The sequence below is a fragment of the Pinus tabuliformis genome, chromosome 8, assembly GCF_031772625.1.
Source record: "Pinus tabuliformis cultivar Carrire ecotype Pingquan chromosome 8, CPIR1, whole genome shotgun sequence".
NCBI lineage: Eukaryota > Viridiplantae > Streptophyta > Pinopsida > Pinales > Pinaceae > Pinus > Pinus tabuliformis.
The window spans coordinates 1,462,759,519-1,463,047,876 of record NC_142294.1 but is presented as its reverse complement, the minus strand read 5'-3'; the positions used below and the strand labels follow the sequence as shown (position 1 = coordinate 1,463,047,876).

Sequence of the window (288,358 nt, the reverse complement as noted above, 5' to 3'; positions counted from 1 at the left end):
GGGCTTCCTTCACCGTGCTAGATCTCCCTTTCCTCCCGCATCTAGGGCTTCTTCATTAGTGCAGTGTAGAGCCTAGGGCACTCCCTCTAGACTAGTGCTATAATTGGTCACTTTTGATGATGGTTATCCTCTTGAGCGTTCATTCTCCACACTAGCAAATGCATATATTGGATTAAGTATAGAGAAGGAGGATGATGGGTGAGACAACAATGGTAATACACAAATTCTAATGATTATGGCATCGAGGAGGACTACTGATAGTCATCGGCTATGAGAATCTTCCATCTATGGTTCTAGTGTCCATGCTATTTTGTATTTTCCATTGGCATTCCAATCTGTAGTAGCATTGAATCAATATCTATGTTGTATGTTTTCTACATTCTGATTTTTATGACTTAATGAGAAGACCACAGTTTGTGGTTCTAACTTCTTGTGTTTGCCATTTGATCATCATTGATGTAGTACTAGTTGTATGATTGAATTTGTATCATGTAGATGTTCTAGTTTCTAAATTCTAAAATAATTGAAATCCTTATTGTCATGTTTTTAGAGTCGATGTGTCTTGTCTCACATATGAGAGATGAAACACTTGGTATTACCTTAGATTGGGTATTTATTTGGTATTTGCCACTGTAAATGGGTTGTTATTTGGTTGCTTGAAACTGTTCATGTACTGTAGGTGTAGAATTTCTTTGCTAACAAAATTCATAGTTGATTTGCCTCCCAAACAAATTATTGTTTGTGTGTGGATTTTTTGATTTGTTGATCTTATATGTCTTGCCATAATATTACAAGTGTCCACAATGAATGAAACTCTGTGATTTCTTGTTGGGGTTGCACATTCTCTAAGCATGCTCCTATTTGGATCGCAGGAAAATCAAGGTTATGGTCTTGAATACCAACATGATTGGACCAAGAACCAGTAATGTATGTCTAACAATAGACCTTAGGCATCACAAAGGACACACTTCCAGTCATATGATGGTCTGATAATTGATGTCAAAGAATTTTTAAACTCCAGTATCAGTTGTAGTTGCTTTAGTTTCTTAAATAGTTTCTTCTCCTGTGATTGGGTGCATAGTTATACTTATCTATTGATCTGATTTTGTCAAAAATTGGGTTCAAAAACTATCTTGAATTCATGTCTGGAGGGATATAAAGATAGTGGTCACTGCAAAAGGTAAGTTATTAATGGTAGTTGTTGCCCATATTTCAGAAATTTTGATATAAATCCTGAGAGAAGCTTTGTATCCTAAATTGAGTGGGGCTTTAGGATTGAGAGACTTGGGGATCCTAAACAAAGCATTGGGAGAGAAATTATGTTGGGATTGACTTCGGGTTAGAGATGAACTCTAGAAACAAATATGGGATATGAAATATGGCCACTCTTCTCAATTGAAAAAGTTGCAAGCAACCAAGCATCCTCTAAGATCTTCCATATGAAATTTGCCACAGGCCAACTAGACCTTAATTCAAAGTCATGTTTTTTGAGAGACCTGGAATGGTCACACTAGTGACTACATTATTCTCAAAAGATTCTTGGCAATAGATGCCACAATTGAGGGATTGTTAATCCTAGAGATTTAATAACATTTACTTCAAAGCATCAGGGTCTTACTGTAGAAGAATTTTAGAAACTGATTCAATCCCCTAGGCTATGGAAGGAATGGAAAACAGTTGAAGATTGGCAATCACATCCATCTTTCTCTCCCTGGCCTATTTTAGCTCATGAGCTTCAAAAATGAAAATAATCCAATGCTCAGGATGAAGACAAACTCTGGTGAGGTTCTCAAACCAAAGGGATGTTTACTCTCAAGGAATCCTACTCTCTTATAGTTGGTCATCAAGACATCCACTAGGATCCCATTTGGAAGAAAATCTAGATGAATGGTGTTTTCCCATGGTCCTCAATTCCTTTGGCTAGTTGAATGACGTAAGATCCTCACATGGGATCAAATCAGGAAAAATGGATTTTAGGGCCCCTGACTTTGTACTTTATGTTGGAATTATGAATATTCTATGGAGCATATATTGAATGTATGTCCTTCCATTGAACATATTTGGATGCATAGTTGACTGCCTTTTGGATCCTTGTACTGTAACTTCAACAGTTTTTTATACTTGTACTCCCTCATAGATCCAGCATATTCAATAGTCCAGTTCAAAATAGAGAGTGGATTATTTCCCGTAGTTTTGTCATGTCAATGCTTTGGAAAGAAAGGAAAAAAAAAACCAAATATTTAAGCAAAAGAAAGAAAGGACAAAGTCATGGTCTACATCAAAGTGCAACATGGGGGTTACGTTATTCCTACTCAAACTCACAATGAAATGCTGAGGTGCCAAGTGTATTACCATGAAAGTCTACAGCTCCCTTACTTTCAGTGTCTGTGAAAATAGGATTAGTTTAATGAACTGTATTTTTGTGACCTCAATAGTGTTTTCAGGATTTAAATTATCAGCAAGGAAAGCGTGATCTTCACCATACTTTTCATATGGTTGATTTTCTTCCCCTACCTTTGCATGTTGTATATGTACTTGTATGTTTCTTTGGTAGAGATTTCTCCTCCATGAGAAAGACTGCCCCAAGAATGCCTATCTGCCCTCTTAGACAGAGCAATATCTGCGTGATAGAGATGAGATCTGTAATTTGTTGATCTTATATGTCTTGCCATAATATTACAAGTGTCCACAATGAATGAAACTCTGTGATTTCTTGTTGGGGTTGCACATTCTCTAAGCATGCTCGTATTTGGATCGCAGGAAAATCAAGGTTATGGTCTTGAATACCAACATGATTGGACCAAGAACCAGTAATGTATGTCTAACAATAGACCTTAGGCATCACAAAGGACACACCTCCAGTCATATGATGGTCTGATAATTGATGTCAAAGAATTTTTAAACTCCAGTATCAGTTGTAGTTGCTTTAGTTTTTTAAATAGTTTCTTCTCCTGTGATTGGGTGCATAGTTATACTTATCTATTGATCTGATTTTGTCAAAATTTGGGTTCAAAAACTATCTTGAATTCATGTCTGGAGGGATATAAAGATAGTGGTCACTGCAAAAGGTAAGTTATTAATGGTAGTTGTTGCCCATATTTCAGAAATTTTGATATAAATCCTGAGAGAAGCTTTGTATCCTAAATTGAGTGGGGCTTTAGGATTGAGAGACTTGGGGATCCTAAACAAAGCATTGGGAGAGAAATTATGTTGGGATTGACTTCGGGTTAGAGATGAACTCTAGAAACAAATATGGGATATGAAATATGGCCACTCTTCTCAATTGAAAAAGTTGCAAGCAACCAAGCATCCTCTAAGATCTTCCATATGAAATTTGCCACAGGCCAACTAGACCTTAATTCAAAGTCATGTTTTTTGAGAGACCTGGAATGGTCACACTAGTGACTACATTATTCTCAAAAGATTCTTGGCAATAGATGCCACAATTGAGGGATTGTTAATCCTAGAGATTTAATAACATTTACTTCAAAGCATCAGGGTCTTACTGTAGAAGAATTTTAGAAACTGATTCAATCCCCTAGGCTATGGAAGGAATGGAAAACAGTTGAAGATTGGCAATCACATCCATCTTTCTCTCCCTGGCCTATTTTAGCTCATGAGCTTCAAAAATGAAAAATATCCAATGCTCAGGATGAAGACAAACTCTGGTGAGGTTCTCAAACCAAAGGGATATTTACTCTCAAGGAATCCTACTCTCTTATAGTTGGTCATCAAGACATCCACTAGGATCCAATTTGGAAGAAAATCTAGATGAATGGTGTTTTCCCATGGTCCTCAATTTCTTTGGCTAGTTGGATGACGTAAGATCCTCACATGGGATCAAATCAGGAAAAATGGATTTTAGGGCCCCTGACTTTGTACTTTATGTTGGAATTATGAATATTCTATGGAGCATATATTGAATGTATGTCCTTCCATTGAACATATTTGGATGCATAGTTGACTGCCTTTTGGATCCTTGTACTGTAACCTCAACAGTTTTTTATACTTGTACTCCCTCATAGATCCAGCATATTCAATAGTCCAGTTCAAAATAGAGAGTGGATTATTTCCCGTAGTTTTGTCATGTCAATGCTTTGGAAAGAAAGGAAAAAGTTAAAAACCAAATATTTAAGCAAAAGAAAGAAAGGACAAAGTCATGGTCTACATCAAAGTGCAACATGGGGGTTACATTACTCCTACTCAAACTCACAATGAAATGCTGAGGTGCCAAGTGTATTACCATGAAATTCTACAGCTCCCTTACTTTCAGTGTCTGTGAAAATAGGATTAGTTTAATGAACTGTATTTCTGTGACCTCAAAAGTGTTTTCAGGATTTAAATTATCAGCAAGGAAAGCGTGATCTTCACCATACTTTTCATATGGTTGATTTTCTTCCCCTACCTTTGCATGTTGTATATGTACTTGTATGTTTCTTTGGTAGAGATTTCTCCTCCATGAGAAAGACCGCCCCAAGAATGCCTATCTGCCCTCTTAGACAGAGCAATATCTGCGTGATAGAGATGAGATCTGTAATTTGTTGATCTTATATGTCTTGCCATAATATTACAAGTGTCCACAATGAATGAAACTCTGTGATTTCTTGTTGGGGTTGCACATTCTCTAAGCACGCTCCTATTTGGATCGCAGGAAAATCAAGGTTATGGTCTTGAATACCAACATGATTGGACCAAGAACCAGTAATGTATGTCTAACAATAGACCTTAGGCATCACAAAGGACACACCTCCAGTCATATGATGGTCTGATAATTGATGTCAAAGAATTTTTAAACTCCAGTATCAGTTGTAGTTGCTTTAGTTTTTTAAATAGTTTCTTCTCCTGTGATTGGGTGCATAGTTATACTTATCTATTGATCTGATTTTGTCAAAATTTGGGTTCAAAAACTATCTTGAATTCATGTCTGGAGGGATATAAAGATAGTGGTCACTGCAAAAGGTAAGTTATTAATGGTAGTTGTTGCCCATATTTCAGAAATTTTGATATAAATCCTGAGAGAAGCTTTGTATCCTAAATTGAGTGGGGCTTTAGAGACTTGGGGATCCTAAACAAAGCATTGGAAGAGAAATTATGTTGGGATTGACTTCGGTTAGAGATGAACTCTAGAAACAAATATGGGATATGAAATATGGCCACTCTTCTCAATTGAAAAAGTTGCAAGCAACCAAGCATCCTCTAAGATCTTCCATATGAAATTTGCCACAGGCCAACTAGACCTTAATTCAAAGTCATGTTTTTTGAGAGACCTGGAATGGTCACACTAGTGACTACATTATTCTCAAAAGATTCTTGGCAATAGATGCCACAATTGAGGGATTGTTAATCCTAGAGATTTAATAACATTTACTTCAAAGCATCAGGGTCTTACTGTAGAAGAATTTTAGAAACTGATTCAATCCCCTAGGCTATGGAAGGAATGGAAAACAGTTGAAGATTGGCAATCACATCCATCTTTCTCTCCCTGGCCTATTTTAGCTCATGAGCTTCAAAAATGAAAAATATCCAATGCTCAGGATGAAGACAAACTCTGGTGAGGTTCTCAAACCAAAGGGATGTTTACTCTCAAGGAATCCTACTCTCTTATAGTTGGTCATCAAGACATCCACTAGGATCCCATTTGGAAGAAAATCTAGATGAATGGTGTTTTCCCATGGTCCTCAATTCCTTTGGCTAGTTGGATGACGTAAGATCCTCACATGGGATCAAATCAGGAAAAATGGATTTTAGGGCCCCTGACTTTGTACTTTATGTTGGAATTATGAATATTCTATGGAGCATATATTGAATGTATGTCCTTCCATTGAACATATTTGGATGCATAGTTGACTGCCTTTTGGATCCTTGTACTGTAACTTCAACAGTTTTTTATACTTGTACTCCCTCATAGATCCAGCATATTCAATAGTCCAGTTCAAAATAGAGAGTGGATTATTTCCCGTAGTTTTGTCATGTCAATGCTTTGGAAAGAAAGGAAAAACCAAATATTTAAGCAAAAGAAAGAAAGGACAAAGTCATGGTCTACATCAAAGTGCAACATGGGGGTTACGTTATTCCTACTCAAACTCACAATGAAATGCTGAGGTGCCAGGTGTATTACCATGAAAGTCTACAGCTCCCTTTCAGTGTCTGTGAAAATAGGATTAGTTTAATGAACTGTATTTCTGTGACCTCAAAAGTGTTTTCAGGATTTAAATTATCAGCAAGGAAAGCGTGATCTTCACCATACTTTTCATATGGTTGATTTTCTTCCCCTACCTTTGCATGTTGTATATGTACTTGTATGTTTCTTTGGTAGAGATTTCTCCTCCATGAGAAAGACCGCCCCAAGAATGCCTATCTGCCCTCTTAGACAGAGCAATATCTGCGTGATAGAGATGAGATCTGTAATTTTCCCATTTGACATTGAGCTCCATCAGAAGAGCCAAATTTTCAGCATGTGGCCAACTGGAAGAGGAGGAAATGACAGATTGTTGGCAGCCAATATCAGCAAGAGTGAACAGCTCATGCCTGTGAAGAAACTGGATGATTGGGGGAGGAAGAATGTGATTCCCAGCCAATCCAATGATTACTAAAATGGCTTACAACTTCCTGTAGGATGTCTTTCTGAGTAGTTAGTATTATATTGTCCATATTTCTAATATACCAGATTGTGTCGGAATTTTTTCTTTTGGAAGCTATCTTATGAAAGTACTTAGTATTATTATCTCCCCTAGAAACCCGCGCCATTTTTATTTTTTGTCTCCATTCCTCTGCCTGATAATTTAGAGAGCTCCAATATTGTATTTTTGCTTTGTTCAGATAGGAAATTAGGCCTTGTAGGGTCCATCAATTCTGAAATCTCTTTATCTATAATAGAAAACTCCCGAGAGAGTGTCTTCTTGCACTTGATGATGCATGTCTTAACCTTTGACTTTAGCCTGTGCAGTTTTTGAGTGACCTGATACATCATTTTATTTTTCATTATCCCTAAAGGCCTCATCCAAGATATCTTAATCAGGTCCACTAAATATTTATCTTGTAGCCATACTTGATTGAACTTGAATGGTAATTCCTTGGCTTCTTGTTCACCATTCCATTCCAAAAAGATTGCATTATGATCGGAAACTAAAATTCCTTGGTGCAGAAGCAGATGCAGCTCAGTTGCTTGAAAGCACAAGTGGATGTAGAAGGATCGAGTTTTGTACATATCCTATGGGGAATGAGCCTGCCAAATCAAACAAGAATCTAAGAGAAACGGTTCAGGAGGATGATGAAGTAAGAGATGGTGAAGGGGGTTTGGGAGGAGAAACAATGCAACTTGAAGATGAAGAACAAGCTCCAATGGAATGGGTGAGGACAGACTTAGCTGGTGAAAATCAAGGGGAAACATTAAACACCAGGACTGGTGCTGAACCAAAAAGATTACCTGATACATATAACAGTGGCCAGCATTTGGTGAGAACATCCCATCCTATTGGAAACTTGTTAAATGGGGAGAGGCAGAGTCAATCTCCTGTCAGTCAGCAGCATAGAGATGAGATAGATGCTAGAAACAAGAGAGATAAGCATTCGATAGTAACAATTGATCTATTAGCATCAGAGGTTGCTGGTAGTTGGGCATTCAGTACAGCTGGTTCAGTTCATGGCGACAATGAATCTCTTCGGAGTGATGACAGACAGCCAGGGACAGGAAGGATCAGTGATGAAGGAATTAATCAAGATTTTGATGCTAGTCAGATTGCAGCAGCAGGTGAGAATATTAGGTCCAGGCAAGATCTACTATTAAGTAGCTTGAAGTGTCAACACACAGTGCCTGAAGATGCAGTGGCAGGAAGTCAAAATTCTCCACCTCCCAAGTTAGCTTCTCGGCAAAGCTATGAGCACCAAGCTTTGAATGAGATGCTTGATATTGTTGCCCCTGATTTCAGGCAGCTTCATGGACTTAGAAGAAATAACGATAATGCCCCTGACACTGAAGAAGATATTGAAGGGGAAGAAGATGATAAAAATCATGATGATGACGACACTGAGGAGGGTTCAGAAGAACCAGAATCTGAATAGGAAACTGTCTTTCTATTAACTCTGGATGTGTCTGAACACATGCCAAATGATTCTCCTGTCATGGCAGTGCAATTGTTCTTTGGTAAGCCATGCCATTACTTGGTGTTTTTATGACTGCCATACCTAATGGGTTGAAAGTTTGACTACTGTAGTTTGGTTGAAGCAATGATCCATGGATGGTAATGCCCATTAGATGTATAAGTGTGCTAAGCTTTTGCTTGGAAGGTGCTTAGAAATCTTTTGGCTCTCTGAACATTGCGATCTCTTGTATGACTGTAGATGAGTTCCTATTTATTGACTGTTATTCTACATAAGCAGAGTACACTTTGGCACTTTGGTGCATAAGCACCTTGACTCTGCCTCTGTAATATTAATTATAAAATTCTAGCAGACAATAACAGTTGGAACTCCAACCTAGAAGGCCAATAGTTGGAACTGTCACAGATTGGTTTTGCACTCCTGTAACCATACTAAACCCAGAGAGATAGTGACTGGAGTCTGAAATTTTGACAGAATGGAAGCCAAAAGAAACATGATTCTGAGAAGTTCATTTTTTTAAGATTTAGAATTTAATTCTTGATTGCCTCCTGAGCTTGCTTGAGTCATTAAATATGATATGTTTCCATTGCATAAGCAAGCCTACAATGTCTTCAGTGCACCTGACAGTGTTGTCATTTTGGTAAAGCACAAACCTTCTGTAGTGCTATCTTGTGTGTGGAGGAAAAACTATTAAAATATTATGAGACTGCTCTAATGGATGTTGGGAATTAATTACAAGTGAACCCACTGGCTGTTTATCTCTTTATTAATGGCATTGGAGTGCTGGTTTTTGTTTGAATATGTACACTGTTCCTTTCCTCAGGGACATTTAATTTGTTGCTGTTGTTGAATATAATTACATTTTATGTCAATGCTTGGGTAATGTAGAGGAAGAAGTAAAGTGAGTCTGTTTTGTGTTAATGCTGGAGAGTATATTTCTTTGTATCTGAGTCTTAAGGAAGAGTGCTGGACTACAATGCATTCAAGAGTAGTTTTGATGGTTGGCAAACATGAGCTAGGGCAAGTGTTGTTTCGAAGGGGAATGCTGCTTGAGAGCCTTGCTGTTTAATTGAATAGCTGCTCATTCAATTGTTAAAGGAACATTGAGGTGCCAGGAATGTTTTGGACGAAACCATCTTCATTAATAGTTGGAAACCGAAGCAATAGGAATCAGGTTGACTAGAAAATTACAGAATCTGCATTCTCTCAGACAGAAATGATTTTCTTAAGGAGTTCATTTTGCATATAAGATTGAGAACAAGAAAGTATGGGACCAACATAAACGTTAATACTAGTATATTGTCTATAAGTCCTCTTAATACTAGAAACTCTTGGATATTAGGTAGCCCATTGGTATTTCCTTGAGCATGTTATGATGTTTACCAAGCATTCGTAAATTCAACCCTAACCTAAGAAAGCTAAGTCCCTGCATTAAACTAATCTCTCAGAATAATAAGAACTCCACCGAACGTCTTTAAAGTCAAGCATATCAAAGAAACATTTGAGTCTTAAACCATCAAGTGCACTAAAAGCAGTGCAATGTGAATGTAGAATGTAAGGCATTTATGCAGAAGCAGTGGACCTCTTCTGCTGAAAAGAGATGCCAAGTCACTATATGGATTGAGATGATAACCTTAAACGCATTTCATTCATCCACATCCAAAACTTAAATCTAGGATATGTGAACTGAGAATTCAGCATGTCAGGACTAAATTACTTCACACATCTGAAACATATGAAACATGACAAATAATTCTAGTGAAAGTGAAAAAAGGATATATTTGAGGAGGTTTTGCCAACTATTGGCAAAACCAATCTGTGAGGAGGTGCTCCAAATTTCTAGGAAAACATCATATATTTATGATGATATACCATTGCTTAGTAAATTGATGCAAACAAATAACAGTTTTTTTTTTGTTGTTCTGGGCAAACGAATATATGCATTTACTGGGAACCAATTACAACTAACAACCAAAGATACTACTTGAATCTGAAATCTTCCACCTTTGCTTGCTAAGCAACTATTTATCTGTTGATATTTCTTCATCCTTTTTCATTCTCACTCATCTTGTTCTTCATTTCTGTGCATGATCCTTCTTTTCTGCTCACTTTGTCATCTTAATTGCTCCATCTTAGTCATATTAAGCTTCTCTTCTCATTATTCGCCAAGTTTCCCCGTCCATATGGCCTATCTTGGGAATCTATTTCTTGAGTATTAATTCCTAGAGTCGACATACTGTTATCCTTTCTACTACTATTGTTTATAGGAACTTATTCTAGCGTAGGCACCTACACTTCATTTGGCAGCTCCCAAGGGGCATGTTCTTTCTTGGGAAAAATATGATTCTGATTTATGCCTATAGCCTTACCATACATTTTGATGTCATCCCAACCAAGTATACGTAGGAATTTCGCTATTAGATGTATGGTATTATGGCATCCCAAACATCTAAAAGGGATTCCCCAGTAATCCACTCGTTTTATGATAGATTGTGTACTCTAATAGATATCAAGGGTAGCCGAGAGACCTTTTATGGAATCTGGTTCAATGAAAAACCATGCTACTCATTTTTCTAGAAGGCCAACACTCCCTTCATCGACATAATAGAATTTTCCTATCTTGTTGGCAATTTCCATGATTTCCTTCTTGGTCCATAGTTCCAAAGGAAGGCTAGGGAGTTTAACCCATATGTATTTTCGCTGGGGATCTTCTTTAATAGGATTAAATCTGACTGTCTAATTCTACAAGCATAAAAATCCCCTACCTTTCACACATGATATTGACCAATCCTATCTGCATCTTCCACTGTCATGAAGTGGAATCCAAACCAACTATTGAGGAGCATGCTTACCTTCGGTCTATTTCCAACAATACAGAACCAACATTTCTGCACCCATTCTTTCATTTGTCCACTAGACATCCTAATGTGTTCCCAGTGGCCCACCAATACCTTATGCTTCATCTTTACCACATTATCCCAATATATATCAATACCCATAATGAGTTTTTGTATCTGTTCCTGGTTCTTGATCGATTTCTTTTACGTTTGTCTATTTTTTTTTGGATCGGGTTCCATTTGAAGATTCCTTTCCAAGATATGTATCTGAGTCCTCATGTTGGGATGTTTTCAACAGGCCAATGGATGTGGGAACTTGATTTGGTCTTCCCAATCTCTCTGCAAATTCATTTTCTATGACTATCGATACTTCTATAATTTTCCTGTCGTCATAAATCTATTCCATAGAAAAAGATTGACCAACCATGTCAATATTGACTATTAGAACTGCATTACTTTTTAAGAGGGGCTTCAACGAACCAACACATTGTTTTTATTGATCGACTTCAATTTTAGGGTTTAGAAAGAAGGAGCGGCATCCAATCCTGTAAGTCGAGGAGAAACGATAAGGTCTCAAAGGGCAGCCGGGCCAACAAACCATCACTCAACTCGTAGGCTAAAGCCTTGATGAACTACCCATTGAACCTCATTGCCGTATATCATTGACGAGGGCTGAGAAGAGCCCATACACCGGCCACTGCCAAGCAGTCGAGAGCCCATCAGTCCCACAAGGTGCCTGTCAGCCGAGAGAACCTAAGTCACAGGAGGTGCCGATAGACACAGGAAGGAGGTGCCGAGAGACAGGAAGGAGGCAGCCAACGTATTGGTCAGCACAATGCTACTACATATGGGTGAAAATAAAATCCAAATAAAATGTGAAAGTGTGACCGATTTTATTTGTACTATAGAACAAAGGCTAGTGGGTTAATCTCCTAAAAAAAGGTGTTAACATAGTCTGTCGAAAGGTACATTTTGCTTCAGGATAACCCCTAGATTGCTATCTTTTTATGAGGAAGCAAAAACATGGAAAATGTTTGGTTAGGTAGGAATACAACTTGTCAATTTGGTCTAGCTTGAGTGATTAAAAGAGAAGGTTGTTAGGCTCTCCACCATTTCATGGATTGATATAGTGACGAGACAAAAGAAGCTCTCTCTTGAGACCTGACTAGGTGATTCATAACAGTTGTGGTGTTGGTGCCTTAACTTAGCCAGAAAATGCCAAAACTCTATTGATGCACAAAATGTATTACTGAATCTACCTCAGAGTATGCCATAGTCACTGAATATGACATGCATGGTTTTACCAAGGAGGCCCTAAACTTTTGAACAATGAAACTTTACATTGGTATCTTGGCAGTAGCTGCATTGGTCTTATTAGCATTACACCACTTTTAATATGAGTCTTCACAATAGAGAATCACCATTACACTTTGTTGATTTGTGTTAAAAAGAAAAATAACACGCAATACATTTCTTTTGGCATGCAATGTTGTTGTTGGTAGTTTTCTTGTATGTGTGCCACATGTAAAGCTAACATGCGTTAAATTTCTTTCACCTTGCAATATTTTTATTGGAAGCGTGCTTGTGTTTGGGCTAGAAACTATGCTAGATTTTTTTTTCTTTGCAATATTGTTGTTGTCAATTTGGTTGTTTATGATAAAAGGAAATCTAGCAAGTGTTAGATTTCCTTCACCTTGGCAATGTTATTGGAAATGTTGTGCTTGTGTTTGGGCTAGAAGTTGTGCTAGATTTCGTTTGCTATGCAATATTGTTGTTTTCAATTTGGTTGTTTATTATAGAAGGAAATCTAACACGTGTTAGATTTCCTTCACCTTGGTGACGTGCTTTTGTTTGTGTTAGAAGGAAATATAACATGCACTAGATTTCTTCTGGCATGAAATGTTGTTTTTGGTAGTATGCTTGTATTTATGCTACATGTAAAGCTAGCACGCGTTAAATTTATTTTACCTCGCGACGTTGTTATTAGAAATGTGATTGTGTTTTTTAATGGTAGTTGGATTTGGTTTCCCCTACAATATTATTGTTGGCAATGTGCTTTTGTTTGTGCTAGAAGTAAATCAAGCGTATGCTAGATATCTTTCACATTGCAATGTTGTTTTTGGCAATGTGATTGTGTTTGTGCTAGAATAAACTTTAGAATGTGTAAGATTTCTTTTACTTTGAAATGTTTTTGTGAGTAATATGCTTCTATTTACGTTAGAAGGAAATTTAGCATGTGGTGGATTTCCTTCGCCTTGCAATATTCTTATTGACAATGTGCTTGTTTGTCCTAGAAGGAAATCTAGCACGTGCTAGATTTATTTGACCATGTAATGTTGCTTCTAGCAATATGCTTATGTTTGTAGTAGAAGGAATGATATTGATTGTTAGCTTTCATTTGAGGAAACAATGTTTCATTACATACAATATTACTACCATGCTATTTTAATTTTTGCATCTATATTACTTTTTCGTAAGTTGTGTGTTTCAATGAAAATATAAAGTCACACTTAACACGGTTCAACCTTTTAATTACAAGCTACGATTTAATTGTTGTTACAGAATTGATACAAGCTACAATGGAAAATATAATTTTGGCAAAAGGGGACTATGTTGATCTCTTTATTAATGATCAAGTCATTGGGCTAGGAAGGGTCGAATCTGCAGAGTCTGGAACTTATTATGTTGGAGAAAGGGTTAACGCTGGTTATGTTACAATTTTGATAATTGATGTAACTCAACCACATTTGATTGATGAGGATGTTAATGAAGGGGACATACATCCATGGAAGATCATGGATTTGAGACACAACATAGGTAAATCAAAATATTGAAGCATGTGTTATATATTATTGATAGCATAATAAATGTTTTTTTTTTTGAGTAAATACTAACCTTATTTACATTTGTTTATAGGTGCAAATGTTTCTTCCACATTTTCTATTGGAGCCAAGGTAGATCTTCTGCAACATGGAGTGAAGGTGGGCGAGGGCTCCATATTCAATACAGAGCTTGGGCATAAAGTGCATGGGAAGATGGTAAAGAAAGGATGCATAGTGGTTAAAATCGAGAAGGTGTTAAAACATAACGCTCCTCTACCACATCCAACAGGATTTGAGCATACACTTGGGGGTGCATTAGAATCTTATGAAATTTGGCCAGAATCAGATTTGGAGCCTCACTGTCATGATCATGCCACAAATATTCCCCAAGATAGGGTTACATTCATATGTACAAAGGTTTCTCTTACACATGAATGCATGGGAACAAGCATGTGCATTGCCAAAGGAATGCTAGTTAATGTCCGCGAGGATGACATTTTTGAGGGTGAAACACTAGGTGAAATGGATTTTGGTGTTTTTCTAGAAGAGATAGATGGAACTTGTGAGATATGTAGAATTGGGGATAAGTCTATACACTGTTTGGTTAGATGGCCAATAAATAAGTTGGTGGACAACAAAGGTGTGATATTAAGGGTTAAGGAAAAGTTCAAGGAGCCACCCAAGGAAATGGTGATATGGGATGTTATAGAGGACATAAATCCCTTAAACAATTGGGATGGGTTCTTTTGTAATGAAAAAGATAGAAACTCAACTGATATGCATGTAACAAGGCCATATAAAAGGATTAAACGAGTTATGGCTACAAAAAAAATTGCAAAATGTCAAACAAAAATAGATGAAGAGAAAGAAATTCGAGTTTTGGCAGCAGATGTATGTTGTAGAAAAGATTGTCTTCAACATGTGGATAGGAAGGCCATTGCAGGTGTTAGAAGGGATATGAGACAAATAAATAAAAATGGTATTAGAGAATTTGTCTTGAATTCACTCATGTCAAACACAGTCATGTCAAAGGGCCATGGCCATGGCTTACCAACTATTGCTAGAAATGTAAAGGACATGAGATTTAATGGGAATATTATTTGTAAGAAAGCATGGTATAAGATACATAAAATTCCTCAAAGCACATTCTATAACTACCAGCATTATTTCCAACATGGACAGATCAAAGCTATTCATGGTAACACCAACACATGCAAAGCAAGAGCTCACACAGTGGCAGCCATAGAAATATTGCACAAAATTGTAATGGACAATTCAGATTTTTCACCAAACCAAACACGTCAAGTTGAAGAAGATGGAACATCTGCGCCTTTAAGATTGCTTCCTTCGACTTACACACAAAGTTCTTTGTTAAAAGAGATCAATGAGGATCTTCAAATGCTCAATTACCCATCAATATCACAGTCAACAATGAGCAAGATTTGGAATACTAAGTTTCGAGATGTGGCATTTTCAAAGAACACCAACTTCAGTAAATGCAATGAATGTATTGTGTTGAAACCACAAATGAAGTCAGCAACTACAAAAGAGTTGGAAGAAAAGGCACGAGGTAGGTTGCAGAAACATAACAAGATTGTTATGTGTGGAAGATATTGCTACTATGCCCATAGAATTATGTTAGAGCGGTTTCCAAAGGAGTATTTGAGCATTATCCATGATAAAATGGACAAAACAAAGACTTCAATCCCAAGGCTACGTGTCAAATCAAAATCTATTGTAGGAACAAGTTTAGGTTTATCATTGACAGGTATGCTTACGCATGGGCATAAGGCAGAAGGTTTTGGTCATTTCTCCTTACCATTTGTCCATATGGGATCACAATTTACTATTACATCTCTTGCAAAGTGCTTAAGGGACCTTGAAGACCCACAAATGAATATGTATGGTGATCTACTTTATGAAAGTGGAATTTCAAGAAACCCACTTACAAATGCATTACTTGACACCTCTATTTACTCAAAATGTCAAGGGTACAAGGATGATTTTATATTTCATGGAAGTTCAAAAAGTCAAAATGTTGATTTTAAACCTCTTCCTCCACATTTGTTGCTACAGTTGGACAATGCAGCAAGTGATAATAAGAATTGCTATCTTTTCATGTTTCTATCACTTTTAACTGCACTTGGTGTCTTCATCACTATTGAGGTTGGGTTCTTGCTTGTGGGGCACACCCATGAAGACATAGATGGAACCTATGGAAGAATGTCTTCCAACCTAAAAAGTAAAGATATTTATACTTTACCTGAAATGATGGATACATATCGTACAATTGAAGAAAATCGAGTGTTTCCACCTACACTTATTGACAAGGTCTATGACTTCAAAAGTTTCCTTAATGGATACATCAAGGAGGGAAAAAATGCACTAGTTGGACATCTTAATGTCTAATACTTCCAATTTCTTGTACTCAATGATGTTCCAGTACTAAGGTACAAAGAATCAATTAGAGATATTGAGTGGTCAGAACCAGTTGAGTTATGGAATATAGATGATGAAGGCCGACCTATAATTCCCATTGGGAAGCCATCTTTCTTAGCTTCCAAACATAATGATGTCTATTTAAAAGAACTAAAGGAAGGGATAACATCATACATAAAAATGTGGAAAGACACTATTGGGAATGAGGATTCACCAATTGTTACGGAGGAATGGAAAAATAAAGTAGTGTATTGGGAAAAAGTTCTTGATACATTAGATGGAATCTATAATGATCATAGAATAATAGATGGAAGTGATTCATCTTCTGAGGATTTTTGGCCCAGGACAAGGCACATTGTTGATGTTGATCGTAATGCACTCCAAGTTATGTCAAGTATTATGGATGGAGATTTTGATAATGTGATAGATGAACCAATATATGTTGGACCCAAATGCAACAAGCCAAAACCAACTTTCAATCTGATGATTGATGTTGAGAAAGGAAAGATGTTGCTAGTTAGATCAGGAAATGAGGATGCAGGAGAGATGATTTGGATGGCAAAATCCATCTCAAATATCTTTAGGGATAATGAAAGTGAGAATCTTCATGTAAAGGTTGACTGGTGGAAGCCTATGTCTGGGAAATACAATGGAAAATTTTTAGAGCAATATTGGGTACCAAATCTTGATGACATAGAGCTTGGCTCTATTCCAATTAATACCATAGTGTGGGCATGGATGCCAAATAAAGAACATTGCAAGAAGATCAAGATAAATAAATATGGTGTAGAAGCCATTCTTGATCTACTTGAGCGAATATCGTAAGAGTAAGTTTATATGATTCATGAATGTAATTTTTTTTGAAGGATCTATTAATATACATTCATACACACTTTTCCATATTTGTTGTATATCAAATATTCTCTTCATATTCTTTTTGGAGGAGTTTTATATTATTTAATATTTCAATGTAATCATGTGTTATACAAATTACATGACAATGCCATAAAATATTTAAGTTTTCAAAACTTTATTTGACCAACATGACTTCTCACCATATCAAATATGCATAATCAAATTCAATAATGCACTTAAAAACATCTTCTAAACTTGGTCTATTAAAAAAACAATGGAGTACCTAATTAGTATTCTATTTAATATAAACCATTTAAACACTTAATGAATAAATGCTAGACACTAGAAAAAATGTTTGAGGTGAGTTTTCCTTAATTTTCCTTATTATAATTGATATAAATCAAATTCACTATCTTGTTGCTCTCTAATTTATAAAAAAAATATTTTGATCATTGAACAACACAACTAGAATTATAAAATATTTCCTCTTATAGATTTTGAAGTGGTGCGAACATTGTACTAGTATAATTAATATGTACTTAACGTAGGAAAAATAGTTAGTGTCAATTTAAAATGGTCAATAGTAGTAAGAAAAACAATATTAGTATATTCTTAAATAACTTTATAGGTAAGTTTTTTTTTGTTGCAAAATCTATTATTCACGAGTCAAATTTAATACATAAATATAAATGTTAATGATAATAGAAATAATGTAAGGAATCTAAGTTTTAGATGAATATTATTCACGAGTCAAATTTAATACATAAATATAAATGTTAATGATAATAGAAATAATGTAAGGAATCTAAGTTTTAGATGAATGTTAATATGTTCTTTTCAATATAATATCCTTAAATACTACAGGAATATAAACTAAACATTTGTAATAAATATCTTAGTCAATTTTCTCTCTTTCTTGTTGTATTTGAATATAATTAAATTAGACTACTTTGTTACTATTCTAATTCATGATTGATTTTGATCATTATGGTCAATAATAGTAAGAACAACAATATTAGTATATCGTTAAATAACTTCATAGGTAAGTTTTTTTTTTGCAAAATCTATTATTCAAGAGTCAAATTTAATACATAAATATAAATGTTAATGATAATAGAAATAATGTAACTAATCTAAGTTTTAGATGAATGTTAATATGTTCTTTTCAATATAATATCCTTAAACACTACAAGAATAAAAACTAAACATTTGTAATAAATATCTTAGTCAATTTTCTCTCTTTCTTGTTGTATTTGAAAATAATCAAATTGTACTACTTTGTTACTATTCTAATTCATGCTTGATTTTGATCATTAAAATGATTAATAATTGAGACGAGAGACTCATTTTACAACCCAATATGTGGGGGGCAGGGGGGGAAATAAAAATTATGTTCTAAATAGAAAAATAAAAGAAATGAATATTTTGTAAAGTATTTAGAAGTATATAAAATGTGTGAATTAGATGTTTAAATCTTATACTTTTCAAAAAATTTCAGCTAGAGATAGAGAGGAACTATTGGAAGATTTATGTTAACTAATTTATGTCAATATCAACTTCATATATATCTATATATAAGAAAAAAGTTTTTTATGGTTAAAATTCTTATTTGGTCATATATATACACTCTATTTAGCATTCAAAAATACAGATTCAAAAATGAAAAATAACACATTGTATCTTTCATTCAAAATATTTGCACGTGAAGAAATTTGATCCCTACATCTCCAGTTAAAATGGATCTATGATGGTATATATTGGACACATTACTATGATCATTTGTCATTAAATAACTTTATACTTAATATATAGCTTGCATATTAATCTATTATTAATTAAGCCAGCCTCAAGTTTTAAACATAGAAGTACAAATAATAAATAAAAATAAATTATGCTACTACTCCCATTCAACATTTAATTTGATCTTAAAAAAATATTTTCTCCTCAACTCTAAAATGGTGCAACTTCCTACAATAGTATGTAATGTTGATGGTGATAATGATGATTATCATCCACTAAGACCAAATATGGTATTTAAGAAGGTAAAAAGATATTACTAAATGTTATTTCGAATTTTATTGTTATGCTAAAAATACATTAAAAAGAGTGTTTCAAGATCATCATAATTTTGTTTAGTTAAACAATCAAGAAAGTTGGTAGCGTCACAAATATTTTGAAATTTAATTCCAATATGAGTATAAACTAGATGATCTATGAGAGTTTTTTTAATCTTCAACCATATTACTAGTGTTGCAAAGGTGATAGACTTTTAAATTGTGCTAACACTCCTTTAGTAATAATCATAACTTAACGCATACATGATATGTACTATATCAGATTATAATTAAATGGATTAATAATAGTAACATACGCCATTATTTTCATAAAATAACCTTAACAAACTTATCTTTTAATATAAACCATAAAAAATATTAAAATAGTTAATGTATGGAATCCAAATTAAGATGTGAAAGATTTGCTTTTGCAAGTTTATATAAATTTGTTTTATAAATTTTACCATGATAATTTTACACAAAAAATGGTGAATATCTACATTAAATTAGTGAACTAAGTGACTTTCTAATTCCTCATTTTGAAAAAACTTAATTTAGTTAAAGTTCTAAATAATGGTATATATTGGACATATATGGTAAGCCTCAATCAACTTTTTTATTAACATAAAAGTACAAATAATAAATAAAAATAAATTATGCTACTACTCACACTCAACATTTAATTCGATACTATTTTTTTTTCTCCTCAACTCTAAAATGGTGCAAACTTCCTACACTAGTATGTAATTATGATGGTGATAATGATGATTATCATCCACTAAGACCAAAAATGGGTAAAAAGATATAATTTACTAAAAGTTATTTCGAACTTTATTGTTAATATGCTCAAAAAGTATTAAAAGAAGTGTTTCAAGACCATCATAATTTTGTTTAGTTAAACAATAAAAAAGGTTGGCAGCGTCACAAATAATTTGAAATTTAATTCCAATATGAGTATAAATTGGATGATCTATGAGAGTTTTTTAATCTTCAACCATAATATTATTAGTGTTGCAAAGGCGATAGACTTCTAAATTGTGCCAACACTTTCTTAGTAATAATTGTAGCTTAACACATACATGAGATTTACTATATCCGATTATAATTAAATGGGTTAATTATAGTGAAATACACATCATTATTTTCATAAAATAACCTTAAAAAACTTATCTTTTAATATAGACCATAAAAACTATTAAAATAGATAATGTAAGGAATCCAAGATTAAGATGTGAAAGATTTGCTTTAGCGAGTTTATATAATTTTTTTTATAAAGCTTATCATGATAATTTTTACACAAAAAATGGTGAATATCTACATTAAAATTAGTGAACTAAGTGACTTTCTAATTCCTCATTTTGAAAAAACTTAATCTAGTTAAACTTCTAAATTCTAGATCCATTGAAAACTTCCAAATTTAATGAAATATGTGTTACATGGTCTCAAAACCTAACCCTGGAATATATTTCAGGGTCTGGATATCCATGTCATCCGAGAGAGGAGATAGATTGGAGTCTGGAAGGATTCTGTTGTAAATGGGGGACAAAAGAGAGATCCAACTGACTTTATTTGGCGAGTGAGTTATCTCCTTACTTTTCTCTTGGAAGGAGTCCAGAATGGATATCCCTCCACATTATCTTTAGCTTTGTTCCTCACCCCTTTAGACCCACCTCCCAGATGAAATTCAATAGCCCTCACAGCACACTCTTCCATCTATCCATTTTGAACGTTCTTCTTAGAGGCTTCCAGCCCTAAAGTGGAAAATGCAACCAGTAGATTCCCCTTTTCCCTCCAAACTGGATGCATGTTATTGAGTGTATCCCCCCTTGACTTCCCAGTCCTCTCCCCGTAACGACTAGGACAATTGGCCACGAGATGCCCCATATTGTGGTATTCCAGGCACCTAAATGGAATTCCATAATACTCGTCCTGTTGTACGATGGAGTAAGTTTCCAAATAAATATATATTGTCGCAGGAATCCCCCCTTGAAAGGTCCACTTCCACTAAGAACCACGTATATTTCTTATCTAACAAGCCCATACAGCCTTTGTCTACAAAGTACAATTTTCCTATTTTGGTTGCTATTGCCTTAATGGCCCCTTTAGTCCACAACTCAATGGGAAGACTAGGTAATTTTGCCCATATAATTTTCTTCTTCGGAGACTCAACCACTAGATCGAAGCCAACTTTCCAATGCTGAAGGTCCAAAAAACCACAACCTTTTACCCAGGGTAAGCCCGCTATCTTTGATGCATCCTCCTCATTAAGAAAATGGTGCATCCTCCTCATTAAGAAAATGGAAGCCAAACCACCCATTGACCATTACACTGACCTTTGGTCGATAGCTGAGGAGGGACACCCAACTTTTTTGTGTTCATTCTTTCTTCTGAATTACATTCATTTTGATATATTCCCATCTTTGAACTAGCATGTGCTTCGTGAACCTAACCACATTTTCCTAGTATAAGTGAACACCTAGGATTAGTTTCTCAATCTCATAGTTGGATTTAATTGGCTTCTTACCCTCATCTCTGTTGGGTTTCCTGATTAGGGGACTTTCTTGTGTTATTTCATTCAAATCTTTCTCCTTAGAGAATCTTGTTGAAGCCTCTGTTCCCCTCTTTGATCAAGCGTAATTTCTATTTTGATTCTTAGAACAGGGTGTTCTCTGATCTACAACTCTCCTTTTTCGGTAGGAGAAGTGGCTTTGACAAATTTAGATCTCTTATTCTTGCTCCAGACTGTAATGTCATTTTCAACTGCCACTATTATTTCTATGAGCCTAGCCACATCAATATCTAATTTCATAATCGATGATTGTCCCTTCATAGAGAATTTTTATGTATCACCAGTACTGTGTTAAATTTCAATATTTCCCCTAGCCAGTTTGGAGGATTGAAGCGCTGAGAGGGATTGAAATTAAGATAGATCTAAGTTGGTTTAATTATTAATAATTGATAATTATGATTATTAATATTTTACTTTTATTTTATTTAAAATAGATCTAAACTGGTTTAATTATTAATAATTGATAATCATAATTATTAATTATTTTATTTTAATTTTATTATTATGTAATTTGACTACAAAATGTTTTAACTAATAATTTTATTTTTCTATAGTTAATAATTTTATTTTTGTATTTTATTTACTTTTTAATTGTATAATGTTTACATAACATCACATAACTTTACAATATCTCTTCTCTAGGATAACATCACATAACCTTACAATATCTCTTCCATACCACATGGAGAGCAACCATCTATGCAACAAAATATCATATGTAATCCCTTCTTTATGGGGATTAGATTAAGAAATCTAGAAAAACAAAATGAAAACACACATGCTCATATAGTTGAAAACAAAACAAAAAAACAAAACCAAGAATGTTCATGTATGCTTCTTAAACATACCAAGCTAAAAAGTGAGCATAAACCTTTAATTGAAATATGTTTTTATTCTAAGAGAGCATAAATTCCAAATCATATGTATATTTGGAAAAACATATTTTAAAATGATTTAAATATAAAAATTGAATATTTATAAAAATTCTTTCCAAATTTATTATATTTATGTAGGAATACATATGTTTTTATTCTAAGTTAAAGAGAGCATAAATTTCAAATCATATATATTTGGAAAAACAAATTTTAGAATGATTTATTGCGGGCAACGTAAAAACTTAAACTTAATGTTTAACATTTAATATTTTTAATTTAATGTTATCAATCTATCAATATAATTATTATTATGTATAAACACAATATAAATTTAAAATATAAAGAGGTTTATGAATATTTAAAAAAGAGGTATGGTAATTAGATAAAACTTTTTTTTTTTTTATATTTACTCCATAGGTATAGTAAAAAAATAAAAATATAAATAAACTAGAGGTATCACGTAAATAAATAAAACCTATTTTTATATTTACTCCATAAACCTCTTTGTGTTTATGAAAACTCAAAAAGAAGTTTTATCTAGGTGAAGCTTATGGGACAAATACCATATTTATAAAAGAAGTATGGTAAATAAATAAAAATATATCAAATAGGATTAGAAATCAACATCTAATTATATACCAAACCTATGAGCCAAATACCATGGTAAATAAAAGAGATATGATAAATAAATAAATAAAAATATAAATAAACTAGAGGTATGGTAATGTTGTAGTACTCAACAACCCCCATTATCCTTAGACTTAGAATAAGAAATAATGGGGACCCTTTAAATTTTTAGGAAAGAGTCATTTTCTGTTTTAATAAAATAAGACTAATTTTATATTTTTACCTTTTAAAGAACATCTTTTAAATAGGTATATTGCTAAAATAAAATCCTTTTGAGGATTAGGAACCTTTCCTTACTTTTAAGCAAATAATGTGCAGACCTAAGAAATCATGTTAAACTATATTTCCATTAAAAAACCTTTAAAAAACATCACCAAAAGTTTCTAAAGGTTGTTTGAATAAATAAGCGGAAATATCATAAATGTTGGTCCCACTAAAAACTACACGTAAGTACTTATCGACTTATCGTCATCGACAATTTCAAAGTGAGTACCAATAGTGATATTGTCAATCACAAAATCCCAATTTTGATATGCCGACTGTGATATGCCAATTGCGATATCGAAATTTGTCTCTTACCGGTATTGCGTTCAGTGAACTGATGAACGATGATATCACATTTTGTTAACTCATGGCGTTCCGATATCGCATGTTCTGCATCCCTATTTGCGACCATATCAATGTAATATTGGAAAATAGCATATCGCAAAGTCATGTTCATACCATTTGATACCGAAACGCCGATAAAGCAAATCTTTGATATAATGACAAGTGTCAGCATCACGTGAACAAGTGTTCAGAAATTAAATGGTCACTCTATGTGTTTATAGTTTCGAGGTTTTAAATGATTTGCAATGATTTTGATATAATGTAGAAGGATGTTTCATTAAAACTTGCATTCAATTGATAAGACTCTTTTCATTTTACGAGTTCTTGCCAATCATCCCAGTGTGCTTCTTAAATAAGTGAATTCTAATAAACAATAGTTAAAGGAAATGTCAAGGATAATCAAAGTGAAGAGAAAGTTTGTAGTTCAGCCTCAGACAATATTGCCTCTTGAAGAACTTCACGAGATGGCACCATTGTTTACAGATATGACATGAACTTCAGATGCAGGGTTCTCCTCCTGGGAGGTCATATACAAATTGTTTGAAGATGAAAGCTCAAGGGTAATTGAGAAATAGAGTGCTACTTCTGATGTTCTTACTTTGGATGTTAGTGATGCATGGAATGATGTAGCTAATTCGTTTTTACACAAAATTACTAACTATCCTAAAATTCTGCCTTATACAGACATGGTAAGATGGGTCATTGATAACCTGGATATTACAGACAGAGTTTTTCTAACTCCCAAGAAGACAATCATTGGATTCTTCAAGGTGGAGGATTTAAGGAAACTGTACCACAGAAGAGGTATGATACTCAATTTGTCTAGAAGTTCATGCAGGAGAATTTGAACTCAGTAGATATTATGAGAAAATGGAGGAAGGACCCAAGCAAACACAAACAAGAAGACATGGGTATGTATTCATTAGCCTCTATTGTTGGTCATTTCTCTCATATTGCTGCTATGATGTGTCGTCTCTATGGTTACCCAAATACATAGAAATTCTTAGAGGAATGGGTGCCGCTTATAGAGGTCGCATCTGATGGCTATATCATGGATTGGGAAAATATTTTGTCCAATAATTTAACTACTCAAATCCGCAATTACAGATAGAAGCACAATGTTATTGAGAGAACTTCTCCCCCTTTCTTTATGAGCGCCTATATCATGGATGCTATTTGTTTTTCTTATGATTTCTCATCTATAGGTTGGAAGTGGACAATTCAATACCCTACCCCTATTTTTGTTTACCTTGATATCCTGTGGGAAACCAAGTATCATCCTCATTTTTATAAAATTTGTCATGAAATTATCCTGCCCATCCACCAAGAGGTCTTTGGCAGCAAAGTGCCTAGACTCTCCACTGAAGCTAATAAGGACTTAAAGCCATTAGGAAAGTGGTTTGGGGAAGAAACATTTACTTATATTCGAGTTTTTGGTAGCCTTTCCCATCCTCATGTTTTGCCTCTTTTTGTTCCGGATAAATTACTGGCCAAAGAAATTGCCTACCAAACAGTTGGTAATGGCTTGACTAAAGTGCTCAAGGATGCCAAGAAAACTCTTTGGCCTTCCTTTCCTATCCCTTGTGGTACCTATGCATTGGAAAATTTCAGGCATGCTCAACTTGAAATTGACCAAATTAAAGCTTTTAGTTTTCCAACCATTCCAAACAGACAATATGATCCCAATGGTGTTGCAAAAGATGTCATGACACAGGCCCAAATCAAGCAGTTTTCAAGCGAGCCTAATGAATTCGATGATTTATTTGAGATGGTTCTAGAATATTCTATGGTTCAAAAGTTAGCAGCAGAACGCCTAAATCTTGAAGAATTGATTAAGTTTAATCAATATCAAGAGTGGAGAATAGCCCATCTGCCAGAAATTTTGTTAAGACAATCTCAATAAAAGCCTGAAGTTTCAAATACATCAGCCTCCTCTTCAAAGAATCCAATTATTTCCCAGGTTTTAGAGATAGCCACTATAGCTGTTGAGAAAACGATGAAAATCAAAGAAGAAAATAAGTTGGATGAAGTATGGGAGGAATTTAATTATGTTTTATCTACTAAAGAAACTTAGGATGTAAATACAACAGTCAACAAAGAAACATAGAAAGTCACAAAAATTGAAGGGACAACCTCGTTCACTATTGAGGTTCCCGAAAAGACTACTATTCCTGAGACTCCTGAAAAAACTAATGTTGATGAGGCTACCAATAAAACTATTGTTGCTGAGGATATGGAAATTATCCTAGCATTTCCCACATCAGAAATAGTCCTAAAGATTGAAGAAATTCCTCTTCTAGATGTATTCTACAGTCCAAAACATAGCAGTAATGAGCAGGTCGAGAAAGAAAAGAAAGCTAGAAAAAGCACAAGCATCAGTTTTAGACGAGACTCCTTTTCAAGTTCTCTGGGAAGGAGCCCAAACAGCTCCTGACAAAGAATTAAACAGATTTTCACAGTTTGTAGGAGCTTATTCTAGTGTTACTATTGACAAAGCAGCGCTAATTTTTTAATTTAAAATTTTTTAACAATTTTTTTCTTAATTTTAAGTTTTTTTTTTAACCTTTTTTTATTTAATTTTTTTTGGTAATTATTTAATTTGTCTTTTAATGAGGTTTTTATTTTTATTTTTATTTTTAACTTAAAAATGGCTTTTTGTTTATTTTTTTTTAAATTATATATTTTTATTATTTATTTTTGTTAAAATCTGGGTATGAGAGGACAAGTGGTTCCCTAAGGCTTTGATCTTTGGCCCAAGGAAAAGTGTTCAAATTTATTTGTACTTTTCTCCTAAAGTGACTTTATAAGTGGTAAAGTCAATTTAATTTAAAAGTGAATTTATAAGTGGTAAAATTACATTTTAATCTAAAAGTGACTTTATAAGTGGTAAAGTTACATTCTACTTTAAAGGCGACTTTATTAAAGTCAATGGAGAATTAGAAAGTGAAAAAAGTGACCATGGAAATCAAAGGCTAAGTGGGTGAGTTAAAAAATAGAAAGTGAGAATTAAATGCACATTTATTCTCATCACTAGATCTAAATGAATCTTAGTCATTTGATCTAAGGGTAACCCAAAAGGTCATTTAGAGAGTAAAATGAGAAGAGATGAGAAAAATATTAATTCATTCTTTCATGAACATTTGAGAGAAAGAGAAGAGAGTAAGGAGAAAATTTCTGAGCAGTGAGGAAGTGAAGGAGAGCAGCGAGAAAACATTGTAGCAAATTTTGGCAACATCATTTATTGGCATGCTTCCCAAGGAAAAATTGTACAACAGGAGAAAGACACAAAAATCGAGGAAGAGGGACAACAGCAAGGGCACGAATTTCGAGGCAGTCGTACTATTGAAATCTGTACGGTTCGTACGACAAATTTTGAGCATAGTTTTCAAGGCAGGTCATACAACATTTAATGTTGTTTTATTGCTGGAAAATTTCTGTTTTGGTTGTTTGCTAATTGGCATGATTTTCAAGGTGAAGTTCAAGCACGAAAATTGAGATAAGTTGTAATTTGTGGTTGCTGGAATTTTTACTATGTATTTCAGTTTCTCTGTAAAAGCATTTTCAGAAATAAAGAAGAGCTCTCAAACTAGTTCTCCCCAAGATTTGTAGGGGGTTTTTCCATGGTCACATTGACCAAAAATCACTGTGTTATTTTCTGTGTGTGGCTATCATAATTTTGTTGTGTTTTATTTATGCAATTGTGAAATCTCTAAATTTGTGTTTTCAGAAAAATATTATTATTTCCAAATTTTAAAATTTTTATCATGCTTGGATTTAAAACTAAATACGTGGAGTGATAAGGAAAACTGATAACCAGAGTGGGGGTTGAAATTTCTTCATGGTATCAGAGCTTGGTTGGCTGAAAAAGTGCAGTTTGGGACAACAAAGTGAAAATTACAGCAAGCTGATTTTTACATAGAAAACATAAACCTTTACCACAAATTTGAAAAGTTGAGTTTGGTAGAACAGTGAAACATGTCTTTGGGTTTGAGAGTTGAAGATAGGTTGGATGGGCAGAACAACTACAATGCATGGAAGGAGAAAGTCCAGAGCATCTTTGAGGAAGCAGAAGTCTGGGGCATTATGGTAAATACCACACAGAACCTAGTAGTAGTACCTGCTGACCCTGTACAGTTCGCAGAGTTTAATTAAAAGAATGCTAAGACAAAAAGATTGGTTCTGGAAGGAATCAAAGATCATGTTATTCTTCATGTGAGAGGAAAGACTTATGCACATGAGATGTGGACAACCTTGACTAGTCTTTACCAGAGCTCAAATGAAAATAGAAAAATGGTCCTAAAAGAGAAATTGAAGGCCATTAAAATTACTAAGACTGACAGTGCTACATCATACCTCACAAAGATCAGTTCAGTGAGAGATGAGTTGTAGCCATAGGTGAGATCATTGCACCCACTGAGTTGGTGAGGATTTCTTTGAATGATCTTCCCAAGACTTGGGAGAATTTTGTGGATGGCATTGTTGCACGGGAAAACCTTCCCAATTGGGAGAAGTTGTGGGATGATTGCATTCAGAATGATATCAGAAAGAACCATCTTGGTGCAGCCAAACAAATGGAGGAGGATGACAATGTGACATTGTTAGCAAGAGGCAAGAAGGGCAGAGCAAAGAAGCAAGCTTCCAATAGTGGAGGTAAAGGCAAAGGTAAAGGCAAGCAATAGAACAAGGAGAAGAACTATTCCAAAGTCAAATGTTGGAACTGTCAAAAGTTGGGACACTATGTTGTTGTGTATCTAGAGAAGACAAACAAGAAAGGGAGAGACAAACCCATCGCAAATTCTGCAGAGATAGAGAGCTTCTCAGAGAGCTTTGATCAAGAGTTTGGGTTCATAGCTTGTGAAGCCACTAGTGCAGGATCACATGCCATACATGTTCAGAGGGAGTGTGCATTCCCCGCTACTAGCAGAACATCTTCCAACATTTGGTATGTTGACAGTGGTGCTTCCCGCCACATGACAGGAGTCAGAGAGTAGTTCTTAGAGCTTTCAGAGGATGATACTGATATGGAGGTAGTACTTGGTGATGACAACATGGTTAGAGCAGTTGGTGTGGGGACATTGACATTTGATAGGGGAACCAAACCTCCCTTGAAAGTGTCAGATGTTCTATATGTGCCTGGAATGAAGAAAAACTTGATATTCGTCTCAACACTTGAGGATAGAGGGTATGATGTCTTGTTCAACAAAGGGCAGGGGCTTATATATCCTAGGGGAGCTCCATCTTCTTCAGCTAGAGTGATTGGTGTGCGCCATGCCAAGGTGTACAAGTTTTCATTCCAGCCCCTGATGTCATTAAGTAGCAGCACCCGAGATAGGACCGACAACAAATCTAGCAGTTCAAAGTTGTGTGAGATTTGGCAACGTGGGATGAGGCACATGTATCATTGGGTCTTGAGTACATTGCGGGAGATCACCATTGGTGTGCCAGATTTCAGTTCTGGTCACCTTGATGTATGCAGAGGATGTGCTATGGGGAAGTTTGCTAGATACCCTTTTCCCAATAGTGACAGTAGAGCGACAGAGATCCTTGACTTGATTCATACCGATGTGAGTGGTCAGATGTCTCATGTATCCTTGAGTGGCTATGAGTACTATGTTTTATTCATTGATGACCACTCGAGGAAGACCTGGTTTTATTTCTTGAAGAATGAGGTCTTCAAGCGGTTTCAAGAGTTCAAAGCTCTTGTGGAGACCCAGACAGGTAGGAAGATCAAGGTTCTTAGGTCGGACAATGGAGGGCAGTATACCCTTGGTGAGTTTGTTGATTTTTGTGTTGAAACAGGCATTAGGAGGGAGTTCACAGTTCCTTACAACCCCCAGCAGAATGGGGTTGCAGAGAGGAAGAATAGATCCATTGTAGGGGTTGCCAAAGCCATGCTTCATGATCAGGGGTTACCTTTATTTTTGTGGGTAGAGGCCTGCAACACTGCTGTGTACTTGCAGAACAGGTGTCCACATTGTGCCTTGGGGAATGTGACTCCGGAGGAGGCTTTTTCTGGGAAGAAGCCTGATGTTGGGCACTTTCGTATCTTTGGGTGCCTTACATATTCCTATGTCCACAAGGAGTACAAGACCAAGCTAGAGCCCATTGCAGACAAGGGCATCTTTGTGGGTTATAGCGAGACATCAAAAGCTTATCGGATTTATATTCCTGTGCAGATGAAAGTGGTTGTCAGGTGGGATGTGAAGTTTGAGGAAGAGAGAGATTTCAGGAGGTCACAGGAGTTAGAGTATCTAGAGTAACCAAACCCTCAGGAGCAGCTGAGTTAGTCACAGGGATCCAGTGGTCAGGGATCAGGAGGTACATCGATTACAGTGTCAGGTCCATCAGTGAGTAGTGGCTCTCAGATTCAGGTGGGTGGTTCTTCGGGTAGCATGTAGGGCAATCCATAGAGCAGTTCACAGGGTAGTCCACTAATGGACAATTCACATGGTATTTCAGCATCTACAGGCACAGATTTAGGTATGAGGTCAGTTGGCAGGCTTTCAGGAGTTCAGGCTTCTGATCATGATGAGGATTCTTTCACTCTAGTGGGAGAAGTATGCTCAGGGAAGAGGAAGCCCAAGTGGCTTCAAGATACCTTACGCGAGGCCACATCAGTTGTTGGGCCAAAGAGATAGGCTAGAGAGAGTAAACCACCTGAGCGGTTCTGTATTTACATGGCATTGGTAACAAGAATTGTTGACTGTGAGCTTTCTAGTTATGAGGAGGCATCCAGCCAACAAGTCTGGAGAGAGACCATGATGCAAGAGTATTCTTCTATTACGAAGAACGACGTTTTGGAGGTAGTGCTGAGGCCTGAAGGTAAATCAGTTGTTACTTCCAGATGGCTCTACAAGATAAAGCATGTTGCATATGGCAGCATCAAGAAGTCCAAGGCTCGATTTGTGGCAATAAGGTTATCACAGGAAGAGGGAGTTGACTATGAGGATACCTTCGCTTCATTAGCTCGGTATACATCTATTCGCCGCATTATATTGATTGCAACAAAGATGGGTTGGAAGATCTACCAGATGGATGTGAAGACCGCATTTCTCAATGGCTTCATTCAGGAGGCGGTTTATATTGAGTAGTCGCAAGGCTTTGAGGTGCATGGGAAGGAGTCCCATGTATGCATATTGAAAAAGGCACTCTATGGCCTGAAGCAAGCTCTTAGAGCTTGGTACTCGAGGATTGATACATACTTGCAACAGTTGGGTTTCACAAAGAGTGAGGCTGATCTGAACCTATACTTCATTGTGGTGAGTGAGGAGCCTCTCATTATGGTGTTGTATGTTGATGACTTGATCATCATTGGTGCAGAGAGACTCATTGAGGGCTGCAAGAGAGATCTTGCTTCAGAGTTTGAGATGAAGGATATCAGCTTAATGCATTATTTTCTGGGATTGGATGTGTGGCAAGAGGAGGGGCATTCCTTCTTGGGATAAGGGAAATACATTGTGGATATTCTTAGCAGATTTCACATGGAGGACTGCAAACCCATGTTTACACCTATGATCACTCACTGGAAGAAGCTTCACGCTTCTGATTCCGAGTTGGTGGATCCTACTCTGTACAATCAAATGATTGGTAAATTGATGTATTTGGTTAACTCTCGACCAAATATATGTTTTGCAGTTAATACTATGAGTCAGTTCATGTGTGAGCCCAAGAGAGTGCACCGGGTGGCTGCAAAACACATTCTTCGTTACTTGCAGGGACTGTGGATTTTGGTCTGGATTATAGACAGGGTGATGGAGTGAGACTGGTAAGGTACACGGATTCAGATTGGGTTGGTTGTGCTTCAGATAGGAAGAATACTTCCGGGTGTTGTTTTGGGTTGGGTTCGGCTGTTGTGTCATGGATCAGCCGGAAACAACAGTTAGTTTCATTGATCTGAGCTGAGGCAGAGTATATGGCTGCTAGTTTGGCTAGTGGTGAGGCCATATGGCTTCGCAAGATGTTGTTTGGTCTATTTGGTCAGGCATTGAGACCTTCAGTAATTTACTGTGATAATCAGAGTTGCATAAAACTCACGGAGAATCTATTTTTTCATGATAGGTCAAGGCATATTGAGATCAAGTATCACTTCATTATAGACTATGTCTAAAAGGGAGTTGTTAAGCTTGAGTACATTTCCACAAATGAGCAGGTAGTAGACATTTTCACCAAAGCCTTACCACAGGGCAAACATGTCTACCTCAGAGACAAGATGGGAGTGGTGAGGAATACTTTCCTCATTTAGAGAGTAAAAGAAAAAAATCAATTCATTCTTTCATGAACATTTGAGAGAAAGAGAAGAGAGAGCAAGGAGAAAATTTTTGAACAGTGAAGAAGTGAAGGAGAGAAGCAAGAAGACATTTCAGCAAATCTGGGCAGCAACATTTATTGGCATTTATCCCAAGGAAAAATGGTACAACAGGAGAAAGACACAAAAATCGAGGAAGAGGGACATCAACAAGGGCACGAATTTCAAGGTAGATTTGGGCACGATTTTTTAGGTAGTGGTACTGTTGAAATTCGTACAGTATGTACATCAGATTTCAGGCACGATTTTCAAGGCATGTCATACATCATATATTGTTGTCTTCTTGCTAGAAAATTTATGTTTTCGCTGTTTGCTAATTGGCACCATTTTCGAGGTGGAGTTCAAGCACAGAAATCGAGATAACTTGTAATTGGTGGTTGCTGGAATTTTTACTGTGTATTTCAGTTTCTTTGTAAAAGCATTTTCAGAAATAAAGAAGAGCTCTCAAACTAGTTTTCCCAAGAGTTGTAGGGGGTTTTCCCAGGGTCACATTGACAAAAAATCACTATGTTATTTTCTGTGTATGGCTATCATAATTTTGTTGTGTTTTATTTATGCAATTTCAACAGTTGTGAAATCTCTAAATTTGTGTTTTTAGAAAAATATTGTCATTTCCAGATTTTAGAATTTTTATCATGCTTGGATTTAAAACTAAATGCATGGAGTGATAAGGAAAGCTGATAACCGGAGTGGGGGTTGAAATTTCTTCAATTTTTTGTTTTTATTTATTTATTTAAAGTTTTCATTTTTACAAGTTAAATTTTATTTTATTTTATTTATTATTATTATTATTATTTTTTTTAACATTTTGATGTTTTTTTTTGTTTTTTTTTTAGTTTTTATATATTTTTTGATATTTGATTTATTTTTTGTCATGAATCGTCCCCTTGCCACCCCTAGCAAGTTGGGCCTCGGGGTGGCTAGGGCTTTTTTTTTTTCTAAGTTTAATTTTTTTTTTTTTTTTTTAATGTTTTATTTTATTTTTGTTACTTTTTTTATTTTTAATTTTTATTTAACTTTTTGGTCTTTTTTTATGGTTAATTTTTTTTTACATTTTATATTTTTTTTGTCATTTCTATATATATTTTTATATTTAATTTTTTTTTCTCATGTTTTTTATGTTTTATTATTTGTTATTATTTTTATTTTCAATATTTGAATTTTTGTTTTCTTATGTGTCTTTCACACACACACACACACACACATATAATCTAGGGTCTGTGTCGATGCTTGTCTAGCAACCCAATCCCATTATGTGTAATTTGATAGTTGATTTTAAATTTTTCGTTATAATGAATCGAGTCTGCCCCATAATGTGTTAATTTCATGGTTGGTCTTTAAGTTTTTATTACAATGGGTTGAGTTCACTTACACTGCATGTTAATTTGATAATTGATTTTTTTTTTTTTGCAATATATCAAGTTGTCTTAGGCTAAGATTTTAAAATCACTATACATTTAGCATTTAAAAGAAATACTCTTGGTATAATAACTCTTTCATTCAGGAGCTCATTTTTATAGTTTTTTTAGTCATAATTTTTTTTTCCATAATTTCTCTTAGACCAGACAATCCCTCTTGCGGACAAGAGTGATCTCCCTAGATCCTTGACATAAACTAGAAACAAACAAGACAATTGAACTGACTCTTTCCCTAAGTTAAACTTGTTTGAATTATAAGAATTAAAGCTAATAGATGAGCCTCTTACCACTGTCATGAAATGCTCGATGAAGATCCCTTATTGTGATTCGATGCATCTCTTCAATGCTTAATAAGACCTGTAAACATCGACCATAAAAGGATAAAAATCACATGTGATATAATAATCCAAACAACTTAGCCTAATGACCAAGGAAATTAGGAATTGAATTTTCCATAATAAACATTATAAACAATTGTAAGCCATTCATCATTCCGATAAGACAAATCAATGGGAGAAAGTGCTCATCTATATTAATAAAATATTAAGAGGAGCCTTACAACCTTCACCTTGATGTCATGAGGTCCCTCCCAAATGCCTTCAATCTCCTCCTTAGATGACAAGCTTTCTAATCTCAAACCAACAACATAAGTTTGTCTTCTCTGAGTTTTGACCTCTTTAATCCCTATACCCTTTGGTCATTTTATAAGCCAAGAGGAGGAAGTTTCAGATCCAAAAGAGGAGGATGAGACTCCTTCATTGAGGGATTAGGTTACCATGAGAAAAGGGATGGAGATGCATCATCTGAGGGTTATAGTTCGAATAGTCATCACCTAGAAGCTTTCAGTTGGGAAATATTTGACCAACTATGTTTCTAGAATGTACTTTTTAATTTTTAATTTTTAGAATTCACCTGCACAGGTTTATAGTGGCAAACAGAGCACATCTCTACGTTGTTCTCAGAGTTAATTTCAGCGCATGCACAGGAAACTCTAGAGAAATTGGCGCAGGTGGAACTTAACAAGGTGTGACAACTATTTTTCTCAAATTTCTCATTTACATCAAAATATTTTGGGTTGTTTGACTTCTGAGGGAGTTGATTCAAACATGTTCACGGATAGTAAAAAGACCCATAAACTGATCAAGTGTCATGGCGACAAATTGACATGTAACAGATTGCCCCCTAAAGTGCGAAGTCTGTAAAACAAGTTTAAAATATTGAAGCGCTTTATCATTCCAAGGATTAGATCAAAGGCAATGGTCGGAAACTTGCAGAGACATTTAAGGAATACATTGCAAATATATATCAAAAATCATCTTTGAGGTAGACTTTCCCATACTCAAAGTAAAGCGAACTCAATAAACAAGCATGGAAAAACTAAAATCATATAGATGGTAGACAGAGTATGGACGCAACCATCTATCTACATAATCATGAATATAAAATCTCCTCGCAACCTGGATTGATGAAACTAGATCCAAGGTCTTGATCTTCATCTCTCAATCCATAGTACGAATCTTACCATGCGAGTGAATGTTTTGAAGTCAAACATGGCAGAAACCACTTGATTATGATTCAATAATGTGAACCGTTAACAAGTGCGAGAGAAACCACCAATAATGACAATGGCAATCTATGAAGTGTGAATAGATGATCTGAAGTCGAACACTCATAGAATCGTTCGATCGAAGGTCAATGATGAGAACCTTTCGTCAAAAGCAAGAAACCTTCCATTAAGGCATGCAAGCTTCAAGGTACTGAAGGTTTCTAAATCAACTTCCTAGATAATGAGCTAAAGTCGATAGGAAGTGATTCGTCGTAGGAAAGCCTACGACACGAAACATAGTGTCAAGTTTTGAAAATAGTTTGCAAGGACTGACTCAAGGATGACCGAAGTAATTGAAGGCATAGAATTTGCGAAGGGGTTTTGAACTGAGGTTGAACTTCTCTTGAACACATAACGACACTCCATTGACTTGGAAGTATTTGACTTAACGATAATGCCCAAAACCATGAAGACTTTCAATGAGGTTTGATTAACTGTAAGGCAAATGGATTTCCCAACTCGGACATGAGTGTGACGGAGAGCCGTGATCAAGAGAGACATGCCATCTTTTAAAAATGATAATTTAAAATGGACACCTTTTCCCAATTACCCCCCACCATTACTGGCAAGTACCTCTTTATTTTTTACAAGCTTGAGGAGGATAACATATACTTGGACTGTAAGCTCATCCTTCGCATGAGTCCATCGAAGTATTTTTAATGAACCCTAAGAAGGAATGGTTCGATCCCGTTATACTTAATGTGTCCTATACTGTTTAGTTTTTTACGAGTCTAGTAAAGGAGTAACTTGATGTCGTTTTCTTTTAATATTTTGAAAAAGACACAAAAAGGAAACACATTCAATTCTTTTACCGTAAATTTTTTAACGAGCTCAGAGAAAGTAAAGTTCAATGTTTTTCAATTTTAGAGAGTCAGAAGAAAAACATAAGTAGACTCCATCAGGTTCTTTTTCGTCAGTTTAGTCTCTTAGGTCCGAAAAAGGATAAAATAATACAAGAGAGAACTCTATTGACCATGTTTGGTCAACGTATACCTTTTTCGTAAATAGTCCTAGATTAGTCTGTAAAAGGGGTAAACTTATACTGAGTGGACGATTGTTCATTTACTTTTACAAGTTTGAACAAGCAAGTACTCGACAATCTTTTCATTTTGAAAGAGTCTGAAAAGGGCTTAAAAGAAGACTCCATGATTTTCACTTTTTGTAATTTTTTAAGAGCATGAAAAGTGATAAAAATCTGCTAAAATGTCAAAATGATTCATATTCGCTCTGTAACCGATCATGCATATTTAAAATCATTAACTCGTCATAACTGCTCAAAAAGGTCATTTTCCGTCTCAAAAAGGTTGTAAACATAAAAGGAAATATTTTTTAGCTCCAAAAAACTCATAAAAGTGGGAAAAAGTAATTTATTTTCACCATTTTCATTTCTACGATTTGAGTGCACAAAGAGGAGTTTTTACCACCAAACTTCCAGGACTAATTCCGAGCCAACCAGTGGACGAAATCACACACCATTTTTTCCAGGTAGAAGACCTCTCCTTAACTTAGCTTTTTATCCATTTAGAATTTCATTTTGATATTTCATTTATTTTTTAGAGCAAAACTTTGTTAAAAATGCGCCCTCGGCCCTGCGCAGGTCGATAAATTTTTCACACAAAAAATCACGGACTGCGCAAAATTCTCCGGGAAAAATCCACACAGCTGCAGCTTGTCCCTAAAAGGGCGGCTACGCAGGTGCTGATGTTTTATTTTTAAACAAGTTTTGAGCTAGAAAAAACATGAGATGAGTTTCTAAAATGATTCTAATTTCTTTAAAATGGTCATTTCAGGTCATTTGATTGCTCAAAATGGAGTGGAGGGAAAGAGAACATGAAGCCAATGATTTGGAAGCTTTGGCAGATCCAGCCACCTTGTAGGCTCTCTACTTGTGGCCTCCTAAAATACTGGCTCATTCCTAGGATGAAAGCTCAGGTAGATTTGATGATGTGGCTGGTAAGGACCTAGAATGTCCAAGAATAGTGCTTTGTGATTTTCGATCACCGTGTTACCATTGACGTCGATGAAATCTACTTCTTGACTGAGCTGTCTCATTGGGGAGCCGATCTTTCACTGTTTGGATCGAGGATCCGAGGAGATACTACTGATGGTTGTTTACGATGCTTTTACAAGGGTGCACCACCCAAGGATGGGAGAATTGACATTCAGACCGTTGAGATTTTACCCTTGAGGACCATTGTTTTCACTATTTTCAAACTGTGTGGTAGTGTTGCCCTTCATCTAGCCACACGGGCATAGATGCAGACGACCGTGGAATGTTGGGAATCCACGGTATACAACTAGTGCGAGACAATGTTGGTGAATATTAAGGGCCAGTTGACTAGGTGCAAGAATGGAAAATTGGAGAATTTTGGTTATGGTGTCATTCTTGCTTCTTTTTCCCTATAGAGGGTTCCTATCCTCCGACCACAACAAACTTTGGTTGACGGGGGGGTTCCAGGGATCTGCGTATGATGAGGTCGGTTGCACTAATGGCATGCCATGGAGGTGATGGACCAGTAGTGAGGTATATGACAACATTTTTTGACTGGTTAGGCCAACAAATTGTTCCGATTGAGGACTTTCCGTATGCCGAGATGGATTACAGAGGTGATCCTGATATCCCACTTCCAGCTGGAACTCAGTGGGGTGATCTAGGTAAGAATTCCTAATTTTAACATATTTCCAAATTTTTAAAATTTTTACGTGTTTTTGGTCTTAAAAAGGCTAATTATCCAAAATGCATGTGCATATGTGGGTCCAACCCAACCAGTCGAGCTGAGACGATTCAAAAAACGAGGTGAGCAGCCTTTAGTAGTTGTGTCAGCAAACCCAGAGGAAAAGGATATCCTGACCGAGTTGGAGCATAACCTCGAGAGGTTGACTTACAACATCCCAAAGACTGGGACTGATGACATTCCACACGCCTATCAAAGACATGTAGTTGGGGTTCCAGGGCCTCTTAGACGTTTGTTGCGTCAAGTTGCTCGTGCTATCGTTTGTTATCATGAGCATCATCATGCTTAGCTGTTCTAGTTTCTAGGACCACATTTTGAATTTTTGGTGTCAGCATATTCAGAAAATAAAAGGCCATGGGGCCTTATGTCCTCGGATGACATATTTTGTAGACACACACTTTTATACAAACTCTATTTTAATGAAATATCTACTACTTTTTACCTATGTTTATCTTGATCAATGCATGAATGAATATTGTTTTTAATTTACAAATGTTGCAAATGTCTATTTAACACATGATTCACCAATGCATTTGTCAATGTGTTTAAATATCTCGGAATGTGTTGATATTCGATGTAATAAAATTTCCTTTCCAAGAGATGGACTCGTAAAAATACTCTTAACATGGTTGGACACCTTTTTGTATAGACATTGTTTAAATGTAGTACCACAAGCTGTGATCTAACCTAATGATCAAACGCCAGATACCAAATGTGATGGCATCAACTAATAGCTGAATGATTGCGCTATATTCCACTATGTTGTTTGTTGTTTGATCAAGACATATTCCATGAATAAAGACTAGCTCATCACAGGGTGAATAGATAACCCAGGCTGCGGAAGATAAATTCTGAGTACTATGACTAGCGCCATCAATAAAGCCAATGTAAGTATGAGAGAACGTCGACATTTGCAAATCAAGTGTAAAAATGAGATAAGTAGGAGAAGTAGTAGAAAATATAAAAAACATTAACTATCACACATACCTTAAAAAATGGTAAATAATGTACAAATCTTTACCAGACTTTTATGTAAAACATTTCTTCAGGTAAAGACCATTTCTGGGCTTTCTCAAAGCAATACCATTGTAATCAACCAGCTCATAGGAACCTTTAACTAATACGCATTTTATGATATAAGGGCCATGCCACATGGGTTCGAACTTCCCTGCACCTAACTTGTCATGAGCTTGATCATAAACCAAGACTAGGTCACCTTCTAAATATGAACAAGGATTAACGTTTTGATCATACTGAGCTTTGACACATTTTTGGTGAGCCTCGCTAGCCAGTATGACATCACGACGATTTTCATCTAAATGAGCTAAATGTACAAAGCGTTCTTCGTCCGCAGAGGTAGAAGGTAATAATTCGATTGCTAGTTTTAGGGATGGGATTTCACATTCAATGGGTAATACTGTTTCCAAAACATAAACAAGTTGGAAAGGAGTAAAAATATTTGATGTTTTTACAGTAGTACGGTAAGCCCACAGTGTTGAAAATAGCATAGAATGCCATATTCCTTTATGCATACCAACTATTCATTTAATCATATTGGCTAAAATTTTATTGACAACTTCGACCTGACCATTAGCTTGTGGATAATATGGAGTAGAGCTATCACAGAGAAGACCAATTTGTGTGGATAGTTTGACCATCATAAAGTTACGAAAATGACTACCACAGTCTGTAACAATAGCTTGTGGGACACCAAACCAAGTAATCACATGATTGAAAATGAAAATTGTTGTAGTCTTGGTGTCATATCTATATGTAGGCATCGCCTCAGCCCATTTTGTAAAGTAATCGACTGCAAGGATAATATACCAATGTCCCTCGTCTGAATGAGGGTTATAAGTGATGAAGTTGATGCGCCATTTGACAAAAGGACTTGTTGGGTTGTGTTATATTCTTTCCACGACTAGCTGCCCTAGTTAACAGAGGGGTTAGAGGGGGGGCGGAGCCCCCTCTTCGTTGTGTCGATTGCGCAGCGAGGGGGTCACAGGGAGATTAACCGCCCCCCTCTACGGGGTCCGGGGCAACGCCCCAGGGATTTTTTTTTTTTTGTTGGACGCTATATTAGTTCGGTGGACCTACCTATGGTTTTGGGTGCGATTGTTTTCAGTCCATAGTATTGGATGCTTCGGCATGTATATATATTTATTGTAACATTGAAAGGAACATAATGAAAAATAAAGCTGGTAGTCCCGGTTTTGGGATGCAGGGGAAAATATATGTGTATATGTGTTTTATGTCTTATGCACTCGCATTTTTTTATTTTATGTGTTTTAGAATTCGTATGCAGGTAATTTTTGTATGGGCTTAAAACCTACAAGACTGACAACTATGATAGGGTGAAGAGGATATGGAGGTGCTCACATTTTGAGATCGTAGATTTGTAAATTATGGCATTTGCGGACTCTAGTAATGCAATCTTTAAACATGGACGTCCAAAAATAGCCAGCACGTAATATATTTTGAGTAGTAGCATGCCCATACATGTGACTACCACACGCTCCACAGTGACAATAATTGTTATACAACAAATTGACCCCCTCATCAACTCAGAGGAGAAAGACATGATAGCTGAAGCAAAGACTAAAATCACATGCCTTGTTTCCACACTAACGCTGGCTATGCACTGACACCCTGCTTTATAAAGCTTCTCTGCAAGCCTAAGGGTGCGTTAGTGACCCAACTAACTCAAGTTGCTAGTCCGGGAACAATGTTAGTGAATCCTAGTGAAGTTCTAAGGGTCAAGGGAACGAATTGACTCATAAATATCTAGATATTTGTTCCTAAAATCACTCAAGAAAAGCAAGGAAACATCCAAATTCGACCTATTTGGAGGATTTCTAATCCTAATGAAGGAGGCAAATGGGAAAGAGCTGAAAAGCATGACAACTTCATTTCTTTTACCCTAGGGAACTCAAGGAGGAACTTGGTAACCCTAACTCAATTGCTACATAAGCAAAGGTAGGGCTACGGTGATAAGGGTTAGAGCATTTGAAAGGATAACATACTTGATTGTTGAGCATTGTCTCAAATCATAAGAAGTTGGTAAGAAGGGAGAGAGAGAGAGAAGTTGGAGGGGTAAGGGAAGGCTGATGCAACAGATGGTTGTAATCACTCTTCCAACATTAATAGAGAACTGCAATTGTATTGTCTACTCTGTGGTGTTGGTACTATCATTCAGTGATTTGTTTGTCCAATACCTTTTAGCATGAGTAGCTTAGTTATGTGCAACTAGATTTTCTTTTATGCATTCATGTATTAGTTATCAGAGTTGTATGCTGTGAATATGCTTGTCTCTTCTATGTGCAGGACTTGATCTGGAGCCGGCTCAGGGGACTTCCACCTAGCTACATTGTGCTCTCCAGCAAAACTACACGGAGGCTTGAGGTAATCTACTTCTCCTACTTTGATAGTTAGTTATTGTTTATGAATATGCATGTAACTTTGTGACAGTTGTAGATAACATTACAGTTTGCTGAAGGTCCCGGGAAGACCTTTGAGGGTATCTTCATTCTCCATACATCGTGCATTTTATCCTATAGCAGAATTGGAAACTCTGTTGGGGACTATACATTTAGTTCCTGGTTTATCCGGACAGTTCTCAGTTTCCTCCTCCTTCTAAGACCTCCCTATACTTCTACATTCCCTTTCTGACCCACCAAAACATTGCTGCATCTTGCCTACATATATTCATCATTGAATCTGATCTGAGAAGCCCTGTTTTGAGTTGTTTCCCCACACTAACACAGGTTAGCAGACTACACAGTGCTTTATAAAGCTTTGTGTCTGCATACATGGTGCGTTAGTGGACCTAGTAACTCTCTGTGGCCACTGTTATAGAGTGTTAGTCTCCCAAAACCTTGATTTCCAGCTGTGTCTGCAAACCAAAAGGGATAGGAAGCCTGCTCATGGACTGAAAGAGGATCTGTTACTGCATTTTGTTAGCAAAATAGGTGTCCTAAAAGTTTTTTTTTTAGGAAATAAGTTTTGTTTTTATTTATTAAAATATTTTTTTATGAAAGAAAGATCCACATTTTTTATTCATTCTTCTGTTTAGTTGGTTAAAAGCTGCTTTATTTTGGTTTCAAGTAGTTGTTAAGAAAACATTGGAAAGATTTTCGTTGGTTATGCATGTGTTAAATGACTAGGATGCATGGAAATAATATGAATATGTGAAAGACTCTCACCTGTAGAATACAACTTGTTTTCATCAAATTGAAATTTTTTTAAAGCATTGTCTTATGCATGATTTTTGAGTCAGAGTCTCATCACATTTCATACATCAACTCCCCTACCGAAGACAATAAAAAAGTACACATAAAATTTACCTAAAATCAATCAGTAACTCTTTATTGAGCAAACAAACATTAGTTCAGGCTAGGATCTTGGGATAGGTAGTGTGAGTAAACTGCCCAAGATCGAAAACCCAAACTAGTGTCATTAAAAGAGAGAAAATTCCTTCTGCACTCATACTACCGGGACCACTCCAGTAAAAGTGGAGCTAAATACGAGACAACATTGGACTATAAGTGAAGGTAGCCCACCTTCACTTGCAACTCCTTTGGGTATTCTGTGTATTGGGGATCCCTTCGGGATTTCGGAGCTGAGTCGGGGACTCAGGTATCCTACCCACACAACGTACTATCTGCAACTATGTCCCCCCTGGTAGTGTCTGTGATTTGAGGTATCCTTAGTGGCCAAGCTTTTAGGGACTTACACAAGGTGACTAGGGCGGGTTGCCCTAGTACCTAACACAGACAGACCTACTCTGTCTTCAGTTTTTGGGAGGGTGCTCGTCTTCACAAGAGTACTTGGCCCCTCAATCTGAGGTTCGGGCGAAGCTCAAGAGTAACTGTAATTGTACATTTGGCTAGCCCTCTCTGTTATTCATTGTGATACTGGGTTTCATCTCCAGTGATCGACGCTTATCAGACAGGGTCATTTCCCTCTATTTGTTGATTGATCAACTTAGTGTATTTTTTATATTTTTTAGGCACCCGAGTGTTATCATTTGAGACTTTAACAAATATCACGATAAAATTTATTGATAAAAATTAATGGTCACCGTGGCTACATCCGGCCCTTGTCATCAATCCAGACGATTGCTAGGACTTCCTCCACTCATTATGGAAGATCTGTCGAGCTCCAGTGAACCGAATTCCCCATCTTCGGGGAATCAGTCTCCCAGATCTCACACGGAATCTATTTGGACAACCAACGATTCAAGTTTTCCGAAGAATTTCTTTACCAAAGGATTTCTTCCTCACTTTAACCCTCTGCTCACGAATCCGTTGGAGCCACTTTTGATTCCAACGGAACCTGTACTCCCTGTTTCTGTAGTTGGAACATTTCCATCCATCTCGTTGACGACTAACAAGTCCTGGAACTTTGTGGACACTTTTGGTCCTCCATCACTTCCCTAGTCGACAGTCACCACTACACCGTCGATGGTGAACCCCGCTATCGCATTTGTCCCAAGTACAACCACTCACATGACACCCTCCATGAGGGGAACCCAGCCGATGCCAGGTTCCATGCCTTTAGTGTCAAACTGTATACCTTCGACAAGTGCTACATACAATGCTCCCTATAACGCTCAATATAGCAATATTGGTGCAGTTCCCATCCACCAACAATATGGTCGGCCGTCATTGTACAGTTCAAACCCATAGATTCAAGTATCTAGGGGCATTCCCAATATGCACATGCTAATAGAGAATGTAACAGTTTCCCCTCCATTTTCAGGCATGCATGGTCAGTCGTTGATTGACATGAGCGTTCCTTATGTCAATCAAGGACAAATGGTTAGTTATGTGATGGGCGGGAATCCTCAAGGAGGTCCCAACCAATCCATGGGGGCACCCTACTCACAAATTCAAATGAGTCAAGGGGGCACCGCTTATCCTGGGGGAAATTCTATACCCCAGTATCAAAATCCCCATGGAAATCCACACTACAACGCCATACCTCAAGGCAACTACTATACCACGCAGCCCATGTATAATATTGGGACTCAAACAATGGGAGGAGCGCAAGGCTCCTCAAGTCATATGTCATCACCTTGGTCCAAGTCGGGGGCACCACACTCTCTGCCTTTCTTGGCAACGTTGGATATCCCCAACTTGTACAAACTTAAAAATGACCCCATCTATCATAACTTACAATGGCCACCAATCCCACATAAAATACCAACAGACATCCCCAAGTTCGATGGGAAACAAGGGGAGGATCCGGGCATTCATATCACCACCTACCATCTTTGGAGTGTTTCTAACTCCATGGTGGATGATAGTGTCCGGTTACGTCTTTTTCCCTGCACCCTCACTGGCAACGCAGCTAAGTGGTACATTGAGTTACCACGCGCGTCAGTAAATACCTTTGATGCTCTAGCGATGGAATTCTTAAAGCACTTCCAGCTACCCATCCGCTATGAGACTGGGACGAAACTCCTCACTTCATTATGTCAGGATACCGCCACCCACATCTCTAATCATATACATGAATGGAGATGTAGGCGGAGGTTAGTTAAAGCTCCCCTCCCAGACTATCTCTTAGCGGACTGGTTCTGCAAGTCCCTACTCCCCCAAATCGCTAAGGATGTTGCCTTAGGTGGTGTGGTCACAGAAGACCAATCCATACGTCGTGCCCAGCACTTAGATCTGATATATTCACAGTCTGGCACTCTTTACGACATAATCCCCAATGCCCCTCGCAACTCCAATGCTTCCACTACTACCAAATCGATTGCTCTTCCTACCACTGCGATAAACTCTGTGCAGTCTACGCAACATCCTAGTGGTAAGAACAAGAAGAATAAGAAAAAGACCGCTCCTTCTGAGGAGCAATCAACAAAGCAGCAAAACCCAAAACAAAAGGCCACTGCGCCTCCTGACGATGGAAAGGATAAACCCGCCAGATTCCCTTGCAAAATCTGTGCTGAAGACCACATGACATATCTGTGTCCGCGTCTTCAGGAATGCACAGATTTCATTGCTTAAAAGGATACTAGTAGGACCACCGATGTCCTAAATAATCCTTTCCCCGCTCAGCAGCAGCAAAACCTTATTGCAAACCAACCTAAGCCCCTGCAAGGGGGCAATGGTGGTTCACAACATCCTTTAGCTGGTGAAGGATCCTCTACCGTTTACACCTTTGAAATGATAGATCTACAAACAAGAGACAAACCCTATGGAGCTCCTATCGCTCATGCAGAGGAAACTTCCCAAAGTCAAAACCCACTGCCGCCTAACGATTTTCATATCAAACGGCTGGTTGCTGACCTTGTAATTCGTCCCCCCAAAGGGGCACTTCGACGCACAACGCATAATACATCTGCGCATGCCACCCAAAACTACAGCATTGTAGAAGACTTGGCGTAAGCGCCTTCGGCTATTTCGACGCTCGAAGTATTACAAACATGCCCAGCACAAAGGAAACCTTTTCTTTCGGCTATTGGTGGTATCGACCCATAGGATTCCATGCTTGCAGTTTTCGACATGGAAAAGTGTAAACCTCCCCTATCCCACCAGCTTGCATTTCAAGTGCAATTTTTTTTGAAAGGTAAAGGTATACACAGAACTGTCATCAACAAAGGTGCTTCTACTTGCATGATGTCGACTTCATGTTGACTCGCTCTGGGTTCTCCAACCCTATCCCTGCCATCGAAGTCCCTTAAAGCATTCGACAACCACACTTTCATCCCAAAAGGTTACCTTGCTAGCTATCCCATCACATTGAGTGGGAAAATGGTAATGGTAGATATTGAATTCGTGGATCATAAACTCGAATATAATCTACTTTTGGGTCGCACTTGGACTTATGCCATGAAGGCTGTTGTGTCTTCGGTCTTCTGTATCATCCTCTTTCCCTTAGATGGAAAGATAGTTACAGTGGACTAGCTATCCTTTTGCACCCCAGATTACTCTCGGTTACCTAGCAACATTGTACGCTTAGTGGGTGGTGTACCTAACTCTTACGTCAGTATTGGTACCGATCTACTGAAGGGCTCTTCCCTGATGGGTTGTTTCCCTCTTTTGCTGCCCAAGGTTTCACAGATGGTCAACATGCTTTCATCCATTCCTCATGAATAGACCGATCCATGGATCCTACCGGCTCCTTCAGACATTGACACCTATGGAGAATAAATGCCGCTGTCACCAGCTAAATTGGCCTACCAAGCCATTCAATCTACATCCGCATCTCCGGTCACTTTGGTTACGGCCAACGGTACCATTGCCCCTCCCATAACTGCTCCTTTCGATCCACTTAATCAAGTCCTACCTAAGGACGAAGCTATTAGAGAGATCGTGAGTTTAGAAGAGTGACCTTGGGAGGACTTGCACCATCGTGTTACAATATCTTATTCAGACATGATGCCTCTTCAAATCCTATCATCTGAAGCACCTGAAATCGTTTCCTCACCATATATGACTATCCAAACTTTGGACTCGAAGGGAAACATGGGTAATCTTTCAAAGACATTGCCCATCAATATTTCAGTCAAGACAGGCATCGTGGAAAACATACAGATTGGAGCCAATCGCAATCCTGAGGAAATTGTGAGCTTCACCTACCCTTTTAAGGACTTCCGTGATGTTTTCCCTTGGTATTATGAGGAAATTCATGGCATAGACCCTTCTATTGTCAAGCATGAGATCAAGAAGTATCAAGGATTCTTTTTATGGTATTTTTCTTGCTCGTTAATCCAAAAAAACCTCGAGTCTGCTTCTTCGGGCTTGTTAAACTACCATGAAGAATAGAGAGAATTCTTTTTAAGGTATTTTTCTTGCTCGTTAATCCGAAAAACCTTGAGTCTCCTTCTTTGGGCTCGTTAAACTACTACAAAGAAGATATGAGCACTTTCTTTTATGGGATGTTTTCTCGCTCTAAAACTGAAAAATCCTCGAGTTTGTCATCATTGGGCTCGTTAAACATATACGACAATGGTCTGAGCAACTCTTTTTCACTCTTTTTCTAGCTCATTAAACTGAAAAAGACCATTAGAGCATTCTTTTTAGGCGCTTTTTTCTCACTCATAAAACTGAAAAAATCTCAAGTTTTGTCTTTAGGCTCGTTAAACATTTATAGAGATGACCCGAGCATTATTTTAGGTACTTTTCTCACTCGTTAAACTGAAAAATCCTGAGTTTTTGTCACTGGGCTCGTTAAAAATATACGGTAGCAACAAGAGCACTTGCTTTTTTGGGACCATTTCTTGCTCTTAAAATCGAAAAATCCCCGAGTTTTTCCCCTCCTTCGGGCTCGTTAAATCTACAAAGGAGGAATGAGCAGTTCTTTTACCTCTTTTTCCTCGCTCACTAAAATTGAAAAAGATACCTTGAGTTTTCTTCATTTGACTCGTTAAAATTTGATGAAGGTATTGAGTTTGTCATCATGTGACTCATTAAAAATTCACAACGAATAACGAGTTTAGTCCGTCTCCTCGTACTCGTAACAAAATGAGGTCGACATTTATTGAACATAGGATTCTCTTTATCCGGATTCAATAGATTAACTCACGGAAAAGTAACTAATCCGGGTATACTATTAACCTTTTGTTGCACTCGGTTAACAATTGGTGGGATCCAGTATTGCAGCAATAATGCTGCAACTCCTGGGACTCCCTTCTTTACTTTTATCGACCCGGTAGTTCGTAACAAACTTGGAAGCGACGGTGCTGTATGCACAAGTACTTGCTCTTGCCGCAGCTGTCACTTGGTCAGCTGGCACAAGTCCGCTAGGGGCTTAAGCCAACTTCTATGAGCTCTTAGAAGAAGCTTTTTAACTGATGGACGAAAGCTAAATCAAAGGAAGCTAATCTACTTGCGGAAAGAAACTGAAAGCCAAAAAAGTAACGCAAACCCTAGCAAACCCTAATTCTACCAGCTAGTCCTACTGATGCAAAGGAGAGAATGCAAACTATTAAAATAGATGCCATTACTTCTATGAAGGTAAAATGCATGTGTCTAGACTACCTCTATCTGAAGAAAACATCTTTTTGTATTTTTGAATAAGTTATCAGAATTATCATGCATGTGCTTTTAACTGGCTTTTTGCTTTGCAGGGGTGGATCAAGGAGGAGAAATGCTTGGAAAAGGTTGGGAAGGTTCAGAGAGGGTCTAAGGAGTCCCTAACACCCTTCCAGAGAGTCTCACAGAGTTTGGCTATCAAGAAACCTCATTCGTGAGCTTCTACAGGAAGTTTGCAGGGGTTCTACAGGGTGTTTTAGGAATTTCTACAGGATGTTCAGGAATTTCTACAGGATGTTTTAAAATTGGATTTTGGAGGATGGGTGAGTGAGGGAAGATGCATGAATGGATAGGGAGGTAGGATAGGGGCCTGAAATGACCCAGGGGCTGATGGATGGAGTGGTGAGAGGGTGTAGAAGGTTGACTTGGCTTGAAGAAGGCTAAGACAATGGAGGAGCAAGAAGGTAGGGTTACGTGGGCAAAAGAACAGTTGTGAGATGAGGAACCTAACTAGGAGATGGAGCAGCTGGCCTGGACGAAGCTTAGGTGGATGAGAGAGTGGTGGAGATGCCCTGCACGGTGTACACTTAACCAAATCAACAAAGTCCTGCACACAATCAAAGTCTTAGCTAATCTACTCTAACTGTCAATGAACAAATGAACAACAACTTTATTTGTAACGAGAACCATGTACATCACTCGAGCAAAGAAACATTTCAGAGGTCTGAACGCATAACTAACTTCTACAAATGAAAACATTACACCAAGGATTGCATGGTCAAGCAAGCTAGTGTTTTTGTTGGGGCAGCACTGTTTCTGCAATTCTAGCCCCTGATCCAATAAGGATGAGGTGAAACTGAGAGTGTTGTTGACCCTTTTTCTTGGAGCTTTATCTTTTATTATCCTACCAATCTATTCTAAACATCTGAAGCAATTCTATTCATAAACAGTGACCTATTTAACCAACACAACTAAACCTGCTTAACAGAAACACGTTTCAAATGCATAAAAGGAGAATCACGATGCATAAAGAAAAGGTAACAGTACAAAGAAGGAGGCCCTAGGCTCTCAGGTTGGGCCCAACCTCGAGAGCTATGGCTCCTATAGAAAACTCAGAGCTGATATCAAATCGGACTGCTTCTCATTATCAAAAAATAATCATAAGTCAAGAGTTATGCCAAAAATGGCTACAAGAGAACAAAATAACGCTAGCAGCACTGAGTGCAAAATATGCAAGAGTTTCCAAAAGTTCCTCACGAAGGCTGAGGCCTTAACATTTATACACCACGAGGCCCTAGTTGGCCTCCTAAATCTATGAGACTTGGCTGCCCAAACTGTGAGTAAACAACTCCTTCCAAAATCTGTTTGGCTGCCTTCTAGATCCGGTTTTGGTGGCCTTTGGAGCTCGGAGTTGGGGGTGAGGATCCCGAGGAAGGCTATTTAATGCCATAGACAACCCCCCTACGAATCCTCAACCCAAGCTTGGCTGTCTTCTAGCCTTGATCTCTCGGTTTTGCTCCAACATGTGTCAAAAAAACCTGAAATGAGCACGTGTTAGCCACCTAGGAAGAGTGACTACCCTTATTCATACAAATGACATAAACATACTGGAAAATAATGCATAAGCTATGAAAAATGAAGGATTGAACAAGGATAATTAGGCCAAATGAGCCCAAAATGTTACCAAATTTGGGGCTCATCATCACCCCCCTGCTAAAATGATTGCTCATCCCTGAGCAACTAGTCCAGCTCCTCGTCTTTCATTGCTTTAATCGCCACCCTCACATCCCAGGCTTCTGAAGTAGTATCCTCCTCACTGTCATGGAATCCGGCCTTCCTTTCCACCTCTTCCCACTGCTTATGCTCTTCTTTTTCTGTGCTTCCTTCTACCAATCCCAAAAGCAAAGGTGGGCTTAACTTAAGGCCGATCCAGCTGGCCTGGAGGTTCTGCATGGACTTCTTGTAGAGAGGCACCCGTGCCAGCGCCTCCCTCATTCTAGTTGGATTGTGATATTCCCTGATTTTGAGGCTGTGGTACAATGTGTTCCACCTACGAGTGCAAGCACGAACACAATTGTCCCCTAATAATCGCTCCATATCCTCGAAGTGTGCTATAGCCTGAGCCTGCTGATCCATGTATTTTAATAAAGCCTGAGAGTTGGTTGCTAGGTGCTAGTGGGCTGATATCAATGCGGTGGGGTCCCCTGGCTCTGCTCTAATCAGCAGTGGTTCATGTAGCTCTTGGTTCATGACATCTTTGACCTCTGCCGCTCTCTTTTCTTCGTGGTTTAACCATGAGGTTAGTGCCATCAGCTGCATATCTCCCTCGACTATGTTGGAGTCCCATGAGGTTACATTTGGAAGGGCCAAATTATGAAGGTAGAACTCTGATAGCTTGGCCTTGTCCTCTGTTGAACTGCTGTTACATAAATCTGTGAGTTGTTGGGGGTTTTGGATTTGGGAGATACCCCTCTGTGCCAATGCATTAATTTGGAATTGCAGCCACTGGTCCCGTAGTTATAGGCCATAAGATTTGGCCGGCTACCTACATTACAGAGCGTCCATTGCCCAACTGGCCATGCAGGCCAGTTGCGCCTCCTTTTCTTGCACCTGCTGTTTTAGAGCTTGTATCTCTATGCTTGCCTACAATTCTCTTTCCTGTAGTTGCTGGATTAGTATCTCAAGATCAGCTTGCATTCCTTCTTTTTCTTAAGGTTCTGCTGTGGTGTCCTCTGGTGCTGTGTCCCCTTCTTTCCTCTGTCCCAGTAGCTATAGTTTGAGCTTCTCATTTTCTTCCTGTAGAAATACTCGCTGGCAGTTTCCTACATGTTTGGCCATAGCCAATTCTCTTCTTGCCTCCTTGAGCTGTTCCTCCAAAGGGCCTATATCTACTACTCCTTTAGACTTGGCTATTCTCATCCATGTGTGGGTTCTCACCCTTTCCTCCTCTAGTGCAATGAAAAGTGGCACTGTGAATTTCTGTGGAATGATTTTTCCGGCCTCCAAAAAGTTATAATAAGAGCCCAAGCTGGGCTGGGGGCTAGGTTCCATGATGTGCTCTACCTCTTCTTCCCTTTGTGGTGATTTGGCTGCCTCCCCTTCCATTCTTTCGGTCTCCTTGAGCCTGGCTAATGTTTCCTGTAGAACGGCTTCAGCATCCTGTAGAGAGGCTTGTGAACCCAATCTTTCCATTCTCCCCCTCCAGGTAGATGTCTTCGGGCTCCCCTGCTCATAAGTGACTGATACTTTGGAGGGGGACTTATCCTTTGGCGAGGTAGGGGTGTCTTCAATGGTAATTGGATCTTTGGATGGAGGTTGGGGCCTGCCGGTTTTGATTCTTACACTTCTTCTCGCTTTGAAATACAGAGGAGTCTCCCTCTTTCGTTTCTCCTTTGGCTTGGGAGAGGTACTTAGGGCTGCTGCCTCCCTAGCAAGAATTTCGGTCGATTTCTCCTTCTGCTTCCCTTTTTCAGGACTTCCTGTAGAAAGTCCTGTAGTGGCTGATTTCTGGCTTCCTGTAGAAGCCGTTTTTAAACTTCCTGTAGAAACAGACGGCACCGTTTTAGCCTGCTTGGCTGAGGGTGATTTTTCTTTTAACTTGGCTGAGGCTGCCTTAGAGGTGCCCTCACCGGCTTGGACTTTCTCAGTCCTTTCTACCCTGCTCTGTAGTCTTTTCTCCCTGGGTGTTGGTGTGGTTTTATCACCCCCTGTTTTGGCAGCTTGGCTTTTTCCTTGTGTGCCCTTCAGTTCTTTCTTTGGTGTTTTGCCCGGGGTTTCTTGGCCTTTACCTTTCTTCTCTGCTTGAGTGTGCTCCTTCTCCTCGCTGCTGGAGGAAGTGAGCTCCTCGGCCAAAATTCGGATGTCATCATCCTTAGACAAATTTCGAAAAGTTTCCCAGGAGAGAGGGATGGTGTAAGTGTGGAGTGCATCTTCCACGAGGAGCTTGATAAGCCCATGATGGGCTAGCCGGTCTGGTGTCCCCTCTCTCAGTTTGGTGGCACACTCAATCATGGATTGCAGGAGGAAGTAAGGAATGCTCAACTTTCGCTCTGAGGGTAGGTCTATTTGGTGCTTGAGTTCTGTGAGCAACCGGAAATGATTGCCATACACGATGCTAAATCGCCCCTCACACGTAATATACTTCATAATCTGGAGGCTAACTTCACTCCAGAGCAGCTGTAGGCTAGTTCTTCGAACTCCATTCTTGTCCTCTGAAAATTGTTCCTCTGGCAAGAAGAACTCCTTCTTAGCTTTCTGACCGAGTTTTCTCTCCTCCTTATCCCAGGGTACCCCCATCGGTAGATCAGTTACTCTGCTAATGAGCTGTGGGGTGAGTCTGAGGGTCAATCCTCTAAAGTTGACAACGACCACTGTCTGTGACTTTGGCTTTAAAGACCTCAAGAATTCTTCTGTAATTTCGTCATCGTGACCTTGCAGCTTGTCACAGAATGACATCCAGTGTGCACGGGAAAATAAGTCCACCACCTCAGGGTTTTCCTGTAATTTCTTGGAGTCCGAAGGCTCTTTTCTAATGAACCCTCCCGGCATGGTAAAAACTTTTTTGTTGTCTTGAGCTTGCCTGCTCGTGTACAGAAGTAGAGCTTCGGGATTTCCTTAGACAGAGCGCAGAGATATGTCTCTGTTATGCACTCAGTTATATAAAATTCACAACTTTCTGCCAGTGAACCTTGACAGTGGCTCAATTACAATTCAAAACCTCAGAGAAAAATCCCGCATACATACTACGACAACAATTCTCATGCAGCGATAAGAAAACGGCTTGTAAATTCATGAACAGACTTTTATTCACACTTTCCTACCCCTTCAACACGTCGAGTTCACCACCTTTTGAATCAATTGCATGGGAGAATTATGTTCAGGCTTACCTTATTCCATAATTGCCACCTTCGATGTGAACAGTCCAAATTCCTCCGTAATGCTGGGTTTCCTGTAGCACGGCTTCCTGTAGGAGTCGTGCACGGATTCTGGGGAACGCTTAAGTGGTTCTAGACTCTCTGTGCAGCAACAGAATGTTAGAACAGGCCGAGAACTCGGGCTAACAGCCTTCAGAGAATTGAGGACGTGTACTCGGCTGCAAAACGGTTGTGAATAAATGACTGCAGTGCATCATAAGTGATTTAGCCGGCCGATTTGAATTGCTGCGGAATTCATGGCGCAGGGGTGAGCTGTCCCCGTCGACCCGTTGGCCGACGTCACCGCTATCATTCCGCTACATGTATTCCTGACCGCCGAATCCTTCCCTTTGTATCTACCGCCGCCATTCCTGTTAGACTGCCACTTCTCTCCGACTGGACACTTTCGACGTGTACATTTCCTGTCTCTTCGACATAACCAAAGCCTTTCGGATCCGACGAGGCCGTCGGACTGGTTGTGGTGGCCAGTTGAATGGCTACCCGACTTGTTCAATCCGTTCATTTTCATAGTTACGCACATTTTAGAGTATAGCTTATGTAATTTGACGAAATAAGGTTAGGCACTTACCTGTGCGGCCGTGGACGTGATTTTTTTCAGGCTTCAGGACGATGAATGCTGGATCTGCTTGCTGCTGCTTCGTGCACAGGCACTGGAGCTCCTCTTCATTGGCTGCTGCTAGTTACGAGACCTTGAGACCCGGTTTTCTGGCTGTGAATGTTGCATGCACCGGCTTCATGAGCTGCTGGTGTCTCCATGGGATGTGCTCTAGCTGGATCAGCTGCTACAGGATTCCTGTAAGACATCCTGTAGTCGTTTCTCCTCCTGGGGTGCATGCCGAAATAATTGAGTCGCGTTCACAGGTGCAGGGTCCTGAGATTTCCTTGACAGGTAAAGCGTTGAGCCTTTGCATGCTTTATTTTCCACTTAAAAAATACTTTTTTTGAGAAACCAAAGTTCTGGTATGACTGTGCAGGTATTTCGATCATATGGCAGCAATGGTGGTGAAAGGACTTTGAGCTTCAAATTCTTCTTCATAATCGGTCTTGGCCCAGTCAAAGGCTCTACAGGATGTTTCCTGTAGAAACATAGAACTTCCTGTAGAAAGCCCTGTAGCTTCCTGTAGAAGGCTAAACCATGACCAGATTGTGTCCAAATCTTGGAAGAAATGAGTGTTCATGGAGGGAGTGCATGTGAGGTTGCCTGGTAGCTTGGTAGGGACCCTTGTCCTTGAGTTGAGAGGCCTCCTTTTTGCATTGAATCCCTGCAACCTGCAAAAATTTCCAAAGATTAAGCCTGTTTTTTCTGTTTCTGCCTCTTTCTCTTTTTCTTTTTTTTCTTTTTCTCTCTCTTTTTCCTTTTTTTTTCTCCTTCTTTTTTTTTTTTTTAAGAGGCAGCAGGGGCGCCTCAATGAGGTTTTCACCCCTACTATCTACCTTGGGCGCCTCAGAGAGGTTTTCACCCAAGGATCTTTTTATTCCTCTTCTTTTCAGAGAGACAGCAGGGGCGCCTCAATGAGGTTTTCACCCCTACCATCTGCCTTGGGTGCCTCAGAAAGGTTTTCACCCAAGGATTTTTTTTTTTTGATGCTCAGGGTATGCCCAAAACAGAGGCAGAACCCTTCTCTATGACCAGCACTGATTTTTCCACAGTTTTGATGAACTCTTGCCTCGAAAGAGGTTTCCTGTAGATCTTTAGTCGGTGCCCATTGACGAGCATGGGGATGGCTTCTTCATCAATGGTCCAAATAAGGACAGAACCATTGTCATTACACTTCTCCACTACATATGGTCCTAGCCATCTTGTTCTCAGCTTCCCCTTGAAATCCTTATGTCTGGAATCATACAGCAACGCCCAATCTCCCCGCTGGAACTGTTTGTCATTGAGGTGCCGGCCATGCCATATCTTCCTCTGAAGTTGAACCACTTCTGAGTGGAGAAGGGTCTGCATTCGGTGTTCATCTAACCCATTCAGATGCAATAACCTTCTTGTTGGGCATGGCTGAGATCTAGGTCCAGCTGAGCTGCCATCCTCAATGTGTTGTACTCGAACTCAATTGACAGCAAAGCTCTCTTCCCATAGACCAGCTCATAAGGTGTGAAGCCGGTTGTGGTCTTCCAAGTGGTGTTGTAAGCCCAAGTGGCCTCAACTAGGCGATCTGCCCAATCCTTTCTACTGCTGCTCACTACCTCAGTCAAAATCCCTTATAATGCTCTATTGGTGACTTCCTACTGCCCATTTGCTTGAGGATGATAGGGGGTGGAAGTCCTATGCTTGATCTTGTGATGAGCGAGCAAGTCTTCAATTAAGTTGGAGGTGAACTGGCTTCCTTGATCAGTGACTAACTCTCTTGGGTAGCCAAATTTGTAGAAGATGTTTTCTCTTAAAAACTCAGCCACCTTTTCTTCTGTCGCTACTTTGATTGCCTTGTTTTCTGCCCACTTTGTCAGATAGTCTGTGCACACAATGATGTAAGACCTTTGCCTTGAAGGAGGGTTGATAGGACTCACAAAATCCATACTCAACTTCTCAAATGGCTCAAGAGTCACTTGAGGTTGGAGAGGCATTTCGTCCCTTGGAGTTGGTTTCCCCATCCTTTGGCATCGGTTACATTGGTTGATATATCTTCTGACATCTTGATGAAGCGTGGGCCAATAGTAGCCTGCCTGTAAAATTTTGAAGGCAGTCCTCTTGGCTGCAAAATGTCCTCCACAAGGCCCATCGTGACAGGTTAGGAGGATGTCAAAGACTTCCTCCTCCCTTACACAACGCCTTAAGATCTGATCGGGGCCAAGTTTGAATAGGTTATCCCCGATCCAAGTGAATGAGGCACTTTTCCTCACGATTCTGTTCTTCTCCTTTGAGGATAGATGCGGAGGGAATTGTGCTGAGACCAGGTAGTTTGCTATGTCAGCAAACCAGGGAGAGAGTACTGAGATAGCAAACAGATGTTCATCTGGCATTTGGTCATCCACTGTTCCTTCTTCACCTGCAGGTAAATCCAATCTAGATAAGAAGTCAGCAACAACATTTTCTTTACCTGGTTTGTCAACGATAGTCAAATCAAACTGTTGCAACAAAAGTAACCATCTAATAATATGAGCATTCACATCAGGTTTATTCATTAAATATCTAATTGCAGCATGATCAATATGTACAAATGTTTGATAGCCAGTGATGTAGTGTCAGAACTTGTTCAGGGAATGGACCACGGCCAAGAATTCCTTCTCAGTTACAGTATAATTCATTTCTGCCTTGGATAAGTTTTTGCTGACAAAGTATATGGCATATGGAAGTTTTTGTTCAACTTGTCCTAAGGCTGCCCCTATGGCTTTGTTCGAGGCATCAGTGTGGATGTGGAAAGGTAGGGCCCAGTTTGGACCTCTCAAGATCGGGGTGGACACCAACTTATCCTTTAATTCATTCAGAGCCCTCTGACAGTCGTTCGTCCATTTGAACTCAACATCTTTTGCTAAGAGGCCAAACAATGGCGACGCTAGCTTACTGAAGTATTTAATGAATCTCCTATAATATCTTGCTAAGCCTAAGAAACTCCGAACATCTCTTACCTTCTGAGGAGGTGGAACATTTTTGATGAGAGCAATTTTATTAGGATCCACCTGTAATCCTTGGCGAGAAATGGTATGTCCTAGCACGGTCCCTTCAGTAATCAGGAATTCACATTTTTCAGGACTAAGGGACAGGTTCATCTCAATGCACTTGGTTAGAACTTTTCCCAGATTGGACAATGCTTCCTGGAAGTTGGACCCATAAGGAGTGAAGTCATCCATATAGATTTCCACCGAATGATGGACCAACTCAGAAAATATGCTCAATACTGCTCTCTGGAAAGTGGCAGGAGCATTGCATAGCCCAAAGGGAAGGACTCGGTAAGCAAAGGTACCCCAAGGACAAGTGAAGGTGGTCTTATCTTGGTCTTCCGGGCTGATTTGGATCTGATTATACCCACTAAACCCATCTAGGAAAGATAAAAACTCCTTTCCTGCCACTCCATCCAACACTTGATCTATGAAAGGCAGAGGGAAGTGGTCTTTCTTGGTGGCTTTGTTCAGTTCTCTGTAGTCCACACAGATTCTCCACTTCCCATTTTTCTTGGGTACCAACACCAGAGGGGAAACCCATTCGCTGTCCGAGATGGGGTAGATGAATCCTGCATCCAACAATTTTTGCAATTCTTCTTTAAAAATGTCCTTAAGGGCTGGATTCATTCTCCTCTGAGGTTTCCTGACCAGTTTACAATCTTCTTTAATGTAGATGTGATGGGTACAGACCGAAGGATGGACTCCTTTCATCTCCTTATAGCTCCAAGCAAAAGCATCTAGATGACTGGCCAGCAAGCTACACAGCTCCTTTTCCTGGGAAGGAGATAGGGAGGAGCTGATCTTTAAAGCTCTCTCAGGGCCAAACTCCACATTCTTAACTCTGGGAGAGGTTGGATCAGTCACACAGAGGTCCACTAAGGTACTGGCTTGAGTATCCTACACCAATTCCTCTAAGGACAATGCACTGGGAGGCGGATTCTGAATCAAGGTCTCAATCAAATCATCCTCGGTTTGAGGACCTCCCCTGGTGGTTTCTAAGGTGCACAAGGGTGCAGAGTACACCTCATCCTCTTCTCCTTCTTCCAACCAAAGTGGTAAGTCATGTTCTAATAGAGGTTGGGCAGGAGGGTATAGGACTAGCTGCTTGGACATAGGACCAATTTTGATGGTCATGTTTCCTGCTCGGTAGCTTATGTAAGCATCCACAATGGCTAACCAAGGCCTTCCCAAAATAAGGGGGTATCCAGTAAGCTTTGCCTTTGGTTGAAGGACTAAGAAGTCCGCAGGATACTCCCAAGAGTCAACAGAGACCAAGACATCCTCCACAATCCCTTCGGGAGTCACGGTGGAGCGATCTGCCAAATGCAGGACTGTCGAGGTCTTCCTTAAGGAACCTTGAAGGTTGAGTTTGAGCATGGTATCCCTGGTCATCACATTAATGGTAGCCCCTAAATCAATCAAGGTGTGGGGTATGATGGTGCCATTGATGTGGACATCAACTACAGGACTCCCAGGATCCAAATACTTTGGACAGATTACTTGCCCCAACATAAGGTCAGACAGTTGTCCTATGACATTGATAGTTGAGGCATCTCTTTTTCGCCTGCCTGGGTGCCTGAAACACTTTTCCTTAACCAATTTGTTGTATATCGGTACATCTTTGATGGCCTGGAGAAGTGGTATTCTTACACACAACTGTTTGAGTTCTCCTAGAAGCTCATTCTCTTTTGGGTTGGGTTGTGTGGTTACTGTTAGTCTCTTAGGAAAGGGTGGAATGGCTTTGGGTTCACTTTCCTGTTTATCTTCCTCGTCCTCTGGGGGAGGAGGTTGGCGATCTAGAAGAGTCTTCCCGGATTGCAGGTTGATCTCCTGGATCTCCACAGCATAGGTAGGGTATGTTGTTTCCCCAGTATATACCTGTTGGGCCTGTCGGTTGTTGGGGTTCAGGTTCGGTTGAGCAGGAATTTGGGGTTGTCTTGGAGGAGCAGGAGGTAATGGTTGAGGTTGAGTGGGTGGTGGAGGCAAAATGGCGGGAGGAGTGTTGTACTGGGGCCTCCACCCTGGTTGAGGTGCATTCCACTGAGGTTGTGGCTTGACATGTGAGTGAAACGAATGAGTAGTGGGTTGAGTATGGTATTGAGGTGGGTAAGACCATGGAGGAGGTACAGACCAGGAAGGATGAGCAGGGGGACCCCAAGAAGGCATAGGAGCAGATTGGTTGGGGCTATAATAAGCTTGGGATGTCCCTTGCATCCCCTGCTGGTAAGGTCTAGGTCCATGCGGCCTCCTTTGGTTGAGGAAGTAGAGAGGTTCAGTGGGTGCCTCAGTCCCTTGGTATATGGCTTTAAATCCAGGTAAGGTTGGGCATTGGTTTGTGGGGTGGTCCTCCTCACAAACGAAACATACCTCTACTGAGTGTAATGGACACTCATTCTTAGGGTGCTTCCTCGTACACCTGGGACAGAAGATGGCCAAAGCCCTCTTAGCTTCCTCTTTCTTTTGCTGGATTCAGAATGTATCAAGTTGCATGGCAATGGTCTGTCTCACCTCACTTTTGAGGTCCTCCAGCTGATTAGCAAACTCATGCTTGGAGAAAGTAGTACTAGCTGAAAGTGGGTTCCCCCTACCTCTTTTCCGGGCTACCCTAGAGTGGTTTCTAAACACAGTCTTTATATCCTCATAAGGTAGTTGGTAAATATCTCCTCCAGCTAGCATGTGAAGGGTATCTAGAAGGTCTTCAGGGACTCCTCAGAGCAGGACCAGCTTTAGAGATTCAGGGTCAAGTGTGCACCTGGCCCGTTTATAGCTAAGCTGGAACCTTTCCTCGTAATCTTCTAAAGACTCATCGTTTCCCATGGTCATCCGAAAGATTTCTCCCTTGGCTTCCTTGGACCTACAGTAGTCCCGGTATTTGGTATTGAAAGCTTGCTGCATCTGAGCCCAAGTGGTGATACTGTTTCCAGGTAACCCCATGAACCAGCGTAATGCTGCATCCTTGAGGGTAGAGGGAAAGAGTTTCAATTTTTGCTCATCTTCTGTATAATCATAGGTTCGACAAAGGATAGCAAACTCAAACAGGAAGGTATCAGGGTCCTCAGTAGTCAATCCATGGAAGTGAGGTAAAGCGGAGGGGCTTATGTTTTTCATTTTCATGTCTCCATTGGTCTCTCGGATGGGAAAGACACCTTCTATTCTCTCATCTTCTCTTCTACCGTTTCGGTTTTCAACCATGGCTTCAGATGGAGTGTTCTCTAACTCTTCTTCTATTATAGGATCTTTGTATATCTCAGGAGGCTCACCTATAGGTTCTTCTGGATCACTGTTACCAAAGAAGAGAGAAGGGTGACTCAGTGAAGTGGTGGGGGTGTTGGGTAGGAATTTGCCGGTTTTATCTTTGTTCCTACGAGGCATGAAATGGAAAGGCTTTTGATTGCTTTTGTTTTTTTTTTTTTCTTCTGGTACCTGCAAAACTACAATAGGTTGAATTGCAACTAATCTATCTTGCTGAAATGAAAATGCGGAATTGAAATGAAAGCAGGAAAGGACTAATCTATGTTGCTCAAATGAAACTGCAGGAATGAAATGCTAGTCTACGCTTACAGAATTGGAATTGCGGAATTGAAATGCTAATCTATGAAAGAAAGAAATATCTACTCTACTTTTGCGAAAATGAAATTGCAGAATGGAAATGAAATAAACTATTTAGCAGAAGGCGAGAGTAGGAAAATAGAAGAAAAGCAACAATCACCAATACTCTGACGCTTCCCCAGCAACAGCGCCAAAAAGATGGTGGGCTCCAGTATTGCAGCAATAATGCTGCAACTCCTGGGAATCCCTTCTTTACTTTTATCAACCCGGTAGTTCGTAACAAACTTGGAAGCGACGGTGTTGTATGCACAAGTACTAGCTCTTGCTGCAGCTGTCACTTGGTCAGCTGGCACAGGTCCGCTAGGGGCTTAAGCCAACTTCGATGAGCTCTTAGAAGAATCTTTTTAACTGATGGATGAAAGCTAACTCAAAGGAAGCTAATCTACTTGCGGAAAGAAACTGAAAGCCAAAAAAGTAACGCAAACCCTAGCAAACCCTAATTCTACCAGCTAGTCCTACTGATGCAAAGGAGAGAATGCAAACTATTAAAAGAGATGCCATTACTTCTATGAACGTAAAATGCATGTGTCTAGACTACCTCTATCTGAAGAAAACATCTTTTTGTATTTTTGAATAAGTTATCAGAATTATCATGCATGTGCTTTTAACTGGCTTTTTGCTTTGCAGGGGTGGATCAAGGAGGAGAAATGCTTGGAAAAGGTTGGGAAGGTTCAGAGAGGGTATAAGGAGTCCCTAACACCCTTCCAGAGAGTCTCACAGAGTTTGGCTATCAAGAAACCTCATTCGTGAGCTTCTACAGGAAGTCTGCAGGGGTTCTACAGGGTGTTTTAGGAATTTCTACAGGATGTTCAGGAATTTCTATAGGATGTTTTAAAATTGGATTTTGGAGGATGGGTGAGTGAGGGAAGATGCATGAATGGATAGGGAGGTAGGATAGGGGCCTGAAATGACCTAGGGGTTGATGGATGGAGTGGTGAGAGGGTGTAGAAGGTTGACTTGGCTTGAAGAAGGCTAAGACAATGGAGGAGCAAGAAGGTAGGGTTACGTGGGAAAAAGAACAGTTGTGAGATGAGGGACCTAACTAGGAGATGGAGCAGCTAGCCTGGACAAAGCTTAGGTGGATGAGAGAGTGGTGGAGATGCCCTGCACGGTGTACACTTAACCGAATCAACAAAGTCCTGCACACAATCAAAGTCTTAGCTAATCTACTCTAACTGTCAATGAAACAAAAGAATAACAGCTTTATTTGTAACGAGAACCATGTACATCACTCAAGCAAAGAAACATTTCAGAGGTTTGAACGCATAACTAACTTCTACAAATGAAAACATTACACCAAGGATTGCATGGTCAAGCAAGCTAGTGTTTTTGTTGGGGCAGCACTGTTTATGCAATTCCAGCCCCTGATCCAATAAGGATGAGGTGAAACTGAGAGTGTTGTTGACCATTTTTCTTAGAGCTTTATCTGTTATTATCCTACCAATCTATTCTAAACATCTGAAGCAATTCTATTCATAACCAGTGACCTATTTAACCAACACAACTAAACCTGCTTAACAGAGACACGTTTCAAATGCATAAAAGGAGAATCACAATGCATAAAGAAAAGGTAACAGTACAAAGAAGGAGTCCCTAGGCTCTCAGGTTGGGCCCAACCCCGAGAGCTATGGCTCCTATAGAAAACTCAGAGCTGATATCAAATTGGACTGCTTCTCATTATCAAAAAATAATCATAAGTCAAGAGTTATGCCAAAAATGGCTACAAGAGAACAAAATAACGCTAGCAGCACTGAGTGCAAAATATGCAAGAGTTTCCAAAAGTTCCTCACGAAGGCTAAGGCCTTAACATTTATACACCACGAGGCCCTAGTTGGCCTCCTAAATCTATGGACTTGGCTGCCCAAACTGTGAGTAAAGAGCTCCTTCCAAAATCTGTTTGGCTGCCTTCTAGATCCGGTTTTGGTGGCCTTTGGAGCTCAGAGTTGGGGGTGAGGATCCTGAGGAAGGCTATTTAATGCCATAGACAACCCCCCTACGAATCCTCAACCCAAGCTTGGCTGTCTTCTAACCCATGATTACTCGGTTTTGCTCCAACATGTGGCAAAAAAATCTGAAATGAGCACGTGTTAGCCACCTAGGAAGAGTGACTACCCTTATTCGTACAAATGACATAAACGTACTGGAAAATAATGCATAAGCTATGAAAAATGAAGGATTGAACAAGGATAATTAGGCCAAATGAGCCCAAAATGTTACCAAATTTGGGGCTCATCAACAACTATGACAAAGGGACCACCATGGAGTCAATCTTTTCAGACTCTCTAAATATGAAAAGACCACCAAGTTGTCTAGTCTGGACTCCTTAAATTACACAGACAAGATACATAGTCACTCTTTTTACAATCCTTTTCAGACTCTCAAAACATGAAAAGATCGACGAGTTTTCCTGTTTGGACTCATTAAACTAATCAGATAGGGCACAGAGTCACTCTTTTTGCGGTCCTTTTTAGACTCTTAAAATATGAAAAGATTGACGAGTTTACCCATCTAGACTCGCTAAACTAATCAGACGAGGAAAGTGGACAATACAACTGCATTCAGTATTAGAAAGCGTGGTTTGGCAGCAGTCATTCCCTTGAACATGGCACTCCCTCAGATAAACGTTCCTTGTGACGACCTCTCAATATGAATCCTACCATCCTATGAGTTTAGCCTATATACCCCGATGTTTTTGCATCTCTGTATCCTAACACTCTTTGGTGTTCATGAGTCTAGTGCTGCATGGTTAAAACAGGTGTCGTGCCTTCTATTGTTCAAGGGTTAACCTTTTGTTTCCTCCATTAACCCATCCAGCATATCCTTTCATCATGCCCTCTGTTGTTTAGACCCAATTCTCAAAGATTCCTCAAAAAACAAAATCATTCTTGTCCCATTTCGTGTTAATTGATGTAGGACACATTATTGCCTACCTTTTGAAAGGTATCTTCCTATCGATTTCAACACTCGATCTAGGAAAACAACCCAGAAACACATTCAGTGCCTTGGTACTTGCAGACATTAGTGGCAGGTTGCCTTTTGTTTGATCAGGGGTTCTCATTATTGGCTCTTGGTTAAGCGATTCTACAAGTGTTCGACAACAAAAACATCTTTCACACTCGTTAGATTGTACTGTGCATCTTGGAGACCATCACCATTATTGGTGGCCTTCCTCATGTCTGTTAACGGTCTCCATTATTGACTGGTAATCAGATGATTTCGTGCATGTTCGACATCAATGCATATATTCACATGTATCGATCTATGCTGTTCGGTGAAGCGGAAATCAAGACCTTGGGTAGAGGCTTGCATCACTCAGCGTTGTTTCCTCTCCCAAGTTGCGTATATTGTTTTTTGGAGATAGCTTATCAGGATGATTCTATTATGACACCAGATCCACATTGTGCTTATCGACGGCCAGCATCGTCATATCTCTTTGGAGAAAATCACTCTGACATAGCTACTGAGCATGGGAATGCCCAACTCAGGACATGATTTTAGTAGTTTTATATATATGTGTTGTATCAGGTTTCCCGTACCACCCAAAGCTCCGATCCTCTCTCTCTTTTTGTAGAAGAAGGAAAATTATAGTTAAGTAAAGTATTTCGGCTAGCGTCGCAGCCTTTGATCTCATACTTTAGGGGGCATCTGTTATACAACAAATTAACCCCTTATCAACTCAGAGGGAAAAGACATGATAGCTGAAGCAAAGACCAACATCACATGCCTTGTTTCCACACTAACGCTGGCTATGCACTAACAACCTGCTTTATAAAGCTTCTCTACATGCCTAAGGGTGTGTTAGTGACCCAACTAACTCAAGTTGCTAGTTCGGGAACAATGTTAGTGAATCCTAGTGAAGTTCTAAGGGGCAAAGGAATGAATTGACTCATAAATATCTAGATATTTGTTCCTAAAATCACTCAAGAAAAGGAAGGAAACATCCAAATTCGACCTATTTGGAGGATTTCTAATCCTAATGAAGGAGGCAAATGGGAAAGAGATAAAAAGCATGGAAACTTCATTGCTTTTACCCAAGGGAACTCAAGGAGGAACTTGGCAACCCTAACTCAATTGCTACATAAGCGAAGCTAGGGCTATGGTGATAAGGCTTAGAGCATTTGAAAGGATAGCATACTTGATTGTTGAGCATTGTCTCAAATCATAAGAAGTTGGTATAAGGGATAGAGAGAGAGAATCTGGAGGGGTAAGGGAAGGCTAATGCAACAGATGGTTGTAATCACTTTTCCAACATTAATATAGAACTGCAGTTGTACTATCTACTCCGGTGTTGGTACTATCATTCATTCATTTGTTTGTCCAATACCTTTTAGCATGAGTAGCTTAGTTATGTGTAACTAGATGTTCTTTTATGTATTCATGTATTAGTTATTAGAGTTGTATGCTGTGATTATGCTTGTCTCTTCTATGTGTAGGACTTGATTTGGAGCCGGCTCAGGGGACTTCCACCTAGCTGCATTGTGCTCTCTAACAAATCTACACGGAGGCTTGAGGTAATCTACTTCTCCTACTTTGATAGTTAGTTATTGTTTATGAACATGCATGTAACTTTGTGACGGTTGCAAATAATCTTACAGTCTACCCAAGGTCCTAAGAAGGCCTTTGAGGGTATCTTCATTCTCCATACACCGTGAATTTTATCCTATAGCAATCATTTAATGTTTTTTTGACCCCTTGAAAAGTCAAACAACATTGGAATATAGAATCAATACCATGACGATAAAGAGTGTCGCCAATAATATTTTATTGTTGGGATTGGTATCGGATTCAACGACGATCAGTTTTGGATAACTCAGGCCTAAACGTTTGTGTTTGGAGATATATAATGATGTCTCCATACCACGGATCTGACGTACTAATAAGAAAGAGAGATTCATCAGCAAAAGAATCTTCTGCTATAGTTTCTATATCAGTATGAGGAAAGTCACACAATAGTTCGGCAAAAATCAAAGATTTCTTTGATTTGGATTTTTCAAATTCCAAATCAAACTCTTGTAAGATAACTATCCACTTGGAGTATTTCCCCCTAGCAATTTTTTAGTGAGAATGTACATCATAGGGTTGCAATCTGAAATGACAGTTGTTTTTCAGAGAAGTATATAGTGACGAAATCATTGAACAGCTTGCATAGCTACCAAGGCTAGCTTCTCCACATGTGCGTATTTAATATCAGTTTTAGTGAGACTCCTAGTCAAATAGTAAATCAAATGTTTGCTATTAGAATCATCCTCTTGGACTAACACCATGCCAATGGTGGCATCGGATGCAGCTAAGTATAGAAAGTAATCTCGATGATAATCAGGTGGATGCAGTAATTGCGCATTGTTCAGTGCATGTTTTAATGCATCAAAAGATTTATCATCAAGCTCATCCCAAAAAAATAGAATGCCCTTTTTCAACAGTTGAGTAAAACCCTGGTTTAGTTAAGCATAATTGTTGATGAATCTACGCAAAAAAATTTCTTTCCCTTGCGAACGTTGGAGTTGAGTAAAGCTAGAAGGAGAAGGAAAATTCAGAATTGCCTCTACCTTGAGGGGTTCGACACAAATGCCTTCTTTCAAAATGATGAAACCTAGAAGCCGAATTGATTCCACACAAAAAACATATTTGTGCAGATTCAAGCAAATATTGTAGTGTCTATGCCTAATGAAAATTGCTTTCAAATGTAATGGATGATCCTGCCTCTTCATTGAATGAGTCGATACGTCCTCTAAATAAGGCTAGACAATATGCTTGATATTGTGGAATGCATAAGACATGGCTCATTGAAAAGTCACACCCTCATTTTTTAGGCCAAATGGGAGTTTACGATAAGCAAAAGTTCCCCATGGGCATATAAACGCAGTTTTATATTGATCGGAAAGGAGCATGTTTATCTGATTGTAGCCAAAAAATCCATCCATGAAGGAAAATATTTCATTTCTGGCACAGTCATCGATAATTTGTTCGATATACATAGTTGGATAATTATCCTTGGGACAAGATTTATTAATATCTTGGTAATCAAAGCATACTCGAATAGTTCCTTGTTTATTATTAACTGACACAATATTTGATACCTAATCAGTTAAAGGAATAGTGTAAAGGAATCCTGATTTCAAAAAAATTTCAACCTCAGTTTTGATAGCGTCAGCTTTTCATGGATGTATAGGACGCAATCATTGTCTAACTAGCTTAGCATTCAGATAAATTTTTATTTCATGTACAACTATGATAGGGTCGATTCCTGGCATTTCTTCGTATGACTAGAAAAAGATGTCACAAAATTCCTGAAATAGGGCTTTGTAAATTTGAATCTCTTATTGTTATAGACATTTTTGTGCCTTACAACATTGAGCATGAAATGTCCATAATATAAGGGATCCAAAGTCCCTAAACATGTTGTTCCTACCCCTAGAGGAACAAGGCTAACAAACCACAAGAATTCACAGAAGTTCTCCACCTGAAACTGCTCAAAAACAAGTCAATTCAGGATCATTTCAGTGGCTACACTAGCTGTTTGCGCTGAATGTCAAAGCCAACACTGGCTACCTGCGTTGAATGTCAACTGGAACAAAGGCTACCTGCGCTGAATGAGAGTGGACAAGTGGCAGGCTCATTTCTCAAGGTGTCAAAACCCAGGAAGCTTCCAAAATGACACTTGCCTCAGGGAATTCGACTGGTGATGAGTAAGAGGTTCCAAATCTCCAAGTGGAAGCAAGAACCTCCAAGTGGACTCAAGAACTGACAGAGGGAGAGGACACTAGTCAGATCTCAAGTTGACTCATCATCTCTCCAAACATCTATATATGGATCTCTCCTCCATGAGATCTAGAGGCTGGAATTTTGTTATTGCAAAGAATTGCTGTTGGTTTGAGACTGGAATCATTGGGTGCTTAATGCTTTGAAAGGGGGAAAAGAGAGGAATTCCATTTGCTGGGAAGGAGATGCTGGATTGGAGCCCTCTGGGTTGTATCTCTTCCTGAACCTTGTTATTCATCAATAAAGCTATCTTGGTTTCTCCTATATGCTTATGTGTTTTGATGTATGAATGTATTAGTGTATTTGGTTTATTTCTAATCCTAAACTAGTTATGAATGTGAATATCTGTCTTTGTGTAGTGTTCTTCTCTTGTCGCAAGTAGCTGTTCTCTTGTCGCAAGTAGCTGTTCTCTTGTGATCTTGCAGGTTGAAGCTGGATAAGCAAGAAGGCAAGTAGCTGTGAACACCCAAAGAGAAGAGAGACCGGATCGAGGGACAAATGGAAGACAATGGTAAGTCTATTGATCTCTCTTCTTTCGCATTTCATAAAGGAAGAAACCAGCATAGCTGTACTCGTTTGTTGCTAAGGCACTGTCACACCTTAGGTGGATAGGATCATCCTGCATAGGCATTTTTCCCCACAAAAAATTGGCGACTCCACTGGGGAGATCTGTTTAGTCATTTTATTTGTGTTTCTATCATTGTTTGTTTCATAGACTTGACATAAACAATCGAACTGCATCTGTTTTTCCCGGATGCAAAATAGACAGTTGCTGCTTTGATCCAATTGCTGGACTTGTCTATGATCTTAACAATGGATTCACAAATGATTTGATGATCCTTGTGATAGATCTTAGTAGCCCTTCAAAGCATCCCTTTGATTACACCTTGCTTGTTGCTTTTATTTGGCCTAAAACAGTGAATTAAATAGCAATCTGTGACCCAGAACCTGAGGGAAACGAGAGTTTCTCCTTCAGCGCAGACCCAGTGAAGGGATTCTACATTTCAACGCAGTTCCCGTGAAGGTTACCTGCGTTGAATGTCAAAACCCCTGTGTTGAGGTTGCGCTAAACCAGTTTGGCCTTGTGCAGCTGGGGTTCTCTGCTCTGTTTTGCCTTGTTTTGATCTCTGATTTTTGCAGCCTGTAACCAGCATAGGTACCAGTCTGATAACTCCTTTTCTCTGCTTAGATTCCGCCTCCTTTTGTACAAAAAGACTGTGAGTGTTTTTATGTGTTTGTGGCATCATTTACAGTTTTCCTTTGCATGAGTGAAATAGTCATCCTATAGCCCTTGATTCAGATCTGTTGAGTGTGATCTTAGAAGAGAGTTCATTGGTTGTTTGCAGATTGATTATACATTTGCTTTTGCTTATTGGTTTGAGTTTGTTTCTTTTAAGTGTCGAAACAAGTCTTTATTTCGAAAATCGTTAAGTGTTGTAATCTCTTCTATCTTCTCTGATTTCGAAAAAGAAAACTTGTTTGTATTGAGCATTTAAAAGCAAATTCAAAGTTGTACAAAAAGCTTTCTTTGTAGGCATCAATACTAAGAAAGCGGAAAACAAACCCCTGCATTGTGCATTTGCATTTGATAGTTTGCATGTTGGATTTAGGAAAAGTGCATTAGAGTGTGCTGATTGCTCTTTGAGAAAAGATGGTGTCTTTCTTTTCCCTTAGTAGCTAGGATTTTCAAAGTTGAAAAGATATAAAGCTTGCTTATCATCTTTAGACTGCATTTAGGAATTTGTATCATACATCTCGTGGTGAACCTTGAAAGGCAAACTTTAAAAAGATCAACCTAAAATAAATTGAATGAACTTAACAACGCTTTGCAACATAACGCACAACATAGAGGTCTAGGCTAGAGACGTGTTCCGGCGTCGTTAAGCCTGGTGACTGTCGATCTCGTGGATGGTGGGTGATTCTTCCTGAGGGACGATAGCGCCAGTACGAATTGTGCTCCCACGTACCGTCGCGTATATATTGGGAGACCCCTATAGGCATAAAACCTTTATCCTTAGGAAGTCGTGTCGGCCGCCCTACTGATCGCAATGCACTGAACACAGCATTCAGGAAGATTGACCGCCCGTACCCTAAAAAGTATTCTGCGGTTTTGCGAAAAGTTTGGCACACCCTCTGCCTAGAACTCCAGAGCAGTTCCTTTTGGCCTTTTTCAGACTCTATAACAGAAAAATTCCATCCGAGCATTTGTCACTTCGGGCTCGTTAAAACATCGAAGGAGACTAGAGTCATCTTTAGCTTTTTCTCGACTCTTTAAAAGTGAAAAAGCAAGTTGTGTCTAAAAGCGTCTAAAAAATTCATTTAATTCGGAAACGCACTTTCCCCTTTTGTATTTTGGTTGATCGAGTAATCTGCAATCGTGGAAGAAAGTCAATTAAAACCCCGTCGTTCGCGGAGGTTTACGAGTCAACCGTATTTGTCTCCGGAATCGAAAACAGTACGGACAAAGCGAACTCGTTTAACCGGTTCGAAATCTCCTATCAAAGTTAGAACAAGTGTTCCAACAACATCTGAGATTCCGGTTACTCCAAGCATTTCTGGAAACCCTGCCTCTATAGAAGAAGTTCAACAGCCACAGAGGGACAGTAACACTGATCCTAGTCTGAGAGCAAATACTTACGTTACTGAACCAGTTCCATCTGCAACCAGTTTAGAGAGTCTTGGTCCTCAAACAACTGTCGCTGTCGATTCAACCCCTTCTTCGGCACCAGAAATATTTTACGGACCTGACGGTCTTCCTCTTCCACTGGGTTTGATTGCGATAGAGGAAATTGTAGAGGATCCGCAAGCAAGTACTCCAACCCATTTTGGAGTCGGGGTCACTCTATTTCCTTCGTCAGAAGTTAATCCACCACAAGTGGAAGTTCCTGTAGAATCGCTAGGCAATCTATTGGATAGACTCAAAATGTCTGAACAACCGTCAACATCTAGGACTGTGTCGAACGACACAACGACAACAGAAACCCCTTCCGTCACTCCGACAATGTTTGCCGGCATACCATCTGTCCCGACTAGCTCACAACCGCTAGAAGGAGTCCACCAAGGGACTATTTCGATAGTGTGGTCTGTTCCAGTTTGTTCATCTAGAATAATATCCGGTAACTCTTATGTTGAGACTCGCCAGATTGATCCATTTGGAGGTCAATTTGGGCAATCAAGTCCCCAAGGACAAACAATCCCCTTGAGTTCTGGATTGCTACCGTATGGGGGGCAGTATGCCCTTTCATTACCCCCTCCGGGAGGGTATCCATACAGGAGTTCACAACAGTATTCAGGTTATATTGGAGTTACATCAAGTGGTTGGGTACCTATGCTACCTCAACAACCAAGGGTTGTATATTCTATGCAACAGTGTGTACCTATGTCGAACATCCCGACCACACCAGCTATTGTAACAGTGTCACAAGTTCAAGCGATGCCTGTTGTATGTCAGCCTCAGATTTCTTAGGTTGTAATGTAACAGCCCCTTGACCCTGGGACACAACCACAATCGCCAACTGGTGGGGCGACACAGGTCCAAACGGGTACAATTACCCCACACCTTGGTCCAACAGTTAGTATAGCACAACAGAACATGGCTTCACAACCATGGCTAGTGCAATACCAACAACCACAATTCCAGCAAGTGTACCAAGGTTCTGAGCAACAGATCTTTGCGAACAGTGGACAACCGTATATTCAAAATGGTCAAAACCAATCGCTTTACAGTGGTCAAGTCCACCAACCGTATCAATCATACCAACATCAATTAAATTATGCTGGTATGCAAAGGCCCACTGCTCAGGCGATTCCATCATACCCTGGTTATGCTTCACCTAACCTGAATCAACAGTTACCATTCGTGGCAACTTTAGAGTTACTCGATTTACACCGGTTAACCAACGATCCGATTGCTTACGCCCCTTGGTGGCCAGCGATTCCTCACAAACTTCCATCTGACATTCCTAAATTCAATGGAAATCCAGGTGAAGACCCATCGAATCACGTGATGACTTTTCATATGTGGTGTTCATCAAACACCTTAAATGATGATTCGATAAGGCTTCGCCTTTTCTAGAGGACATTAACGGGTCCAGCAGCAAAATGGTATTTTGAATTACCTAGAGCCTCGTTCGACAATTTTAGCTCCCTAGCCACGACTTTCTTAACCCATTTTCAATTACCAATAAGGTATGAAACGGGAACAGAAATATTAACCAACTTCAAGCAGACAACTGCCACTCATATATCCGATCATATACATGAGTGGCGTCGTCGTCGTAGGATGGTGAAAACATATATTCCCGATCAGCTGTTAGCTGAATGGTTTATAAAGTCATTACTTCCGGCTATAACAGAAGATGTGGCAAAGGGGGGAGTCGTAACAGAGGAGCAAGTTATTGCTCGTGCACAATATCTAGACTTAGTTTATACTCAGTTTGGCACGCTCTACGACAAAATACCCGATGCCCCTAGACCGGAATTCACAATTCCTCCTCCTCCTAAATCAAATAGTGACTCTCATGCCGGCGATGGTGTGATTGGCACGGCAAACGCGAAATTGACAAAGGCTTCGTCTAAGAAAGCCCGTAAGAATTCGGATCAAAATGCAAAAGATGAATTTCTTGCTTCGGAAGTAAATGCCGTATCGGCAGATAAAGGCAAAGAAACCAATCAACCAGGAAGCAAGAAGAAACAAAACAAAGGGAAGAAGAAGAAACAGGGTGAGTCATCTCCTGGAAAAACTTCTTCAAACCCTCCTGGAAATAGGAAATATCCATGTCAGATATGTGATGAGGATCATCGGACACATGAATGTCCGTACAAAGCTGAAATAAAAAGATTCTTTAAGAGTCCGAAAAATTCAGCTGTGTTAACTGATCCATTTCCCAATCCAGGTCAAAATCTGGTTGATAGTGGAAATGCTTCCCCGTCGCAAGTGCTCATGTTGTCGGTTTCAAAACAGCAGAATGATGCTTTGATTTCAACAAGGAACAAAGATTACGGGAATCCGCAGTTGCCGAACGACAAAGGTAAAGATCAACCAAGTAGTTCGACAACAACTTCGACAGAAGTTGTACCACCCATCATTCCTGAATTAACAATAAAACCGCCAAAGGGAGTAGTACACAAGTCGACATTTAATCCTCGCGCCAGAGCGGCGCAGCATTATAACATAGTGGAAGATTTGGCCCAATCGCCATCCGCTATGTCGACTCTTGAAGTACTACAAAATTGCCCATCCCAAAGGCAGGCTTTGTTATTGGCTATTGGTGGGGTTGATCCTAAGGATTCCAATCTTGTATCCTTTGACCACAAAGGATACGATCCTTAGTTACCAGCTCAACTAGCTTTCCTTATTCAAGTGAAAGCCCTCAACAAAACTGTTCACCGAACAATTATTGATGAGGGGGCATCTACATGTATTATGTCGATGAGTTGCTGGAAAACTTTAGGATCTCCAACCTTGTCGCGATCTTCGACGACATTGAAAGCATTCGACGGAAGGACTTATACCCCGTGCGGTATCCTTAATAACTTGAAAGTTGAACTGGGAGGAAAAACAGTAGAAATAGATGTTGAAGTCATCGATGGGAATCTGGACTACAACATCCTACTGGGAAGGCCATGGATATATGCCATGGCAGCTGTAGTGTCGACTTATTTTAGGAAGATCGCATTCCCTTATCAAGGAGGGATTACGATCGTTGACCAACAAGACTTCCTCCCTAATGGTTCACAAGTTACAGGAAGCATTCCCATGATCCATGGAAGCAATCATTCGCTTCAAGACATCAAAGTAGGCCTACTGAAAGACCCCACATTAATGGGAACTTTCGCACTTCCGCCTCCATTCTATATAGGAGAAGTAGCATTCGTAAGAGCCTGCAATATGATATCTTCCACGAAGATCTCAGAAGACGATGTCGACATGGATCATGCAATGGTTTTGCCCCCAAGCCCTATAGAAATATTGTAGCAATCAATGTTTCGGGCATGGGAGGCGAACCCAAATCAACGCTCATCAAGCGTTTGGGTAGATAGGTCTAGAGAATATGGTACCCCGTTAGATCCTTGGTCGAAAGTACATGGGACTGACGAAGGAATTCTACAATCAATGTTGATTGAGGGGGCACCATGGAATGATTGCCACCATCGTTCCCTTCTTCCAGAATATGAAGAAGATACTCAACATGACCTTTACCACCCTTCAGTTTTTGAATTCCTATCAAATACCGTAAATACGGTGGACTTTGAGCGAAACTTATCCAATATTGAAGAGACTATAGCCATAGATATCTCGACTAAGACAAATGTTGTAGAGAATATTTATGTCGGCAAAGGATGTTCTCCTTCAGAACTGGAAATATATAACACTCTTTTTCGCGAATTCAGAGATGTCTTTGCTTGGTCATATGATGAAATTCCAGGCATTGACTCGAGTATCGTTGAACATGAAATTAAAATGTATCCTGATGTCAAACCAGTAAGACAACGGCTTCGGCAGGTGCACCCCAAGAAAGCCGCTGCCATTAAGGCAGAAGTTGAAAAACTTCTCCATGCTGGATTCATCTACCCGGTTCCTCTAACTGATTGGGTATCGAATATTGTCCCTGTTATGAAGAAACAAGGGACAATTAGAGTGTCTGTCGATTATAGGGATGTAAACCAAGCTTGTTCGAAGGACAACTACCCTACACCCTTCATCGACCAGATAATTGACGAATGCGCCGGATGTGAAATCTTTTCATTTATGGATGGATTTTCCGGGTATAATCAAATAAATATCCGCCCAGAGGACCAGTCAAAGACTGCATTCATCTGTCCATGGGGCACATTCGCTTATCGAAAATTACCCTTTGGTTTAAAGAACGCAGGGGCGACGTTTCAGAGGGCAATGAATTATGCCTTCCATGACATCAAGAACATCGTTCAACCTTATCTCGACGACCTTCCGGCTCATTCGCGAAAGCGGACTAATCATCCGCAGCATTTAAGAGCGATATTTCTACGTTGCCGACACTACAAGATAAGACTCAATCCGCACAAATGTGTGTTTTGCGTCGGTTCTGGTCGCTTACTTGGCTTTATAGTCTCTAAGGATGGGATTTTTCTTGACCCTTGCAAGGTTCAGGCAATCATTAATTTGCCTCCACCTTCAAATTTTCTTCAGATTCAGAAACTCCAAGGGAAAGCAAACTTTCTAAGGAGGTTCATTCCAAATTACGCAGAACTTGCTAAAGGTTATACTCGTCTTTTGAAAAAGGATGTACCTTTTGTCTGCGATCAGGTGGTGCAAGCTTCCTTTGATGCTCTGAAAGATTCTCTAGTAAAAGCATCATTAATGTATGCCCCGGACTATCAAAGAGATTTTAACCTGTATCTGGCTGCAGCAGATACGACCATTGCGATGGTTTTAGCTCAAGAAGTCAATGGAATTGAACATCCTATATATTATTTAAGTAAAAACTTGAATGATATAGAAAGCAAATATTCTTATGTTGAAAAGCTAGCACTCGCTGCTGTTCAAGCGATACAAAGATTTTGACATTATGTCCTCTTTCGGAAAACTACCATTTTATCAGATTGCAACCCCATGACTTATATATTGTCGCGACAGTTGCTGGGGGGCAAGTATTCGAAATGGATAGCGATCCTTCAAGAGTTTGATCTGGAATTTGTAAAATCCAAATCAAAGAAAGCTTTAGTTTTCGCAGAATTATTGTGCGATCTCCCATCGTCGTCCAACGATGAAACATCAGAAGAGTCAATCGTGGACAAAAGTTTGTTTCTGATATCTACAAGCAATGAGTGGTATGGAGATATAATAATTTATCTCCAAACCCAAAAATTCAGGCCTGACACCTCTCACTCAGAACAGAAACGTATACGATACCAAGCGAAAGACTACATGATCGTCGGTGATACGCTGTACCGTCATGGTATCGATACAGTTCTGAGGAGGTGCCTCACCCATGAAGAGGCCGAAAAAGCCCTGAATGAGTGTCATTCAGGCGCGTGTGGGGGGCATCAATCTGGATATGCTACAACACAGAAAATCTTACAAGCAGGATACTTCTGGCCAAACATGTTCAAAGATTGCATAACCGCAGTCAGGAGTTGCCATGCTTGTCAAATTTTCGATAGCAAAACCAGAAGACCACCCGCACCTTTACAGCCAATAGTTGTTGTTGGGCCTTTCGCCAAATGGGGCATCGATTTCATGCAATGTAACCCCACCTCGACCGGGGGGCATGGGTATATTATAGTCGCCGTTGACTATTTTACCAAATGGGCCGAGGCGATGCCTACATTAGATAACACTGGTGAAACAGCTGCCCTTTTCTTTTTCAATCATGTACTCACCAGGTTCGGCGTACCACAGGCTATAGTTACAGATCATGGGTCGCATTTTCGCAATCACATGATGGTTGAATTAGCTGCCAAGCTAGGGCTATCTCACGACAGCTCTACCCCGTATTATCCGCAAGCCAACGGACAAGTTGAAGCAATCAACAAGGTCCTGAAGCGTATGTTGCAAAGGATGATCGGGGTTCACAAAAGGAGGTGGCACCTAATCCTGTACTCAGCCTTATGGGCTTACCGAACATCAGTAAAGAACGCGACCGGGTTCACACCTTTCCAACTGGTGTATGGCCTGGAAGCAGTCTTGCCGATCCAGTGTGAAATTTCGTCTCTTAAACTCGCAATTGATCTCCTCCCCGGAACTTCGGAAGAATAGGCTCGTTTCTTGGAATTAATCCAATTGGATGAAACCCGTCGTGATGCCGCTTTGGCTAACGAAGCCCATAAGAAACGAGTCAAGGCGCAGTTCGACAAAAATGTCAAACCCCGTGTCTTCTCAGAAGGTGACTTGGTCTTGCTTTATGACCAAGAATCCGATAAATTGGGGGTAGGTAAATTTAATTCTTTATGGATGGGCCCCTATATTGTTAAATGAGTGTTAGCAAAAGGAGCCTACGAGTTAATGGATTATGACGGAATTCCACTGGCGCAACCCCGTAATGGGTTGTACCTCAAGCGTTACTATGCTTAAATAGTAACCTGTATGCTTTTGTTGTATTTTGTTTTCGCTTAAGTGTTTGTTTTGGTCGAGTGATCCACTTTTTTACATTTATTGCAGATGTCAAACCTTCTGGAGACATGTGTTGGATACGCCGACGGAGCGAGTCGTAGTTTGCGGAACCTGTCTTCCGCAGCTTGGGCCATTTTTGATCCAAGCAGCGAGTTAGTAAGTTTCAGAGGTGTGTGTATTGGGCAATCAACAAATAACATCGCTGAGTATAGCGCGTTGATAGAACTACTCTCTGATGCCATCACCCATGGTATACGCCGACTAATTGTCAGGCTAGACTCACAACTCGTAATACTACAACTCAATGGTATATATTCCGTTCGCAATCCAGCTATTTATCGCATGTTCCTAAGGGTTAAGATTTTGGAAAGACAGTTTGATTTAATTCAATACCAGCATATTTCCAGAAACTTAAACACATTAACCGACTCATTAGCAAACTATGTGTTAGATAGACATTTGCGACATTTATAAAAAGAGACACATCATCAATGTTGTACATATGGATCATATAACTCAACCAGAATAAACCTCGAAAATCAAAATATATATATAAGTTGTTTATCGTTCATACATAATGTTCTGTAACCAAGACAAAAATCGGTCATATGACCCAAAAACTCAAAAATGCTAGGGGGCACCCTAGCCTAGTGATGCTCATGATAGCACGTCACGGCCTGTGCAATCATGCGCAAGAGACGAGTCCATCGTCTAGGCACACCAGTAGTATGTCGCTGCAACTGTAAAGGTAACTCATCAATCCTCACATCGGGAATGCCAAGAGTAAGGCTCTCAACCTGCTCCTGCACAGCTGTAAGGGTCTCGGCTACGTCAAGGTCGCGGAGAATAACCCTCCCAGCAGTCTCCCCTATTGGGGCAGCAACTGGCGCTCTCGGACGAACTGCTGCACGAACAGGACCAACATCTGCATGCACACATGAGTTTGATTAAAGTCTTGATAGAATAAAGCACAAGGACATTATAAATAAGAACAGTAAACAGTAATATGGTCAAAGATTTTACCAATAGCGCCCCACTGTTCGCCATCCGACAGTACCAAGTCCGGATCGCCTCGGAAATCCATACCAACATATGGATACTCGGAATAGACCATCTCCTGACGCTCGAACCACCTGAAGAAGGTATCAGTGAAAGAAATCTGAGATTGACCAGCATGCCTAGACATGTGATCAACCCATCTCTGCATGCGTGGCTCGGTAGGAGAAGGCAAGTCGAGTGCGATATACTGAGGCTGCATCAGTGGTATTTTCTCCAAGGCAAAGGCAGTCAGAATAGAACCAAATCCAAAGTTCTTCAGCTTCCCGTCCTTTACCTTGTTCAGCTAACTTTTCATCTGAAGAAGTACTGCATCACACTCCAAGGCGTGCTGCACATAAGACCTGTTGGCAACATGAAGAGATGCGCTACCGGCCATCCTACCAATAGTATACAGAATGGACCTGAGAGACCTGTCAGTAATCTCACGGATAACAACCTTGCCGTCTCTGCTCGGCTGGGATCCCTCCCTGCAATATTGGCATACATAATCTCTCACGGAGTCATTCCCTCGGGCCGAACCAGACAAAGAAATGGGGGCACCCCGCCTCGACAAACCAGTCAAGAAGTAAATGTCTACCACAGTCAAAGGGATGGATTTGCTCCTGATCTGAAATACTTGGTTAATAGGATCCCAAGCATCAAGCATATACTGCAGTAAAGAGATCTGTGCTCTCATACTAGAGATACGGAAGAACTTCAGCAGGCCACAGTTCCGCAGCGCATTCACCGTGATAGGGTCATGGAGGGAAATCATGTCCTCTTCTTCATGTTCTCGTTCTCGCCATGTGAGGGTCATTTTACTCAAAAGTTCCTGCAAGACAAACAAGAGAAAGAGTAAGATCCTGGATTTGATGAAAAACTAGCAAAATTTCATCAAAAACTGTGCAATAGAACTACTTTTCTATGATCAACGCAATTGGCTAGTATCCTACCTGCGTTGAAGGTCAAACTGCCTTAAGGCAGCTTGACATTCAACGCAGGTTTCGAATGGACTGCCTGCGCTGATGGCAGAGCGCCCTAGCAAAACCCCAGGTGCTTATGGGAACAGGAAAACAGGCACAAAATGAAAAAAGGAAACCATGAAAAGAAAGAGCTAGAGTTTAGCTCCTACCTGGTCCAGACGACGCCGAAAATCGTCCGCAGAATCTCCCGGAATCAGCTGGTGAAAATCAAGGGGGAAGAGGCACCTCCAAAGCTCCAACAAACCAAGTTCAAATGAAATGGTAAAATGAGAGGTAAAAACACCTTTTAATTGCTTTTTACGTAGTTCAAAGCGAAATATTAGGGCTCTAATCTCATTTTCATGCAAATGTTATTCATTTCTAACTAGTTTGATGCAGCAATTGAGGATACAGTACTATCTTTGAAAAGGGCAAAGCTAGTGATGGTAAAAATAAAAAATTTGACCATATAATATCGAGCAGTTTTAGCACAAAGTTCATGCTCGTTAAAAAATAAACGCAAGATCCAAGCAGTTTTAGCACATAGTTCATGCTCGTTAAAAAATAAACATAAGACCGAGCAAATGTTTCCACCCGCGTTTAAGCTCGTTAAAAAATGAACTATCCCGGTAAATAACCACTGTGAATGTAACATCATCAGCCATTAAAGCCTTGGTCGTGTTTGCACCGTCACCTCCACTTTTCATTCGTTCACCTCCATATGATTGTTTACCCATTTTGAGGAACAGCTGCGAAGAGTGATTGCACCTAGCCATCCTTGTGACACTGCCGTGATTGGAAAATTCCAACCTGCACCTGGAATCAGCTGCTAACCCTGTTTATCACTCGTTCCTCAAAAGACGAGTCTTCTTTAAGATCTTTTCATCTGACTCGTAAAATATGAAAATATTGCCGAGTCCTTGGCCTTCCAGCTCGTTAAAGGGACAGGAAGAGCTATCCCTCCTCTAGATTTTAATCTTTTTGGACCTGAGGGATTATTGCACAAAAAGATCGAGCGCTTGTTTTATTCGGCTCGTTAAAACTATTGAAAACTCATCCCTTCTGTATTGTTTTATACTTTTTCGGACTTAAGGGATTAAATGACAAAAAAAGAATTTTGGAGTTAACTTTATGTATCTTTTCAGACTCTCTAAAAATGAAAAGAACCGAGTTATCCTTGTCGTTAGACTCGTTAAAATCATTAAATAGCGACAAACTTGTCTTTAGACGAGAACGAGTTTCACTATCGCTAGGCTCGTTAAAACATAGCGATGGGATTGCCCGAAGGGCAGGTTATAGAACAAGCATATGTTATCCTCCTCAAGCTTGACAAAAATAAAGAGGTACTGGTCAGCAATGACTGGGGAAAAATTGGGAGAAACTAAAGAAAACTTTGATGGTAGCAAGTCGCTCTTGAACATGACACTTTTCCTCCGTATCACAATCGGGTTGGGTTGTTTCATTCACCGGTCACATCCATGGTCTCGCCATACCATCCATATTTGGGGTAATGCTACCAATCCATCACATCAGTTTCGCCATATGTTCAAGAGAAGTCGTTCAGAAAAGTCAACCGTGTCCCATCCACTGCCATACATTATCCTTCATCCTTTCATGACCGCCACCCTGAATCATATGTCACAGATCGTTTTCACCTCCATTAAAATCATTAGCTCCGTTCCGTGTCACTGATGTGGGATTCATTAAGGCCCTCCTTTAACAGATCGCTTCTTGTCGACATCAGCTCATTATCCAAGAAGTTGATCTAGGAACAACCCCTTCAGTACTTTGAAGCTTGCATGCCACAATGGCAAGTTTCTCACTTCCGGCGATAGGTATACATCAATGACCTTCGACCGAAAGATTTTGCGTGGTGTTCGACGCCAAGTCGTTTATTCACACCACGTGAATTGTACTGCAGTACCTTGAGGGTCATTATCATTATCGGTGATTCCTCTCGCGCTTGTTAACGGTTTGCATCATTGACCGGTAATCAAGCGATGTCTTTCCATGTTCGACTTCAGAACATTTCTCACATGGATTAACTTGTACTTAGAGTGAAGATCGAACGAGTTTGAAGACCCCGGATCTAGTTTCATCCATCCGGGCTACGATATATATTCGGGAAAGATAAAGACATTGACATGTACATCATTGCAGCAGATAATCATCCTACTCAAAGGATGATAATTTCATCAAAATTATCGATTGTCTGTTTTATGTACAGAAAAATGAATTTATAAAGCTGAGCATGGGAATGCCCGCCTCAGCTAGATCATGAAAGTAGTATGAAAAATAATGTATTGTATTGTATCTTATTACAGGTCTCCTCTCAGCATTGGATGAACTTCGGATCCCCTTGATAAAGCATTTCGCCCGATAAACAGCCTCATACTTTAGGGGGAAACTATTATAGACATTTTTGTGCCTTACAACATTGAGCATGAAATGTCCATAATATAAGGGATCCAAAGTCCCTAAACATGTTGTTCCTACCCCTAGAGGAACAAGGCTAACAAACCACAGCAATTCACAGAAGTTCTCCACCTGAAACTGCTCAAAAACAAGTCAATTCAGGATCATTTCAGTGGCTACACTAGCTGTTTGCGCTGAATGTCAAAGCCAACACTGGCTACCTACGTTGAATGTCAACTGGAACAAAGGCTACCTGCGCTGAACGAGAGTGGACAAGTGGCAGGCTCATTTCTCAAGGTGTCAAAACCCAGGAAGCTTCCAAAATGACACTTGCCTCAGGGAATTCGACTGGTGATGAGTAAGAGGTTCCAAATCTCCAAGTGGAAGCAAGAACCTCCAAGTGGACTCAAGAACTGACAGAGGGAGAGGACACTAGTCAGATCTCAAGCTGACTCATCCTCTCTCCAAACATCTATATATGGATCTCTCCTCCATGAGATCTAGAGGCTGGAATTTTGTTATTGCAAAGAATTGCTGTTGGTTTGAGACTGGAATCATTGGGTGCTTAATGCTTTGAAAGGGGGAAAAGAGAGGAATTCCATTTGCTGGGAAGGAGATGCTGGATTGGAGCCCTCTGGGTTGTATCTCTTCCTGAACCTTGTTATTCATCAATAAAGTTATGTTGGTTTCTCCTATATGCTGATGTGTTTTGATGTATGAATGTATTAGTGTATTTGGTTTATTTCTAATCCTAAACTAGTTATGAATGTGAATATCTGTCTTTGTGTAGTGTTCTTCTCTTGTCGCAAGTAGCTGTTCTCTTGTCGCAAGTAGCTGTTCTCTTGTGATCTTGCAGGTTGAAGCTGGATAAGCAAGAAGGCAAGTAGCTGTGAACACCCAAAGAGAAGAGAGACCGGATTGAGGGACAAACGGAAGACACCGGTAAGTCTATTGATCTCTCTTATTTCGCATTTCATAAAGGAAGAAACCAGCATAGCTGTACTCATTTGTTGCTAAGGCACTGTCACACCTTAGGTGGATAGGATCATCCTGCATAGGCATTTTTCCCCACAACACTTATAAAGAACAAGAAGATCCTATATGAATATTTTCAATTATTTCGGGTTTCATTGAGAGGTCTATAGGTATCGTTGCTGATATGTTCCCTAAATTCTATTTAGAATTGGAAGACAGGGTAGATATTGGACATTGAGGATCACTAAGGGTCTCAAATGAAAACATAGATAAGAAATTATTCTCAATTTTGTCAAAGGGTGGCAAGGAAGTGGAATGATGATGATTATCGTTCCATGGCATTTCGTCCAAGGTCATAACTTCCATAACCCTTCCATTAGTTAAAAAATATATGTTAAAAGGACCAGACATAGAGATTGGTTCCAAAAGTGACAAATGAGAATATTCATCAATAATCATATTCATTCGATTGTCTTCAAGCGTTGATGAGTTGGAAAAAGACTGAATTGCCTCATAGGCTAACTCAAAAGGGATATGAGGTAATTCATCGCCATATAAGATCAATTCTGATTCTGAAGGTACTTTCCATGGATCTCCTGATTCGAAAGTAATTTATGTAATCATGTTAATCTGTGCTTCATTATGAAGGAAAATGGGTGGAGGGAACGTGAAAGTTCCCATCAAAGATGAGTCTTTGAGAAGACCAACACCAACTTCTTCATATGGAGTGGTTGATTTTCCAACAAATGGGATACTACCAGCGGAATTAGGGTTTGAGGTATAGTAGGATAATTGGTCTACTTTCACAATTCTTCCTTTGTGAAGAAACATAATCATCCTAAAATATGACGAGACTATTGCCGCCATGGCATAAGTCCAACTCCGACCAAGCAAAGGTTATAGTCAAGTTGAGCATCAACAACTTCAATGTCTATAACAACTGTTTTCCCTCTAATTCGATTGGAAAATCATTTAAAAGTCCATATGGATGAAAACCTCTTCCATCGAAGGCTTTCAAAGTCGTGGGAATTTGATTAACTGTCGAAGAACCCAAAGCTTTCCAACAAGCAATGGACATAATACATGTCGATGCTCCTTCGTCAATCATTGTTTGAAAAAATCATCAAGTTTTGACATGAACTAGTATTTGGAAATCCAGTTGGTGTGGGAGACGCGGGACATGATTTTCGAGATCGAAAAAAATCAAATTGGAGTCATGAGGATCTACTACTCCTATGGCTGATAATAATAATTTCCTTTGTGCTGGGAAAGTTTGCAGCACTTCAAGGGCATACATTGTTGAATGTGACATAACCAAATCTTTGACGATGTTATAGTTCTAGGCAACCCTAACATGAGGATTAAAGGATGACTTTTGAATCATACCCTTAGGAGGCGGACGAATTATCATATCAGTGTTTGGTTTTTCAATATGAAACGGTTCAGAAGAAGGAGGAGTAGATGTGTAAGTTTGACCAGGTGGACTGGAGTCATCTCCATATTCAACAGGATTCTTTGACATGTAAGCTTTGGATCTCATTGCTAGCATAACTTTGGAAGACATCATCATGATATATGCCGATGTGGATGAGGAGGATTGGTCATGAGAACCATTTTACTGTCTTGGGGAGGAAAATGATCCTTCAAAACAACAGGTGTGGGTGAACTTTCTACGAATTTGGAAACTTCAGCACGATGTGGACACTCCTTGGTGTGATGATCTTCTTCAGAAATTAAGCAAGGATACCTAGGTTTCCTCTTTTCTTCAAACGATTCGTTCTTGTTTGATTTCTCCTTAGAACGAGTGCCTTGTTTAGTTTTTCCTTTTCCCTTTTTCTTATCTCTGCATAGATTATCATTGCCGATAGATGACTCTATCACATTAATTTACAAAGTAAGTTCGGGAGAAGGATTTTCTTCAGGTGAATTAGGTAGAGCCGAAATCTGAGTTCTCTTAGAATTTTTCTTTTTGCTCTTAGATTTCTGGCTCATTGAACCAACCATGCCATCTCTGGCATGTGATCCTGTAAGAGTTGGATTAGTTTGACTAGGTTGGGGTAAATTTGGGATATTTTCATACAAAGTACCAGATTGAGTATAAACAAGATCAATGTATTGAGCACGAGAAATTACCTACTCTTCAGTTACAACACCCCCATTGGCCACATCTTCAGTTATTACTGGTAAAAAAGATTTTATGAACCATTCATCCAAAATCTGGTTTGGAATATAAAATTTAACTAGACAACGTATTCATCTCCATTTGTGAATGTGATCTGAGATATGGGTTGAAATTGACTGTTTCAAAGAAGTTAAAAGTTCAGTTCCATTATCATATAGAACGAGCAACTGAAAATGGGTCAAAAAAAAACTGTAGCAAGGGTGTTAAATGTATTGAAGGAAGCGCGCGACAATTCTACATACCATTTGGCTGCTGAACCGGTTAAAATTCATTGAAAAAGTCGTAATCTAATAGAATTAGTGATTAATGAGTTGTACGCACACCAAAGATGATAGGTCATAACATGGTTGGATGGATCTTCACTTGAATTACCTTCAAACTGATCAGGGATCAATATTTTAGCTTAAAAAATGAAAGTACTCAAAATTGCTTCAGACCTGAATGAATGGATAGACTTCATATCCAGGATTCCAACACCATGAATAGTTTGAAAAATTGACATCTTATGCAAAAGTTATAGCTTCTGAAAGTTTGGTTGAAAAAAAAAGCCCCGAGGGGCCAGCCCCCACCTCAGGGGACCAAGTGCCCGAACCAGGAAAAGGGGCCAACTGTTAAGCAAGATTAGTGTGCCACTAATCAATTTAGCATTTAATTAATCTATAATTAAGTTGGCAGAATTTATGGCAGAGATACTAAATTTGGAACAGCCACCAAACTTGGCGGACTTAACTGGAGGCTCTCCAGATTTAGCGGAGGTTCTCTAGGAAAAACTGTTTGAGCCATAACTTACTTAATTCTCAGCCAAATTTAGAAAATGAATAGTCATTTTTGGCTAATTGGCATGTTATGAACTCATTGGAGAAGGTTTAAGAGAAAGAAGAGGTCATATACATGTGGTTTTGGTCACTTGAATATTTTTGAAACCTAGGGTCACCAGGTGTTGGAGGCCATTCCCAAAGTAGCAGGTAACCAAATTGAGTAAAAAAATAGTCATTTATGATAGTTTTGAATGTTTTGAACATATTCGAGTAGGTTTTAGAGGTAGAAGAGGTAATATACATGTGTTTTTGGTCACTTGAATATTTTTGAAGCCTAGGGTCACCAGGAGTTGGAGGCGATTCCCAGAGCAGCTGGTAACTAAATTGAGTAAACAAATAGTCAATTTTGATAGATTTGAATGTTTTAAACTCATTGGAATAGGTTACAAGAACATTGGATGTATGTAACAACAATTTGAGCACTATTGAAGCTAATACAAAGGCCCACACTATGAAGCTGGACCAAGGAGATGTAGCCCAGGAGGGGTGAACTCCTTCAACAAAAAATTGTGTATTGAGCTCTGGTATTTGTGCTTGATGTGTTTTTATATGCTGATGTTCAACCATTTAAATTCATGATTTTAATTTCATGAAAAACACTAAATTTCACCAAGTTAGATTAATTGACAATCACATGCTCATGGATAAACTCTTTATGGATAAGCAAATCAAAGAAAAGAAAATTTCATATTTGGAAATGATACTAGCACAACATTAACTAGAAATAAATTACAAATCACAAACTTAGGAATATCATTGGGAAACTTAGTAGGAATGGCTGGCCAAAATGGTAATAAAAAAGTGAAGCATTAGTTAACCGAGAGAGGTCAGGAAAATCCAAAGTTGTAATGAAGGGAAACTGGTGGTTAGGCTCCTGAGATGGATACTGATAACCCTGAGGGATGAGTCCCGTACCGAGAGGAGGATACCCAAGATATCTTGGGATATCCTAAGAATTTGGAATCTGTATACCTCCTGGATATATAGGATGAGCCATATTGTATTACGGTTGTATAGGTTATTGAAACATATGACCTGGGTATGGTTGATTCTGAAAAGGGAGACTCAGATCCATTTGACCTTGAACGAAATGTCCTTGAAAGGGTTGATTTTGAAAAGGTTGACCTTAGAGAAATTGAGTTTGAAAAGATGGTCCTTGAACCAACTGACTATGGGGTAAACCTTGGAAAGGTGGCCCTTTAAAAGGTACTTGCATATATGGGACGTTAGGCTGTACAACAGGTATTTGGTGTGTTGATGGAATTGTAGGAATGGATTTAACACTAGATACCTGAGGTAAAGATTGAACAAGGGGTTTCATAGTAACTTGTGACGTAAGCGGGATAGTTACTTACGATACTCCTAGAATGGGAGTTTGAGGCGAACCTGAACTTGGATTCTAAACAATTGTTGGGACAGCAGATTGCACCAATGTTTGAGGAGTACTCGGGACAAGGCGTTGAAGTGGTTGTTGGGTAGGTGTAAGTGGATTAACCTAGACGATTAGTTGGACTTGAAAAGGCATACCTTGAAAAGGCATTAGTTGTATAGGTTGTCTAGGAGGTTGAACAGGTTGATACAAAGGCACTTGAGAAGAAACTGGAATTGAATGTTGATTTAACGAAGGGTTCTAGATTGTATTCATCTCAGGGTAAGGCATCCCAATGGCGGGTTGATGCATAATAGGTTGACCAAAACTGGTTTGAGTCATTTAAGCATAATTAAGGTAATTCCCAGCAGGGGGTTTCCCCCCACCTGTGGGGTAAGATTCACCAAAAGGTTGTCCTCCAAGTGGAGGATATGACGGTTGACCCCCAGGCGGGTTGGTTTGTGGATTACCAACATTACCGGAAATCATATTAATAAATTGTTAATATGTCAAACCTTCATTGGTAGGGTTAATTACACCAGTTTACATGTTTGAAGATGAGTTCGAGTAAGAAGATTCTGAATAAGCTCTTCCAAGAGAGTGATATCTAGGTGGTAGAAAACCACCATATAATGTTGACTCCAGAGAAGTAGAAAACATGAATGTATTTGATGAGGTACTTCTAGAAGGCATCATAAACCAATCAAAACCTGGTATAGTAGAATAAGGAGTCATGTATCGTGGAATCCCTTGTCCCAAAAAGTTGAAGGGTGTGAAATACTAAGGGTCGGGGTGAAGATATCTAAACAAAAGCTCTGAGATATATGTAGGTTCATTGGTAGAAACTATGGGTTCTTCCTCTTCGCCTGAAATAAGTTCTTCAATGGCAATGAGACCAGGAGGGAGACTATCAGTAATAATGAGTTTCACATGCGGTGAAAGTGGAGGATCTGGAATATGCTCTGTAGCAGATGTATGAATCTCAGGCTCAGAAATATCAGACTCAGGTTCGTCAATATCTGGTTCAGAAATGGGATTTGTATCTGAAATGTCTCCAATATATGATTCAGTTTGAAAAATTTCAGTAATTTGTAAATCAGTTCCTTTTGAGTGTGATATTAATCTCCGAGTTTGATCTAATTCAATTTTTGTTACTTCAAGGCCTAAAATAGTAGATGTTATCAGTTGATTAACTTCAATTCCTCTTACATGAGAATCTATAATAGTAGATGTTTCAGTTTCTGCGGCAGTTCCGGATCCTAATGATTTCGATTTTTCAGCTTTAATCTTTTCTAACTGACTTTGTGTATACTCAGGGGGTCCTCGAACATCCTACGTGATTGTCATGGTAATTCCGCCACAATGAAAAATTTTCAATTGATCAGATACATAATATCTAAATTACACCTAAATTCTCTAAAAAATAAAAAACAACACAAAAAGTAACACGCGCTAAAAATCTAAGAGTTCAAACCATACAAACTGACTCTTCACATAGATCAATAATTACTAGTTGGTGATGAAATCCAACATCAAGGTGATCAAAGTGAAAAATCTTGATAGAAATGAGCATTTGGAACTAGTTACCCTGACAACCTGCTTAATGAAACAGTCTGGTGCAAGTAACTCTACTATAAACCATCTCGAGCAAAGATTACCCTCCAAAAATTCCAAGTGAGTCTAGTCAATGTCTATTCCAGGTACAAAAGGACCTTCCATTTGCCATTACCTTAGGTAGAAACCTAGGATTATAGTCACTAAGTTTACCAAATACAACAAATTTACCTGGGGGGGCAATGGAAGATCGGACATACATGCAAGGGCAGAGTAACAAGCTCAATCCCCTTGAAGGCTCCTCCACATGATCAATTAAAGGTTTACTTTCAAGTGACCCCAAGTACCTTTGGGTACCATTGTAATACGTGCAAATCAATATATCTAGGCTGATGAAGTGGGCACGATCACTTCACCAGATTCGACACGATCTTGTGCTTAACTCATGTACAAGAATAGCTTCCTGGAGAAAAATGGAAATAATTGGATTTTCTCTCCCTAACTCAAGATTCTATTGTTCATTTGTAGCTTTGGAAAGTTTACTTCCTTCCCTATTCCAAATCCCTACACTTAAGCTACTGTAGATGATAAGATCCCTAAAAAACGTAGAATTCTAGATGAATTTTAATTAACATCGTATTATTAAGTTGTTCTTTACTCAATGGGTGATGAAGGTGAAACTTATGATGTTATGACATGACTCAAAATCTTAATGCACTCTAAAATGCAATAGCAACTTTCAAATTCGATGAAATCCTACTTAGAGAACACAAAGAATTTCTTTGATTTTTTGAGAAATGAAATGCAAAAACTCACAACTTTTCCAATTTTCTAAAGCAACCAATTTCACTATAATGTAATGAAAATGTAGTCAACAAACCAAATTCTAGATTTCCCTAAACATCAAATAAGCCAAAATACTCTTTATCTCTAATCACTCAAAACTTTCAAGCACACAGAAATCAATCAAGAGAGTTGGAGAAAATTTTATATTTGGAAATGATACTAGCAAAACATTAACTAGAAATAAATTACAGATCACAAACTTAGGAATATCATTGAGCAACTTAGTAGGAATGGCTGGCCAAAATGGTAATAAAAAAGTGAAGCATTAGTTAACCGAGAGAGGTCAGGAAAATCCAAAGTTGTAATGAAGGGAAACTGGTGGTTAGGCTCCTGAGATGGATACTGATAAACCTGAGGGATGAGTCCTGTACCAGGAGGAGGATACCCAAGATATCCTGGGATATCCTGAGAATTTGGAATCTGTATACCTCCTGGATATATAGGATGAGTCAGACTGTATTACGGTTGTATAGGTTATTGAAACATATGACCTGGGTATGGTTGATTCTAAAAAGGGAGACTCGGATCCATTTGACCTTGAATGAAATGTCCTTGAAAGGGTTGATTTTGCAAAGGTTGACCTTAGAGAAATTGGGTTTGAAAAGATGGTCCTTGAACCAATTGACTATGGGGTAAACCTTGGAAAGTTGGCCCTTTAAACGGTACTTGCATATATGGGACGTTAGGCTGTAAAACAGGTATTTTGTGTGTTGATGGAATTGTAGGAATGGATTGAACACTAGATACCTGAGGTAAATATTGAACAAGGGGTTTCATAGTAACTTGTGACGTAAGCGGGATAGTTACTTACGATACTCCTAGAATGGGAGTTTGAGGTGAACCCGAGCTTGGATTCTGAACAGTTGTTGGGACAACAGATTGCACCAATGTTTGAGGAGTACTCGGGACAAGGCGTTGAAGTGGTTGTTGGGTAGGTGTAAGTGGATTAACCTAGACGATTGGTTGGACTTGAAAAGGCATACCTTGAAAAGGTATTGGTTGTATAGGTTGTCTAGGAGGTTGAACAGGTTGATACAAAGGCACTTGAGAAGAAACTGGAATTGAATGTTGATTTAACGAAGGGTTCTAGATTGTATTCATCTCACAGTAAGGCATCCCAATGGCGGGTTGATGCATAACAAGTTGACCAAAATTGGTTTGAGTCATTTAAGCATAATTAAGGTAATTCCCAGCAGGGGGTTTCCCCCCACCTGTGGGGTAAGATCCACCAAAAGGTTGTCCTCCAGGTGGAGGATATGACGGTTGACCCCCAGTCGGGTTGGTTTGTGGATTACCAACATTACCGGAAATCATATTAATAAATTGTTAATATGTCAAACCTTCATTGGTAGGGTTAATTACACCAGTTTACATGTTTGAAGATGAGTTCGAGTAAGAAGCTTCTGAATAAGCTCTTCCAAGAGAGTGATATCTAGGTGGTAGAAAACCACCATATAATGTTGACTCCAGAGAAGTAGAAAACATGAATTTATTTGATGAGGTACTTCTAGAAGGCATCATAAACCAATCAAAACCTGGTATAGTAGAATAAGGAGTCATGTATCATGGAATCCCTTGTCCCAAAAAGTTGAAGGGTGTGAAATACTAAGGGTCGGGGTGAAGATATCTAAACAAAAGCTCTGAGATATATGTAGGTTCATTGGTAGAAACTATGGGTTCTTCCTCTTCGTTTGAAAGAAGTTCTTCAATGGCAATGAGACCAGGAGGGAGACTATCAGTAATAATGAGTTTCACATGCGGTGAAAGTGGAGGATCTGGAATATGCTCTGTAGCAGATGTATGAATCTCAGGCTCAAAAATATCAGACTCAGGTTCGTCAATATCTGGTTCAGAAATGGGATTTGTATCTGAAAAGTCTCCAATATCTGATTCAGTTTGAACAAGTTCAGTAATTTGTAAATCAGTTCCTTCTGAGTGTGATGTTAATCTCCGAGTTTGATCAAATTCAATTTTTGTTACTTCAAGACCTAAAATAGTAGATGTTATCAGTTGATTAACTTCAATTCCTCTTACATGAGAATCTATGATAGTAGAAGTTTCAGTTTCTGCTGCAGTTCCAGATCCTGATGTTTTCGATTTTTCAGCTTTAATCTTTTCTAACTGACTTTGTGTATACTCAGGGGGGTCCCCGAACATCCTACATGATTGTCATGGTAATTCTGCCACAATGAAAAATTTTCAATTGATTAGTTACATAATATCTAAATTACACCTAAAGTCTCTAAAAAATAAAAAACAACACAAAAAGTAACACGCGCTAAAAATCTAAGAGTTCAAACCATACAAACTGACTCTTCACAAAGATCAATAATTACTATTTGGTGATGAAATCCAACATCAAGGTGATCAAAGTGAAAAATCTTGATAGAAATGAGCGTTTGGAACTAGTTACCCTGACAACCTGCTTAATGAAACAGTCTGGTGCAAGTAACTCCGCTATAAACCATCTCGAGCAAAGATTACCCCCCAAAAATTCCAAGTGAGTCTAGTCAATGTCTATTCCAGGTACAAAAGGACCTTCCCTTTTCCATCACCTTAGGTAGAAACCTAGGATTATAGTCACTAAATTTACGAAATACAACAAATTTACCTGGGGGGACAATGGAAGATCGGACATACATGCAAGGGCAGAGTAACAAGCTCAATCCCCTTGAAGGCTCCTCCACATGATCAATTAAAGGTTTACTTTCAAGTGACCCCAAGTACCTTTGGGTACCGTTGTAATACGTGCAAATCAATATATCTAGTCTGATGAAGTGGGTACAATCACTTCACCAGATTCGACACGATCTTGTGCTTAACTCATGTACAAGAAGAGCTTCCTAGAGAAAAATGGAAATAATTGGATTTTCTCTCCCTAACTCAAGATTCTATTGTTCATTTGTAGCTTTGGAAAGTTTACTTCCTTCCCTATTCCAAATCCCTACACTTAAGCTACTGTAGATGACAAGAGCCCTAAAAAACGTAAAATTCTAGATGAATTTTAATTAACGTCATATTATTAAGTTGTTCTTTACTCAATGGGTGATGAAGGTGAAACTTATGATGTTATGACATGACTCAAAATCTTAGTGCACTCTAAAATGCAATAGCAACTTTCAAATTCGATGAAATCCTACTTAGAGAACAAAAAGAATTTCTTTGATTTTTTGAGAAATGAAATGCAGAAACTCACAACTTTTCCAATTTTCTAAAGCAACCAATCTCACCATAATGTAATGAAAATGTAGTCAACAAACCAAATTCCAGATTTCCCTAAACATCAAATAAGCCAAAATACTCTTTATCTCTAATCACGCAAAACTTTCAAGCACATAGAAATCAATCAAGAGAGTTGGAGAAAATAATTTTCCCTATGAATACTTTGATTTAATGATAATAATAGTGCAATTCTAAAAAAATTTCCAAGATGAAAGCAACAATTTCCTTTATCAAGCAAAAAATGACTTCAATTTCTTCACAAAAGCACAAGGTCTCAAGAAACCCTAATTTGCAATTCAACATGAATTTGACTACAAATAAGCAACAATTAAGGCTTAACCAATGTATTTGATAGAAAAAAATAAGAATATCATAAGCAGAAGGACAATCTATCTTGTTTTGATCAATCAACAAATCAACCAGGCAAAACCCTAAGTAATTCTTTTAAAAAGACCTAATTCTAAAAAATCATTAACAAAGTAGTCAACTGAGTTCAAAAGAGACACAACACAGTCCAAACAAAGATAATGACACTTCTAGAAAAACAAATTCAGGTCTGGGTTGAAGCAAAAGAAATATTTTCAAAAAATTTCAAGGACTGCATGGGTTTATAGTAGAAAACAGAGTGCATGCACTCTATTGCTATGGCAAAAAGGGTGCAAAACTGCGCTCTTCTAACAAACAGAAATGAAGTAGGGGGGAAAACTTAAGAAAAAATAAAAATTCGAAAAATCAACCACTCAGATCTAAAAGGCCATTAATTTATAAAGACTCAGGTCTGGATAAATAAGAAAAATCAGAAAGAAAAACTAAGGAAAAAGACGAGAACAGAGACGTTCCCCAGTATGGTCGCCAATTTGTTACACCAGACAATCCCTCTTACGAACAAGATCAATCTCCGTAGATCCTTGAAAGAAACTAGAAACAATAAAGACAATTGAACTCACTCTTTCCCTAAATTAAACTTGTTTGAATTATAATAATTAAAGCTAATGGATGAGCCTCTTACGTCTTTCACGAAATGCTTGATGAAAATCCTACGCTTTGTTGCTATGGCAAAAAGTGGTGCAAAACTGCACTCTGTTAACAAACATAAATGAAGTAGGGGGAAAAACTTAAGAAAAAATAAAAATTCGAAAAATCAGCCACTTAGATCTAAAAGGCCATTAATTTATAAAGACTCAGTTATGGATAAATAAGAAAAATTAGAATGAAAAACTAAGGAAAAACACGAGAAAAGAGACGTTCCCCAGTATGGTCGCCAATTTGTTACACCATACAATCCCTCTTACGGACAAGATCGATCTCCCTAGATCCTTGACAGAAACTAGAAACAAGCAAGACAGTTGAACTCACTCTTTCCCTAAATTAAACTTGTTTGAATTATAATAATTAAAGCTAATGGATGAGCCTCTTACCTGTTTCACGAAATGCTCGATGAAAATCCCTTGTTGTGATTCGATGCAACTCTTTAATGCTTGATAAGACCTGTAAACATCGACTATAAAAAGATCAAAATCAAATGCGATATAATAATCCAAACAACTTAGTCTAATGATCGAGGAAATTAGGAATTAAATTTGTCTTAAGAAACATTATAAACAATTGTAAACCATTCATCATTCCAATAAGACAAATCAATGGGAGAAAGTGTTCATTTTTATTATTTAAAGATTAAGAGGAGCCTTAGATCCTTCGCCTTGATGACGTGAGGTTCCTCCCAAATCCCTTCAATCGCCTCCTTAGATGACAAGCTTTCTGATCTCAAACCAATAGCATAAGTTTGTCTTCTTTGAGTTCTGACCTCTTTAATCCCTCTACCCTCTAGTCATTTTATAGGCCAATAGGAGGAAGTTTCAGATCCAAAAGAGGAGGATGAGACTCCTTCATTGAGGGATTAGGTTACCATGAGAAAATGGATGGATATGCATCATCTGAGGGTTATAGTTCGAATAGCCATCACTTGGAAGCTTTATTTTGGGAAATATTCGATCAAACTATGTTTCTAGAATGTACTTATTATTTTTACTTTATAGAATTCACCTGCGCGGGTTTATAGTGGCAGATAGAATGCATCTTTGTGATGTTCTCAGAGTTAATTTCAGCACATATGCGGGAAACTCTAGAGAAATCGGCATAGGTGGAACTTAACAAGGTGTGACAACTATTTTTCTCAAATTTATCATCTACATCAAAATATTTTGGGTTGTTTGACTTTTGAGGGAGCTGCTTCAAACATGTTAATGGATGGTAAAAAGACCTGTAAACTGATCAAGTGTCATGGCGACAAATTGACATTTAATAATGTCATGCTTGAAATATTCTGAAAACTTAAGATGGTTTTTTAGTCATAATCTTTGGTTTTAATTCCATGGTTGAAAAATTGCCATGATTTTAATGTTTTTCTGAGTCGTGATATTTTATCTTTAATTCTATTGTTGAAAATAATTATAAGTATTTTTTCTTAGCACCATGCCTGAAAGTTGTTGGAATTTTAAGGTTTTTCAAAGAAGTGATATTTTAAATTTAATGCCATGCTTAAAAATCGTTAGAATTTTAAGGCTTTTCAAAGACGTGATATTTTATCTTTAATGTCATGCTTGAAAATCGTTGGAAATTTAAAGTTTTTCAGTCATAATATTATTTTTAATGTCATTATTAAAAAATGTTGAAAATGTACCGTGAAAAAGAAAAGATGTTATTCCAGCATCAACACTTTCCGATTTCAAGGTGTTTTTTGCCGCAAACAAAATGGTTGTTATTGGTTTTTACTATTATTTTTAAAAATTATTGAAAATTTACTGTGAAAAAAAAATGGTGATGCAGGTCAACACTTTTTTTTGGGTTGTTTTTTCATGTTTTTTTGGGTTTTTGGGCTCGAGTACCCATTTTGAGGTAATATTTCTTATTTGATCGGTAACTATTTCTTTATAGGCCTTGGCCCTTGGCTTGCATTGCTCATGTTGAGAAACTGCAAATTTATAGAACAAGAAGAAGCATATAGATTTAATGGCAAGTTGGCGTGGGTGTGGCGGTGATGGCAGATTGTTTGGGAGTGGTTGCCGATGACGAATTGTCGGGGAGTGGTTGTTAGTATAGAGCACAAATCATATTCATATTCAAATGGAAACAATAGAGCATAATCACACAGACAGACGAATGGAGAAACATAATAACAACAGAAATACATTACTAATGGAGAATGAAATCACTTCACGGGCCTTGGCCCTTGGCTTGCATTGCTTAGGCTGAGAAACTACAAATTTATAGAACAAGAATAAGCAACTAAAATTAATGGCAAGTTAGCATGGTTGTGGAAGTGATAGCGGATTGTTTGGGAGTGGTTTTCGATGGTGGATTGTCGGGGAATGGTTGTCGACGTCTTTATTACGACTTCACTTTTAAAATTCTCCCACTTTAAGTTGAATGAAAAATCCTTAATCAAGTCACACTGATTCCTACCGTGCCTCTACATAACTCATGTTTATTTCTTGGTAGAATTTTAGTGAGCATATCAGTAGGGTTCCTATCTGTATGGATCTTTTCTAGGGATAAATGTCCTTCCTCCAACACATGGCTGATCCAATGGTACCTTAAGTTAATGTTCTTGGTTTTTGAGTGAAATGTTGGGTTTTTCGCCAAGTGAATGGCACTTTGACTATCACAATATAGCACATAGTTGTCCAACTTTATTCCTATTTCTCCTAGGAATTACTACATCCAAAACATCTCTTGACAAGCTTCTGTTGTAGCTATGTACTCTGCTTCTGTTGTAGAGAGAGATACTATTATTTGTAGCCTTGACACCCAAGATACTGCTGCACCTGTAAATGTATAAAAATAACTTGTAGTGGACTTTCTGGTGTCCATATCTCCAGCCATATCTACATCTGTAAATCCTTCAAGCACAATCTCATTATGACCAAAACATAAACAATAATGACTAGTACCCTTGAGATATCTCATAATCCATTTTACTGCTTCCCAATGTTGTTTGTCTGAATTGGAAAGGAACCTGCTCACTACTCCCATTGAATATGCAATGTCTAGTTGTGTGCATACCATGGCATACGTCAAGCTGCCAACTGTTGAAGCATAAGGAATTATGCTCATCTCTTCTTTCTCCTTGTCATCACTAGGACATAATTCAGTGCTCAGCTTGAAGTGGGTTGCAAGGGGTGTACCAACTGGCTTGACGTCCTTCATATTAAACTTGTCAAGCACCTTCTTGATGTATTTTTCTTGTAATAGCCATAACCTTTTGTTTTTCCTGTCACGCATAATCCTCATGCCCAATATATGTTGTGCCGGTCTCAAATCCTTCAGTGCAAATTTGTTGCCCAAATCTTTCTTCAACCTATTGATCTTATTCTTATCATGCCCAACAATCAAGATGTCATCCACATATAACAATAATATGATATACTTTCCTTTATCATACATCTTGATATAGACACAATGGTCAACTTCCAACCTGTGAAATCCATGTTCCAACATGAATGAATCAAATTTCTTGTATCATTGTAGAGGTGCTTGTCTCAACCCATAGAGATTCTTCTTCAACCTACAAATATGGTCTTCTTTTCCTTTTTCTATGAAGCCTTCTAGTTGCTCCATATAAATTTCTTCCTCCAATTCACCATGAAGGAAAGTAGTTTTTACATCTAACTGTTCACATTCTAAGTCTAAAGCAGCAACAAGACCAAGAATGACTCTAATGGATGACATTTTAACAACAGGTGAGAAAATTTTAATGAAGTCAATACCTTCTTTTTGGGAAAATCCTTTTATCACTAGCCTTGCCTTATACCTCTCCTTCAGGGAAAAATTTAAGGATGAAATTTTATCTTAAAGTTTAGAAACTTTAGTGAACATTACTAGTCTCTAGTAGACAAATAATACAATTTTGATGATATTTTCTAAAAATATCTAGATTTATAAATATTTTATATCAACCTATATATGATCTTGGCGATTTTTAAGGTAAAATAATTTTATACTATAAAACTTGGGCGAATATGTTTTCAGAAAAGATAGAAGCTGGCGAATGTTTTTTAGAAAAAGTATGGAAAATTAGCCCACCTGCAAATATTAGCCCCTAAAATTTTCCCCGCTCTCCTGATCTAAATTTAAACAAGAACACAACAAATTACAAAGATAACTATAAATATAGACATGAAGTAGAAATAATACTTCATTTCATTAATGTAAAATATTGAAATATGCTTACAAACAGAAATGGAAATAAACCAACTAGGGCGATGGTAGCTTATCTCTGAGAAGATATGTGGAGGCTACATACCTCTGAACTGTCTTACAATGAGAATCAAAGGCCTATTTATTGTTGAGAAACAATGGAAAACCCTAAACATCCAAAAACCTAACCCTAGGAGATGAAGCGCCAAACTATGGGCCCCGTTTGGGTAAATTGGTACATCAACTTCTCGGGGTCGTAACTTTGGCATACGATCTTCGTTTGACACACACAATACCTCGTTAGAAAGATCTATATGAGGAATACAACTATGGGATGAGAAACATCATTCCATGGATCCATGTTGCTCCTAGTTTTCACAAAAATCGTCGTTTAAGGCCTCAACATGGCTCCGAAAGTTCAAGACCCGAAAAACTGCTAAAAATAGTAAACTGTGCTACAATTAAGGAAACTGAAAAGCTGAAAGAGACAATTGTGGGGGTCCAAGTGGGATAGGTGGGTGGCCACCAACATCCACCTGGATCATTCCTCCCCCCTTAAGAAGCAATGGTCCCCATTGCATTGAGTTCCTCCATGAGATGAGGAAACTTCTGCTGAACTTGGTCCCTGGTGAGTTGTTCTGCAACCTCTGATGTGTCCAGTAATGGTGGGAAGCTTGGTCGAGGGCGGTCCACATTGAACACTCGGTGAAAACCAAGGGATAGGGGAATGCTGTGCTCCAAAGCATTGTTTCCCGCAACCTTGGTAATGGTGTACGGACCATATCGGAGTGGTCTGAGCTTTCGATGGGCTCTTGTAAGGCATTCTTTATGTAGGTGCAACCAAACTCTGTCGCCCACCTAAAACTTGTGTGGCACGCGATGTTGATCATGTCGCTTCTTGTACTTGGAATTTTCCAAAATGGAGTGGCGATAGATCGACCCGTTGGGTAGAGGTGCTTCGGAAGTCGGATCAGAAGAATGCTTGACCTGACAGTGCAACAGTACCCCTATGGGTGAGGAGAAGATGTCCATATCTTCTTTCATGACTGTATCCACCTGCTTTTGCTGCATGGAGGAACGCTTCCAGGGGGCCATGGATGTGGCTAAAATCTTACTCTTACTTTGAGGGCGAACCAGACAGAAAATAAATTTCCTAGTCTAGGAGATGATCTTAGTGCCTTTCTTAGCAGAGATCAAAGAAGTGGCGATAGGTGGGGCTACCTATGGTATCCTGTATAATGTATTACACAAAGAAATAATAATAGTGCAAGGCCTTGATTCATACACAACATGTCGCTTCCACAAGTATGGTTGGCCTAATAATACATCACAAACATCAAGAGGTGCAACATCACACAATACCTCATCTGTGAAGGGCTTGCTACTGTAGGGAAGGCTGCACTGTTGGTGGACTCGAAGATCTCACCCTTGGTGAAGCCACCCGAAGCTTTATGGCTATGCGTGTGGTGTGGTTGGTAGGCCCAGCTGTGGTGAAGTAAAATTATAAGTGCAGACACGAACGAATTCCTCTAACCTGATAATGGGTCTAGCCATAACAGATACATTCTATGGAAGATTTCCTTAAGTTAGAATCAACCAAGACGGCTTACCTCTTGGTCACTTATCCTGCTTAATGATGTCCTCGCTCACTCACTCCAGCATTCTCTCGCTTCCATCTTCAAGCTCCTGAAACAAGTAAGCAACAACAACACACAAACATAATAATAGACAAATTGCAATTCAACCTACTTAATGAGTCAAGAAGCATCAAGAAACGAATATGTAATATTAAAAAACATGTACGAAATCAATAGATAGTTGTATATATTAATATCAAAGAGATATTACAACCATTCATCTTGACGTCGAAGTCTTCCTCTAACAAGACCAGGTTCCCACACAGTTCTGCTAGCATTCCATGATGGCTTCAAACAATAATAGTTTAAAGGCTCTTCCCTTTAGAATTCACTCCAAACCAAACACACTTATCCCTCACACAACTAGATGGCTACAAATAGTAATAACTTGCTTGTCTAATCAAAATAGTATAGTCACACTAAGCCAAGACTCTAACTGTGACTATAACATTCACACTAGTTTGTGCTTGGGAAGAAGGGAGGTTTATATATGAAATATGGATGGGAGATGGATCCTATTCTCATGGGAGAAGGAATTATCCATTGAGGTAGTTCCATCATTATAGGGGAAAGGAGCCCAAACTGTTATCCTCAACCCCATTCGGCCAAACCATTTACCAGACTTCCGTTACGGAGCTTCTAGAGTTGGAAGCTTCAGCTCTAATTTAAAAAACTTTCCATAACAGGACCGATGTGACTAGAACACAACTCAGTCGCATCGATCAGCACAGGGAATAGTGCTAATCTATACACATCGGCATGGGGGAGACAAAGGTCATTAGCGTTGGTCTTGTAAACTGGGAAAAACAGAAGTTTAAAGGGAAATGGTGCAAAACGGAAATGATCTGCTCATGAAGAGGGACATAATGGGAGTTTCTCCATGAAGGCAAAGCATGCACGGTTCATTGTAGAGGTCCTCCAGGATCAAGGAACGGGGAGTACAGGCACAGTGAAAAAATGTTGTGTAACAGATGTGTTGAGCCTCAAACCTGCACCTTCCTATACACCCTCTCAGCCTTCTTTTTCCACTTACTTCATCCACCAAGCTGTTAAATCATTGCATTATAGTCTAAAAAGAGCTTATGACATGGTTTTCTAACTATGCTTATGACTGTTGTTTGGTTTAGATTTTTGTTCAGGCAGCTGCGGAAACTTGTCAGTTTCCGCAAGAAGCACAGGTTTCTGCAGCCATTTTGTTAAATGCTATGCTACAGGTGTCCTATGAAGAAACGAGCCACATGGGCAAGCTGCAGGTGACGTGTACATGGAACATGTCCCTTCAGATCAGCCAAATCATCCATAAAAGGTCACGGTCAACAAAGGTCAAAGGCAAAGCCAACCAAGGAATTTAGCGGTGGCACGTCTCTGTTTTGAGCACGTGAAGTTTTACGTGGCACAGTCCTCAACTCACGGAGATATCGGCACACCTGGAGATCAACCCCATAACCTGAATCCAACAGCTACCACTCCAAAGATTTAATGGACATGATGACCATTACGCTAGATCTCGGGCTGAGGAGATCTACGTGTCTCTGGCAACGCAGTTGACAGCATAGGATTTAGGAGTTAGTTACAACACTTCTTCATTATAAATAACGCGTTGATAAACGCTGTGTAGAAGCTTTTGGAGATGTAATTTTTGAATTGTTGTTATTATCACCCCACTGCACTCTGTTTTACATATTTTGTTGCTGCTTTAATACATGAGAAGACTACTTTCCTGAGCTCGTTTTTGTGACTGTTCGTTGACTGGCTGAGGTGGCAGAGGGCCCCTGCGCACTAAAGCCCTGTATAGTTTTCATTTGATTTTATTATGTTTCTGTTTTCATAATCATTAGCTTGTATATAACATGCTATTTTGATGTTTTTAATTCACTGTTGTTTACATTTTCATTTATGTTTTCTTATAGCTGTCAGCTGATCAATGCTTTTCTACAGGTTTTCTTAGGCAGCCCGGGAAAATTTTCATCTTTTTGACAACTATTGACATATGAGATCATCTTGTCCTTCCTGTTAATTTTCATTTTCTAAAGTTTAATTCCAGCACTGTCATTTTTCAAATTGTGTTTTGCTTATTTATTTTTCTGCTACTTAGACATCATACTACTCATTTGTTTATGGTTTCTTTCTATAGTCAAGTGACTCTATTAGTAAGGAATCAGAATATTACTTATTGTATTGTGATTTAGTTTGCTTTCTTGCAATTTAGATATCATATTTCTTAACTTATTCATGATTGCTTCCCATAAGGTAGATTCAGCTGAAGGGTAAAGGATCAGAAGAGTTGAAGTAGTGTGATTAGTTTCCTTTATGCAATTTAATTTCTTGCAATTTAGATATCATATTGCTTAACTTGTTCATGATTGCTTCCCATAAGGTAGATTGAGCTGAAGGGTAAAGGATCAGAAGAGTTGAAGTAGTGTGATTAGTTTCCTTTATGCAATTTAATTTCCTGCAATTTAGATATCATATTGCTTAACTTATTCATGATTGCTTCCCATAAGGTAGATTGAGCTGAAGGGTAAAGGATCAGAAGAGTTGAAGTAGTGTGAATTAGTTGCTTTGCTTTTAGTTTTTGAGTTGCTTTAAGTTCAGTTTTTACTTTCTTTTTCATACAGCAGCAAGGATACTGGGCCATTGTCATTAGTTCACTGTTTGATACATTTACTTCCTCTTAAGAATTGATTTCATTAAAGTTATTTTAGAGCTTTCTTTTTGAACACTTTTAAGTTTGGAAAACCACTGTAGAAATCACCATCACCATCCATACTTAACTTTCATTTTCGCCATCACACACTAGGGAATCCATAAAAGATAAATCCAAAAACAAACTAAAAAAAACTCAAAAACGACAAAAGGCTAAGAAAATGGTTATCTTGTACATATAGTACACTTCACTTCGTCAGTTTACGAATCCCGGATTGACATTTTGATCAACAATTTAGAACACACTAAATTGACCAAACAAGATGCCCCCTAAAGCATGAAGGCCGAGCCAGAGTGAGGGATGAAATGCTTTATAAATTAGTTGGGGGAACCAGTCTGCCATCAGAAAAACCGCAAGCAAGTACAGATACATATACATAAACTAAGATCTCTATCAAATGATACATGAATCGTGGCATGGAAATAGCCATCCATAGAATGATCATGTAAATGGATCCAGGTATGGGTGCAACCATCTATCAAAGAGGATCATAATGAAACCGAGGTATGGTCGCAACCATCCAATAATGAGAAGGATCACATATGATAACTCATGGTCTGGTCGCAGCCAGCCATCTGAAAGAGACATGCATATCATCATAACCATGTTAGATCACTTCGCAACCTGAACTCTTTGTGATCTGAGTCCAGGGTCTTGCGCTCCAACACGACCTGATCAAAGTATAGATCCTAGCATGCAAATAGATGTGTTGACGTTGAACATGCTAGAAAGTCACTTGATTACCAGTCAATGATGTAAACTGTTAACAAGTGCGAGAGATACCTCCAATAATGACAATGGCACTCAAGGCACTATCAGCACAATTCACGGAATGTGAATACAGGAACTTAAGTCGAACACCCGTGAAATCACTCGATCAAAATTCAATGATGTGAATTTGTCGTTAAGTACGAAGAACTTGCCATTGAGGCATGCAAGCTCTAAGGTACTGGAAGGGAGTCTCTCAGTCAACTTCCCAGATAATGAGTTGAAGTCGAAGGAAAGCGACCATGTCGAAGGAGGGCCATAATGAATCCCACATCATCGACGTGAGACGAGAGGATAGAAAAATGATTGTGGATGATACAGAGAATTAGAGGCAAGTGTAACTGCAGACAGACGACTCTTGAACATATCAGTGACACAACTAGAAGTTTGGCAGCTTTTGGATCCATAGGATCGGTGGTCATGATGACATGGCAAAGATCGGATGGAAGGAAAAATTGAATGGCCTAAACCCAGGGAGGTCAACGATACAAAGGAGGATGTCCCAACTCGAGACGAAGCAAAGAGTGTCATGTTCAAGAGTGAGCTGCCGACACGACTGATATATTTCCAAATTTTCCCTCACCATTTCTAGCAAGTACCCCAATTATTTTTTAATCGCAATCTTGAAGGGGATAGCATATTCTTGCACTGTAATTTCATTCTTCGGACGAATCCGACCTAGTAAGTTTAACGAGCCCAAGGAAGGAGAATCTCATGTTCGTCATGGTGACGAATTCGATGTCATTTAATAGTTTAACGAGTCTGACAAAGGTGTAACTTGGTATCTTTTTGATGTTTGGAGAGTTTGAAAAAGACACGTAAAAGAAAACTCCATATGGTCCCTTTTCGTACATTTGTGTCTCTTGAACCCGAAAAGGTAGAAAACAGTACTTGAGAGAACTGCTTGACTATTTCAGTCAAGGAGTACCTTTTTTGTAACTAGTGCCTCTCAGCCCGAAAAAGGGGTAAACTTATACTGGGCGCACGACTTTTCACATCCGTTAACGAGTTCGAAAATGACAAGAGCTTGGCAATATCTTTGTGTTTAAAGGGTTGGAAAAGAGCTGAAAGTAAAACCCCCATTTTATTCTCTTTAACGAGTCAAAAGGGAAAAAATACTCAGTAATCTTTTAATTTTTACGAGGTAGAAAAGATATTAAAGGTGACTCGTCCTGGAGGAACGAGTGGTATAAACGGTAGCAACTAGTTCTGACAATGGAGGAACCGCTCAAAACATGTAATGGTCAAGAGGCTAGATAATAAAACCACTCATCGCTGCGGTTCCTCAGGAAAGGAAAAACAACCAAGTGAAAGCATATGATAAACCAAAGAGATGGTGGCGATGGAATGAAACAAAAAAGGCTCATCTAGCATAAATTAGTTGATAAAACGGCAAGCACGAGATATAAATTGGGCATGGGTTCATTTTTACACAAGCTTGAACCATGGAGAACTCTGCTTGAATTCGGTTTCATGTTTACACAAGCTTGAAATGAAAAACTATGCTTGCTATAAGTGTGCATGCTCCCAGCATAATGACTCAATCGAGGTACATGCCACCCCAAGCTTCATTTTAGTCAACTAGGTGGATGGAATGAAGGTTCACTTTTGAGATATTGGGAAGACTCAACTGTGATTTTACGAGATCTTAATCATAGACTTGATTTGGAAAAGGGAGGTGCTTCATTTTTTAATGAGGTTGATGCAGGAAGAAACTATTCTCGAACCCTTGTTTCATTTTTTAACGAGCTTGACACAAGACAAAAAACTATGCTCACACCCTTCATTTCATTCGTTAACGAGGTTGACACAAGATCAGGAACTATACTCACAACCCTTGTTTCATTTTTTAACAAGGTTGACACAAAACCAAGAACTATCCTCATACATCTGTTCATCGACCATACGAGAACATGGCTCTCAAGAGGTCTTCACTAGATGGAAGGACCACGCTCCGGGAGGAATACATGTCATTTGGTACCAAAGATAGATTGGGTTCCAATGCCCCGAGTACATAATGTACTATACCATCTGTGTGATCAACAACAGATGAGGAGACGGAACGAGTAGCCACATAATTGACCTGTGGAGAGGAAGGCACTACTTGCAAACAAGAGCCGATAGGGGATGATGGTTTCAAAAGAGGCGCCTCATGACCAATGAATGATAGTTGATCAATAGTCACAATTATCCCTTCGCGGGGAAAACAAACACACAGAAAAGAGAAGAAACAAGAGCACCCATGACATAAACATAGTCACGTCCAAGGAGAAGATTTAAATCTAACAGACCTTAGACTACCATCACGTCTATATAGATGATCTTTCCTCCCAAAGTAATAGGGAACTTCAGAAGGATCCCTAAAGGTTGACTGGTTCCTCCATTGAAAACCAATAGATTCTGGGTGATAGGCACAAGCTGTGGGGAACCCAAAGCTTTCCAAGTAGTAGAAGACATGATGCTAACAGATGCACCTTCATCTAATATAGTGCCAGGTACTACCATATTATAGGCTTGTACTATGATCTGGAAAGGCACATAAGATGGGAGGCAGAAAGCAGTCAATGGACCCCAATTGAAAGATACGAAAAAACTACTTGGTGGGGGTATCATATGATTTCCCCCATGCTCTGCAAGAATAGAAGAAGGACTCTCTCGAACAAACGGGATGGGAGGGTCACTCTTATATTCATGAGAATCTGAGGAGATGAGAATAACATGTGCAGTATGATCACCACTCTCTTCCGGAACAGAGTGAGCAACTAGTGGTGAAACCAAGTCGACACTCTTTTCGACCAATGGTTGGTCGGGAATAAACACAAGAGAGTCATTCTCAGGAAGAGCAGGATGGGCAAGAGATGAATCCAAGTCAATCTCTTTACCAACTAGGAGAGGGCTAGAAGAAAGCCTCTGATAACCAATAGTAAGTTGGGGTTGAGGAACTGCAAGGTTTTCCAAAACTTTGGAAGCTTTATCCATAAGAGGACAAAGGTGAAGAAGATGCTCACCTTCACATAACTTACAGGGGAATATAATCTTCCCTTTCTTCTTACCATCACTAACCAAGGGTGCAACATCAACATGATCTCCAGAGGTCGATGTGGATGGTCGATCCAGATTTTGAGACCATACCTCTAAGACTTTGGGAATGCTAGGACAGTCTCGAAGGAGATGGTCACCCTTACACAACTTGCAAGGGAATCTAACCTTCCATGGAGGGTCGGAAGATTTTTCTACAGGAGTTGCATTTGGAGTAACATCCACACGGTTGGCCTATTGCTTCTCTGATTTCTTCTTCTTCTTAGCCTCCTGGTTACTAGATTTGAAACTTTCACCAGGCAAAGTAGAAGAGGAAGGTGAAGAAATAGGGGAAGAAGGTGAGGGGTCAACCTTAGAATCATCGTGACGTGATTCAAATGAAGGAGATGGTGGGGCAGGAGTTGGGACACTCGGGATCACCGAGGTCGAAAATAACCAAATAGGTAAACCAATGGTTAACCCAGGGAGGGACAACGTTGCCATATAAGGAGCACCAACATTTCCAAAAGAAGGAAAAGGACCAGGATTCCCTTCTAAGGGGAACCCTTGATTGGTAGACTCTGGAAATGTTGCCATTGGAATCGACTCTAAAGAATTACTAAGGAAGATAACTTTTACTAGGAATATTTCGTGGGAAGTTAATTTTAGAACACTAAAAAAAAACTTTGCCTTTTCATGTTTTAAGAGTCGAGAAAAGGACGAAAGGTGACTCTATCACTTCCGATTGGAAACGAGCTCAAAAGGACAAGTTATCGAATGATCTTTTAAGTTTAATGAGTCAAAAATATAAAATGACTGCTCTTGATGATCTAGGTAAACAGGATTACCAGGCAACTGTGAACTACAAAATACCTCCCAACAAACCAAGAAGTACGAGTAGGAAATCTCCCCGAACACTGTGTTCAATGTATCACGTTTGCAAGGTGGCCGACTTGGCTTCCTAAAGATAAAGGATTGCAGCCTAGAGGGGTCTCCCATTATATACTCAACAGTATGGGGAGCAAAAATCTGTACTAGCTTTATCTAATGCCGAAGCTAACAGCAGCTGCTAGGTTTAAAGACATTAGAACACATCTCTAGCCTAGACCACTAAATGTGAGCATTAAGTTTCAATGCTTCCTTAGGTTAATTCAATAAATTTTAATGGTTGATCTTGAATTAGGTCTCAATTACAAGGCCCTACTGCTGTCATCTGATGAAACTCCTACATGCAACTATATGAGAAAAGATATCTTTGTTCGATGAAAGTTAACACTAATTGAGAGATAGGGAACACAAAATCAATGCAACAATCAAAGAATGAAATATTTCTCTAATAAATATCCTAAATACACTTAATCTTCCTTTAACGACAAAAGATTTCATTTCATTTCCAATGCTTATGATGATGCAATTCTAGCTTCTCAATGATGCTACTGATGCAATATTTTCGCTTAAGTAAACTAGAATGATGTTCTTCTTTTCATAAAATGCAAAATGAATCTTTCACATAAAGCACTTTAATGAAAATTTGCATAATTCTGAACAAACAAGCATCAATCAAATCCAAATCATGATAAATGAAACTAAAAGCAAATTCTTCCCTGAATTGAACAAACCAAACACATAAATGCTTCAATCGACAAACCAAACATATAAATGCTTTAATCGACAAACCAAGCAATGTAATCTATGCTTAGAAAGATAAAAGAGACACTCGAAATAAGAGAACAAATGAGACTCTTTCACTCATTCAATTGAAAACAAAGCATCCCAGTCACTTCTGGCGGAAGACGAGAGTATGAGAGTTAAGACACACTGACACTAGAATGGGAGAAATTCTGATTTTTTCTTAACTTAGAGGCCAGCACAACTAAACAGTACTACAACTAGCACCGATTGGCACGACTGGCATGACTAACCAATACTACAACTAGCGTTGATAGTTGATCAGTGCGACTTCCTAACTGAAAACTAGCGCTGATCGAGGGATTCAAAGAAAAAATAAAAAAGAACTTCACACAGGGCTAGACTTAACACATCAGAGGGTGGGCTAAACCAAGCAAGCACACAAAGCAAGCTAAATGAAGCTTTCTAGTCAGGGAGAAGACGGTCTAAAAGGCTTACGGGGTCAAAATCATGAGAGCAAAACACACTGGTGAAGATTGGGGACAAACCCTAATCTTCACTTACATGCATCGGCGCGACTGCCTAACTGGAAACAAGTGCCAGAGGTTGGTCGGCATGACTATTCCTTCGCAATTCGCGTTGGTCGGTGCAGCTGTCAGCCGATTAAACACGTTGTCCGAGGGAACTAAGGAAAAGTAAAAAAAAAATCAAAACAGGGACCAGATCTGCTACTATGAATTTTAGACTTTAGCCAGTAAGTAGGAGAAAAGAAACAAAACCAAAGCGAAAATGTGAGACTAGAAAAGTTCTCACAAAATCATGAAATCCAAAAAAAACAAAAGATGGGATTTCCCCAGCAAAGTCACCAATTTGTGGTGAAGTAAAATTATAAGTGCGGACATGAATGAATTCATCTAGCCCGATAATGGGTCTAGCCACAATAGATACATTATATGGAAGATTTCCTTAGGTTAGAATCAATCAAGAGGGCCTACCTCTTGGTCACTTATCCTGCTTGATGATGTGCTCACTCGCTCGCTCCAGCAATCTCTCGCTTCCGTCTTCAAGCTCCTGAAACAAGTAAACAACAAAAACACACAAACATAATAATAGACAAATTGCAATTCAACCTACTTAATGAGTCAACAAGTATCAAGACACGAATATGTAATATTACAAAACATGTAGAAAATCAATCGATAGTTGCATATATTAATATCAAAGAGATATTACAACCATTCGTCTTGACATCGCAGTCTTCCTCTGACAAGACTAGGTTCCCACACACTTCTGCGAGCATTCCATGATGGCTTGAAACAACAATAGTTTAAAGGCTATTCCCTTTAGACTTCACTCCAAACCAAACACACTTATCCCTCACACAACTAGATGGCTACAACTAGTAATAGCCTTCTTGTCTAATAAAAAATAGTATACTCACACTCAGCCAACACTCTAATTGTGACTATAACATTCACACTAGTTTGTGCTTGGGAAGAAGGGAGGTTTATATAGGAAATATGGATGGGAGATGGATATTCTTCCCATGGGAGGACTTATCCCTCGAGGTAGTTCCATCATTATAGGGGAAAAGATCCCAAACTGTCATCATCGACCTCATCTGGCTAAACCATTTACCAGCCTTCCGTTACAGAGCTTCTAGAGTTGGAAGCTTCAGTTCTAATTAAAAAACTTTCCATAACAGGACCAGCATGACTGGAACATAGTTCAGTGGCACCGATCGACGTGAGGAATAGTGCTAATCTTTGCACATTGGCATAGGAGAGACAAAGGTCATTAGCGCCGGTCTTGTAAACTGGGAAAAACAGAAGTTTCAGGGGAAATGGTGCAAAAGGGAAATGATCTGCTCATGAAGAGGGACATAATGGGAGTTTCTCCATGAAGGAAAAGCATGCGGGGTTCACTGTAGAGGTCCTATAGGATCAAAGAATGGGGAGTACAGGGATAGTGACAAAACGTTGTGTAACACTAGCTGCTTGATGACCTATGCTGAAATGAGGTTCTTTTGGCCCCCACTGTCAACAATTAATTGTAGCGACGAACCCTTCACCCACATCTGTGAGTGGAAAAGACCCTCCACCTCCTCTGGATCTTCAGGCTCATTCTTCATGACCTTGGTAGTGGAAACAGTGGCACTAGGCTCCACATCAATGATTTTCTTCCCTTTGTCATTCCCCTTTTCGGGTTCTGACTCAGGGTCAGAACATGCATATGATTATGAAGCCATCAACTCGGCCACCAGTGACTGCTTGTTTCGACACTTGTGTTATGGGTGGGGCTCTTATGGAACTCACACCACTTTCCTTTGTCCTTCTTTGACTTCGTGGTTCTATTCTTTTTTTTTGGCTTTGACAGGTTGTCTTTGATCACCCCACCTTGGCTTTGTCCTTTTTTCTTCGGATTCATAGATCCAAAGTATTACTTCTTTTGTCTAAACTTCTGCTCAATCTTGAAAGCATATCGTTATTCCGTGCCGAACAAGGAGATGTTCAGGAACTCCATCTCATCGTGGATGTACCTGTGTAGGCAACCGTGGTATTTGAGTACCGAATGCAGCTCAAAATCCTTGATACCCAACTTTGTGCAAAGGGTATGAAAAATATTTGTGAACTCCGACATATCTTGGTCCCTTCCCTACCGCAGCGTGGTCCTCTTTATGTATTTGTCCTCATAGCTTTTGATAGGGTAGTACTGCTCCTTAATTGCATCCCAGAACGAATTCCAAGTGGGTGCAACTGAAAAAGGTGAATTCGCACTTTCATCCTTCTGCTCACAGTAGGATTCCCACCAATCGTTGACGTGGGGGGCAGCTTTGAGAAGAGCGAAAGTAATCTTTTCCCGGATAGAAAAATCATGAACAAAAAAATACCCATCTAGAAAATTTAATCATTTATATATGGCATTTGCATTTATCTGACCCTCGAATATGGGGACTTCAAAGTTGACTTGTATCTTAAAGGGTGCAGTGTTTCTAGTGTAGTTGTTGGAAGTAGATGCGTCACCCCTGGGTAGCCGCTGAAGGATTTGGGCAAATTTTTCCATCATCGCGTTCCTTTGTCACTCGAGGGCTTCTTCTAGCAATATATTGATAGGATCTCCTGCCCCCTAGTCTTTCTTTTCATCCACCATGGGAGGCCATCGGGATTTGCAAGGCTAGTCTTGCAAAGGTTCAACTAGTTCAAGCCCTAACTCCTTATATCCCGACCTTGTTGGGGACATGCAAAGAAAAACAAAGAAAGAGAAGACTACTCTGATACCATTGATCCAGATTTAAACGAAAACGCAAAAAATTACAGAGATAACAATAAATACAGAGATGTAGTAGAAATAATACTTCATTTCGTTAATGTAAAATACTAAAATATGCTTACAAATAGAAATGGAAATAAACCAACTAGGGCGATGGTAGCTTATCTCTAAGAAGAGATGTGGTAGCTAAATTTCTCTGAACTGTCTTACAATGAGGCTCGAAGGCCTATTTATTTTTGAGAAAAAATGGAAAACCTTAAACATCCAAAAATCTAACCCTAGGAGATGAAGTGCCAAACTATGGATCCCGTTTGGGTAAATTGGTACATCAACTTCCCAGGATCGTAACTTTGGCATATGATCTCCGTTTGACGTGAAAAATACCTCGTTAGAAAGATCTATCTGAGGAATACAACTTTGGGATGAGAAAAATCGGCCCATTGACCCATGTTTCTCCCAGTCTTCCCAAAAAACTTCGTTTAGGGCCTCAACACGACTCCAGAAGTTCAGGACCCAAAAAACTGCTAAAAATAGTAAATTGTGCTACAACTAAGGAAACTAAAAACCTGAAAGAGACAGTTGTGGGGTTCTAAGTGGGATAGGTGGGTGACCACCAACATCTGCCTGGATCATTCCTCTCCCCTTAGGAAGAAATGGTCCGCATTGCATTGAGTTCTTCCATGAGATGAGGAAACTTCTGCTAAACTTGGTCCTTGGTGAGTTGTTCTACAACCTTTGATGTGTCCAGTAATGGTGGTAAGCTTGGTCGAGGGCGGTCCACATTGAACACTCGGTGAAAACCAAGGGATAGGGGAATGCTGTGCTCCAAAGCATTGTTTCCCACAACCTTGGTAATGGTGTACGGACCATATCAGAGTGGTCTAAGCTTTTGATGGGTTCTTATAAGGCATTCTTTCTGCATGTGCAACCAGACTTTGTCGCCCACCTGAAACTTGTGTGGCACTTGATGTTTATCATGTCGCTGCTTGTAATTGGAATTTTCCACAATGGAGTGGCGATAGATCGGCCCGTTGGGTAGAGGTGCTCCGGAAGTCAGATCAGACGAATGCTAGACCTAACAGTGCAACAGTGCCCCTGTGGGTGACGAGAAGATGTCCATGTTTTCTTTCATGACTGTATCCACCTGCTTCTGCTGTGTGGAGGAACCCTTCCCAGGAGCCATGGATGTGGATACGATCTTCCCCTTACTATGAGGGCGAACCAGACAAAAAATAAATTTTCTAGTCTGGGAGATGATCTTAGTGCCTTTCTTAGCAGAGATCAGTGGCAGTAGGTGGGACTACCTCCGGTATCCTGTATAATGTATTACACAAAGAAATAATAATAGAGTGAGGCCTTGATTCATACACAACATGTCGATTCCACAAGTATGGTTGGCTTGATAATGCATCACAAACATCAAGAGGTGCAACATCACACAATACGTCATTTGTGAAGGGCTTGATGCTGGAAGGAAGGCGACACTAGTGGCGGTCTCGGAGATCTGGCCCTTAGTGAAGCCACCTGATGCTATACGGCTGCGGGTGTGGTGTGGTTGGTAGGCCCAACCGCTTCACAACCTCTACTGAAATGAGGTTCTTTTGGCTCCCACTGTCAACAATGAATTGCAGCGGCGAACCCTTCACGCACATCTGTGAGTGGAAAATACGCTCCCCCTCCTCTGGATCTTTGAGCTCATTCTTCTGGACCTTGGTATTGGAAATAGTGGCGTTGGGCTCTGCATCAATGATTTTATTCTCTTTGTCATTCCCCTTGTTAGGTTCTGACTCAGGGTCGGAATAGGCATATGATTCTGAAGCCTTCAACTTGGACACCAATGACTGCTTGGTCCAACGCTCACTTGTGTTATGAGTGGGGATCTTATGGAACTCACACCACTTTCCTGTGTCCTTCTTTGACTTCATGGTGCTATTCTTTTCTTGCGACTTCGACAGGTTGTCTTGGGTCACCCACCCTTGGATTTGTCGTTTTTTCTTCGGATTCGCAGATCTGATGTCTCGTTTCATTTGTTTAAACTTCTGCTCGATCTTGAAAGAATATCGATATGACATGCTGAGCGAGAACATGTTTAGGAACTCCATCTCGTCGTGGATGTACCTGTGTAGGCAGCCATAGTATTTGAGTACCAAATGCAGCTCAGAATCCTTGATAGCCAACTTTGTGCGAAGTGAATGAAAAATATTTGTGAACCCCGGCACATCTTGATCCCTTCCCTGCCGCAGCATGGTTCACTTTATGTATTTGTCTTCATATCTTTTGACAGGGTAGTATTGCTCCTTAATGCCATCCTGGAATGAATTCCAAGTGGGTGCGGATGAAAACAGTGAATTCGTACTTTCATACTTCTGCTCGCAGTAGGTTTCCCACCAATCCTTGACGTGGGGGGTAGCTTTGAGAAGAGCGAAAGTAATCTTTTCCCGGTTGGAATAATCATGAAAAGAAAAATGCCCTTCTAGCATATTTAACCATTTATCTACAGCATCTGTGTCTATCTGACCCTCGAAAATGGAGATTTCAAAGTTAACTTGTACCTTAAAGGGTGTGGCGTTTCCAGTGTAGCCGTTGAAAGCAGATGCATCACCCCTGGGTAGTTGTTGAAAGATTTGGGCACAGTTTTCCATCATTGTGTTCCTTTGTCACTCGAGGGCTTCTTCGAGCAAGATTTTGATAGGATCTTCTTCCCCCTTGTCTTTCTTTTCATCCGCCATGGCAGGTCGTCGGGATTTGTGACGCTGGTCTTGCAAAGGTTCGACCAGTTCAAGCCCTAACTCCTTATATCTCGACCTCGTTGGGGATATGCAAAGAAAAACAACGAAAGAGCAGACCGCTCTAATACCAATGATCCAGATTTAAACAGGAATGCAACAAATTATAGAGATAACCATAAATACAGAGATGCAACAAAAATAATACTTCATTTCATTAATGTAAAATATTGAAATATGCTTACAAACAGAAATGGAAATAAACCAGCTAGGGTGATGATAGCTTATCTCGGAGAAGATATGTGGCAGCTACATGCCTCTGAACTATCTTAGAATGAGGATCGAAGGCCTATTTATTGTTGAGAAACAATGGAAAACCCTAAACATCCAAAAACCTAACCCTAGGAGATGAAGCACCAAACTATGGGCCCCGTTTGGGTAAATTGGTACATCAACTTCTCGGGGTCGTAACTTTGGCATATGATCTTCGTTTGATGCACACAATACCTCGTTAGAAAGATATATACAAAGACTACAACTTTGAGCTGAGAAAAATTAGTTGATAGACCCATGTTGCTCCCAGTTTTCCCAAAAAACGTCGTTTAGGGCCTCAACACGGCTCCGGAAGTTCAGGACTCGAAAAGCTGCTAAAAATCGTAAACTGTGCTACAATTAAGGAAACTAAAAAATTGAAAGAGACAGTTGTGGGGGTCCAAGTGGGATAGGTGGGTGGCCACCAACATCCACCTGGATCATTCATCCCCACTTAGGAAGAAATAGTCCCCATTGCGTTGAGTTCCTCCATGAGAGGAGGAAACTTCTGCTGAACTTGGTCCTTGTTGAGTTATTCTGCAACCTCTGATGTGTCCAGTAATGGTGGGAAGCTTGGTCGGAGGAGGTCCACATTGAACATTCGGTGCAAGCCAAGGGATGGGGGAATTATGTGCTCCAAAACATTGTTTCCCACAACGTTGGTAATGGTGTACGGACCATATCAAAGTGGTCTGAGTTTCCGATGGGCTCTTGTAAGGAATTCTTTCTGCAGGTGCAACCAGATTGTCGCCCACCTGAAACTTGTGTGGAACCTAATGTTGATCATGTCGCTACTTGTACTTGGAATTTTCCATAATGGAGTGAGGATAGATCGGCCCATTGGGTAGAGGTGCTCTGGAAGTTAGATCGGACGAATGCTTGACCTGACATTGCAACGGTACCCCTGTGGGTGAGGAGAAGATGTCCATATCTTCTTTCATGACCGTATCCACCTGCTTCTGCTGCGTGGAGGACCCTTCCTGGGGGCCATGGATGTGGCTATGATCTTCTCCTTACTTTGAGGGCAAACTAGTCAGAAAATAAATTTCCTAGTCTAGGAGATGATCTTAGTACCTTTCTTAGAAGAGATCAAAGAAGTAGCAGTAGGTGGGGCTACCTCCAGTATCCTGTATAATGTATTACACAAAAAAATAATAACAGTGTGAGGCCTTGATTCATACATAGCATGTCGCTTCCACAAGTATGGTTGGCCTGATAATACATCACAAACATCAAGAGGTGCAACATCACACAATATCTCATTTGTGAAGGGCTTGATGCTATAGGGAAGGCGACACTACTGGCGAAATCGGAGATCTTGTCCTTGGTGAAGCCACCCAATGTTGTATGGCTACAGGTGTGGTGTGATCAGTAGGCCTAGCCACTTCACGACCTCTGCTGAAATGTGGTAATTTTGGCTCCCACTGTCAACAATGAATTGTAGCGGCAAACCCTTCACCGACATCTGTGAGTGGAAAAGACGCTCCCCCTCCTCTGGATCTTCAGGCTCATTCTTCTGGACCTTGGCAGTGGAAATAGTGGCACTGGGCTCCTTATCAATGATTTGCTTCCCTTTTTCATGTTCTGACTCAGGGTCAGAACATGCATCTTGTTCTGAAGCCTTCAACTCAGCCACCAGTGACTGCTTGGTCCGATACTCACTTGTGTTATGAGTGGGGCTCTTATGGAACTCACACCACATTCCTGTGTCCTTCTTTGACTTCGTTCTACTCTTCTTTTCTTGCAGCTTCGATGGGTTGTCTTAAGTCACCTCGCAATGGCTTTGTCCTTATTTCTTCCGATTCGCAGATCCAAAGTCTTGCTTCTTTTGTTTAAACTTCTGCTCGATCTTTCTAGCATATCGGTATGCCATTTCGAGCAAGAAGATGTTCAAGAACTCCATCTCGTCGTGGATGTACCTATGTAGACAACTGTGTTATTTGAGTACCAAATGCAGCTCAAGATCATTGATACCCAACTTTGTGTGAAGAGTATGAAAAATATTTGTGAACTTCGGCACATCTTAGTCCCTTCCATGCCGTAGTGTGATCCACTTTATGTATTTGTCCTCATAGCTTTTGACAGGGTAGTACTGCTCCTTAGTGGCATCCAGGAATGAATTCCAAGTGGATGCGACCGAAAACAGTGAATTCGTACTTTCATCATTCTGCTCCCAATAGGTTTCCCACCAATCATTGACGTGGGGGGCAGCTTTGAGAAGAGCGGAAGTAATCTCTTCCTGGCTGGAAAAATCATGAACAAAAGAATACCCTTCCAGTAGATTTAACCATTTATCTACGACATCTGCATCTATCTGATCATCAAATATGGGGATTTCAATGCTAACTTGTATCTTAAAGGGTGCTTCGTTTCCAGTGTAGCTGTTTGAAGCATATGTGTCATCCCCGGGTAGCCGCTGAAGGATCTGGGCAAAGTTTTCCATCATCGCGTTCCTTTGTCACTCGAGGGCTTCTTTAAGCAAGATTTTGATAGGATATCTTGCCCCCTCATCTTTCTTTTCATCCGCCATGGCAGGCTCTTCGGATTTGCGAGGCTGGTCTTGCAAAGGTTCGACCAGTTCAAGCCTTAACTCCTTATATCCTGACCTTGTTGGGGACATGCAAAGAAAAACAAATAAAGAGAAGACTGCTCTAATACCACTAATCCGGATTTAAACAGGAACACAACAAATTACAGAGATAACCATAAATACAGAGATGCAACAGAAATAATACTTCATTCCATTAATGTAAAATACTGAAATATGCTTACAAACATAAATGGAAATAAACCAACTAGGGCGATGGTAGCTTATCTTTGAGAAGAGATGTGGAGACTACATGCCTTGGAACTGTCTTAAAATGATGCTCGAAGGCCTATTTATTGTTGAGAAATAATGAAAAACCCTAAACATCCAAAAACCTAACCCTAGGAGATGAAGCGCCAAACTATGGGCCCCGTTTGGGTAAATTGGTACATCAACTTCCCGGGGTCTTAAATTTGGCATACAATCTACGTTTGGCGTGCACAACAACTCGTTAGAAATATCTATCCGAGGACTGCAACTTTGGGATGAGCAACAATGGTCCATGTTTCCATGTTGCTCTGAGTTTTCCAAAAAAATGTCGTTTAGGGCTTCAATACAGCTCCGGAAGTTCATGACCCGATAAACTGCTAAAAATAGTAAACTATGATGCAATTAAGGAAACTATAAAATTGAAATAGACAAATGTGGGGGTCCAGGTGGGATAGGTGGGTGGCCACCAAAATCCACATGGATCATTCCTCCCCCCTTAGGAAGCAATGGTCCCCATTGCGTTGAGTTCCTCCATGAGATGATGAAACTTCTGTTGAACTTGTTCCCTAGTGAGCTGTTCTACAACCTCTTATGTGTTCAGTAATGGTGGTAAGCTTGGTTGAGGGCGGTCCACATTGAACTCTTGCTGCAAGCCAAGGGATGGAGGAATGGTGTGCTCCAAAGCATTGTTTCCCACAACCTTGGTAATGGTGTATGGACCATATCGAAGTGGTCTGAGCTTCCAATGGGCTCTTGTAAGGCATTCTTTCTGCAGGTGCAACCAGACTCTGTCGCCCAGCTGAAACTTTTGTGGCACTCGATGTTGATCATGTCGCTACTTGTACTTGGAATTTTCCACAATGGAGTGGCAATAGATCGGCCCGTTGGGTAGAGGTGCTCCAGGAGTTAGATCGGATGAATGCTTGACCTGATAGTGTAACGGTACCCCTGTGGGTGAGGAGAAGATGTCCATGTCTTCTTTAATTTCTATATCCACCTACTTCTACTGTGTGGAGGAACCCTTCCCAGGGGCCATGGATGTGGCTATGATCTTCCCCTTACTTTGTGGGAGAACCAGACAAAAAATAAATTTCCTAGTCTGGGAGATGATCTTAGTGTCTTTCTTAGCAGAGATCAAAGAAGTGGCGGTAGGTGGGGCTACCTCTAGTATCCTGTATAATGTATTACACAAAGAAATAATAACAATGCGAGGCCTTTATTCATAAACAACATTTCGCTTCCACAAGTATGGTTGGCCTGATAATACATCACAAACATCAATAGGTGCAACATAACATAATACTTCATCTATGAAGGGCTTGATGTTGTAGGGAAGGTGACACTACTGACGGACTCAGAGATCTGGCCCTTAGTGAAGCCACCCGATGTTCTACAGCTGTGGGTGTGGTGTGGTCGGTAGGCCCAGCTGCTTCACGATCTCTGCTGAAATGAGGTTCTTTTGGCTCCCACTGTCAATGATGAATTGCAGCAGCGAACCCTTCACCCACATTTGTGAGTGGAAAAGACGCTCCACGTCCTCTAGATCTTCGGGCTCATTCTTATGGACCTTGGCAGTGGCAACAGTGGCGTTGGGCTCCGCATCAATGATTTGCTTCCCTTTGTCATTCCCCTTGTCGGGTTCTGACTTAGGGTTAGAATATGCATATGATTCTAAAACCTTCAACTCGGCCTCTAGTGACTGCTTGGTCTGACACTCACTTATGTTATGAGTGGGGCTCTTATGGAACTCACACCACTTTCCTTTGTCCTTATTTGAATTTGTGGTTTTGTTCTTTTCTTGCGGCATCAACGGGTTGTCTTGGGTCACCCCGCCTTGGCTTTGTCTGTTTTTCTTCGGATTCGCAGATCCAAAGTCTCGCTTCTTTTGTTTAAACTTCTCCTCAATCTTGACAACATATCGTTATGCCATGCTGAGCGAGGAAATTTTTAGGAACTCCATCTCGTAGTGGATGTACCTATGTAGGCAGTCGCGGTATTTGAGTACCAAATGCAGCTCAGAATCTTTGATACCCAACTTTGTGCGAGTATGAAAAATATTTGTCAACTCCGACACATATTGGTCCCTTCCCTGCTGCAGCATGGTCCACTTTATGTATTTGTCCAAATAGATTTTGATAGGGTAGTACTACTCCCTAATGGCATCCTGGAATGAATTCCAAGTGGGTGCGGATGAAAATAGTGAATTCGTACTTTCATCCTTTTGCTCGCAGTAGGTTTCCCACCAATCCTTGACATGGGGGGCAACTTTGAGAAGAGCGAAAGTAATCTTTTCCTAGCTAGAAAAATCATGAACAGAAAAATACCCTTCTAGCATATTTCACCATTTATATATGGCATCTGCATCTATTTGACCACTGAATATGGGGATTTCAAAGTTAACTTGTACCTTAAAAGGTGCATCGTTTCCAGCATAGCTGTTGGAAGTAGATGCGTCGCCTCTGGGTAGCCGCTAAAGGATCTGACAAAGTTTTCCATCATTGCATTCCTTTGTCACTCGAGTGCTTCTTCGAGCAAGATTTTGATAGGAACTCCTGCACCCTCGTCTTTCTTTTCATCCACCATGGGAGGCCGTTTGGATTTGCCAAGCTGGTCTTGCAAAGGTTCAACCAGTTCAAGCCCTAACTCCTTATATCGCGACCTCGTTGGGGACATGCAAAGAAAAACCAAGAAAGAGAAGACTACTCTGATACCACTGATTGTGATTTAAATAAGAATGCAACAAATTACAGAGATAACCATAAATACAGAGGTGCAACAGAAATAATACTTCATTTCATTAATGTAAAATACTGAAATATGCTTACAAAGAGAAATGGAAATACACCAGCTAGGGCAATGGTAGCTTATCTTTGATAAGAGATGTGGTGGCTACATGCCTTTGAACTGTCTTACAATGAGGCTCGAAGGCCTATTTATTGTTGAGAAATAATGGAAAACCCTAAACATCCAAACACCTAACCCTAGGAGATGAAGCGCCAAACTATGGGCCCCATTTGGGTAAATTAGTATGTCAACTTCCCGCGGTTGTAAGTTTGGCATATGTTCTCTGTTTGACGCACACAATACCTCGCTAGAAAGATCTATCCGAGAACTATAACTTTGGGATGAACAAAATTTGGCAATGGACCCATGTTGCTCCTAGTTTTCCAAAAAAAGTCGTTTAGGGCCTCAACACGGCTCCAGAAATTCAAGACCCGAAAAACTGCTAAAAATAGTAAATTGTTGTATAGTTAAGGAAACTGAAAAACTGAAAGAGACAGTTGTGGGGGTCCAAGTGGGATAGGTGGTTGGCCACCAACATCCACCTGGATCATTCCTCTCCCCTTAGGAAGCAATGGTCTACATTGCGTTGAGTTCCTCCATGAGATGAGGAAACTTCTGCTGAACTTGGTCCCTGGTGAGCTGTTTTGCAACCTCTGATGTGTCTAGTAATGGTGGGAAGCTTGGTTGAGGGCGGTCCACATTGAACACTCAGTGCAAGCCAAGGGATGGGGGAATGCTATGATCCAAAGTTTTGTTTCCCACAACCTTGATAATGGTGTACGTAACATATGGGAGTGGTGTGAGCTTCCGATGGGCTCTTGTAAGGAATTCTTTCTGCAGGTGCAACGAGACTTTTTCATTAAATAACAACATCAAGTCCTACCATGGAAGAGACTTTTTCGCCCACCTTAAACTTGTGTGGCACCCGATGTTGATCATGCCGTTGCTTGTACTTGTAATTTTCCACAATGGAGTGGCGATAGATCGACCCGTTCAGTAGAGGTGCTCCGGAAGTCAGATCAGATGAATGCTTGACATGATAGTGCAACGGTACCCCTGTAGGTGAGGAGAAGATGTCCATGTCTTCTTTCATGACCGTATCCACCTGCTTTTGCTACGTGGAGCAACTCTTCCCAGGGGCCATAGATGTGCCTACGATCTTCCCCTTATTTTGGAGGCCAACCAGACAGAAAATAAATTTCCTAGTCTGGGAGATGATCATAGTGCCTTTCTTAGCAGAGATCAAAGAAATAGCGGTAGGTGGGGCTACATCCGGTATCCTGTATAATGTATTACACAAAGAAATAATAACAGTGGTAGGCCTTGATTCATACATAGCATGTCACTTCCACAAGTATAGTTGGCCTGATAATACATCACAAACATCAAGAGGTGCAACATCACACAATACCTCATCTATGAAGGGCTTGATGCTGTAGGGAAGGCGGCACTGCTGGCAGACTCGGAGATCTCGGCCTTGGTGAAGCCACTCGATTTTGTATGGCTACGGGTGTAGTGTGGTCGATAGGCCCATTCACTTCACGACCTCTACTGAAATGAGGTTCTTTTGGCTCCCACTGTCAACAATGAATTGCAGCAGCGAACCCTTCACCCACATCTATGAGTGGAAAAGACGCTCCCCCTCCTCTGGATCTTCGGGCTCATTCTTCTGGACCTTGGCAGTGGCAACAGTGGCACTGGGATCCACATCAATGATTTGCTTCCCTTTGTCATTCCCCTTGTCGGGTTTTGACTCAGGGTCGGAACATGCATTTGATTCAAAAGCCTTCAACTCAGCCACCAGTGATTGCTTGGTCTAACACACACTTGTGTTATGAGTGGGGCTCTTATGGTACTCACACCACTTTCTTGTGTCCTTCTTTGACTTGCTGGTGCTATTTTTTTCTTGCAGCTTTGACGGGTTGTCTTGGGTCACCCCGCCTTGGCTTTGTCCTTTTTTCTTCGGATTCGCAAATCTAAAGTCTCGCTTCTTTTGTTTAAACTTCTGCACGATCTTGACAACATATCAATATGTTGTGCCAAGCGAGGAGATGTTCAGGAACTCCATCTCATCGTGGATGTACCTCTGTAGGTAGCCACAATATTTGTGTACCAAATGCAGCTTAGAATCCTTGATACCCAACTTTGTGCGAAGGGTATGAAAAATATTTGTGAACTCCAGCACATCTTGGTCCCTTCCATACCGCAAAGTGGTCCACTTTATGTATTTGTCCTCATAGATTTTGATAGGGTAGCACTGCTCCTTAATGGCATCCCGGAACGAATTCCATGTGGGTGCAGCGGAAAACATTGAGTTCGTACTTTCATCCTTATGCTCGTAGCAGGTTTCCCACCAATCCTTGACGTGGGGGGCAGCTTTAACAAGAGCGAAAGTATTCTTTTCTCAGCTGGAAAAATAATGAACAGAAAAATACCCTTCTAGCATATTTAACCATTTATCTACGGCATCTGTGTCTATCTGACCCTTGAATATGGGGATTTCAAAGTTAACTTGTACCTTAAAGGGTGCGACATTTCCAGCGTAGCTGTTGGAAGCAGATGTGTTGCCCCTGCGTAGCTGCTAAAAGATCTGGGAAAAGTTTTCCATCATCGCATTCCTTTGTCGCTCGAGGGCTTCTTCGAGCAAGATTTTGATAGGATCTCCTGCCCCCTCGTCTTTCTTTTCATTCGCCATGGGAGGTCGTCGAGATTTGCGAGGCTGGTCTTGCAAAGGTTCAACCAGTTCAAGCCTTAACTCCTTATATCCTGACCTCGTTGGAGACATGCAAAGAAACATAAAGAGAAGACCGCTCTCATACCACTGATTTGGATTTAAACAGGAATGCAAAAAATTACAGAGATAACCATAAATAGAGAGATGCAGTAGAAATAATACTTCATTTCATTAATGTAAAATACTGAAATATTCTTACAAACAAAAATGGTAATAAACCAGCTAGGGAGATGGTAGCTTATCTCTGAGAATATGTTGGAAATAATACTGAGAGGGGGGCGGTGAATCAGTATTAGCAAATCAAACACTTTTTCATTTCCATACTCAGATTCATATACGCTAGTTCAATTAAGGGAACCCGCATGTACACGCAACTGTGTTTAATGCAACTAGCATATATCCAGTAAACTTATGATTCAGTTAATCCTTTATATGTTGATCTTTAACTAGTGCATCAGAAATTCATTAACCATATAAATAGTAATCAGGTGCAGTAAAAACAAAACAGATCATCACACATAAGAAACACACATGAACACCATGATATAAGGTGGAAACCCAATGTGGGTGAAAACCACCTGCTGCAATCGTCTCTATCTTCTTTTAATAATAAGAAACTTCTTTTGCAATTTTTTTACTAGTGCAGTCTTATACCAATACGTAGGCTTCTACTTGTAGAAAGCTACAACCTTCTCTCGTTCTCTAGCTTCTCTGGAAGGGAGCTACAAGCCCCCTAGCTCTTGTACTAGCTAATATGTGTACTAGTACATAGGTGCCAGCCTACAAAAGGCTAAAACCTTCTCTTTTCTTCAGGGACCACGTTTCATAAATTTCCATACTGGATCCATCAATAACATCAAAGCACAAAAGTAATCATCACTGCAATATAAACATCAACCATATCTGAATCACCCAACAACTGAATCACTGAAACCCTGTCATCAAAACACAGTCACCAGAACATAGAGCAGAACCCAGAACTCTGCAACAACCACTAGAACCAAAAAACAACCTCAAATATCAAATCTCATAATGTATACGCTACTTGGCTATGTGGAACCTGCGTGTGTACACTCTTTCACCAAAGGGAACTCGCGTACAGATCTAAAAATAAATACTTATACCTTCACTCCAATTCTCAACTTCAAATATACACAGAACATCAGATATAAAGGATAAGACATGCATTAGTATTCAGATCTGAACTATTCATGATCAAACCATATAATGATAATGCATTTTAGACTTCATGATCTTGTTTCATAAATCTTCATTCGCCATTTAGGTGCATCCTTTGCAAAGCATCACATACCCATAACCTGCATACTAGATCTCACACTTTATCAGATATTCGTCACTTGCACACTTCCACTTTGGCCTAATGATCTTCTCCTCCTTATATAAGTTTAGGCCTCTCTCAATACCATGGTCCAAAACCACGTAGGAACAATACCTTGGACCCAATACCTGGGGTCAATACCTCGGTCCAAATACCATGGACCAAATACCACAGACCAAAACTTAGTTTTCCTACATGTACGCGCTTTCCCTTTTGTGAAACTGCGTGTGTACAACATATGCGCCTTTTGTTCTACTAACCCGTGTGTATATGCAGCTTTGTCAAGGTGAACCAGCGTATACCTCTTTTTGATCATTAATTCTTTGCTCTTGACCTGCTGTACTATGATCTATCATCTGAGTGAGTTTCCATCAAGGACAACACCTGTATCATACTTGTATCATAATGCCAACAATCTCCCCCTTTGGAATTGATGGAAACCACCACACCAAGTGACACTCCCCCTTTGACATCAAGGGCAAAGGGCAGACTAAGAAATTCTCTCCTTGATATACATTTTTCTATCCATACTCCCCCTATGTACATGCTGAAATTTCTGATTGAGCTCTCCCTTTGTACATGCCAAGATGTACCAATCCGTCCATGCTCCCCCTCAACACATGCAAGGTCTGCAAAAGAATAACATGACTCTATACATACATCACTAATGACCTTCCTATCACCAAAGACTCATACATACATCAATCTCCCAACCAAGTGAGGATACACCATTTTTGACTCATCCACCTAACCAAGTGGGGATATACCAAATGTTTATACATGACTCAAAAACAAGAAACATTACATCATCCATCCCATGCATAGTGGAGTTACAAATCAAAGACCAGCAATCTAATCAAGACCATGATAGTCATCAGCAACTATCATACACCATATATGATCTGCACCATAAGCATCAGCATCCAGCCCTGTAACCTGCAATACCATTCTTTTGACCAACCAACAATAAGTAGCAAGATGTATCATTTAGCCACATAAGCATCATTACCAAAGACTTCTAACCATAATGCCAATAGAATAGATGTGGCGGCTACATGCCTCTAAAATATCTTACAATGAGGCTCGAAGGCCTATTTATTGTTGAAAAATAATGGAAAACCCTAAACATCCAAAAATCTAACCCTAGGTGATGAAGCGCCAAACTTTGGGCCCCGTTTGGGTAAATTGGTACATCAACTTCCCGAGGTCGTAACTTTGGCATACGATCTTCGTTTGATGCACACAATACCTCGTTAGAAAGATCTATCAGAAGAATACAACTTTGGGATGTGAAACATCAATCCATGGACCCATGTTGCTCACTGTTTTCCCAAAAAATGTCGTTTAGGGCCTCAACACGACTCCTAAAGTTTAGGAATTGAACAACTGCTAAAAATAGTAAACTGTGCTACAATTAAGGAAACTAAAAAACTGAAAGAGACAGTTGTGGGGGCCCAAGTGGGATAGGTGGGTGGCCACCAAAATCCACTTGGATCATTCCTCCCCCCATAGGAAGCAATGGTCCCTATTGCGTTGAGTTCCTCCATGAGATGAGGAAACTTCTGCTGAACTTGGTCCCTAGTGAGATGTTCTACAACCTCTCATGTGTCCAGTAATGGTGGGAAGCTTGGTCGAGGGTGGTCCACATTGAAAATTCGGTGCAATCAATGGGATGGGGGAATGTTGTGTTCCAAAGCATTGTTTCCCACAACCTTGGTAATGGTGTATGGACCATGTCGGAGTGGTCTGAGTTTCCGATGGGCTCTTGTAAGGAATTCTTTCTGCAGGTGCAACTAGACTCTGTCGCCCACCTGAAACTTGTGTGGCACCCAATGTTGATCATGTCGCTTCTTGTACTTCAAATTTTCCACAATGGAGTGGCGATAGATTGGCCAGTTGATTAGAGGTGCTTTGGAAGTCAGATCGGATGAATATTTGTCCTGACAGTGCAACTACACCCTTGTGGGTGAGGAGAAGATGTCCATGTTTTCTTTCATGACCGTATCCACCTGCTTCTGCTGTGTGGAGGAACCCTTCCCGCGGGCCATGGGTGTGGCTACGATCTTCCCCTTACTTTGAGGGTGAACCAGACAGAAAATAAATTTCCAAGTCTAGGAGATGATCTTACTTCCTTTCTTAGCAGAGATCAAAGAAGTAGCAGTAGGTGGGGCTACCTCCGATATCCTGTATAATGTATTACACAAATAAATAATAACACCGCGAGGCCTTGGTTCATACACAACATGTCGCTTCCACAAGTATGGGTAGCCTAATAATACATCACAAACATCAAGAGGTGCAACATCACACAATACCTCACCTGTGAAGGGCTTGATGTTGTAAGGAAGGCGGCACTGTTGGTAGACTCGGAGATCTCGCCCTTGTTGAAGCCACCCGATGATATATGGCTATGGGTGTGGTGTGGTCGGTAGGCCCAACCACTTCACAACCTCTACTGAAATGAGGTTCTTTTGGCTTCCATTGTCAACAATGAATTGCAGCGGCAAACCCCTCACCCACATCTGTGATTTGAAAAGACGCTCCCCCTCCTCTGGATCTTTGGTCTCATTCTTCTGGACCTTGGCAATCGCAATAGTGGTGCTGGGCTCCGCATTAATATTTTGGTTCCCTTTTTCATTCCCTTTGTCAAGTTTTGACTCAGGGTCGGAACATGCATATAATTCTGAAGCCTTCAACTCGGCCACCAGTGACTTCTTTGTCCGACACTCACTTGTGTTATGAGTAGGGCTCTTATGGAACTCACACCACTTTCCTATGTCCTTCTTTGACTTCGTGTTGTTGTTCTTTTCTTGTGGCTTCGACAGGTTGTCTTAGGTCACCCCGCTTTGGCTTTGTCCCTTTTTCTTCAGATTCGCAGATTCAAAGTATCGATTCTTTTGTTTAAACTTCTCCCGATCTTGACAGCATATCATTATGCCATGCCAAGCGAGGAGATGTTCAGGAACTCCATCTCGTCCTAGATGTACCTGTGTATGCAGCTACGGTATTTGAGTACCAAATGCAGCTCAGAATCCTTGATACCCAAATTTGTGCAAAGGGTATGAAAAATATTTGTGAACTTCGACACATCTTGGTCCCTTCCCTGCTGCAGGGTGGTCCAATTTATGTATTTGTCCTCATAGCTTTTGACTGGGTAGTACTGCTCATTAATGGCATCCCAGAACAAATTCCAAGTGGATGCAGTTGAAAAAGGTGAGGCTCGAAGGCATATTTATTATTGAGAAACAATGGAAAACCCTAAGCATCCAAAAACATAACCCTAGGAGATGAATCACCAAACTATGAGGCTCGTTTTGGTAAATTGGTACATCAACTTCCTGGGGTTGTAACTTTGGCATACGATCTCCATTTGACGCGCACAATACCTCTTAGAAAGATCTATCCAAGGAATACAAGTTTGGGATGAGAAATATTGGTCCATGGATCCATGTTACCTCTAGTTTTCCCAAAAAATGTCGTTTAGAGCCTCAACACAGCTCTAGAAGTTCAGGACCTGAAAAATGCTAAAAATAGTAAACTGTGCTACAATTAAGGAAACTGAAAAACTAAAAGAGACAGTTGTGGGGGTCCAAGTGGGATAGGTGGGTGGCCACCAACATCCACCTGGACCATTCCTTCCCCCTTAGGGAGGAATGGTCCCCCATTGCGTTGAGTTCCTCCATGAGATAAGGAAACTTCTGTTGAACTTGGTCCCTGGTGAGCTGTTCTGCAACCTCTGATGTGTCCAGTAATGGTGGGAAGCTTGGTCGAGGGCGGTCCACATTGAACACTCGTTGCAAGCCAAGGGATGGGGGAATGTTGTGCTCCAAAGCATTGTTTCCCACAACCTTGGTAATGGTGTGCGAACCATATCGAAGTAGTCCGAGCTTCCGATGGGCTCTTGTAAGGCATTCTTTCTGTAGGCGCAACCAGAGTCTGTCGTCCACCTGAAACTTGTGTGGCACCCGATGTTGATCATGTCGCTGCTTGTACTTGGAATTTTCCACATTGGAGTGGTGATAGATCGGCTCGTTGGGTAGAGGTGCTCCGTAAGTCAGATCAGACGAATGCTTGACCTGACAGTGCAACGATACCCCTATGGGTGAGGAGAAGATGTTCATGCCTTCTTTCATGACCGTATCCACCTGATTCTGCTACGTGGAGGAACCCTTCCCGGGGGCCATGGATGTTGCTACGATCTTCCCCTTACTTTGAGGTCAAACTCGACAAAAAATAAATTTCCTAGTTTGGGAGATGATCTTAGTGCCTTTCTTAGCAGAGATCAAAGAAGTGGCGGTAGGTGGGGCTACCTCTTGTATTCTGTATAATGTATTACACAAAGAAATAATAATAGAGCGAGGCCTTGATTCATACACAACATGTCGCTTCCACAAGTATGGTTGGCTTGATAATACATCACAAACATTAAGAGGTGCAACATCACACAATACCTCATCTTTGAAGGGCTTGATGCTGGAGGGAAGGTGACACTAGTGGCGGACTCAGAGATCTCGCCCTTAGTAAAGCCACTCGATGTTGTACGGCTGCGGGTGTGGTGTGGTTGGTAGGCCCAACTGCTTCACAACCTCTACTGAAATGAGGTTCTTTTGGATCCCACTATCAACAATGAATTGCAGCGATGAACCCTTCACACACATCTGTGAGTGGAAAATACGCTCCCCCTCTTCGAGCTCATTCTTTTGGTCCTTGGCAGTGGAAATAGTGGCATTGGGCTCCGCATCAACGATTTGATTCTTTTTGTCATTCCCCTTATTGGGTTCTGACTTAGGGTCAGAACATGCATCTGATTCTGAAGCCTTCAACTCGGCCACCAGTGACTGCTTGGTCTGACACTCACTTGTGTTTTGAGTAGGGCTCTTATGGAACTCACACCACTTTCCTGTGTCCTTTAACTTCGTTGTGTTGTTATTTTCTTGTGGCTTCGACAGGTTGTCTTGGGTCACCCTGCCTTGGCTTTGTTCTTTTTTCTTTGGATTCTTAGATCCAAAGTCTCGCTTCATTTGTTTAAACTTCGGCTCGATCTATACAGCATATCGATATGACCTGCCGAGCGAGGAGATGTTCAGAAAATCCATCTCATCCTAGATGTACCTATGTAGGAAGCCACAGTATTTGAGTACCAAATGTAGCTCAAAATCCTTGATACCCAACTTTGTGCAAAGGGTATGAAAAATGTTTGTGAACTCCGGCACATCTTAGTCCCTTCCTTGCCGCAATGTGATCCACATTATGTATTTGTCCTCATATCTTTTGACAGGGTAGTATTGGTCATTAATGGTAGCCTGGAATGAATTCCAAGTGGATGCGGCTGAAAACAATGAGTTCGTACTTTCATCCTTCTGCTCGCAGTAGGTTTCCCACCAATCCTTAACGTGGGGGGCATCTTTGAGAAGAGTGTAGAAATTTTGAATAATATGACACTTATTCACAGAGATTATCCCGATTATACACTATTGCGGAATACATGCATAATACATAACCTCCTCTACGTTGATCATCAATTTTGCGGAATTAAAAACAATGAAACATCAATCGCATGCGCACATTAACACAGTATGTAACCCGGGGAAAGCATACAGCTGAAAACCACACACTATCTATATATTATAATGATTGAGAACATGTAACAATGCATAGTACAATACTCCTCACAAGTACTTAGTGCTATCTCCACCTGTTACACACAAAACTAGCTCAGATCTGAATCAATCACTGGCTCAAATCTCCTCTGTTTTCTGCCTGCCTCCACTGCGCAATCCTGCAAGAGAATAATTATGAATGGCTGAAGCAAACTCGTATTTCCTTGGCTGAACCATGCAATCCTCATTGGCATTACTCAATCCCATTGATTGTGCAAGATCTCATGCACAACTATAGTCACAACTGATAGCAATCTCAACCTCTAACACCTGTCTCCACTGAACTGTCCATGCACTGAGTTAACTAATGTATTCTTTAATTGCTTTATGAGTTAATAATTAGTGAATTAATTAAAAATTAATTCACATCACTCATCACTAGTGTATTCTGCAGTTAGACTAAATACAACTAGTTTAACCAAGTCAAACTGAACACAACTCCATCAACTCCACAATCAACTCCACCAAACTCAAGCACATGAGTTCTAATTGAAGTCCACCATGCAATAGCTCAACTGACCCACAAGAAAAGCGTATTTCCTTCTGACAGCTGCATGTGCCACATCTGTAGCTCAAACTGAAGTGCTCCAAGAGGATAAGATAATGTTTATAGTCCAAATATTATTATGAGCTAATAATATTCGACTGTTCTATTTTTAGCCTGGCAGTCTAAAAATAGAAACCACCCATATGTCCAAAAATAGAAGTCCATCTATTTTTACCAACATGACCAATCATCCACAAATAGCATCCTACAACTCATAGACCATGATCCATATGTCTAAAAATAGACATAGTCTAAAAATAGACTTTGCACCAAAAATAGCCTGCGGGTCCACTTAGTGAAGGCGACTCCTTTCCACTAAGCTCCATCATCTTGTTGAATTTTCAACACTCCCTCTCAACAAGATATGATTATCTACAATCCTTATCCCGCAACTTTGGAATGTTCTGCATGCAACACATTTGCCTGGTCCACTTGCTCCAACAACACTTGGAACAAAAACACTCCCAACTGACCACTCTGTTGGGCTAGAAACATACTTTGATGCTGAAGCTCTACCTGCTGCTGACAAGTGCTCCCTCTCTGACATCTGCGCTACTGCAACATCTCCATGCATCTTTGCACACCTCCCTATGCCACCTAGCACTATGCAAAACACTTGTGCCTCTTGCATTGTTGCAGCCTGCTAGCTATGCGCTGTCTTGGGATTCCCTACACTATCGCTCTCTCTGCCACTCCATCCGCATCTATCTCTTCCCAATCAGTCAGTTCCTACTACTCCACATCGGGACTCCCTAGCAAGGTCTCATCCAAGAGGTTGGGTACCTCAAGGATCCTGCCCCTCCTCCTTGGGACGATCAATCCACATCACCCCACCTCCTACCTGGAGGTATGGCTGCATGCAATCCCTCTGCCCACCTGGCTCGAAGTTTCCCCCTACTGGAGGTCTCTACATGAGTAGATGTCTCTACTTGATCTCCTCTCAGCTTCCCTTGTTGTGGCTGCTCTACAACCTCCTGAAGCTGCTGCACCAATCGTGGCTCCTCCACAATCGTCTGAGACTTCTTCTGGCTTTGCATGTTAAGAGTTAATATACGCTCCCTTTCAACCACCAAGTCTCCATCAGTTGCCTCGCTGCTCAAGGCTTTGCATGCATCTTGAACCTCAAGAGCATACAGGTTCTTGACCCGTGAACCAATCTGCTTCACCTGTCTGGTGATGATGTGTCTAAGGAAAACCTTTCCCTTACTGAAGACTACATCATAGCCTCTGTCTTCCAGCATCGCGATTGACACCAACTTTCTCTTCAGTCCTGGTATATACTTGACATCAGTCAAGGTAAGGCGAGCTCCATGCTCCCTCTGAAAAATAACCATGCCTACACCTGAGACACTATACTTCTCATCATTACCCATCGCTATGAGTATCTGGAGATCTTTCTCCTCCAAAGTACTGAACAAACTCTTGTCACCGGTCATGTGGAAAGAAGCTCCATTGTCAAGAAACCAACCACTTCCCACCATGGATGAAACCATGCATGCGAAGAGTGTGAAATCCAAATCAAACTGTGAAGCAAGTGCCTCACCTTCAAATCCTTCCCCGGATCCCTTCTTGGATTTCCTCCGTGGACAATTTGCAGCATAATGGCCCATCTCATGACAACGAAAGCATCGCACTTTCAATTTGTCAACCTTCTTCCCATCATTAGAAGAACTGGATTCGGAAAGAGAACCCTTCTCCTTCCCCTTCTTTTCTTTGGCAGCCAAAGCGCAATTTTCTTCATCAGATGCCTTTGATGAAGATTCGTCCCTGGTATTCCGCCTGATCTCCTCTTGCACAAGATCAGACCAAAGTCTCTCCCATCCTGGAAATTTCTCCCGACCATTGATAGAGTCCTGATAGGAATGCCAACTCTTCGGAAGACCAAGTAGAGCCAAGCTCACCAAGTCCTCATCATCGACAGTCACCCGCACACTTCCCAGCTCATCCCGGCATTGGCTGAACTTCGTGAGATACTTGGGCATACTATCTCCATTCTCACACTTAATGTTTCTGAGTTTATCCTTGAGTGCCAACTTCCTCTGGTCACTCTTGGTTTGGAATAGATCTGTCAACGCTTTCCACATCAAGTATGGAGAAGCCTTTCCATGCAGGCTGGATACAATGTGATCCTTCACGCCCTCCATCAGAATCCTTCGACACTTTGTTGTCTTCTTTTGCCAAACCTCAACGTGAGCAGCATTAGTAGGCTTTGGGACCTCAGCCTCTATGAAATCCTTCAACCCATTGTCATCTAACACCACCTCCATCCTGTCTTTCCACGCAATATAATTTGAGCTTCCTTCAAGAGCATACTCCAATCGCAATCCATTGGAAGACATTTCAACTTTGACACCAAGAAAACACTGCTGCAAATTCGAATTCCACCAACTCAAAACTCAACCGCTTCTGATCTAAAATTCGTGAGAACAAAGTATTTCTCGTACAGAGATTGACTGTATGGGCTTTTACTGGATATCTCACCTTCCAAAAGAAGGATGAATCCAAAGGCTACCTGGCCCGATTACAGACTCTTCCTAAAGAAATAAAATGTAAACACTTTTTGAATAATAGATCTGATGATCAACACTTCTCTAATTTTGCCAAACCTCAACGTGAGCAGCATTAGTAGGCTTTGGGACCTCAGCCTCTATGAAATCCTTCAACCCATTGTCATCTAACACTGCCTCCATCCTGTCTTTCCATGCAATATAATTTGAGTTGCCTTCAAGAGCATACTCCAATCGCAATCCATTGCAAGACATTTCAACTTTGACACCAAGAAAACACTGCTGCAAATTCGAATTCCACCAACTCAAAACTCAACTGCTTCTGATCTAAAATTCATGAGAACAAAGTATTTCTTGTACAGAGATTGAATATATGGGATTTTACCGGATATCTCACCTTCCAAAAGAAGGATGAATCCAGAGGCTACCTGGCCCGATTACAGACTTTGCCTGAAGAAATAAAATGTAAACACTCTCTGAATAATAGATCTAATGATCAAAACTACTCCGATACCATGTAGAAATTTTGAACAATATGACACTTATTCACAAAGATTATCCCGATTATACACTATTGCGGAATACATGCATAATACATAACCTCCTTTACGTTGATCATCAATTTTGCGGAATTAAAAACAATGAAACATCAATCGCATGCGCACATTAACACAGTATGTAACCCAGGGAAAGCCTACAGCTGAAAACCCCACACTATCTGTATATTATAATGATTGAGAACATGTAACAATGCATAGTACAATACTCCTCACAAGTACTCAGTACTATCTCCACCTATTACACACAAAACTAGCTCAGATCTGAATCAATCACTGGCTCAGATCTCCTTTGCTGTCTGTCTGCCTCCACTACGCAATCCTGCAAGAGAATAATGATGAATGGCTGAAGCAAACTCGTATTTCCTTGGTTGAACCACGCAATCCTCATTGGCATTACTCAATCCCATTGATTGTGCAAGATCTCATGCACAACTATAGTCACAACTGATAGCAATCTCAACCTCTAACACCTGTTTCCACTGAACTATCCATGCATTGAGTTAACTGATGTATCCTTTAGTTCCTTTATGAGTTAATAATTAGTGAATTAATTAACAATTAATTCACATCACTCATCACTGGTGTATTCTGCAGTTAGACTAAATACAACTAGTTTAACCAAGTCAAACTGAACACAACTCCATCAACTCCACAATCAACTCCACCAAACTCAACCACATGAGTTCTAATTGAAGTCCACCATACAATAGCTCAACTGACCCACAAGAAAAGCGTATTTCCTTCTGACAGCTGCATGTGCCACATCTGTAGCTCAAACTGAAGTGCTCCAAGAGGATAAGATAATGTTTATAGTCCAAATATTATTATGAGCTAATAATATTCGACTATTCTAGTATGGGGATTTCAAAGTTAACTTGTACCTTAAAGGGTGCAGTGTTTCTAGCGTAGCTATTGGAAGCAGATGCGTCGCCCCCGGGTAGCCGCTGAAGGATCTGGAAAAAAATTTCCATCATCGCGTTCCTTTGTCGCTCGAGGGCTTCTTCGAGCAAGATTTTGATAGGATCTCCTGCCCCCTCATCTTTATTTTCATCTGCCATGGGAGGTTGTTGGGATTTGCGAGGCTGGTCTTGAAAAGGTTCAACCAGTTCAAGCCCTAACTCCTTATATCCCGACCTTGTTGGGGACATGCAAAGAAAAACAAAGAGAGAGTAGATTGCTCTAATACCACTGATCCAAATTTAAACAGGAACACAACAAATTACAAATATAACCATAAATACAGAGATGCAACAGAAATAATACTTCATTTCATTAACGTAAAATACTAAAATATGCTTACAAACACAAATGGAAAGAAACCAGCTAGGGGAATGGTAGCTTATCTCTGAGAAGAGATGTGGCAGCTACATGCCTCTGAACTGTCTTACAATGAGGCTTGAAGACCTATTTATTGTTGAGAAAAAATGGAAAACCCTAAACATCCAAAAACCTAACCCTAGGAGATGAAGCACCAAACTATGGGCCCCATTTGGGTAAATTGGTACATCAACTTCCTGGGGTCGTAACTTTTGCATACGATCTTCGTTTGACGCGCACAATACCTCGTTAAAATGATATATCCAAGGACTAAAACTTTGGGATGAGAAACATCGGTCCATGGCCCCATGTTGCTCCCATTTTTCCCAAAAAACTTTGTTTAGGGCCTCAACACGGCTCCAGAAGTTCAAGACCCAAAAAACTACTAAAAATAGTAAATTATGCTACAATTAAAGAAACTGAAAAACTGAAAGAGAAAATTGTGGCGGTCCAAGTGGGATAGTTGGGTGGCCACCAACATCTACCTGGATCATCTCCCTATTTTCATCACCTTCATGCTTAATCCTGTAAACCCATTTGTTTTGTAGAGCCTTTCTACTATTTGGTAGGTTTACAAATTCCCGAGTTTTATTTTCCAGTAAAGAGTTCATTTCTTCTTCCATTCTTTACTTTGTTCAACTTTACAAGCTTCTTGAAAACTATTAGGCTTACCTTCATCAGTTAACAAAACATAGTTTGAAGGAGGATTCCTTTGTGAAGGCTTATGAGACCTAGAAGATCTGCGAACCAACTGTGGTGGTGCATTATCGGGTTGAATCTCCTGTAAAGGTTCCTGCAAAATTCCTTCTTCTTGGTGTTCATCATTTTCCACTTGTTGTTATTCCTGCTTCTGAATTCGTTGTCAATTTTCTTGCCTTGGTGGGATGTCTTCATGATGCTCTTCGAACTTGTCAATAACTTTCTTGACCTCTAACCCACCTACAATCCTCTTAAACATTTCTAACTCATTAAATATAACATCTGTGCTTCTAATAATTTTATGTTTGATTGGATCCCATAGACGATAACCAAATTCTTCATCCATATATTCCAGAAAAATGCATTTCAAAGATTTATCATCTAGCTTAGTTCTATTTTCTTTGGGAATATTTACAAATGCTTCACATCCAAATATTTTCCAGTGAGAATAATTCAACTTCTTACCAATCCAGACTTCTTCAGGGATACCGCCATCCAAGGCTATAGTTGGGGATCTATTTATAAATTAGCAAGCGGTTACGACTGCTTCAGCCCAAAAATTCTTCTCCAAACCAGAATTGGACAACATACTTCACACCTTTTCCATAATGGTACGATTCATCCTTTCTGCGACACCATTCTATTGAGGAGTACCAAGCACAATGTTCTCATGCTTTATGCCAAATTTGTTACAATATTCCTTGAATGTATTTGAGCAATATTCTCCACCATTATCGATTCTCAAACACTTGAGCAATTTTTTAGTTTCTCTTTCAACAACAACATGGAATTTTTGAAATATTCCAAACACTTCACTTTTACTTTTCATAGGATATGCCCAATTCTTCCTAGATGCATCATCTATAAATGTTACAAAATATGATGCTCCTCCTAATGACTTGATGTTAACATGCCCAAACACATATGAGTGTATCAATTCTAATACTTTTTTATTTCTTTCATGGCCACCTCTAAGGAATGAAACCTTTCTTTGTCTACCTTATATGCAATGCTCACAAAGATCAAGATTGTAGTATATCAAACCTGGCAATAAATTTTTACCAATAAGGATTTTTAAGCCCTTCTCACTCATGTGACCCAAGTGCTTATGCCACAGATCTGCTGAATTTCCTTCTTTTGTGACAACAACCAAATCTGATTTTCCTATTAGTGCCTTCAATATGTATAATTTCCCTGTCTTGGGTCCTTTGGCCACGACCATTGCTCCTTTGCTAATTTTCCAGCCTCCTTTTCCAAAGCTTGTGGAATAACCTTCATCATCTAGTCATCCCATAGAGATCAAACTCATGCGCATTTCTGGTACATGCCTAACCTGTTTCAACAATATATCTTTTCCATGCTTCATCTTGATTTAGACATCTCCCACTCCAACAATACTACAAAAATGATTATTCCCCAAATGCACTTTACCATAATCACCAAGATTATATGCAACAAAACTATCTTTCCATGGAGTTACATGGTGAGATGCCCTAGAGTCAAGAATCCAATCAAAGCTACTGCTAGATGTATATACACATGCATTTTCTACTGAAACGGTAAATAAAACATCACCATCTATGACTACAACAATAGTCTCACCTTCATTTGTGTTGGATGTCTTGTGATTTGTAATGGTCAGTCTCTGATCCTTTTGTCCTTTCTTCCAGAATTGACATTCTTTCTTCATGTGCCTGGGTTTTCCATAATGAAAGCATATGATCTTTCCCCTCCTTGATTTTGATCGGCCTTTCGATCTTGATCACCCTTGTCAACCTCGATCAATTCTCTTATCATGATTAGCTAGAGCTAGAGCTTCTCCTTCTCCTCACTGTTTTTCCGCTATTGAATTGTGTTGCAACTCCTCATTCATTAAACTACTACTGACATCATCAAACTTCAAGGTCCCTGTAGTTGTTGAAGTGCTCATAGCTAGAATTAAATTTTCCGAGTTGTCTGCATAGAACACATTAACAAAATAACTCTAATCTCATAATCTAGAATGATTTTAAGAGAGGCAAGCTTATTAGTAATAATATTAAATTCATTCAAGTGCTCAGCAACCGAAGCACCCTCCTTCATCTTGAGATTATGAAGCTTCTTCATCAAGAACACTTTGTTCGATGTCACGTTCTTCTCATATAGATCATGGAGCTTCTTCCATAATCCTTCTGTCGTCTTTTCTCTGGACACATTGAAATACAGATTCTTTACTAGATATTGGCGAATTATGTTATAGACATTTTTGTGCCTTACAGCATGGAGCATGAAATGTCAATAATCTGAGGGATTCAAAGTCCCTAAACATGTTGTTCCTACCCCTAGAGGAACAAGGTCAGCAAACCACAGCACTACAGATCAGTTCTCCACTGAAAAACACTCAAAAACAGGTCAATTTTGGATCAAAGCAGCTGCTCCACTAAGCATCTGCGCTGAATGTCAAAAGCTCTATGGTGTACCTGCGTTGCACAACAAGTGCAACAAAGGCTACCTGCGCTGGGTGTACTATGACATGTGGAGGAATCTTTTCTCAATGTGCCAGTGCCCAGGAAGCTTCCAAAATGACACTTGGATCAGAAGATTCGCCTAATGATGAGTAAAGAGGTTCTAAAACACCAAGTGGAAGGTAGAAACTCCGAGTGGACTCAAGGACTGAAGAACAACTGGAGTTGAAGAGGACAACAAGTCACACATCAAGCTGACTTATCTTCACTCCAAAACTCTATATAAGGATCTCATCCCATGGGATCTGGAGGCCGGAATTTTGTGCAAAGAATTGCTGTTGGTTTACAGTTGAGAGTATTGGGTGATTGCTTGAGGGAGGTGAAGAGGAGATTTCTTTCCGTCGGGAAGGTGATGCTGGATTGGACCTCTCACGGTTGTATCACCGCCTGAACCTTACTTCCTTATATTAATAAAGCATTTTAGGATCTTCTATTCGCATGTGTTTCAATGGTGTATTGTCTTACTTGCGTATTTGATTTATGCTAATCCTTGAATCAGTTATGAATGCATGCTTCTTGTAGTTTCCTTTTCTTGTCTTGTTCGCAGGATCTCGTGTAGCTGGGCCCGTGAGAAGACTTGGAGCTGGGCGCGAGCGGCAAATAGAGGAGATTGGATCGACCATTTGCGCAAGACATCGGTAAGTGGATCTCTTCCTTTCATCTCTTGCATGTCATAAAGAAGTAACTTTAGATAGCTTTGCTTCAGCTGTTGCTAAGGAACTATCACCCTTAGAGTGGGATAGGGTCATTCCGTGTTGGATACTTTTCCCCACAACAGACTGGCGACTCCACTGGGGACCGTGTCTTGTTGGTAGCTTGTGTTTCTTGCTATTCATTTCTTAAACAAAGGGAGTACCGAATCGAACTGCATTCGAATCATTCGAAGGCAAAGTAGAGGGCAGCTACTCTAGCTCAGTTCTGGGCATGTTTATGATTTGAAGAGCTGATCCACAAGGACTCTTATTAGCTCTTTGTGATAGTGTTCATCTTCCTTTAATCATCCTCTAGTGTATTCTTGACTGATAGCCTCTGATTTGGCCAAAAACCATTGATTTTTGAGCAATCTGTGACCCGGAACCAAAGAGAGACGAGAGTTTTCTCTTCAGTGCAGCTGCAGTGAAGGCTACCTGCGCTGCAACGCAGGTCCCGAAGGGGCTACCTGCGCTGAATGTCAAACTGATAGTGTTCTACCTGCGCTGATCCAGTTTTGCATTGTGCAACTGGGGTTCCCTGCTTTCTGTTGCCCAGTTTTCAGTATTGTTTTTGCAGCCTGTTGTCAACCTGTATACCCATCTGAAACTATCTTTCTTTGCCATCATTCCGCCTCAGTTGTATGAAGAAACTGTGATTGTTCTTGTTGTATTTCTTATATTCATTTACAGTTTCCCATAACGAAAGTGAACTAGTCTTGCTGTGGCCTCTTGAATCTAGACCTGTGATAAAGTGTCGTTGTGATTCTAAGAGCTAGTTTATTGTTGTTCATAGCTGCTTGAGCATTTGCTTTCGTTATATGGTTCGAATTTCAGTATTTATTGTGTCGAAACGAGTGAATCTTAAGGTGTTCTTTTGATTATTGGACAAAAACTTGTTTTCTTTCGCTTGAAATTGAATTCGAAATTATACAACAGCTTTCTTTTTGTAATACATCAACATTAAGGAAGAAGAAAAGAAATACTTGCATTGTGCATGTGCATTTTGACAGTTTGCATGTCGATTTAGGAAAAGTGCATCAGTGTGTGCTCTATGATCTGTTTGAAAAGATGATGTCTTTCTTTTCCCTCAGTAGTTAAGATTTTCATAAGTTGAAAGAATTGAAAAAGCTTGCTTATCATTCTTAGACTGCATTTAGGAGTTGTATCATACATCACGTGGTGATCCATAAAGGCAAACTGCTAAGCAAGATCAACCTAAAAAGAACTGAATTTATCTAACAACGCTTTGAAACATAACGAAACACAGTAGAGGTCTAGGTAGAGATGTGTTCCGGCGTCGTTAAACATAGTGACTGTCGATCTCTACGAAGGTGGGTGATTCCTCCTGAGGGACGATAGCACTAATACGGACTTGTGCCCCCGCGTACCGTCGCGTATATTGGGGGACCCCTATAGGAGCAAAGCCTTTATCCATAGGAAGCCGTGTCGGCCGCCCTACTGATCGCGATGCAGTGAACACATCATTCACGAAGATCGACCACTCGTACCGTAAAACGTATTCTGTGGTTTCGCGAAAGGTTTGGCACACCCTCTGCCTAGAACTCCAGAGTAGTTTCTTTTGGCCTTTTTCAAACTGTATAACTGAAAAAGTCCATCCGAGCATTTGTCACTTCGGGCTCGTTAATACATCGAAGGAGACTAGAGTCATCTTTAGCTTTTTCTCGACTCTTAAAAAGTGAAAAAGCAAGTTGTGTCTAAAAGCGTCGTCATAATAAAATTCATTTTAAACGGAACATAATCACCTCCTATTCCTGCGTTGATCTTCGAAGTTAGTCTTTTGGCATCGTAAGTTCTTGTAGAATCGCTAAGAAATATTTTGGATAGACTAGATATGTCTGAACAACCGTCGACATCTAGGACTGTGTCGTCTGACACAGCAGCAGCAGAACCTCCTGCTGCTACTCCAACGATGTTCGCTGGTATACCATCTGTCCCGGCAAATTGTCAACAACAAGCCGGAGTCCAATCGGGGGCGACAATATGGTTAGTTCCTATTTCTTCATCCGGATTATCATCTGGTACTTCTTATGTTGAAACTCAACAAACTGATCCAATGTGTCTTCAAAGGCCAATTTACCCTTTAAGTACTGGATTTCCACCATATGGAGGGCAGTATGCTCTTTCATTGTTCCCTCCCGGAGAACAACCATATAGGAGTTTACAACAAGGTTCAGGTCAAACTGGAATTACATCCAGCGGTTGGGTACCAATACTGCCCCAACAACCAGGAGTTGTATATTCAATGCAACCAGTACACCCTGCGTCGAATATTACCACCACACCTGCTATGGCGAATGCATCGCAAGTACAAGCGCTACCTGTTGTAATAAAACAACCTCTTGTCTCAGCGGCTCAATCACAATCTCAGGGTAGTGCCTCCTTATCTGGAGCGACTCAGGCTCAAACAAGTACTGTGACTCCTCATCTTGGTCAATCATCCAGTATTGGTCAACAGCAAATGGTCCAACAACTAGAGCTGGTTCAATCTCAACAACCGCCATTCCAGCAATCATATCAAGGACCTGAGCAACAAGTCTTTGTAAGTAATGGGCAACCATGCTATAATGGTTATGCCCATCAACTTTGTCAAAGTTGTCAGCATTATGCTGGTCTGCAAAGACCCATTGCTCAGGCGATACCATCTTATCCTGGATATGCTTCGCCTAACCTGAACCAACAGTTGCCCTTTGTAGCAACTCTAGAATTACCAGATCTAAACCGGCTGACGAATGATCCAATTGCTTATTCCCCTTGGTGGCCAGCAATGCCGCATAAACTTCCATCGGACATTCCTAAATTCAATGGAAATCCAGGTGAAGACCCGTCGAATCACGTCATGACTTTTCATCTGTGGTGTTCATCGAACACTCTAAACGATGATTCGATAAGACTTCGCCTCTTCCAGAGGACATTGACAGGTCCAGCGGCTAAATGGTACATTGAATTGCCAAGAGCCTCTTTCGACAATTTCAGCTCCTTAGCCACGACTTTCTTAACCCATTTTCAATTACCGATAAGGTATGAAACGGGAACAGAACTCCTTACCAACTTCAAACAGACAACGGCCACTCACATATCTGATCATATACATGAGTGGCGACGTCGTCGTAGGATGGTGAAAACTTACGTTCCCGATCAGCTGTTAGCTGAATGGTTTATAAAGTCGTTACTTCCGGCTATAACGGAAGATGTGGCCAAGGGAGGAGTCGTAACATAGGAGCAAGTCATTGCTCGTGCTCAATACTTAGACTTAGTATATACTCAGTCGGGCACGCTCTACGACAAAATACCTGATGCCCCTAGACCTGAATTTTCAATTCCTCCCCCTCCTAAATCGAATACTAACTCTCACGCCAGTAATGGCGTGACTGGCAAACGCAAAATCTCTAGTCAAAATGCAAATGAGGAACTTCTTGCCTCAGAAGTAAATTCCATGTCGACTGACAAGAGCAAACAACTGAAGCAACCAGGGGGCAAGAAGAAAAAGAAAAGGAAAGGGAAACCCCTGACAGGGTGTCATATATGCGATGAGGATCATTGGACGAAAGATTGTCCACATATAGCTGAAGTTAAGAAGCTCTTTAAGAGTTCGAAAACCCCAGCAATATTGACTGATCCATTTCCTAACCCAAGACAAAATCTGGTTGCTAATCAAAATGCTTCCCGATCCCAAGTGCTTATGTTGTCTACCTCAAAACAGCAGAATAATGCTTTGACAAGGAATAAAGATTACAGGAATCCAAAGCAGTTGAACAAAAAGGCAAATAAACAACCTAGTAGTTCAACAACAACTTTGACCAAAGTCGTGCCACCCATCATTCCTAAACCAATGATAAAGTCGCCAAAGGGAGTAGTACACAAATTGACATTTAATCCTCGTGCAAAAATAGCACAGAATTATAATATAATAGAGGACCTGGCCCAATCGCCGTCCGCTATGTCGACACTTGAGGTACCGCAAAATTGCCCCTCCCAAGAGCAAGCTTTACTAGCAGCGATAAGTGGGATTGGCCCAATGGATTCCAATCTTGTGGCCTTTGATCATAAAGGATATGACCCTCAGTTACCAGCTCAACTAGCTTTCCTTATTCAAGTGAAAGCCCTCAACAAAACTGTTCATCGAACAATTATTGATGAGGGGGCATCTACATGCCTTATGTCGATGAGTTGCTGGAAAAGTTTAGGCTCACCACCCTTGTCAAAATCGTCAACGACATTAAAAGCATTTGATGGACGATCATACACTCCATACGGGATTTTAAGTAACTTGCAAGTTGAACTGGGGGGCAAAACAGTAGAAGTTGATGTGGAAGTAATCGACGGAAACCTCGATTACAACATCCTACTGGGAAGGCCTTGGATATATGCCATGGCTGCAGTTGTGTCGACCTACTTCAGGAGGATTGTATTTCCTTTTCAAGGAAAAATTACAATCGTCGACCAACAAACACTTCTCCCCAACAGTTCTCAAGTTACGGGAAGCAGCACAATGATCCATGAAAGTAATCAATCGCTCCAAAATATTGGAGTAGGTCTCCTAAAAGACCCTGCCTTAATGGGTACTTTTGCCCTACCGCCGGCAGGTAATCTGGCGGAAGTAGCCACAGTGGAAACCTACAATATGGAATCTTCTATATCCAACAGATTCGGAAGATTCCTAAATATTTTGTCAGCATGGATCATCGCCCTAATGGAAATACTGTAAATACAGTGGGCACCGAGGACGGTTCTTATCTCGTGTCAACCTCGTTAAAAAATGAAACAAGGAGGCTTGAGGATGGTTCTTTTACTATGTCAACCTCATTAAAAAATGAAACAAACCCCCTTTTCAAAATTCAAAGGTAAACCTTCATTCCAACCACCAAGTTGAATGCAATGAAGCTTGGGGGGCACCCTCCTTTGACATGCGTTATTATGATGCTGGGGGCATGCAAAATAAACGAGCAGTTTTGGCAAAGTTCATGCTCGTTAAAAAATAAACGCAAGATCCGAGCAGTTTTAACGCGGACTTCATGCTCGTTAAAAAATAAACATAAGCATGTGAGCAGGCTTCCCCCCCAGAGTTCAAGCTCATCCAGAAAAAATGAACCGGTAAATAACCATTTGAGACCATAGATTCATCAGCCATAAAAGCCTTGGTCGTGTTTGTGTGCCGTCACCTCCACTTTTCATTTGGCCGATCATTCACATCCACTTGATTGTTTACCTATTTTGAGGAACAGCTGTGAAGAGTGATTTCACCTAGCCATCCTTGTGACACTGCCGTGATTGGAAAATTCCAACCTGTACCTGGAATCTGCTGCTATCCCTGTTTATCACTCGTTCCTCAAAATACGAGTCTTCTTTGAGCTCTTTTCACTGACTCGTAATATATGAAAAGTTTGCCGAGTTTTGGCCTTCTAGCTCGTTAAAAGGACCGGAAGAGCTATCCCTCCTCTAGATTTTAATCTTTTTGGACCTGAGGGATTATTGCACAAAAAGATCGAGCGCTTGCCTAGTTCGGCTCGATAAAGATATTGAACATTCATCCCTTCTGTATTGTTTTATACTTTTTCGGACTTAAGGGATTAGATGACGAAAAAGGACCCCTGGAGTCCACTTTATGTACCCTTTTCAGACTCTCTAAAGATGAAAAGGACCGAGTTGTCTTTGTCGCTGGGCTCGTTAAAAATATTAGATAGCGACAAACTTGTCTTTAGACGAGAACGAGTTTCCCTATCGTTAAGCTCGTTAAAACATAGCGATGGGCTTGCCCGAAGGGCAGGTTATAGAACAAGCATATGTTATCCTCCTCAAGCTTGACAAAAATAAAGAGGTACTGGTCAGAAATGACTGGGGAAAAATTGGGAAGAACCTCAAAGCTTAATGGTAGCAAGTCGCTCTTGAACATGACACTTTTGCCTCCGTAAGTATCGGGTTGGGTTATTATCATTCACCGGTCCCTTCACCATGGTCTCGCCATACCATCCATACATGGGGTAATGCTACCGATCCATCACATCAGTGTCGTTATATGTTCAAGAGATGTCATTCAGAAAGTGTCAACCGGGTCCCATCCACTACCATACATCATCTTTCATCCTTCCATGACCGCCACCCTGAATCATATTTCACAGATCGTTTTCACCATCATCACTAGCTCCGTTCCGTGTCACTGATGTGGGATTCATTAAGGCCCTCCTTTGACGGATCACTTCTTGTCGACATCAGCTCACTATCCAAGAAGTTGATCTAGGAACACCCCCTCAGTACTTTGAAGCTTGCATGCCTCAATGGCAAGTTTCTCACTTCCGGCGATAGGTATACATTAATGACCTTCGACCGGGAGACTTTACGTGGTGTTCGACGTCAGATCCTATATTCACGCCACGTGAATTGTGCTGCAGTACCTTGAGGGTCATCATCATTATCGGTGATTCCTCTCGCGCTTGTTAACAGTTTACAGTATTGACTGGTAATCAAGCGATGTCTTTCCATTTTCGACTTCAAGAAATTCTCACATGGATCGACTTGTACTAGAGTGAAGATCGGACAAGTTTGAAGACCCCGGATCTAGTTTCATCCATCCGGGCTGCGATATATATTCAGGAGATAAAAACATAGACATGTGCAGCAGATGATCATCCTACTAAAAGGATGATAATTAAAAGCAGAGAATTATCAGTCTATTATCAGACGATCGTCTGTTTATGTACAGCAAATGTATTTATAAAGCTGAGCATGGGAAATGCCCGCATCAGCTAGATCATGAAAAGAAAGTATGAAAAGATAATGTATTGTATTGTATTTTGTTACAGGTCACCTCCCGACGATTGAATGAACTTCGGATCCTCCTAATAAATCATTTCACCCGATAAACGACCTCATACTTTAGGGGGCAACTGTTATAGACATTTTTGTGCCTTACAGCATGGAGCATGAAATGTTAATAATCTGAGGGATCCAAAGTCCCTAAACATGTTGTTCCTACCCCTAGAGGAACAAGGTCAGCAAACCACAGCACTACAGATCAGTTCTCCACTGAAAAACACTCAAAAACAGGTCAATTTTGGATCAAAGCAGCTGCTCCACTAAGCATCTGCGCTGAATGTCAAAAGCTCTATGGTGTACCTGCGCTGCACAACAAGTGAAACAAAGGCTACCTACGTTGGGTGTACTATGCCATGTGGAGGAATCTTTTCTCAATGTGCCAGTGCCCAGGAAGCTTCCAAAATGACACTTGGATCAGAAGATTCGCCTAATGATGAGTAAAGAGGTTCTAAAACTCCAAGTGGAAGGTAGAAACTCCGAGTGGACTCAAGGACTGAAGAACAACTGGAGTTGAAGAGGACAACAAGTCACACATCAAGCTGACTTATCTTCACTCCAAAACTCTATATAAGGATCTCATCCCATGGGATCTGGAGGCCGGAATTTTGTGCAAAGAATTGTTGTTGGTTTACAGTTGAGAGTATTGGGTGATTGCTTGAGGGAGGTGAAGAGGAGATTTCTTTCCGTCGGGAAGGTGATGCTGGATTGGACCTCTCACGGTTGTATCACCGCCTGAACCTTACTTCCTTATATTAATAAAGCATTTGAGGTTCTTCTATTCGCATGTGTTTCAATGGTGTATTGTCTTACTTGCGTATTTGATTTATGCTAATCCTTGAATCAGTTATGAATGCATGCTTCTTGTAGTTTCCTTTTCTTGTCTTGTTCGCAGGATCTCGTGTAGCTGTGCCCGTGAGAAGACTTGGAGCTGGGAGCGAGCGGCAAATAGAGGAGATTGGATCGACCATTTGCGCAAGACATCGGTAAGTGGATCTCTTCCTTTCATCTCTTGCATGTCATAAAGAAGTAACTTTAGATAGCTTTGCTTCAGCTGTTGCTAAGGAACTATCACCCTTAGAGTGGGATAGGGTCATTCCGTGTTGGATACTTTTCCCCACAACAAATTATTATAATCGTCTTTCTATCTAGCTTATTCCACTCTTCATGTGTCATGAATGAGGGTTTCTTTGTGCCCCCAATCGGTAAATACCGATCCTTTAAAATCAGTATATCCTCCATCTGTGATTTCCATAGAGAAAAATTAGCCCTGCTCAACTTCTTCATATCTATCACTGTTGGCTCCATTCTCAATAAAATTCACGCCCACAAAAATCAAATCACTACTTTTTAATTATTACCATGATTTAAAATAAAAAATAAAAAATAATCTAATTTATATTGACTTTTTAGTTCTTCCCAAATAAAAATATCACCCATTTTTTTCTTCTTTAAAAATCCAAGCATATAAGTTTCCACAAAACATATGTAGCTATATATACTTTTCACCATAATAAAACACTCCAAACATATATGTTTCTATATTAATGTTTACCCATAATAAAACACTCAAAACAGATTATGATGAAATAATCCATTCCTGAATTTTATGTACTAGTGTAATGCGTCCTCCCCAACGCACACATAGAGGCCAATGGTGGCACCGGGCATAAACCCTGTCGAGGCCTGCGTCCTACCCAAAGCACATAAAGGCCAATGGTGGCACCAGGCAGAAACCCTGTCGAGGCCAGAGAAGACAACAAACAGGCCAAAGAAGGCATCAAAAAACGATGCTGGAGATCAATAACAAGCCACCTACTTTTCTTTTGAGGAGCCACCACTCTTCCCTTGCAAACAATTTTCCACTCACAGGAAGCAATGCACCGGTGAAAAAACGCTTTGTTCTTCAGAAAGATTATCTCTCCGAGCAACTGCTAATTTCAGCTCATTTGTGGCATCGTATGGGAAGAGTGGGATTCGTTACCGAGGGTGATGGTGAATGATTGGAGTCTACATAGGCTCTGATACCAATTGTTAGTACAAAGCACACGTCAGATTCATATTCAGATGGCAACAACAAAGCATAATCACACATACAGGTAAATGGAGACACAAAAGAAGAACACAAATACATTACTAATGGAGAATGAAATCACTTCACAAACCTTGGCCCTTGGCTTTCATTGCTCAGGCTGAAAAACTACAAATTTATAGAAAAAAGAAAAAGCATCTAGAATTAATGGCAAGTCGACGTGGGTGTGGTGGTGACAGCGGATTGTCTAGGAGTGGTTGCCGATATCTTTATTACGGCTTCACTTTTAACAATTTTTCTGATCCAATAGAGGACAAGGAATATCTTAAACTTTGCATCTCTCGTTGTAATGTTTTTTTGTAGGGTCGGTGACATATTTCTGAAATTTTTTTATCAGTGGTTTCATCTTCAACAAATCTTTTATTCTTTTGATAATGCATCAGGTTTGATTATTATAAACAAACAAAAATCAAACATCTTTCACTTTGCAATTTAGGATGCGTAGGTGGAGGAGATTGCACACATCTTCGGGGTTTCACATGCCCTCATGGATTCCCACCTCACTTATTTGGGTTTTCGCATGAATCCAAATAAATGTTTAAATTTTCACTGGAAATGGCTCATCAACATCTTCGGCAGGAAAATAAATAATTGGATTGACAAGTGGTTGTCCCTTGGAGGCAGGGTTGTTTTGGTAAAATATGTACTACATAACATTCCTGCTAACTAGATGCATCTCTTCAAACTTCCAAAGAGATCATCTCCAACATTGATGCCATCATCGCAAAATTTATATGCTTAGGTGCTATGAAAGGTACGAAAATATATTTTTGTTAAAATGGATACTTTATCTAGGAAGATAAAATTTGGAGGATGGGGTATCAAAAAGATTGAATTCTTTGATTGGGCTCTACTGTCCATGAGCTTATGGTGGGCTATCTCTGGATTTGGAATGACATCATTAGGGGAAAATACCTTGAAAACAGAGACCCTATGGATTGGATCAAACAAGGTGCAAAAAGCACAAAATTAGCATCATACATTTGCAGAAGTCTATTAATGACTAGGAAATGGTCCATTGAGAACCTTTGCTGGTTCATTGGCTCAGGTAGGATGTCATTGATTGGAAGGGATAGGGTTTATGGAAATGTTGGAGATAAACACCTCTGAAAAGGTAATACTGAACATTTAAACTGTAGAAATATATATTGTTTCTTGCAAATCATGAAGGGTTGGGACCCCCTCGAACTTTTACCCATTTGGATTCTGGATCTCCGTGGTGGTTAGGCAGAAATATGGGATAGATACATGTTCCACTTATCCTAGGTTGGCATCACATTTAATGAAGAAGTAGATGGTTTTCTGGTATGACACCCCTACAAATGGTCATATTTCTATTAAGGAAATTTTCAATAATATTTACGCATCTTGTAGGACTATGAGGACAAATGTTGGGCTTCAAAAGAAATGAAATGACATTTACCACAAAAGATTTTTCTATTCGGATGGCTTGTCTAGAGAAATATAATTTTGACATGGGACAATCTATGTAAATGGGGATTGCAGGGTCTACTCTAAGTGACATTTACCACAAAATATTTTTCTATTTGGATGGTTTTTCCAGAGAAATAGAATTTTGACATGGGACAATCTCTGCAGATGGGGATTGCAGGGTCCAAGTAGATGCTCTTTATGCCATGAAATGGAAGAGAGCGCTCTACACCTTTTCATTAACTATCTCGTTTCAAAAAGAACTTGGATATATGTCCTACAAATGCGGGAGATACATTAGAATCAAACATATAATTCAATTGAAACATGTTTCAGATTTTGGTTCAATGGGTATATAGAAAACAGAACTATCCATTTTCATTTTTGTTGGGGATTGTGAAAGGGTCGTAGTGCAATTTTTTTTAGGACAAACCATTCAGCCATGTTCGGGTTGGTTCATACATTTGTGCCTCCTTCTTGGAGTACAAGAAAATTCCACCGAAGCCAAGGAAACCTATTGCTAACATGGATAACGCACACCACAAACTAGTTCTGGAAATTTTGCTAACATGGATAACACACCCCACAAACTAGTTCTGGAAATTTCGCTAGTATGTTGGTGTAGGTACGAATAACAGGGTAAATATCATAAGCCTTTGGGGGCCTCTACTGCGCCAGATGGTTGAACCTGGAGAGAAATATATGTGTGTGTGTGTGTGTGTGTGTGTGTGTGTGTGAAATATATATATGTGTGTGTGGCAACTCACAAGTCACTATAAACTAGATCAACAAAGGAACAAAATTCACTCCTCCGCTTATGGGTCACTAGATGCAGCGGATACACAAGTTTAAAGGTCTCTTTCGAGCAACGGATACACAAGTTAAAAGGCCTCTTTTGAGCGGTTTCCTTCTCACATGTTCCTCAAGAACATAACCTTTCAGGTGATGGCCTGTCAAAAGAAGGCCTACACAAGGGTTCGAGGCACATATGGTTCTAGTCTTTCCGAGAAAGTTATCTTCAGTCCTCATGACAAATTCCATGGGGGTGAGGCTACTTCACATTATATGGTTTGGTATGGTGTACAAATCCCTGTTTATGTCTACATGCTATATATTTTCTTTTATGTCTCGTGGAATGTTTCGGCATGCCAGACTTTCAGCACTTTTTTTGAATAAGTTATTGAAAATCTCTTTTTATATTTGTTGTATCTCTTTTAAGACTAGCCCTGCTCTCCAGATATATCCACTATTTTGTTGTTGTATCTCTTCTTTTAAGACTAGCACTGGTCCCCAGATATATGCTCTACTGATCCCTGTGGGATGATTTATTGCCAATCCGGCGATAGGTGATTTTTGACTTTTGATGAACTTCGCAGATTTCTCATATGTAAAATTGATTTCCATATAAATCAATGTCCAATATTTTCTTGTGAAAAAACAAATAAACATTCCAAGAGGATATATCGACTAATAAAAAAATTACCAAAGGATATATCAGTGAAGCAATTGAAATTAAATAAAAAATTCAAAATAAAATAGATTTAGGTAAATATAAGAGATTTGTTGATTCCAGTTTAATTATTAATAATTAATAATTATAATTAAAAAAAAAATATTTTAATTATTAATAATTAATAACTATAGTTAATAATTTTTTTATTTTATTTTTATGTAATTTGATCTAGTCAAAATAAATTAATAGTTATAACTATTAATTTTATATTTTAATTAATAATTATAAATATTAATTTTGAAGAAAGTCTTTCGTATTAATCACATTGATAGGATTTGGTCGACGTTTCGAACCAGCTAATGTGGTTCATCCTCAAGACTAGGTGAGAAATCCATCGATCATAAGGAATAAATAGTAAGGATGCAACATTGCCCAGAAATAGCTGTTAAAAACTTGTTGTTGGTGAATTAGTTAAAATGTAAAGAAATTAATTATTAGGGAGTTAGTGGTAAAGACTTATTCCATTAAAATATTCTATGTTTAGTTAAAAATAGTTGTTAAGGAATAATTAAAAATAATCAAAAATAAAATATTGAATTTTAATAATGAAAAGAAGTTATTTATTACTAAATTATATCATTTTATTGTTATAGGTTGACTAATTAGAAAACTAGTTGTTAGGAAACTAGAAACTTTATCCCAAAAAAAAAATAAATTATTAAAATTAAGTTTATATTATTCAAATTAAAGGATAAAGAGAAAAATAATACAAAAAAAAAATATTAAAATTAAGTTTATATTATTCAAATTAAAGGATAAAGAGAAAAATAATATTAGGAAAAAAATAGTCAAAAAAAGAAAAAAAAAAAGAAAAAAGATCAGGGCATAAAACAAAAGAAAAAGCCGAGGAGGAGAGGGGAAAGGAAGGGAATGATGACTTACGATGAGATAGCTGGAATCCAACTCTTACTCAATTTCCAACCATCATCTCTATTAAGATTTTTGGCATGTCTTTCTATCTCAATCGCCTCTCTAAGCTTCCTATGGTGGAAGTGGTCGACCTTAGCGATTACTTTGGATTCTTCAATGCAGATATGGAGCTTGGATTTTTCTGCATGCTCGGCTAACACCGATGAGCATGAGCGATTGTGTCTAATGTTTGCAGCATGCTCATTGATCCTCTACTTAATAGATCTGCCTGTTTCTCCAATGTAGGGGATCCCACAGGAGCAAGGAAAAGGGTAGACCCCTTTTGAGTCATAAGGATTAGTAGGGTCTTTAACAGATCTAAGAGAATTTTTAAATGTATTGAGAGGTTTGAATGAAGAAGTGACATTAATCTTCTTAAGGATATGGGCAATCCTATCTATGGTTCCTTGGATATAAGGGAGATGAACCTTAGAGATAGGATCATCACGAGCAAGTTTAACTTTAGGATCTTTGTAGCCTTTGTGAAAGGCCTTGAGGATTTGAAATCTGCTATACCCATTATTTCTAAACACTTCAAGGAGATGGGATTTCTCCTTTTGAAGGTGGCTATCATCAGAGATTCTTAGAGCACAGGTAACCGGAGTGCTAAGAACCCCGAATTTCTGAGCCAGGAAATGATGAGAACTAGCATGGAGATACTGTTTCGTGTAAGTCTTTTTCCGTTAGAATTGGTGACAAATCGAACCGTCACTCGTCCTTGAAAGGAGGACGTCAAGAAAGGGAAGGCGACCATCCATCTCTACTTCCATCGTGAACTTGATGGAGTCAGATTGAGAGTTAAGGTGGTTAAGAAATAGGTCGATTTTCTCCCTACCATGAGGCCAGATGACACAGGTATCATCAACAAACCTCTTCCATTTTTAGTGCGAGCAGTGGTTAAGGCCTTGGTCTCAAAATCTTCCATAAACATGGTGGCGACAATAGGGGAAAGAGGAGAGCCCAGTGAAACACCGTAGGTTTGTTCATAGAACTCACCTTGGAAACTGAAGAAGGTCGAGGTGAGGCAGAGACCAACCAACTTGGGACTATCTTTGTCAGTGATGCGATTTATGATATCAATGGCTTCCTGGATGGGGATTTTGTCGTACAAGGAGACAACGTCAAAACTAACCAGCAAATCACCCAGTTCCAATTTGATATCTCTCCACTCTTGAATAAAGGATGTTGAGTCTTTAACAAAAGAATCAGTACACCCAACAAGAGGCTTAAGCTTCTGAGCAAAGAATTTAGCAAGAAGATAGGTGGGACCACCTATTGTGTTAACAATATGTCTTAGGGGGGCCCCAAATTTATGAATCTTCGGGAGGCCATAGATCCTAGGGGTGAGGGGATTTCTCTCAATGAGCTTACATGAAAGAGGATTAAGAGACGGATCTGACTTAATAGCGACTGCTATCTCCTTAGAGACAGACTTAAGGGGATTCTTCTTTAGTTTGATATAACTCCCACTGTTAGATAGATGGTCTAACATTTTGTGGACATAATCAAACCTATCAAAAATGACAACAACTCCACCTTTCTCTGCTTTAAGGACCACAATATCAAGGTCATCCCTTAGGGATTTAAGGGCAAGAAACTCAACCTTGCTGAGGTTTTTCTTAGGAGGTTTAGCCTTCCTAAGAACCATAGCACAATCTTGCCTGACAACTTCCTTAACATTATCCGGAAGGTCTTTAATACCATACTCAATGCTACAAATAATGTCATCAGTAGGAATTTTATTCGGGGCAAGGGCAAAATTGAGACCTTTATTAAGAAGACTAAAGATAGAAGGATCAAAGATCTTGCTCAAAAGATTAATAACATTCTTAAAACCGAAAAATACCCTTCTAGCAGATTTAACCATTTATCTACAACATCTGCATCTATCTGACCCTCGAATATGGGGATTTCAAAGTTAACTTGTACCTTAAAGGGTGTGGCATTTCCAGCGTAGCTGTTGGAAGCAGATGCGTCGCCCCTGGGTAGTTGTTGAAAGATCTGGGCACAATTTTCCATCATCGTGTAGTAGGGCTTCTTCGAGCAAGATTTTGATAGGATCTCCTTCCCCCTCGTCTTTCTTTTCATCCACCATCGGAGGCCATCATGATTTGCGAGGTTGGTCTTGCAAAGGTTCGACGAGTTCAAGCCCTAACTCCTTATATCCCGACCTCATTGGGGACATGCAAAGAAAAACAAAGAAAGAGTAGACCGCTCTGATACCACTGATCCAGATTTAAAAGGAACGCAACAAATTACAGGGATAACCGTAAATACAGGGATGCAACAGAAATAATACTTCATTTCATTAATGTAACATACTGAAATATGCTTACAAACAAAATGGAAATAAATCGGCTAGGGCGACGTAGCTTATCTCGGAGAAGATATGTGGCAGCTACATGCCTCTAAATTGTCTTACAATGAGGATCGAAGGCCTATTTATTGTTGAGAAACAATGGAAAACCCTAAACATCCAAAAGCCTAACCCTAGGAGATGAAGTGCCAAACTATGGACCCTGTTCGGGTAAATTGGTACATCAACTTCTCGAGGTTGTAACTTTGGCATACGATCTCCGTTTGATGCACACAATACCTTGTTAGAAAAATCTATCCGAATACTACAACTTTGGGATGAGAAAAATCAGTTGATAGACCCATGTTGCTCCCAGTTTTCCCAAAAAATGTCATTTAGGGCCTTAACACGGCTCTGGAAGTTCAGGACCCAAAAAACTACTAAAAATAGTAAATTGTGCTACAATTAAGGAAACTAAAAAACTAAAAGAGACAGTTGTGGGGGTCCAAGTGGGATAGGTGGGTGGCCACCAACATCCACCTGGGTCATTCATCCACCCTTAGGAAGCAATAGTCCCCATTGCATTGAGTTCCTCCATGAGATGAGGAAACTTCTGCTGAACCTGGTCCCTGGTGAGTTGTTTTGCAACCTCTGATGTGTCCAGTAATGGTGGGAAGCTTGGTCGAACAAGGTCCACATTGAACACTCAGTGCAAGACAAGGGATGGGGGAATGATGTGCTCCAAAGCATTGTTTCCCACAACCTTTGTAATGGTGTACAGACCATATCAAAGTGGTCTGAGTTTCCAATGGGCTCTTGTAAGGCATTCTTTCTACAGGTGCAACCAGATTTTCGACCACCTGAAACTTGTGTGGCACCTGATGTTGATCATGTCACTACTTGTACTTGGAATTTTCCATAATGGAGTGAGGATAGGTCGGCCCATTGGGTAGAGGTGCTTTGGAAGTTAGATCGGACGAATGCTTGACCTGACATTGCAACGGTACCCCTGTGGGTGAGGAGAAGATGTCCATATCTTATTTTATGACCGTATCCACCTGCTTCTGCTGCGTGGAGGAACCCTTCCTGGGGGCCATGGATGTGGCTACGATCTTCTCCTTACTTTAAGGGCAAACTAGACAGAAAATAAATTTCCTAGTCTGGGAGATGATCATAGTGCCTTTCTTAGCAAAGATCAAAGAAGTGGTGGTAGCTGGGGCTACCTCTGGTATCCTGTATAATGTATTACACAAAGAAATAATAACAGTGAGAGGCCTTGATTCATACATAGCATGTCGCTTCCACAAGTATGGTTGGCCTGATAATACATCACAAACATTAAGAGGTGCAACATCACACAATAGGTCATCTGTGAAGGGCTTAATGTTGTAGGGAAGGTGACACTGTTGGAAAAATCAGAGATCTTGTCCTTGGTGAAGCCACTCGATGTTGTACGGCTACGGGTGTGGTGTGGTCGGTAGGCCTAGCCGCTTCATGACCTCTGCTGAAATAAGGTTCTTTTGGCTCCCACTGTCAACAATGAATTGTAGCGGCAAACCCTTCACCGACATTTGTGAGTGGAAAAGACGCTCCCCCTCCTCTGGATCTTCAGGCTCATTCTTCTGGACCTTGGCAATGGCAATAGTGGCACTAGGCTCCTTATCAATGATTTTCTTCCCTTTGTCATTCCCCTTGTCAAGTTCTGACTCAGGGTCGGAACGTGCATCTTATTCTGAAGCCTTCAACTCGGCCACCAGTGACTGCTTGGTCCAACACTCACTTGTGTTATGAGTGGGGCTCTTATGGAACTCACACCACTTTTCTGTGTCCTTCTTTGACTTCGTGGTGTTCTTCTTTTCTTGCGGCTTTGATGGGTTGTCTTAGGTCACCTCGCCTTGGTTTTGTCCTTTTTTCTTCCAATTCGAAGATCCAAAGTCTCGCTTCTTTTGTTTAAACTTCTGCTCGATCTTTCCACAATATCGGTATGCCATTTCGAGCAAGGAGATGTTCAGGAACTTTATCTTGTCGTGGATGTACCTGTGTAGACAGCCATAGTATTTGAGTACCAAATGCAGCTCAAGATCCTTGATACCCAACTTTGTGTGAAGGGTATGAAAAATATTTGTGAACTCCGACACATCTTGGTCCCTTCCATGTCGTAGTGTGATCCACTTTATGTATTTGTCTTCATAGCTTTTGACAGGGTAGTACTACTCCTTGATGGCATCCCGGAATGAATTCCAAGTGGATGCGGCTGAAAACAGTGAATTCGTACTTTCATCCTTCTGCTGCCAGTAGGTTTCCCACCAATCCTTGACGTGGGGGGCAGCTTTGAGAAGAGCAAAAGTAATCTCTTCTTGGCTGGAAAAATCATGAACAAAAAAGTACCCTTCCAATAGATTTAACCATTTATCTACGACATCTGCGTCTATCTGACCATCAAATATGGGGATTTCAATGCTAACTTGTATCTTAAAGGGTGCGTCGTTTCCAGCGTAGCTATTTGAAGCATATGTGTCGCCCTTGGGTAGCCGTTGAAAGATTTGAGCAAAGTTTTCCATCATCGCATTCCATTTTCGCTCAGAGGGCTTCTTCGAGCAAGATTTTGATAGGATCTCTTGCCCCTTCATTTTTCTTTTCATCCGCCATGGGAGGCTCTTCGGATTTGCGAGGCTGGTCTTGCAAAGGTTTGACCAGTTCAAGCCTTAACTCCTTATATCCTGACCTCGTTGGGGACATGCAAAGAAAAAAAAAAAAGAGAAGACTGCTTTAATACCACTGATCCGGATTTAAACAGGAACGCAACAAATTTAGAGATAACCATAAATATAGAGATGCAACAGAAATAATACTTCATTCCATTAATGTAAAATACTGAAATATTCTTACAAACATAAATGGAAATAAACCAACTAGGGCGATGGTAGCTTATCTCTGACAAGATATGTGGAGACTACATGCCTCTGAACTTTCTTACAATGACACTCGAAGGCCTATTTATTGTTGAGGAACAATGAAAAACCCTAAACATCCAAAAACCTAACCCTAGGAGATGAAGCACCAAACTATGGGCCCCATTTGGGTAAATTGGTACATCAACTTCCCCGGGTCTTAAATTTGGCATATGATCTTCGTTTGACGTGTACAACAACTAGTTAGAAAGATCTATCTGAGGACTACAACTTTGGGATGAGCAACATCGGTCCATGTTTCCATGTTGCTCCCAGTTTTCCAAAAAAACGTCGTTTAGGGTTTCAATACGGCTCTGGAAGTTCATGACCCAATAAATTGCTAAAAATAGTAAACTATGCTACAATTAAGGAAACTGAAAAACTGAAATAGACAAATGTGGGGATCCAGGTGGGATAGGTGAGTGGCCACCAACATCCACCTGGATCATTCCTCCCCCCTTAGGAAGCGATGGTCTCCATTGCATTGAGTTCCTCGATGAGATGAGGAAACTTCTGCAGAACTTGTTCCCTAGTGAGCTGTTCTGCAACGTCTGATGTGTCCAGTAATGGTGGTAAGCTTGGTCGAGGGCGGTCCACATTGAACTCTCACTGCAAGCCAAGGGATGGGGGAATGTTGTGCTCCAAAGCATTGTTTCCCACAACCTTGGTAATGGTGTATGGACCATATCGAAGTTGTCTGAGCTTCCGATGGGCTCTTGTAAGGCATTCTTTCTGCAGGTGCAACTAGACTCTGTCGCCTAGCTGAAATTTTTGTGGCACCCAATGTTGATCATGTCGCTACTTGTACTTGGAATTTTCCACAATGGAGTGGCAATAGATCAGCCCATTGTGTAGAGGTGCTCCGGAAGTCAGATCGGACAAATGCTTGACCTGATAGTGTGTTATAGACATTTTTGTGCCCTACAACCCCAAGCATGAAATGTCCATAAACCAAGGGCTCGTAAGTCCCTAAAAGTGTTGTTCTAACCCCTAAAGGAACAAGGTCAACAGATTACAGCTTCTCCCAGAAGTTCTCCATGAAAAACTACTCAGAATTGGTCAAAACAGGATCATTGCAGCTGCTCCACTGGCTAAGTGCGTTGCATCTCACCTAAATACACTGTGAGGGTGCGTTTCATTTCAAAAGTCCCTTCTGTGGGGTACGATGGGCGAGAAATGGCAGTGTCATTCCGCGACGTGGAGAGGCAATGGAAGCTTCCAGAATCTTCTCCTGTGACACTTGCCTCACTCAATTCGACCAAGGATGAGTAAGAGGCCCTCAGTCTCCAAGTGGAAGCAAGAACTATCAGAGAGAAGACACTAATCAAACCACAAGCTGACTCATCCCCCTTACAGATATCTATATATGGATCCCTCATCCTAGAGATCCAGAGGCTGGAATTTTGCATATTGTAAGGAATTGTTGTTGGTTTCTAGAGACAAACATCAGATTGTTGGGTGATCTAAGCTTTGTTTGAGGTGAAGAGGGGCTTCTTTGCTGGGAGGTTGATGCTGGGTCGGAACAACTGGTTGTAACTCCTCCTAGCTCTTTTCTTGTTTATCAATAAAAGCTATTTGAGTTTTCCTCCATGCTTTTGTATCATTGATGCTTGTTACATTTGTATGGTCAATTTACATCTGATCCTAGATTGTTTATGATTATAGATCCATGTCTTTGTATAGTGCTATGCTTCTGTGATCTTACAGGTGCTTTCTGAAGCTGGGCATGCAAGGGACCAGGTAGCTGAGGACTATCAAAGAAGAGAGGAATCGAATCAAGGGATTAGCGCAAGACAGAGGTTGGTCTTTCTGTGCCTCTCTATCTATAATTCATAAAGGAAAAACATAAGTAGCTTTTCTCTGTTTGTTTCTAAGGCAGCTGTCACACCTTAGTGGGATAGAGCAGTTCTATAAAGACACTTTTCCCTGTAACAAAATGGCGACTCCGCTGGGGAACTAATTAGTTTGTTTGTTTATCATTCTTTGTTGTCTATTTCATAAACTTACAAGTAGCATTCAAACTGCATTTGCCATAACAAATGCAAAGTAGACAACTGCTACTTCAATCCATTCACTGGATCTGTTTATGATTTAAACAGCTGATTCACAAACTAGCTGATTTCCCTTGTGATAGTTCTTAGATCCTCCTTAGATCTACCCCTGATTATTGCATTACTGATTGCTTTTTTTCTCGGCCAAAACCCAAGAACTAAACTGCAAATTGTGACCCGGAGACCGAACAGAGTCTCGTTTCTGGCCCAGCGCAGGTACTATTCAGAGATTCTGAATTTCAGCACACTTCCCGAGTGGACAACCTGCGTTGCATTTCAGATTCTCTGTGTTACAGGTGCGCTGATCAGACTAGCTCTTTGCAGTTGTGGTTTCTGTGGATCATTTTTTCCAGTTCTATTCCTGAATTTTGCTGCCTGTGATCAGTATATTTCTGTTTGAAACCCTTTTCCTTACTGTTATTCCGCCTCCTTTGTAAAAAAGAACTGTAGATGTTTTTGTGTGTTTGTTGAGTCATTTACAGTTCTCCTTTGCAAAAGTAGCGTAATCATACTGTCGTCCTTTGATTTGAAACTGTCGCAAGTGTCAATTTCAGTCCTAGGAAAGAGTTTGATTGCTGTTGATGGTTGATTATCCTGTTACTGTTGCTTTTGGTCTGAATTTGTAATTTTCTAGTGTCAAGAACGAGTATTCATTTCAAAATCGTAAGGTGTTGTGATCGTCTCCATTTTTGATTTCGAAAAGAAGCTTGTTTATATTTGTCGCTTGAAAAGAAATTCAGATTTGTGCATCAAATTTCTTTTTAGCATCCATATACTAAGAAAGATGAAAACAAATACATGCATGTGCATTTGCATATAGACAGTCTGATTGGCTTGATTTAGGAAAAGTGCATTTAGAGTGTGCTCTTTGCTCTTTGTGAAAAGATTCTGTCTTTCTTTTCCCTAGTAGCTAGGATTTTCATTGCATAAAGAAGATAAAAAGTTTGTTTATCATCTTAGATTGCATTTTAGGAATTACATCTACATCTCGTGGTGAACCCGAAAGGCAAACTTCATAAACAAGATCAACTTAAAATAAATTCAATGAATCTAACAACGCTTTGGAACTTAACGCACAACATTTAGAGGTCTAGGCTAGAGACGTATTCCGGCGTCGTAAAGCCTGGTAACTGTTGTTCTCACTGATGGTTGGGTGATTCCTCCACTTTGAGGAGACAAGTGCCAGTACGGACTTGTGCTCCCACATACCGTCGAGTATATTTTGGGAGACCCCAATAGGCTTAATCCTTTATCCATAGGAAGCCGTGTCTGCCGCCCTATCGATCGCAATGCACTGAACACAGCATTCGGGAAGATTGACTGTCGTACCGTAAAAAGTATTCTGCAGTTTTACGATTGGTTTGGTACTCCCTCTACCTAGATTTCCAGAGCAGTCCCTTTCATTCCTTTTCAGACTCTTTAACGGAAAAGGTCCATCTGAGCAATTGTCACTTCAGGCTCATTAAAAATCGAAGACAACTAGAGTCATCTTTTGTTTTTTTCTCGACTCTTAAAAACTGAAAAAACAAGTTGTGTCAAAGCGTCTAAAATTTATTTTAAACGGAATATTCATTACCCCTTTCCTACGTTGATCTTGGGTTGAGAAAATGGAATCCACCAACCAAGGAATTCCCCTTGGAGGAAATCCTAGTCCCTTCTCCTCTTGGGGAGATGTTGGTGCACCCCATATGGCCACATTGTCGCTTCCAGGACTGAAAATTGGTTTGCCTGTATGGCTCTTCTCAACCTCTGTCGTTCAAAACACCACAATTCCTGAACAATCGAATCAGCAATTAGACGAATCCAGAGTTACCCACCAACCTTCTACTTCCTCTAATTCTTCCTCTCCTCCTTCCTCTTCGCTTGATGGGGCTGGTAAATCCAAAAGTCAAGTACCTAAGGAGAAGAAGGAAAAGAAGAAGAAAGAGAAGAAGAAGAAGGAGCGAAAAGCGAATGGGGGCAAACGAGTGTCGTCTAGCAATAATCCACACACTGCACCGACCAGGCCTAAATCACCATGTGTCATTTGCAAAGAGACCACTATCACAGAGATTGTCCTTGCATCCCTCAGATCTTAAGGGACTGGTCTCCTTGTTTGCACAACCCGGTGTCGTCAACCTCTGATGATCATGTTGAAAACACACCGTCAAATAGTGAAAGTGAAGCCCCAGGACAAAAAGGAAAATATAGATTTCCTTGTAAACTGTGCGAAGGCAATCATGCCGTCCAATGTTGTCCCTTCTTAGACGAAGCTAAAAGAGTTTTGGATGATCGTCCAGTTTCACCGTTACGACTTCCTCCTGGATATAAAAAACTCTTGCCAAGTCTGTCACTAGTTGAAAATCCGGCTGGCCCGCTCAGGTGGTCAGCCGAAGCATCTATCATTGAAGATAAACCATCTGAATCCATACCAGACGAAAGTCAAAAGGTCGAGGCGGCAGTTGACCCGGTCTTGCCTTCAGAGGTTCCATCTTCAGATGATACAGTCACTGAAGAGAACAAGGATGACACCGTCCAAATTCTTTTCATAAGCACAGACTCCAACGAACATGGGGGCAATTTACCCGTTCCTTTACTGTAGGAAGGAAGTTCGTCAGAGTCGTACCCAGCCGTCTATTCGGTCCCACCTCCAAGCAACCTATTTGTCTCCTTCGACTGGAATCAACTAGGCAGACCCCGTTTACCAGCTAGTATACCATTCTGGATTATTGTTCAAATATGTAGAATGGTTATGGCTGGTACCATCATAGATGAGGGGGCTTCTATGAGTATCCTTTCCTCAACTGCTTGGAAAGCGCTTGGTTCGCCATCGCTTTTGCCTGAGATGAGAAATTTAACAGGTTTTGATAAAGGAACCAGTCGACCGTTAGGGATCCTTCCCGATGTGCCCATAACATTGAGAGGGAAAACCGTTCACATGAACGTGACGGTAGTTCGAGGACCCCTGGATTACAATCTACTCCTTGGACGAGACTATATTTATTGCATGAGAGCCATTGTCTCATCACTCTTTAGAGTGATGTGTTTTTCGCACGAAGAAAGAGTGGTCAAGCTCGTAGACCAGCTTTCATTTCCCGGATCACGCATAGCAAATAGTCATATACCATCCCTAAATGGTATTTTTATGCAAGAAATGTCTCAATCCCCGGTCCGTCCACCTGATGAGCGCGAGTGATTCGGGGGGACATGACTGAAACCCAGGGGGCATGCACCCTGGCCTGCTTCGGCAGGAAAACTTCAGGTATAGGGTAGGTTTCCACGAGAGAATATGACCTCCGTACTCCCGTCCGTGATTGGAAGAGGGAGTTGGACTGGAATAAGATCCTCTTGTCAAAGTTATGTGGGTTGGCGGGCATCGCCGCTCGCCTTTGTTTATTTCGGTAGACATCGCCGGAGAAGTGTTTTGTTTACGAGCTAAATAGAACAATCTTTGGGTAGCCTGAAAGAGGTATACCTTTCCTGATAAAACAAATTTTTTGTCAGCTTGAATAGAAGGTGACCTTGAAACTCTGTCTTATACCTGGGGGCATGCAAGCCTTTTGGCGTGCAAGCGAAGAGTGACTATTTATTTTTTAAATTTTTAGGACCTCTAACCCTTTAAACTCGTAGGATTGGTCATTTCCTAACTTTCATAAAGAAAGGATGTGGGAAAAATCTCTAAAAGTTGCCATTTTATATGAGATTCTTATCACACGATTGGATTGATCGAGCAGTTTTAGCACATAGTTCAAGCTCGTTAAAAAATAAACATAAGACATGAGAAAATGTTTCCACCCGCGTTTAAGCTCGTTAAAAAATGAACTATTGCCCGGTAAATAACCATCGTGAATGTAGTACTTCAGCCATTAAAGCCTTGGTCGTGTTTGCACCGTCACCTCCACTTTTTCATTGGCCGATCATTCACCTCCATTTGATTGTTTACCCTTTTGAGGAACAGCTGCGAAGAGTGATTTCACTAGCCATCCTTGTGACACTGCCGTGATCGGAAAATTCCAAACCTTACCTGGAATCAGCTGCTACCCGTTTTATCACTCGTTCCTCAAAAGACGAGTCTCCTTTAAGCTCTTTTCAACTGACTCGTAAAATATGAAAATATTGTCGAGCCATTGGCCTCTCCAGCTCGTTAAAGGGACAGGAAGTGCTATCCCTCCTCTAGATTTTAATCTTTTTGGACCTGAGGGATTATTACACAAAAAGATCGAGCGCTTGTTTTGTTCGGCTCATTAAAAGTATCGAAAATCCATCCCTTCTGTATTGTTTTATACTTTTTCGAACTTAAGGGATTAGATGACGAAAAAGGAATTTTGGAGTTACCTTTACGTTCCTTTTCAGACTCTCTAAAATTGAAAAGGACCGAGTTATCTTTGTCGTTAAACTCGTTAAAAAGATTAATAGCGACAAACTTGTCTATAGACGAGAACGAGTTTCACTATCACTAGGCTCGTTAAAACATAGCGATGGGTTTGCCCGAAGGGAAAATTATAGAACAAGCATATGTTATCCTCCTCAAGCTTGACAAAAATAAAGAGGTACTGGTCAGCAATGACTGGGGAAAAATTGGGAAGAAAACTCAAAGAAACTTTGTTGGTAGCAAGTCGCTCTTGAACATGACACTTCCGCTCCGTGTCCGAGTTGGGTTGGGTTGTTTCATTCACCGGTCACATCACCATGGTCATGCCATACCATCCACATTTGGGGTTAATGCTACCAATCCATCACATCAGTGTCGCCGATATGTTCAAGAGAAGTCATTCAGAGAATTCACCTGTGTCTCACCCACTACCATACATTATACTCCATTCTTTCATGACCGCCACCCTGAACCTTATATCACCAGATCGTTCTCACCTCCATTAAAATCATTTGCCCCATTCCATGTCATTGATGTGGGATTCATTAAGGCCCTCTTGTGATGGATCACTTCTTGTCGACATCAGCTCATTATCCAAGAAGTTGATCTAGGAACACCCCATTCAGTACTTTGAAGCTTGCATGCCTCAATGGCAAGTTTCTCACTTCCGGCGACAGGTTTACATCAATGGCCTTCGACCGAAAGATTTTGCGTGGTGTTCGACGCCAAGTCCTTTATTCACACCACGTGAATTGTACTGCAGTACCTTGAGGATCATTATCATTATCGGTGATTCCTCTCGCGCTTGTTAACAGTTTACATCATTGACTGGTAATCAAGCGATGTCTTTCCATGTTCGACTTCAGAACATTTCTCACATGGATCGACTTGTACTTCGAGTGAAGATCGGACGAGATTGAAGACCCCGGATCTAGTTTCATCCATCCAGGTTGCGATATATATTCAGGGAAATAAAGACATTAAATGTACATCATTGCCGCACAGATAATCATCCACTCAAAAGGATGATGGCTCTATCAGAATCATCAGTCTACACTCAGACGATTGTCTGTCCTATGTACATGAAAATGAATTTATAAAGCTGAGCATGGGAATGCCCGCCTCAGCTAGATCATGAAAATATTATGAAGATAATGTATTGTATTGTATCTTATTACAGGTCTCCTCCTAGCATTGAAATAACTTCGGATCCTCATAATAAAGCATTTCACCCGACACCAAAAGGTTAACGGCCTCATACTTTAGGGGGCAACTGTTATAGACATTTTTGTGCCCTACAACCCCAAGCATGAAATGTCCATAAACCAAGGGCTCCTAAGTCCCTAAAAGTGTTGTTCTAACCCTAAAGGAAAAAGGTCAACAGATTACAGCTTCTCCCAGAAGTTCTCCATGAAAAACTACTCAGAATTGGTCAAAACAGGATCATTGCAGTTGCTCCACTGGCTAAGTGCGTTGCATCTCACCTAAATACACTGTGAGGGTGCGTTGCATTTCAAAAGTCCCTTCTGTGGGGTGCAATGGGCGAGAAATGATAAATGGCAGTGTCATTTCGCGAGGTGGAGAGGCAATGGAAGCTTCCAGAATCTTCTCCTGTGACACTTGCCTCACTGAATTCGACCAAGGATGAGTAAGAGGCCCTCAGTCTCCAAGTGGAAGCAAGAACTATCAAAGAGAAGACACTAATCAAACCACAAGCTGACTCATCCCCCTTATAGATATCTATATATGGATCCCTCATCCTAGAGATCCAGAGGCTGGAATTTTGCATATTGTAAGGAATTGTTGTTGGTTTCTAGAGACAAACATCAGATTGTTGGGTGATCTAAGCTTTGTTTGAGGTGAAGAGGGGCTTCTTTGTTGGGAGGTTGATGCTGGGTCGGAACAACTGGTTGTAACTCCTCCTGGCTCTTTTCTTGTTTATCAATAAAAGCTATTTGAGTTTTCTTCCATGCTTTTGTATCATTGATGCTTGTTACATTTGTATGGTCAATTTACATCTAATCCTAGATTGTTTATGATTATATATCCATGTCTTGGTATAGTGTTATGCTTCTATGATCTTACAGGTACTTTGTGAAGCTGGGAGTGCAAGGGAGCAGGTAGCTGAGGACTATCAAAGAAGAGAGGAATCGAATCAAGGGATTAGCGTAACACAGAGGTTGGTCTTTCTGTTCCTCTCTATCTATAATTCATAAAGGAAAAACATAAGTAGATTTTCTCTGTTTGTTTCTAAGGCAGCTGTCACACCTTAGTGGGATAGAGCAGTTCTATATAGACACTTTTCCCTGTAACATAGTGCAACGGTACCCCTGTGGGTGAGGAGAAGATGTCCATGTCTTCTTTAATGTCCGTATCCACCTACTTCTGCTGCATGGAGGAACCCTTCCCAGGGGCCATGGATGTGTCTACAATCTTCCCCTTATTTTGTGGGCGAATCAGACAAAAAATAAATTTCCTAGACTGGGAGATGATCTTAGTGTCTTTCTTAGCAGAGATCAAAGAAGTGGCGGTAGGTGGGGCTACCTCTGGTATCCTATATAATGTATTACACAAAGAAATAATAACAACGCGAGGCCTTGATTCATAAACAACATTTCTCTTCCACAAGTATGGTTGGCCTGATAATACATCACAAACATCAAGAGGTGCAACATCACACAATACTTCATCCGTGAAGGGCTTGATGTTGTAGGGAAGGCGGCACTGCTGATGGACTCGGAGATCTTTCCCTTAGTGAAGCCACCCGATGTTGTACAGTTGCGGGTGTGGTGTGTTCGGTAGGCCTAGCCACTTCATGACCTCTGTTGAAATGAGGTTCTTTTGGCTCCGACTGTCAACAATGAATTGCAGCGGCGAACCCTTCACCCACATCTGTCAGTGGAAAAGACGCTCCCCCTCCTCTAGATCTTCGGGCTCATTCTTATGGACCTTGGAAGTGGCAACAGTGGCATTGGGCTCTGCATTGATGATTTTCTTCCCTTTGTCATTCCCCTTGTTGGGTTCTGACCTAGGGTCAGAATATGCATATGATTCTAAAGCCTTCAACTTGGCCACTGGTGACTGCCTGGTCTGACACTCACTTGTGTTATGAGTGGGGCTCTGATGGAACTCACACCACTTTCCTTTTTCCTTATTTGACTTTGTGGTTTTGTTCTTTTCTTGCGGCGTCGAAGCGTTGTCTTGGGTCACCCCGCCTTGGCTTTGTCCATTTTTCTTCGGATTCGCAGATCCAAAGTCTCACTTCTTTTGTTTAAACTTATGCTCGATCTTGACAACATATTGTTATGCCGTGCCGAGAGAGGAAATGTTTAGGAATTCCATCTCGTAGTGGATGTACCTATGTAGGTAGCCGCGGTATATGAATACCAAATGCAGCTCAGAATCCTTGATACCCAACTTTGTGCGAGTATGAAAAATATTTGTTGACTTCGGCACATCTTGGTCCCTTCCCTGCTGCAGCATGGTCCACTTTATTTATTTGTCCAAATAGATTTTGATAGGGTAGTACTGCTCCTTAATGGCATCCTAGAATGAATTCCAAGTGGGTGTGGCTGAAAACAGTGAATTCGTACTTTCATCCTTTTGCTCACAGTAGGTTTCCCACCAATCCTTGACGTGGAGGGTAGGCTCTTTGAGAAGGGTGAAAGTAATCTTTTCCTGGTTGGAAAAATCATGAATAGAAAAATACCCTTCTAGCATATTTCACCATTTATATACGGCATCTGCGTATATTTGACCCCCGAATATGGGGATTTCAAAGTTAACTTGTACCTTAAAAGGTGCAGCATTTCCAACGTAGCTGTTGGAAGCATATGTGTCACCTCTAGGTAGCCGCTGAAGGATCTAACAAAGTTTTCCATCATCGCATTCCTTTGTCACTCGAGGGCTTCTTCGAGCAAGATTTTGATAGGAATTGCTACCCCCTCATCTTTCTTTTCATCCACCATGGGAGGCCATTCGGATTTGCCAAGTTGGTCTTGCAAAGGTTCAACCAGTTCAAGCCCTAACTCCTTATATCCCAACCTCGTTGGGGACATGCAAAGAAAAACCAAGAAAGAGAAGATTGTTCTGATACCACTGATCGTGACTTAAACAGGAATACAACAAATTACAGAGATAACCATAAACATAGAGATGCAGCAGAAATAATACTTCATTTCATTAATGTAAAATATTGAAATATGCTTACAAACAGAAATGGAAATAAACCAGCTAGGGCGATGGTAGCTTATCTCTGATAAGAGATGTGGTGGCTACATGCCTTTGAACTGTCTTACAATGAGGCTCAAAGGCCTATTTATTGTTGAGAAACAATGGAAAACCCTAAACATCCAAAAACCTAACCCTAGGAGATGAAGCGCCAAACCATGGGCCCCATTTGGGTAAATTGGTACATCAACTTCCTGGGGTCGTAAGTTTGGCATATGTTCTTCGTTTGATGCGCACAATTCCTCGCTAGAAAGATCTATCCAAGAAATATAACTTTGGGATGAACAAAATTGGGCCATGGACCCAGGTTGCTCCTATTTTTCCAAAAAAACGTCGTTTAGGGCCTTAACACGGCTTCAGAAATTCAGGACCCGAAAAACTGCTAAAAATAGTAAATTGTTGTACAGTTAAGGAAACTGAAAAATTAAAAGAGACAGTTGTGGGGTGTTACACTAAAATTTGTCACCATGACTGTTTGCAGTTAGTATGGCTCCATCAACTGTCATACTATCCTCCTTGGCAAGCCTCATACCTCTGCTCTCCATGTCAAACTCCAAGAAAGAGAGAAAGTCATTAAAAATCTATATATCTCTGGGTACGCAGTTTCTCTTAGCCTTACCTGCGTGTACGCACCCCAAGTTCATAATACCTGCGTACTTATACTCTCTGTCTGTAAAGCAATGGGTGCGTACTCCTGTAAAGGTCAAAAGGCGCAATTTTCACTCCAAAAAAGTTACTTGTGGTCATTTCTAGAGCATTCTAGAAGCTTGTTTGACGTGTATGGAGCGCCTCCAGATGGTTCATGTATCCCTATCAAAGAGGAACTTATCCCATCAAGAGGGGAGCTATCCCATCCAAAGAGGGGGTTATCCCATTGATGGTGGACCTGAATAACTTCCTCTAGAGCACTATAAATACAGGCATTGGGCCAGAGGGAGGGGAGGTTGAAAGCTGAACATTCCTAAGGGTAGAAGCTGCTGGAATTAGGACTTCCTTGTAGAAGCTTGTGAGGAGAGATTCCCATCCTTTCTTGTTTCATTTGGAAGTGGGTGAGCTTATCAAAGTAAAGGAAAACTCTTGCTGGACCCTAGGAGGGACCTGCACAACACCAAGGCTCAGGTTGTAATGGTTTCTTTTGTTTCCTATTAATACAAATAAGTCCATTCTTCTCAACAATTTGTTATTTATGAGTTGTTTCATATACTCCTTGGTCTATATGTTAAATATGTTTTGTTTTATGAGATATTCAGGTGCTATTTAATCGTTTGATTGTTAGTGAATGCAGGTTTCGAATAGAAGGAGGAGCTCATCCGGATCGACGAGGCTAGACTACTACAACAGCGTTGGGTTACAGGTAGGATCTAAACACTTGATTTCTTGTATGATAAATACATATTTAGAGAAGGATTGCTCTTAATTGTCTTGTTTGTCACTAGAAAGCCTTAAGCTTCTAGGGAGGTTGGTTGTGTCTGCACTATCGACTCTTTCCGCATGACAAAATGGCAACTCTGCTGGGGAATCCATTGATGTGAATGATTTTTCCTTTGTCTGAAACTTTGATCTGAGAAAAGTCTTTTTCTTTCTGGTTTTTGGTTGTCTGACTGTGTGTTTGGGTGGGCTAGCTTAGGGTTAAATTAGATTTTAGCTTTTCTTGGTTTTGCTAGAAGTACGCAGTCTCTGCGTTGAGCACAGTGCGTACCTATACGCACTGTCGCTTTGTGCACAGAGCGTACCCGCACCTATGCAAACAGGTCGCCTGCGTACCCTGTCAAAATTAAGAAAAATTCAATTTTCTTCTTTTTGCCTTTTAGATTTTGTTTTTAATTTGTTTTTTCTGCCCAGATCCACTGGTTTTCTACCATAAATCTTCACCTAATCTTGTTTCGTCAGTGTCGAGAGTTTTAGTGAAATTCATAGAGGTTTTGCCTTAGGGTTTGATTTTTAACTGGTCCTGTAGTGACTTTGGCGTTAGAGGTTGTCAAACTTTGGATCTCCCTGGTTTTGTTCAATCCTCTTAGGAGTCGGGCCTGTCATAGAATTCACCCTTGTGAGAGACCTACCTTTGCGTCTTCTCTTTGCAAATCTCTAAAAAGTTTGTTGATTGAACTTTGAATTTTATTCTTGAGAAAAAGAACAAAAGATTTTGATTTTTGTTTTTGACTGGTTTTTGGTTCTGCATTAACTAGTCCTTAGTTGCATTTTGACTGAGTAAAACATCCAGGAATCATCTTTAGTAGGCTTTTGCCTCGTTTGATTTAGTTTTTAGGTGCATTTCTCTAGATTTGCTTTTGAGTGAAATTGAGTTGATTTGATTGCCATAGCTTTTTTAACTTTGATTTTTGTTAAAGTAAGTTTTACATGCTTTATTAATTAGGAAAAAATACAAAAATATCTTTTGAAGGAAAGTTTGCTTTGGTAGCATTTGAGTCTTTGAAAGAAAAGGAATTTTCGTAGAATAATTAGTGGTCATGTGTTCTACGTTTTGGAAAAGATAAAGAGATTGTTTCTTTGATTGTCTTTGCCAAGAAAGTTGTCTTTTATAAATTTTGCATTCTCCAACTCTCTTAGCTAGGAAATTCATCGAAAAAGCAAAAGTTAGTATAAATCATCCTAAGTGCATCTTTTTAGTGGATTTCGGTTGAGTCTACACACCATCAGTTTCATCTCCACTACCTTTTGTCTTAAAGAAAAGCCATAAAAATTAACGCTTAAAGTAAAATCAACGTAGTAACTTTTTATTTACTAGGGCTCTGAAACACCAATATAGATCAGGCTAGTGTCTTGGAGTAGGAGAGTAATTAACTCTCCAAGACAGCAAAACCATACAAGTAGCTTATCTTGCGGTAGGATAAATCCAACTGTTGCATTTATACTCTGGGAAAGCTCCTCTTAAAGGAGAAGCACGAGCTCGTGTCCGAACCAGTGAGGGGATCAATCCTCCCTCGTTGGGAACGACGCCAGACACGCACGTATTACAAACGGTAAACCTCAGATTAACCATTGTCGAGGAGCCAGGGGTCACTTGTCGGTAAACCTTGGATTATTGTCAAGGAGCCGGCAAGGGGATTGAGCTTGATACTCTGCCCTTGCGTGCTGTCGGAGCGTAGACTGTTCCCCCAGGTGTATTTGTTGCTGTTGGTAACCTTAGTGACCATTATCTTTAGGATTCTACCCGAGGTGACGGTGGAGGGAAGATCCCACTGTACCTGGAGCAGACGTCGGCTAGACTCACTTGGATTTTCCGGGGGGTTCACTTCACTCGAGACGGTTAAAGTGGAGGAACTTGTGCCGGTCTATTCATTAAGCAGGTTGCCGGGGTAACTGTTCCACCCACCACTTCTGTACTGAATTCGACGATGTTGGGTTTCATCTCCAACTAGTGTTTTCAGTCCGGAAGGCTACTGTTTGTGTATGGTTTGACGCCCTAGATTATTTAGGCGTGTGATTCAATTTGTTTGGTTCTTTAGAGACTTTAGGTGGTTTGCTTTGAGATTTTACTTTGTTTGCGTGTGTAGTAGTTAAAAGTTTTTAACTGTGGCGGAATTACCGAGACAGTCCCGTAGACTTCGGGGCCAGTCTCCTGAGATTGTTACCGTGGCCGATTTGTTGAGGAAGTCTCGTAGACTTCGGGGCGAACCTCCTGAAGACGTCCCGGGTCATTTCGAAGGTTTGAAAGTCCTTGTAACTCCTCCTAGTGGCAGTAAAGTAGGTTCGCCTGAAGAAGGAGAGTCTTCGTTGGTAGTCCATCCGGATTACCAAAGTCTAGAAACAGGTTATAATCCTGAAGCTGTTGCAGTTTCTGAGCTTGCTGGTAGTTTTTCATCTACTAGTGATATAGGCGAAGAACCTGAAATATCTGAACCTGTTACTCCAACTTCTAGTGTTCCTGATTCACCTAGGGTAGAAAGAGTCATCACCGAAAATCTTCCTTCTGGTTTGATAGCTATTGAAGAACTTGCTCCAGAAGAAGAAGTAGGCGGCCCTATTCTTGAAGATCAACCTACTATTGATCTAAGAGAGCGTGAATCTATCTTTTACAGTCCACCTAGAAGTACTACTTGGTACCTTTCGTTAACTAATTATTTAGACAACTCAGGGATAAGTTTTTCTCCACCTCGTACTCCTTATCCATCCGGAGGTATTTATAATCCTGTAAATATGTCTAGTCAGTCGTCCGTGTTCACTCAATCTCCTGAATCTTTCTTGTATGGTGGTCCTTCTGTTCCTACTGGGTATCAATCACTTTCTGGTACCTTTGCAGGAGCATCTCCTCGACCCGTTGGACATGGGTCATCAACTGGAAACAATGGTAATAAACCGTTGGGTATAGGAGACATTTATATGATGTCAGGTTCAATTCCCGGTTCTCAACCTCAAGGTGGCCAGTTACAGCCTGGGGGGCAGCCTCAATTAACGTTTGGGGGGCAACCTCAAGGTACACAAATTGCGTCTAGGGGGCAACCTCAAGGACAGTATGTACCCATGGTACAGTATATTCCTCAAGGTCAACCCCAACCTCAATATGTACCCCAAGGTCAACCTCAGTATCAATATATGCCTTAAGGTCAACCCCAGTATCAGTACTTACCTCAAGGGTATATACCCCAAGGTCAGTACTCGAGTCAAGGTTATCAACCACCCCAAGCTCAATCTTATGTTCAAGGTACGGGAAATGTACCTTTCAATTATCAATCCTACCCTCAATCCAGTTATGGATCTTAATATCCTCAACCTGTCATGGGTCAATACCCCGGAATGAACATAGTGTGGGATCCATCACAAGTTCAACAAGTGTTGCAGCCAAGCATACAGTTGTCATCTCAAACTGGACAACCTGTGGTTTTTGGTCCACCCCAGCAACCAGTCCAGTCTAATGTTCAAACTTCTGTACCTTCGGTAGTTACTCAGTCGCCAATTGCACCTAGTACTCCATCTCAAACGACTGCTGCAACTACCGCAACATCTGTTTCTTCCACCGCACTTACTTCTGGAGTATCGACAGCTCCGGTTTCTACTGTCTCTGCCACTACTCTGCAGCGATCTTTACCATTGTCTGGATCCACGATTCAAACTACGGTTCAGATGCCTGTGGGGCAGCCTCGTTTAAGTACGGTTGTCACTAGTCAACCACAATTTGTTTATCAACCGTACCAGGGACAGTACCAATACGGGCCTGCTGTCCAACAACCGGTTTACCAGTATCAACCGTATCCTGGGTACACTTATCAACAACCACAGCAACCCCAATACGGTCCGGTTAATCCTGGTTTTTCGGGAGGATACAATATCCCGAATGCAATTCCTGTTCCAAGTTATCCTGGATATCCTCCTCCTGGGACTGGTCTTGTGACCCAGAATTTTAGGGATCCTAATCGGAAATTGCCATTTATCACAACTTTGGATTTACTAGACTTGACGCGCCTAACGAACGATCCAATAAATTATCTTCCGTTCTGGCCGCCAATTCCAAATAAGTTGCCCAGTGACATACCCAAGTTCGAAGGTAAGTCTGGAGAGGATCCATCAAATCACGTGATGACTTACCACCTCTGGTGTGCTTCAAATTCTATCTCGGATGATTTGATCGGTTCATGTCTTTTTCAGCGTACGCTCATTGGTCTCGCGGCCAAGTGGTACATTGAGTTACCATGGGCCTCTTTTTATAATTTTAGTCAGTTAGCTACCTCGTTCTTAACACATTTTCAGTTGCCGGTCAGGTATGATAATGGCACCGTGTTATTAACTTCATTAAAATAGTCGACGTCCACTTATATTTCAGATCATATTCATGAATGGAGACGTCGAATGCGATTAGTGAAAGTTTTTATCCCGGACCAAATCTTAGCTGAATGGTTTGTTAAATCATTGTTACCGAAGATTACTGAAGACATAGCTAAGGCCGGAGTAGTTACTGAAGAGCAAGTAATTGCTCAAGCGCAGTACCTTGACTTAGTTTATACTCAGTCGGGTACGTTACACGAAAAGATCCCAGATCTTCCAAAGTCAAATCAAATTGCTGCTGCTCCTTCGGGGTCTCATGCTGCTGATGGCATGATTGGTACGGTAAATACTAAAAGTAAGAAGAAGTCTTCAAAGAATTCTTCGCCCATTATAACCTTACCAGACTCCCCGACAGGAGAATCTTCTCCTGAAATTTCCGTTGATATTCACGCTGTAGAGTCATCTACGGCTAAATCAAAAAACGGTGGGAAAAAGAAAGGCAAGAAGAAGGATAAAGCAGACAAGGCTCCAAAGGAGAAAAAAGAAAAGTAGGAAACCAATGACGAAAAGCGCAAACCTCGATATCCTTGTCTTATTTGTGAAGAGGATCATTTTACAAGAGATTGCCCTCATCGGGCCAAGGTTGTGAAAATCGTCAAGGGTTCCCCAACTCCTGTTGTTTTGAAAGATCCATTTCCAAAGCAGGAGAGTAAGATGATAGGTTATTCCTCGAGTGCCAGTGAAGAACCCATATTGATGATGTCTCATGTACGGATTGCGACTCGATCACACAATTATGGTAGTAAAAGTCCTGTTGATGGATCGAAAGAAGCAGAATCTTCTCAATCAAATCCATCAACCTCAGCTCCCGGTTCCGATCCACTACAGATCGAGAAACCTAACCCTGACTTAGTAATCAAACCGCCCGCCAAGGGTGTACTTTGAAGGTCTACTTTCAATCCACATGCGAGAGCAGCACAAAATTACAACATTGTTGAGGATTTAGCTGTCTCACCCTCAGCAATGTCGGATTTAGAAGTGCTGCAGTCATGCCCAACACAACGAAAATTACTTTTGTCGGCTATAGGAGTTGTTGATGTTCAGGACCCGAACCTGATAATCTTTGATCTAGAAAATAGTACACCGCGTTTACCTCATCAGATGGCTTTCCAGATCCCAGTGATAGTAAAAAACAGGCCTATTCATCGGACTGTAATTGATGAGGGTGCTTCCACGTCTATTATGTCGATTCAGTGTTGGAGATCGCTTGGTTCTCCTTCGCTGAACCAATCCCCGACAATTCTTAAGGCCTTTGATGACCGTGGGTTCCATCCGTTTGGCATTTTACAGGATTTGCCTATAGGGGTTGAAGGAAAAACCGTTAGTCTGGATGTGGAGGTGGTTGATGCCCCTCTAGACTACAACCTTCTATTGGGTCGAAGTGGGTCTTACGCTATGACAGCGGTCGTCTCATCGGTCTTCAGAGTTATAAAGTTTCCACATAATGGCAAGATCGTGACAATAGACTAGCTGGCTTCCTTTTCATCCGACCCAGCCTCTTCAGAGAGTATCCAGCATGTCGGTAAAACGACTATCCCTTACAAGGATGTTGGCGTAGGATTAGTCAAAGATTCCGGTTTACTGGGAACTTTTCCTTTTTCTCCAATCAACGCAGACCCTTCATTCGCATTCATTCATATGATTACGTCAGATACTATTATTTACAATGATCCTTGGATTGTCCCATCTGAATCTGAGATAGACTCATTCGGTGATGCTATGCCTTTGAGTCCATATGAAATTGCTTATGAAGCCATGCAGTCTTTTACCGACCCGCGTTCAACCCAAATCGACCAAATGAATGTGGTCAGTGAGGAATCACTTTTCACATCAACCTCAGAACGGATAGCGTTTCCCGAAGTCGTGTCATCTGACGAGCAACTTCGTGAAATCCTAAGTGTAGACGATCTACCATGGGAGGATCTCCATCATAGATCTTCGTTTTTACCTGAGGGTGATGGCTTTGAAAATGATTTTTCATCAATCTTTACGGCTGAATATGTCAAGGACGCTCAGAATCCCATGAAACATCCTGATTCAGAGTTGAATTTGGGAAACATTTCCCAAACTATTGCCATTGACATTTCAGTCAAAACTGGAATTGTTGAGAACATTCATATAGGCGCCTCATGTACAGATGACGAAATTCAAACATACAAGGCCCTATTTCAAGAATTTCGCGACGTGTTTGCCTGGTCCTATGAGGAAATGCCAGGAATTGATCCCTCCATTGTTGTTCATGAGATCAAGACTTACCCAGACGCTAAACCCGTTCGGCAACGTCTGCGTCAGATACACCCTCGAAAAGCGGCTGCGATTAAAGCAGAAGTTGAGAAGCTGTTGAAAGCAGGTTTCATTTATCCGATCTCGTTAACGGATTGGGTATCGAATATTGTTCCGGTTAACAAGAAACAAGGAACAATAAGAATATGCATCGAATATAGGGATATTAATCGTGCTTGTCCAAAAGACAACTATCCCACGCCCTATATTGATCAAATAATTGATGATTGTGACAGCAGTGAAATATTTTCCTTTATGGACGGTTTTTCCGGTTACAATCAAATCAATATTCTACCTGCCGATCAACCAAAAACGGATTTCATTTGTCCATGGGGGACATTTTCTTATTGCAAATTACCTTTTGGGCTTAAGAATGCCGGAGCCACTTTTCAAAGGGCGATGTCTTATGCATTTCACGACATCAAGCACATTGTGCAACCATATCTCGATGATTTTCCTGCTCATTCTTTACATCGAGTTGATCACCTTGTCCATTTACGAGCAATCTTCATGAGGTGTAGGCATTATCGTATATGTTTGAACCCACACAAATGTCTCTTCTGTATAGAAGTGGGACGATTGCTGGGATTTGTAGTTTCAAAATCCGGCATTCGCGTCGATCCCTCGAAGGTAGAAGCTATCATCAAGTTGCCTCCTCCTTCGAGTCTGCGCCAACTCCAAAGTTTGCAGGGGAAAGCAAACTTTCTACGCCGATTCATTCCTAACTACGCCGAGGTTACAAAAGGTTTTACATGGTTGTTGAAACAGAACGCTCAATTCTCTTGGGATGAGATAGCTCAGCAATCTTTTGATGCACTTAAACACGCGTTGACCCATGCACCGTTGTTGCATCCTCCCAACTACAACCAAGACTACTTTTTGTACCTCGCTGCCTCTCATTCCACTATTGGAATGGTGTTAGTTCAGGAAGACGAATTCGAAATGTAACATGTGATATATTATCTTAGTAGGACGTTAAATCCCACTGAGCTAAAATATTCGCATGTGGAGAAATTGGCCTTGGCAGCCGTTCAGGTTGTCCAACGTTTTCGTCATTACATTCTTCTTCGTAAAACTATAGTCATTTCGGATTGCAACCCTATGATCTACATTTTGACTAAACAATTGCTAGGGGGCAAGTACTCTAAATGGATCGTTATCCTGCAAGAGTTCGACTTGGAATTTGAAAAATCTAAGTCTAAGAAATCTTTAGTCTTTGTAGAGTTGATGTGTGACTTCCCGCGTGCTGACACGGAAACTGTGGCAGAGGAACCCATTGCGGACGAATCTTTGTTTCTCATCAGCACTTTAGATCCGTGGTATGGGGATATAATTGTCTATCTCCAAACCCAATCCTTTCGGCCCGAACCTTCAAAGTCAGAACGTCGGAAAATTCGATTCCAGTCCCAACAGTACAAAATTATTGGAGATGCTCTTTATCGTCGTGGGGTGGACTTGGTTTTTCGTCGTTGCTTAACTCATGAAGAGGCAGAAAGGGTTATGAATGACTGTCATTCTGGAGCGTGTGGTGGTCATATGTCTGGGTATGCCACAGCGCAGAAGGTGTTGCGTGCTGGCTACTTCTGGCCGTCCATGTTTAAAGATTGTATCATTGCGGTCCGAAAATGCCACAACTGTCAAGTGTTTGATCGCAAGATGCACGCACCACCAGCTCCTCTCCACCCTATAATTGTCGTTGGTCCTTTTGCCAAATGGGGTATCGACTTTATTACATGTAACCCTCACTCGGCCGGGGGCATGCGTATATCATCCTTGCGGTTGATTATTTTACTAAGTGGGCCGAGGCGATGCCTACATTCGAGGTTGACGGCAAGACAGCTGCGATTTTCGTATTCAATCACATTATTGCTAGGTTTGGTGTCCCACAAGTGATAATCACTGACCATGGGCGCCATTTTCGAAACATTATGATGATAGAACTTACAGGCCAGCTTGGTTTACGTCATGATAGTTCTACTCCTTATTATCCCCAAGCAAACGGTTTGGTTGAGTCTATCAACAAAGTTCTAGTTATCATGATCCGACGAATCATTGGTATTCATCGGTCGAATTGGCACAACATGTTATTTTCAGCGCTTTGGGCGTACCGAACCTCAGTGAAAACATCAATAGGGTTCACTCCTTTCCAACTAGTTTATGGTTTGGAAGCTGTGCTGCCTATTGAATGCGAAATCCCATCACTTCAAATGGCTGTCGAATTACTTCCAGCTACTTCTGAAGAGGAGAAGCGTTTATTATACTTAGCTCAATTAGATGAGACTCGACGCGATGCTGCACTGGCAATCGAGACTCATGCAAAACGGATGAAAGCTCAGTATGACCGTAACGTGACCCCTCGAAATTTTTCGGAAGGAGACCTAGTGCTATTATATGATCAAGCTAACGATAAATTAGGTGCTGGAAAATTCGTTCCTATGTGGCATGGACCCTACATTGTTAAGCGAAAGCTAGCAAAAGGGGCCTATGAGCTGGTTGACTTTGATGGGGACTCTTTGGGTAAACCCAGAAATGGACTTTACCTAAAGAGGTATTATGCTTAAATGATGGGTGTGGAGATTTTAGTTAGGTTAGTTAGGTTAATTTTTCTTTCTAGCTGGTGTTTTTGTTAGTTTAGACAGTGTGCTTAGCTTAGAAAGTGTGTTTTCGTCGTTATTCTGGCTTATCTTGGTTTTACTCTTGATATTGCAGATGTCGACGCCTCTCCAAACGTACATTGGATTCGCTGATGGTGCTTTTCATAGTACTCAGAATATCTCTTCTGCAGCCTGGGTTATCTATTCGCCCTCTGACGAGTTAGTTTCTATGCATGGGGTGAGCCTCGGTTAAACAACAAACAACATTGCAGAATACAGTGCAGTGATTGAGTTATTATCTGAATCTATTTCGTTTGGGATTCGGAGTTTGATAGTGAGGTTAGATTCTGAACTCGTTGTATTACAGCTTAATAGAGTATATGCCATTAGAAATCCAGTGTTATTAAGGTTCTTTTTGAGAGTGCGCCTCTTGGAACGTGAATTTGATTACATTGAATATCAGCATATTCCAAGGTCATTAAATACATTAGCAGATGCAATTGCTTCTCAAATGTTAGACAGACATTTGCGATAATCATACATGTAAAGTTAAAAACATTTCATCACACATGTTTAACAAGATAAACCGGTAATAATGATATATATAGATAGGAGTGTGTCAAAATATACATCGTCTTCGATCATAGGTTGAAAAACACCTTATGATCGGCAAAAATGATAAGTACAAAAAACCAAAATGTCACATGCGTCTACAAAAAGTGACTAGCCAATCACTGGTGGTGCTCTCTATACGACACCACTGCCCGCGCTACCCTACACAGGAACCTCCTGAAAGGTCCTGGGACTGCGACCACATAGCGCTGAAGTCAGATAGGAATATCGTCTATAGTCGTCTCTGGTATGTCTGCCGTAAGACGCTCTAGGTCCTGTTCCAGCTCGGCTAAGGTCTCTGCGGCCGCATCCTGTGGGGCCGGTGCTGGTGCAACTGGTACTCTTCTCTCGAATGGCCGGAGATTGGCCGGACGCTGTGGACCTACATCTGCATTTTAAAAAAAATTGTCACTGTCAGTTTTGAGACGATATATATAAAAAAAAGTAAATAATTTAAAAACTTGTGGAAAAATGAAGTACCTCTGTCGTCCCATTGTTCACCCTGTGGAAGAACCATGTCCGGATCACCGCGAAAATCCACTCCGGCATAAGGAAAATCCTGAATCGCAAAAACCTGGTCCTCCAACCAGTGAAAGTAACCCGCAGGAAATCGGACAACTCCCGCTCCCTCATCAGGATGTCGGGCCATCACCGCAACCCATCGCATCAACTTTGGCTCCCGAGGAGGCCCAACTGCAACAGTGAGATGCTGTGGGATCAGCATCGGAACCCTCTCTAGGGCAAAGCTCACAACTAGAGGCCCATACCCAAAGGTCTTTAATTGCCCGTTCTTTGCCCTAGTCAGTTGGCCCTTCATATTGGCCAACACAGCATCGCACCAGTTGAAAATGGTGCCTCGGTAGCAATCAATTGCCATCCGCATTTGGGACCCGGTGGCAATATGCAAAGCGGCTGCGCCGCAGATTCTGGTAACTGTAAAGGCAATTACCATAAGTTCAGGCAGGGATATGTATTTGATTTCTATCCCTTTCTCCTGGTGCTGATTATTGCACCACTCTAGCTGAAGACTAGCAAGGGATTGGCCACCTGGCCTAGTCCCGGACAGAGTCAGTTGCTCGCCCCTATTAGGCAAACTAGTGAGAAAATATATGTCTGAGGGCTCTATCTCAAGCTGGTGCCCTCCGATGTAAAAGCATTGATCATGAACGTTCCACCTTTCAACCAGCCATTCTAAGAATCGCACCTGGGCCCTCATGCCAGGTATGGCCCAGTATTTGTAGAGACCGCATGCCTTCAAAGCATCAATGGAAGGTTGATGATCTATTGCGGCCAAATCGACATCTTCGTGTTCTCTTTCGCGCCAATCAAGCATGGTGGGCAATCTACACACCAGAAAACATTCATCAGAATTTATTAAATCAAAAATTAATGATTTAGTTTTGAGATTTGGGGGTTTAAAATTGCTTTGCGCGGAGTACGCACCCCGCGTTCAGAAACAGAGCGTGGGTACGCAGCTGTTCTGAAGGTAGGTTGCGTACTCCTGCCATTTTCCCATTAACGAAAATGTCGGGGTACGCAGGTCACCCATGGGGCACCTGCGTACCCCGAAAAGCGGATCTTGAAACCCCAAAGCCCCCAAAAAATTAAACTAGGGCTTAAAATGAAATTCTAAACGGATGAAAACAAAGAGGAGGATGTTGTGAAATACCTGAAAGAGACGGCGCTCGATTCCGACGGTCGGATTCTCCGCAAAGTCCACGGGAAGTTTCTTACCAAAAGCCCTTTTCTCTCCTTCAACAGTAAAATGGTAAAAATGACATGGTAAAAGGTCTTTTTATAGGTTTTTTGGATAAATGAATGCTAAGTTTGTTTATTTTTCACCATGGAAGGATATTTTTCAATGTATTTTTGCCCATCTTAAACAGGTATGAGTAATGTGTCATTTTTGTGCAGGACAAAAGGACTTTCAGGGAAAACTATCATTTTTCACGAACCAAAACATCAGAGTCATCTTTTAAGCCCTTTTCTGACTCCGAAAACATGAAAAGATTGCCAAGCGTTTCTTTTACACTCGTTAAAACGGAATTAAAAGACGATCCCCTTATAGCTCTTTTCTGACCGTAAAAACAGGAAAAGATTGGCGGGTTTTTGTCGTTTCAAACTCGATACTGGAAATAAAACGACGTGTCCTTGATCACTTTTTACTTTTCAGGTCAGAGGCACTAATCATGAAAGTACTCCTTGGTCGCAAGATCAAGCGGTTCTCTCAGGTATTATTTTATACTTTTTCGGGCTTGGGAGACACAAATTTACGAAAAAGTTCAACCTGGAGTCTTCTTAAGTTTTTTCAGACTCTCTAAAAATGAAAAACGCCAAGTTTCTCCTATACTAGACTCGTTAAAATTTCACAGTAAAGGACCTGTTCGATTACAAACAGGAACGGACCACTCCTTCTTAGGGTTCGAATCAAAACTAAGTTGGACTCATCCGAAGGATGAGCTTATAATCAAGCATATGTTATCCTCCTCAAGCTTGTAAAAAATAAAGAGGTACTTGCCAGAAATGGTGGGGGAAAAGAGAGAAAAATGAGCCCATTTGTTATCCTTTGTCTCAGAAGAAGCCTTATTACCACTCTTGAACACAACACTTTTCATTCACCTGGGTTAGGAAATCCTTTGCCTCACAGTTGATTAAACCACATTGAAAGTCTTTAGCCGGGTATTAACTTTGGGTCAAATGTCACCAAGCCATCTGTCCTGGCGTTATGTGTTCAAGAGGTCTCTGCAATAAACATTCATCTGCAAAATACTCGTCATCCATTTTGACCATCCCTGAGTCAGTCCTTACAGCTACATTTCTTCAACTTGATCTATGATTTCGTGTTGTGGTCTTGCCTGCAACGGGTCGCTTTCTATCGACATCAGCACATTATCTAGAAAAATGACCTAGGAATCATCAGTACCTTGAAGTCTGCATGCATCAATGGCAGGTTTCTCGCCTTTGACGACAGTTTACATCATTGACTTTTGATCGAAGGATTCCGTGAAATGTTCGACATCAACTCATTCATTCACATCTCATGGATTGTACTGGGTACTTTGAGAACCATTGACATCACTGGTGGTCTCTCTCACGCTTGTTAACAGTTTACATCATTGACTGGTAATCAAGTGGTTTCTACCATGTTCGACATCAACTCATTTATTCGCATGGATAGAATCATACCTGTTCGGGAAGTAGAAATGAAGACCCTGGATCTAGTTTCCACCATCCAGGCTGCAAGGAGTTTTGTATTCATTATACAGTAGACTAACTATAAGCAGATGGCTGCGTCCATACTGTGTCTACAAAAGTCTATGATTATGATGTACTGTAGAATCACTCCTGTATCAGAGCAGTAGATAGTCAATTAGTTAAAGTTTTCAATCTGAGTATGGGAATGCCTACCTCAGCGATGATATGATCTTATATATGTATTTTGTGTTGAATACTTGCAGGTTCCGACTGGGCTCTCCACAAAATAATCCTTGAAATGATAAAGTACTTCACCCTTCCTAGATTATATGAAACCCTAATCTACTACAGGCTTCGCACTTTAGGGGGCAATCTGTTACACTAAAATTTGTCACCATGACTGTTTGCAGTTAGTATGGCTCCATCAACTGTCATACTATCCTCCTTGGCAAGCCTCATACCTCTGCTCTCCATGTCAAACTCCAAGAAATAGAGAAAGTCATTAAATATCTATATATCTCTGGGTACGCAGTTTCTCTTAGCCTTACCTGCGTGTACGCACCCCAAGTTCATAATACCTGCGTACTTGTATGCTCTGTCTGTAAAGCAATGGGTGCGTACTCCTGTAAAGGTCAAAAGGCGCAAGTTTCACTCCAAAAAAGTTACTTTTGGTCATTTCTAGAGCATTCTAGAAGCTTGTTTGACGTGTATGGAGCGCCTCCAGATGGTTCATGTATCCCTATCAAAGAGGAACTTATCCCATCAAGAGGGGAGCTATCCCATCCAAAGAGGGGGTTATCCCATTGATGGTGGACCTAAATAACTTCCTCTAGAGCACTATAAATACAGGCATTGGGCCAGAGGGAAGGGAGGTTGAAAGCTGAACATTCCTAAGGGTAGATGCTGCTGGAATTAGGACTTCCTTGTAGAAGCTTGTGAGGAAAGATTCCCATCCTTTCTTGTTTCATTTGGAAGTGGGTGAGCTTATCAAAGTAAAGGAAAACTCTTGCTGGACCCTGGGAGGGACCTGCACAACACCAAGGCTCAGGTTGTAATGGTTTCTTTTGTTTCCTATTAATACAAATAAGTCCATTCTTCTCAACAATTTGTTATTTATGAGTTGTTTCATATACTCCTTGGTCTATATGTTAAATATGTTTTGTTTTATGAGATATTCAAGTGCTATTTAATCGTTTGATTGTTAGTGAATGCAGGTTTCGAAGAGAAGGAGGAGCTCATCCGGATCGACGAGGCTGGACTACTACAACAGCGTTGGGTTACAGGTAGGATCTAAACACTTGATTTCTTGTATGATAAATGCATATTTAGAGAAGGATTGCTCTTAATTGTCTTGTTTGTCACTAGAAAGCCTTAAGCTTCTAGGGAGGTTGGTTGTGTCCACACTATCGACTCTTTCCACATGACATGGGGGTCCAAGTGGGATATGTGGTTGGCCACCAACATCCACCTGGATCATTCCTCCTCCCTTAGGAAGCAATGGTCCCCATTGCGTTGAGTTCCTCCATGAGATGAGGAAACTTCTGCTGAACTTGGTCCCTGGAGAGTTTTTCTGCAACCTCTGATGTGTCTAGTAATGGTGGGAAGCTTGGTTGAGGGTGGTCCACATTGAACACTCAGTGCAAGCCAAGGGATGGGGAAATGCTATGATCCAAAGCATTGTTTCCCACAACCTTGGTAATGGTGTACGTAACATACGGGAGTGGTGTGAGTTTTCAATGGGCTCTTGTAAGGAATTCTTTCTGCATGTGCAACGAGACTTTTTCGCCCACCTGAAACTTGTTTGGCACCAGATGTTGATCATGTCTTTGCTTGTACTTGTAATTTTCCACAACGGAGTGGCGATAGATCAGCTCGTTGGGTAGAGGTGCTCCGAAAGTCAGATTAGATGAATGCTTGACCTGACAGTGCAACGATACCCTTGTGGGTGAGGAGAAGATGTGCATGTCTTCTTTCATAACCGTATCCACCTGATTCTACTGCAGGGAGGAACTCTTCTCGGGGGCCATAGATGTGGCTACGATCTTCTCCTTACCTTGAAGGCCAACTAGACAGAAAATAAATTTCCTAGTCTGGGAGATGATCTTAGTGCCTTTCTTAGTAGAGATCAAAGAAGTAACGGTAGGTGGGGCTACCTCCGGTATCTTGTATAATTTATTACACAAAGAAATAATAACAGTGGGAGGCCTTGATTCATACACAGCATGTCGCTTCCACAAGTATATTTGGCCTGATAATACATCACAAACATCAAGAGGTGCAACATCACACAATACCTCATCTATGAAGGGCTTGATGCTTTAGGGAAGGCAGCACTGCTAGCAGACTCGGAGATCTCGCCCTTGGTGAAGCCACCCAATGTAGTATGGCTGCGGGTGTGGCGTGGTCGGTAGGCCCATCCGCTTCACGACCTCTACTGAAATGAGGTTCTTTTGGCTCCCACTGTCAACAATGAATTGCAGTGACGAAATCTTCACCCACATCTATGAGTGGAAAATACGCTTCCCCTCCTCTGGATCTTCAGACTCATTCTTCTGGACCTTGGCAGTGGCAACAGTGGCACTGGGATACGCATCAACGATTTGCTTCCCTTTGTCATTCCCCTTGTCGGGTTCTGACTCAGGGTTGGAACATGCATTTGATTTAGAAGCCTTCAACTCAACCACCAGTGACTGCTTGGTCTGACACACACTTGTGTTATGAGTGGGGCTCTTATGGAACTCACACCAATTTCCTGTGTCATTCTTTGACTTGCTGGTGTTGTTCTTTTCTTGTGGCTTCGACGGGTTTTCTTGGGTCACCCCACCTTGGCTTTGTCCTTTTTTCTTCGGATTCGCAGATCTAAAGTCTCGCTTCTTTTGTTTAAACTTCTGCTCGATCTTGACAACATATCAGTATGTCGTGCCAAGCGAGGATATGTTCAGGAACTCCACCTCATCGTGGATGTACCTGTGTAGGTAGCCACATTATTTGTGTACCAAATGCAGCTCAGAATCCTTGATACCCAACTTTGTGCAAAGGGTATGAAAACTATTTGTGAACTCCAACACATCTTGGTCCCTTCCATACTGCAGAGTGGTCCACTTTATGTATTTGTCCTCATAGCTTTTTATAGGGTAGTACTACTCCTTAATGGCATCCCGGAACGAATTCCATGTGGGTGCAGCTAAAAACATTGAGTTCGTACTTTCATCCTTCTGCTCGCAGTAGGTTTCCCACCAATCCTTGACGTGGGGGGCAGCTTTGAGAAGAGCAAAAGTAATCTTTTCCCGATTGGAAAAATCATGAACAAAAAAATACACTTCTAGCAGATTTAACCATTTATCTACAACATCTATTTCTATCTGAACCTCGAATATGGGGATTTCAAAGTTAACTTGTACCTTAAAGGGTGCGGTGTTTCCAACGTAGCTGTTGGAAGCAGATGTGTTGCCCCTGCATAGCTGCTAAAGGATCTGGGAAAAGTTTTCCATCATCGTATTCCTTTGTCACTTAAGGGCTTCTTCGAGCAAGATTTTGATAGGATCTCTTGCCCCCTCGTCTTTCTTTTCATCTGCCATGGGAGGTCATCGGGATTTGATAGGCTGGTCTTGCAAAGGTTTGACCAATTCAAGCCTTATATCCTTATATCTCGACCTCATTGGAGACATGCAAACAAAAACAAACAAAGAGAAGACCGCTCTCATACCACTGATCTAGATTTAACCAAGAATGCAACAAATTACAGAGATAACCATAAATAGAGAGATGCAGTAGAAATAATTCTTCATTTCATTAATGTAAAACACTGAAATATGCTTACAAACAGAAATGGAAATAAACCAGCTAGGGAGATGGTAGCTTATCTCTGAGAAGATGTTGGAAATAATACTGAGAGGGGCCGGTGAATTAGTATTATAAAATCAAACACTTTTTCATTTCCATACTCAGATTCATCTACGCTACTTCAATTAAGGTAACCCGCGTGTACACGCAACTAGTGTATATCCAGTAAACTTATGATTTAGTTAATCCTTTATATGTTGATCTTTAACCAGTGCATCAGAAATTCATTAACCATATAAATAGTAATCAGGTGCAGTAAAAACAGAACAGATCATCGCACTTAAGAAACACACATGAACACCATGATATAAGGTGGAAACCAATGTGGGTGAAAACCACCTGCTACAATCGTCTCTATCTTCTTTTAATAATAAGAAACTTCTTTTACAATTTTTGTATTGGTGCAGTCTTATACCTGTATGTAGGCTTCTACCTGTAGAAGGCTACAACCTTCTCTCATTCTCTAGCTTCTCTGGAAGGGAGCTACAACCCCCCTAGCTCTTGTACTAGCTGATATGTGTACTAATACATAGGTGCCGGCCTGCATAAGGCTACAACCTTCTCTTTTCTTCAGGGACCACGTTTCATAAATTTCCATACTGGATCCATCAATAACATCAAAGCACAAAAGTAATCATCACTGCAATATAAACATCAACCATATCTGAATCACCCAACAACTAAATCACTGAAACCCAGTCATCAAAACACAGTCACCAGAACACAGAGCAGAACCCAGAACTCTGCAACAACCATTAGAACCAAACAACAACCTCAAATATCAAATCTCATAATGTATACCCTACTTGGCTATGTGGAACCTGCGTGTATACGCTCTTTCACCAAAGGGAACCTGCATACAAATCTAAAAATAAATACTTATACCTTCACTCCAATTCTCAACTTCAAATATACCCAAAACATCATATATAAAGGATAAGACATGTGTTAGTATTCAGATCTAAATTATTCATGATCAAACCATATAATGATAATGCATTTTAGTCTTCATGATCTCGTTTCATCAACCTTCATTTGCCACTTAGGTGCATCCTTTGCAAAGCATCACATGCCCATAACCTGCATACTAGATCTCACACTTTATCAGATATTCATCACTTGCACACTTGCACTTTGGCCTAATGATCTTCTCCTCCTTATATAGGTTTAGGCCTTTCTCAATACCATGGTCCAAAACCACATAGGACCAATACCTTGGACCCAATACCTGGGGACAATACCTCGGACCAAATACCATGGACCAATACCAAAATACCATGGACCAAATACCACGGACCAAAACTTAGTTTTCCAACATGTGTTCACTTTCCCTTCTGTGAAACTGCGTGTGTATGACATATGCGCCTTTTTTTTCTATTAACGCGCGTGTATACGTAGCTTTGTCAAGGTGAACTAGCATATACCTCTTTCTAATCATTAATTCTTTGCTCTTGACCTGTTGTACTATGATCTGTCATCTGAGTGAGTTGCCATCAAGGACAACACCTGTATCATACCTGTATCATAATGCCAACAATATCCCCCTTTCGACTTGATGGAAACCACCACACCAAGTCACACTCCCCCTTTGACATCAAGGGCAAAGGGTGGACCAAGAAATTCTCTCCATCACATACATTTTGTTGTCCATACTCCCCCTGAGTACATGCTGAAATTTCTAAGTGAGCTCTCCCTTTGTACATGCCAAGATGTACCAATCCGTCCATGCTCCCCCTCAGCACATGCAAGGTCTGCAAAAGAATAACATGACTCTATACATACATCACCAATGACCTTCCTATCACCAAAGACTCATACATACATCAATCTCCCAACCAAGTGGGGATACACCATTTTTTACTCATCCACCCAACCAAGTGGGGATATACCAAATGTTTATACATGACTCAAAAACAATAAACATTACATCATCCATCCCATGCATAGTGGGGTTACAAATCAAAGACCAGCAATCTAATCAAGACCATGATAGTCATCAGCAACCATCATACATCATATATAATCTGCACCATAAGCATCAACATCCAGCCCTGTAACCTGCAATACCATTCTTTTGACCAACCAACAATAAGTAGCAAGATGTATCATTTAGCCACATAAGCATCATTACCAAAGACTTCTAACCATAATGCCAACAGAAGAGATGTGGTGGCTACATGCCTCTAAAATATTTCACAATGAGGCTCAAAGGCCTATTTATTGTTGAGAAACAATGGAAAACCCTAAACATCCAAAAATCTAACCCTAGGTGATGAAGCGCCAAACTTTGGGCCCCATTTGGGTAAATTGGTACATCAACTTCCTGGGGTCGTAACTTTGGCATATGATCTTCGTTTGATGCACACAATACCTCGTTAGAAAGATCTATCAGAATAATACAACTTTGGGATGAGAAACATCGATCCATGGACCCATGTTGCTCACTGTTTTCCCAAAAAACGTCGTTTAGGGCCTCAACACGGCTCCGGAAGTTCAGGAACCAAACAACTGTTAAAAATAGTAAACTGTGCTACAATTAAGGAAACTGAAAAACTAAAAGAGACAATTGTGGGGGCCCAAGTGGCATAGGTGGGTGGCCACCAACATCCACCTGGATCATTCCTCCCCCATAGGAAGCAATGGTCCCTATTGCGTTGAGTTCCTCCATGAGATGAGGAAACTTCTGTTGAACTTGGTCCCTAGTGAGTTGTTCTACAACCTCTGATGTGTCCAGTAATGGTGGGAAGCTTGGTTAAGGGTGGTCCACATTGAAAACTTGGTGCAATCAATGGGATGGGGGAATGTTGTGTTCCAAAGCATTGTTTCCCACAACCTTGGTAATGGTGTATGGACCATATCGAAGTGGTCTGAGTTTCTGATGGGCTCTTGTAAGGCATTCTTTCTGCAGGTGCAACTAGACTCTGTCACCCACCTGAAACTTGTGTGGCACCCAATGTTGATCATGTCGCTTCTTTTACTTCAAATTTTCCACAATGGAGTGGCGATAGATCGTCCCATTGAGTAGAGGTGCTCTGGAAGTCAGATCAGACGATTGTTTGTTCTGACAGTGCAATTGTAGCCTTGTGGGTGAGGAGAAGATGTCCATGTTTTCTTTCATGACCGTATCCACTTGCTTCTGCTGCATGGAGGAACCCTTCCCATGGGCCATGGGTGTGGCTACGATCTTCCCCTTACTTTGAGGGCGAACCAAACTAAAAATAAATTTCCCAGTCTAGGAGATTATCTTACTTCCTTTCTTAGCAAAGATCAAAGAAGTGGCGATAAGTGGGGCTACCTCCGGTATCCTGTATAATGTATTACACAAATAAATAATAACACTGCAAGGCCTTGGTTCATACACAGCAAGACCTTGGTTCATACACAGCATGTCGCTTCGACAAGTATGGGTAGCCTGATAATACATCACAAACATCAAGAGGTGCAACATCACACAATACCTCATCTGTGAAGGGCTTGATGTTGTAAGGAAGGCAGCACTGTTGGCGGACTCGGAGATCTCGCCCTTGTTGAAGCCACCGATGATGTATGGTTGCAGGTGTGGTGTGGTCGGTAGGCCCAACCGCTTCACAACCTCTACTGAAATGAGGTTCTTTTGGCTTCCATTGTCAACAATGAATTGCAGCTGCAAACCCCTCACCCACCTCTATGATTGGAAAAGACCAGGGAAAATTTTAAGAACCCCCCCTAAATTTACATGTACAATAAATGGGCGAATCTCCATGGTATATAGGAAAAATGGAAGGCGATTTTATCAATAATATGATATGTATATATAATTTTTTGGCGAATCCCTCACCAGGCATGGCGAATATTTTACTCAATTATAAAATCTTGTGTTTATTGAATACACAAATGAAATCATTACATTTCTTTAAAATATCTTTTGAAATCAAAATTACCGAAATTACATATTGATAACCTAGTCGGTGTAGGATAAAATTCACTCGTGCCATTCACAGAAAGAATGAGAAAAAACCTAATAATATATATAAAACCAAGAAAAATTCAAATTCATCACTTCTAGGGACCTTGTAACCACCCTGCCAATACACATGTTCCTATTTGCAATTAGAAAAATTACCCAAATTACAATTTGTTTACTCCAGCATATGTTGGAAAGTTATAGAAGGATGACTAGTGCAATCAATCCATTCCTTTTAGCTCTGGATTTGTTTCAGTTTAAAACATAAGTATACAAATATACTTGTCCAATGTCTATGCTTTAACCATTCACCTAAAGATGTTTTAAAAATATAATTTCCTAAGTCTATTTAATAACTTCATTATCATAAAAACCAACCTATATCCATCTTAACTCCACATCTACCACTCTTAGGGGGATGAAATCTATTTATCCTTCTGAGCACTTGGTAGACCCAGAATTAAGATGGATCTAAGATGATAGAATTTCCCCTTTAAATAGTCTATGCTCACATGAATACCATGGTATTACCATGGGTCAATACCATGGGTTATCATAAACCTGGAGCTTAAAAATTACTATTAGTAATTTATAAAAATTAATAAAATTAGTAGTTGATTTTTATTTTAACCAAGCTAAAATGTTTAACATACATTAAATTACAACATCCATTTTTACTCTTGATCGGATCAAATATTTTTTCACTCTATGCTACATCCATTTTTACTCTTGATCGGATCAAATATTTTTTCACTCTATGCTAGTTTTCATATCACGATATTTGATACCTCTCCGGGGTTAGTAGATCCAGAGTAAAGATGGATCTATTCTGGTTTAATTACCCCATTTAAATAGGCTACATTCCAGGTGAATACCATGGGTCAATACCATGTGCCATTTTTATTTTTATTAATACTAATATTAGGGTTAATAATGTTTTTTTGCATGGTATTAATAACAATCTAGTCCATGGTATTTGTCCCATAGTATTTTCCCATAGGTTTCACCTAAATATAACTCATTTTTTGAGTGTACGTAACTATAAGGTGACTTATGGAGTAAATATAAAAAAATGTTTTATTTGTTTACCATACCTCTCGTTTATTTATATTTTTATTAATTTACCATACCTCTTTTACAAATATGGTATTTTTCCCGTAGGATTCACTTAAAATAAAACCTATTTCTTGAGCCTTCATAAATAGAACGAGGGTTATGGACTAAATATAAAAAGAGATTTTATTTATTTACCATGCTTCTAGTTTATTTATATTTTTATTTATTTACCATACCTTTTGAGTAAGTATAAAAAGACGTTTTATTTATTTACCATACCTCCACTTTACTTATATTTTTATTTGTTTACACCCTTGCATGTATATAAGGTGACTTATGGAGTAAATATAAAAAATGTTTTATTTATTTACCATACCTCTCATTTATTTATATTTTTATTAATTTACCATACCTCTTTTATAAATATGGTATTTGGGCCTTTGGCCCATAGGATTCACTTAAATAAAACCTATTCTTGAAAATGGGCGAATGGATTCACTTAAATAAAACCTATTCTTGAAAATGGACGAATGGAAGGTTGTAACTCCTAATTTCAAGGGCTAAATTTACCTTTTTTACCCTCTCCCTTAAAATAAGGTGGGCTATTTGAGGTGATTTGTAAAAATGTACTATGATACAAAATATTCATCCACTAAAAATTTAAAACCCCTTAATTTCGCCAAAGGGCGAAGATTCGCCCCTAAAATTTTCTATGGAAAAGACGCTCCCCCTCCTCTAGATCTTCGGTCTCATTCTTCTAGACCTTGGCAGTGGCAATAGTGGTGCTAGGCTCCGCATTAATGATTTGCTTCCCTTTGTCATTCCCTTTGTCGGGTTCTGACTTAGGGTCGGAACATGCATATAATTCTGAAGCCTTCAACTCAGCCACCGGTGACTTCTTTGTCTGACACTCACTTGTGTTATGAGTAGGGCTCTTATGTTACTCACACCACTTTCCTATGTCCTTCTTTGACTTCGTGGTGTTGTTCTTTTCTTGCGGCTTCGATAGGTTGTCTTGGGTCACCCCGCCTTGGCTTTGTCCTTTTTTCTTCGGATTCGCAGATTCAAAGTCTCGATTCTTTTGTTTAAACTTCTGCTCGATCTTGACAGCATATCGTTATTCCGTTTCGAGTGAGGAGATGTTCAGGAAATCCATCTCATCCTAGATGTACCTGTGTATGCAACTGCGGTATTTGACTACCAAATGCAGCTCAGAACCCTTGATAGCCAACTTTGTGCGAAGGGTATGAAAAATATTTGTGAACTTTGACACATCTTGGTCCCTTCCCTGCCGTAGCGTGGTCCACTTTATGTATTTGTCCTCATAGCTTTTGACCGGGTAGTACTGCTCATTAATGGCATCCTGGAACAAATTCCAAGTGGGTGCGGTTAAAAACAGTGAGTTCGTACTTTCATCCTTCTGCTCGAAGTAGGTTTCCCACCAATCCTTGACGTGGGGGGCAACTTTGAGAAGAGTGAAAGTAATCTTTTCCCGGCTGGAAAAATTATGAACAAAAAAATACACTTCTAGCAGATTTAACCATTTATCTATGGCATCTACGTCTATCTGACCCTCGAATATGGGGATTTTAAAGTTAACTTGTACCTTAAATGGTGTGGCGTTTCTAGCATAGCTGTTGGAAGCAGATGTGTCGCCCCTGGGTAGCCGCTGAAGAATCTGGGCAAAGTTTTCCATCATTGGGTTCTTTTGTCGCTCGAGGGATTTTTCGAGCAAGATTTTGATAGGATCTCCTACCCCCTCGTCTTTTTTTTCATCTGCCATGGGAGGTCGTCAGGATTTGCGAGGCTGGTCTTGCAAAGGTTCAACCAATTCAAGCCCTAACTCCTTATACCTCGATCTCGTTGGGGACATGAAAAGAAAAACAAAGAAAGAGCAGACCGCTCTAATACCACTGATCCAGATTTAAACAAGAACACAACAAATTATAGAGATAACCATAAATACAGAGATTCAGTAGAAATAATACTTCATTCCATTAATGTAAAATACTAAAATATTCTTACAAATAGAAATGGAGATAAACTAGCTAGGGCGATGGTAGCTTATCTCTGAGAAGAGATGTGGCGACTACATGCCTATGAACTATCTTACAATGAGGCTCGAAGGCATATTTATTGTTGAGAAATAATGGAAAACTCTAAACATCCAAAAACCTAATCCTAAGAGATGAAGCACCAAACTACGGGCTCCGTTTGGGTAAATTGGTACATCAACTTCACGGGGTCGTAACTTTGGCATACGATCTCCGTTTGACACGCACAATACCTCGTTAGAAAGATCAATCCGAGGAATACAACTTTAGGTTGAGAAAAATAGCTGTATGAACCTAGGTTGCTCCCATTTTTTGAAAAAAAAAAAAAAAAAAAAAAAAAAAAACTTCGTTTAGGGCCTCAACATGGCTCCGGAAGTTCAGGACCCAAAAAACTGCTAAAAATAGTAAATTGTGCTACAATTAAGGAAATTGAAAAACTGAAAGAGACAGTTGTGGAGGTCCAAGTGAGATAGGTGGGTAGCCACCAACATCCACCTGGATCATTCCTCCCCCCTTAGGAAGCAATGGTCCCCATCGAGTTGAGTTCCTCCATGAGATGAGAAAACTTCTGCTGAACTTGGTCCCCAGTGAGCTGTTCTGCAACCTTTGATGTGTCTAGTAATGGTGGTAAGCTTGGTCGAGGGTGGTCCACATTGAAATCTCGGTGCAAGCCAGGGGATGGGGGAATGCTGTGCTCCAAAGCATTGTTTCCCACAACCTTGGTAATGGTGTACGGACCATATCAGAGTGGTATGAGCTTCCGATGGGCTCTTGTAAGGCAATATTTCTACAGGTGCATCCAAACTCTGTCGCCCACTTAAAACTTTTGTGGCAGCCGATGTTGATCATGTCGGTGCTTGTAATTGAAATTTTCCACAATAGAGTGGTGATAGTTCGGCCCATTGGGTATAGGTGCTCCAGAAGTCAGATCGGACGAATGCTTGACCTGACAATGTAATGGTACCCTTGTGGGTGAGGAGATGTCCATGTCTACTTTCATGATCGTATCCACCTGCTTCAACTGCATGGAGGAACCCTTCCCTGGGGCCATGGATGTGGCTATGATCTTCCCCTTACTTTAATGGCAAACCAAATAGAAAATAAATTTCCTAGTTTGGAAGATGATCTTACTGCCATTCTCAGCAAAGATCAAAGAAGTAGCTGTAGGTGGGGCTACCTTTGGTATCCTATATAATGTATTACGCAAAGAAATAATAACAGCATGAGGCCTTGATTCATACACAGGATGTTGCTTCCACAAGTATGGTTGGCCTGATAATACATCACAAACATCAAGATGTGCAACATCACACAATACCTCATCTTTGTAGGGCTTGATGTTGTAGGGAAGGCGGCATCGCTGGCGGAATTGAAGATCATGCCCTTGGTGAGGCCACCTGATGTTGTATGGCTGCGGGTGTGGTGTGGTCAGTAGGCCCTGCCGCTTCACAACCTCTGCTGAAACGAGATTCTTTTGGCTCCCACTGTCAACAATGAATTGCAGCGGTGAACCCTTCACCCACATCTATGAGTGGAAAAGACGCTCTTCCTCTAGATCTTCGAGCTCATTCTTCTGGACCTTGGTAGTGGAAACAGTGGCGATGGGCTCCGCATCTATGATTTTCTTCCCTTTTTCATTCCCCTTGTCGAGTTATGACTCAAGATCAGAACATGCATCTCATTCTAAAGCCTTCAACTTAGCCACTAGTGACTGCTTGGTCCAACACTCACTTGCATTATGAGTGGGGCTCTTAAGGAACTCACACCACTTTCCTGTGTCCTTTTATGACTTCGTGGTTCTATTCTTTTCTTGCGACTTCGACGAGTTGTCTGTGGTGACCCCGCCTTGGCTTTGTCCTTTTTTCTTCGGATTTGTAGATCCAAAGTCTCGCTTCTTTTGTTTAAACTTCTACTCGATCTTGACAACATATCGATATGTTGTACAGAGCGAGGAGATGTTCAGGAACTCCATCTTGTCCTAGATGTACCTGTGTAGGCAGGCACAGTATTTGAGTACAAATGCAGATCAAAATCTTTGATACCCAACTTTTTGTGAAGGGTATGAAAAATATTTGTGAACTTTTGCATATCTTGGTCCCTTCCCTACCACAGCATGGTCCACTTTATGTACCTGTCCTCATAGCTTTTGATAGGGTAGTATTGCTCCTTAATGGCATCCCTAAATGAATTCCAAGTGGGTGCAACTGAAAATAGTAAATTCATACTTCCATCCTTCTGCTTGCAGTAGGTTTCCCACCAATCCTTGATGTGGGGGGCAACTTTGAGAAGAAGGAAAGTAATATTTTCCTGGCTGGAAAAATCAAGAACAAAAAAATACCCTTCTAGCACATTTAACCATTTATCTACGACATCTGCGTCTATCTAACCCTCGAATATGGGGATTTCAAAGTTGACTTGTACCTTAAAGGGTGTGGCATTTCCAACGTAGATGTTGGAAGCAGATGCGTTGCCCCTGGGTAGTCGTTGAAGGATTTGGGCAAAGTTTTCCATCATCACGTTCCTTTTTCACTCGAGGGCTTCTTCAAGCAAGAGTTTGATAGGATCTCCTAACCCCTTGTCTTTCTTTTCATCCTCCATGGGAGGCCGTTGGGATTTGCGAGGCTGGTCTTGCAAAGGTTCGACCAGTGCAAGCCCTAACTCCTTATATCCCGACCTCGTTGGAAAAACACAAATAAAAACAAAGAAAGAGAAGACTAATCTTATACCACTGATCTGGATTTAAATTGGAATGAAACACATTACACAGATAACAATAAATATAGAGATGCAACAGAAATAATACTTCATTTCATTAATGTAAAATACTGAAATATGCTTACAAATAGAAATGTAAATAAACCAGCGAGGGCAATGGTAGCTTATCTTTGAGAAGATATGTGGCGGCTACATGCCTCTGAATTGTCTTACAATGAGGCTCGAAGGCCTATTTATTGTTGAGAAACAATGGAAAACCCTAAGCATCTAGAAACATAACCCTAGGAGATGAAGCGCCAAACTATGAGCCCCGTTTTGGTAAATTGGTACATCAACTTCTCGGGTTCGTAACTTTGGCATACATCTCTGTTTGACGCGCACAATACATTGTTAGAAAGATCTATCTGAGGACTACAACTTTGTGATGAGAAATATCGTTCCATGGATCCATGTTACTCCTTGTTTTCCCAAAAAATATCGTTTAGAGCCTCAACACGGTTCTGGAAGTTCAGGACCCGGAAAAAATGCTAAAAATAGTAAACTGTGCTACAATTAAGGAAACTGAAAAACTGAAAGAGATAGTTGTGGGTGTCCAAGTGGGATAGGTCGGTGGCCACCAACATCCACCTGGACCATTCCTTCCCCCTTAGGAAGGAATGGTCCCCATTGCGTTGAGTTCCTCCATGAGATGAGGAAACTTCTGCTGAACTTGGTCCCTGGTGAGCTGTTCTGCAACCTCTGATGTGTCCAGTAACGGTGGGAAGCTTAGTCGAGGGCAGTCCACATTGAACACTCTTTGCAAGCTAAGGGATGAGGGAATGTTGTTCTCTAAAGCATTGTTTCCCACAACCTTGGTAATGGTGTACGAACCATATCGAGGTGGTCTGAGCTTCCGATGGGCTCTTGTAAGGAATTCTTTCTGTATGTGCAACCAGACTCTGTCATCCACCTAAAACTTGTGTGGCACCTGATCTTGATCATGTGGTTGCTTGTACTTGGAATTTTCCACATTGGAGTGGTGATAGATCGGCTCATTGGGTAGAGGTGCTTCGGAAGTCAGATCAGACGAATGCTTGACTTGACAGTGCAACGATACCCCTGTGGGTGAGGAGAAAATGTCCATGACTTCTTTCATGACTGTATCCACCTGCTTTTTCTATGTGGAGGAACCCTTCTCGGGGGCCATGGATGTAGCTACGATCTTCCCCTTAATTTGAGGTCAAACCAGATAGAAAATAAATTTCCTAGTCTGGGAGATGATCTTAGTGCCTTTCTTAGTAGAAATCAAAGAAGTGGCGGTAGGTGGGGCTACCTCCAGTATCCTGTATAATGTATTACACAAAGAAATAATAATAGAGCGAGGCCTTGATTCATACACAACATGTTGCTTCCACAAGTATGGTTGGCCTAATAATACATCACAAACATCAAGAGGTGCAACATCACACAATACCTCATATGTGAAGGGCTTGATGCTAGAGGGAAGGCAACACTAGCGGTGGACTTGGAGATCTCGCCCTTAGTGAAGCCACCCGATGTTGTACGACTGCGGGTGTGGTGTGGTTGGTAGGACCAACCGCTTCACAACCTCTACTGAAATGAGGTTCTTTTAGCTCCCATTGTCAACAATGAATTGCAGTAGCGAACCCTTCACACACATCTGTGAGTGGAAAATACGCTCCCCCTCCTCTAGATCTTCGAGCTCATTCTTCTAGACCTTGGCAGTGGAAATAGTGGCATTGGGCTCCACATCTATGATTTGATTCTCTTTTTCATTCCCATTGTTGGGTTCTGACTCAGGGTCGAAACATGCATCTGATTCTGAAGCCTTCAACTCTGCCACCAGTGACTGCTTAGTCTGACACTCACTTGTGCTCTGAGTAGGGCCCTTATGGAACTCACACCACTTTCCTCTGTCCTTTAACTTCGTGGTGTTGTTCTTTTCTTGCGGCTTTGATGGGTTGTCTTGGGTCACCCTGCCTTGGCTTTTTTCGTTTTTCTTTGGATTCACAGATCCAAAGTCTCGCTTCATTTGTTTAAACTTCTGCTCGATCTATACAGCATATTGGTATGTCATGTCGAGCGAGGAGATGTTCAGAAAATCGATTTTGTCCTAGATGTACCTATGTAGGAAGCCACGGTATTTGAGTACCAAATGTAGCTCAAAATCCTTGATACCCAACTTTGTGCAAAGGGTATGAAAAATGTTTGTGAACTTCAGCACATCTTAGTCCCCTCCTTGCCGCAGTGTGATCCACTTTATGTATTTGTCCTCATATCTTTTGGCAGGGTAGTATTGCTCATTAATGGTATCCTAGAACGAATTCCAAGTGGGTGCGGCTGAAAACAATGAGTTCGTACTTTCATCCTTCTGCTAGCAGTTGGTTTCCCACCAATCCTTAATGTGGGGGGCATCTTTGAGAAGAGCGAACGTGATATTTTCTCGGCTGGAAAAACCATGAACAGAAAAATACCCTTCTAGCAGATTTGACCTGCATTTATTTGACCCTCAAATATGGGGATTTCAAAGTTAACTTGTACCTTAAAGGTTGTGGTGTTTCTATCGTAGTTGTTGGAAGTAGATGATTCAACCCTAGGTAGCCACTAAAGGATCTGGGAAAAATTTTCCATCATCGAGTTCCTTTGTCGCTGGAGGGCTTCTTCGAGCAAGATTTTGATAGGATCTCCTACCCCCTCGTCTTTATTTTCATCTACCATGGGAGGCTGTTGGGATTTGCGAGGCTGGTCTTGCAAAGGTTCGACCAGTTCAAGCCCTAACTCCTTATATCTTGACCTTGTTAGGGACATGCAAAGAAAAACAAAGAAAGAGCAGATTGCTCTGATACCATTGTTCCAAATTTAAACAGGAACACAACAAGTTAAAAATATAACCATAAATACAGAGATGCAACAGAAATAATACTTCATTTCATTAACATAAAATACTGAAATATGCTTACAAACAGAAATGGAAATAAACCAGCTAGGGCGATGGTAGCTTATCTCTGAGAAGAAATGTGGTGGCTGCATGCCTCTGAACTGTCTTACAATGAGGCTCGAAGACCTATTTATTGTTGAGAAATAATGGAATACCCTAAACATCCAAAAACCTAACCCTAGGAGATGAAGCGCCAAACTATGGGCCCCATTTGGGTAATGTGGTACATCAACTTCCCGGTGTCGTAACTTTGGCATACGATCTCCGTTTGACGCACACAATACCTCGTTAAAAAGATATATCCAAGGACTACAACTTTGGGATGAGAAACATTGGTCCATGGACCGATGTTGCTCCTATTTTTCCCAAAAAACTTCGTTTAGGGCCTCAACACGGCTGTGGAAGTTCAAGACCCGAAAATCTGCTAAAAATAGTAAATTGTGCTACAATTAAAGAAACTGAAAGAGAAAATTGTGGGGGTCCAAGTGGGATAGTTGGGTGGCCACCAACATCTACCTGGATCATCTCCCTATTTTCATCACCTTCATGCTTAATCCTGTAAACCCATTTGTTTTGTAGAGCCTTTCTACTATTTGGTAGGTTTATAAATTCCCAAGTTTTATTTTCCAGTAAAGAGTTCATTTCTTCTTCAATTAATTTCTTCAAATTTACAAGCTTCTTGAAAACTATTAGGCTCACCTTCATCAGTTAACAAAACATAGTTTGAAGGAGGATTCTTTTGTGAAGGCTTATGAGGCGTAGAAGATCTGTGAACCAACTGTGGTGGTGCATTATCACGTTGAATCTCCTGTAAAGGTTCCTGCAAGATTCCTTCTTCTTGGTGTTCATCATTTTCCACTTGTTGTTATTCCTGCTCCTGAATTCATTGTCAATTTTCTTGCATTGGTGGGATGTCTTCATGCTGCTCTTCGAACTTGTCAATAACTTTCTTGACCTCTAACCCACCTACAATCCTCTTAAACATTTCTAACTCATTAAATATAACATCCGTACTTCTAATAATTTTATGTTTGATTGGATCCCATAGACGATAACCAAATTCTTCATCCACTTATCCTAGAAAAATGCATTTCAAAGATTTATCATCTAGCTTAGTTCTATTTTCTTTGGGAATATGTACAAATGCTTCACATCCAAATATTTTCAAGCGAGAATAATTCAACTTCTTACCAGTCCAGACTTCTTCAGGGATACCGCCATCCAAGGCTATATTTGGGGATCTATTTATAAAGTAGCAAGCGGTTATGACTGCTTCAGCCCAAAAATTCTTCTCCAAACCAGAATTGGACAACATACTTCACACCTTTTCCATAATGGTGCGATTCATCCTTTCTGCGACACCATTCTGTTGAGGAGTACCAGGCACGGTTTTCCATAATGAAAGCATATGATATTTCCCCTCCTTGATTTTGATCGGCCTTTCGATCTTGATCGCCCTTGTCAGCCTCGATCAATTCTCCTATCATGATCAGCTAGAGCTAGAGCTTCTCCTTCTCCTCCCTGTTTTTCCGCTATTGGCTTGTGTCGCAACTCCTCATTCATTAAACTACTGCTGACATCATCAAACTTCAAGGTCCCTGCAGTTGTTGAAGTGCTCATAGCTATAATTAAATTTTCCCAGTTGTCTGCATAGAACACATTAACAAAATAACTCTAATCTCATAATCTATTTTAAGAGAGGCAAGCTTATTATTAATAATATTAAATTCATTCAAGTGCTCAGCAACCGAAGCACCCTCCTTCATCTTGAGATTATGAATCTTCTTCATCAAGAACACTTTGTTCGATGTCATTTTCTTATCATATAGATCATGGAGCTTCTTCCATAATCCCTCTGTCGTCTTTTCTCTGGACACATTGAAATACAGATTCTTTACTAGATATTGGTCATGTGTCATCAATGAGGGTTTCTTTGTGCCCTCAATCGGTAAATACCAATCCTTTAAAATCAGTATATCCTCCATTTGTGATTTCCATAGATCAAAATTAGCCCCACTCAACTTCTTCATATCTATAACTATTGGCTCCATTCTCAATAAAATTCACGCTCACAAAAATCAAAACACTACTTTTTAATTATTACCACGATTTAAAATAAAAAATAAAAAATAATCTAATTTATATTGAATTTTTAGTTCTTCCCAAATAAAAATATCACCCATTTTTTTCTTCTTTAAAAATCCAGACATATAAGTTTCCACAAAACATATGTAGCTATATATACTTTTCACCATAATAAAACACTCCAAACATATATGTTTCTATATAAATGTTTACCCATAATAAAACACTCAAAACAAATTATGATGAAATAATCCATTCCTGACATTTACGTACTAGTGCAATGCGTCCTCCCCAAAGCACACATAGAGGCCAATGGTGGCACCAGGCGGAAACCCTATTGAGGCTTGTGTCCTCCCCAAAGCGCATAGAGGCCAATGGTGGCACCAGGTGGAAACCCTGTTGAGGCCAGAGAAGACAACAAACAGGCTAGAGAAGGCAGCAAACAACGATGCTAGCAGTGGCCTTGAAATTATAAAATCCTCCTTTTGCCTACTAGAGATCGATAACAAGCCACTTGCTTTTGTTTTGAGGAGCCACCACTTTTCCCTTGTAAACAATTTTCCACTCACGAGAAGCAATGCACCAGTGAAAAAACGCTTTGTTCTTCAAAAATATTATCTCTCCGAGCAACCGCTAATTTCATCTCATTTGTGGTAGCGTATGGGAAGATTGGAGTTTGCTACCAAGTGTGATGGTGGATGATTGGAGTCTACATAGGCTCTGATACCAATTGTTAGTACAAATCACACGTCAGATTCATCTTCAGATGGCAACAACAGACCATAATCACACATACAAGCAAATGGAGACACAAAATAAGAACACAAATACATTACTAATGGAGAATGAAATCACTTCACAAACCTTGGCCCTTGGCTTTCATTGCTCAGGCTGAAAAACTACAAATTTATAGAAAAAAAAAAGCATCTAGAATTAATGGCAAGTCGACGTGGGTGTGGTGGTGACAACGGATTGTCTAGGAGTGGTTGCCGATATCTTTATTACGGCTTCAGTTTTAACAATTTTTCTGATCCAACTGTTAGCCTCCTGCTGCAGCAGGTTAATCATCTTTCATGATCGACAGTTTTACATGCCAAATATGTCGTGCTATGCATGCTGCAATGCTCCATATTTGCTACAGATGGCCAAAGAAGTATCCATAAGAGTATGCTAGTCTAAGTGCCACTGCTGTGTTCCAATTTTGATAAGCAATCCATTTTTCGGTTTAAGGCAGTTTTTCAGTTGGAGGTACTCAGGCTGGAGTTCACTAACCTCTCCCTTCTTCTCATCACCCTTATTATATAACTCCCTAACAATTTTCCCTCTTCCCCTATTTTAATCATGTATATAAACTCCCCTATGTAAATACCCCTCCCTGGCATTATAGCCATAATTCTACTAAGTCCGGGAAATCACGGTCCATCTGGGATTGTTTTTAGCCCATCCGCGTCATTAAGGAACTAGTTTGACATCTGGTCAGCTAGTAACCTCCCCCTTAACCCTAAAAACCCCCAAAAAACCCATATTCCGCCCCTAAACCAAAGTTTTGTGCATAAATATTAACCCGCGCCTGTGAAAACCCACATAAACCCGTTTTCCTAAGTTTTAACCCATCCGCCGCGCGTATTAAAAAGGGAATATTCCTGCGAATATTCCCACCCGTTAACCCGCCTTCCCTTCGCGTCCGCCGCCAACCGTTGGATCGCCCGCCCCACAGATCAACGGCTGGCGGGCATCCCCATTCCCGACACGCCCGGCCTTTAACGTCCGGGAGTTCGGCGGTTTTGCCGCCGTGCTCCCGCCACGCGTCAGGCTCTGGACTGTGGCGGAGCCCCCTCCCCCGAAACCGCCTTTGCCCATAAGCGGTGCGCCACATACCGCTTACCGCCTCCTGCCGGGTGACGTCACCACCCACGTCACCCCCTGCACAGTCATGCCCACGTCACTCCCCTGTCCAGTCACCCGATGAGTCACCTGCCTGCGTGGCCTCCTACCACGTCACTGCCACGTGTCCCCTCCACCATACCTGCCACGTCATCGTCCGTACGTGATGACGTCATGCTGACGTCATCTCGCCACGTCGCCCTGCTGATGTCATGCTGACGTCACCCGCCGTACAATGCTGACATCATCAACACCTTTTTTGGGCGCAGAGGCGCAAAAGTCGCACTTCAGAGCCCCGGAATCGAATTCTGAGGCAGTTTCGTAGGATTTTTTAGGCCGAAATGGAGAATCTTCAGGGAATCTTCTCACCATGCGGCCCCAGGAAGCCCGAAAAGGCGCAAAAATGATCTAGTTTCTTCACAGAGCATACCAAAAGGATCAGAAGACAATTCCAGATGATACCGAGGCCAAATAGCGGCCATTTACTGGTGATTAGACCCGCAGCACATCAGATCAGCAGTCCAGATTTTGTCAGAGAGTATCAGTGGAAGAAAAGACGCCAGAGAGTATCAGTCAAGGTTTTTTAGGGGCTCGAGGCACCTGAACATTGATGAAGCCCCCAGAAAGTCAAATCAATAAGTATCAGCCCATCCTTGCCTTCAAATCACCATTAAGGCATTCAAGGCACCAGGACAGCAAGAAAGCAGAAACCCATACTCATTTATTGCAGAAAACACTGCAGCAAGCCACCAAGGACAGCATCATTTATTCAGTTTTGACACATCGGCCCTGAGCACGGCCCGAGATATTTTTTACATTCATTTCTAGATAGGATTAGGTCAAGTAGTCATTTTTATGACCTAATTAGGTCAAGATGTAATAAAGGAACTCTGCAGAGAGTTTTTGCCCTATATATACCACCCTCTGTATAGTTTTAAGGGTTGGTCAATTGAGATTTTTCACTAGAGACTCGTTGTGTATACCTGGATTTTTCTGTAATCAAAGATTGCTTAAAGCTTGGAGAGCGAACTGTCTGTTGTTGATGAACGTTCTGAAGAGTTGAAGATGGAATTCCTGCACTGCGGCCTGAAGCAATAAGTGCCTCTTATCTCTATTTATGTGTTTGCCATTATCTAAATAGCAGAAAAAAGGAATAGCCTAGAATTAGTTTAAACACTCTCTATGCTCAATTTCTGTTGTTTCTTGATGTTTTCCTCTAAAAGAATTGGTTATGAACATTGAATTCCTCCCGGCTCATGTTTACCCCAATTCACCCGTGTTGGCCAATTATCTAGGGATTCTTAACTGCCCCTAGGTAGCGCCCTGTTATTTTCTCTGCTAATCTGTTGGAGAGATTCTTAACTGCCTCTCTTTCTTTAGCATTCAGTTCATCCCTTAAATCTGAAGATTGCTTCAAACCACAGTTATCTTGCTCCATCTTCCCTCACTGTCATTAAGGAAACACACCAGCAGTTCCCCTCCTCGACTCCATGCCCAATGGCTTGAAAAATTTAGACTATACTCTGCCTCTCTACCTGAAAGTGTCAGTTTTCCCACCAAAACTCAATCAAAACCCCTGTGCATCATATCTAGCCTAAAATCATCCCTTTAAACAAAGCTAAATCATAAAGAGAGAGCCCTCTCTAACTGCAGGTAGGCTAGGGCCTGCAGTCCAAAGTTGGTTTGTGGTTACCTCGGCCGTATCCCTTTAGGAGTCAAAAGGGACAACCTGAGTGATAACACCAACAAAGGACAAGGAATATCTTAAACTTTGCATCTCTCATTGCAATGTTTTTTTGTAGGGTTGGTGACATATTTCTGAAATTTTTTTATCAGTGGCTGCATCTTCAACAAATCATTTATTCTTTTGATAACGCATCAGGTTTGATTATTATAAACAAACAAAAATCAAACATCTTTCACTTTGCAGTTTAGGATGCGTAGGTGGAGGAGATTGCACACATCTTTGGGGTTTCACATGCTCTTGTGGATTCCCGCCTCACTTATTTGGGTTTTCGCATGAATCCAAATAAATATTTAAATTTTCACTAGAAATGGCTCATCAACATCTTCGGCAGGAAAATAAATAATTGGATTGACAAGTGGTTGTCCCTTGGAGGTAGGGTTGTTTTGGTAAAATATGTACTACATAACATTCATGTTAACTAGATGCATCTCTTCAGACTTCCAGAGAAATCATCTCCAACATTGATGTCATCATCGCAAAATTTATATGCTTAGGTGCTACGAAAGGTAAGAAAATATATTTTTGTTAAAATGGATACTTTATCTAGGAAGATAAAATTTGGAGGATGGGGTATCAAAAAGATTGAATTATTTGATTGGGCTCTACTGTCCATGAGCTTATGGTGGGCTATCTTTGGATTTGGAATGACATCATTAGGGGCAAATACCTTGAAAACAGAGACCCTATGGATTGGATCAAACAAGGTGCAAAAAGCACAAAATTAGCATCATACGTTTGGAGAAGTATATTAATGACTAGGAAATGGTCCATTAAGAACCTTTGTTGGTTCATTGGCTCAGGCAGGACGTCATTGATTGGAAGGGATAGGGTTTATGGAATTGTTGGAGATAAACACCTCTGCAAAGGTAATACTGAACATTTAAACTCTAGAAATATATATTGTTTCTTGCAAATCATGAAGGGTTGGGACCCCCTCGAACTTTTACCCATTTGGATTCTGGATCTCCGTGGTGGTTAGGCAGAAATATGGGATAGATACATGTTCCACTTATCCTAGGTTGGCATCACATTTAATGAAGAAGTAGATGGTTTTCTGGTATGACACCCCTACAAATGGTCATATTTCTATTAAGGAAATTTTCAATAATATTTACACATCTTGTAGGACTATGAGGACAAATGTTGGGTTTCAAAAGAAATGAAATGACATTTACCACAAAAGATTTTTCTATTCATATGGTTTGTCTAGAGAAATAGAATTTTGACATGGGACAATCTATGTAAATGGGGATTGCAAGGTCTAATTGAAATGACATTTACCACAAAAGATTTTTCTATTTGGATGGTTTGTCCAGAGAAATAGAATTTTGACATGGGACAATCTCTGCAGATGGGGATTGCAGGGTCTGAGTAGATGCTCTTTATGCCATGAAATGGAAGAGAGTGCTCTACACCTTTTCATTGATTGTCTCATTTCAAAAAGAACTTGGATATATGTTCTACAAATGTGGGAGATACATGAGAATCAAACATATAATTCAATTGAAACATGTTTCAGATTTTGGTTCAATGGGTATATAGAAAACAAAACTATCCCTTTTCATTTTTGTTGGGGATTGTGAAAGGGTCATAGTGAAATTTTTTTTAGGACAAACCATTCAGCCATGTTGGGGTTGGTTCATACATTTGTGCCTACTTCTTGGAGTACAAGAAAATTCCACCGAAGCCAAAGAAACCTATTGCTAACATGGATAACGCACACCACAAACTAGTTCTGGAAATTTTGCAAACATGGATAACACACTCCACAAACTAGTTCTAGAAATTTTGCTGGTATGTTGGTGTAGGTACGAATAACAGGGCAAAGATCATAAGCCTTTGGGGGCCTCTACTGCGCCAGATGGTTGAACCTGGAGAGAAATATATATATGTGTGTGTGGCAACTCACAAGTCACTATAAACTAGATCAACAAAGGAACAAAATTCACTCCTCCACTTATGGGTCACTGGATGCAGCAGATTTTTTAGGACAAACCATTCAGCCATGTTCAGATTGGTTCATACATTTGTGCCTACTTCTTGGAGTACAAGAAAATTCCATCGAAGCCAAAGAAACCTATTGCTAACATGGATAACACACACCACAAACTAGTTCTGGAAATTTCAAAAACATGGATAACACACTCCACAAACTAGTTCTAGAAATTTTGCTGGAATGTTGGTGTAGGTACAAATAACAAGGCAAAGATCATAAGCCTTTGGGGGCCTCTACTGCGCCAGATGGTTGAACCTGGAGAGAAATATATATATGTGTGAAATATATATATGTGTGTGTGGCAACTCACAAGTCACTATAAACTAGATCAACAAAGGAACAAAATTCACTCCTCCGCTTATGGGTCACTGGATGCAGTGGATACACAAGTTTAAATGTCTCTTTCGAGCAACGGATACACAAGTTAAAAGACCTCTTTTGAGTGGTTTCCTTCTCACATATTCCTCAAGAACATAACTTTTCGGCTGATGGCCTGTCAAAAGAAGGCCTACACAAGGGTTCGAGGCACATATGATTCTAGTCTTTCCGAGCAAGTCCTCATGACAGATTCCATGGGGGTGTGGCTGCTTTGCATTATATGGTTTGGTATGGTGTACAAATCCCTGTTTATGTCTACATGCTATATATTTTCTTTGATGTCTCGTGGAATGTTTCAACATGCCAAACTTTCAACACTTTTTTTGAATATGTTATTGAAAATCTCTTTTTATATTTGTTGTTGTATCTCTTTTAAGACTAGCCCTGCTCTCCAGATATATCCACTATTTTGTTGTTGTATCTCTTCTTTTAAGACTAGCACTGGTCCCCAGATATATGCTCTATTGATCCTTGTGGGATGTTTTATTGACAATCCGGCGATAAGTGATTTTTGACTTTTGATGAACTTAGCAGATTTCTCAGATGTAAACTTGATTTCCATATACATCAATGTCCAATATTTTCTTGTGAAAAAACAAATAAACATTCCAAGAGGATATATCGACTAATAAAAACATTTCCAAAGGATATATGAGTGAAGCAATTGAAATTAAATAAAAATCTCAAAATAAAATAGATTTAGGTAAATATAAGAGATTTGTTGATTCCAGTTTAATTATTAATAATTAATAATTATAATTAATAATTTTTTTATTTCATTTTTATGTAATTTGATCTAGTCAAAATAAATTAATAATTATAATAAATTAATAGTTATAACTATTAATTTTATATTTTAATTAATAATTATAAATATTAATTTTGAAGAAAGTCTTTTGGATTAATCACATTGATAGGATTTGGTTGACGTTTTGAACTAGCTAATGTGGTTCATCCTCAGGACTAGGTGAGAAATCCATCGATCATAAGGAATAAATAGTAAGGATGCAACATTTCCCAGAAATAGCCGTTAAAAACTAGTTGTTGGTGAATTAGTTAAAATGTAAAGAAATTAATTATTAGGGAGTTAGTGGTAAGGACTTATTCCATTAAAATATTCTATGTTTAGTTAAAAATAGTTGTTAAGGAATAATTAAAAATAATAAAAAATAAAATATTGAATTTTAATAATGAAAAGAAGTTATTTATTAATAAATTATATCATTTTATTGTTAGAGGTTGACCAATTAGAAAACTAGTTGTTAGGAAACTAGAAACTTTATCCCAAAAAAAAAAAAAAAAAAAAAAATTAAGTTTATATTATTCAAATTAAAGGATAAAGAGAAAAATAATATTAGGAAAAAATAAAATAGTCAAAAAAGAAGAAGAAGAAGAAGAAGATCAGGGCATAAAACAAAAGAAAAAGCTGAGGAGAGGAGAAAGGAAGGGAATGATCACTTACGATGAGATAGCAGAAATCCAGCTCTTACTCAATTTCCAACCATCATCCCTATTAAGATTTTTTGCATGTCTTTCTATCTCAGTCGCCTCTCTAAGCCTCCTATGGTGGAAGTGGTCGACCTTAGCGATGACTTTGGATTCTTCAATGCAGATATGGAGCTTGGATTTTTCTACATGCTTAGCTAACACTGATGAGCGGGAGCGATTGTGCCTAATGTCTGCAGCATGATCATTGATCCTCTGCTTAATAGATCTGCCTGTTTCTCCAATGTAGGGATCCCACAGGAGCAAAGAACAAGGTAGACCCCTTTTGAGTCATAAGGATCAATAGGGTCTTTAACAGATCTAAGAGAATTCCTAATTGTATTGAGAGGTTTGAATGAAGAAGCGACATTAATCTTCTTGAGGATATGGGCAATCCTATCTGTGTTTCCTTGGATATATGGGAGAGGAACCTTAGAGATAGGATCATCACGAGCAGGTTTAACTTTAGGATCTTTGCAGGCTTTGTGAAAGGCCTTGAGGCTTTGAGATCTGCTATACCCATTATTTCTAAACACTTCAAGGAGATGGGATTTCTCCTTTTGAAGGTGGCTATCATCAAAGATTCTTAGAGCACGGGTAGCCAGAGTGCTAAGAACCCCGAATTTCTGAGCCAGGAAATGATGAGAACTGGCATGGAGATATTGTTCCATGTGAGTCTTTTTCCGATAGAATTGGTGACAAATCAAACCGTCACTTGTCCTTGAAAGGAGAATGTCGAGAAAGGGAAGGCGACCATCCATCTCTACTTCCATCGTGAACTTGATGGAGTCAAATTGAGAGTTAAGGTGGTTAAGAAATAGGCTGAGTTTCTCCCTACCATGAGGCCAGATGACATAGGTATCATCAACAAACGTCTTCCATTTTTAGGGCGAAATTGAGTAGTGGCTAAGGCCTTGGCCTCAAAATCTTCCATAAATAGGTTGGTGACAATAGGGGAAAGAGGGGAGAGCATCGCAACACCACAGGTTTGTTCATAAAACTCACCTTGGAAACTGAAGAAGGTTGAGGTGAGGCAGAGGCCAACTAACTTGGCACTGTCTTTGTCAATGATGTGATTTATGATATCAATGGATTCCTGGATGGGGATTTTGGTGTACAAGGAGACAACGTCAAAACTAACTAGCAAATCACCCAGTTCCAATTTGATATCTCTCCCCTCTTGAATAAAGGATGCAGAGTCTTTAATGAAAGAATCAGTGCACCCAACAAGAGGTTTAAGCTTCTGAGCAAAGAATTAAGTAAGAAGATAGGTGGGACCACCTATTGTGTTAACAATAGGTCTTAGGGGGGCCCCGGATTTATGAATCTTCGGGAGGCTATAGATCTTAGGGGTGAGGGGATTGTTCTCAATGAGTTTACATGAAAGGAGATTAAGAGACGGATCCGACTTAATAGCGACTGCTATCTCCTTAGAGACAGACTTAAGGGGATTCTTATTAAGTTTGATATAACTCCCACTGTTAGATAGATGGTCTAACATTTTGTGGACATAATCAGACCTATCAAAAATGACAACAGCTCCACCTTTGTCTGCTTTAAGGACCACAATATCAGGGTCATCCCTTAGGGATTTAAGGGCAAGAAACTCAACCTTGCTGAGGTTTTTATTAGAAGGTTTAGCCTTCCTAAGAACAACAACACAATCTTGCCTGACAACTTCCTTAACATTATCCAAAAGGTCTTTAATACCATACTCAATGCTACAAATAATGTCATCAGTAGGAATTTTGTTCGAGGCAAGGGAAAAATTGAGACCTTTATTAAGAAGACTAAAGATAGAAGGATCAAATATCTTGCTCGAAAGATTAATAACATTCTTAAAACCTAAAAAAGAATTATTATTATTATTATTATTAATTTGCTACTGCGTTCGCATTAAACCAGCATGTCACCCCTGGCTTCAGATCATCTACCTTTCCCCTCGACCTCCGTGACTCTTTGCCCTCCTCTCAGCTCCCCTCCTCCCACGTATCACATACGTTCACTTCAACTCCTTCCACGTTGTTCCCTCTCCCTGTTTTAGGTATGGCGCCCTCCCCTCTCTTACCCATTCGGAACCCATCCTTCTCTTCCACTACCGCACCCCCTCCCCATTCCAACTCCCCCCTCCCTTCGATATCCATTTCCCACTCACGCTTTGACTCCGTTGGCCTTCATAACCTGTTATCCTCTTCCACTATCGCACCTCCTCCCAATTCCATCTCCCTACCCCCTTCGAATTCCGTTTCCCAATCACGCTATGACTCCATCGGCCTTTTTGGTTTTAATAGCACTCCTAGTCTTAGGCCTAATAATATAGCTATTAACATCCATAATATTAAAAATGATGTCATTTTTAATAAATCCATTCATGAAATAAATAATGGACATTATAACAAAAATAAATTTAATAATAAAGTTAATGGATATTCTTTTGACTTGTTTAAATCTAAGAAGAAGAACTTTATTAAAAATAGAAATAACATAGCTCCATTTTATAATAATAATAAAAGATCTATCTTGGAATTTAATAATAATAATAAAAACAACATTGATAATAATAATAATAAGAATTCTCTTTTAAGTTTTAAGAATGTTATTAATCTTTCGAGCAAGATCTTTGATCCTTCTATCTTAATTAGTCTTTTTAATAAAGGTCTCAATTTTGCCCTTGCCCCGAATAAAATTCCTACTCATGACATTATTTGTAGCATTAAGTATGGTATTAAAGACCTTCCGGATAATGTTAAGGAAGCTGCTAGGCAAGATTGTGCTGTTGTTCTTAGGAAGGCTAAACCTCCTAAGAAAAACCTCAGCAAGGTTGAGTTTCTTGCCCTTAAATCCCTAAGGGATGACCCTGACATTGTGGTCCTTAAAGCAGACAAAGGCGACGTTGTTGTCATTCTTGATAGGTCTGATTATGTCCACAAAATGTTAGACCATCTATCTAACAGTGGGAGTTATATCAAACTTAAGAAGAATCCCCTTAAGTCTGTCTCTAAGGAGATAGCAGTCGCTATTAAGTCGGATCCGTCTCTTAATCCTCTTTCCCATAAGCTCATTGAGAGAAATCCCCTCACCCCTAGGATCTATGGCCTCCCGAAGATTCATAAATCAAGGGCACCCCTAAGACCTATTGTTAACACAATAGGTGGTCCCACCTATCTTCTTGCTAAATTCTTAGCTCAGAAGCTTAAGCCTCTTGTTGGGTGCATTGATTCTTTCGTTAAAGACTCTACATCCTTTATTCAAGAGTGGAGAGATATAAAATTGGAACCAGGTGATTTGCTGGTTAGTTTTGACGTTGTCTCCTTGTACACCAAAATCCCCATCCAGGAAGCCATTAATATTATAAATCGCATCACTGACAAAGACATTGCCAAGTTAGTTGGCCTCTGCCTCACCTCAACCTTCTTCAGTTTCTAAGGTGAGTTCTATGAACAAACCTACAGTGTTGCGATGCTCTCCCTCTTTCCCCTATTGTCGCCAACCTGTTTATGGAAGATTTTGAGACCAAGGCCTTAACCACTGCTCAATTTCGACCTAGAAAATGGAAGAGGTTTGTTGATGATACCTATGTCATCTGGCCTCATGGTAGGGAGAAACTCGGCCTATTTCTTAACCACCTTAACTCTCAATCTGACTCCATTAAGTTCACGATGGAAGTAGAGATGGATGGTTGCCTTCCCTTTCTCGACATTCTCCTTTCAAGGACGAGTGATGGTTCGATTTGTCACCAAGTCTATCGAAAAAAGACTCACATGGAACAGTATCTCCATGCTAGTTCTCATCATTTCCCGACTCAGAAATGTGGGGTTCTTAACACTCTGGCTACCCATGCTCTAAGAATCTCTGATGATAGCCACCTTGAAAATGAGAAATCCCATATCCTTTAAGTGTTTAGAAATAATGGGTATAGCAGATCTCAAAGCCTCAAGGCCTTTCACAAAGCCTGCAAAGATCCTAAAGTTAAACCTGCTCGTGATGATCATATCTCTAAGGTTCATCTCCCGTATATCCAAGGAACCACAGATAGGATTGCCCATATCCTCAAGAAGATTAATGTCGCTTCTTCATTCAAACCTCTCAATACAATTAGGAATTCTCTTAGATCTGTTAAAGACCCTATTGATCCTTATGACTCAAAAGGGGTCTACCTTGTTCCCTATTCCTGTGGGATCCCCTACATTGGAGAAACAAGCAGATCTATTAAGTAGAGGATCAATGAGCATGTTGCAGGCATTAGACACAATCGCTCCCGCTCATCATTGTTAGTTGAGCATGCAGAAAAATCCAAGCACCATGTCTGCATTGAAGAATCCAAAGTCATCGCTAAGGTCGACCACGTCCACCATAGGAAGCTTAGATAGGCGATTGAGATAGAAAGGCATGCCAAAAGTATTAATAGGGATGATGGTTGAAAAATGAGTAAGCACTGGATTTCCAGCGCTCTCATCGTAAGTCGTCATTCTCTTCCTTTCCCCTCTCCTCCTCGGCTTTTTCTCTTTTGTTTTATGCCCTGATATTTTTTCTTTTTTTTCCCTAGTATTATTTTTCTCTTTATCCTTTAATTTGAATAATATAAACTTAATTTTAATAATTTATTTATTTGGATAAAGTTTCTAGTTTCCTAACAACTAATTTTCTAATTGGTCAACCTCTAACAATAAAATGATATAATTTATTAATATATAACTTCTTTTCGTTATTAAAATTAAATATTTTATTTTTAATTATTCCTTAAGAGCTCTTTTTTTTTTAATAAATGAAATGGGTATGTTTTTTATTTATTTGAAGGTAGATGGTTGGGCCAAAGCCTAAACAACCAAGAGTACAGTTCTCCTTATCCTCTTTCTTATGCTAGGATGGATTACAATTCTGTCAAGAGAAGCAAGACTTGTATGATATCTCGTCATTAATGTTGAGTTGTCCCTTCTGAAGAGCACACCCTTTATTTGTCATGAGGTTTGCTTCACTGTTCGAATTCCTTAGAATGTGGTAGAATTTGTAGGTGTCGAATTCAAGGAGGGTTCTCTTTAATCTGTTGAGAATTTTGTTGAGGCTTGCATTATTGAACAATTCCTCCATGTTGAGTTTGTTTATTAGTATTTCTGAGTCTACAAATGCTTGAAAGTCTTTGATGCCTCTTTCCCTTGCAATTTGGCATGCTTTGAGGAGAGCTAGAATCTCTTCTTGATTGTTGGCTTTTTGCCCAATACCCCAGCAAAAGCAATCCCTTCTTGAGCCATCCGAAGAGTACATAATACCCCCTGCTCCAGCAGTACCGGGGTTCCCTTTGGAAGCCCCATCAAAGAAAATTGAGGTTAGATGTTGTTGCCTCCACCAATCTTGGAAAGTGATGTCAGAATTTCTTTTTCACCATTCAGGGTTTGCAATGGGGGGGAGCAAGGGGGAGCTTTCGAGGCAAAGGGGAAAGAGAATCCAACCATCTCTTTTCTTCAGGAAGGAGAGTGAGGTCTTCTTTAAAGTAAGATTGCTGGACTGCTTCTAAAAGGAGGGATTTTGCTTTGATTGCTACTTTCAAGGGAGTTTAAGAAATTTCTTTTAAAATATGTTCATTCCGGGTCAACCAAATTTGCCAACATATGTATTTGGGGATGGCGATCCAAATTCTGTTCCATAGAGATTTAGTGGGAATATTGTGGGGATATAGGTGGCTCCATGAGGCAAATAACTCTGCTACAGAATCATGGCCCAGGGGGGTCAATCTGGATTTCATGGAGAATGTAGCCCCATACTTCGTTAGCAAAATAGCAGTCAATAAAGAGGTGTTTAGTTGTTTCAGTACTGCTTCTACAGAGGGCACATCTATGCGGTCCTGTGTAGCTTCTCTTGGCCAGATTTTCTCATGTTAGGACTCTATTATGCACCAAAATCCAAAAGTTAAAAAAAAAAAAAAAAGACTTTGGGAAGACCTCAAGGATCCCATACTTTTTTCCATAAACCGGGCGGATGATTGCTGATTTTTGTTGGCTGAAGGGCGCTATAACCAGCAGCTGTGGTATACGTTCCTGAGTGTCCCCATCCCCATGCATCCTTCATGCTTCGATGAACTGGTTCTGCCTTTTCAAGCAATTCGATGAGCCGATTTTGTTGTTGCAAGAGTCTAACAGGGATGCCGTGGAAGTCTCAGCAGCACCAATTGCCTTTGTTGTCCCACCTAGAAAGATCGTAGATGCTATTGATGCCAGCGCGTTGGAGCCACTCCTTTATATCTGCGATGTCTTTAGACTCGGATAGCAGAGCACGATCCATAATGCGATCGTCCCACAGAGAGGTTTTCTTTCTGTTTCCGGGCATGCGATACACCTTCTCTATAAAGAAGTGTAGACTTTTTCGGCATAAATTCTAGGTTTGGGAGCAGTGAACTGAGATGCAGGCTTGCAGATTCCGTAGTGCAAGACCATCTGCGTACTTGTGCAAGAGTGGTTGACTAACCGGGTGCTGTGGATCACAATGCAATTTCCACAGGATTTTGCCACCAAGCACAAGGTTAACCATCGCAAGATCGTGAATCTGTAAACCTCCCTCTGTGATGTCTCTTTTGACTATGTCCCAGCTGATCAGGTGATTTTTTTCCTGATTCCCTTTCCCCCCTTGCCATAGAAAATCCCTCAGGAGTTTAGATATTTGATCCATCACATTTTTAGGAGCAAGAAGAAAATCAGCTTAGTAGATTGGCAACACAAAAAACAGAGTTTTAATAAGAATTACTTTTCCTCCTTTTGTTAACCAGTGGCCTCCCCAAGATGAGATCTTTTTTTTTATTTTGTTGATAATGTCGCTCCGCAGATCCCTTTTGTTAATTCCATTTGTAATGGGAAAACCCAAGTATTTGATCTTGTCCTATTTTGCATAGGCTTTAAAGCCCAAGCTCTGAGATATGCTCATGAGCTCTTGCTGTTCCATATTCCAGCCATAAATTTCACTCTTTCTTTCACTCACTAAGGCTCCTGTTACCCTACAATAGCATTTGAGGACTGAGTCAAACGCCATTTCAATTCTGAGAGAGGCTCCTTCGAGAAGAATAGAGTCATCCACAAACAGGGCATGGTTTAAGGGATCTATGCCATCGGAAATTCTGAGACCAAGTAGTGACCCAACGTCTCTCTCAACAGTGAGATTTCTGCTCAGAGATTTAGCCAGCATAATGTACAGAAAAGGAGAGAAGGGGCAACCCTGCCTAAGGCCTCTCTGGGATGAAAGAAGCCAGTAGGGCGCCCATTAACCAGGGGGGCAATCCAAGGATTGTCAATACAGGCTTTTATAAGATTCACAAACTAGTTCGAGAACCCGAAGGAGCGTAAGACTTTGACGAGGAAGGTGTGATTAACCCTATCAAAAGCATTTGCCATGTCTAGTTTTATCAACATTCCTTTTTCTTTTCGCTGTTTACTGGAGTGAATTGTCTCCTGCACTTGGATAACATTATCCAAGATGTGTTTACCTTCAACAAATCCTCCTTGGGAGGAGGAGATGAGCCTTTTGAGTAATGGTTTAATTCTGTTTGCCAGTAGCTTGGCCAAAATTTTGTAGGAGGCATTACATAGAGATATGGGTATAAATCTGGCAAAGGTTTCTGGGTTGGCCTCTTTTGGAATTAGTGCAAGGTAGGTGGAATTGGTTCCTCCTCCTATCTTAGCTTTCTTCTGGAACCCTCTTATCATTTTCTGGAGATAATATTTAATGGTATCCCAGCAGATCTTGTAGTAGTGAATGGTGAACCCTTCAGTTCTAGGAGCCTTATCAGGTTCCATAGACCAAATAACATTAATTATTTCTTCCTCCATGAAGGGTTTGATGAGAGCATGATTGTCTTCTGAGTTGACAAGGAAAGGGATGTTTGAGAGGAGTTCCGTTGAGTCTTCCTCACTGCCTTGTGTCCTTGCAGTAAAAAACTTTTTGAAGTGACTTTCTGCTGCCTCTTTTATTTGTGCAAACCCTTTACAGATCTGCCCTTCTTCAGTTGTGATTTCCTAAATATGATTATGTGAGAGTCTAGCTCTATATTGGCGATGAAAGAAAGAGGTGTTTCGATCCCCAGCCTTCAACCACAGGTTACGGGATTTGATTCTCCAGTACTCTTCTTCCATTCTAAAGGAGCGGAAGGAAGAGCGTTGGGCTTCTACCTCTTTGCCTATCATCTCTAAGGTGATATCCTTGTGTTCCATTTCAACTTGTATGTCCTCTAGAGTCTGCACTATTTCTTTCATTTGGCTGGTTGGATTTGAAGCCGGTTTTTTATCCATTCTTTCAAGGCTTGTTTTGCTGCCTTGAGCTTTTGCTCCCAAACATAACATGGTGATCCTGAGATTGATTTGGCCTAAGATTCTTTCACTGTTTCCATGAAACCATCCCTTTCAATCCAGAGGGGGCTGAAGCGAAAAGGAAGAGGAGCCAAGTCTTCTTCATCCTCCAAGAGCCGCTGAATGGGCTTATGGTTTGAAGTTAGTTTGGGGAGGATTTTTGTATTGATTATCTTGTTGTTCATCATCAGCGAGCTTTGAACCAAGAATTTGTCCAGACGAGCAGATATGTGTTCCTCCCCTGTCCTGTTATTTGTCCATGTATAGAGACCTCTTATTGGGCTAAAATCAAGGAGGTCCCATTGCTGGATGAGATCTTCCACAAAAGGCAGCGAATGGTCTCTACCGCTGTTGCCCCCTCTCTTTTCTTTGGGCATCAGAACTATGTTCAAATCTCCAGCAAGGATTTTATGTTATTGGGATTATGTTGCTCTAAGAATGCTAGTACGGAATTCCAACATTCTCTTTTTTGAGAGTTAAGAACTGAAACATAAAGATTGAAGAGTGAGATAGTCAACTTACTTGCATAATGCTTTAATTCTATGAAGATCTAGTGCTGAGTTTCGAAGGAGTTGTTCAAGTGGAAGAGATCTTTTGTCCATAGGGTAGCCAACCCCCCTGAAGAGCCCCTTAAGCTTACTGCTTTGCCTGCGTTTTTCTTCCACTTCACCTCACTGATGTTGAGGAGGGCTTTCCCTTCGATTTTTGTCTCTCGGAGCATGAGAATATCTGGTGGTTCAATTTTCAATAGATCCTTGACTGCTTCTATTTTCATGTGGGTCATCAGACCTTTATAGTTCCAAGAGACAAAACACATTATTTAGCAGATGGGGGGAGGGATCCTCCATTAGGAGGCCTTGTTCTGGTATTTCTCCCAATAGACATCTCTATTGTGGGATGGTTGCCTTGAGTTTTAAGTCTTTCAGCCTCCACCTCCCTTACTTCTTTATGGGATTTCCTTCCGGCTCTTTTTGATGGATGCTCGTAGATCTCGTCCTTCAATGATCTTGAGCTATCTGTTGGCTTTTTCCTTGTGACTTCTGCATACGAGGGATTGGAGGGGCTGCCTTTGGAAGCCTCTGGGTGGCCTGCTTCTTCGTCTTCTTTGTTGGAGTTGGATGTTCCTTCCTAGTCTACATTTTCTGGGATTATTTCTAAGGGTTGGGCCTAACTGCTTTCTTTTTCATTTGGGTTTGGACCCCTTTCTTCGGTGGGTTTGGAGCTGTTGGGGGCCTTCTTCTGAATGACTCCCCCTACCTTTATTTTGCTTCGATGCTTTCTAGACTAGGGTCCATTACGCACCATTGTGCATCTCTGCTTGTTCCTCAGCCTTTTTCTTGCAATGTTTTGTGAAATGGCTGTGACCATGGCAGTGTCTACATTTAAAAGGGAGTTGTTCGTAATCCAATTCTTGAACATGCATCCATCCGGCGACTATTAGCTTGATTTCTTTTGGCAGTCCCTCCTCCAGATCGACTTCGACACATATGCAGGCACACAAATATTGATCTTTTTTTACTGCTTGGTCTATGTATTTTCCTAAAGCATTGTTGATTAGCTGAAGAGACTTTTGGTTCCAATAGTGAAGGGGAAGATGGGGCAAATGCACCCAGATGGGAACAATTGATGGAACATCCTGAACAGGGTCAAAATCGAGCGACCATTTGTTCAAATATAATCCTTGTGGACCCATAAAATATGGTCCATTCCTGAAGATTAAGCTTTTGCCATTTGTACTTTCAAAGATGAAAACGAAGTAACCCTTACCCACAAAGTAGCTTTTTATGGCCTCTTTGGTTAACGGGATCCAGTTTCTCTGAACCCACTCTTCAATAGATTTTGGTGAAGGCCAGAGGCCAGTGTATTGGCCTATGAGGCCTCTCTCTACAAGATTCAAAGCTAATTTGCACATTTCTTCTTCCAGAAGTGTAACAGAGGGTACGCTGTCCATTTTCTTCATGAATTTCTGTTGCATGGCGGAAGGGGTTCTCTTAATGCAAGCTATTATCATCGTTTTGAAAGCCAGAACCTCTGGTGGGTGAGGGGGGGAAGACGAACCCCTGCTGAAGTACATTGGAGAGCCGAGGGGCTCAAGCGCTGTTGTGCACAGCAGCCACAAGGGGCGCGCAAAGCAAAGGCAACAGATCTAGTTTGCAACAGTGAGACAATGCGCGCAACTGTCTTTGGAAATTAGGTTTTTAACTCCTTAAGAGCTATTTTTAACTAAACATAGAATATTTTAATGGAATAAGTCCTTACCACTAACTCCCTAATAATTAATTTCTTTACATTTTATCTAATTCACCAACCGCTAGTTTTTAACAACTATTTTTGGACAATGTCGCATCCTTACTATTTATTCCTTATGATCGATGGATTTCTCACCTAGTCCTGAGGATGAACCATATCAGCTAGCTCGAAACGTCCACCAAATCCTATCAATATGATTAATCCTAAAGACTTTCCTCAACATTATGGATCATAAAAATCTTGAATCTAACAATTATTAATTTTATTTTTTTATTTTATTTATTAATTTTATTTATTTTATTTCATTTATTTTTTTAATTATTATATAATTTGATCCAATTAAAATATTTATAATTATAATCTTACATCTCTTCCAACCTACAACATCAACAAACAAAATACAACATCAACTACGGCAACAAAATCATATGAAATAGAAAATTATAATAAACATAAACAAAATGAAAATATACACGCTCATAGTTGAAACACAAACCCGAAATAAATATTGAAAATTAAAATAAAATAAAAAACACATCAACAAACAAAATACAACATCAACTACGGCAACAAAATCATATGAAATAGAAAACTATAATAAAACATAAACAAAATGAAAATATACGCGCTCATAGTTGAAACACAAACCCGAAATAAATATTGAAAATGAACATAAAATAAAAAACACATTGAAAATGAAAAAAAAACACAAACACAAAAACAAACCACAAACACAAAAACATATAATATTGAAAAACAAACATATAAGAATTTTTATATGGGCTTCTTAAAGTGAGGATAAACTTTTTAAGTGAAATATTTTTTATGAAGATAAACTCCTTAAGTGAAATATGTTTTTATCATAAACTAATGAGAGCATATATATAAAACGCTCATATAGTTAAAACACAAACAGAAGATAAATATTGAAAAAAGAAAAGAACACACAAATATATAATATAGAAAAAAAACATATAAGAATTTCATATGTGCTTCTTAAACATACCAAACTTAAAATTGAGTATTAACTTTAAGTGAAATCTGTTTTTATTCTAAACTATAAGTGAAATATGTTTTTATTCTAAACTATAGAGGGTGTATATTTTAAATTATATATATTTGGAAAAACACAATTTAGATTGATTTAAATATAAAGAGTATTTATAAAAATGTTACCAAATTCCTTATAGTCATGTAAGGAATACATTATGAAACATGAGTTCTTGTCATTAGCCATCACTCTAAATTGAGAAGCCCGTGGAAAAATGAAAATTTACAAACTCTATTAACATGTAATCAAACTGGGAGTGCTTTATGGTCCATATTGTTTGATATCACTGGAACATGTCAGTTTATAAACAAAAATGAAAAAACTTTTACAGAGCACATCAGAAGCCTGAACCTGCGTCTCCTTTTATTATATTATTCAAAAACATACAACACATACTACATACATACAAGCACAATGTAATCGATGGAATAACTGGGAAGTAACTGGATATGTTTATTCTATCAACTGGAGAACCGCTTCCTACACACATCTACACATTATGTAACCTTCCTCTACGGCCACAGCAGGTCTAATATGACATCCTCATACCGCGTGAGAGATCAGCCAGAGATCTCGATGGATTTGGGTTGCGGAGGTTGGGGTTCAGGCTGCTTCGGCACTGTCACGGTCAGCACCCCGTTTTCCATGCTCGCCTTTACCTCTTCCACCTTCACATTCTCCGACAGCCGGAAACGCCGAAGGAATTTTCCACGAGATCGCTCAATGCGGTGCCATTTGTCGTTCTTGTGCTCTTCTTCTTTGCTGCGCTCCCCGCTTATTTGCAGAACTCTTTGGCCCTCTTCCAACTCTATTTTCACCTCCTCTTTCTTCAAACCTGGAAGATCAGCTTTGAAAATGTGTGCCTCTGGCGTTTCCTTCCAGTCGATCTGAATATTGGCTACCGCAGAAGCTTCCCTTACAAATTGCCCAGATGGTCCCCCGCTGGCCAAATCTGTGAATGCTTGGAAAGGATCCCATACTTCCAAGGAGAAGGGATCGAATGACCTCCGGCCGAAAAAGCTGGGAATTATCGACATTTTCAACTAGTAATGAATTACTGCAATATTCGATTGGAATGAATAGAGAAAAACAACACTCTAATCTCTCAGTGTTTGGATTTCAAGATCGATCTCCGACTACATCAGGAGAGATGTTAGTTTCTATTTTTATAAGACGAGGAGGAACCGTCTAGTCGACTCTATAACGCAAGAGGTTCGAGATGATTCTGAAATGCTGGCAAGAGGATACAGCTGTAAGCTCCAGACCATTCTTACAGCAACATGTGAATTTTCACTTTGCCGTATTATTGTTATTCGACCTTATCCATCCAATGTAATTGTTTCTCCAGAACCATCTAGCCTCTCACACTGTTCAGGAAGTATGGCCTACGGTCACATGGCGGTCATATGGTATATGCTACATAATCGAGAAGAAACGATGTGGATGTCCGAATTGATGTTAGATATGCAGAGGTGTAGCCTGCCACATAGGGACGCGGGATCTGACGCCTAATTCTTTCTCATTGAGTATTGTTTCTCTAGAACCATCTAGCGTCACACATTGTTCAAGAAGTATGGCCTCCAAATTTGATTTACGTAGGGCACAACAGCTAGGCCCCACCATGCCTTTCTTCATAAGGGTGTCTCAGGTTGATATTTGGTTGTAGAACATTGGCCAAGAGAAACATATAATTTTGTGAGGGGAATCCCAGGTCCACAAACGTGCAAAGAGAACAACATGGGGGAGAGATTGCACACGTGAAGTAATGTGTTCATAGAATTCTAAAGCTGCAATCTTACCTTCAACAATATGATCCCCCTAAACCAATTTGTCCTGACCATGAGACATGGTTATGCTAGCTTGACAAAGATTAGCTCGACATTTTTCTCATTCTTCCCCCACATAGTCTGGGATCCAAATTTCCCATCCGTGTGGCCAGAAAGTATTTGTCAATAATGCTTGGGGGCCTCTCCCAATGCTTTCCAAGTTGGAAAAACCCCTCTGATTTAGAGCATATATGATATGATATGAAAGAGAATGGAAACCAAACATGCCTTTGATAACATCCAATCCCACTAGTACCTTCTTCCTATCTCCAACACCCAACTAAGGTTGCTGCTAAGCCAAGGAATAACGATCCTGAGACTTATCCACATTTTTTATTTATTGTATTTCGAAAAGGTTTCATCACTAATCCACTCCTCCAAACCTCTGTGATGGATATTTTGTCCATCATAATACTCCGCCAAAGTCCCTGTTCCCTGAATATATGCCATAACCTCGTAGCTAGAAGATAAAGATTAAAGGTTCTAATATTCAGGATGCCCCAACCAACTTTTTTCACTGATCAAGAAATTAGGTGCAAGCCAGCAAGTTGAATCACCCTTCTGGATCCCAACCCGAACCATAGGAATTTTGTCACAATGGATTCAATTTTTTTATAACATCTTGGGGAATGTGGAAGAGATGCATTCAGTATAATAGGATACCCTAAAAGACCGCTCTAATCATGATGACCCTTCCTCCTAAAGTTAGACACCTATGGTCCCAATGAAATAATGTCTTCTCAAATTTAAGACCAAGCCACTCCCAATTAAAATTACTATATCCACAAGGATTTAAGTAACAACCTAAGTATTTGAATCCATTTGACAAAGGGCGGATCTTAACGTCAAACATTACTGCAATTTTCTTAATCTCCACCGAATCTGTGTCCTCAGAAATTATCTATGATTTGTCTTTGTTTATTTTGAGGCCAGAAGCATTGTTAAATTTCTAGAAGAAGTTGAAGAAAACTTCCCATTCTGAGGTACTAACAACCTTAGCACAAATAATGTCATCCAAAAACAGTGAATGTGTTAGATGAAAATTTATAGATATCTTACAACATTTGATTTCTCCAACAACCTTCCTGGCATTAATTCCCCTTTGAAATTCTTCCATTATTAGAATGAATAATAGTGGCGATAATGCACACCCTTGTATGAGTCCTCTATTGATTTTGAAAAATATTGTGGGCTCCCCATTGATGAGAACCACCAATGATGTTGATTTGACACATCACATGATCCATTGGAATGCCTATGGCTGAAACTGGCTATATATAGGACCATTGTTAGGAACTCCCAATCCACACAATTGTATGCTCGAATGAGATCAATTTTCATTAAACATGAGTTTTGTTTCCTAAATTTTACTAAGTGAATAACTTCTTGTGTTATGGCTATAGCATCGTGGATTCTCCTGTTTAAGCAAAATCCAAACTGCTCCAACAAAATATGTGGAGAGATGATGTTCTTGATACGGTTAGCGATAATCTTAGACATCATCTTATAGATAGAGTTGCATAATGAGATTGCCCTATAATCTTTAAAAGGCCGAGCATTCGATTTCTTAGGAATAAGAGTTCGAAAAGTGGAATTGATTGCACTTGGGATTCATCCGGACATTCTGATTGCTTCCACCATATTGACCAAATTTGGGCCCATGAGTTCGAAGAAGTGAATAAAGAATTCACTAGACCATCCATCAGGCTCTAGACTCTTTTCCTTAGCAATCTCCTTTAGTGTTTGAAGCAGCTCCTCCACGGTGACTGGCTCATCCATCACTGTAGTGTTCTCAACACTGACCCATGTAGGAAAGTAATCCTCTAAGTAATTAGGTATTGTTTCTCCAGAACCAGCTAGCCTCTCACATTGTTCAAGAAGTATGGCCATATGGTATATGCTACTGGTGAGCTCCAGTATTGTAGCAATAATGCTACAACTCCTGGGGCTTCCTGTCTCTCATTTTATCAACCCGGTAGTTCGTACAAACTTGGAAGCGACGGTGCTATATGCACAAGTACTAGCTCTTGTCGCAGCTGTCACTTGGTCAGCTGGCACAAGTCCGCTAGGGCTCAAGCCAACTTCTATAGGCTCTCAGAAGAAGCTTGCTAATTGATGGACGAAAGCTAATCTCAAAGGAAAGTTACTCTACTTGACAAAAAATGGACTGAAAGCAAATCAAAGCATGTAAACCTAGGAAACCCTAATTTAACTAGTCTGACCTCTACAATGCATGAAATGTAAATGCAACTTCTACCAATGCTGTCACTACCTCTGATAAATGAAAATGCATCGTTCTAAACTACTTGCATCATGAAAGTTATGTTTTTGTATTTTCTGTTAAGTGTGTGGGATGATGGTGATCTTGAGCTAACTAGGGTTTGGTTGTGCAGATGGGATGGAGAAGGAAGGAAAGCGTGGGATAGGTTGGGGAGGCTAGGAGAGGTCCCTAGGGATCCTTAGCACCCATCCACAGAGGTTCCTCGCATTCAGATGCTCAGCAACCGAGAGAGTGGCCTCCTACAGGAGGGCTGTGGAGAATCCTACAAGATACTCTGTTTTCTACAGGATGTCTATAAATGGCTACAGGATGACCTACCGTGAGTGTTTAGAGTGATGGAGGAATGATGAAATGGTAGAGGGAGATGTGTAAGGTAGGGATGAGGCTGGTGATGGCTTTAGAAGTGGAAGATTAGGATGGGAAGTGAGTGTAGGGAGGAGGATGGAAGGTGGAGGGCTATGTCAACGAAAGGCTAGAGAATGGAAATACGTGAGGAATGAAAGACTTTGTGAGGTAACAGAGCGGAGCAGGGGTCAAAGAGATGTCTGCATGCGTGATCAAGATGGAGGACAAAGTGATGGAACGAGAGAGAGCAGTGTAAGTGAAACAAATGCTTATGACTGTCATTTAACCAAAAATGCATCAACCTAAACTACTTGTGCTTGTAAATTCGATGAGCAGCAATCTAAACGTGAAAGAGAACGTGCATGAAGCTGTGGTAAGGAAGTGTGGTGCAGGTGTGAATCATGTAGAAGCAGCTAACTTAACGTGACTGTGTTGGCAGCAATCATGGAATAAAGAAATGCGTATTTTTGGTGGTTAATCATGGACTTCACTCCAATCCCAGATGAGACGGCAGTGAGCCTTAACAACCTTTTTGTTGGAGCTCCAATCGATTATATCTATCCTCTGCTACACTAAGCAAATGGAAACAAATTCACTATAAGAAATCTCCTATCTAACTCATGAAAAAGACCAACTCAACAACCTGTAATTCGAATTGCATGTGTAAATGGAAAGATCACAGTGCTGAAATGAAATGGAAACAACACTACAGCAGAGGGGATCTATGGCTCTCAGGTTGGGCCCTAACCTGAGAGCTATAGTCTCCTTAAGAAAAACTCAGAACTAGATCACAAACTGCCTTCTTTATTCATAACTGATATCATGCCAAATTGGCTTACAAAAAGGAACGAAAACTGAACTATGCTCCAAAATTACAATAGCAATACGAGAGTTTCAACAACCTATCTAAGGCTAAAGCCTTCATACTTATACAAAAACGATGATCCAACAAGTGTCCTACATTTTAGGAGCTCGGCTGTCCAACTAGAGTTTAACTACTGATCCTGTAGGATGGTCATAATTGTTGTTCCTGTAGAGCAGTTTATAACTGCTGTTCCTGTAGAACAGCTGGCCGTTTTTTAAGCTCGGAGGGGAGATGGATTAGAGCTCGGAGTTCTTGATGGGAATCACGAGGGATGTCCCTAGAACCGGGACATCCTCTCCCAAAACCCGCAGTGCCACCTCGTTGTCTCCTTAACTCCTTTTTCGTTGTCTTTTGCTCCCTTTTAATGCCAAAACCTAGAATCAAAATGCATTAGTCACGTAGAGAGAGTGCCTACCCTTCTTCCTACAAACAACATGAATAAACTAAGAAATGCATGCATAAGCAATAAAAAATGAATGGTTTGAGCAAGTCGAATAGGCCAAAATGAGCCCAAATTGTACCAAAATTGGGGCTCATCATCACCCCCCAGCTGAACCATTTGCTCATCCTTGAGCAACCTTGCTCCTGCTCCTTGTCCTTGGCCGAGGATTCGGGATCGGAACAGGCTCTTTCTTTTCTGGTTTTGATGGCCCTGCCTTCTCTGCCCCTGGTGGTGATGAGGGTGATGCTTCCTTCCCCTTTCCTATTTCCTTGAGTCGGGCTTCGGAAGGCGACTGGCCTATTTTTCGTGTCCAGGAAGTTATTTTTAGGCTCCCTTTTTCTGGGGTGGCTGATGTTTTAGAGGGGGTCCTTGCACTGGGTGAAGTAGGGACATCCCCTGAAGTGGTTTGGCTGCTGGGTGGAGGTTGTGGCTTGCCCGTGGTCATCCTCTTGCTTCTCCTGACTTCAGGTGGTAGAGGGGTCTCCCTCTCTCTTTTCTCTTTCGGTTTTGGAGGTGTGCTGAGGGCAGCCAGTGCCACTGCTGCCTCCTTCTCAAGAACGCCAGCCTTCTCTTTCTTGCGCTTTGCTATCTCGGAGCTCCTTGTAGAGGGCCTCTCCTTTTTAGATTTCGGGCTTCCTATGGAAGACCCTGCTTTGCCCGCTTCCGGGCTTCCTGTAGAAGATTCTTTCTTTGTCTTCGGACTCTCTATAGGAGGCTGTATCTCAATGACCTTCGGGCCTCTTGTAGAAGCCCCTCTTTCCAATCTTGGGCTTCTTGTAGAAGCCTTTTTCTCCGTTTTTGGGCCTCCTGTAGAAGCCTATCCTCCAATGATTTTCGGGCTTCCTGTAGAAGCCTTGGTTGTTGTTCTTGGGCTTCCTGTAGAAGCCTGTTCCTTACTGATCTTCGGGCTTCCTGTAGAAGCCTTTATCTTTGTTTTCGGGCTTCCTGTAGAAGCCTGTTTTTGTGTTTTCGGGTTTCCTGTAGAAGCCTGTGCTTGCGTTCCTGTAGATGCAACTTCCGCCACCTTTTCCTGCTTGGCTGCGTGGATTTTGCTTTTGGCTTTGCCTGCAGGAGCTGACGAGGTGCTTGGGCTGGCAGGGACCACCTCAGTCTTGACTGCCCTACTTTTCAACCTCTGTTCCCTTGCTGACAGGATGGGGGTGTCTTCTTTTGCTCTGTCATCCTTTCCCTCCTCCTTTTCCTTTCGTTCTTCCTTCTGTGTTGGAGTCGGGACCCTTTTGCTTTTCCCTTTCTTACTCTTGGCTACGGGCTCTTCTTCTTCACCGCTAGAGGACTCCATTTCTTCAAGCAACATTTTTATGTCCCCTTCCCGTGTTAAGTTCCTAAATGATTCCCATGCGAGGGGGACTTTATATGAGTGAAGAGCATCCTCCACAAGCAATTTTATCAGCCCATGATGGGCTATCTGATCAGGGATTCCGTCCTTGAGCTTTGTAGAGCACTCCATCAAGGACTGCAGTAAAAAGTAAGGAATGCTCAGCCTCTGTGCTGCAGGGAGGTCAATCTGGTGTCTTAGTTCATTGAGCAGCCTGAAGTGATACGCATATATGATGCTGTAACGACCCTCACAGGTGATATATTTCATAATTTGCAAACTGACTTCGTTCCACGGTGGCAACAGGCTTGTCCTTTTCACCCCATTTTTGTCCTCTGTGAATGATTCTTCAAGCGGGAAGAACTCCTTCTTTGCTTGCTGGCTCTGCTTCCGCTCTTCTTTATCCCACGGTAGACCCATGGGCAGTTCCGTGACTCGACTTATGTGCTCTGGGGTGAGTTGGAGGCTGAGGCCTCAGAAGCTTACCGTGGCCAGTGTCAGGGATTTAGGCTTCAAGGCCTGCAAGAATTCTTCGGTTACTTCATCATCGTAGCCTTGTAGCTTATCACAAAAAGGCATCCATTGTGCTCTGGTGAAGAGCTCAACCACTGCCGGGTTTCTCCTTAATTTGGCAGAATCTGTGGGTTCTCGCCTGATAAACCCACCGGGCATGACGAACACAGTGGTTTTGACCAAAGGCGGTAGATATAAAGGAAATTCGGTCTTATAGACAGAGCATGCAATGAATTCACAAAACCACAGTCTAATTATACTACTATCCTGTAGAAGCAATAGTATAGGCATGGTAATCCAATATCTTTTATGACCAGACTGTGAATAATGACCTTGCCACCTTTGAAAACCAATTGCGGAAGGAGTTTCAGGGTTACCTCTTTTCCGCCACCTTTTTTTTTTACGTGAAGACTTCACCTTCCTGTAGATACTGCTTTCCTGTAGATACTGCTTCCTGTAGGACTGCGTTCCTGTAGAAACTGTTCCTGTAGGAGCAGTGCGCAGACTTCGGGGGGAGCTATAGTTGGACAGCGGTCGAGAGGTGCCTTACCAGCGTTCAGGTAGCCGAGAGCTTGGCGTATCAACATGCAGAGGTAATCAGAGGAGTTACTCGAGTCTTTGAAGTGAGGTTGATGGATATACACGCTTAATCGAGCCGATTAGTTTTTGAATCGGCGCAGCTCGTGGCGCGGGGGGTGAGTTGTCCCCGTCGGACTGTTGGGTGACGTCACCCATCATCCGCCTGCACATTCACTTGCTGCTGCATTCATTCCCACAGATCTGCCGCCGCCCTTTTCGATTAAACTCGTTTCACGGTTGACGGGACTGATCTTCACGTGCGTGCTGCGTGTGTCCTTTGTTGTGGCTACCACCTCATCATCCTACTATCCCTTCACTAGCCGATGTGGCCAGTCAACTGGCCTTACGGCCGCTCAACCATTCACCTTTATGCCATGCAAAACAAATCAAAGTAATATCCATGCGATTTGATGGAGAGAAGGATTAGAACACTTACCTGCGCGCGTCTGCATATGATTTTCAGGTTTTTGGACGACGGATCTACCTGCTGCATGTGGCTTACACAGTCCGGAGGCTCGTGGTCACGGGATGCTGGCATTGTGGTGGACGTTCTGGTTGCATGCGCCCGCGTTTTGCTTGCAGATGGCTGGCCGATGAATGGCATCCACTCCTGCAGGTTTGACTGCTACAGGATTCCCGCGGGAGCCTTGCAACAGTCTCACCTCCTTGGGTGCATGCTGCATGCTGGCAGTTCTGGCTTCTCGATCACGATCCCAGCGCTTCTGATGCATAACGTGGATGTGGTATGGCTCTCGGTGCTTGGTTTTTCTTTGACAGATGTTTTTTCACGAGAACTCATTGCTTTGTTGTGCTGCTGCAGGGATCTTGGTTGCATGGCGACGAGGATGGTGGAGCAAGATAATAGCAATGTTCAGGGGTGCCATCAGTGGCATGCATGCATTCAATCCATTCCTCAGTCGCTAGATCTTCATTTAAAACACATTTCGGCCATCGCAACCTTCTACAGGAAGTTTCCTGTAGAACACAGAGCTTCCTGTAGAAATTTTGCACTTTCCTGTAGAAGATCCGCGTCTTCCTGTAGCAAGACTGTCTGTTCCTGTAGAAAACTGTATCTTCCTGTAGAAGATCCAAATCATGATGAAAATTGCACATACCTTGAAAAACATTGTTATTCTTGGAGGAGGTGTTGATGACATCCTTTGATAGCATGATGAAGGCCCCTGGCTTGGAGTGGAGAGGCTTCTTCTCCTCCATAGAACATCTGCATGCAAAACTTTTATTGTGCTTATTGATTTTTCCCTTTTTTTTTCTTTTTTTTTTTGAAAAGATAGCAGGGGCGCCCCAAAGAGGTTTTCACCCTTGCTACCTGCCCTGAGCGCCTCAGAGAGGTTTTCACTCAAGGATCTTTTTTTTTTTTTTTTTTAACTTTCTCCTTTTTTTTTGAAAGACAATAGGAGCGCCTCAATGAGGTTTTCACCCCTACTGCCTGCCTTGGGCGCCTCAGAGAGGTTTTCACCCAAGGATCTTTATTATTTTTTCCTTTTTTTTTTCTTCTCTTTTTTTCTTTTTTTTTTTTTCTTTTTTTTTTCTTTTTTTTTTCTTTTTTTTTTTTTCTTCAGGGTATGCCCAAAATGGAGGCAGAACCCTTCTCTATGACCAAAACAGATTTCTCCATAGTGCTGATAAACTCTTATCTTGAGGGAGGCTTCCTGTAGATCTTCAATCAGTGCCCATTGACAAGCATGGGAATGGCTTCCTCATCAATGGTTCGAATGAGGACAGATCCATTGTCATGGCACTGCTCCACTACATATGGTCCTAGCCATCTGGTTCTCAACTTCCCCTTGAAATCTTTGAATCTGGAGTCATACAACAAAGCCCAATCTCCCGGCTGAAATTGCTTGTCATGGAGATGTTGGTCATGCCACACCTTCCTCTGAAGTTGAACCACTTCTGAGTGAAGGAGGGCCTGCATGCGGTGCTCATCCAGCCCATTCAGCTGCAACAACCTTTCTTACTGTGCATGGCTGAGATCTAAGTCCAGCTGAGCTGCCATCCTCAAAGTGTTATACTCAAACTCAATGGACAGCAAAGCCTTCTTCCCATAGACCAGCTCATAAGGTGTGAAGCCGGTGGTGGTCTTCCAAGTGGTGTTGTAAGCCCAGGTGGCTTCAACCAGGCGATCTGCCCAGTCCTTTCTGCTGCTGCTCACCACTTTGGTCAAGATCCCCTCTAATGCTCTATTGGTGACCTCCACCTGCCCATTTGCTTGAGGATGATAGGGAGTGGAGGTTCTATGCTTGATCTTGTGATGAGCTAAGAGATCTTCAACCAAGTGGGAGGTGAACTGGCTCCCTTGATCGGTGACCAGCTCTCTTGGATAGCCAAACTTATAGAAGATGTTCTCTCTTAAGAACTCGGCCACTTTTTCTTCTGTTGCTGCTTTGATGGCTTTGGTCTCTGCCCACTTCGTCAGGTAGTCAGTGCACACAATGATGTAGGATCTTTGCCTCGAAGAGGGATTGATTGGACCCACAAAGTCCATGCCCCACTTCTCAAATGGCTCAAGAGTCACTTGAGGTTGGAGAGGCATCTCATCCCTTTGGGTCGGTTTCCCCATTCTTTGGCATTGGTCGCACTGGCTGACATATCTTCTGACATCTTGATGCAGTGTGGGCCAATAGTAGCCTGCCTGCAGAATCTTGAAGGCAGTTCTCTTTGCTGCAAAATGTCCTCCACAAGGCCCATCGTGACAGGTGAGGAGGATGTCAAAGACTTCCTCTTCCCTTACACAACGCCTTAAGATCTGATCGGGGCCAAGCTTGAATAGATTGCCCCCAATCCAGGTAAATGAGGCACTCTTTCTGATGATTTTGCTCTTCTCTTTTGAAGAGAGGTGCGGAGGGAACTGAGCTGAAACAAGGTAGTTTGCTATATCAGCAAACCATGGAGAGAGTACTGATATAGCAAACAGATGCTCATCAGGCATCTGGTCATCCACCGTCCCATCTTCATCTGCAGACAAATCCAATCTAGACAAGAAGTCAGCAACAACATTTTCTCTCCCTGGTTTATCAACAATGGTTAGATCAAACTGCTGCAATAAAAGTAACCATCTAATAATACGAGCATTCACATCTGGTTTATTCATCAAGTATCTAATAGCAGCATGGTCAATATGTACAAAAGTCTGGTAACCGGTAATATAATGTCGGAACTTGTTCAGTGCATGGACCACAGCTAAGAATTCCTTCTCGGTTACAGTGTAGTTTAGCTCGGCTTTGGACAAGTTTTTGCTAACGAAGTAAATGGCATATGGAAGTTTTTCCTCAACTTGTCCTAAGGCTGCACCTATGGCTTTGTTTGAGGCGTCAGTGTGGATGTGGAAAGGTAGGGCCCAGTTTGGACCTCTCAAGATTGGTGCTGACACCAACTTGTCCTTTATCTCATTCAAACTCCTCTGACAATCGTCAGTCCACTTAAACTCCACATCTTTTGCCAACAGACCAAACAATGGTGAGGCTAACTTGCTGAAGTCCTTAATGAATCTCCGGTAGTATCCTGCTAATCCCAAGAAACTCCGGACATCCCTTACTTTTTGAGGAGGTGGAACCCTCTTGATGAGAGCAATTTTGTTGGGATCCACCTGCAATCCTTGGGAAGAAATAGTATGGCCTAGCACGGTCCCCTCAGTCATTAGGAATTCACATTTTTCAGGACTAAGGGACAAGTTCATCTCAGTGCACTTGGTTAGGACCTTTCCCAAGTTGGACAATGCTTCCTGGAAGTTGGCCCCATAAGGGGTAAAGTCATCCATGTATATTTCCACTGCATCATGGACCAACTCCGAGAAGATGCTCAAGACAGCTCTCTGAAAAGTAGCAGGAGCATTGCATAGCCCAAAGGGAAGGACTCTGTAGGCAAAGGTACCCCAAGGACAGGTGAAGGTGGTCTTATCTTGGTCTTCCGGGCTGATTTGGATTTGATTGTACCCGCTAAACCCATCCAGGAAAGAGAAGAACTTCTTTCCTGCCAGTCCATCCAACACTTGATCTATGAAGGGTAGGGGGAAATGGTCTTTCTTGGTAGCTTTGTTCAGCTCACAGTAATCTACACAGATCCTCCACTTCCCATTCTTCTTGGGAACCAACACTAGAGGGGACACCCATTCACTATCTGAGATGGGGTAGATGAATCCGGCATCCAACAGTTTTTGCAACTCTTCCTTGACAATGTACTTAAGGGCTGGATTCATTCTCCCCTGGGGTTGCCTAACTGGTTTACAATCCTCTTTGATGTATATATGATGGGTACAGACCGAGGGATGGACTCCTTTCATCTCCTTATAGCTCCAAGCAAAGGCATCTAAGTGGCTGGCCAATAGGCTACACAACTCCTTCTCCTGGGAAGGAGATAGGGAGGAGTTGATCTTTAATGCTCTCTCAGGGCCAAACTCCACACTTTTGACTCTGGGAGTGACAGGGACGGTTGTACAAAGGTCCACTGAGGTGCTAGCTTGGGCATCCTCCACCAACTTCTCTAAAGATAGTGCACTGGAAGGTGGATTCTGGATCAGGGTCTCAATCAGATCATCCTCGGTAGGAGGGTCTCTTCTATTGGTATCTAGGGTGCACAGAGGTGCAGAGTACACCTCGTCTTCCTCTCCTTCCTCCAACCAGAGTGGTAAATCATGCTCTAAAGAAGGTTGGGCAGGAGGGTATAGGACTAGCTGCTTGGACATGGGACCATTCTTGATGGTCATGTTTCCTGCCCGACAACTTATGTAAGCATCTGCAGTAGCTAACCATGGCCTTCCCAAGATGAGAGGATATCCAGTAAGCTTGGCCTTTGGTTGCAGAACCAGGAAGTCTGCAGGGTATTCCCAAGAATCAATAGAGGCCAAGACATCCTCCACAATCCCTTCGGGAGTCACGGTGGAGCGATCTGCTAATTGCAGTACTGTCGAGGTCTTCCTCAAGGAACCCTGAAGATTGAGTTTAAGCATGGTATCTCTGGTCATCACATTGATGGCTGCCCCCAGATCAATCAAGGTGTGGGGGATAATGGTGCCATTGATGTGAACATCTACTACAGGGCTTCCAGGATCTAGGTACTTTGGGCAGATGACTTGTCCTAGCATAAGGTCAGGCAGTTGTCCTATGACATTGATAGTTGAGGCATCTTTCTTCCGTCTGCCTGGGTGTTTGAAACACTTCTCCTTAACCAGCTTGTTATATATAGGCACATCCTTGATGGCTTGGAGAAGTGGGATTTTTACACACAACTGCTTGAGCTCACCCAAAAGCTCATCTTCTTCGGGGTTAGGTTGTGTGGTGGTTGTTAGTCTCTCAGGAAAGGGTGGAATAGGCTTTGGTTCACTCTCCTGATGGTTTTCCTCATCCTCTGGGGGAGGAAGTTGGTGATCTGGAAGAGTCTTTCCAGATCTAAGATTGATCTCCTGGATCTCCACAGCATAAGTAGGGCATGAGGTCTCCCCAGTATATACCTGCTGAGCCTGTCTATTGTTGGGGTTCGGGTTCGGTTGAGCAGGCATCTGAGGTTGCCTAGGAGGAGCAGGAGGTAAAGGCTGAGGTTGAACTGGCGGTGGAGGCAAAATGGCAGGAGGAGTGTTGTATTGGGGCCTCCACCCCGACTGAGGAGCACTCCATTGAGGCTGCGACTGGGTATGTGAGTGATATGGATGAGAGGGAGGTTGAGTAGAATACTGAGGTGGATAAGACCATGGAGGAGGCATGGACCAAGAAGGATGAGTAGGGGGACCCCAGGAAGGCATAGGAGTCGATTGGTTGGGGTTGTAATAAGCTTGAGATGCCCCTTGCATCCCCTGCTGATAAGGTCTAGATCCTTGAGGCCTCCGTTGGTTGATGAAGTAGAGAGGTTCAGTGGGGGCTTCAGTCCCTTGGTACATGGCTTTAAATCCAGGTAAGGTTGGACACTGATTTGTTGGGTGGTCCTCCTCACAAACGAAACACACTTCAACCGAATGCAATGGACATTCGTTCTTAGGGTGTCTTCTGGTGCACCTAGGACAGAAGATAGCCAAGGCTCTCTCAGCTTCTTCTTTCTTCTGCTGGATCCTGAATGTGTCCAGCTGCATGGCAATGGTCTGTCTCACCTCACTCTTAAGATCTTCTAATTGGTTTGTAAACTCATGTTTGGAGAAAGGGACACCAGTGGAGAGGAGATTTCTTCTCCCTCTTTTCCTAGCTACCCTAGAATGATTTCGGAACACAGTCTTGATGTCCTCATAAGGCAGTTGGTAAATGTCCCCCCCAGCTAACATGTGAAGGGTGTCTAAGAGATCTTCAGGGACTCCTCGGAGTAGAACCAACTTGAGGGTCAAGTGTGCACCTGGCCCGTTTATAGCTAAGTTGGAACCTCTCCTCATAATCCTCTAAAGACTCATCATTCCCCATGGTCATTCGAAAGATCTCTCCCTTAGTTTCCTTGGACCTACAATAATCCCTATACTTGGTATTGAAGGCTTGCTGCATCTGAGCCCAAGTAGCTATGCTATTCCCAGGTAATCCCATGAACCAGCGTAGGGCTGCATTCTTAAGGGTGGAAGGGAAAAGCTTCAGCTTTTGCTCATCTTCAGTATAGTCATAGGTTCTACAAAGGATAGCAAACTCAAAAAAGAAGGTATCAGGATCCTCAGTGGTCAGTCCATGGAAGTGAGGCAAAGCAGAGGGGCTAATGTTTTTCATTTTCATCTCTCCATTGGTCTCTCGGATGGGGAAAGCTCCTTCTATTCTCTCATCTTCTCTCCTATTATCAGCCATGGCTACAGATGGAGTGGTCTCTAACTCTTCTTCTTCTATAGGGTCTTGGTATATCTTCGGATGTTCACCTATAGGTTCCTCTGGGTCACGGTCACCAAAGAAGAGTGAAGGGTGACTCAGTGATGTGGTGGGGGTGTTTGGTAGGAATTTGCCTGATCTATCACGGTTCCTACGAGGCATGAAATGGAAAGGACTTTTCTTTCTTTTGTTTTGAGCTTTTGTTTTTTCTTTGGTACCTGCAAAACTGAAACAAAGTGATCTACAACTAACTATATTGCTCAAATGAAATTGCAAAATTGGAAAGCTAATCTAGGAAAGCAAGAAATATTAATCTAGGAAAGCAGGAAATGCTAATCTAGGAAAGCAAGAAATGCTAAGCTACTTTTGCAAAAAGGAAAATGAAGTAAACTACTGAGCAGAAGTAAGAGCATGGAAGTAGAAGAAAAGCAACAATTACTAATACTCTGACGCTTCCCCGGCAACGGCGCCAAAAAGATGGTGAGCTCCAGTATTGTAGCAATAATGCTACAACTCCTGGGGCTTCCTGTCTCTCATTTTATCAACCCGGTAGTTCGTACAAACTTGGAAGCGACGGTGCTATATGCACAAGTACTAGCTCTTGTCGCAACTGTCACTTGGTCAGTTGGCACAAGTCCGCTAGGGCTCAAGCCAACTTCTATAGGCTCTCAGAAGAAGCTTGCTAATTGATGGACGAAAGCTAATCTCAAAGGAAAGTTACTCTACTTGACAAAAAATGGACTGAAAGCAAATCAAAGCATGTAAACCTAGGAAACCCTAATTTAACTAGTCTGACCTCTACAATGCATGAAATGTAAATGCAACTTCTACCAATGCTGTCACTACCTCTGATAAATGAAAATGCATCGTTCTAAACTACTTGCATCATGAAAGTTATGTTTTTGTATTTTCTGTTAAGTGTGTGGGATGATGGTGATCTTGAGCTAACTAGGGTTTGGTTGTGCAGATGGGATGGAGAAGGAAGGAAAGCGTGGGATAGGTTGGGGAGGCTAGGAGAGGTCCCTAGGGATCCTTAGCACCCATCCACAGAGGTTCCTCGCATTCAGATGCTCAGCAACCGAGAGAGTGGCCTCCTACAAGAGGGCTGTGGAGAATCCTACAGGATACTCTGTTTTCTACAGGATGTCTATAAATGGCTACAGGATGACCTACCGTGAGTGTTTGGAGTGATGGAGGAATGATGAAATGGTAGAGGGAGATGTGTAAGGTAGGGATGAGGCTGGTGATGGCTTTAGAAGTGGAAGATTAGGATGGGAAGTGAGTGTAGGGAGGAGGATGGAAGGTGAAGGGCTATGTCAACGAAAGGCTAGAGAATGGAAATACGTGAGGAATGAAAGACTTTGTGAGGTAACAGAGCGGAGCAGGGGTCAAAGAGATGTCTGCATGCGTGATCAAGATGGAGGACAAAGTGATGGAACGAGAGAGAGCAGTGTAAGTGAAACAAATGCTTATGACTGTCATTTAACCAAAAATGCATCAACCTAAACTACTTGTGCTTGTAAATTCGATGAGCAGCAATCTAAACGTGAAAGAGAACGTGCATGAAGCTGTGGTAAGGAAGTGTGGTGCAGGTGTGAATCATGTAGAAGCAGCTAACTTAACGTGACTGTGTTGGCAGCAATCATGGAATAAAGAAATGCGTATTTTTGGTGGTTAATCATGGACTTCACTCCAATCCCAGATGAGACGGTAGTGAGCCTTAACAACCTTTTTGTTGGAGCTCCAATCGATTATATCTATCCTCTGCTACACTAAGCAAATGGAAACAAATTCACTATAAGCAATCTCCTATCTAACTCATGAAAAAGACCAACTCAACAACCTGTAATTCGAATTGCATGTGTAAATGGAAAGATCACAGTGCTGAAATGAAATGGAAACAACACTACAGCAAAGGGGATCTATGGCTCTCAGGTTGGGCCCTAACCTGAGAGCTATAGTCTCCTTAAGAAAAACTCAGAACTAGATCACAAACTGCCTTCTTTATTCATAACTGATATCATGCCAAATTGGCTTACAAAAAGGAACGAAAACTGAACTGTGCTCCAAAATTACAATAGCAATACGAGAGTTTCAACAACCTATCTAAGGCTAAAGCCTTCATACTTATACAAAAACGATGATCCAACAAGTGTCCTACATTTTAGGAGCTCGGCTGTCCAACTAGAGTTTAACTGTTGATCCTGTAGGATGGTCATAATTGTTGTTCCTGTAGAGCAGTTTATAACTGCTGTTCCTGTAGAACAGCTGGCCGTTTTTTAAGCTCGGAGGGGAGATGGATTAGAGCTCGGAGTTCTTGATGGGAATCACGAGGGATGTCCCTAGAACCGTGGACATCCTCTCCCAAAACCCGCAGTGCCACCTCGTTGTCTCCTTAACTCCTTTTTCGTTGTCTTTTGCTCCCTTTTAATGCCAAAACCTGGAATCAAAATGCATTAGTCACGTAGAGAGAGTGCCTACCCTTCTTCCTACAAACAACATGAATAAACTAAGAAATGCATGCATAAGCAATAAAAAATGAATGGTTTGAGCAAGTAGAATAGGCCAAAATGAGCCCAAATTGTACCAAAATTGGGGCTCATCAGCTACATACCGAGAAAAAATGATGCGGATGTTGGAATTGATGTTCGATGATGTGGTGGTGTAGCTCCTGCCACAGAGGGACGAGACGAGATGGAATCTGACGCCAATGAGTATTTTCAAGTTTATTTAAAAAAAAAAAAAAAAAACAAACAAACAAAACCATTTTAACTAATAAATAAAATAGGTTTTTTATTTAAAAATATTTAAAATAATTTAATTTAGAAAATTTTAAAAATAATATGTTTAATATTATTTCCAAATAATTAAATTTAATTTTAACTTTTAATTTAATAGATATTGGTTTTTTTTACTTTTATAAAAATACTTGTCACTCTTTCCATTCACAAAACTTTTTGGCCACTCTTTTAATTCACAAAACTTTTTGTTTTGTAATGTTAGATGGAGTAACATCTAAAAAAATTAAATCAAAAATCTATTACAAAATCTATTAATAAGCTCCGTAATTTTCACGCTCTCTCTTCTCAAAAACAAATCTCATTGCCCTGATCATGGACTCACTAAGCTAGTCCGAAATGTTGGTTTCAAAACTATTCATAGGTTTTTCCTCAAAATAAAAAAATTTCAAAGGAGCTCAATAAAAAATCAGTAACATAAAATATACACAACAAAAAAATTTCAAAAAATACCACTATATTCGTTTACAAGTCCTCTTCAAAAGGGTACTCTTGGATTTTCAATTTATTTACGGAGTAAAAAAAAAACTTACGTGAAAATATGTGTCTCCTAAACGTAATTGAAATACTACTTCGTTAACTTCGAAAAATAATAAAAAAAATATTAATTTTGCACAAAAAAATAAATTGTTGATATGAAAAAATTAGTTCTCTCCGTGTAGATCATGTTCATATATATATATATATATATATATATATATATTTATATTTAAAATTACACTTTTTCTACTAAGTTATGCTACGTGAACACACACATATCTATTAAGTTTTGTGAAAATTTTCAAGGACATATATTGCATTTAATGGAAAATTGAAAGATTATACGACACTAAATATTTTTGCAAAAAATATCATTAGGACAACAACATAATTCTCTACATGTTGTCTTTTTACTCCGGATCAAAATTCATAATTCTTATATGAATTTTGAGGGGTGCAATTTGATAAAAGAGGAAAAACTTGAAATTTCATCGCCACATTTGGCCCAAAAGCATAACCCATCTTCATGCTTTCACCCTACTAATTTTTTGTTTTAAGTTTTATTTCCTTTTTATTTAACTTTTTTATTTTTATTTTTTTTTCTTTTTCTTTTTCTATTGTTTCCATTTTCATGAATTATAGTTTTTTCTCCTTATTTTCAATTTAAGATGACTTATTATTGTATTAAAAACATATTTTAATAATTCTTATTTTTGTTTGTCAATTTCTCTGTGATCCTCTAGCATTGAATTTTGGCTTGAGGAGTCGCGACCCAGCGCATCTAAGTCGTCAAAGTCACCCGAGGATCGCACCCGATATGGGTCACACCAACCCTTAGCTCACTATATTTTTTAGTGATCCAGATTTAAACAGAGACACAACAAATTACAGAAATAACCATAAATACAGAGATGCAACAGAAATAATACTTCATTTCATTAATGTAAAATATTGAAATATGCTTACAAATAGAAATGGAAATAAACTAGCTCGGGCGATGGTAGCTTATCTCTGAGGAGAGATGTGGCGGCTACATGTCTCTGAATTGGCTTACAATGAGGCTTGAAGGCCTATTTATTGTTGAGAAACAATGGAAAACCATAAACATCCAAAAACCTAACCTAGGAGATGAAGCATCAAACTATAGGCCCCATTTTGGGTAAATTGGTACATCAACTTCCCGAGGTCGTAACTTTTACATACGATCTCTGTTTGACACGCACAATACCTCGTTAGAAAGATATATCCGAGGACTACAACTTTGGGATGAGCAACATTGGTCCATGGACCCATGATGCTCCCATTTTAACCAAGAAATGTCGTTTAGGGCCTCAAAACGGCTCTGGATGTTTAGGACCCGAAAATTTGCTAAAAATAGTAAATTGTGCTATAATTAAGGAAATTGAAAAACTGAAAGAAACAATGGTGGGGGTCCACGTGCAATTGGCGGGTGGCCACCAATATCCACTTGGATCATTCCTCGCCCCTTAGGAAGCAATGGTCCCCATTGCGTTGAGTTCCTCCATGAGATGAGAAAACGTCTGTTGAACTTGGTCCCTGGTGAGCCACTTGTCCTGGTGAAAGAGTTGGCCTGCTCTGAAAACTCGATACAGTTGGATCTTCTGCTGGCGAGTGTGCTTGATTTGCGTGTCCATGATCTGATCAGTTGCAGCTTGTTCCATGCAATATGGATTTAACTATGTTGGTGTGAGTTGTTCTGCAATGTCGGATGTGTTTAATAATAGTGGAAAGTATAGCCGCAGGCGGTCCACATTGAACATTGGGTGTAGGCCAAGGAATGGGGGAACGCTGAGCTCAAATGCATTGTCTCCTAAAACCTTGGTAATGGTGTAAGGACCATATCGGAGTGGTCTGAGTTTCTCATAGGCTCCAGTAAGGCATTCCTTTTGCAAATGCAACCACACTTTGTCGCCCACCTGAAACTTGTGTGGCACCCGATGTTGATCATGTCGTTGCTTGTACTTGGCATTTGATTTTTCCATAATATCGTGGACCTGCTAGCGGATATGTTGGATGTGCTCAATGAAGCTATTTTCCTTATTTGTTTCGAACTGGACATGAGCCGAATCTACCTGAGTAGCTGCAAATGGCATGGCCACATCAATGGGACATAGTGGTTGGAATCCCAAGCCCACCTGAAAAGGGATGTGGCCAGTGGAGTTGTGGAGAGCCCAGTTATAGCTATGTTGAACATAGGGGAGGCTGTCATCCCATGTGTGTGGATGCTATGAGTTGTACATGTCCAGAATGTGTATGATCATCCTGTTGACAACCTCTGTCTGGCCATCAGTTTGAGGATGGAAGGTTGTGGACTTAATGAGTTTGGTGTCCAACATCGACCAGAGACTAGACCAAAATGTACTGAGGAACCTGCTGTCCCGATCTAAGATGATAGATTGTGGGATCCCAAAGTGTACCCACACTCGTTCAAAGAAGAGTTTAGCAGTAGCTTCTGTTGTGATATTCTTCTTGTAGGCTGCCATAATGGACATCTTCGAGAACTTGTCAATGACAACAAAAACACAGTCACTTCCATGCTTACTAGAAGGAAGGCTCGACATGTAATCCATGGAGATGGATTCCCAAGGTCAACTAGGGGTAGGAAGCAGAGTATAGAGGCCTTGCTTCTTGATGGTTTGTTTGGCAATGGTGCAGGCAATACAGGATTTGATATACTTCTTGACATCATGTCAAAGATTCGGCCAATAGAAATACTTCTGCAGCACTGCCACTGTTTTCTCAACCCCGAATGCCCAACAACCCAACTGTAGTGTGCTTCCAAAATCATCTTGGCACGCTCGCTTGAAGGAACACAAAGGTGACCCAGGTGGCATAAAAATTTATCCTGGAGGTGAAAATATGGAACATGTTGACTCTCCAAGAGTGTCTGGTATGTGTGGCCGAATTCTGGGTCGCTTTTGTAGAGAAGTGGCCAATCAGAAGTCTCGTGCCCACAAGAGTTGAGAACGGTGGTTAACGCCATGATCGGTGGTTGACTGAGGCAATATGCAACATTATTGGTGGTACCCTTCTTATACTTGATATTCAAATGGAATTGTTGTAGGTATGTGGACCACTTATGATGGCGATCATTTTGCAACTTCCCTCGGGTCTGTATGAACTGCAGGGGCTAGTGGTTTGTGTGGATGACCGTTTCCTTCCCCAAAATGTACTGCTTCCATTATCGGTAAACCTGCACAATGGAATACATCTCTTTGTCACAAGTGGGATACTTCTGGATTATGTCTGAAAGTGTCTCACTATGATATGCCACTAGATGCCTGTGTTGAGTAAGGACTACCCCAATAGCATAGTCAGAGGCATCTATCTCGATTTCAAATGGTTGTTGCAAGTCTAGTAATGTGAGCACTGGTGCCAAGTAGAGGTGATGTTTTAACTCTGTGAATGCCTTCTATTGAGATTCAGACCAAAAGAATTTTTCTTTCGCTCCTCCCTTGGTGACTTGACTCAAGGGCCAAGTGATATGAGAAAATCCCAACATGAACTTGCAGTAGAAGTTGGCAAGACCCATAAAGCTGTGGAGCTCTGTCAGAGTGGTTGGAGATGGCCAATCCCGAATTATTTGGACCTTGGCTGGATCCACATGCACCCACCCTTCATCAACAATGTATACCATCTACAGAACTTGGGTCATACCAAAAGTGAATTTCTCTAAATTGGCACATAACTTGTGTTATCATAGTGTTTGGAGAACCCATCAGATGTGGTGGAGGTGCTCTTCCCAACTCTCGCTGAAGATCAGGATGTCATCCAAGTATACCACTACAAATGAGTTGGTGAATGGGCAAAAGATGTCATCCATTAGCCTCATTAAGGTTGCAGGAGCATTCGTCAACCTGAAAGTCATAACCAACCATTCAAAAAGGCCCTCCTTGGCTTTGAAGGCAATGTTCCACACATCGAAGGGTTCGATTGCTACCTGGTGATATCCTGATTTCAAATTGATCTTGCAGAAATATTTTTCCCCCTTCATTTGGTCAAGAAGGTCATCAATCCGTGGGATAGGGTACCTATTTCAGATAGTGATCTTGTTCAGTGCCTGATAGTCAATACAGAGTCTCCAAGTCCCATCCTTCTTTTGTACCAACACAATCGGGCTCCCACAAGGCGATGAAATCGGTCGGATGTGAACTTTCTGCATCAGCTCTTGAATCTGCCTCTTGATTTCATTTTTCTCCAGAGTGGAGAGCTAATAGATTGGTCCGTTGGGCAACGGTGCACCTGGGGTCAGATCGATGGAGTTCTTGACCTGACAGTGCAGAGGAACCCCTACGGGGGAGGTGAAGATGTCCTCGTACTCCTCCATGACCTTTTCCATATGTAGTTGTCGTGATGAGGGGCCTTGTCTGGAAGTCATGGCCACCATATTCTACTTTCCTTGAGGGCGTATCATCAGGAAAACAAATTTCCCGGTTTTGGCAATGAGCTTACTGCATTGTTTTGCAGTAACCAAGGAGATAGCGGTAGGTGGTGCTACCTCTGGTATCCTGTACAACTTATTTCCCAAAGTAACAATAACAACACGAGGCCTTGACTCATACACATCATGTCGCTTCCACAAGTATGGTTGGCCTAATAATACATCACAAACATCAAGGGGAGCAATGTCACACAATACCTCATTTGTGAAGGGCTTGATGTTGTATGGAAGGTGACACTACTGGCTCACGCGAAGAACCTATCCTTGGTGAAGCCACCCGATGGTGTACGGTTTTGGATGTGTTGTGGTTGGTAAGCCCAGTTGCTTCACGACCTCTGCCGAAATTTGGTTCTTTTAGCTCCCGCTGTTGATAATGAACTATAGTGGGGAGCCCTTTACCCACATCTGGGAGTGGAAGAGGCACTCCTCCTCCTCTGGATATTTTCCTCCTTCTAGATCTTCATGGTGGCAACGGTTGCGTTTGGCTCCGAATTTAAACAGGAACACAACAAATTATAGAAATAACCATAAATACAGAGATGCAGCAGAAATAATACTTCATTTCATTAATGTAAAATGCTGAAATATGCTTACAAATAAAAATGGAAATAAACTAGCTCGGGCGATGGTAGCTTATCTCTTAGGAGGGATGTGGCAGCTACATGCCTCTGAACTATCTTAAAATGAGGTTTGAAGGCCTATTTATTATTGAGAAACAATGGAAAACCCTAAACATCCAAAAACCTAACATTAGGAGATGAAGCGCCAAACTATGGGCCCCGTTTTGGGTAAATTGGTACATCAAATTCCCAAGGTCGTAACTTTGGCATGCGATCTCCGTTTGACACGCACAATACCTCGTTAGAAAGATCTATCTGATGACTACAACTTTTGGATGAGCAACATCAGTCCATGGGTTTAGGGCCTCAAAACGGCTCCGGAAGTTTAGGACCCGAAAAACTGCTAAAAAATAATAAATTGTGCTACAATTAAGGAAACTGAAAAATTGAAAGAAACAATGTTGGGGGTCCAAGTGGAATCGGCAGGTGGCCACCAATATCCACCTAGATCATTCCTCCCCCCCTTAGGAAGCAATGGTCCCCATTGCATTGAGTTCCTCCATGAGATGAGGAAACTTCTGCTGAACTTGGTCTCTGGTGAGCCACTTGCCTTGGTAAAGGAGTTGGCCTGCTTTGACAACTCGATACAGTTGGATCTTCTACTAGCGAGTGTACTTGATTTGTGTGTCCATGATTCGATCAGTTACATCTTTTTCCATGCAATCTAGATTTAACTCTGTTGGTGTGAGTTGTTCTACAATGTCGGATGTGTCTAGTAATGGTGGAAAGTATGGCCGAAGGCGGTCCACATTGAACACTCGGTGCAGGCCAAGGAATGGGAAAATGTTGAGCTCACATGCATTGTCTCCCATAGCCTTGGTAATGGTGTAAGGACCATATTGGAGTGGTCTGAGTTTCCAATAGGCTCCGGTAAGGCGTTCCTTTTGCAAATGCAACCAGACTTTGTCGCCCGCTTGAAACTTGTGTGGCACCCGATGTTGATCATGTCGCTGCTTGTACTTAGCATTTGATTTTTCCATAATATCGTGGACCTACTAGCGGATATGTTGGATGTGCTCAATGAAGCTATTTTCCTAATCTGTTTCGGACTGGACATGAGCCGAACCTACTTGAATAGCTGTAAATGGCATGGCCACATCAATGGGACATAGTGGTTGGAATCCCAAGCCCACCTGAAAAGGGCTATGGCCAGTCGAGCTGTGGAGAGCCTGGTTATAGCTGTGCTGAACATAGGGGAGGCTCTCATCCCATGTGCATGGATGCTATGGGTTGTACATGTGCAGAATGTGTATGATCATCCTGTTGACAACCTCTGTCTTGCCATTAGTTTGAGGATGGAAGGTTGTGGACTTAATGAGTTTGGTGTCTAGCATCGACCAGAGACTGGACCAAAATGTGCTGAGGAACATGTTGTCCCGATCTGAGATGATATATTGTGGGATTACAAAGTGTACCCACACTCGTTCAAAGAAGAGTTTAGCAGTGGCTTATGTTCTGATATTCTTCTTGTAGGCCGCCATAATGGCTATTTTCGAGAACCTGTCGACGACCACAAAAACACAGTCGTTTCCATGCTTAGTAGAAGGAAGGCTCGACATGTAATCCATGGAGATGGATTCCCAAGGTTGACTAGGGGTAGGTAGCAGAGTATAGAGGCCTTGCTTCTTGATGGTCGGTTTGGCAATGACGCAGGTAGTGCAGGATCTGATATACTTCCCGACATCCTGTCGAAGATTCAACCAATAGAAATACTTCTTCAATACTACCATCGTTTTCTCGACCTCGAAATGCCTAGTAACCCAACTATAGTGTGCTTCCAAAATCATCTTGGCACGCTCGCTTGAAGGAACACAAAGGTGACCCAGGTGGCATAACAGGGCATCCTGGAGGTGAAAATCTGGAACATGCTGACCCTCCAAGAGTGTTTGGTATGTGTGGCTAAATTCTGGGTCACTTTTGTAGAGAAGTGGCCAATCAGAAGTCTCATGCCCACAAGAGTTGATCACAGTGGTTAACGCCATGATCGATGGTCGACTGATGCAATCTACAACATTATTGGTGCTCCCCTTCGTATACTTGATATTCAAATGGAATTGTTGCAGATATGTGGACCACTTCTGATGGTGATCACTCTGCAACTTCCCTTGGGTCTGTGTGAACTCCAAGGGCCAGTGGTCTATGTGGATGACCGTTTCCTTCCCCAAAATGTAATGCTTCCTTTGTCAGCATGCCTACACAATGGAATACATCTCTTTGTCATAAGTGAGATACTTCAGGACTGTGTATGAAAGTGTCTCACTATGATATGCCGCTGGATGCCCGTGTTGAGTAAGGACTGCCCCAATAGCATCCTTAGAGGCATCTGTCTCAATCTCAAATGGTTGTTGCAAGTTTGGTAATGCGAGCATTAGTGTTGAGCAGAGGCAATGTTTCAATTCTGTGAATGCCTTCTATTGAGATTCAGACCAAAATAATTTTACTTTCGCTCCTCCCTTGGTGACTTGACTCAAGTGTTGTGGGGAAAAGTATCCGATGCGGATGACCCTATCCCTACTCTAAAGGTGACAGTCTTTAGCAACAACTGAAAGTAAAGTTTTGATGATTTCCTTTATGAAAGTACAGAGAGAATGAAGAAAGATTAACCAACCTGGTGTCTTTCGCTTAGTCGATCCTTGTCCTCTCTCTTTGTCTCTTGTTCCCAGCTCCTTGCTCTCTTTGCCGGTCCAGCCACACACAGATCCTGCACAAACAAGAGAGCAAACTACAAGATACATGTACTCATAACTGAAGCATGGATTAGGATGAATCAAATATACATGTAAATACAATACATCAATGCAATACAAGTATATAGGAGAACATGCAAGACTTTATTGATAGAAGTAACAAGGTTCTGAGAAGGTTACAACCAATAATGGCTCCAATCCAGCAGCACCTCCCCAGCAGCAAGAACTCTCCTCTTCACCTCTAGTAAAACAATCACCCAATAGCTCTAACTGTAAACCAATAGCACCTCCTTACTTTACACAAAATTCCAGCCTCCTTAGACCTCATAGAAGAGCTCTATATATAGGAGAGAAGAAGAGAGGATGAGTCAGCTTGAGGCTGGCATAGAGCTGACTAGTGTCCTCTCCCTCTTCAGTTAATCTTCAGTTCTTAAGTCCACTTGGAGATCCTTGCTTACACATGGTGATCAAGTACCTCCTACTCATCACAGGGCGAATCTCATGAACCAAGTGTCAGTTTGGAAGCTTCCTGGGCAGTTGACACCTTGCAGAATGACTGTGCCACTTGGCCAATCTCGCCCAGCGCAGGTAGTCTTCATTAGATTTGACTTCCAGCGCAGGTACAAGGAGGAGCAGTTGCATTCCAGCGCAGATGCTCAGTGGAGCAGCTGACATGATCCAAAATTAGCCTGTTTTGAAGTGTTTTCAGGTGGAGAACTGATTGGAAGTGCTGTTGTTTGATGACCTTGTTCTTTTAGGGGTAAGAACAACATGTTTAGGGACTGAGGATCCCTGTAATTATGGACATTTCATGTTCCATGCTGTGAGGTACAAAAATGTCTATAACAGTTGCCCCCTAAAGTATGAGGCCGTTTATCGGGTGAAATGCTTTATCTAGAGGGTCCGAAGTTCATTCCAGTGCTGAGGAGGCGCCCTGTAATACAATACAATACAATACATTATTTTTCATTCTATTTTCATGATCTAGCTGAGGCGGGCATTCCCATGCTCAGCTTTTATAAATACATTTTGGTACATATGACAGACGATCGTCTGAAGGTAGACTGATAATTTTCTGCTGAAATTATCATCCTTTGAATAGGAAGATCATCTGTTGCAATGATGTACATGACAAATGCTTTTATATTTGCTGAATATATATCGCAGCCCGGATGGATGAAACTAGATCTGGGGGCTTCAAACTCGTTCGATCTTCACTCTAAGTACAAGTCGATCCATGTGAGAATTGCGCTGAAGTCGAACATGGAAAGACATCGCTTGATTACCGGTCAATAATGAAAACCGTTAACAAGCGCGAGAGGAATCACCAATAATGACGATGACCCTCAAGGTACTGCAGTACAATTCACGTGGCGTGAATAAAGGACTTGGCGTCGAACGCCACGCAAAATCTTCTGGTCGAAGGTCATTGATGTATACCTGTCGCCGGAAGTGAGAAACTTGCCATTGAGGCATGCAAGCTTCAAAGTACTGATGGGGGTGTTCCTAGATCAACTTCTTGGATAATGAGCTGAAGTCGACAAGAAGCGATCCGTCAAAGGAGGGCCTTAATGAATCCCACATCAATGACACGGAACGGAGCTAATGACTTTAGTGGAGGTGAAAACAAACTGTGACATATGATTCAGGGTGGCGATCATGAATGGATGAAGGATAATGTATGGCAGTGGATGGGACACGGTTGACACTTTCAGAATGACCCCTCTTGAACATATAACGACACTGATGCGATGGATTGGTAGCATTACCCCAAATGTGGATGGTTTGGCGAGGACCATGGTGATGAGACCGGTGAATGAGACAACCCAACCCGATGTGGTACGGAGGAAAAGTGTCATGTCCAAGAGTGACTTGCTACCATTAAACTTTGATGTTCTCCCAATTTTTCCCCAGTCATTTCTGACCAGTACCTCTTTATTTTTGTCAAGCTTGAGGAGGATAACATATGCTTGTTCTATAACCTGCCCTTCGGGCAAGCCCATCGCTATGATTTAACGAGCCTAGCGATAGGGAAACTCGTTCTCGTCTAAAGACAAGTTTGTCGCTATTTAATCATTTTAACGAGTCTAACGACAAGGAAAACTCGGTCCTTTTCATTTTTAGAGAGTCTGAAAAGGTACAGAAAGTTAACTCCGTAATTCCTTTTTCGTCAGCAAATCCCTTAAGTCCGAAAAAGTATAAAACAATACAGAAGGGATGGCTGTTCGGTACTTTTAACGAGCCGAACAAGACAAGCGCTCGATCCTTTTGTGCAATAATCCCTCAGGTCCAAAAAGATTAAAATTTAGAGGAGGGATAGCGTTCCGGTCATTTAACGAGCTGGAAGGCCAAAACTCGGCAAACTTTTCATATTTTACGAGTCAGTGAAAAGAGCTGAAAGAAGACTCGTCTTTTGAGGAACGAGTGATAAACAGGGATAGCATCAGATTCCAGGTACAGGTTGGAATTTTCCAATCACGGCAGTGTTACGAGGATGGCTAGGTGGAATCACTCTTCGCAGCTGTTTCTCAAAAGAGGTAAACACACAAATGGAAGTGAATAATCGGCCAAATGAACGGTGGAGGTGATGGATGACAACACGATCAAGGTTCTTATGGCTAATGAATTTACGATCTCAAAAGGTTATTTACCGGTTCATTTTTTCCATGAGCTTGAACTCTGGGGGAAACTTTTGCTCACACTTTTCTATTTTTTAACGAGCATAGATTCAGTCATGAAACTGCTCCAATTTTGCGTTTATTTTTTAACGAGCATGAACTATATGCTAAAACTGTTCGATATACCAGTCATAAAAAGAACGCCTCCCGTAAGGACCAATTTTTATAGAGCTTATGCCTTACCACAGCTATGCTCACTTTGGCAAATTTTACTTCCGCCCCACAGGCTTCTTTCATGCAAGTTTGGAAACGGCTAATCTTAAAACCAGATAAATAACCGCCCCTAGCTTGCACTCCAGAAGGTTTGCATGCCCCCAGGTATAGGATAGAATTTCGAGGCTGCCCCTCCTCTCCCCTACCTCTGCTTTTCTTTGGGTGTTCACAGTTACTTGTCATCTTGCCAATCTAATGCTAACGATACTTGTCTTCTCGTTATTCTAAGGGGTCTTGCCCACTTTTAATAAACAGCTATTTGTGACAATAGAAGAACACTACTCAAAGACAAAACATTGGTATTATTGAGGGAGGCTTGCCTCTTTCTTATTATTCCAAAGACGGTTCGATTTGCTGCCGCAAATCAATCTCTTTCTTCGGCGGTGTCTATCATTGGGTTGTCCAAAGATGGTTACCCTCTGTCACAACAATACGGTCTCCTTCTTCGTAGACTGCCCCTGCTTATCCTTCAAAACATATGTTTCGATGGGCGAGGCTTGAACTCAAAGATGGTTACTACTTGTTGCAATAAGGGAATTCCTACTTGGGCATTGCCCACTTTTTAGACAAAGGTGAATGACTCTTTGGTCAAACACATAACTTTAACAAAAGATTATTATTCTAGAACAACCCCACTTCCTTCGGACGGGGTACGGACTAGTCATATTCTTCTGCGGAAATTCTTTCTTATACCCGGGGTTTCTTCTGCCCGAAACAGACCAGGGTGCATGCCCCCTGGGTCCTAGTCTTTCTTTCCGAATCACTCGCGCTCATCGGGAAGGAGGACTGGGGGTGGAGGCGAATCTTGAGTGAACAGACCATTTAGGAATGGTATTTGACTATTTGCGATGCGAGATCCTGGAAACGAAAGTTGGTCTACGAGCTTGACCACCCTTCCTTCGTGTGGAAAACACATTACTCTAAAGAGTGAGGAGACTATCACTCCCATGCAATAAATATAGTCGCGTCCAAGGAGTAGGTTATAATCCAAGGGTCCTTGAACTACCAACACGTTCATCCTGACGGTCTTCCCTTTCAATGTAACAGGTACATCGGGGAGGATCCCTAATGGTCGACTGGTTCCTTTATCAAAACCTGAGAGATTTCTCAACTCAGGTAAAAGCGCTGGGGAACCCAGTGCTTTCCAAGCAACAGAGGAAAGGATACTCACAGACGCCCCTTCATCAATGATAGTACCAGCCATAATCATTCTATAGATCTGGAAAATGATTCTGAATGGTATACTGGCTGGTAACCGGGGTCTGCCTAGTTGATTCCAATCAAAGGATACAACCAGGTTGCTTGGTGGTGGGACCGAATATACGGCCGGATATGACTCTGATGATGTTCCTTCCTGCGATAAAGGAATCGGCGCATTACCCTGATGCTCATCGGAGTCGGTGCTGATGAAAAGAACCTGGATGGTGTCATCTTTATTCTCTTCAGTGAGGGTGTCGCATGAAGACGACTCTTCGGCGACGGTGTCATTTGAAGACGGGTCTTCAATGACGGAGTCATTGGACGATAGAACCTCCGAAGGAAGAACCGGGTCAACTGTCGTTTCGACCTTTAGACTTTCGTCTGGTCTGGATTCAGTAGGTTCATTCTCAATGACCGACACTTCAGCTGACCACTTGAGCGGGCCAGCTGGATTTTCAACTATCGAGGGATTAGGCACGAGTTTTTGGTATCCAGGAGGAAGTCGTAACGGTGATACCGGACGATCTTCCAAAACTCTCTTTGCCTCCTCTAAGAATGGACAGTTGTGGATGGCATGATTGCCTTCACACAATAGACAGGGTGATCTTGGTCCCCTTCTTCGTCCTTCACTCTCATTAGTCGACGGATTGCAATCAACATGACAACCAGAGGTTGATGCTACCGGATTGTGCAACCTTGGGGACCAGTCCCTTAGTATCCGGGGAATACAAGGACAATCACGATGGAAGTGGATCCCTTTGCAAATGACACATGGCGATTTAGGCCTGGTCGGTGCAGTGTGTGGGTTTTTGTCAGCTTTCTTCTGCTTGCCCCCAGTCGCCTTCGCCAGAGGCTCCTTCTGCTTCTTTTCTTTCTTCTCCTTGGGAGGCTGACTTTTGCCGGCTCTACCTTGCGAAGATGAAGGATCAGAGGAAGTATCATAAGAAGTGGAAGGCTGGTGGGTAGTTCTAGATTGTTCTGACTGTTGATTCGACTGCTCAGGATTAGTGGCGATCTGGACTACATTAGTTGAAAAGAGCCATACAGGGAGGCCGATTGTCAATCCTGGAAGTGACAATGTAGCCATATGAGGCGCACCAACATCTCCCCAAGAGGAGAAGGGATTTGGACTTCCGCCAAGGTTACTTCCTTGGTTGGTGGGCTCCATACTTTTCAACTGAAAGATCAACGTGGGAATAACAGGTGATTATGTTCCGCTTAAAATAAATTTTATTAACGACGCTTTTAGACACAAACTTGCTTTTTCATGTTTTAAGAGTCGAGAAAAAGCTAAAGATGACTCTAGTCGCCTTCGATGTATTAACGAGCCCGAAGTGACAAATGCTCGGTTGGACTTTTTTAGTTATAGAGTTTGAAAAAGGCCAAAAGAAACTGCTCTGGAGATCTAGGCAGAGGGTGTGCCAAACCTTTCGCGAAACCACAGAATACGTTTTACGGTACGGGTGGTCGATCTTCGTGAATGCTGTGTTCACTGCATCGCGATCAGTAGGGCGGCCGACACGGTTTCCTAAGGATAAAGGATAAAAGCCTATAGGGGTCTCCCAATATACGCGACGGTACGCGGGAGCTCAAGTCCGTGTTAGTGCCACCGACTCTCAGGAGGAATCACCCACCTTCGTAGAGATCGACAGTCACTATGTTTAACGACGCCGGAACACGTCTCTACCTAGACCTCTAGATGTTTGCGTTAAATTCCAAAGCGTTGTTATGTAAATTGAGTTTATTTTAATGTTGATCTTTCTTAACAGTTTGCCTTTCAGGTTCGCCACGAGATGTATATATACAACTTCCTATATGCAATCTAAGAATGAGAAGCAAATCTTTTCAATCTTTCAACTTTGAAAACCTTAATCTACTTGAGGGAAAAGAAAGACACAACTTTTTCCACAGATCAAAGAACACACACTAAAATGCACATCTTCCTAAATCGTCAAGCATACAGTCAAATGCAAAATGCACAATGCATGTATTTCTTTTCGTTATCCTTAATGTTGATGCTAGACAGAAAGGAAACTGTTGTATAATTTTGAATCTAATTTCAAGTAGAAATAAACAAGCTTGTCCACAATCAAAAAGACACCTTATGATAGACTTGTTTAAAACACAGGAAATGTATAGATTCAAACCATGAAATGAAAAGCAAATAAACTCAAACAGCCATGAACAGTAATAAAACTAGCTCATAAGATCACAAAGACACTTTTACAGTTCAGGATCTAAGAGGTCACAGCTATACTGGTTCGCTTTTCACAATGGGAAACTGTAACTGAAGCAAGAAATACTGAAAGAACATTCACAGTCTCATCACACAACTGAGGCGGAATAATGTCAAGGAGAAGTGGTCTACAGCAAGTACAATGACCAGCAAGCAATCAGCTAAAAATCAGTGAAAACAGGGCCAAGACACAAAGGGAAAGCTGAGCAATACAATGGCTAACTGGACCAGCGCAGGTTCTAGTCTGCCAGTTTGACTCTCAGCGCAGTTCCCGAAGGGAGTACCTGCGCTGTAATGCAGACTGCCTGTGGACAGCCTGCACTGACTCACGAGAGTTTCGTCTACAAAGTTTTCCGGGTCATAAAAAGCTCAAAAATGCACTGTTTTTGCTGAAATAAAAAGCTATAGGTCAAGTACAGGCTAAGGGATGATCAAGAGGATGAATATCTATCACAAAGAGTAAAGAGTCTTTTGTAGATTAGCTCTTTAAATCTTGAATTTGCTCAGCAAATGAGCAAGAGTAGCAGTCCCTCTACTTCGCTTTTGATATAGTCAAAAGCTTTTCGATTTGGTACTCTTTTCTTCAAGAAATGAATAGAAAAATACTACAAACACCAACAAGATACTAGGCTCCCCAGCGGAGTCGCCAGTTTGTTGTGGGGAAAAGTATCCGATGCGGATGACCCTATCCCTACTCTAAAGGTGACAGTCTTTAGCAACAACTGAAAGTAAAGTTTTGATGATTTCCTTTATGAAAGTACAGAGAGAATGAAGAAAGATTAACCAACCTGGTGTCTTTCGCTTAGTCGATCCTTGTCCTCTCTCTTTGTCTCTTGTTCCCAGCTCCTTGCTCTCTTTGCCGGTCCAGCCACACACAGATCCTACACAAACAAGAGAGCAAACTACAAGATACATGTACTCATAACTGAAGCATGGATTAGGATGAATCAAATATACATGTAAATACAATACATCAATGCAATACAAGTATATAGGAGAACATGCAAGACTTTATTGATAGAAGTAACAGGGTTCTGAGAAGGTTACAACCAATAATGGCTCCAATCCAGCAGCACCTCCCCAGCAGCAAGAACTCTCCTCTTCACCTCTAATAAAACAATCACCCAATAGCTCTAACTGTAAACCAACATCACCTCCTTACTTTACACAAAATTCCAGCCTCCTTAGACCTCATAGAAGAGCTCTATATATAGGAGAGAAGAAGAGAGGATGAGTCAGCTTGAGGCTGGCATAGAGCTGACTAGTGTCCTCTCCCTCTTCAGTTAATCTTCAGTTCTTAAGTCCACTTGGAGATCCTTGCTTACACATGGTGATCAAGTACCTCCTACTCATCACAGGGCGAATCTCATGAACCAAGTGTCAGTTTGGAAGCTTCCTGGGCAGTTGACACCTTGCAGAATGACTGTGCCACTTGGCCAATCTCGCCCAGCGCAGGTAGTCTTCATTAGATTTGACTTCCAGCGTGGGTACAAGGAGGAGCAGTTGCATTCCAGCGCAGATGCTCAGTGGAGCAGCTGACATGATCCAAAATTAGCCTGTTTTGAAGTGTTTTCAGGTGGAGAACTGATTGGAAGTGCTGTTGTTTGATGACCTTGTTCTTTTAGGGGTAAGAACAACATGTTTAGGGACTGAGGATCCCTGTAATTATGGACATTTCATGTTCCATGCTGTGAGGCACAAAAATGTCTATAACATCAAGGGCCAAGTGATATGAGAAAATCCCAACACGAACCTCCAATAGAAGTTGGAAAGACCTAGAAAATTGCGGAGCTCTGTCAGAGTGGTTGGAGATGGCCAATCCCGAATGACTTGGACCTTGGATAGATCCACATGCAACCCCCATTCATTAATAATGTATCCCAGATATTGAACTTGGGTCATGCCAAAAGTGCATTTCTCCAAATTGACACATAACTTGTGTTGCCGCAGTGTTTGGAGAACCTGTCAGATGTGGTGGAGGTGCTCTTCCCAACTCTGGCTAAAGATCAGGATGTCATCCAAGTATACCAGTACAAATGAGTTGGTGAATGGCCGCAAGATGTCATCCATTAGCCTCATAAATGTTGCAGGAGCATTCGTTAACCCAAAAGGCATAACCAACCATTCAAAAAGGCCCTCCTTGGCTTTGAAGACAATCATCCACACATCAGTGGGTTCGATTGGTACCTGGTGATATCCTGACTTCAAATCAATCTTGCTGAAATATTCTTCCCCTTCAGTTGGTCTAGAAGGTCACCAATCCGTGGGATTGGGTACCTATTTCAAACAGTGATCTTGTTCAACGCCCGATAGTCAATACAGAGTCTTCAAGTCCCATCCTTCTTCTGTACCAACATGTCCGGTCTCCCATAGTGCGATGAACTCGGTCGAATGTGACCTTTCTGTAACAGTGCCTGAATCTGCCTCTTGATTTCATCGTTCTCCAAAACGGAGCACTGATAGATTGGTCCATTAGGTAACGGCACACCTGGGGTCAGATCGACGGAGTGCTTGACTTGACAGTGTAGAGGAACCCCTGCGGGGTAGGTGAAGATGTCATCGTACTCCTCCACGACCTTATCCATTTGTAGTTGTCATGCAGAGGGGCCCTGTCCGGAGGTCATGGCCACCGTATTATTCTTTTCTTAATGGCGTATCATCAAGAAAACAAATTTCCCAGTTTTGGAAATGAGCTTACTGCATTGTTTTGCAGTAATCAAAGAGATGGCGGTAGGCGGTGCTACCTCTAGTATCCTATACAACTTATTTCCCAAAGTAACAATAACAGCACGAGGTCTTGACTCATACACAACATGTCACTTCCACAAGTATGGTTGGCAACAAATTACAAAGATAACCATAAATACAGAGATGCAACATAAATAATACTTCATTTCATTAATGTAAAATACTGAAATATGCTTACGAACAGAAATGGAAATAAACTAGCTCAGGCGATGGTAGCTTATCTTTGAGGAGAGATATGGTGGCTATATGCCTCTGAACTATCTTACAATGAGGCTCAAAGGCCTATTTATTGTTGAGAAACAATGGAAAACCCTAAACATCCAAAAACCTAACCCTAGGAGATGAAGTGCCAAACTATGGGCCCTGTTTTGGGTAAATTGGTACATCAACTTCTTGGGGTCGTAACTTTGGCATACGATCTCTGTTTGACACGCACAATACCTCGTTAGAAAGATCTATTCGAGAACTACAACTTTTGGATGAATAAAATTGGTCTATGGACCCATGTTTCTCCCAGTTTCCCCAAAAAACGTCGTCTAAGGCCTTAAAACGGCTCCGGAAGTTCACGACTTGAAAAACTGCTAACAATACTAAACTGTGCTACAATTAAGGAAACTGAAAAATTGAAAGAAATAATGGTGGGGGTCAAAGTGGAATTGGTGGGTGGCCACCAATATCCACCTGGATCATTTAGCATTGTGCTAGTGGGACTTGATAGATTTTAATAAATTTAATTATAAAAAATTATATATATTAATAAAAAATAAAACACATAGACGTAATGGCATTTTTCACGACATTTTATTATTATTAATTTTAACTAAAATCTGTAGAGGTTTTTAAAAACTTGAGTTTAAGTTGTTTAATCTATAGAATTCAAGTGTCCCAGGGGTTTTTTCAAGGTGCTGAATCCATTTATGCATTCAAAAATGCATTTTAAACAACAAAAAATCACATTCTTTCTTGAAATTGTTTTTTCCGGATTGGAGTAAAAAAGTTTATTTCATCTGTAAGTTAAACTATATATATATATATATATATATATATATATATATATATATATATATATATATATATATATATATATATATATATATATATATATATATCTATATATATATACACATATTAGTTAATAATATTTCTTAATTTTTGGTGATGACATTCAACAATACAATATTTTATTAGTTGTTTTATTTTTGTGATGAAATCTTTGTCTTTATTATTTTTAAGCTTAATTAAGTAGTAGTTAAACTAAGCAGCAGGTACTAGCTACTATGTAGCCCTTGTTTATTAAACAAAAAATTGTGTTAATACCTTAAAAAACAGGACACAAAGTTGTGATTTTCAAGATATAATGCTTTTCAAAATATAACACTAATACATGAAAAATTTCTACGTTAAAAATCCGATAAAATAATGCATAAAGTTGTTATTTTTAATTATTAACTTTATTGATAGCCATCTTTAATTATTAATTATTGAGTGTATTGATGTTGTTATTTTATATTTTTATTTAGACTTTCTTTCCTTCCTTTTAAGTAAGGGGTAATACTCAAAATGTCCCCCTCTCGACTTATCTTAAGATAATTTTGACCTCCCTCCCTATTTCTCCTTTAGAGTACATATAGGTCTTCTCTATTTCCCTCATGACACCATTCACATTGAACCATAGGCGACCTTGGAGCCTTTCTATACATAAACTCATACTTCAACCTACTTGCCAATTTTTGCTTATTTGGCCTTAATTGATATTACAATCTATTTTTGGATCAAACCTCTCCCTTCTGAGGGATGTGTGTGAGAGGACTTGGCATATTTTTCTATAGAAGCACACATAAACATATTTCGACATACCATTTTTCTTATTTGGCCTTACAACCAAATTCCAATATGATTTCAAATCTGACCTCTCCCTTTTTGGAGGAATTTTGGTCACCAAAAACTTAATCAATTTTGAAGTAGGTGAAGAAACTTAACCTCTCCAATCCTAAACCACTTAGCCTTTGAATAAACTTGACCTTTAAAAACCAAGTTTCCACAAATCTTACTTATACTAGTATCCCACAGTTTTTCTTACAGAATGGTGTCTTCATCCAACCCAACATAAGCTTCAACACTATTTTTTCAAATGAATGCAACACTATCAATGCCTCTTCATCCTCATTAATCATAATTGGCTCACATATCTCTAAATTGTATGCATTAGTGATAGAATAAGTGCCCATGTATGGCAAAAAATACAAATGAAAAGCTCTCTCATTCACCTACAATGAAATTTTTAAAGGAGCACACCTAATGGGTTGAATTGCTATGGAAATTACATCAACAGCTGTAGTCCTCGGAGAAATATTTCCAGTGAGGTATCATACGTGTCAAACGAAGATAATATGACCAAGTTACAACCTTGGGAAGTTGGTTGCCCAACTAACCCCAACGGGGCCCAAAAATGTTTGATGTTACATCTCCTCGGGTTAGGGTTTTGTCTTATTGTTCAATAATAAAAAGGCCCTTGAGCCTCATTGTAACTCAGTTCAGAGGCGTGTAACCGCCACATCTCTTCTCAGAGATAAGATACCATCACTTGAGCTCTCTTATTTCCATTTTGTTTGTAAGCATAGTTCAATATTTTTCTATTAATGGAATAAAGTGGTATTTCTGCTGCATCTCTGTATTTATGGTTATATCTATAATTTATTGCATTCCTATTTAAATCTAGATCAATGGTATCAGAGTGGTCTGCTCTTTCTCTGTCTTTCTTTGCATGTCCCCAATGAGGTCGGGATATAAGGAGTTAGGGCTTGAACTGGTCGAACCTTTGCAGGACCAGCCTCACAAATCCTGACGGCCTCCCATGGCGGATGAAAAGAAAGATGAGGGGGCAGGAGACCCTATCAAAATCTTGCTCGAAGAGGCCCTCAAGCAACAAAGGAACGCGATGATGGACAAATTTTCCCAGATCCTTCAACGGCTACCCAGGGGCGACACATCTACTTCCAGTAGCTACTCTGGAAGTGCCACACCCTTTAAGGTACAAGTTAACTTTGACATTCCCATATTTGAGGGTCAAATAGATGCGGATGTCGTAGATAAATGGTTAAATCTACTAGAAAGATATTTTTATGTTCATGATTTTTCACGCCAGGAAAATATCAGTTTTGCAGCTCAAAGTCGTCCCCCACGTCAAGGACTGGTTAGAAACCTACTGCAAGCAAAAGGATGAAAGTACAACCCTACTGTATTCAACCTCACCCACTTGGAATTCATTTTAGGATGCCATTGATCAAGTGCTCAGAATTATGCTCAAAAATCAAAGTGTTAGAATTTTGTCAAACTCAGCTTCAGATTGAAGAGCTCATCATTTTGAATCCTACGGTGTGAAAGGCATTCAAATCTGAGTTAGTATGCAAAAGTTAGAGCAAGTCAAAGTTTCAGTTTAACTTACCTACATGGCAATATTGGGATGATGTGGCAAGTTTTCGGCAAATAAGGAGGTGCCAAGTGGTAGCCTGCCATTGGCCCTCGCAAATCGCATATCGTAGCGGTAGGTGGAAAAGGTGTCTCAAATCGGTCCTTGGTAGGTTGGGTTGCAATGCGATCAAATCGCAATCGCAATCGATGAAAGGGATCGACGAACAGGTATCATCCCCGACACCGATGTAGTTTGAGTTTCGGACGTAATACGTTATTGTGTTGTAGTTTTATTTTCCTTTGGGTCCATGATATTGCATCACAAGTGTTTCGTTGTGTTAAAGATCTCATAGCCAATTACCGAATGCGACGAGTGATAAGACCCCAGACGCGACGGTTCTTTATGCCACAGTTTAATATTCCATCATGTCTACCTATATCGCATGGCAGTGTTCCACCGCTAAAATAAGACCTTCCGCCTGCCTGAACTCGCCGATTGCGATCTGTGATAACGCCGACAGGATATGGCCCGCGGTGCAGTGAAATTATTGCCCAGTTAGCAGATTTTGGGGCTAATTTGTAGTTTTATGCCGGTATTGGAGCATTTTGTGGAACGAATAGTGGGGGAACTGGGAGAAGTCATAACTCCTTTATTTCTTATCCAAATTGGATGCAAAAATAGTCAATTCTATTAGTTTTGAGTATTCTAAATTCATTGAGATAGGTTTCAGAGGCATTTGAGCATTATAAACACACTTTTGATGTAATTTGAGCATAATAGAAAGACCTAAGTCATTGGAAGCTAGACCAAGGAAACGTAGCCTAGGAGGGGTGAACTCCTTTATCATGTTCTTGTTGTGTGTTGTATATTGATGTTCATTGTTATTATATTGATGTTGTTCAACATATTTTTTTATGTTAAATTGTTTATAACATTTACATAAGAAACTCTCATGGGAATCTGTTAATTACAAAAAATTTGAATCCTTAAGCACTTGAAAAGCAAATGATAAACATCTTGGGTTTATTTATAAATGGGGAATTAGTACAACATTACTAATCTTCTCCAATTCATATCAAGTTGGTATTAGAGCACTGGTTTGCTTACTAGATTTTCTTTGTGAAAGAAGGATTTAATTGTTTGCAAGTTTTTGTCATGCTCACAAGGTTAAAGCTCAAAAGAGGTGAAGGAAAGCTGGTTGAAAGCCCTAAAATTGGGTCAAAGGGAAGAAGAGCAAGGTTGCCAAAGTCTTCTACACCAGTTCAGTCTCAAGTTACATAAGTTGCAGTTGGGATTCCAACACTAGTACAACCTCAAGTTGTAGTTGAGTCTTCAGATACCATGTCTCATGAATGAGAACCTATCATGACAGAAGATGAAAAGACCTTCAGAAAGGCTTTCTTTGATATGACATAGATGGTTAAGATTCTCTATGAAGAGAGGAATAGCAGACTACAAGGAGAAAGTTCTAAGCCTCCCAATGGAGAAGGCTCTTCAAGAGAAGGTAATGGAAAAGAAGATAAAGGAAATTAAAATAATGGGAATGGAGGCAAACCTCCACCATCTTCTTCATCTTCTTCTTCGAAAGCATATTCACAATCTCCCACAAATATCACTGTTACTCATACTAATCATCATTCTTCAAAAGGGGTTGGTAAATCACCTTTTCTGAAGCTTGATGTTAAATTCGAGTTGCCTATGTACAATGGAGAAGTTAATGTAGAGAAGCTGGGTAATTGGATTCGTCAGTTGGAGGTGTATTGTAGAATTCAAAACCTTCAAGATGATGATATCAAGATTCAGTTGGCTTCATTGAGAATGGAGGGTGAAACACTTGTATAGTGGGAAGAAATGACTCAATATGAGATCAAGAAACATGGTACGATCTCTATTACTTGGTCTGACTTTATTGCTGTTATAAAAATACAATTCTACCCTATTCATATGCAAAAAGCCATTATCAATTGGCAAAATTTCAGACAGTTGAAAGGTTAAAATGTGCAAGAGTATACTCAAGAGTTTAGGAAAAGAGCTCTTATGCTAGGAGTAGACTTACAGTCACAAGATACCTTGCTGAAATACATAGGAGGGTTGCATAGCTATCTTCGACATACCATTCTTATGTTCAGTTCCATGAATCTCCATGAGGTTTGTGTTCAAGCCACACACCTCGAAGAAAGAGGGAAAAATATACTGGAAGAAGGTAAGAAGAAGCCATTTGAGAGTGTTGAAAAAGGGAATAATTTTAAAGGAAAGCAGAAGAAAAATGCTTCTGTTAAGAAAGAAGGGGAGAGATCCATGTGCAAGAATTGTACCAAGGAGGGACATAATGAAGCACATTGTTAGAAGCTTCATCCAGAATACGACCAAAGATATTCAACAATAAAGGGAAACAGAAGACCAATGATGTTGCACAACAATATTTGGGTTCAGACTCGGGGGATGAAACAAAAATCACAGCCACAGTCACCAAAGGAAAAGTAGTGGCAAAAGCAAGAAAAGAGGTCAACAAAGAGGCAACCATAGCAAGTACCAACGCAACAAATAACTCTCACAGCATTTCAAATGAGGAAAACTGAATCAAGTTGTTCCATATCCGAGTTATTTCCAAGCATAGAAAAATCAATACGTTGTTTAACAGTGGATCTTGGGCCAACTTAATTTCTGTGGATTTAGTTAAGAAATTGAATTTGGAAACCATGCCTCATCATAAACCATATTCGTTGGGTTGGATAACCAAGGATGCTAATTTGTAGGTCACATGAAAATGTGTTTTCAGATTTGCAATCACCACCAATTTCATTGATGAAGTTGAATTAGACGTTGTGCCATTGGATATCTCAGGAATTGTGTTGGGAAGTCCGTATTTGTATGACAGGAAGGTTGTTTTCCACATATTTGAAAACAAATATCATTTGTTCAAAGGAGTCAAGTACATTGTGAGAGCTCATCGTAGAAAGCTTAGTTTGTTTTTGGCAAGTTGTTGGCTTAGGGGGTCCTGACCCAGGTTTAGAGTTATATGTGCCAAAAAAATCCCTACACTACTGGCCCTTTCGGCATCAATCCACAGAGCGCGGACTGAAGTTTCACCCGAAGCAGTATGGGGGGATGTTGGAACCAAGTTTCTACACCCATAGATATGTTTGATGTCGTTTTGTGACCTAAATCTGCTTTTGCACAGATCAATAAGCCCTTATGGCTTATCGATGGAACTCTCTTTAATCAACCTCTATACCTCCGCGAAGGTCTACAAATGGCTTTTATGGACCCTAAACAGATAAATTAACTACTTATGTGCATCCAAGATTATTCTTAACCCAATATTTACTTAGATCTGCTTAGGTGTTCAATAATTCTAAGATACAATGTTATAATCTTCGCGTAAACCCTTAACATCAATTGCATTCATATAACAATATAGATCAAGTAAAGTATACAACATTATTTCATAAACCCATCATTCATCACAACATAAAGTCCATTTGTTATGAAACCAATTCACAAAAAGATAGAAAAGATAGTTGAACGCCTTAGAATTCAGCCTCTTTGAGGGGGAAACCTCCTTTCTATATATAGGAGTCTAAGGGGACACAATATAGCCAAGCCGACCTAACAATAATAATATAAAGCCACAAAAATAACAATAGAGGGATTCTATGGGGCACAATAATAACAATATGGGGACAATAGGGGCACAAAAATAATAATAAGGGATACAACGACAATAGTAATGGGGGAATCACTAGTATTATAGGGACCTAACATGACCCTCTCCTTCAAAAAAGTGTTGTCCTCAACGCTTGAGTAGTTCTGGATGCTTTTGTATAAAATTCTCATCCTCCCATGTGGAATATTCAGCAAATAAGTTCTTCCACTTGATGAGATATTACGAAATTGATCGATTTCGTAGATGTCGAGTTATTGTCTCTGTGACTGCTTCCAGTTCCAATATAATTTTTCCTTCTTCATTAAGTTCTAGAAATATTGTTTGAACTGGGAGCTTGTCGCCTATAACCTTCTTTAATCATGAAACATGGAAAACTGGGTGCACTCGAGAAGCTGCAGGAAGCTCCAATTTGTATGCCATAGTACCAATCTTTTGCAACACCTTGTACGGACAATAATACTTTGGTGATAATTTATTATCCTTATTAGCTTGCTTGAGGGACATTTGTTTATATGGTTGTAGCCATAGGAATACCCAGTCACCTACATCAAAACTTCTTTCATTGCGATGTTGATTTGCCTGCTGTTTCATTCTATTCTGCGCCAACACGAGGTTATACTTTAAGAGTTGGAGAACTGTTGTTGATGCTCAATGTGATGTTCCACTGCTTGAACCTGAGAATTTTCTCTTAAATATGATGTGATGGATGGTGGCTGATATCCATAAAGTGCCATAAATGCGGTCATTTTTTTGTAGTATGGAAAGAAGTGTTATACCACCATTCAGCCAGAGGGAACCATTTGACCAATTGTGTTTGTTTATCAGATGCAAAGCAACGAAGATATCCTTCCAAACATTTGTTTACTATCTCAGTTTGCCCATCAGATTGAGGATGATAAGATGAGCTATGAGTTAACTGAGTACCAAGACAAGAAAATAATTCTGTCCAAAATTTTCCAGTGAAAATGGGATCTCTGTCACTTACAATAATCTTTGGGTTTCCATGTAACTTTTGAATTGTTTCGATAAATGCAATAGAAATTGTATTGGTTTTAAATGGATGTGATAATGCACAAAAGTGTGCATACTTGTTAAGTTTGTCAACTACCACCATGATGACACTCTTTCCTTCAGAATTGGGTAAACCTGTGATAAAATCCATTGAAACTAAACTTGGAATTTTCCATAATGGAGTGAGGATAGGTCGGCCCATTGGGTAGAGGTGCTTTGGAATTTAGATTGAACGAATGCATGACCTGACATTGCAATGGTACCTCTGTGGGTGAGGAGAAGATGTCCATATCTTCTTTCATGACCGTACCCACCTGCTTCTGCTGCATGGAGGAACCCTTCCTGGGGGCCATGGATGTGGCTACGATCTTCTCCTTACTTTGAGGGAAAACTAGACAGAAAATAAATTTCCTTGTCTGGGAGATGATCTTAGTGCCTTTCTTAGCAGAGATCAAAGAAGTGGCGGTAGGTGGGGCTACCTCCGATATCCTGTATAATGTATTACACAAATAAATAATAATAGTGTGAGGCCTTGATTCATACATAGCATGTCGCTTCCACAAGTATGGTTGGCCTGATAATACATCACAAACATTAAAAGGTGCAACATCACACAATATCTCATATGTGAAGGGCTTGATGCTGTAGGGAAGGTGACACTGCTAGAAAAATCGGAGATCTCGTCCTTGGTGAAGCCACCCGATGTTATACGGCTACGGGTGTGGTGTGGTCGATAGGCCTAGCCGCTTCACGACCTCTGCTGAAATAAGGTTGTTTTGGCTCCCACTGTCAACAATGAATTGTAGCGGTGAACTCTTCACTGACATCTGTGAGTGGAAAAGATGCTCCCCCTCCTCTGGATCTTCACGCTCATTCTTCTGGGCCTTGGCAGTGGCAACAATGGTGCTAGGCTCCTTATCAATGATTTTCTTCCCTTTGTCATTCCCCTTGTCATGTTCTGACTTAGGGTCGGAACGTGCATCTTATTCTGAAGCCTTCAACTCGGCCACTAGTGACTGCTTGGTCCGACACTCACTTATGTTATGAGTGGGGCTCTTATGGAACTCACACCACTTTCCTGTGTCCTTCTTTGACTTTGTGGTGCTCTTCTTTTGTTGTAGCTTCAACGGGTTTTCTTAGGTCACCTCACCTTGGTTTTGTCCTTTTTTCTTCCAATTCAAAGATCCAAAGTCTCGCTTCTTTTGTTTAAACTTCTGCTCGATCTTTCCAGCATATCAGTATGCCATTTCGAGCAAGGAGATGTTCAGGAACTCTATCTTGTCGTGGATGTACTTGTGTAGACAGCCGCGGTATTTGAGTACCAAATGCAACTCAAGATCCTTGATACCTAACTTTGTGTGAAGGGTATGAAAAATATTTGTGAACTCCGGCACATCTTGGTCCCTTCCATGTCGTAGCGTGATCCACTTTATGTATTTGTCCTCATAGCTTTTGACAGGGTAGTACTGCTCCTTAATGGCATCCTGGAACGAATTCCAAGTGGATGCGGCTGAAAATAGTGAATTCGTACTTTCATCCTTCTGCTCCCAGTAGGTTTCCCACCAATCCTTGACGTGGGGGGCAGCTTTGAGAAGAGCGAAAGTAATCTCTTCCTGGCTGGAAAAATCATGAACAAAAAAATACCCTTCCAACAGATTTAACCATTTATCTACGACATCTGCGTCTATCTGTCCATTGAATATGGGGATTTCAATGCTAACTTGTATCTTAAAGGGTGCGTCATTTCCAGTGTAGCTGTTTGAAGCATATGTGTCACCCCTGGGTAGCTGCTGAAGGATCTGAGCAAATTTTTCCATCATCACATTCCTTTTTCACTCGAGGGCTTCTTCGAGCAAGATTTTGATAGGATCTCTTTCCCCCTCATCTTTCTTTTCATCCGCCATGGGAGGCTCTTCGGATTTGCGAGGCTGGTCTTGCAAAGGTTTGACCAGTTCAAGCCTTAACTCCTTATATCCTGACCTCATTGGGGACATGCAAAGAAAAAAAAAGAAAGAGAAGACTGCTCTAATACCACTGATCTGGATTTAAACAGGAACGCAACAAATTCAGAGATAACCATAAATACAGAGATGCAACAGAAACAATACTTCATTCCATTAATGTAAAATACTGAAATATGCTTACAAACATAAATGGAAATAAACCAGCTAGGGCGATGGTAGCTTATCTCTGAGAAGAGATGTGGAGACTACATGCCTCTGAACTTTCTTACAATGACGCTCGAAGGCCTATTTATTGTTGAGAAACAATGAAAAACCCTAAACATCCAAAAACCTAACCCTAGGAGAAGAAGCGCCAAACTATGGGCCTCGTTTTGGTAAATTGGCACATCAACTTCCCGGGGTCTTAAATTTGGCATACGATCTTCGTTTTACGTGCACAACAACTCGTTAAAAAGATATATCCGAGGAATACAACTTTGGTATGAGCAACATCGGTCCATAGTACCATGTTGCTCCCAGTTTTCCAATAAAAACATCGTTTAGGGCTTCAATACAGATCCGAAAGTTCATGACCCGATAAACTGCTAAAAATAGTAAACTATGCTACAATTAAGGAAACTGAAAAACTGAAATAGACAAATGTGGGGGTCCAGGTGGGATAGGTGGGTGGCCACCAACATCCACCTGGATCATTCCTCCCCGCTTAGGAAGCAATGGTCCCCATTGCGTTGAGTTCCTCCATGAGATGAGGAAACTTCTGCTGAACTTGTTCCCTAGTGAGTTGTTCTGCAACCTCTGATGTGTCCAGTAATGGTGGTAAGCTTGGTCGAGGGTGTTCCACATTGAACTCTCACTGTAAGCCAAGGAATGGGGGAATGTTGTGCTCCAAAGCATTGTTTCCCACAACCTTGGTAATGGTGTATGGACCATATCGGAGTTGTCTGAGCTTCCGATGGGCTCTTGTAAGGCATTCTTTTTGCAGGTGCAACCTGACTCTATCGCCTAACTGAAATTTTTGTGGCACCCAATGTTGATCATGTCGCTACTTGTACTTGGAATTTTCCACAATGGAGTGGCAATAGATCGGCCCATTGTGTAGAGGTGCTCCGGAAGTCAAATCGGACAAATGCTTTACCTGATAGTGCAACGGTACACTTGTGGGTGAGGAGAAGATGTCAATGTCTTCTTTAATGTCTGTATCCACATGCTTCTGTTGTGTGGAGGAACCCTTCCCAGGGACCATGGATGTTGCTACGATCTTCCCCTTATTTTGTGGGCGAACGAGACAAAAAATAAATTTCCTAAACTGGGAGATGATCTTAGTTTCTTTCTTAGCAGAGATCAAAGAAGTGGCGGTAGGTGGGGCTACCTCTGGTATCCTATATAATGTATTACACAAAGAAATAATAACAACGCGAGGCCTTGATTCATAAACAACATTTCGCTTCCACAAGTATGGTTGGCCTGATAATACATCACAAACATCAAGAGGTGCAACATCACACAATACTTCATCTGTGAAGGGTTTGATGTTGTAGGGAAGGCGGCATTGCTGATGGACTTCGAGATCTTGCCCTTAGTGAAGCCACCCGATGTTGTACGGCTGCGGGTGTGGTGTGGTCGGTAGGCCCAGCCACTTCACGACCTTTGCTGAAATGATGTTCTTTTGGCTTCGACTGTCAACGATGAATTGCAGCGGCGAACCCTTCACCCACATCTGTGAGTGGAAAAGATGCTCCCCCTCCTCTAGATCTTCGGGCTCATTCTTATGGACCTTGGCAGTGGCAATAGTGGCATTGGGCTCTGCATCAATGATTTTCTTCCCTTTTTCATTCCCCTTGTTGGGTTCTGACTTAGGGTCAAAATTTGCATATGATTCTAAAGCCTTCAACTTGGCCACCGGTGACTGCTTGGTCTGACACTCACTTGTGTTATGAGTGGGGCTCTTATGGAATTCACACCACTTTCCTTTTTCCTTATTAGACTTTATGGTTTTCTTCTTTTCTTGTGGTGTCGAGGGTTGTCTTCGGTCACCCCGCCTTGGCTTTGTCCATTTTTCTTCGGATTCGCAAATCCAAAGTCTCGCTTCTTTTGTTTAACCTTATGCTCGATCTTAACAACATATCGTTATGCCGTGTCGAGTGAGGAAATGTTCAGGAACTCCATCTCATAGTGGATGTACCTATGTAGGTAGCCGCGGTATCTGAATACCAAATGCAGCTCAAAACCCTTGATACCCAACTTTGTGCGAGTATGAAAAATATTTGTCAACTTCGGCACATCTTGGTCCCTTCCCTGCTGCAGTGTGGTCCACTTTATGTATTTGTCCAAATAGCTTTTGACAGGGTAGTACTACTCCTTAATGGAATCCTGGAATGAATTCCAAGTGGGTGAGGCTGAAAACAATGAATTCGTACTTTCATCCTTTTGCTCAAAGTAGGTTTCCCGCCAATCCTTGATGTGGGGGGTAGCTTTGAGAAGAGCGAAAGTAATCTTTTCCTGGCTGGAAAAATCATGAACAGAAAAATACCCTTCTAGCATATTTCACCATTTATATACAGCATCTGCATCTATTTGATCCCTGAATATGGGGATTTCAAAGTTAACTTGTACCTTAAAAGGTGCAGCGTTTCCAGCGTAGCTGTTGGAAGCAGATGTGTCGCCTCTAGGTAGCCGCTGAAGGATCTGACAAAGTTTTCCATCATCGCATACCTTTGTCACTCGAGGGCTTTTTCGAGCAAGATTTTGATAGGAACTCCTGCCCCCTCATCTTTCTTTTCATCCACCATGGGAGGTCGTTCAGATTTGCCAAGTTGGTCTTGCAAAGGTTCAACCAGTTCAAGCCCTAACTCCTTGTATCCCGACCTCGTTGGGGACATGCAAAGAAAAACCAAGAAAGAGAAGACTGCTCTGATACCACTGATCGTGATTTAAACAGGAATGCAACAAATTACAAAGATAACCATAAATACAGAGATGCAGCAGAAATAATACTTCATTTCATTAATGTAAAATACTGAAATATGCTTACAAACAGAAATGGAAATAAACCAGCTAGGGCGATGGTAGCTTATCTCTGATAAGAGATGTGGCGGCTACATGCCTTTGAACTATCTTACAATGAGGCTCAAAGGCCTATTTATTTTTGAGAAACAACGGAAAACCCTAAAAATCCAAAAAATTAACCCTAGGAGATGAAGCGCCAAACCACGGGCCCCATTTGGGTAAATTGGTACATCAACTTCCCGGGGTCGTAAGTTTGGCATATGTTCTCTGTTTGACGCACACAATACCTCACTAGAAAGATCTATCCAAGAACTATAACTTTGGGATGAACAAAATTGGGCCATGGACCCATGTTGCTCCTAGATTTCCAAAAAAACGTCGTTTAGGGCCTTAACACGACTTCAGAAATTCAGGACCCGAAAAACTGCTAAAAATAGTAAACTGTTGTACAGTTAAGGAAACTGAAAAATTGAAAGAGACAGTTGTGGGGGTCCAAGTGTGATAGGTGGTTGGCCACCAACATCCACCTAGATCATTCCTCCTCCCTTAGGAAGCAATGGTCCCCATTGCGTTGACTTCCTCCATGAGATGAGGAAACTTCTCTGAACTTGGTCCCTGGTGAGTTGTTCTGCAACCTCTGATGTGTCTAGTAATGGTGGGAAGATTGGTTGGGGGTGGTCCACTTTGAACACTCAGTGCAAGCCAAGGGATGGGGAAGTGCTATGATCCAAAGCATTGTTTCCCACAACCTTGGTAATGGTGTACGTAACATATGGGAGTGGTGTGAGCTTCCGATGGGCTCTTGTAAGGAATTCTTTCTGTAGGTGCAACGAGACTTTGTCACCCACCTTAAACTTGTGTGGCACCCGATGTTGATCATGTCGTTACTTTTACTTGTAATTTTCCACAACGGAGTGGTGATAGATCGGCCCGTTAGGTAGAGGTGCTCCGGAAGTCAGATTCGATGAATGCTTGACCTGACAGTGCAACGGTACCCCTGTGGGTGAGGAGAAGATGTCCATGTCTTCTTTCATGACCGTATCCACCTGCTTCTGCTGCATGGAGGAACTCTTCTCAGGGGCCATAGATGTGGCTACGATCTTCCCCTTACTTTGAAGGCCAACCAGACAGAAAATAAATTTCCTAGTCTAGGATATGATCTTAGTGCCTTTGTTAGTAGAGATCAAAGAAGTAGCGGTAGGTGGGGCTACCTCCGGTATCTTGTATATTGTATTACACAAAGAAATAATAACAGTGGGAGACCTTGATTCATACACAGCATGTCACTTCCACAAGTATATTTGGCCTGATAATACATCACAAACATCAAGAGGTGCAACATCACACAATACCTCATCTATGAAGGGCTTGATGTTGTAGGGAAGGCAGCACTGCTGGCAGACTCGGAGATCTCGCCCTTGGTGAAGCCACCCAATGTTGTATGGCTATGGGTGTGGTGTGGTCGGTAGGCCCATCTACTTCATGACCTCTACTGAAATGAGGTTCTTTTGGCTCCCACTGTCAACAATGAATTGCACCAACGAACTCTTCACCCACATCTATGAGTGGAAAAGACGCTTCCCCTCCTCTAGATCTTCAGGCTCATTCTTCTGGACCTTGGCAGTGGCAACAGTGGCACTGGGATCCACATCAATGATTTGCTTCCCTTTTTCATTCCCCTTGTCGGGTTCTGACTTAGGGTTGAAACATGCATTTGATTCAGAAGCCTTCAACTCAGCCACCAGTGACTGCTTGGTCTGACACACACTTGTGTTATGAGTGGGGTTCTTATGGAAATCACACCACTTTCCTGTGTCCTTCTTTGAATTGCTGGTGCTGTTCTTTTCTTGTGGCTTCGACGGGTTGTCTTGGGTCACCCCACCTTGGCTTTGTCCTTTTTTCTTCGGATTCGCAGATCTAAAGTCTCGCTTCTTTTGTTTAAACTTCTACTCGATCTTGACAACATATCGGTATGTCGTGCCAAGAGAGGATATGTTCAGGAACTCCATCTCATCGTGGATGTACCTGTGTAGGTAGCCACATTATTTGTGTGCCAAATGCAGCTCAGAATCCTTGATACCCAACTTTGTGCAAAGGGTATGAAAAATATTTTTGAACTCTAGCACATCTTGGTCCCTTCCATACCACAGAGTGGTCCACTTTATGTATTTGTCCTCATAGCTTTTGACAAGGTAGTACTGCTCCTTAATGGAATCCCGGAACGAATTCCAAGTGGGTTCAACTAAAAACATTGAGTTCGTACTTTCATCCTTCTGCTCACAGTAGGTTTCCCACTAATCCTTGACGTGGGGGGTAGCTTTGAGAAGAGCGAAAGTAATATTTTCCCGCATGGAAAAATCATGAACAGAAAAATACACTTCTAGCAGATTTAACCATTTATCTACGACATCTACTTCTATCTGACCCTCGAATATGGGGATTTCAAAGTTAACTTGTACCTTAAAGGGTGCGGCATTTACAGCGTAGCTGTTGGAAGCAGATGTGTTGCCCCTGCGTAGCTGCTAAAGGATCTGGGAAAAGTTTTCCATCATCGTATTCCTTTGTCATTTGAGGGCTTCTTCGAGCAAGATTTTGATAGGATCTCCTGCCCCCTCGTCTTTCTTTTCATTCGCCATGGGAGGTCATTGGCATTTGCGAGGCTAGTCTTGCAAATGTTTGACCAGTTCAAGCCTTAACTCCTTATATCCTTACCTCGTTGGAGACATGCAAAGAAAAACAAACAAAGAGAAGACCGCTCTCATACCACTGATCTGGATTTAAACAGGAATGCAACAAATTACAGAGATAACCATAAATAGAGAGATGCAGTAGAAATAATACTTCATTTCATTAATGTAAAATACTGAAATATGCTTACAAACAAAAATGGAAATAAACCAGCTAGAGAGATGGTAGCTTATCTCTGAGAAGTTGTTGGAAATAATACTGAGAGGGGGGCGATGAATCAGTATTAGAAAATCAAACACTTTTTCATTTCCATACTTAGATTCATATACGCTACTTCAATTAAGGGAACCCGCGTGTACACGCAACTGTGTTTAATGCAACTAGCGTATATTATCCAGTAAACTTATGATTCAATTAATCCTTTATATGTTGATCTTTAACCAGTGCATCAGAAATTCATTAACCATATAAATAGTAATCAGGTGCAGTAAAAACAGAACAGATGATCACACATAAGAAACACACAAGAACACCTTGATATAAGGTGGAAACCCAATGTGGGTGAAAACCACCTGCTACAATCGTCTCTATCTTCTTTTAATAATAAGAAACTTCTTTTACAATTTTTGTATTGGTGCAGTCTTATACCAGTACGCAGGCTTCTACCTGCAGAAGGCTACAACCTTCTCCTTCTCTCATTCTCTAGCTTCTCTGGAAGGGAGCTACAACCCCCCTAGCTCTTGTACTAGCTAATATGTGTACTAATACATAGGTGCCGGCCTATAGAAGGCTACAACCTTCTCTTTTCTTCAGGGACCACGTTTTATAAATTTCCATACTGGATCCATCAATAACATCAAAGAACAAAAGTAATCATCACTGCAATATAAACATCAACCATATCTAAATCACCCAACAACTAAATCACTGAAACCCAGTCATCAAAACACAGTCACCAGAACACAGAGCAGAACCCAGAACTCTGCAACAACCACTAGAACCAAACAACACCCTCAAATATCAAATCTCATAATGTATACGCTACTTGGCTGTGTGGAACTTGCGTGTATACGCTCTTTAACCAAAGGGAACCCGTGTACAAATCTAAAAATAAATACTTATACCTTCACTCCAATTCTCAACTTCAAATATACCTAGAACATTAGATATAAAGGATAAGACATGTGTTAGTATTCAGATCTGAACTATTCATGATCAAACCATATAATGATAATGCATTTTAGTCTTCATGATCTCGTTTCATCAACCTTCATTTGCCACTTAGGTGCATACTTTGCAAAGTATCACATACCCATAACCTGCATACTAGATCTCACACTTTATCAGATATTCATCACTTGCACACTTGCACTTTGGCCTAATGATCTTCTCCTCCTATATAGGTTTAGGCCTCTCTCAATACCATGGTCCAAAACCACATAGGACCAATACCTTGGACCCAATACCTGGGGACAATACCTCGGACCAAATACCATAGACCAATACCAAAATACCAAGGACCAAATACCACGGACCAAAACTTAGTTCTCCAACATGTACACACTTTCCCTTCTGTGAAACTGCGTGTGTATGACATATGCGCCTTTTGTTCTACTAACCCGCGTGTATACGCAGCTTTGTCAAGGTGAACCAACGTATACCTCTTTCTAATCATTAATTCTTTGCTCTTGACCTGTTGTACTATGATTTGTCATCTGAGTGAGTTTCCATCAAGGACAACACCTGTATCATACCTGTATCATAATGCCAACAATCTCCCCCTTTGGACTTGATGGCAACCACCACACCAAGTCACACTCCCCCTTTGACATCAAGGGCAAAGGGCAGACCAAAAAATTCTCTCCATGATATACATTTTGCTGTCCATACTCCCCCTGAGTACATGCTGAATTTTCTGAGTGAGCTCTCCCTTTGTACATGCCAAGATGTACCAATCCGTCCATGCTCCCCCTCAGCACATGCAAGGTCTGCAAAAGAATAACATGACTCTATACATATATCGCCAATGACCTTCCTATCACCAAAGACTCATACATACATCAATCTCCCAACCAAGTGGGGATACACCATTTTTTACTCATCCACCCAACCAAGTGGGGATATACCAAATGTTTATACATGACTCAAAAACAAGAAACATTACATCATCCATCCCATGCATAGTGGGGTTACAAATCAAAGACCAGCAATCTAATCAAGACCATGATAGTCATCAGCAACCATCATACACCATATATAATCTGCACCATAAGCATCAACATCCAGCCCTGTAACTTGCAATACCATTCTTTTAACCAACCAACAATAAGTAGCAAGATGTATCATTTAGCCACATAAGCATCATTACCAAAGACTTCTAACCATAATGCCAACAGAAGACATGTGGTGGCTACATGCCTCTAAAATATTTTACAATGAGGCTTGAAGGCCTATTTATTGTTGAAAAACAATGGAAAACCCTAAACATCCAAAAATCTAACCCTAGGTGACGAAGCACCAAACTTTGGGCCCCGTTTGGGTAAATTGGTACATCAACTTCCCGGGGTCGTAACTTTGGCATACGATCTTCGTTTGATGCACACAATACCTCGTTATAAAGATCTATCAGAATAATACAACTTTGGGATGAGAAACATCGATCCATGGACCCATGTTGCTCACTGTTTTCCAAAAAAACGTCGTTTAGGGCCTCAACACGGCTCCGGAAGTTTAGGAATCGAACAACTGCTAAAAATAGTAAACTGTGCTACAATTAAGGAAACTAAAAAACTGAAAGTGAAAATTGTGGGGGCCCAAGTGGGATAAGTGGGTGGCCACCAACATCCACTTGGATCATTCCTCCCCCCATAGGAAGCAATGGTCCCTATTGCGTTGAGTTCCTCCATGAGATGAGGAAACTTCTACTGAACTTGGTCCCTAGTGAGTTGTTCTACAACCTCTGATATGTCCAGTAATGGTGGGAAGCTTGGTTGAGGGTGGTCCACATTGAAAACTCGGTGCAATAAATGGGATGGGGGAATGTTGTGTTCCAAAGCATTATTTCTCACAACCTTGGTAATGGTGTATGGACCATATCGGAGTGGTCTGAGTTTTCGATGGGCTCTTGTAAGGCATTCTTTCTGCAGGTGCAACCAGACTCTGTCACCCACCTGAAACTTGTGTGGCACCTAATGTTGATCATGTTGCTTCTTGTACTTCAAATTTTCCACAATGGAGTGGCGATAGATCGGCCCCTTGAGTAGAGGTGCTCCGGAAGTCAGATCGGACGAATGTTTGTCCTGACAGTGCAACTGTACCCTTGTGGGTGAGGAGAAGATGTCCATGTTTTCTTTCATGACCATATCCACCTACTTCTGCTGCGTGGAGGAACCCTTCCCATGGGCCATGGGTGTGGCTACGATCTTCCCCTTACTTTGAGGGCGAACCAAACTAAAAATAAATTTCCCAGTCTAGGAGGTTATCTTACTTCCTTTCTTAGAAAAAATCAAAGAAGTGGAAATAGGTGGGGCTACCTCCGGTATCCTGTATAATGTATTACACAAATAAATAATAACACCGCAAGGCCTTGGTTCATACACAACATGTCGCTTCGACAAGTATGGGTAGCCTGATAATACATCACAAACATCAAGAGATGCAACATCACAAAATACCTCATCTGTGAAGGGCTTGATGTTGTAAGGAAGGCGGCACTGTTGGCGAACTTGGAGATATCGCCCTTGTTGAAGCCACCCGATGATGTATGGTTGTGGGTGTGGTGTGGTTGGTAGGCCCAACTGCTTCACAACCTCTACTGAAATGAGGTTTTTTTGGCTTCCACTGTCAACAATGAATTGTAGTGGCAAACCCCTCACCCACCTCTATGATTGGAAAAGACACTCCCCCTCCTCTGGATCTTCGGTCTCATTCTTCTGGACCTTGGCAATGGCAATAGTGGTGCTAGGCTCCGCATTAATGATTTTCTTCCCTTTGTCATTCCCTTTGTTGGGTTCTGACTCAGGGTCGGAACATGCATATAATTCTAAAGCCTTCAACTTGGCCACCAGTGACTTCTTTGTCCGACACTCACTTGTGTTATGAGTAGGGCTCTTATGGAACTCACACCACTTTCCTATGTCCTTCTTTGACTTCGTGGTGTTGTTCTTTTCTTGCGGCTTCGATAGGTTGTCTTGGGTCACCCCGCCTTGGCTTTATCCTTTTTTCTTTGGATTCACAGATTCAAAGTCTCGATTCTTTTGTTTAAACTTCTGCTCGATCTTGACAGCATATCGTTATGCCATGTTGAGCGAGGAGATGTTCATGAAATCCATCTTGTCCTAGATGTACCTGTGTATGCAACTGCGGTATTTGAGTACCAAATGCAGCTTGGAATCCTTGATAGCCAACTTTGAGCGAAGGGTATGAAAAATATTTGTGAACTTCAACACATCTTGGTCCTTTCCCTACCGCAGCGTGGTCCACTTTACGTATTTGTCCTCATAGCTTTTGACCGGGTAGTACTGCTCATTAATGGCATCCCGGAACAAATTCCAAGTAGGTGTAGTTAAAAACAATGAGTTCGTACTTTCATCCTTCTGCTCGAAGTAGGTTTCCCACCAATCCTTGACGTGGGGGGCAACTTTGAGAAGAGCGAAAGTAATCTTTTCCTGGCTAGAAAAATTATGAACAGAAAAATACACTTCTAGCAGATTTAACCATTTATCTATGGCATCTACGTCTATCTGACCCTCGAATATGGGGATTTCAAAGTTAACTTGTAACTTAAATGGTGCGGCGTTTCCAGCATAGCTGTTGGAAGCAGATGCGTCGCCCCTGGGTAGCCGCTAAAGAATCTGGGCAAAGTTTTCCATCATTGGGTTCTTTTGTCGCTCGAGGGATTTTTCGAGCAAGATTTTGATAGGATCTCCTGCCCCCTCGTCTTTCTTTTCATCCGCCATGGGAGGTCGTCGGGATTTGCAAGGCTAGTCTTGCAAAGGTTCAACCAGTTCAAGCCCTAACTCCTTATACCTCGATCTCGTTGGGGACATGCAAAGAAAAACAAAGAAAGAGCAGACCGCTCTAATACCATTGATCCAGATTTAAACAAGAATGCAACAAATTACAGAGATAACCATAAATACAGAGATGCAGTAGAAATAATACTTCATTCCATTAATGTAAAATACTGAAATATGCCTACAAACAGAAATGGAGATAAACCAGCTAGGGCGATGGTAGCTTATCTCTGAGAAGAGATGTGGCGGCTACATGCCTATGAACTGTCTTACAATGAGGCTCGAAGGCATATTTATTGTTGAGAAATAATGGAAAACTCTAAACATCCAAAAACCTAATCCTAAGAGATGAAGCACCAAACTATGGGCCCCGTTTGGGTAAATTGGTACATCAACTTCACGAGGTCATAACTTTGGCATACGATCTTCGTTTGATGTGCACAGTACCTCGTTAGAAAGATCAATCCGAGGAATACAACTTTAGGTTGAGAAACATAGCTGTATGAACCTAGGTTGCTCCCATTTTTCCAAAAAGACTTCGTTTAGGGCCTCAACATGGCTCTGGAAGTTCAGGACCCCAAAAACTACTAAAAATAGTAAATTGTGCTACAATTAAGGAAATTGAAAAACTGAAAGAGACAGTTGTGGGGGTCCAAGTGGGATAGGTGGGTGGCCACCAACATCCACCTGGATCATTCGTCCCCCCTTAGGAAGCAATGGTCCCCATCGCGTTGAGTTCCTCCATGAGATGAGGAAACTTCTGCTGAACTTGGTCCCCAGTGAGCTGTTCTGCAACCTTTGATGTGTCCAGTAATGGTGGTAAGCTTGGTCGAGGGCAGTCCACATTGAAATCTCGGTGCAAGTCAAGGGATGGGGGAATGCTGTGCTCCAAAGCATTGTTTCCCACAACCTTGGTAATGGTGTACGGACCATATCGGAGTGGTATGAGCTTCCGATGGGCTCTTGTAAGGCATTATTTCTACAGGTGCATCCAGACTCTGTCGCCCACCTGAAACTTGTGTGGCAGCCGATGTTGATCATGTCGGTGCTTGTAATTGAAATTTTCCACAATAGAGAGGTGATAGTTCGGCCCATTGGGTAGAGGTGCTCCAGAAGTCAGATCGGATGAATGCTTGACCTGACAATGCAATGGTACCCTTGTGGGTGAGGAGATGTCCATGTCTACTTTCATGATCATATCCACCTGCTTCAGCTGCATGGAGGAACTCTTCCCTAGGGCCATGGATGTGGCTATGATTTTCCCCTTACTTTGATGGTGAACCAAATAGAAAATGAATTTCCTAGTCTGAAAGATGATCTTACTGCCATTCTTAGCAGAGATCAAAGAAGTAGCTGTAGGTGGGGCTACCTTTGCTATCCTATATAATGTATTACATAAAGGAATAATAACATCATGAGGCCTTGATTCATACACAGGATGTTGCTTCCACAAGTATGGTTGGCCTGATAATACATCACAAACATCAAGATGTGCAACATCACACAATACCTCATCTTTGTAGGGCTTGATGTTGTAGGGAAGGTGGCATCGCTGGCGGACTTGGAGATCACACCCTTGGTGAGGCCACCTGATGTTGTATGGCTGCAGGTGCGATGTGGTCGGTAGGCCCTACCGCTTCACAACCTCTGCTGAAATGAGGTTCTTTTGGCTCCCACTATCAACAATGAATTGCAGCGGTGAACCCTTCATTCCCCTTGTCGAGTTCTGACTCAGGGTCGGAACATGCATCTGATTCTAAAGCCTTCAACCTAGCCACTAGTGACTGCTTGGTCCAACACTCACTTGCGTTATGAGTGGGGCTCTTATGGAACTCACACCACTTTCCTGTGTCCTTTTATGACATCGTGGTGCTATTATTTTCTTGCGAATTCGACGAGTTGTCTGTGGTCACCCCGCCTTGGCTTTGTCCTTTTTTGTTCGGATTCGTAGATCCAAAGTCTCGCTTCTTTTGTTTAAACTTATACTCGATCTTGACAACATATCGGTATGTTGTACTGAGCAAGGAGCTGTTCAGGAACTCCATCTCGTTCTGGATGTACCTGAGTAGGCAAGCACGGTATTTGAGTACCAAATGCAACTCAGAATCTTTGATACCCAACTTTCTGTGAAGGGTATGAAAAATATTTGTGAACTTTTTGCACATCTTGGTCCCTTCCCTACCGCAGCATGGTCCACTTTATGTATTTGTCCTCATAGCTTTTGATAGCGTAGTATTTCTCCTTAATGGCATCCCCGAATGAATTCCAAGTGGGTGCAGCTGAAAATAGTAATTTCATACTTCCATCCTTCTGCTTGTAGTAGGTTTCCCACCAATCCTTGACGTGGGGGGAAACTTTGAGAAGAATGAAAGTAATATTTTCTTGGTTGGAAAAATCAAGAATAGAAAAATACCCTTCTAGCACATTTAACCATTTATCTACAACATCTGTGTCTATCTGACCCTCGAATATGGGGATTTCAAAGTTAACTTGTACCTTAAAGGGTGCGACATTTCCAATGTAGCTATTGGAAGCAGATGCATCGCCCCTGGGTAGTCGTTGAAGGATCTGGGCAAAGTTTTCCATCATCATGTTCCTTTTTCACTCGAGGGCTTCTTCAAGCAAGAGTTTGATAGGATCTCCTAACCCCTCATCTTTCTTTTTATCCTCCATGGGAGGCCGTTGGGATTTGTGAGGCTGGTCTTGCAAAGGTTCGACCAGTGCAAGTCCTAACTCCTTATATCCCGACCTCGTTGGGGACATGCAAATAAAAACAAAGAAAGAGAAGACCGCTCTTATACCACTGATCTAGATTTAAATTGGAATGAAACACATTACACAGATAACAATAAATATAGAGATGCAACAGAAATAATACTTCATTTCATTAATGTAGAATGCTGAAATATGCTTACAAACAGAAATGTAAATAAACAGCGAGGGCGATGGTAGCTTATCTTTGAGAAGAGATGTGGTGGCTACATGCCTCTGAATTGTCTTACAATGAGGCTCGAAGGCCTATTTATTGTTGAGAAACAATGGAAAATCCTAAGCATCCAAAAACATAACCCTAGGAGATGAAGCGCCAAACTATAAGCCCCGTTTTGGTAAATTGGTACATCAACTTCTTAGGGTCGTAACTTTGGCATACATCTCTGTTTGACACGCACAATACCTCATTAGAAATATCTATCCGAGGACTACAACTTTGTGATGAGAAATATCGATCCATGGATCCATGTTACTCCTAGCTCTCCCAAAAAATATCATTTAGAGCCTCAACACGGCTCCGAAAGTTCAGGACTCAGAAAAAATGCTAAAAATAGTAAACTGTGCTACAATTAAGGAAACTGAAAAACTGAAAGAGACAGTTGTGGGGGTCCAGGTGGGATAGGTGGGTGGCCACCAACATCCACCTGGACCATTCCTTCCCCCTTCTGAAGGAATGGTCCCCATTGCGTTGAGTTCCTCCATGAGATGAGGAAACTTCTGCTGAACTTGGTCCCTGGTGAGCTGTTCTGCAACCTCTGATGTGTTCAGTAATGGTGGGAAGCTTGGTCGAGGGTGGTCCACATTAAACACTCGTTTCAAGCCACGGGATGGGGGAATGTTTTGCTCTAAAGCATTGTCTCTCACAACCTTGGTAATGGTGTACGAGCCATATCGGAGTGGTATGAGCTTCCAATGGGCTCTTGTAAGGTGTTCTTTCTGTAGGTGCAACCAGACTCTGTCGTCCACCTAAAACTTGTGTGGCACCCGATGTTGATCATGTGGTTGCTTGTACTTGGAATTTTCCACATTGGAGTGGTGATAGATCGACTCGTTGGGTAGAGGTGCTCCAGAAGTCAGATCAGACGAATGCTTGACCTGACAGTGCAACGATACCCCTGTGGGTGAGGAGAAGATGTCCATGTCTTCTTTCATGACCGTATCCACCTGCTTCTGCTACGTGGAGGAACCCTTCCTGGGGGCCATGGATGTAGCTACGATCTTCCCCTTATTTTGAGGTCAAACCAGACAGAAAATAAATTTCCTAGTCTGGGAGATGATCTTAGTGCCTTTCTTAGTAGAGATCAAAGAAGTGGCGGTAGGTGGAGCTACCTCCGGTATCTTATATAATGTATTACACAAAGAAATAATAATAGAGTGAGGCCTTGATTCATACACAACATGTCACTTCCACAAGTATGGTTGGCCTAATAATACATCACAAACATCAAGAGGTGCAACATCACACAATACCTCATCTGTGAAGGGCTTGATGCTAGAGGGAAGGCAACACTAGTGGTGGACTCGGAGATCTCGCCCTTAGTGAAGCCACCCGATATTGTACAGCTACGGGTGTGCTGTGGTTGCTAGGCCCAACCGCTTCACAACCTCTACTAAAATGAGGTTCTTTTGGCTCCCACTGTCAACAATGAATTGCAGCAGCAAACCCTTCACACACATCTGTGAGTGGAAAATACGCTCCCCCTCCTCTGGATCTTCTAGCTCATTCTTCTGGACCTTGGCAGTGGAAATAGTGGCGTTGGGCTGTGCATCAATGATTTGATTCTCTTTTTCATTCCCCTTGTCGGGTTCTGACTCAAGGTCGGAACATGCATCTGATTCTGAAGCCTTCAACTCTGCCACCAATGACTGCTTGGTCTGACACTCACTTGTGCTCTGAGTAGGGCCCTTATGGAACTCACGCCACTTTCCTCTGTCCTTTAACTTCGTGGTGTTTTTCTTTTCTTGCGGCTTCGACGGGTTGTCTTGGGTCACCCTGCCTTGGCTTTGTTCTTTTTTCTTTGGATTCACAGATCCAAAGTCTCGCTTCATTTGTTTAAACTTCTACTCGATCTATACAACATATCGGTATGTCGTGCCGAGCGAGGAGATGTTCAGAAAATCCATTTCATCCTAGATGTACCTATGTAGGAAGCCACGGTATTTGAGTACCAAATGTAGCTCAAAATCCTTGATACCCAACTTTGTGCAAAGGTTATGAAAAATGTTTGTGAACTTTGGCACATCCTAGTCCCCTCCTTGCCACAGTGTGATCCACTTTATGTATTTGTCCTCATATCTTTTGACAGGGTAGTATTTCTCATTAATGGTATCCTGGAACGAATTCCAAGTGGGTGCAACTGAAAACAATGAGTTCGTACTTTCATCCTTCTGCTCGTAGTTGGTTTCCCACCAATCCTTAACGTGGGGGGCATCTTTGAGAAGAGCGAACGTAATCTTTTCTCTGTTGGAAAAACCATGAATAGAAAAATACCCTTCTAGCAGATTTAACCTGCATTTATCTGACCCTCGAATATGGGGATTTCAAAGTTAACTTGTACCTTAAAGGGTGCGGTGTTTCTATCGTAGCTGTTGGAAGCAGATGCGTCAACCCCAGGTAGCCGCTGAAGGATCTGGGCAAAATTTTCCATCATCGAGTTCCTTTGTCGCTCGAGGGCTTCTTCGAACAAGATTTTGATAAGATCTCCTGCCCCCTCATCTTTATTTTCATTTGCCATGCGAGGCCATTGGGATTTGCGAGGCTGGTCTTGTAAAGGTTCGACTAGTTCAAGCACTAACTCCTTATATCCTGACCTTGTTAGGGACATGCAAAGAAAAACAAAGAAAGAGTAGATTGCTCTGATACCACTGTTCCAAATTTAAACAGGAACACAACAAGTTACAAATATAACCATAAATATAGAGACGCAACATAAATAATACTTCATTTCATTAACATAAAATACTGAAAATATGCTTACAAACAGAAATGGAAATAAACCATCTAGGGTGATGGTAGCTTATCTCTGAGAAGAAATGTGGCGGCTACATGCCTCTGAACTGTCTTACAATGACGCTCGAAGACCTATTTATTATTGAGAAACAATGGAAAACCCTAAACATCCAAAAGCCTAAACCTAGGAGATGAAGTGCCAAACTATGGGCCCCGTTTGGGTAAATTGGTACATCAACTTCCCAGGGTCGTAACTTTGGCATACGATCTTCGTTTGATGCGCACAATACCTAGTTAAAAAGATATATCCAAGGACTACAACTTTGGGATGAGCAAGGTCCATGGATGGATGTTGCCCCCATTTTTCCCAAAAAACTTCGTTTAGGGCCTCAACACGGCTCTGGAAGTTCAAGACCCGAAAATCTGCTAAAAATAGTAAATTGTGCTACAATTAAAGAAACTGAAAAACTGAAAGAGAAAATTGTGGGAATCCAAGTGGGATAGTTGGGTGGCCACCAACATCTACCTAGATCATCTCCCTATTTTCATCACCTTCATGCTTAATCCTGTAAACCCATTTGTTTTGTAGAGCCTTTCTACTATTTGGTAGGTTTATAAATTCCCAAGTTTTATTTTCCAGTAAAGAGTTCATTTCTTCTTCAATTCCTTTCTTCCATTCTTTACTTTGTTCAACTTTACAAGCTTCTTGAAAACTATTAGGCTCACCTTCATCAGTTAACAAAACATAGTTTGAAGGAGGATTCCTTTGTGAAGGCTTATGAGGCGTAGAAGATCTGTGAACCAACTGTGGTGGTGCATTATCAGGTTGAATCTCCTGTAAAGGTTCCTGCAAGATTCCTTCTTCTTGGAGTTCATCATTTTCCACTTGTTGTTATTCGTGCTCCCGAATTCATTGTCAATTTTCTTGCATTGGTGGGATGTCTTCATGCTGCTCTTCGAACTTGTCAATAAATTTCTTGACCTCTAACCCACCTACAATCCTCTTAAACATTTCTAACTCATTAAATATAACATCCCTGCTTCTAATAATTTTATGTTTGATTGGATCCCATAGACGATAACCAAATTCTTCATCCACATATCCTAGAAAAATGCATTTCAAAGATTTATCATCTAGCTTAGTTCTATTTTCTTTGGGAATATGTACAAATGCTTCACATCCAAATATTTTCAAGTGATAATAATTCAACTTCTTACCAGTGAAAACTTCTTCAGGGATACCGCCATCCAAGGCTATAGTTGGGGATCTATTTATAAAGTAGCAAGCGGTTATGACTGTTTCAGCCCAAAAATTCTTCTCCAAACCAGAATTGGACAACATACTTCACACCTTTTCCATAATGGTGCAATTCATCCTTTCTGCTACACCATTCTGTTGAGGAGTACCAGGCAGGGTTTTCCATAATGAAAGCATATGATCTTTCCCCTCCTTGATTTTGACCGGCCTTTTGATCTTGATCACCCTTGTCAACGTCGATCAATTCTCCTATCATGATCAGCTAGAGCTAGAGCTTCTCCTTCTCCTCCCTGTTTTTCCACTATTGGCTTGTGTCGCAACTCCTCATTCATTAAACTACTGCTGACATCATCAAACTTCAAGGTCCCTACAGTTGCTGAAGTGCTCATAGCTACAATTAAATTTTCCCAGTTGTCTGCATAGAACACATTAACAAAATAACTCTAATCTCATAATCTAGAATGATTTTAAGAAAGGCAAGCTTATTATTAATAATATTAAATTCATTCAAGTGCTCAACAACCAAAGCACCCTCCTTCATCTTGAGATTATGAAGCTTCTTCATCAAGAACACTTTGTTCGATGTCATGTTCTTCTCATATAGATCATGGAGCTTCTTCCATAATCCCTCTGTCGTCTTTTCTCTTGACATATTGAAATACATATTCTTTACTAGATATTGGTGAATTATTATAATCATCTTTCTATCTAGCTTGTTCCACTCTTCATGTGTCATCAATGAGGGTTTCTTTGTGCCCTCAATCGATAAATACCGATCCTTTAAAATCAGTATATCCTCCATCTGTGATTTCCATAGATCAAAATTAGCCCCACTCAACAACTTCATATCTATAACTGTTGGCTCCATTCTCAATAAAATTCACGCCCACAAAAATCAAAACACTACTTTTTAATTATTACCACGATTTAAAATAAAAAATAAAAAATAATCTAATTTATATTGACTTTTTAGTTCTTCCCAAATAAAAATATCACCCATTTTTTTCTTCTTTAAAATTCCAGACATATAAGTTTCCACAAAACATATGTAGCTATATATACTTTTCACCATAATAAAACACTCCAAACATATATGTTTTAACATATGTTTCTATATAAATGTTTACCCATAATAAAACACTCAAAACATATTATGATGAAATAATCCATTCCTGACATTTACGTACTAGTGCAATGTGTCCTCCCCAAAGCATACATAGAGGCCAATGGTGGCACCATGGGGAAACCTTGTCGAGGCTTGCGTCCTCCCCAAAGCGCATAGAGGCCAATGGTGGCACGAGGTGGAAACCTTGTCGAGGCCAGAGAAGATAGCAAACAGGCCAGAGAAGGCAGCAAACAATGATGCTAGCAGTGGCGTTGAAATTATAAACTCCTCCTTCTGCTTGCTAGAGATCGATAACAAGCCACTTGCATTTGTTTTGAGGAGCCACCACTCTTCCCTTGCAAACAATTTTCCACTCACGGGAAGCAATGCACCAGTGAAAAAATGCTTTGTTCTTCAAAAAGATTATCTCTCCGAGCAACCGCTAATTTCAGCTCATTTGTGGCAGCGTATGGGAAGAGTGGACTTTGCTACCGAGGGTGATGGTGGATGATTGGAGTCTACATAGGCTCTGATACCAATTGTTAATACAAAGCACACGTCAGATTCATCTTCAGATGGCAACAACAGAGCATAATCACACATACAAGCAAATGGAGACACAAAAGAAGAACACAAATACATTACTAATGGAGAATGAAATCACTTCACAAACCTTGGCCCTTGGCTTTCATTGCTTAGGCTAAAAAACTACAAATTTATAGAAAAAAGAAAAAGCATCTAGAATTAATGGCAAGTCGAGGTGGGTGTGGTGGTGACAGCAGATTGTCTAGGAGTGGTTGCCGATATCTTTATTACAGCTTCACTTTTAACAATTTTTCTGATCCAACAAAGGACAAGGAGTATCTTAAACTTTTCATCTCTCATTGTCATGTTTTTTTGTAGGGCCGGTGACATATTTCTGAAATTTTTTTATCAGTGGTTGCATCTTCAACAAATCATTTATTCTTTCGATAACGCATCAGGTTTGATTATTATAAACAAACAAAAATCAAACATCTTTCACTCTGCGGTTTAGGATGCGTAGGTGGAGGAGATTGCACACATCTTCGGGGTTTCACATGCTCCCATGGATTCCCGCCTCACTTATTTGGGTTTTCGCATGAATCCAAATAAAAGTTTAAATTTTCACTAGAAATGGCTCATCAACATCTTCGGCAGGAAAATAAATAATTGGATTGACAAGTGGTTGTCCCTTGGAGGCAAGGTTGTTTTGGTAAAATATGTACTACGTAACATTCCTGTTAACTAGATGCATCTCTTCAAACTTCCAGAGAGATCATCTTTGACATTGATGTCATCATCGCAAAATTTATATGCTTAGGTGCTATGAAAGGTAAGAAAATATATTTTTGTTAAAATGGATACTTTATCCAAGAAGATAAAATTTGGAGGATGGGGTATCAAAAAGATTAAATTATTTGATTGGGCTCTACTGTCCATGAGCTTATGATGGGCTATCTCTGGATTTGGAATGACATCATTAGGGGTAAATACCTTGAAAACAAAGACCTTATGGATTCGATCAAACAAGGTGAAAAAAGCACAAAATTAGCATCATACATTTGGAGAAGTCTATTAATGACTAGGAAGTGGTCCATTGAGAACCTTTGTTGGTTCATTGGCTCAGGTAGGACGTCATTGATTGGAAGGGGTAGGGTTTATGGAATTGTTGGAGATAAACACCTCTGCAAAGGTAATACTGAACATTTAAACTCTATAAATATATATTGTTTCTTGCAGATCATGAAGGGTTGGGACCCCCTCGAACTTTTACCAATTTGGATTCTGGATCTCCGTGGTGGTTAGGCAGAAATATGGGATAGATACATGTTCCACTTATCCTAGGTTGGCATCACATTTAATGAAGAAGTAGATGGTTTTCTGGTATGACACCCCTACAAATGGTCATATTTCTGTTAAGGAAATTTTCAATAATATTTACACATCTTGTAGGACTATGAGGACAAATGTTGGGTTTCAAAAGAAATGAAATGACATTTACCACAAAAGATTTTTCTATTCATATGGTTTGTCCAGAGAAACAGAATTTTGACATGGGACAATCTATGTAAATGGGGATTGCAAGGTCTACTCGAAATGACATTTACCACAAAAGATTTTTCTATTTGGATGGTTTGTTCAGAGAAATAGAATTTTGACATGGGACAATCTCTGCAGATGGGGATTGTAGGGTCCGAGTAGATGCTCTTTATGCCATGAAATGGAAGAGAGTGCTCTACACCTTTTCATTGATTGTCTCGTTTCAAAAAGAACCTGGATATATGTTCTACAAATGCGGGAGATACATGAGAATCAAACATATAATTCAATTGAAACATGTTTCAGATTTTGGTTCAATGGGTATATAGAAAACAAAACTATCCCTTTTCATTTTTGTTGGGGATTGTGAAAGGGTCATAGTGAAATTTTTTTTAGGACAAACCATTCAGCCATGTTCAGATTGGTTCATACATTTGTGCCTACTTCTTAGAGTACAAGAAAATTCCACAGAAGCCAAAGAAACCTATTGTTAACATGGATAACACACACCACAAACTAGTTCTGGAAATTTCAAAAACATGGATAACACACTCCACAAACTAGTTCTAGAAATTTTGCTGGAATGTTGGTGTAGGTACAAATAACAAGGCAAAGATCATAAGCCTTTGGGGGCCTCTACTGCGCCAGATGGTTGAACCTGGAGAGAAATATATATATGTGTGAAATATATATATGTGTGTGTGGCAACTCACAAGTCACTATAAACTAGATCAACAAAGGAACAAAATTCACTCCTCCGCTTATGGGTCACTGGATGCAGTGGATACACAAGTTTAAATGTCTCTTTCGAGCAACGGATACACAAGTTAAAAGGCCTCTTTTGAGCGGTTTCCTTCTCACATATTCCTCAAGAACATAACCTTTCGGCTGATGGCTTGTCAAAAGAAGGCCTACACAAGGGTTCGAGGCACATATGGTTCTAGTCTTTCCGAGCAAGTCCTCATGACAGATTCCATGGGGGTGAGGTTGCTTCGCATTATATGGTTTGGTATGGTGTACAAATCCCTGTTTATGTCTACATGCTATATATTTTCTTTGATGTCTCGTGGAATGTTTCGACATGCCGGACTTTCAACACTTTTTTTGAATATGTTATTGAAAATCTCTTTTTATATTTGTTGTTGTATCTCTTTTAAGACTAGCCCTCCTCTCCAGATATATCCACTATTTTGTTGTTGTATCTCTTCTTTTAAGACTAGCACTGGTCCCCAGATATATGCTCTATTGATCCTTGTGGGATGATTTATTGCCAATCTAGCGATAGGTGATTTTTGACTTTTGATGAACTTAGCAGATTTCTCAGATGTAAACTTGATTTCCATATAAATCAATGTCCAATATTTTCTTGTGAAAAAACAAATAAACATTCCAAGAGGATATATCGACTAATAAAAACATTTCCAAAGGATATATCAGTGAAGCAATGGGAATTAAATAAAAATTTCAAAATAAAATAGATTTAGGTAAATATAAGAGATTTGTTGATTCCAGTTCAATTATTAATAATTAATAATTAATAATTATAATTAATAATTTTTTTTTTATTTCATTTTTATGTAATTTGATCTAGTCAAAATAAATTAATAATTATAATAAATTAATAATTATAACTATTAATTTTATATTTTAATTAATAATTATAAATATTAATTTTGAAGAAAGCCTTTCGAATTAATCACATTGATAGGATTTGGTCGATGTTTCGAACCAATTAATGTGGTTCATCCTCAAGACTAGGTGAGAAATCCATCGATCATAAGGAATAAATAGTAAGGATGCAACATTGCCTAGAAATAGCCGTTAAAAACTAGATGTTGGTGAATTAGTTAAAATGTAAAGAAATTAATTATTAGGGAGTTAGTGGTAAAGACTTATTCCATTAGAATATTCTATTTTTAGTTAAAAATAGTTGTTAAGGAATAATTAAAAATAATCAAAAATAAAATATTGAATTTTAATAATGAAAAGAAGTTATTTATTAATAAATTATATCATTTTATTGTTAGAGGTTGACCAATTAGAAAACTAGTTGTTAGGAAATTAGAAACTTTATCCCAAAAAAAAAAAAATTATTAAAATTAAGTTTATATTATTCAAATTAAAGGATAAAGAGAAAAATAATACAAAAAATGGTTATTAAAATTAAGTTTATATTATTCAAATTAAAGGATAAAGAGAAAAAAAATATTAGGAAAAAAAAATAGTGAAAAAAAGAAGAAGATTAGGGCATAAAACAAAAAAAAAAAGCCGAGGAGGAGAGGGGAAAGGAAGGGAATGATGACTTACGATGAGATAGCTGAAATCCAGCTCTTACTCAATTTCCAACCATCATACCTATTAAGATTTTTGGCATGTCTTTCTATCTCAATCGCCTCTCTAAGCTTCCTATGGTGGAAGTGGTCGACCTTAGCGATTACTTTGGATTATTCAATGCAAATATGGAGCTTGGATTTTTCTGCATGCTCGGCTAACACTGATGAGCGAGAGCGATTGTGCCTATGTCTACAGCATGCTCATTGATCCTCTGCTTAATAGATCTGCCTGTTTCTCCAATGTAGGGATCCCACAGGAGCAAGGAACAAGGTAGACCCCTTTTGAGTCATAAGGATCAATAGGGTCTTTAACAAATCTAAGAGAATTCTTAATTGTATTGAGAGGTTTGAATGAAGAAGCGACATTAATCTTCTTAAGGATATGGGCAATCCTATCTGTGGTTCCTTGGATATATGGGAGATGAACCTTAGAGATAGGATCATCACGAGCAAGTTTAACTTTAGGATCTTTGCAGGCTTTGTGAAAGGCCTTGAGGCTTTGAGATTTGCTATACCCATTATTTCTAAACACTTCAAGAAGATGGGATTTCTCCTTTTCAAGGTGGCTATCATCAGAGATTCTTAGAGCACGGGTAGCCAGAGTGCTAAGAACCCCGAATTTCTGAGCTGGGAAATGATGAGAACTGGCATGGAGATACTGTTCCGTGTGAGTCTTTTTCCAATAGAATTGGTGACAAATCGAACCGTCACTCGTCCTTGAAAGGAGAATGTCGAGAAAGGGAAGGCGACCATCCATCTCTACTTCCATCGCGAACTTGATGGAGTCAGATTGAGAGTTAAGGTGGTTAAGAAATAGGTCGAGTTTCTCCCTACCATGAGGCCAGATGACACAGGTATCATCAACAAATCTCTTCCATTTTTAGGGCGAAATTGAGCAGTGGCTAAGGCCTTGGTCTCAAATCTTCCATAAACAGGTTGGCGACAATAGGGGAAAGAGGGGAGAGAATCGCAACACCGCAATTTTGTTCATAGAACTCACCTTGGAAACTGAAGAAGGTTGAGGTGAGGCAGAGGCCAACTAACTTATCACTGTCTTTGTCAATGATGCGATTTATGATATCAATGGCTTCCTAGATGGGGATTTTGGTGTACAAGGAGACAACGTCAAAACTAACCAGCAAATCACCCAGTTCCAATTTGATATCTCTCCACTTTTGAATAAAGGATGCAGAGTCTTTAACGAAAGAATCAGTGCACCCAACAAGAGGCTTAAGCTTTTGAGCAAAGAATTAAGCAAGAAGATAGGTGGGACCACCTATTGTGTTAACAATAGGTCTTAGGGGGGCCCCGGATTTATGAATCTTCGAGAGGCCATAGATCCTAGGGGTGAGGGGATTGCTCTCAATGAGTTTACATGAAAGAGGATTAAGACACGGATCCGACTTAATAGCGTCTGTTATCTCCTTAGAGACAAACTTAAGGGGATTCTTCTTAAGTTTGATATAACTCCCACTGTTAGATAGATGGTCTAACATTTTGTGGACATAATCAGACCTATCAAAAATGACAACAACTCCACCTTTGTCTGCTTTAAGGACCACAATATCATGGTCATCCCTTAGGGATTTAAGGGCAAGAAACTCAACCTTGTTGAGCTTTTTCTTAGAAGGTTTAGCCTTCCTAAGAACAACAACACAATATTGCCTGACAACTTCCTTAACATTATCCAGAAGGTCTTTAATACCATACTCAATGCTACAAATAATGTCATCAGTAGGAATTTTGTTCGGGGCAAGGGAAAAATTGAGACCTTTATAAAGAAGACTAAAGATAGAAGGATCAAAGATCTTGCTCGAAAGATTAATAACATTCTTAAAACCTAAAAAAGAATTATTATTAACTTGCTACTGTGTTTGCATTAAACCAGCATGTCACCCCTAGCTTCAGCTCATCTACCTTTCCCCTCGACCTCCGTGACTCTTCGCCCTCCTCTCAGCTCCCCTCCTCCCGCGTATCACATCTGTTCACTTCAGCTCCTTCCACATTGTTCCCTCTCCCTGTTTCAGGTATGGCACCCTCCCCTCTCTTACCCATTCAGAACCCGTCCTTCTCTTCCACTACCACACCCCCTCCCCATTCCAACTCCCCCCTCCCTTCGATATCCATTTCCCACTCACGCTCTGACTCCGTTGGCCTTCATAACCTGTTCTTCTCTTCCACTATCACACCTCCTCCCAATTCCATCTCCCTACCCCCTTCGAATTCCGTTTCCCAGTCACGCTATGACTCCATCAACGTTTTTGGTTTTAATAGCACTCCTAGTTTTAGGCCTAATAATATAGCTATTAACATCCATAATATTAAAAACGATGTCATTTTTAATAAATCCATTCATGAAATAAATAATGGACATTATAACAAAAATAAATTTAATAATAAAGTTAATGGATATTCTTTTGACTTGTTTAAATCTAAGAAGAAGAACTTCATTAATAATAGAAATAACATAGCTCCATTTTATAATAATAATAAAAGATCTATCTTGGAATTTAATAATAATAATAAAAACAACATTGATAAT

At 40.6% G+C, this 288,358-nt stretch overlaps 1 protein-coding gene across 1 annotated transcript; it reads right to left on the bottom strand.

The window, feature by feature from the left end:
• Positions 1-217,692: 217,692 nt before the first annotated feature.
• Positions 217,693-218,756, bottom strand: LOC149241317 (17.8 kDa class I heat shock protein-like). The gene is made up of 2 exons (XM_089373931.1): positions 217,990-218,756; positions 217,693-217,959 (listed from the first exon to the last, which is right to left on the bottom strand). The coding sequence occupies exon 1, from the start codon at positions 218,518-218,520 to the stop codon at positions 218,044-218,046; it is 477 nt and encodes a 158-aa protein (XP_089230057.1). The 5' UTR covers positions 218,521-218,756; the 3' UTR covers positions 217,693-217,959; positions 217,990-218,043.
• Positions 218,757-288,358: the final 69,602 nt, after the last annotated feature.

Coding starts and splice junctions, on each gene's coding strand:
- LOC149241317 (XM_089373931.1), bottom strand. CDS start 218,520: ATGTCGATAATTCCCAGCTTTTTCGGCCGGAGGTCATTCGATCCCTTC.